This window comes from Acomys minous, assembly GCF_964271855.1.
Source record: "Acomys minous genome assembly, chromosome: 19".
In the NCBI taxonomy this organism is placed as follows: Eukaryota; Metazoa; Chordata; class Mammalia; order Rodentia; family Muridae; genus Acomys; species Acomys minous.
Window position 1 is genome coordinate 2,468,062 of NC_140499.1, and position 288,358 is coordinate 2,756,419.

The 288,358-nt window shown below is 40.6% G+C and overlaps 1 protein-coding gene and 1 long non-coding RNA gene across 6 annotated transcripts; one reads left to right on the forward strand and one right to left on the reverse strand.

Moving 5' to 3' along the window:
• The first annotated feature begins 4,666 nt into the window (after positions 1-4,666).
• On the forward strand, positions 4,667-157,498 carry TBL1XR1 (TBL1X/Y related 1). 5 transcript variants are annotated; one of them, XM_084769786.1, is made up of 17 exons: positions 4,667-5,016; positions 78,068-78,128; positions 90,197-90,253; positions 123,153-123,255; positions 133,463-133,608; positions 135,317-135,533; positions 136,042-136,174; positions 136,561-136,702; positions 137,190-137,253; positions 137,341-137,438; positions 138,708-138,768; positions 145,461-145,582; positions 145,718-145,792; positions 147,792-147,919; positions 148,476-148,641; positions 151,819-151,920; positions 152,761-157,498. In XM_084769786.1, the coding sequence occupies exons 4-17, from the start codon at positions 123,198-123,200 to the stop codon at positions 152,785-152,787; spliced, it is 1,539 nt and encodes a 512-aa protein (XP_084625912.1). In that variant the 5' UTR covers positions 4,667-5,016; positions 78,068-78,128; positions 90,197-90,253; positions 123,153-123,197; the 3' UTR covers positions 152,788-157,498. The 5 variants fall into 5 exon arrangements, with proteins under 5 accessions (XP_084625912.1, XP_084625909.1, XP_084625911.1 ...); XM_084769783.1 differs by lacking the exon at positions 90,197-90,253 and having other exon boundaries at positions 4,668-5,016; XM_084769785.1 differs by lacking the exons at positions 4,667-5,016; positions 90,197-90,253 and adding an exon at positions 5,379-5,498.
• On the reverse strand, positions 9,267-30,596 carry LOC311590628. The gene is made up of 2 exons (XR_014776932.1): positions 26,531-30,596; positions 9,267-18,986 (listed from the first exon to the last, which is right to left on the reverse strand). It is a non-coding gene; the product is annotated as an uncharacterized lncRNA (long non-coding RNA).
• Positions 157,499-288,358: the final 130,860 nt, after the last annotated feature.

Consider the following 288,358-nt stretch of genomic DNA (forward strand, 5'->3'; position numbering starts at 1 on the left):
GAGCCTAAGAACCACAGAACTGCACATGTGAGAAGGAAACAGAAAACCATCAGTGTACCGGAAGGATGCCGACAGAAACTAGGCAGCATGAGCCACTCAGTAAATGAACGGCGTGAGTCACAGCAGCACTGAATACTTGTGGTGCCAAACATCTACATTCTGTTGCTTGTTTTGAATGCTTTAATTATGTGGGGTCCATAAACAAGTCGCAATTTGTGTGTTTGTGTGTATGTGTGAATATTGATTTTGTCAGGCTTGGTAATAATAGTTTTAGTGGGTGAAAAATCCTCTAAAACGCTCTTTCTCTAATGCTCAGACTGTTTCTGAATTCCTTACATAGCAGAGGACGATTTGAACTTCTGATCCTCCGGTTTCCACCTCCCCAGTTCTTGGATTACAAGTATGAAGTATCAGCCTTGGTTTAGGCAGTGCTGGAGATCGTTCCTGGGCATGACACAATCATTTTACCAACTGGATTACTAAGAGATCTTTCTTTCTTTTGGTTTTTTGAGACAGAGTTTCTCTGTGTAGCCTTGGCTGTCCTGGACTCGCTTTGTAGACCAGGCTGGTCTCGAACTCACAGCGATCCGCCTGCCTCTGCCTCCCGAGTGCTGGGATTAAAGGCATGCGCCACCATGCCTGGCAAGAGATCTTTCTTAATGTGTTCCTTCCTGTGGAACTTCTTAGTGATAATAATTTGTCCTTTTTAAAAATATGTAATTTATATTTAAACCACTGAAAATTAGTAATAACTTTTACCAATTTGCCCAGGTTTAATTATTGCTTGAATTTTGGTACAGCCTTTGAATTTGTCTGCTGGGGATGTTTGAATGGCTAAATGGTGAGGAGACAAACAGTTCATTTTACCCTTGTGCTGCAGCCCATTTATCTGAGCCTTTAAGATGCTGATGCTGAAGAAATACTTTGGTGGTGAAGAGTACTTGCTGCTCTAGCAGAGGATCCAAGTTTGGTTCCTAGCACTCATGTTGAGTGGCTTACAACCAACTGAAACACACACACACACACACACACACACACACAGTTATATAGTCTCCTTGAGATGAAAACATTCCCCTTTCAGGTGGGAAGTAAAAAAAAAAACCAATCTTCAAGAGCACCTTGAAACTGACCAGGTTCACTAGGCTTCTCCCTGCCAGAGGAAATAAAATCTGAGAGTCCCTCCCAGAGGAAGTGAAGTTGAGTTGCTCAGAAGACTTTGAGAGGAGAAAAGCTGTAAAGCAGACTCTGAGACCAGACCAACTGTCTGTGAGCTGTCAGCCATGCTAGGGTGGGCTTGGTGATATAGCTGTCTTTGAGTCATTTCTATTCCTGTAAGTAACTGCAATAAACCTCATTCTTCTCTCCCTTGGACTTTGGTGGTATCTGTGCATTCGTCTATTGTGGGTTCCCTATCTGGGATAAGTAGGAAAAGTTTTGTCACACATAACACTCCCCCCCACCCCTTCTCCCCATATCCCCCACACATTAAAAAGACAAAACAAACAAACAAAAGGACAAAAAACACTGAAGCCATGCTGAGTTTTCAGATGGGCTCCTGCACCCAAAACCAGAGCATCCAAGGTCCATGCTCAGTAGGCTTTTTTTTTTTTTAAAGTGGAAAAGAACATCTAAGGGAATGTTAGGACTCTCCATCTTTGTCTTTCGCTCTCTCTGTGTGTGTGTTCAGGTGCAAACATGGGAAGACTATTGGGTCAGAAGACAACCTTCAAGACTTTCGTTCTTACTTATTTTTGGGTCAGGATGTGTAGTCTGGTCTGGCTTGGAGGTTACCAGACTGGCCTCCAACTCAGACATCTGCCTGCTTCTGCCTCCCAAGTGCTGGGGTTAGAGCTGTGCCTCAAGGGTCTCAATGTCTGTACTGAGATGTGACCTCTAGGGCAGCTGGCAGAGAAGCTTCCGCCCTCCCATCCTGTGGTCAGAGCATAGTAACTGACCTCAAGGTTGTTATATCAACCTTAGCAGGTGGTATATCAATCTGCTGAGCCATCTCAAAGGCCCAATTAATGTTTAATAACTGTAAGAGATCTTCCCAGCTCCAAAAAGGGTGAGGCAGGAGGATTGCCAAGAGTTTGAGACCAGGCTGAGCTACACAGGAAAATCCTTCTCAGAAACAAAAAGACCAAACAAACTATGAAAACAAACGCCCAAAATTCCAACAAACAGACAAAACAGAAAGAAAAAAAAAAAAGAAAAAAAAAAAAGAAAACAAAAGAAAGAAAAGCTCGAAGGGCACTTTATTGGAACAAGTCATGCCTTGTGTCATGACACTAATATGAAGCTGTTTATGTCTTAGGACATTGCATAACAGACTCATGGATTCTCACGATTCTCATCATGAAGTGCACCAGAACAACTTGAGGAAGCACCCTGGCACAGAGTCTAAGAACTTCTGGCTGGAAGGAGGGTGGTCTTTGGAAGACACATCTCACAGGAGGGTTAGGAATTCCCAGGTTGGAGCTGACTGTTAAGACTGGTGTACATTAGCTGGACATGGTAGCAGCACACCTCTTTAATTCCAGAGGCGGGCTTATCTCTGTAAGTGTAAGACCAGCCTGCTCTACAAATCCAGAAAAGCCAAGGCTACACAGAGACACCCTATCTTGTTTTACAAAAACAGAAAACTGTTGTACATTCTCTTTTTTTCCAAGACGGTTTCTCTGAGCTATCTTGGCTGTCCTGGACTCACTTTGTAGACCAGGATGGCCTGGAACTCCTGGTGATCCACCTGCCTCTGCCTCTGCCTCTGCCACCATGTCCGGCTCTGTTCTACATTTTTAGCCACTCAAAGTGTGGTTTCATTTTCTTGTAGCTTCTTGTCTAGGTCAAGGGCTGGGAATCTCTGTTGGCCTATGCATCCCACTACCCTAAAATACTTTAGTGGGTGACTAGGTGGTTTAGACAAAGAACCTAAGTTGCAACGAGGGGCTTATGTTGAGCAGCCATATATACCACTGGACAGTTCTTTAAACAACTCCACCGAACGGGAAGCTGCTAAATTCTCTAGGTGGCTGTAGGACTGATCCAGGCCACAGCTTTGGCTTCCTTGGTGCTGTTTCCCTAAACAGCCAGCTGTGTTTTGGAACCCCGCGGCTATCTAAATTCCCATCAGGTGACATTGTTTAATCTAACATTCCCTCGTTCACATGTGACAATAGCTCCAGGGACACCCAGGGTCAGGCTTTGAACTCTTCGGTAGGAAGGGCGTTTCCAACCTCACACTTCGTTTTGGTGGCCTTTCCACTCTATTTCCTGACTGCGACCCCCAAGGAGGTGAGAGTCATTGGCCTTGACTGGAAAAAAAAAATCTAGTCTAGTCCCGGAGTTTATTAGGCAAGACGGAGTATATAGCAGTCAAAGTTATTTCAAATGATACTTTGAAAATTTGTGTTTGAGGCACTTTAGGAAGGCCAGTGCTTGACAGGACTGTTTCCAAATGTTTTGGCAATTTGAAACTGGAACCTCTCACCTAAGAAGGCTGCAGAATATTATTTTCAAAGATTGTTAACTGAAAAGCAAAGTTTCAAGTTATATGTTAAGAGTTAAAAGGAAGGCTTCCTCTTAAGCCCCAGGTTTCCTCTGAAAGGCTCAAGAAGGCAGTGCTTTAAAATGTCTTCCTTAAGACACAAAACAAAAATCCCACAACCTCTCTGCGCTCCCAAAATCACATTTTGGCATTATTGAGCAGCCAAACTGTACGTCAGAAAGCGCCTTAACGTGCCACACGCATGCAGAAAGTAGACGGGATAAAGTCCCGTGGATAGCACACGGCGGTGCATACTTAGTGAACATTCACTCAGTCTATGCCTTTATTTTCGCGCAATGAGAACTGATCGACCAAACCTTCCCAATAGACCCAGCAGACAAGTCGCACATTTGGGCGTATAAACTTCAATTACAGTTTTGCGTTAGCACCAAGCCGCTCTCGCGGTTTGCGCGCCTCCCCAAGGTGCGATGCTGGGGATCCCATCCTGTAACTCGCTCACAGCAAATGAAGCACCTTTCCAGGTACACTTCCGAGCAGGAGTGTACACGCTCAACGGAGTGTGCGGCGCTTTGCACGTGAAGTCAATGCGGAGCCCTCGCCGAGGTCCCGCACCTGCCCCCCGCCTCCGGGAATTGAGCGGCCCCGGCGCTCAGAACTGCTCCGGGCGAGGGGACCCAAGTGCCACCCAGGCGGCCGGACAGCCCAGGCAGCGGGCTCTGGAACGAATGCGCCGCGAGCCCAGCCCCCAGCGCCGGCAGCCAGCAAGGGAGGTTGGGTGGAGGGAGAGCAGAGCGAGTGAGGAAGCGGAGAGAAGAGCGTGGAGCGCCAAGTCTGCCGCCGCCCCCACCGCCGCGCTGCCTCCGTTGCGGTCCTGCCCCTCCCCCACTCCGGTGCTCCTCCCCAAATCAACCCCCTCCCAGGTCCCCCTCCCCCTCGAGATTCCCTTCCCCCTTCCAGCCTCAGGTTCCCTTCCCCCTCGCCGCTCCTCCTCCAGGCTCCCTTCCCCCACCCCTCCTCCAGGTTCCCCCTCCCCCGCGCATCTCTCCCTCCCTTCCTCCTCCAGGCTCCCCTCCCCCTCCCTGGTCCTTCTCACTTCCACCCCTCCCCCACCCGGCGCGCCCCTCCCCTCCCCCTCCTCGAGTCCTCCTCCCCTCCCCCTCTCCACCCCTCCCCCTCCTCGCTCCCTCCTCCCTCCCCGAGCGCTGGGCGCAGGCCGCTCGGGTTTGTTTTGCTGCGCGGCCGCCGCCGCCGCGGGCCCGGAGCTCATTTGTGCCTGGCTGGTCCCCGCGCTCCCCGGTGCCGTGCCGGAGCCGTTGGCCGCTCGCGCGCTTGGCTCTCTCCCTTAGTAACAGCTCCCCTCCTGCCTCGGTGCTGCGCCCTGCCCCCGCGCCCCTCCCCCGCCGGACCCGCCGCCCGGCTGTCAGCGCCCGCACCCCAGGGCGCCTCGGGGTGCCGACGGCGGCCAGTAGGGGAGCGCCGCGCGTCCGGGAGGGGACAGCGTCGCCAAACAGGTGAGCGCGGGCCCGGGGCGGCGGGCGCCTCGAACTTGGCCTGGGCGCGGGGGAGGGGCGGCTGCGCTCACGTGCTGCCCCCCGGGTCGGGGTAGCCGGGCTGCGGGAGGCGCTCGACCCTGGCGAGCGGGAGTGCGGGCGCAGGCTGGATGCGGGGCCGCAGCCGCCCTATGCTCACGTAGTGGGGGCGCGGGCCGGGCTTGGGATGGGCACCCGTCCGCGCTCGGGCGCGCGGGCTGCCGTCGCCCAGTCGCGCTCCCCTCCGGGCCGCGCCGCGCGGAGACCCCGGGCAGCGGTGGGGACCGCAGGCGGCTGTTGGTGCGCGGGCGGGGGAGGGGCGCGGCCCGGCCTTGCTCGCTCGCTCGGGACGCGCGTGTGGGCACCTTGTGCCTGTGGCCTCTCCATAAGGAGGCTCTGGTCACAGTCTTGGTAAAGTTGGGTCAGAAGTGTATACAGTTGGCAAACTTATTGCCAGCTTCCTGGTAAGTTTTGGGGTGGCACACAAGTCACATTATCTTCTGACAGTATAGAGGCCACGTTGTGAATGTTTGCTGGGTGACTTCCTCTTTGCAACCGATGTCTTTTTTTTTTTTTTTTTTTGGAACAGAGGCAGACTTTCATTTAAGTATAATTCCATGTTGAAAGGCAGCTCGAGGGGAGCCTTGCATGTGTTTAGAGTGTTCTGTAATTTTGGAAGTTCTCAATTTGGATTAAATTTAGGTTGTGAAAATGGTCTGTTCTGTAACATTTGGGTTGGGTAGCTTTTAAGAAACGCTCTCTTTGTTAGGTTACCAAACACTGAAAATAATTTAGTGATAACACAGAAGTGTTTGGGACATAGCTAAACATTACATTTCCCCAGAGTATGGAGTTTTCCTAAAATCTTGGACTTAACAGGCCCCAAGGTGAAGGGTTTCCCTACCTATGCCATTTACAGTTAATTAGGGAAGTTTACTGTTGGCTTTCTTTTTCCCCATATAAGAACCTTAGGCTGATCTAAACATGTTAATAAAATGTGGGTGAAATGGTGTGTTATTTTTAGTTTGAATCTTGAGATTGAAGGCTCCCCCACCACTTCTCCCACCTCTCCCCAAATCACTTGGGATAATAATACAAAAGCCCCATCAAACTGATTAGCTAAAATGATTTGCAGTATCTCCATGGCCCATTGAAGGTAATTTGTGTGTTTGGGTTTCCCTGTGCGATTCATGTTTATTTTTGTTAAATAAGACCCATGCTTATTGGAGTACTTGACTAATCCTGACTTCCTAGGACTGTATGTTCTCACCACTTTAATAAGTTTACTGTCTGGGGAAGTAGGGCATCTTTATCTGCACAGAAACACCGAATCAGTTGGATTGAATCGTGGGAGTTAATGCAAACTTCCCAAATTACTGTCCAGAGTTCTAGAAGCAGTTGGCATTTACCTGTGGGGGAGGGGTGGCAGGACTAATCCGTGCCTGAAAGGAGTTAGGCAGGTCCTGTGTACACTTATAATAGAGGGTTTTCTGCTGCTTTGGACTATTTCTCTCTTAGTTTTGCTGTCCTGCAAGACTTGAAGTCTGTGATCACAAACATTAAACACTCAAATTACTTTCCCACTTCCCTGTTGTTTGAGTAGAGTGAGATATCCAGAATTTAGGACATGAGGTAACCTGTGGGGGAAGCAAATGTGCAAAAAGTTAAGCAACTTAATTAACTTGCTAATGACTTCAGAATTCTTGCACCTTCACCCTCCCTCTGAAGCACACTTCTAAAAATCTGTACATGTTAACAGAGGAGACTGCTAGTAAAGGGAGCAGGGTTTTGTTTTGTTTTGTTTTTTTTTGGAGGGTGACAATATTGGGAATTGGGCCTAGAGCCTCCCTCAAGCTAGGCAAGTGCTCTGCCACTGAGCTGCTTGCCCAGCCTTGAGATTGTACTTTGTATTGAGTTTTGTTGAAGAACTGTTAAAACATTTTAACTTTTTATATAAGCCCAAGAACCTCTTTTGATACATGTAGTCTCCATCTAATTAAGGTGTTTGCAAGACTGATTAGCATAATACCTGTCTGCTCAGAGAACTGTGAGCTGGGAAGCTTTCAAGGCAGTGAGCAGAAAGGGTAGCTACTGCTTTATAAATGTGGGCTTTCTGATGAAGAGGGAGGTGACAGATGGACTTGGGAAGCTTTAACCTGTTGAGTACATCCATGTGTTAGTGTACTCACAGTGATGAAGTCAGACTACAGTGAGGGCCGTGGTTGTGGACAAATGGATCTCCCCACACAATCTATCCTGGGATAGTTACTATGGACATTCACTGAGCACATTTAAATGGAGTTAGTTGAAACAATTTGTTACGTTTGTTACTTACATAAAATCAAATGCATTGGAACTCAAGGGAGAGAGATGGCAGACACATCTGCACTGGTTAGGACTGTTTTTTCCAGTACATGTGAATTTGCCTCATTTTCAGAAGTAACATTTACAGTGTGCATCCCTGAGGTGGGAAGACATTTACATTTTGTCCTCAGACCTTCCTCTGGAGCTGTGTAGCCAGTGATCATTCACTTTGCCTGCCAACTAACATGTGCAGAGTAGTGCTTTTGACATCATATGGCAGTAAGAAGAGTACAATGAATTGCCCTTTTAGCAAAGAGCCAGAGGAACAGCACTCTGCCTGAGCCACCTCTAGGAGGTGTAAGGTGCTGCCTGTCATTTAGACTGTCTGTGGTCAGTCTGTAGTGTCAGCTTTCTCTGTGATGAGATGGGCAGGGCCTCAGAAGGTGGCTAGTGTTCGGCCTTCTTTCTGACTCTTCTATGCTTTTTCTAGGTGAGTGCCTGTGACACATTCCCTGCTGCTTTCTCAGGTTTGGTTTTCTGGTTTTCTGTCAGACCTTGTGTTCCTAATCAGGATGTGCTCCAAGGTACTTCTCAGGTGACGGCATGGGTAGGTCTAGCCCTCAACTGTGCTTAAGCCCTCAACTGGCCGCTGACCTGTAGTGTCCTGGTAGTTGCTGTTTTTCCTAATGTTAAAGGTAGCCTCCAAATACCAGCTCAGAAAGACTGGAAAGCAAAGCAAAGTGCGGCCAACTGTCCGCACAAGTGCAAGTTCTGAACACTGAATGAACGGTCCTGCATGTTGTGTTGTATTGTGTGAGCAAGGGTTCTTTCCGTCTATCCCTTGCAGGCCGGTGACCTTGAGGGTAGTACTCGTTTCCCCCTCTCATCACAGAGCTGACACAATGGAGTTGGTTGGTGGATGTGTAGTGTCAGAACAGTGTTTGACTTGCCTAGTGTCAAGCTGTGCTTTGGGTTGTGAGGTTGAGGTGGTCTCTTTGTATTATGTTTTACATCTTGTTACTCTTTTTAGTAGGGGATAATGACACAAAAGCCTTGGCAGGTCTGTTTCCTTAGTTCCTGGGCAACATTCTCGAAATAAATATAGCATAATTTATTTATTCTCCAAGTTGTGATTGAGCCTGGTCCATGAAGAAATAGACTGCATTGTCAACACTTCTGCACCTGTACATTTCATTGAGTGGTGTGGTTACAGGGCAGTGGAGTTGGGGGTGTTTCCATAGCTTGCTTACTGTCTCTTCTGCCATTTGTTCATAGGCTTCAAATCTGTGTGTACTGTACCACTGAAAACATTTTTCAAGTTTTTAAATAGAAAAGAATTCTTAAGCTGAGTTGTGGTCTGTCTTACAGCTGGATGTTATTTTGCTCTCTACCCTGACCATTGTGAGTCTGTACTCCATGTCTTCAGCTGTCCAAAGAGTTTCCCTTAGGAATCCTTGCTAAGGTCTTAGTCTCATTTCCCCCCTCACCCACTCTCAGCTCAGAAGCACTAGTGTTGTGTGTCAGGACTACATTGGTGCTTTGACAAGTCCTTGTGACAATTTGAGCAGCTGGTACCCTAAATTTAACTGAGGAATATAGGCTCAGGAAGTGAGCAGCAAGAGTGGTGGCTTGGACACGCTGTGTGTGTGGCTTCGACACCAGTGTCTTCTGGCCTTGAGTGCACAGAAAGTCCATGAATGTGGGAGAGTCTTACTTAGGTTTGGCCCTTGAGATAATGTTCTTGTTTTTCTGAACAGATTTGTTCTCTTACCTGCTGGATCAAGGTCATGGACACTTCTTCATGGCCGTTAGGACTCTTTTCTACCAAAGCCATGCCCCTTTTGCAGCTGGAGTCTTGCTTGCCTCTCAGATCCTGTAGCTGCTGTTTGTTACTGCTTTTATTTTACCTGTGCCCTTCCTTCCCCTTGTCTGTCTGTCTTTCTTTCTTTCTTTCTTTCCCTAGTTTCAGCCCTGCATCTTGAGAAGTCTCTTGCAGCCATGCCATTTCTTCTGATTCCATTGCATTTAATGCAGGTAGCAGTCCCTTTTCTCTCTCTCACTTTGTTTGTGGATATAGGCTGTGGTGTACCATTGTGAGGTGCCCTGCCTCCTGATGGGGATACCTGTGTTCCTTGGAGAATTTATTAAAGTTGTTGGTTATTGTATCAAGAGCTCAAATACTATTTTTATGTTAAAAAAAAAAAGGCCTGTGTTAAAATAAGCAGTGCTAGCCCTCCCTCTTCCATGATGTGTTAGAATAGAATCTTCGTTCTGACTTAACCCTCCCAGGTACAGGACTATTGCAGACACGTGGGACCTGCTCTATTATCTCAATTTTAATCCTGCTGGGGTGGAAAAGAGAGAAAAACTTGGTGTTCTATGAAAGTCAGTAGGTTTGTCCTTTTTTTTTCGAGATAGGGTTTTTCTGTGTAGGCCTGGCTGCCCTGGAACTCACTTTGTAGACCAGGCTGGCCTGGAGCTCAGAGATCTGCCTGACAGAAGATCCTCTTGCTTTCTGCCTCTTAAATGATTGCATGCGCCACCACTGCCTGGCTCGGTTTGTCCTTTTCACTGGACTAGTAGCTGCAGTGTTAAAGGAGAATGTGATTTCACTTGTCACCTACTCTGCTTTGTCCAGTTGCACACACTGTTTCTTATCTAAAATGTCTGGGATTCAGAAGTGTTTTGACTTTTTCTTTTAGATTTTAATATGTGCATTGTGTGATCTTGGGCATGGGATCCAAGTCTGAACTGGAAGGTCATTTTTGTTTCATGGCCACATTGCATCATAGCATAAAATGCTTTTGCCAGTGTCTTGTCACCTGAGATTGGGGTGGAGTTTGTGTTTCGGTCTGGTTGATGATTAGAAGTTTTTGGATTTTTGGAGTATTTCAGATAGTGCGCTTTCTAATTAGGGATGTTCAACCTATGTGTATACCAAGTATGATGTTTAAAATTTCGAAACGTGTGTGTTAAGACAAGATCTCATGTAGCCCAGGCTCATTTTGAAATGAGTGTAGCTGAGGCAGATCTCGATCCTTCCTCCACTTCAGCAGTGTTGCTGTTTGAGGTGTGCATTCTGTCTGTTGCCTTTTTTTTTTTTTTTTTTTTTTTTGGTTTTTCGAGACAGGGTCTCTCTGTGTAGCCTTGGCTGTCCTGGGCGTGCTTTGTAGACCAGGCTGGCCTGGAACTCTCAGTGATCCGCCTGCCTCTGCCTCCCAAGTGCTGGGATAAAAGGAGTGTGCCACTATGCCTGGCTTGGCTTTTGCTTTATTTAGATGCTCTTTATCTTTATTCCTTTTATTTATTAATTTATTTTTGTAGAGTGTTTCAGTATGTACCAGAGCAGCCTCATCTGGTCAGGAACTTGGCAGCAATCCTGCCTCTGCTTCCTGAGTGCCACTACCACACCCCACTAGAACTTTAGTATTGTTCTCTTGGCTTTTTAACTCAGGCTGTCCTCAGCAGTGTACCTAGCTTTCTTTGGTTATAACGTTCTGATGAGGAGTGGGGTTTGATTTGAGCCATAATTTTTTAACATACTAGCATTTCACATAGGTCTGTCTATTCAGTGTAAGTGGGTGTAATTTACCAGAAGTTGTCTTAGCCATCTCCTCTCTGAAGGTTTATGTGGCACAGTGGTGCTGTATTCATTCTAACCCACCAGGGTAATTGACTCTAAAGGCAACTAATTTGATGTTATGTCCTTTCAAAATGTTTAATTTAGAGTTAAAAATGTGTGCTTTTCAGCATGATTTTGAGTTGAACAAAATGAGTTGAATGCTGCTTTGAAACCATAGCTCAGAATGAACACCAGCCGTGTCCTAGAGCCTGGAGCCTTCAGATGAAGTAAGAAGCTGCAAAGATGGATGTAAGGAACCAGGAGGAGGATGGGTGTGCAGTGGGCATGAACCAGGAGGAGGATGGGTGTGCAGTGGGCACCAGACGGTGCAACTGTGTAGTCTGCCACTTGTGTGTGGCCTCCTACTCCCTAGGTTTTCTTGAGGTAGAATTAAAAAACCAGGAGAGATCTTAGCATGAAGTCAGAGATGATCATTCCAGGATTTTAATAGAGTATTTTCTTCCTGTGGCTTAAAGACAGTGTTGCTCTGTTTGACTTAGATCTCCTAACCTTAGCCTCCCAACTATGTAGGATACAGATATGTCTCCGGTTTGGCTCAGTAATTACTTGAAACTCTACCCTGTGTGTTCAGACTTGCACTTCTTCCCACATTTTCACCTGCTTCTGTCTCTCAAATGCTGGGATTGTAGGATAAGGCACACCATGACTGGCTATTTTTCTATATTTTAAGTAAAGATGTAGTTCAACATTTTCATTAGTACAGTAAACTTTACTTTTTAGGAATTAGATGTTAATCTGTCCAATTTTCTCTCTCTTTTTGAGGCAAATTTCAATGTAGTCCAGGATGGCTTCCTGCATATCTAGCTGAGTATGGTGTTGAACTTCTGAGCTGGCCTCCACTTCTTAAGTGCCAGAGTTATAGGAGGGCAGTAGATGCTGCGTGTGCTATGCTGGGCGTGGAACCCAGGCTCTGTGCTCGCTAGACTAGCACTTGGGTTCTTTGTTATTTTGTTGAGGTGTTAGTGTTTTTTCTCTGTGCCCTGGAAGGCAGAGTAGCTCTTTCAGAGGGTTACAGGTTTGTGGTTATATTACTAATGTGTGCTTGCTTGAATGGGGGCAGCATTTTAACATGGATCCAGTGCTAAGTCAGCAGATTTATTTTGATTTTTAATTAGAGCTGTTAGTATTTTTTACATTAATGAGGTGTGCACTACACAGGTTCTGCATTCCTGTGGAAGGTGACTTTTGGGAGTCCTCTCCTTGCATCATGGTGCGTCTGGGTGTTGTATACAGGTCTCATGCTTGGTGGAAGTGCCTGTGTGCCCGTTGTATCATGCCCTCCCTTTTATTTACCTTTGCAGTGCTGGAGGTTAAGCCCAACAGATGATAACCCCACTTCCATCCAAAAAACATGGGAGGAAATAATTTAGCTTCTGTAAATTTATATCAAGGTAATAAACTGAAATAGAAAGTTTTCTCCCCACCCAACTCATAGTTGAGCTAGGATGCTCGGTATACCACTTCTGTGTTGAAGTGTCAAGTCTGTCAATTAAAAATATTAAACATTACATTTATTTTGTGGTGAACACACGTGTGTGTTGTACTGCGTATGGAGCTTAGAGGGCAAATTGCAGCAGAGAGTTTTGTCCTTCCACCATGTGGGCTCCAGGGATCAGTCTGACCATTTTGCTAGTTCCAGGTCTGGAACTTATTGTGTTTTAGAGACAGAGTCTCATATTAGCCAAGCTCGTCTGGTTATATGCCTCAGGATGGTCTTGAACTGTTGGATTCTGCTGTACCCCAAAGCTGGGATTGTAGGCATGTATCTGTATTTCCGGCTCAGTTAAGACTTTTGTAAAATTGTGCTTTGCCTAAATATATATTTATTTTAGTTGTTGAGGTGGGGCACGTGCAGTGGTGCACATTGTGTGGCAGTCAGGGCCACTTAGGGGAATCAGCTCTACTTTCCTGTGGGTCCTAGGGGTCAAATTCACATCTTCAGGTTTGCTAGTATACCTGATGAGCCATCTTGCTAGCCTTCAGTTTAACACTCTTCTTTTGGTTTTGTTTTGTTTTTTGTTTTCTTTTTGTTCTTTTGAGAAAAGGTTTCTCTGTGTAGCCTTAGCTGTCCTAGACTTGCTTTGTAGACCAGGCTGGCCTCGAACCTAGAGATCCACCTGCCTCTGCTTCCCAAGTGCTGGGATTAAAGGCATGTGCAGTTAAGCATTTTTTAGTCTTTTAGGCTGATTGTAGTGGCCTTCATTTCCTGGGAGGGAGGCAGAGGCTGGTGCCCTCTTAAGTTCAAGGCCAGCATGGTCTACAAAGCATATGAGACCATGTCTCAAAAATAAATAAATAAATAAATAAATAAATAAATAAATAAATGTATGTAAAAGGAAAAAAAAGGATTTTTAAATTATTTTATTTTTATTTTTACTTTTTACTTATTTATTTATTTTCCTGGAGACAGGGTTTCTCTGTGTAGTCCTGGTGTTTTGTAGACCAGACTGGCCTTGAACTCACAGGTATCCACCTACCTCTGCCTCCCAAGTGCTGGGATTAAAGGTGTTTAGTACCATGCCTGGCTTTATTTTATTTTATTTTTTGAGACAGCATTTCTCTGTATACCTCTAGCTGTCCTGGGGCTCTGTAGGTCAGACTGGCCTCAAACTCAGAGAGATCTGCTACAGGAGTTTTAGTCTTTTAATTTGGATGATTAGAAGACAGAAGAAGAGCCAGACATGGTAGGTAGCTCATGTCTATAATTCTTGAATTCAGGAGGCTGAGGCAGGGGATTGCCAGTTCAAGTCTATCCTGGGTTGTACCTTGAAGGAGACAGAACTATTATTTTCTCCCATCTCTCCCCCTAGTTTTGAAAGAACTAGATACATTTATTTCTGGTAACACTTCATAGTTATTCCTCAGATGCACTGACAGAGTTGGAGTTGTTACATGATAAAAAGTGTTGGAGTATTTTTGTTGTTGGGTTTTGTTGTTTTTATTTTTTGAGACAGGTTCTTACTGTATACTGCTCTGGCCAGCCTGGAAATTGTTTGGCCAACCAGACTGGCCTTGGACTCCATTTGTCTCCTAGATGTTGAGCTACAAGGCCTGTGCTACCACACCACATGTTGGTATTTATTGTAGCTGGGTCTTTATTAAAGTTGGTAAGTAGAAATAAAAAGTTCTAGTTCTTCAGAAAGACTTAAGGAATCTTTCTTCTTTCTCCCCCTACCCCCACCCCCCACCCCACAGGGTTTCTCTGTGTAGCACTGGCTGTCCTGGAACTCACTCTGTAGAGAAGGCTGGCCTCGAACTCTGCCTCCCTAGTTCTGGGATTAAAGGCATACACCACAACCTCTCAGCAAAGTAATCTTATTTCAAAAGGCACTACTTTAGCTAGCTGTAGTAGTGGCTCCTCTTTCAATACCAGCACTTGGGAGGCAGAGGCAAGCGGACTCTGTGAGTTCGAGGCCAGTCAGATGTACAGCCAAGGCCACACACACACAGAAACTCTGTCTCAAAAAACTCAAAAACAAAACAAAACAAAACAAAACAAAACAAAACAAAACAAAAAAACAAAAAAACCCAAACCAAACCAAACCAAACCAAACCAAAACAAAAACCAAAAACAAAAAACTGAAACAAATACAAAGGCACTACTTTGTCAACGTTTTGGCAATCAAGTGAAAGCCTGTTCTCCTAGACTGGCCACTGCCTTTAGTATTATGGTAATCTTTCTAGTATTTGTTATTGTGTGGATTCTGCATGGATCTACAACATGGGAATTATTTCAACTCCTTGGAAATGTTAGATTTTTACTCTGCCTTTGGTTGTAGTTGCTATCACTTATAGTTGTGTTAGTTGTACTTACTCGCTGGCAATTTAGACATTGGCTTGTCTTCAGGTATATGTGTCCTTCAATTTCAGCTTTCGCTGGAGCAGCTTGAACGCTCTGTTCATGCTAGGGTCTGCTGCACTGATGAGGTGTCAGCCTTTGCAAGGCAGCACCCTCTCTGTGCTAACTGGTGGCTGGATAGGGTCTTTTGGAATAGAGAGCAGATTTCATTCTAGCTTACTACTGTGCTGAGGAGCTGGCTCCAGGTAGTGCTGGCTGGATTCCTGGCACTCCTATTTATCTGTGGATGGTTTTGTGGGATCATGTGACTGTTACAGTTGGTTTCCACATCTGGAAGTGGAAATAAAGGATAGTTCTCTGAAAGCCCAGCATGGTGGCACACACCTGTAATCCTAGTACTTGGCTGGCAGAGGCAGGAAGATCTCTGGGTTTAAGACCAGCCGGGTCTACAAAGTGAGTCCAGGACAGCCAAGTCTACACAGAGAAACCCTGTCTGGAACCCCCCCCCTTGAAAAAAAGGGTAGTTCTTTGTTCCTTGATTGCCTGGCAAAGAAGAGTTCCTCAGTTAATGCCAGCTGCTGTCTTATGCCCTTTACAAATTAAAAGAACAAAAATTATGTGTTTGTGTGCTGAGTGTAGGTTTGTGTGTATGAGTACAGTGTCCTTTGAAGCCAGGGAACGGTGTCATGTACTTTGGAGCTGTAGTTACATGTGCTGGTGAGCCATGTGATATGGGTGCTGAGAGTCATACTCTGGTCCTCAGCAAACCATCTTTCCAGTCTGCTGTCCTTTGTATGGGAAGTAGCTGAAGCTACAGATGTGTAGCCAAGAAGATTGGGCGGTGTACTTTTGCTGTTTAAAATACATAGGGTTGGTTATTTATTTATTTATTTATATTTTTAATTTTCAGACAGCTTTCATGTAGCTCAGCTTGTCATGTACATTGTTATGTAGTGGAGATTAACCTTGAACACTTGATACTCTTTCCCAATTTCTGATAATTATACGTATGTGAAACCATGCTTGTCCCAGATGTGTTGTTTATATTGAGTTTGGTAACCCTGATGTGTTAAGAGGAGGGTTGCTGCCTCAGTAGATACATAAGTTGCACTGGGTCAGCCATTTCCTGTGTACATGCGAATGCCATGAAAACTATAATGTGATGGATAGTTGTTGAAGCCTGAATGAAACAACATGGTCTGTGTGTGCAGAGGTAAATGAAATAAGTAAGCATGTGGGCGTTGTTACCAGGGGCTGCAGTCATTTTTCTGTACTTTTCCTGTTTCTTTAATTAAAAATACCTGTCTGTGTGAATGGGGGATGGTGCCTGCTGAATGCGTTTTGAGGTCAGAGGACAGCTTTTTGGAGTTGGTTCCTTCCTTTTTCATGATTTTCAGGTATGGAATTTAGGTCCCAGACAAGTAACGTTACCTACTGAGCTATCTTGCCAGCCCTTGTTTGTCTCTTAAAGATAGTTTGCCTGACACAGGGTCTTTTATTCTGTAGTTAGGATAAGTTTTTAATTCAAGGCAGTCTTCCCAGGTCTGCTCATCATACCAAGAATTGGTTTCATTTAAAAACACTTTTTCATTTTTATTTTCACTTTATTTGTTAAAATAAAGAAATATTCTCTATTGGTCTTGTGTAACTATGGAGGGGTTGCAACTTGTCGCCCAGGCTGGCCTCTAACTCCTCATCCCCCTGCCTCATCCTCATCAAGTGAGGAATGATAGGTGTGTGCTATCATGTTCATCTGAACACTGTTTAAACTGACTGGGGAGATGGTTCAGTCAAGAAAATGTTTGCCATGCAAGCATGAGTAGCTGGAATGTGGGTTTCTAGCACTTACATACAAAGCTGTGTATGGCTGCATGTGCCTAAATCCCAGTGTGGAGGTGCAAACAGGAGGATCCCTGTAGATTACTGCTCAAGCCAGTCTGGCCTTATTCCTGAGGTCATTTTTGTTTTTGTTTTTGTTTTTATAAAGTGTGAAGACCCTACCCTGTCTTTAAAAATCTGCCCCTCCTACCCCAAAGAAAATACATTTTTATTTATTTTTTAGTTTTTGGTTTTTCGAGACAGGGTTTTTCTGTGTAGCTTTAGGCTGTCCTGGACTCTCTTTGTAGTCCAGGCTGGCCTTGAACTCAGTGATCGATCCACCTGCCTTTGCCTCCCAAGTGTTGGGATTAAAGACATGCACCACATGCCTGGTTTGGAAAATACCTTTTAAAAAAACCCTTTGAAGTTTATTCTATTTCATCAAAGTATTTTTACATTGTATTTTGATTGTATTGCCCCTTCCTGATTTCCCAACCTAACATTTCCATCTAGCTCTTATGCACCTCCCAACTTCATATGCGCGCTCTCTCTCTCTCTCTCTCTCTCTCTCTCTCTCTCTCTCTCTCTCTTTCATGTTTAGTAGACACTGTTTTGCCTTGTTCTCCCGAGCCTTTGGTTCTTAATGTCCTTCCTTACCTACTCTGTCCTGATGTTCCCAGAACCTTGGGAACAGATGTATGGCTGAGTACTCAACAGATCCTCTCCGTATTTTGACGAGTTGTGCAGTAACTACCATCCGCTGCTCAAAGAAGCTTGTCTGATGAGGAATGAAAGCTGTGCTGCACTAATATGTAGGCGCAGATGTGTGTTATCTAGAGGAGGTTTGATATTATGTCCACTTAGTAATTTAATAGTAGTACTATCACTCCTGGGCTTTAGAACTCTGAAGCCGTGGGTTCTTGGCCAAACTTAAAGTGCCAGACAGAAGTTTCTTCCTGTGGAACTGGCCTTGAGACAATTAAAAGAAAAGAAAAGAAAGCAAAGCCGTTGGCCAATCCCTTAACATAATACAGTACTGTCGGACTATGCATACATCTTAACCAGGCTAGTTATTATTAGAGGTTATGGCGTTCACAACTGGGTAAGATTGTTGTTGATATTTTTTCTCCAGCAGCCCATATAGCAACTTGTCATACTGTGAAAGTGAGCAAGCAAGGAGAAAGCTTCCCAGTCATACCAGCATCATTTGTAAATGTCCTGTGACCATTCTTTTTAAAGCTATACATTGATTATAATATTTAAAAATTATTTTATTGTTAAGTCAGTGAACTTGGGAAGTGTGGATTTAAAGTAATATAGATATATAGTTTTCTATGTTTATGAGTTTAGAATCAGTATGGAAGGAAGTTGATATTTTGAATGGTAGAACACAGATAAATATTTATCCTTGATTCCCTCCCTCTTTCTTTCTTTCTTTCTTTCTTTCTTTCTTTCTTTCTTTCTTTCTTTCTTTCTTTCTCCTAAGATAAGGTTTCTCTGTGTAGCTTTGGCTGTCCTGAACTCCCTTTGTAGACCAGGCTGGCCTCGAACTCACAGAGATCCACCTGACTCTGCCTCCCAAGTGCTGGGATTAAAGGCGTGTGCCACCACACCGCCTGGCTTATCTTTGATTTTCTTATGTGTAGCCCAGGCAAGTCCTGAGCTGTTGATCTTTCTACTTCAGGCTCCTGAGTGCTGGCATCATAGGTGAGCCACCATGCCTTGCTTTCTCTGAAAGGCCTATTTTGGGATCTGAGTAGTCATTAAAAGGGATCTGCAGACAATAACCTTCATGTAGTTTACTCTTAACTAGGTAGGACCTTCCTGAAGGCAGTTGTCTTACCTACTTTTCAGTTGAGCCCCTGATGAAGTACAGACAAATCACAGGCTTGGGCATATTGAAATAGTGAGATTTTCCAAGTGATGAGAGGGTTTCTTGGTTCCTGCAGAACCTTGTCTCTTTGAAGGTCTGAGGTTGGTCTAGCTAAAGAAGTTTCTTGTTCCTTGGTTTCATGGTGTGCAAAGTAGAAGATCATCAGGCTCGCTTGGGTGTCCTGTTCTGCAGGTTGGGCCTTCTAGAATCTTTTCTTTTGGCTTGGGAACAACTTGGATATACGATCAGAGAAAAGAGTAGTCCCAAAATCAGGGTGAAAGAAATAAAGACTTGGGTCTGAGATTACCAGTTATAGTTGATCAAGTCATCATGTGGCCTTCTGCACTGGTTCCTGAATCCCCTGTTCTTTGTAATCTGGTCCATTGTCCTCTCTTCCATATGAATCCTTGCCTGATGCTGCTCTACCATTGCTCCTTGGTTCTGGCCTTGTATGAGCTCTTGGTTCACCATATACACTTAGGTGGCCCACCCTTTCTCTGTGGCTGCTTCGAGGCCTTTGAGGCTGTGCACTGCATAAATAATTCCATCTCTGCTGGTTCTTCAGTCATTTACTGTGACACGGAAGGAGCTTTTACTTTCTTCCTGTATCTTGTTGAATGTTGGCAGTGTTCCATCTTTATTTCATGATTATGAGTGGCAACAGAACAGTTGGAGGAGAAGAGAGGGTCAGATTTGGAATAAACAGAAATAGCTCCTATGATGGTGATCTGTCTACATCCTTAGCTACTGCTGTATACATCTAGATAATCCAAAATTTTGTATACTGGAGATGTGTGGAGGAAAGGGGAGTGGTAAGAAGTTGTAGTTAACTGAGCTGTCAGCATCTGGAGTCTTCAAAATAATCTGTCAGAAGGGAGCTTCTTGATCATTTCTTAAGAACCAGATCTGCATTTGAGATGACAGGACTTTCAGTTTCCAAATGAACTAAGTGATTGCCTCAATACTTAATTTATATTTTCAAAGAATTAAAAAAATTCAGTAAATTTTAAATCAACAAGGATATTGCAATGTGCTGGCACTTGGCTTTGGCTTGGAGCTGCAGTTAGAATTGTATTTCTTTCCTTTTGTAGTTTTTTTGTCCCTTTAGGTAGGTAACCTGATCCTTTGTAGCTGGACTTTGTTTATGGATGTGCTTTCAAGCTTATTGCTTGTCAGGTTTTTTTTTTTTTTTCCATAGGAGGGTGCATGTTTTTCCTCCCTACCCTAAATTTCTGGAATTATGACTCATGAGATTCAAAATATATTTACAAATACCTAGGCCATATAGATAGGCTCCTCTCTGATTAGCTCTGATTTACACTAATCTGCATTCTGCCACATGACTGATTACCTCTGCTCAGGTACTATGCCGTCTGTCCTCATATCTTCCTTGGCCAATCTGTTGCACCTGTCTCTATCCCAGATCCCTCTATGTCTGTCAGATGTCCCTCCTTCTATTCTGTCCTTTCCTATAGGCCATACATTTTCTTATTGACAGATACACAGGATAATTCTCTCCTTTTTGAGTTGCTCCTGTGCAGAACTAGCTGCCTGTTTCATGCCTCCTTTGTCATTCTTGTGTTTCTGTCAGATAATGCAAACAGTCTTGTGGAAACACTGGTTGGTTGTCCCCTTTGCTCGACAAAGTGGCATAGAAATAGTGTCTACAAGTTGAAAAGTGGCTGCCCACCCCCTACCCCCATTCTTATCTTTGAACAAACATATCAGACAGTGAGGTGACTTAGTGGGTAAGGGTGCTTATCACCAAGACTTATAACCTGAGTTCAGTTCATAGGACCCACATGTAGGAATGAGAGAAATGACTCCCCAGAGTTGTCCTCTGACCTGTATGATTGCTCTATGGCACTCTTGTGCCCACATGCATATATGACATCACAAATGTGTATATAGTATAACTTAATGGCTGTGGTTTGAAGCTGTGTGAGGGTTTAGTTGTCAGTGTGGATAGTGGGGAGAAAACTGCTGCATGAGTTCAGGGTAAAGAAAAGCTTAGAAACATTTAACTTACCAATTCTTTTCCTTTATTTGCAAAATACCACATATTTGTCATGGGTTTAAATAGAGTGGAAAACTGAGTACAAGTTCAAAAGAACAGTCCAGGGTGTGGAAAACAGGGAACTTCTGTGGCTATATCAAGGCAGTTGTTCTGGCTTCTGTGTTGTTCCCCCGCCTGCGCCCCCCCCCCCCCATTTGCCATTGCTCATTCCCCCACCCCTTGCTCTTGTTTGCCTGAATAGCAACAGCAGAGCTTATGAACCATAGCAGCTCTGGAGGTTACTGAGTTCCTGATCTCATTCAGGGGTTGGCAGTCCATCTTTTCATTGTTTTTTTTGTTTTTGTATTTTCATTTTATTTTTTGGGAGAAAGCCCCACAGTTTAGTTCCTGCTGGCCTCCAGACTCTGTCTCCCTGGTGCTGGGATTACCCAAAGGGCTGCAGGCTCATGTGTTGTTCAGCAGCCTCAAATATTCTTTGAGTCTTTTAGGTTTTTGTTTTTCTACCTGAAATTGAATATTTTTCTCATGAGAAATTAGCCACTAAAATTTTTATTAGCATTTTAATTTGGATTGTTAATTTTGGTAATGTTTTCTTTTAAAGTTTTGTGTGTTTGGAATGTCCCGTTTTTTTCTGTTTCAAATCCCTGTTGTCTTCAGCATTTGACTGCACATACAATGCAATGTTTTACCTGTTAGTGTTGCTTTTAGAATGTGCAGCAGGTTGCGCGTTTATGCCTCACTGTGGAGCTGCTTGCTGGTGACAGGCGCCTTCATTTTTTATTTAAAAGGGTGACATTCTGTATCTCAACAAAGCAGAGTAAGGAGGAGTATTGCAACCAGTAGCTAGCCTGGTCTACATAGTGAGTCTTGGTAGCCAGGGCTACATAGTGAAATTTGGTCCCCAAAAGTCAACCAAAAACCAAAAAAGGCTGAGTATGGTAGTCCACACCTGTAATCCTGATACATTGGAGGTGCAAGCAAGGAAGGTCAGGAATGCAAGGCTAGCCAACATGGGCCACATGAATCCAAAACAAAACCAATCTTAATAAATAAAACCCAAAGTGGGGGCAGTTCTCAGTTTGTGAGTACTTCCTTCCCCTGACTGCATTTTACTTATTTCATAATGACTTTCCCTCTGGCTCTGCCTGATCAAGCCTGGCAGCTCCATACCCAGGGATGTGCTTGCTTCTGCCTCAGCTGCTTGGTTCTTTGTCTCAGGCTATGCCATGGGATTGGCCTGTACATTGAAGTAATGTCCACCCCATGTGACCCTTCATTGCTATTACCATTTTACCATGAAAAATTTCTTCATTGACACCCACCTCCTTCTGGGTATTTAAATTTCATGAGTGCCAGTTTTCCTTGTCATGCCCACTAGTACCTAGAACAGGACCTGCAGGCGTTTAGTTAGTATTTTGATGCCTGTTAATTTTTTCTTGGCCAGCTGATGGCCTAAAATGGACTTACTGTTAACATAGGATACAGCAGTACGTCTTTAAGACACTGAAATTTAAGGTGGGCTGGAGGAGATTAGATTATACTGGTATTTACATAATGTTTGTAGCTAGTTCTTAGTTGTTGAATCATTCTGAGAAAAAATATATATAAAGGGACAATTGATGTACAGATACTTAAATATTTGTGTTAAGATACTAGTAATTTTTAAACCAAGTGACCTTTGATTTCTTTCAATCTGGATATTTCTTCATTCCATAATAGGTAGGCTAAATACCACAGTTATAGCGAAGTGAGTTGAGAAAACTTTGTAGTGCTTTTAGCTACATTTACTTGTGATGTGGAGGTGTTTAACTCTAATCTGCTTCCTAAAGTTGGCAATAAGTTGTAACTCAGGTGGGTTGTGCTATGGAAGCCCAAAGCAACCTTTTAAAAGGTTCATTAGCATATGAATACAGCACTCATACGGAATTACTCCCCTGTGTGGAAGAGCATCAGGCCAGCTAGCCTGCCTGTATAGCCAGAACCAGACCCGAGTACTAAGAATGTCTTGACCATGATAGCCCTTTACCTTTTTGGCAGTATAATGTCAGTACCTGAAGTTGATGACTTCTTTATTTTATCTGGAAAAATCCCTGAAGGACTCTGCTCAGTGTAGCTTGGGAAGGGGCCCCATAATTGTGTTAGAACTTGTTGCTTCCAGGTGCTGGAAGAGGAGATAGGCATGGGGATTAAATTATTGAGCCATGTATATAGCTAGAAAGCTGGGCTGTTAGTCCACTCTGTATGTCACTTAAGATTGCCATTTACTCAGAAGGGGCATTTGTCTCTTCACCACTGCCTCCCAGCTTTTTCAAATGAACCTGTTTTAAAATGAAAACCAAGGGTTCTCTTCAGTCTGTGTAGGCGGTGAGGTGCTGAAGGGGACTGCTTCAGATTGAGTTCCACAGTAGGATGCCAAGGGACTGAAGGCACTGAGGGGAGGGAGGCAGTGAGTTCTTTATGTAAATACTGGACATTGTAATTTCTGAGGCAGAAAATCTAATTAAGATGTATTCTATTTATTTCACACTGTGTATGTATATATTTCTGTTTGTTGGTTTGATTATGTGAGTGCAATCACTCATGGAGGCCAGAGGTCTCAAAGCGTCTTCTGAAGTAGCTAAGCTGTCTGACATGAGTTTTGGAAGCCAGATTTTTTTCAGTATGAACAGTACATGCCCTTAATTGCCAAGCAACCTCTCCAGCTTTCTTTAGTCTATATTTAAATAATTTTTGTATATCACAAAATTGTAAGAAAATACTTAGATCACCAAAGTAAAATGAGTAGCTGTTGTGTAAAATAAACATTAGTTCCTTTCCTCTTCCTTCTTCCTCCTGATTCTTCCTCCTCTCCTCTCCTTCCTTCCTTCCTCCTCTCCTTCCTTCCTTCCTTCTCCTTCTCCTCATTCTCCTCCTCATTCTCTTTTTTACCCTCTTGAGACAGGGATTCTTTGCGTAGTCCTAGCTATCCTGGAACTCTGTAGACCAGGCTGGCCTTGAACTCACAGAGACCTGTCTGTTTCTGTTCTACCTCCAGAGTACTGGGCTTAAAGTTGTGCACTGCTCAGCTGTTCTTTTGTTTTAATTTTTGAGTTCTGGGGTGGGGTGGCGGTGTTCACTCTGTATCCCATGGTGGCCTATGGCTTCCTCTGTAGCTTGAGGCTAACCTCAAACTTGGGGTGATGTTCTTGCCACCTTTACCTCACTGCTGGAGATTTGCAAGGTGATCCACTGTACCTAGGTGCCTCTTTTGAATTTCATTTGCTTTCTTTTTACTACCCTAGATTATGTGGCTTGTCCTCGCCAGCTCATTACTCTCAGCCTTTTAATTACATATGTGACTTAAATGTGTTTCAGATTACATGGAAGATATGAGGTACCGATATATTTCTCTGGCACCTCAGTTAAAAGTTTACTCCAAAGAAAAACTCAAAGCTAGCTGAGGCGAAGCTGTGTTAGTTCATTTCATGAGTGTAGAGATTAAGTCACATCCTCCTAAGTTTGGAGAGATGACTAAAAGAAGTAGCAACCAACCAAACTCAGGACTGAGAATGATTTTTTTTTCCCCTCTAATGCATGATTGGCAGAACACTTTTGAAAATCAAAACAGTGTTTAAGCATTAAGGTTTCACCTTGCCCTGTGTACACATTTTAGAAGCAGTGTATTAGATTATTATTAATTTGAGAAAATTATTTTTGCACTTGTAATTTTTTTTTTTCGAGACAGGGTTTCTCTGTGTAGCCTTGGCTGTCCTAGACGCGCACTGTAGACCAGGCTGGCCTCGAACTCACAGGAATCCACCTGCCTCTGCCTCCTGAGTGCCACCACCGCCCGGCATTGCACTTGTAATTTTTAAAAGCAAAATCACTTTATTTGTAGGTGTGTATAAATAATCTTTTTAAGTATTGAAAGTTTGAGGAGATGGCTCCTCTAACTAATTGATAGTCTGCATTAAACTCAGTGGATCAAAAATAAAAAAGAGACAAGAATGTGGGAAAGGCTCCTATAGGGACAAGCTAGGATGGGTAGGGAGTTGACTGGTGGGGTCAAGAGAGGAAGGGGGGGGCGATTAGAGTAGTCAAAGTCCATTGAGTACATATGTGAAATTGTAAACAAGCTGAGTGTGGTAGTGCACGCCTTTAATCCTAGCACTCAAGAGGCAGAGGCAGGCAGATAACTGTGAGTTTGAGGCCAGCCTGGTCTACAAAGAGAGTTTAGGACATCAAGGCTACACAGAAAAACTATGTCTCCAAAAAGAAATTGTAAACAAATACAAGCAATGAAGAATTCTTTCTGGCTTGCACTGTGCCTTGTTTTCTGGGGATCAGGGAAAGACTGTCATCCCACTGGCTACTGGTCAAAGCCTAAGTAGGAAAGTCAAGCAGGACTGGGAGAGTGTAGAACAGTGAGAATCCATTGATTCAAATGCCTCACTCATTGGAACTGATTCTAATGGGTGTGATTGTTACTGGCTTCCAGGTTAGTCACTTTACAAGCTTTTTTAGTTTTGTTTTGTTTTTTCCTTTCCCTCTTTCTTTCTTTCTTTCCTTCCCTCCCTCCCTCCTTCCTTCCCTTTAAATATGAAAAATAAGATGACAGGCAGCAGGTATGATATGGAGAAGTTTATTATAGAAGCTTGGGAGAGTAAGGAAGGGAGGGGGAAGGGCACCTGCCCCCACCCCTCCCCCCTTGAAAAAGACAGAGACAGAGGAAGTGGGGAGCAAGAGAGGCAAGAGAAGATCAGGAAAGAGAGAGAGGTAAGTGGAAGATGAGGTGGGTTTGCCTTTTTATACCTTGGGCAGCTGACCCACCTAGTGGCAGGCAGGTAATGACATCTTAGGTTGCTAGGCAGTATGCTAACCCCTTCCTCCCTCCCTTTGTCTCTCCCTCCCTCCCTCCCTCCCCCTGCTTTGAGTTAGGATTTCATGTAGCTCAGAATGGCCTTGAATTTGGTATGTAGGTGAGGAAGAACATCATGCTTTCACCTCCCAAGTGCTGGGATTACAGGCTTGCTACCATACCAATACTTTAAAAGTCTGTTTTTTTTTTCCTTTGAGGTGCTGGGTGTGAACACAGGGTCCTTGTATATGAGGCAGGTGCCCTGCCTCAGATCTACAGCTGTAGCCCTTTGTTAAACATTTTAATTTTTTCCCCCAAATTACTTTGTATATTTGATTGTAATTGTTTTTGTAAGTTTACTATTGTGAGTTTATTTTATTTTTGTGAGAGTTTTAGTTCTGGAGTAAGAACAGTTGCAGAGGTAGGGTGACTTTCTTTTGTACCTTTAATCCCCTTTCCCCAGCTATTACTTGCATTTCTGGTTTCACCCACTGTTACCTGGCTGATGTTCCAGGATCTCATGCTCTATTTTCTGTCTCCTTAGACTCCTCATGTCTTGGGCTTTCTCATTCTTTGTTGGTTTTTGCTGTCCTGACAGTTGTTTGATAGGACTGAAGCTGAGTACACTTGAGGCAGTCTCAAATGTGCTATTGTATTTGTCTCACTGAAGGTGGGAGGTTATCTGGGTATCTTAAGATTCTGCTAAAGTTGATCATTTGATTCCGGTCCCAGTCCAGGTATTGTTACTGCGAAGTGATTGTTCTGTGTGTTCCACAGTGGGAGCTCAGCTCACGGAGATCTAGTGTTCTGCTCGTGTAAAGCCTCCAGTCAGCTTCCAGCTCAAAAGAGAATATAAATATGGGGAGAGATACAGATGGGCTTTTCTGTAGCATTTTCTTTTTAGCAGCTTCAGCATCATAACGGGTCTTTTCTGGCCAGTGGATATTGTGGTTTGGCCCCATTCTTTCACACAGTAGTTGGATTTTCTTCCTTTATAAGAGGTTGCTTCTTCTTGTTATTTATGTAGGTTTTAATATGTTACACACTGAGTCATGCCTGTGTACTCCTGTGTAGATTTCTTTTGTCCTTTGGGTAGTAATTTAATACTTTTGCTAGAAGCCTGTTGTTTGTTTGTTTGATTTTCTAGACAGGGTATCTCTGTGTAACCTTGGCTGTCCTGCACTCAATTTGTAGACCAGGCTGGCCTCAAATCCACAGAGATTCACCTGCCTCTGCCTCCCGGAGTGCTGGGATTACAGGCATGCACCACCACAACTGGCTAAGAAGCCTGTTCTATGGCTTCTGCTTTTGTTGTTTGTTTGTTTGGTTTGTTTGTTTGCTTTTTGAGTCACGTTTTCACTATATAGCCTTGGCTGTCCTGGAGTGTACTACATAGACATCACAGAGATCCTCCTCCCTCTTCCCTCAGGTACTGGGATTAAAGGCATGTGGCACTGGTGGCTTCTGTATTTTTTTTTTTTTTTAAGGTTGTTCGAGGCAGTGTTTCTCTAACAGTCTTGGCTGTCCTGGACTTGCTTTTGTAGACCAGGCTGGCCTAGAACTCAGCAATCTGCCTGCCTCTCCCTCCCAAGTGCTGGGATTCAAGGTGTGTGCCACCATGCCTGGCAGCTTCTGTATTTTTAAGAACACATTAGCTGTGGTTTTCTTTTAGCACGTTCTTTCAGATACACTAGCATCTCAGGCTTATCTTGTATTTCCTATTCCACACCCACAATTTCAGCCCTTTATTGGAATGGTAAGACATTCTAGCCTAGGAAGCAAAATTAAATGAAGCTAATATAGAATCATTTTAAGCCAGTACTTACAGCTTGTGAAATTTATGGCTGTATTTTTGTTGGCTTTAACTTAAAAAAAAAAAAAGAATTAAATTTTTTTTGTTTCCTGTGTGTGTATGTATATATTTGCATGCGATATATATTTGCGTGTGTGTGCATGCATGGTGTATATATGTATATATTTACATGTGAATGTGTGCGTGTGTGGTGGTTCAAGTTGGATTCTGGGGAATCCTCTCTCACTGCCTCCTGAGCACTGATGTTTATGTGGGTTCTAGAGATCTGCGCTCCCTTATTTATGTGGCACTTTACCCTCTGAGCCCTCTTTCTAGCCCCTAGCCCCTAGCTAGCCCCTTAATATTTTCTTTGCTATGTCTGTATAGTAATGGAAACATGATCTTATTGTTTTCTTCGTTCAGATTCTGAACATAATGAAGTTATATTTTTAAATAGCACAAGTAATTGTAAAAGATTTGAATGTGTGTGTGTGTACACAGTCATTATAATTTTAAATTTAGGTTTAAAAGTCTTTAAAGAGGCTTGGTCTCTACTAACATGAACATATGAAGTAGTGATATCTCTATTTAGCATAAATGAGCAGTTTTATCCAAGAAGCTAACAAAATGTAATAATGCCTGACTGAAATGGAGTTTTCATTTTGATCAGATACATACACTGCATATATAAGTGTGTAGCCAAATTTTAGGAGTTCAAACATACGGAAATAGTAAATGGTAAATCCTTTAGGTTAGAAATGGAGTAGGAAGGTTTATTGTTGGCTGTGAGCAGCTGGTTGGCTGGGAATGTGGTTGCTGGGTGAGGCCAGGTGAGGCTGCGTTGCTGGGTGCCTCATTGCTGGATCGTGCTCACCTCTCTTTGCCTACTGGAGACACCACAGAAGCTAAAGATTGCTAGTTATGAATACCTAAATAGTTCTAAGTCAATCAAGAGAAGCTTTAAATTAGTAGGTAAATTCAGAAGGAGCTGGGATTTTATTTTATACTTTTAGATCATCGTAGAAAGCCGGTTGATCCTGTGTTAAACATGCAGTTTTGTAGACTGAGGGCATCATGGAAGCCTGTGTGCAGGGATGCCAGGAGGCTTGGGAGGCTGATTCTTTAGTGAGCTGTATTTTGAAGCATTTAGAAAATTGTTATAAGCTGGGCGTCGTGGTGCATGCCTTTAATTTCAACCTGATCTACAAAGCGAGTCCAGGACAGCCAAGGCTAACACAGAGAAACCCTGTCTGGAACCAATCCCCAGGGGGAAAAAAAAAAGAGGTCATAGAAAATTATTACTTCTTAATTTCTTTCATTTTAATTTTTATTTGAAGTATATTTCTTAGAATTTTGTGTGCTGCTGTGTGGGTAGTTAAATACAATTTTACAGAAAGATTCATGAGCTCTGTGTATCACTGAAGAAAAAGGAGATTCTCATCAGAAGAAAAAGGGCAAGCTATGTGTTCTTTTTAATTTAATTTAAATATAATTACATTATTTTCCATTTTTTCCTTCATCCTACTCCTTCCCCCACCATATGTGTTTTTTGTGCAAATCCGTGGAGCAAAAGCAGCAGTACTGGGTGCCATGTGATGTACCAGTCAGCTTCTGAGAGGATGCCAGAGGGGTAGAGGACCACACCTGCGATAGAGGGAAATTGGAAGCTGTGGGAGAGGTGGACAAAGCTTGTTAGGAAAGAGAACTGAAAGCCTCCATCGTGCCTGCTGAAGGGGAAAAATGGAAGAGAAAGACCCAGGGCCCAGATATCTCCTAGTTATTTTCTGAGTGTTGTTCAAAAGGCAAACGAGTGGAGGAGAATGCCCTGCAGAACTAAGGAACTGCATGGCTAAAAAGCATAGGCAAGAGGAAGAGGAAGACGCAGTAGGCTCCAGCATAGTTTTGTTTCTTGGCTATGAAGTATTTAACACCCTTGTGTACAACTCATGCCTTTGAAAGAGAAAAATTGAAATGCAAGGTGGTAAAATTTGTTTTTGAACCAATATGGTAGTTTCTGTGTTTCTTTAGATAACCTTGCCCTGGTAGTATTTTCCGTAGTCACTAAACTGGCATGGTATAGAATTGAACTGTGATTGCCATGGAAATTGAAGCTATTTTTTGTTGGTGCATAGAGAAATCTGGTTACATAGGGGGGTAGGTTTTAGGTCTTTAGTTGTCTCTGATGCACCTGCTGTGGAAGAACCTGCTCTATTAACTGAATACCACTCTGTAACTGCAAAAACAACAAACAATGGTGCAGCTGTTTGGTTGATATTTTGAATGTATCTAATTGAAAAATTTTAAATAAAAAAAAAAGGATGCATGTGTGGGATGAAGGTGCTATAGCTCAGGCAGAACAACTGTTTACTGTGTGTGAGACCTGAAAAAAGACAGACAGACAAGCAGACTGATAAGTTATTGCTGACTTATTTACCTGTGAGAAACACTGGGTTTCCACAATATAAAATGCCTGGCTGTTATCATATTTATATATTTTTATTTTGTCTCATATTGAAAAAGCCCTGGAAGTTGTTAATTTCTTATTTCTTGAAACTTAAGAGTAATAATGTGAGGTTTTCCCCTCTGTGACAGTTTTTTGTTTTTTGTTTTTGTTTTTTTAAGAATTGGTCTATTGTAGGTCTGTTTTAGGTTCACAGTGAAGTTGAAAGGAAGGAGCAGAGGTATCCCTGTCTGGCCTTCGTTCCCAGTGTCCAAATTCTTGAGCAGAGCTGAGTCTTTGTAGTTTAGACAGACCGGTATCACTCACATTTCCACGTCAAGCTGCTGCCCATTCTTCGTTTTGACAAATATGTCCTGATGTGTTTCTGCCATACAGTATTAGATGAGGTCTTTCCTTCCTGTCCCTATCTCCCAGACCCTGGCCGCCTGTAATCTTTGTTCAGTCTCTGTTGTTTGGCCTTCCCCAGGCTGTGTACCGAGCTATGATGACTCATACAGTATGGAGTTTTCACAGTTGTTTTTTAGGACAATATGCACTCAAAATTCCTTCATGTCTTCTCTCATCCCTTTAACGCTTCTTTCTTGTTAGTGTAGAACACACTACTGTCTGTTTCAACCTAGCTTCATCTGTTGACCTCCTGGATATCTTGGTTAGCTGTAAGTTTGGGAAGTTATGAATGAAGCTGCTAGAAACATCCACATGTAGGTCTTTGGGGGTAGACATACAGGCTTTTCTTTGTGTGTGAGTTTTTTAAAACATAATTTATTTAATTTTATTTTGTGTGTATTGGTGTGAAAGTGTCAGATCCCTTGGAACTGGGGCTACAGACAGTTGGGAGCTGCCAGGTGGGTGCTGGGAATTGAACCTGGGTCCTTTGGATGAGTAGACAGTGCTCTTAACCACTGAGCCATCTCTCTAGCCCCCTTGTGTGTGAGTTTATGTAGACAACAAGTAGCACAGTTGTGTTAAGTCTGTATCATTTTATAAGCAACAACCAAGAAGTCTTCCAAAGTCTTTCTTTTGTTGTATTTCTAGCAGCATCAAGAGCATCCTTTTGTTCTACAAAATCCTCCCAGTGGTTGATGGTATCTGTATCTTGATTTTGGCTGTTCCAGTAGGTATGTGGCAGTGTCATATTTTAATTTTAATTTTCCTGCTCTGTATATGATAAAGAATATTTTTCATATACTCAGTTCTCATTTATGTATCCTTTTCCTTCTTTTAAATTTATTTATTTTGTGTGTGCTCATGTGGATACATACATGCTCATGTAGTGGCCAGAATTCAAATAAGTACATTATTCACTTTTTGAGGCAGAGTATCCATCTCCTCAACCTGGAGCTCACTGATCTAGCGAGTCTGGATGGCCAACAAGCTTTCTCAGGCCCTGGGGTTGTAAATATGTGCCATTACATCTAGCTTTTACATTGGGTACTAGGAACGGAAATTAAGTCCTTATGTTTGGTGCCACAAGCACTCATTGATGCTTGAGCCATCTTTCCAGCCCCAGCTGTTTTCTTATTGGTGAGGTTTAGTAGTTCTTACTAATTTTGAGCCACAGTGACTGAAAAAAGGGCTCTTTGTAGTTGGTTAACAATGTTTTATCAGGTTTTACAAACATGTCTCTGTGTTTTGTAGCCTCTTCTCATTCTCTAGACATGGTTGTTGCCTTTTTTTGGTTTTTTTTTTTTTTGCCCTTCTTCTTTTTTTGTTTTGAGACAGGGTTTCTCTGTGCAGCCTTGGCTGTCCTGGACTCACTTTGTGGGCTAGGCTGGCCTTGAACTCAGATATCCACCTGCCCTTGCTTCCTGAGTACAGGGACTAAAGGAGTGTGCTACCACCGAGCAGCTAACATTGTCTTTTACGGGGTAGAAAATGTTAACTATATCCAGATTATCCATCCATTATATGCTTTATGAGTTTGTCCTGTTACTCCTGTGATTCAGCGTCTTGGGTGCTTGGAGAAGTTTTAAATAGTTATGTTATAAGTTTCACATTTAGATATTGATCAGCTTGATTGCTGTGAAGAATGTGGGTCTGTGTATGGATTCCAGTATTATTTACCTACTTATTTATTCATCTATATATTTATTTATGTATTGTGTATGGGTGTTTTGTTTTGTCTGTGTCTGTGTCAGTGCACCAAGTGTTTGATTGCCTGGCACCCTCTGAGGTCAGGAGAGGAAGTCGCCTCCCCTGAGACTGGAGTTCCAGGTGGTTGTGAGCTGCCATGTACGTGCTGGAAGTTGAACCAGGCCCATGCTCTTAACCACTGAACTACCTCTCCAGTGCCTAGATTCATTGTGTTGGGGAGAAAGATGCTCTGCAGCATGGTGCTCTGTGCTCCTGCATGTTCCCCTCTCCTTCGCTAGTCTCACAGTTGATTAGCCCAGCTTCACAATCTTGAGGTTCAGCTTTCTCTCTCTTAATATAAGTTGGCTATTCTGGATCTTTTGTGTATAAACTTAAAAATCTTGGATTCATTTTGCTAAGTCCCGTAAACTAACTTAGTGTTTTGACTGAGATTGAATTAAATCTTTTGCTCAGTTTGGGAAGTGGTGGTGTCTTGATAGTATTGATTGTCCCTGTATGTAGACTTGGGAAACATCTCATTTATTTGGTTCTTTGACTTTAGTGTGCCTTGCTGACTTGGATCTTGAGTGTAATTTGGATTTATATCACTTTTTCATTTGTTTGGGTGCTGTCTTATTCTATTTCTCATTGTAACAACACCTTCAAGACTGGGCAGTTCATTAATATCAAAGTTTTTTTGGCTCCCGGCTCTTAGACTGGGAAGCTTAAGAGCATAGTGCTGCTTAGTGTTTGGTAGCTCTGCGGGCTTTCTTGCTGCAATGTGCAGTGGTCGAGGTGATGGTCACACATATGTCCAACTCAGTAAATGCTGAAGATAATCTTGCTTTAGTAAAATGAACAGATGGTAAGCGTACAGCCTTGATTGGTTCTGACAGCTTTGTCTGACTAGACATCTCTGTGACTCACCCTAGTCTGAGCCTCTTTACCCTCATTCCCTCAGGCCATATGCCTATTCATTTTCCCCTCTCTCCTCTTACAGCAGTTGGTTTCCAGCTTCTGTTACGTAAGTAAGTGTGACCAAGCCAGGTGTAGGGGCTCATGCCTGCAGTCTCAGCCCTTCCAGGTGGCTGAAACCTGAGGATTACGTGTAGTTCTAGAGTAGCATGTACTATGTAGTGAGTCTCAAAATCAAGCAACGGGCCCGACATTGCCCCCTGCCCTAAAAAAATCTGTGCCCATGATTTTTTAAAGTGTGTTTTTTAGCCTGTATTCTGTTGACTGTGATGACATATGAAGACTGCATTGCTATTCTAGCAGGGCTCCTTTCTCCTCCCACCACATTGACCACTGACCACCTGTGTTCCCTTCAGGCTGGAAATGCTGCAACTCAGGGCTCAAGCAGCCCTCCTACTTTATAGTATCCTAGGTAGCTGGGGCTTTGCTATATCACCAAGCTGTGCCAAGCAGTGCCCTCTACCCTCACCTCTCTCTTTCCAGATAGTTTGATACACCCCCCCACCTCCTTCTCTCTTTTCCTTCACCACTGTGGACTACAGTGGTCTACTTAGCCTGGGTGTTAAGAGCTTTAAGGAGGTAGCTACCTCATTCAAGGAATGTCATCCCACCCAAGCTATATTTTGCTTTGTGTTCTATAAAAGTACTAATTGGAGCTTGGATCCTTTGCCCAGAGGCTTTTTCCCCCCTGTTGATTATTATTATTGTTGTTGTTGTTGTTTTGTTTTTTGTTTTTCAAGTCAGATTTTTTTTTTTAGTCTTGACTGTCCTGGACTTGCCTTGTAGACCAGTCTGGCCTCTAACTCACAGTGATCTGCCTGCCTCTGCCTCCCAAGTGCTGGGTTTAAAGGGATGATTCACCACAACCTGCCTATTATTATTTTTTTTAAAGACATCATTTCATGTTGTCCAGGCTGATTTGCCTCTACCTCCTGCATGCTGGTATTATAAGAATAAACTACTGTGTCTGGCTCCTGTGAACTTCATAAGACAATTGGTGGGTTTTTCTTTATTATTATTATTATTATTATTATTATTATTATTATTATTATTATTATTAATTTTGGTGGGTTTTTCAAAGGGACATTTTGTGAGCAGCACCATCTCTTTTCCAGGTACGTCTTGGTAATGGCATTAGACTGATCTTGGTGACATTGCCCAAGTGGGTAGCATAGTCTATGATGCTGTTTTCCCTGTCAGTGCTGATCATCATCAGGAGCTTGTTGGACATACGACCCGAGATGGGACCAGTGCTTCTGGAGTGGGAAGGTGGCTCAGAGCTCAGAGCCATAGTAGTGTGGCAACTTTCATGGACTGAGATGGCTGGCATTTGCCATTTTGTTCCCATGAGGTCTCTTCACATGGGGGCAGTGGGTAGCTGGTCAAAATAGTAGTATCTTGTTTGGGTTGATCTTAATACTAGACCTATGTGATTGCTTTGGTTTCTGGTGGTGATAATGCTTTGAACCATTGTTGGGCCACTGGCCAGCCAGCACAGCACAGACTTGCTTCTGTATCAGTTGATCAAAGATCAACTTGATTTTATTTTTTTGTTTGTTATTTTGAGACTGGGTTTCTTTGTATAGCCATAGCTGCCCTGAAACTCACTCTGTAGATCAGACTGGCCTCAAACTTACAGAGACCCACCTGCCTCTGCCTCCTGAGTGTTGAGATTAAAGGCAACAGCCCAGCCAACTTGACTATCTTAACAATGGTGCAGAAAAGTATTAGTCATATGACTTCACAGGGTTGAGAGGAGGAAAATCCTGTTCCACAGACTTGAGCTTTGTGTGTGACCAAATGGCCTTGTTTGGTGCAGGGACCACTCCTTGTCTTTGGTATTGCCTTCAGGAGCTAGGTGACCTCAGCATTGTTGTGACTGTTGTACTGGTACTCCTTGGTACTGTCCTCTTTACATGGTGTGTATCATCCACTGTTGGGTATTGTCCTTGTAGAAATGATATTTTGGATTTCAACTTGGCACTGTTCTGAGTAAAACTACAAGATGCTGTAGTCTGTTAAACCTGAGTTGATAGCTGCCAGGGGCCTCTCACAGTGTTTATACCTGCAGAGCAGCTTGCCGCCATTACCATCCCTCCCTGGCTAAATTTCACGACTTTTACACAGGAACTAGCAAGTTCATGATTAATTTCTTGAAACATGGGGCTAGTTTCTATTTAGCATTAGAACATTTTTGTAACTTAAAGGAACTTGTTTGTTCACTCTGATTGTGAAGTGAGCTCTTTGCTGAGAAAGGAAGATTGATTCAACAACAACTTGGTCTATATAATGAGAAATCTGTCTGAATAGCAAAAACAAAAATAAACTAGCAAAAGACTCCAAAACAAACAAAAAACATAGAAAACAAAGATAAAGAAATTTAGTCTCTTTTGAAAGCAGAATATGTAATACATGTAGCAGAATCTCTCCTTCGGAGCTTTGCCTCATTCCTGTGGCTCAGGACGATCTGGAACTCACCGTTCCCAGGGTACAGAGTGGCGTTGACATGGGTTTATAAGTGTGTGGCAGTGCCCTACCGAATCTTGTTTTGTTTATGCTTGCCTGTACTTTGCTGAGAGGCCAAAGTTGTGTTCTCTTGCCTCCACTCCCAGGCCTTGTCCATGCTAGGGAAGCCTTTGACTAGTGGAGCCCTCCCCAGCTCCAGGTCGCTTGGACTCTAGTGACTTCACAGCATACTGTTTCATTCCATAGTTTCAGTTTGGAGTGTCCTTTAAGAGTGTTAGTAGTTTATATGCAGCCATTTGTGTTTACTTGTTTGTAGAAGAATTCTTGCTTGTACTGTACCACTTCAGGAGCTGCCCTAGTTATCTTTAATTTGATACAGCCTATAGTAGAATATCCGAGGAGCACCTAGCCCTAGGCATGCCATCTTGGACAATGTAAGAAATCTAAGCATGAGTATGTGAGGGAGCCAACATGTAGCATTCCCTCATGGTTTCTGCTTCGATTCCCTTGCCTGACCTCCCTCATTGATGTAATGTGACTGGAAGTGTAGTCTCACCCTTTCATTGCCTAAGCTGCTTTTGATCGGAGTGTTATCACAGCAGGAAACTCCGCTTGTATGTTTTCGGGATTGTCAGTCGCTGTCCAGTATTCTGTAGAGTATGGTACTCATCCAGGCTTATCTGTAGCTCTGTATCCTGTCCCTGATCAATTTATCCTTCTTTAGGCTTTTGATTGGCTTGATTCCTGAGCTGCCTCCTATAGGTAGCACTGCAAAACAAGGCATAATGGGGATGGGGTGGATGGTGGGTTGGGGTGGGGGATGATGGTAGTCCCTTGGCCTGAGTGGGGTCGGTCTTGTTCTCTGTTCTTATGCTGTGACACACTGTCATTGCAGTGTGTTCTGTGCATCCTAAAAGCTGCTCTGCTCTGTTTGTATCAAGTGTGTGAGACAAGGTGTCAGTAGTGAAAGTGACCCTGAAGGTCTGCCTCAACCGCTGAGCACTGAGATTACAGGTGTGTCCCACTGTACTTGGGTTATGTGGCGATGGGGATGGAGCCCAAGTCTTTGGACATTCTAGGAAGCATTCTACCCACTGGGCTCCATCCCCAGGCCTTACATATTAGTTTATTAGCCTAAATTTATTGTGTTGTTTGTACTTAAGATTCTCTGAATTATTTTGAAAGGTTGATGTAGATCTAGGTTAGAGAACACACAACAGACCCAGAGCTGGTCAGTGTACTGTTTCCAAGGTTGTTAAAGGTTGTGCTGGTGAATGACATCATCATGTAGTATCCATTGGCCTGTGGAGCAGAGATGAGTGTAAGCTTCAGACACTTTTCAGAAAGCTGCCTGGAAAGAAAAAGCAGGTTGTGGGCGGGAGGGAGCTATGGAAGCAATAGTCCCTCTGCTGGTGAAAGGAGAGTGGCTGGAGATCACACTTGGGAGAAGACTCTTGAGAAGATGCCCATAGCCTAAAAAGTGTTTACCAACATCAGTGAGGCCCTGGCTTCAGTCTCCAGGATCACTGAGAAAGGAGAAAGAACATGTTGTGTATATACAGGATTCAGTGGATGAGGGAAATGTCTACAAGCATAGCAATTCTCCGTAAAAGCTGGAGGGTAGAATGGCTCACATTGTACAGGCCTGGAGAAGACAAGTACACTGCAAAGAATGAAGGTAGCATCCAGAGGAAGGTCCTTAAGACCAGGACAGAGGGTGACAGCAGACTACAGCTATGTGAGGTTTTCAGTACAGCTAGCCCAGACTATAATTATATTGGATTTATTCCTGAATTCCCCTCACACTATTATCTGTTTGTGCCAGTTTGGAATTAATTGTATGCAACAGATTTTAGGACAAATAAATGCAGTCTATAGTGCGAATCTTTTATCTTGAAGCAGTGAAAGGTTTGTCTGAGATTCATAGCAGCTGAGGGAAGGTAATGTAGGCATTGGGTGCAGGAGGATCCACATAAGCCTGTTTGTGCTGCAGCAGGACAAGGTGCCACTGCTTCCCAGTGCTGCTGCTTCTGCAGCTGTGAACTAAGACATATTGAGCCATCAGTGCTTAAAAATGCCTCATAGCTCCAAGTGGTGGTGGTGCATGCCTGGGAGGTGGAAGCAGGAACATGTTGCCTGCTTGATCTTGGCTACATCGCTGATTTGAGGCTAGCTTGTGATACTTGAGACTTTTCTTTAAAACCTAACATAACAAAAGTTTTCATAACTAGATGTGATTCAGTTTGGAAAATGTATGACTTTGAAAGTTCCAGCTTTGGTTTTTACATACCGCAGTAACCCAGCTTTCCTAACACAGCCTTACTCTAAAATAAAGTTTAATAACACTTTAAAGTTGTCTTCTGACTTCCTGATCCTAGAAAGTTTTAAAGTTAATTTTTGCTTTTACACCTACCAAAGAAACGTTATGTTTCCATGCTGAGTCACATATCCCACTCCCATGTGACAAGGGCAGAGTCTGTTCTCATAAGCTATTTGGATTTGTGCCTTGATTTTCAAATGAAGGTAAACTCAAGAAAACCTTTTACTCTGTCTTTAACTAAAGCTCCTCTACTCCATCCTCAGGCCCATCATTCTGAGGACTCCTGGGAATTGTGTCAGGGTCACCCTTAGTATCTTTTGTTAGTCAGCTTTTGAGCTGCATGGCACTTCAACAAGGTGGGCTTGTTTAGCACACAGAAAGCCACTGTGGGCCTGGGGATAGGCAGGCAGAACTTTGGAGATGATCCATAAAGGATAAGAAATACTAGAAAACATTAAGCTACAACATGGCATGATGAAACAGCTCCTGGGACTGGGCATTCTGCAGCCCTGGGTAGTCTTTGCTAGATTACTCAGTATGTAGTTAATAAGAGAACAGGGCCTGAGAGTAGGTGACTTTCCCATTTTATGTGACCTGATAGCTTTGCCCTTAGAATTTTGACATGCACTGAAGACCTATTTTGTTGTTTTTTTTTTTTTAAATAAATTTTTATTAATTTATACATATTACATCTCAGTTGTTAGCCCATCCCATGTATCCTCCCATTCCTCCCTTCCTCCCACTTCCCCCCTACTCCCCTCCCCTCCCCTAAGTCTGTGTCTGAGGGGGACCTCCTCCCCCTGAATATGCTCATACGGTATCAAGTCTCTCCTTGGTGACCTCTTATCTTTCCTCTGAGTGCCACCAGGCATCTCCGTCCAAGGGACATGTTCAAATATGGGGCACCAGAGTTTATGTGAAAGTTAGATCTCCTTCTCCACTCAACAGTGGAGAATGTCCATCGGCTAGTCCGGGTAGGGGTTCAAGGTTTTTACTGCCTATTTTTTCCTTGGCTGTTGCCACAGTTTGCGGAGGGCCCCAGGGCCCAGACTCGCCTGTAGTTTTCCAGGACCCACTGGGTCCTTCCATTTCCTCTTTCTCCCAGGCTTCTCACACCTAAAGTTTCAATAGGATGTCCTCCCCTCTTACCCACTATTCTGGTAGGTACAGTTTTTCATGGGGACGTACACCTTGGACTAGTGTCTCGATATAAGTGAGTATATACCATTTAGCTCTTTTTGCTTCTGTGTGAACTCACTCATTATGACAATTTCTAGTTCAATCCATTTGTCCACAAATTTTGGAAATTCCTTGTTTTTAATAGCTGAGTAGTATTCCATAGTGTAAATGTACCACAGTTTCTTTATCCATTTGAAGACCTATTTTGTTATCAGCATGTCTTAGAATTTTCTAGTTATTGTGGATTTCTGTTTGACTAATTTTTTCTGCTTTTTAAAAATTTCTTAAAAATAAATGAACTGAGGAATCCTTACTAAAGCTATAATGTCAACCTCTGCCACTATCTGTTTGATGATGATGATGATGATGATGATGATGATGATGATGATTATTTTGTTCCTGAGCCTGATTTCCTGGCCACTCCTTTATTTGCTAAACTTTTTCTGTTTTTGTGTTTTGACACAGTGTCATAACTTGGTACCATTAGGTGTTCTGTTACCTATGTAGCATGCTGGCCTTGAACTTGGGGCAATCCTCCTGACTCAGATTCCTTACTATCTCTTGTACACCCGCCAGCTATAGAAGCAATTAACAACTGCCAGGAGAGGGAGAATTAACCCTCCCTAGGCATGCATGCCTGATTTGTTATCTAATACCAAGTGGCAACTCTAGAGACATACATGCAGGCAGCACTTGGCTTCAGTGATACAGCTGGAACTGACTGGGGCAGCAAAGTAATGAGGGAAGGACAGATGGACACAAAGTCTGAAAGCTGGGATCCATGCTGTCTGCTTAAGAGGCCGAAGCACCAGAAAGCTCAATGCATTAGTAGGAAGATGGAGTTATTACTTACAGATGAACGAGGAGCAAATGTTCAGGGCATACAGGAGACAGGTTTAGCTAATTTAGGTAGGAGCAATCTCTGAGAGGAAGAGTCTTCAGTCTGGGGAGAGAAAGATGTGGTGGATTTTTTTCTGCACACACTATCAACATCCAAACAGGAACCAAAAAGGAAGCTTTTGCGTGCTTCCACGGGTCTGAGGCTAGGTCCTTGGCATGTCTGACATATGTTGACAACACGTTCACTCAGAAGTTCAATCAGGGCTTTCTCTCGACTGACTCAGCAGGTTGTATGTATGTATGTATGTATGTATGTATGTATGTATGTATGTATATATGTATTTATTTATTTATTTTTATGTGTTTGTTGGCTAGTTTCTTTGGTCAACTTGACACAAGCTAGGTAGAGTCATCTTGAGAAGAGGGAACCTCAATTGAGTAACTATCTCATCACATTAGCATATTGGCAAGTCTGTGGGGGCCATTTTACTGATTAATGATGTGGGAGGGCCCAACCTGCAGTTGCCAGTGTCACCTCTGGGCTAGTGGTCCTGGCTTGTATTTGAAAGCAAGTTGAATGAATCGTGGGCAGCAAGTTAACAAGCAGTCCTCCGTGGCTTCTGCTTCAGCTCTTGCATCCAGGTTTCTGCCCTGACTCCCCTTCATTATGGACCACAACTATAAGAGCACTTTCCTCTCCAAGATGCATTTGGTCATGCTATTTATGTCAGCAGGAGACAGCAAAGTCATACTGGATGTATGTGAGCAACTGTTAAAGAAGAGGAGGCTATGAATGGTTCGGAATAGGAAAGAGAGGGAAATGATGTAAGTATATTTAAGTTTAATGAAAAAACCTAAAAAAAATTTCTAGTGACTTAATTTATAATACTCAAAAACTTGTGCCAGCTGCACATGTGCTTAGCTATACAGATAAGTTTCTAGATTGATCTTTCTACCTTTGCTGTGAAAGCAGATGATGAGAGAGAAAAGCAGTTGTGGCTTAACATTAGTCATTTAGTTGTGTTTACATGCCATGTTCTCAAAGTAAATACCCTGGTTTGATAGGACTTCATATGTCTGCTTCAGAATTTATATTCCTAGGTCTTCCCTGCTACACTAGAATAATTTTAGAGCAGTAGTGGCACACTGGGTTAATAAGAGTCAGTTGCAGAACAGGTGCTGTGACAGCTACTCCAGTCACTGGTGTAGTGCTCAACAGCCATAAAGAGTGTTTAGAGGGACAGACATGGCTCTACTCATGATAGACACTAAAAGCAAAATTCATACTATTTTCATATTTGCTTGTTTGCTCCATAATCACTTAAAAATGTAAAGCTATTCTAAGCTTGGAGGACATAGAAAGGCAGCTTGGATGTGGCCCGTGGGCCACGGTTTGCCACCACGTTGGCAAGATTGAGTAGCTTTCCTTTTATTAGTTAGGCAATTGTAGAATATTGCAAAACTCTGGCGTTTGAAGCCTTTGTTTGAGGGAGGGTCTCACTATGACACCTAGGCTCCCTTCAGCCTCACAACCTAGGATTGGTTAGATCACAGACGTGTCACTGCAACCTGCTCCAAACCTCCGTTGTTTTGTATGGGAAAGGAGGCCAATTACACTCATTGTGAACAGCACTTTGCTTTGGCTAATAATGAGCATAGAAGGTTTTATAGAGCTAGGAATGCTGGGAACCATGGCTTCCACATTAGTGACCTCTGTTCTTTCTACAGTTACAGCAAACTCACACCTGCACAGTGTGACTCTGCATATGAATTGGTTGCTTAGGACCTAAAATGTGTTCTTCATTTAAAGTACGATGATAAATAGTAGGTGCCTTTACTATGTAGCTGAGGTTTATACCACTGGAGTTTAAGGTGGGAAGTTCTGAATTACCATCCTGCTTTCAGGTGGCTGTTTGCCTTTGTGAATAGGTCCTGTTTGGAGAGGAGGAATTGATTGCCTATGAAGGGTTTGAATTGTTTACAAATATTTTCTTCCCTTCTTTCCTGACTTGCAGTACTACACTGAGTTGGACATTCTTTTTATTTGTAAATGTTTATTTCATTTCTGTTCATGTGTGTAACTGTGGGCATATGCACACCACAGTGCATGTGCAGATATCAGAGGACCACGTTTACATGTGGTCCTTGTCTTAGATTGTTGAGCTGCAGTCACTGGTTTCTGCACTGCATTCTTGGGCACCAGGCCTGTGCCTGATTCTCCTTCTTTGCCGTTCCTGTCACTTTACAGATGCCCACCAGTACAGCTGGCCCTCTACTGCGTTCTGGAAATTGAACTCAGATCTTCAGGCTGATGTGGCAGTTACGTTTACCCACTGAGCCCTGGCCTGTGGGATACTCTTAATTTTTAAGTTAATTCCAGAAATTTTGAAATGTATTTTTTCATGTCCCAGACGTTCACTGTCAATCTTAATTTGCTTTAATGTTTTGAAAGGGAAAACTGACTTCATTGTTTCAGACATTACTAAATATGAGTATTTCTTGTTGTACATTAACTAAAATGACAGCACCCTTTTTTTGTTTTGTTTTTGAGGTGCAGCTTTGTGTAGACTAGGCAGAACTTGAACTTACTGTATAACAGAAGTTCTGATCTTTTCCTTTGCTTCCCCAGCACTGTGGTTACAGGTATGTTCTCCCCCTGCAGTGTTGGGGCTGAAGCTAAGGGCTTTGTGTGTGTCAAGCAAGTACTCTACCAACTGTACATCCCACTACTCTCCCTGCACCCAGCCCCTTTTGAGACAGAGTTTTAACCATATAAATAACCCAGTTTGGCCTGGAACTTGAACTTCTTCTGTCCTGGTGGTGTGTCTGTGCAATCCAGCCCAATATTTTCTTGGGATAATTGACTTTTAGGAGCACATTATTCAGTTTTTGATTATTTTCGTTTCCTGGGAATCTCTCAAATGCTGATTGTTGATTTAATTTCACTGTTAGCACATCTGTTAGGCTGCTCTGTTTGATAATATTCAAATCTTTTATTTAGCCTTTCCTGATTTTCTGTCTTCCTTTTGTCAGTTAGTGAGAATCAGATACTCAGATTTCTTAGCCATTTGGAACACAAGTTTTATTTCCTTTCAAAACTTAAAAAAATTTATTAATTTTTATTTAATGTGCATTGGTGTTTTGCCTGCAGGTATGTCTATGGGTGTCAGATCTTGGAGTTACAGAGAGTTGTGAGCTGCCATGTAGGTGCTAAGATTGAACCTGGGTCTTCTGGAAGAGCAGTTAGTGCTCTTAACCTCTGAGGCATCTCTCCAGCCCTTGAAACTTTTTTTCTTTGTATTTATTTTGAAGTAATGTGACTATGTTATTGAATGCTTAGTGTTTTGTCTCCATGTGGTATTGATTTTTTTAATATTCTCTGCTTTTACAATCTTCTCTATCTGATATTTTTGCTGTCATGTCATCTTTCTCTGGAGTGGAGCCTGTGTTTTTCTCTTCATTTTGTTTTGGTGAGATCTGTTTTATGTATGATGTGGAGTAGTTTTGATTGTTCATTTAGTTTCAACCTCTGCTTTGGATTAATACAAAAAGTTCATCTTACCTGCTTACTGCTTTGGAATATAAAGTTAAGCTCTATGGTACAGGCCTTCAGTGCACCACCCACCTTGAAGTGCCATGTAAGAGGGGTTGCCCAGGCGCAGTGTGTTACTTACAGTTCCCATTTCCTTATACTGCTCTTCCCACTGCATTGGCAAATGGGTTCATCTGGTATAAGAACAGTCCTTATACTGCAGGACTACTGGTTATTAATTATTTTACCTTTGTATATGTGAAAGAAAGCCATTTCATCTTCTCTGCTGGCTAGTTTTATATCAACTTGAAAAAACTAGAGTCAGCAGAGAGGTGGGAATCTCAGCTGAACGATGCTTCCTTAAGACAGGCTGCAGAGAGGCCTTTAAGCCAGTTTCAGAACTAAAGATTGATTGTGGAGGGCCCAATTCATAGTGTGTAAGGCCACCCCTGGACTAGTGGTCCTGGGTTCTATACAAAAGCTGGCCGAACAAGCCCTGAGGAGAAAACCAGTGAGCCGTACTCCTCCATGGCCTGTTCAAGCTCTGCCTAGGCTACACAGAGCCACATCTCAAAAACAAACAACAAAAGAAAGGATGATGTCATTTTAGTTAGTATATAGCAAGTATTACTCATATTTAGTAAAGTCTCACAGTGAACTCAGTTTTCCCTTTCAAAACATTAAAGGAAATTATATTGACAGTGAACGCCTGGGACATGAAAAAAATACATTTCAAAATTTCTGGAATTAACTTAAAAATTAAGAGTGTCCCACAGGCCAGGGCTTAGTGTACCAGCTCCTGTCTCCAGGTTCCTGCCCTGTTTGAGTTCTTGTCCTGATTTCTTCAGGGATGAACAGTGATGTGGAAGTCTGAGCCCAATAATCTCTTTCCTTCCCAAGTGGTTTAGTCATGGTGTTCATTTTTTACTTAGTTTAAATTTCTTATTACATTGTTTTTTAAGTTTTATATGTTCATCATGAGCATGGTAGAAGTCAGATGACAACTTTTCAGAGTTGGTTCTCCTTCTTGGGGATTCAGCCTTGTCAGCCTTTGCAGCAAGCACCTTCCCCTGTTGAGCGCTCTTGCGGGCTTGTTGCTTGAGTTTTAAAGTTAGCACACAAAGCAGCAGGTTTCACTGTGGCACTCTCTTACACGGACTGCTTCTTACCCTTCTGCTCCTGTCCTCCTCCTCGTCTCTTCCCCACCTTTCTAGTTGGCCCCTTTCTGTTTTTGTGACTTGAATTCATGTGCTCCCCCCTCCCTTAAGATATCTTTGTATCCTTTATAGATCCCTTTCTAGAGAACTCTCCCTACCCCTAATATACTTGTAAAATGAATAAAATGTAAGATCTGCGTATGGGAGAAAATGTGGTAGTTGACTTTTCTCTAAGCCTGAGTTATCTTGTTTAATTCAATTGCAGAATCCATCTGTTTGCCTGTTAATGGCATGATTTCAGTTTTCTGTAAGGCTGAATAAAATTCTTCTGTGTACATGAACCACATTTTCTTTTTATCAGTTTATGGGACATCTAGACTGGTTCTTCCCCTTGGGACAGCTCATTGGTATGTAGACTTTTCTCCTAAATGCCCAGAAAGATTATCTCTGCATCGGGTGACATTTCTTTTTTTAGTATTTTTAGAAACCTGAACACTGATTTCCATAGTGGCTACACTGGAGGGGTTACTCTTCCCGATGTGTCAGCATATTTTCTTTTCCATTCTTTTAGTGTTAGCTGTCCTGCCTGCCATGCATTCTCAGCACTACTATATTATTTCCCAAATGGCTAAGGTTGTTGAACATTAAAAAAAATTTTTAGCCACTTAAAAATGTGTGTGTGTGTGTGTGTGTAATTATTACTATTTTGTGTGTGTGGGTTTGCCTGCATATGTGTCTAAACTTTTGTGCATGCAGGGCCCCCAGAGACAAGAAGAGGACAGTGGATCCCCTGGGACTGTAGTCATAGAGAGTTGTGAGCTGCTATGTGGGTGTGGGTACTGAACCTCAGTCCGTAGAAAGAGCAGCCAGGGCTCTTAACTGCTGAGCTATCACTCTTGCCTTGCTGTTTTAAAAATGTCTATTCAGTATTAATTGGGAGATCTTGTTGTCTTTTGTTTATATATTCTAGACGTTAGCTTCTGTCTAATGTATTGTTGGTAGTGATTTTCTGCCCCACACCCATTCTTCACACTGTCTTTAATACTGATGATTGTTTCCTTTGTTGTACAGAAGCCTTTTAGTTTCATGTTTTTCTACCTGTCAGTTTTTGAGGTTATTTCCTGTGCTATTGGGCTCTTTTTCAGAAAGTTAGTCCCTGTGTTTGGAAGTGTTTTCTCTATGTTTCAACATTTCATTATTTCAGATTTTATATTAAGGTCTGTGGTCTATTATGAGTTGATTTTTGGGCAAGGTGAGAGATAGGAATCTAATTTTATTCTGCATGTAAATATCCAGTTTCCCTGTACCATTATTTGGAAAGGATTTTTTCCATGTCTGTTTTTAATATTCTTGTTATAAATTTGATAGTGGGTAGGGTGGGGCATAACTGTGTTTGTGCTGATACTATGTTGCCTATGGCACTATAGAACAATTTAAAGTCAGGAATTATAATATATTAAGTATTGTTTTTGGCCAGTGTTGGTTGGTTTGTTTTTTTGTTTTTTGTTTTTTTTCCTCCCTTCCTTTCCCCTCCCTTCCCTTTTTTTCTTTCTTTTTAAAAATTTATTTGAGTATGGGTGTTATGTCTGCATTTATATCTGTATATATATGTATGCAGTACTATGTAGGCTTAGATTTTTCAAAAGCTACTTTGTTTAGGCTTGCAAGCTCACTTCTAACCCACCAACCAGAGGAAGGGGAGAAAGAATGTTAATAATAAAAAGAGGCTTTGGATCTGTTTAGATGTAGTTCCTTGGGCCAGTTCCACTCCGTATTGTCAGGATACCAGCAGTCCAGTCCAGTAGCCAATACCAAACAGCACATGAATCTGCAGCGGTGGCACCATCCAGCAGAAACCAAGGCTCTGCCACATCATCAGAAGTCATGGAAGTGGCCAGAATCAGCTGGGGTACCACGAGTGCTCTGGGACGTTTCTCTCAGACCAGCAAAGCCCAGTGAAGTGTTGCAGGGCTAGAAATGCAAAGAGCCTTGTCCCACTGTCCTTGGTTCTTTTTATCTCCTTCCCACCATCGTGCAACCTCTTGTCTGCTCCCAGCAAAGCATCATATGCCCTCTCTCCCAGAAAAACATCACATGACCTCTCAAACTGCGGCTTTCTGCAAAACACCACATGACACAACTGAGTCTTCAGAGAAACCAGAAACTAGCACTTAAGTACTATCTTATAAAAGTGGATAACCTTGTCCTGTTGCAGATTCTGGAGGAAAAAAATATTTTCTGTCTAGTGTTGGGTAATATGTTTGTTACAGATAGTCTTGGCTCTGTTTGTATGCTCTTCTTTCCTTGTTTGTTTTTGAGGGCTTTTTTATTAGGAAGGGATTTGAATTTTGTCATAGATAATTTGTGCATTGAGATGGCCATGTGCTTCCTGTCCATAAAATAAATAGATAAATAGATAAATAGATAAATAAATAATTGTGTGTTGTACATCTTTTGACTTATACATGTTGAGCCAACCTCATTAACTGTGGTGTATGTTTTTTGTAGTTTGTTCTTAAATTTGATTTATGGCAGATAATTGAATGTTTTCACATCTGTGTTTATCAGGAGACTAGATCTATAATTTTCTTTTGTTGTTGTGTCATCTGGTTTTGATACCAGGAGCAATACCTGTTTTATTATTATTATTTTTTTTTAAAGAATGAATTCAGTATTTATTCTCTTAATGCTGTGTGGAACAGTTGGAGAAATACTGATCTCAAACTTTATTTGAGTTTGGTAGACTTCAGCAGTGAATCATTTTGGTCTTGGCCTTTTCGTTGTGGGAGACTGTTACTCAGGCTTCTCTAGAGTAACAATTTATAAAATGAATCTCTATATAGGAAGGGTATTATTATTAGAATGACTTACAGGCTGTGTTCCAGGTAATCCAACAGTGGCTGGCTATGAACTGAAAGTCCAAGAATCTGGTAGTTGGTCAGTCTGTGAGGCTGGATGTCATAGCTGACCTCTTCAGTGTGTGCTGGAGTCCTGAAGAGTTAGGCTCTAATGCCAGGACTTGCTCGCAAGGGCAGGCAGGCAAAGCACCAAAGCTTGCTTCCTCTTCTTCACAGGCTTCCAGCAGAAGGTGTGGCCTAGGCATTAGAGGTGTGCTGTGTCTTCCGGTACCTCAAAGGTCCAGACTGGAAGTGGATCCACCCACTTGAAACCAAGCCAAATTAACAAAAGTCACTTACAGGTGTGCCTCCGTTTTTTGGGTTTTCCTTCCATAATCAGTCAAGTTGGCAACCAAGAGACTTTTGCTGCTTTATTAGCCTTGTTTATTATGAATCAGTTTAAATTGTTTATATCATTATTTAATCTTGGTAGTTCATATTTGACTAGGATTTTATCCAATTCTTGTATATTTTCCAGAGTTTTGAAATGAAGTTTTTAAAGCAGTCTGAAGTTTACTGCGTGTCCCCAGTATACCTGATTCTCCTGCTTTTGTTAATTGCTGGCCTCTCCCTCGTTCTAGCCTAGATGTTTTCCAACCCTGGGTATTTTTTCAAGAACTAACATTTTGATTGCATGATTTATGTACTGTTGTTTGGGTCGTTTGGGTCTTCATTGGTTAAATTTGTTCCATGATCTTTCTTTGTTTTCTGCCACTTACTGTCTGGTTTGTTCTTGTTTTATTGAAATCTGGAGGTAATAATAAGGTTATTAATTTGTAATCTCTTCAATTTAAAAAAATCTTTGTGTGTGTGTGCGCCCTTTGTTGAGCTACTCTGGGAATTATCAGCTGTGGACAAAGTAAGGCAGTCCCATATCCTACACATGGGATATGGGAGTAAAATAAAAACTTGTTCATATAACATAACTGAGTTTTTAAAGAAGCCAAAACTACTACTACTACATGTCCCCTTTTTTGTTAAAAGTGGCTCTTTCTCTAACATGAACAAACTATATACAATAAGAATAATTATGATAATTATCAGGTAACAATTACATTGATAAGAGCCCGGTGTGGTGGTGCAGGCCTTTAATCACAGCCCTCAGGAGCCAGAGGCAGGTGGATCTCTGTGATTTCGAGGCCAGCCTGGTCTACAAAGTGAGTCTATGAAAGCCAGGGCTACACAGAAAATGTCTCATCCCCCGCCCCGCCAAAAAGATACAGCAATTTTTAAGTATATAGGCAACAAACACAAATGAGCACAAAAGGTTCCATAGCTCCTGGTACTAAAACAGTAGATGACTCCAATATTCACTTTCATATTTAGTTAGGTCATAAACTGAAAATCAATACAGAAATTGAGGAGGAGACACACACCCCCAACTCATTCATGCTTTGTTGATGTTTAGAGTTGATGATTAAAGATCAGATGTTATAATGATGGGCTTTCATGGGTAGGTAATGTGCTTTTCCTTTACAGCTTTTGATATTATTTCTTTGTGTTTTTGAGTGTGATGTGTTGTAAAGAAGTGATTTTTTAAAATCTTGTTTTGAGTTTAAATGTTTTCTATCTTTTATGTTGTTGTTTCTCCAAATCTGAAAATATTTTCTGAATAGATTTCCCATGCCTTTAGTTTGAATTTCCGCTCCTGTACTTTGAATGTTAGGTCTCTTAATTATATTATGACCATATCACATTCACTTGTTTCCTTTTTGACTTTTGGGTATGGTATTTTCTCTTTCTTGTACATCCTTCATATTCCTCTTGGTGAGTCTATTAATAATGTTTTGCCCGTTTCTATTTTTTCCCTCAAAATTTCAGTTTTCTTGGAGAATTTTCTATTTTCCTGACTTTCTTATTCATACTACTTTTTTCCTCCCTCTCTCCTGATGACTTGTAGATATTTGCGTGTGACCACCTTCTCCAGGTCATGGAGTGAATTTATGTTTATTTTTATCCTCTTGAGGTTAACTTACCCTTTTTACTAGTAAGCTTTTGGAGTCTTGATACAGCATTTTCCTGTTTGCCTATCTGCATGGAATTGTGATCTTTTGGAGAAGTCAGGTTGCTTGCTCTTCATGATTCTGCACTTAGATATGTGCATGTTTTCAGTATGTCATTTTCATCTTTATTTGGGGGATTTTCTCACTTAGCAGCCTATTCTTGAGGCATCAGCTTCTTCTTAATGGGGCTTCTTCCCTCTCCATACCAGGAGCCCCTGTTGGAGCTGTGTCCGGCTGGAGTATTCTGTTACTGCCAGTGAATTTCCAAAGCTTTATTTTTCTGTCTGTCTTAATGATTTTTCTCTTTACTGAGGTCATATAGAGAGACATTTTAGTCTGCCGTCTTCAAGAAGTGTTCTCTGTTTTGTCTTGTGTTCCTTGTGTTCTCTGTTTTGTTCTGTATTTTCTTTCTTTCTTTCGGTTTTTTGAGATAGGGTTTCTTGTTTTGCATTTTCAATTTTTCTTATGACTAATGTTTCAGTTTTTCAAAGTCTGAAAGTAATCCTAGTATTTATGAAGCTGAGGCAGGAGAATTGTGATGTCTAGGTCAGCCTGTGCTGCACAGAAAGACTTCCCCTACCCTTATTGTATGACCCATTAAATTTATTTCATGATATGTACCTGTTGCTGGATATTTGATCTGATTGTGAACCTCTAAGATTGTGAACTGTAAAAAGCTGTTTCTAATTGTGGTTTGGCTCAATTTTTGATCCTAGAGCTTTCCGTTTACTGTAAACCTGTACTTGTGATGTGCCCTAGCCCTAGCATACACCTTTAATCCAAGAGCTTTCTGTAAAAAGGATTAAATAAAGCTACCCCTAGGTCAAGAGATAGAGCAAGAAACCAGCTGACAGGGAGTAAACAGAAAGGAGGGCCATTGAGTTGAGGGTATTTAAGGCAGTGTGGAGAAAGAAAAGGGACCTTTTCCTTTTGGAATGTGAGCTGAGTAGAAGCTCCATTTTCCTTCTGGGATATAGGCAGAATAGGAATGTCAGCTGGATGCTTTCTCTGACACTCTGAGCGAGCAAATTTTCACCCCAGCACCTGGCTCCTGAGTCTTCATTGGTAAAATTGAACGTCTGGGAATTTCTTTATAGCAACATGTACCACTGATTGGCTTGTGGAGTTTGAAAAACAACAAGTCTTGAAATAATGGGAAAATAGAATAAGTTGGAGGCAAGAGAATTTTAGGTTCTAGATGAATGGTCTTATTTCCTTGTCTCTTTTTGCATCCATAAACCAGAAAACAAACACACACACACACACACACACACACACACACACACACACACACACACACACACTGAGGGGGCGGGGAGAGACAGACACACTTTTAGGAAGATAAAAATACATGTAAAGTGCTGATATACATTAGGAATGATGTATTTAATAAGTAGATCCTGTCTGTTATTGTATGTTTTGTTATATGCCAGCTAGTAGACACTGCCATCTAAATTTGAGTGTTTTCTTTTGTAATTTTTTCCTTATAGAAATACACAGATAAACCTGTCATGAAGGGTGAGAAGGATGCTCTTTTTGTTTTTCTTTTGTTTGTTTTCAAGACAGGGTCTCTCTGTGTAGCCTTAGCTGTCACGAACTTGCTTTGTAGACCAGGCTGGCCTGGAATTCAGAACTATCAGCCTGCCTCTGCCTCAAGTGCTGGGATTAAAGCTGTGCACGTCGTTTCCTGCTGTGAGAAGAATGTTCTTGCATTAGAAATACAATAAGGGAGTCAGGGTGGGAATTGGAGTTGTGTCGTATTTCTTCAGTTACCCCAGCTCACAAGCCCATGAGGTAGCTATAAGGAGAAATGGAGTGCTGTTGCAGCTGGGGGCTGTTACAGAATATTTGATCCCATAGATTGTGACCTACAAAATCCTGTCTTTGATCCTGCTGTGATCCCTGAGATTGTGAACAGTAAAAACTTGTCTTTTGTTTGGTGTGGTTGAGCCAGAACACTCTCCTTTAATCCAAGTGATGTGTGTACACAGGATTTAATAATGTTGACTTTAGGTGAAGAGGTGGAGCAAGAAACCAGTTGATAGGGATTAAAGAGTAGGAGAGACTTTGAGTTGAGGGGTATTTAAGACAGCGTTGAGAAGTAGAAGGAACTCTTTGGCTTTTTTAGCTCTTTAGCTCAGCTCCTTGGCCTTTGGCTTTTTGAGCTTTGAGCTAGCAAGCCTTTGGCCTTGAGGGTTTTGGCCTTTTCCTGTGGGCTGTCAGCTGAGCTAGCTATTGAGCCTTTTGAGCCTTTTTGCATTGTGATGTGAACTAAGAAGGAAGGTCAACTGGGTGGTTTCTCTGCCTCTCTGAGCAGGTTTTCACCTTAGCATCTGGCTACTGAGTCTTGAATGGTAAATAGAACATTTGGGATTTTCATTTAAAACATTTTGGCACCCAACTTTGGGCAGCCATAGCTTTGTAGTGTCGTGGCTAGTTGTCATGTGTTCTAGAACACAGTCTTTTTAGGGACTTGAATTATCTGTGTTCTCCTCTATAGCAGTGTTAGGCCTCCGAGCCTACCATTTTGCCATTGTAGTTTGGTTCTTGTCTCCCAGTAGCCTAGCCTGCTCTCAGCATGCTTGTTGCTGTGCTGTGAATTTCACTGGCCTCTATCTTATTTGGTTTTCTAAGATTCACAGATTTTTGTTTCTGTTTTTTGTTTTTGGCAAGCAATAGAGTCTAGTTAATTGAAGAAAAAAGAGGAAGGACACAGTAGTTCATTGAATTAAAGATAACCTAAGTAAGAGAGGCCAGTGACTGTCTGAGTTTTGACTGGTGGATTATCTTCAGTTGTTTACCTTGAAGATCTATTTTGTTTTTGCCAGCAGAGCGAGGGACAGTATTATTTAATTCTCAGACTGTAGTAGAAGGTAGTAGAAGGTAGTTCCTTCGTTGTAAAATTAGAGGTCTGGAAACCACAGATCTGCAGTACTGCGTTACTGCTTAAAATTCACACTTCAGAGAGCTGCCTGCCCCTTCCTACTTGTTATGTAGTGAGGCATGTTTGCTGAGCTCACATGGGGTGTGGGTGTTTCTGCTGAGGTCACATCTAGTGTGGCTGTGTATGCTGAGCTCACGAGGGTGTAGAAAATGAATAGAACTTTGGGAGTTTTATGAAATAGAGTTAGATATGTACCCTGAACCTGTGTAAAAGTGGAGGCAGACACAGCGGTTTTGGTAATCAGTGCTGTCCTTGTGGAGTTAGCCCCTAGAGTACTTTAAGTACATGTTGCTTTTAAGTTACATCCTGTTCTACTAGACTATGCATGATAGTAGACAAGGAATCTTGCCTATATTGGAAGATGCCAGGAATTACACAAATATCTTAAAATTTGATGAAAGTTACTCAGAGTGGTAATTATCTTTATCATTTGGGGGTGGAAGTTTTTTAGTTATGGTACCTCACTGTCTTACACTTCATGCTGTCAGGTGCAGTAGTGAGAGGCAGGGGCATCTGTTTCCTTCTCATTGTAGCTTTGTCTTTATTTGATTCTCCCCCTTCAGGGTCTTTGTTTTTAGACAAATGTAGCTTCACTTATGTGTGTTGCTGGTTGTCTTGGAGGAAGAGTTAGAAATGCAAAATGTTCTTCAAAGTGGCTTTGAGGAAAAGAATGCTTTTTGTGGCTTCCTGCAGTCCTACTTCTGAGGATGCTGAGTGCAAGGTTAAAAACAGCCTAGGCTGCATAATGAGTTAGAATCTACCAGTTCCGCATCAAGAAAACAAAAACAAATCTGTTTTAGGATTTATCATCAGGTTGGGTAGCAATTGAAAAGCACTCAGAGGAAGGACAGCAGGTTAACAAGAAGAGACTTGATACCCTATGAGCATATACAGGGGGAGGAAATCCCCCTCAGGAACAGTCATAGGGGAGGGGAATAAGGGGAAAATGGGAGGGAGGGAAGAATGGGAGGATACAAGGGATGGGATAACCATTGAGATGTAACAAGAATAAATTAAAAAAAAAAAAAGGAAAAACAATAAAGGCATGCTGGAAAGGAAAAAAAAACCCACCTTTCCAATACTAAGCAAATGAACTGTGTTTGCTTGTGTTTGTGCCACCCCAATCCTCCTCCCAAAAAGACACCAGGGTGGTAGTAATATTTCTGTTTTATGTAAATGCAGTGTGAGGCTTGGAAGTATCGAGCATGTGAAGTACTGTATGTGGGAGGTGTCCTTGTGGTGGCCATGTGTAGTAACTGCTGGCAAAGGCTGATTTGCATATTCAGATGGAAGGTGCTCCCATTGTGCTCCTCTGTCATTTAGGAGGGAGGATGTCAAGAGCCTTACAGCGAATGGTTAGCTACTCTGACCTTTCATCGTCCAGGGAAATAGTCTTCCCTTTATACTTGCTGATTCCAGAGTGACTATGTTCTCATACTTTAAACACTGTCATCTTTCTAGGGGATGCTCACATCAAGTGGTCTTAAGATCCCTTGCCATGGGTTTCTCATGGACTGAACTGTTCTTAGCATGTTCTGAAGCTTTGGGTGCAGGTGGCTTCTAGACACTCCTTTAATGAGTTGGGGCTCTGCCCATCTCTTTATGACTCTCTGCTTTAGCTTCTCTTGTAACTCAGTAGTATCAAGAACAATTGAATATTTTTCTATGGATCAAATAAAAAATCTAAGAAAGTGTGGAATAAAGCAGGCTTTTACACTAGCTTTCAGGCACTCAGGTCTTCTTCCTGCATCAAGCAGTGCTATTTCTTTAGATTCCTTCCAGAGGTAATATTGCCATATACAAAAGTATAAAATGCTCTTTTAACTTATTTTTTTCTTTCCAATTAAAACTTTATTGTAAGGAACTTGAAAAATATCATTAGTGAGTGATTAGCAAGATTCAAGTCTACATATTTCAGTGAGTTTCTATACAGTTAGATAAAACAGGCATTTTGAGACTTGTTAAACTGCACATTGGATTTTACATTTTCGCTCTTGCAGAAATTCTTATGCACTTGTCCACCACAGAAATTAAAAAAAAAAAAAAAAAAAGTGTTAGATGGTTAAAGCCAGAAAGAAAATTAGCTTTATGTCTTCTTTCATGATTTGTGTCCTTAAAAAAAAAATCCCTTATTAAACAGTTTTGCTCATCAATCTTTGCCCCTTTTAGTTTAACAGGCCCATAAGTGCAACTGAAAATGGTTTTTTATTTTTACTTTTTCAACTAGATATTGTCATGTTACCAGGACCATATTATTGAACAACAGGTTGTTGTGCCATGAATAACGTTAGAATCAAGTTACTGTAGCGAGTGAGAACACATTTTGAAGGATAAATTCAGTGAAATTTTAATCAAAATAAAAATATATGTGCTTTTGAGCTTGCCTGTCAGGAATTTCTCCTGTAAGTCTGTGGTTGGCTCTCTACATACAAGCAGCATGTCCCCGTGACCCTGGTGTTTGTCATACTGGAAGATGAAGCTCAGATCACTGACAAAAGAAGGCAAGTTTCACACAGTGGAGAAGGCCTGTGTAACTGCTGATCCCGCCAACTCCCCAGCCTCTGGCTTACGCTTACTTCCAACGCTCTGAAGCTTGAATGTCTGTGACTCATTTGCTCAGCTCTATACTGGAGAATCATGAAATTTCTTCAAAAGTTCCTTGGGGAATCCTTTTCCTCCCCTTTAAAGATGAGGTCTCTGGCTGATGCTTGTCTAGAAATCTTATACAGCTAAGGAAGTCATTGAATTTCTGGTCCACCTGCCTCTCCATCCTGAGTGTTGGGATTGTAGGCATGTCCTGTGTATATGGTCCTGAAGATCAAAGTCAGTGCACACCAGGCAAGCACTCTGCCATCTCAGTTATATATCTATCCCTTCAGTGAAATCTAAATTTGCTTTTTCTTACAAGCAATATTAAGTACTTTTATGTTTTAACTTCTGCTATTTCATGATATGAAAATACTTTATTTCCGGCACCAGTGGCCAATAGGATTGTTTCCCTTTATGACACTCTCTCTTCATGATTATTTTCATTTAATCACTACCCCCTCCCCACCGCCTCCCATCCCCCCCCCCCCCCAAAAAAAAAGGAGAGCGAGAGAAAAAAAAGACAGGGCCTCACTATGAATATTGGCTGGCTTGGAACTTGTGTTAGACCACCAGGCTGCTCTTGAAAGCTGAGATTCATTGGTACCTGGAGTGATGGCATTAAAGGTATTCACCACCACAACTGGCATTCTTTTCACTTTTTGATTTGTCATGTGATGTTTTTTATGAGGAAGAGTTGTAAAAGTCATATGTAACTTGATTAATTTTTATAGCAGTTACAACATTTCTTCATTGGCCTGTTTTCCTCCCCAAGCTGTGGGCCTGTGGATCTGCATAACTTCAGTTAACTTATATCTTTTTGTCAGCAAAGGTTAACTTTCAATAGGTAAAAAGTGATAGTGTCCTTGGGGCTGAGAGACATCTCAGCAGGCAAAAGCACCAGCTGCTCTTGCAGAGGACCAGGTTTAGCTCCCAGCACCTGTGTTATCTACACATGGTGGCTCACTACTATCTGTCACTCTAGTTCCTGGGAACTAAAGTGTCTTCTTCTGGCCTTCTGGGGCACCAGGCACTCACACAGTGTACAAACAGGCATGCAGGCAAACATGTATAAACATGAAATAAAAATATAAAGAGGAAATGATAATATTTTAAGTGAAATTTGAGTTGAATGTAAAAGGAGTGAAAATGAATGTGGTATATAAGGATAGTAACTCCACATTCATGATATCTGATCCCTTCTTCTGACTGTATAGGCACCTATACTCACACCTGCATGTGCTCTGAGTGTGCACACGAGAGGGGGGGAGAGAGGGAGAGAGAGAGCGCGATCGCATGCGCGCAGGTTTCAAAAAGTGGTAGCCATTGCCTAAAATTGAGAAAAGATGGTGAGTCTGTATGGAGGACATATGCTTTTCAAAATACTTGATTGATACAGAGTAAAAATGTACAATTGTTCGCAGTTTTTATTTTCATATTTGTAACAACATTGTCAGTCCACAATTTTTATTTTCATATTTGTAACAACATTGTCAGTGTTTTGATAAGTTTATGTATATAGATACATCATCAACTATTACAGAAAATATAAAAACATATAATGATTTTATTATGGTAGAACTATCTAACCCACTATTATAGTCAATAAAAGACACAAGACACCTGTTGTATTTTAGAATAAGCCTTATTTTACCTGGGGCTGGGCAGATCTTAACCTCCTACACTATCTCCCATTATTTCCCAGCCCCCTCTCCCCTGCCATCTGCTGTAATCATTTCTATCTGGGCTACTTCTCATCTATGCTGTTCTCCTGGGCCACTTCTTTCCATGTGGATCTTCAGTTCCTCCTCCTGGCCCTCACATGGTTTCCAAGGCTGTGGTGAGTCTGCTCTTCTCCTTCCTCAGGTACTTCTCTCCTTCTGTCCCCCAAGCCCTGGAACCTTGGCTCCGCCTCTTCCTTCTGCCTTGCCCAGGTCAAACAGGGAGGCAAGGTTATACAACAATACTCCGGGTACGTGATAAACAATAAGAATCTCAGGGGCCGAGCAATTACAATGAACAGTTACCACTGAGAATGATTGGCTTGATTTTAATCTTGGCCACCTTGTAGGCCTATACTATCACCTGAAATATCTCTAAGCCATACTTTCTACGTGCCTTAAATTGACTTTATAGAGTTTCACACAGCTATTTCTTCATTGTCCATTCTTACTTTGGAAGTCATCAAAAAATAAAGGCAGAATAGGAAATTTCCTATATTTTCTTTTGCAGTTACTGGAGTGTTCTAGATTTCATTTGCTCCTGAAATGTCAAAATGTGGACAGTGTTTCATATGTTAACATGAATCGTGAAAGACCAGCAATGACAATGATGGCTTTGTGTTTATACAGTAACACAATCTCAAGTAGCATGTTAGGAATTGGAATAGGAGAAGATGAAAAGGGCTAGTGAGGTTGCTGAGCAGGGAAAGGTGCTGCTAGAGTTTGATTCCTGGGACCTACGTGGTGGAAGGAAAGACCTTACCAGTTGTTCTCTGATCTCCATTCTCACACTGTATTAAATGTTAAAATGTTAAAACTATAAATAATAGACATATAATAACGTGTAAAGTTTAAAAACAATAAATAATGGGTAAGCCCTTTACTTATATCCTTTCACAGTCTACAAAGGGTAGACAGGCCGATAGTCACCTACTAATGTTGAGAATGATTGTAATGCATGATACTACAAGTGAGACACGTTTAGACATTCAGGTTCCTAAACCTTTTGTGCTTTCTGTGATGTTGGCTATACCATGGAAGAATGATTCTTGTTCTGAAGATAATTTGTGGGAACTGAGACAAATTGAACCTCTGTAGTTCTCAGGTAGCAGCACGTTGAGACACAGGCCACCACAAAGATGTGTTTGTGTTTTGAGACAGGGCTATAACCTGGCTGGTCTTGAAAGATCACTGTCTAATTCAGACTGGACTTGAATTCCAAGCTAGGTTTGTGTGTGCATGCATATGTGCATATACATGTGGCATGTGTGTCTGTGTGTGGAAGTCCTCAGGTGCCTTTCACTGTATTTTGTTTTTGTTTGTTTTTGTTTTTGTTTTTGTAGATATAGTCTTAACTCTGTCTCTGCCTGGTGGGGAGCTCACTGTGCAGTTAAACTGGCCTTAATTTTACAGGGATCTACCTGTTTTAATCTCCTGAGCGATCAGATTAAATTTACCAAGCCCCACCCAAAGATACTTAATCCATTATTTCTTGTCCACGACAGATTAATCTTGAAAACAAATGAAGGCCTGCTGTTTTACACAAACTAATTAAAAAAAAAAGTGTAGGCTTATTGACCAACTGAAAAAAATTGCTGCACTTGTTAAAAAAAGGTTTTGAACAACCCATTCTGGTGCTCTTGTAAGTTAATGTTAAGTACAGTCATATAGAAATAGTTTTATTTAATTTCTCTGCTAAGGCCTTCGTGGTTTTGTTGCTCTGGAATGCAGTCAAAGATACATCACTGTATTCTTGTATGTATATATATATATGTATGCTGAACACATTTTTCAGTGTTTTGAGGCTGAGCTGGGAGTTCTAAGGCACTGGGCTCCATAGAGCTCAGTTCAGTAGGTGAGATGTAATACCTAAGCAGATGAAGCGGTTGTCATCAGCTTCTTAGAGGTGAAAAGTTCAGTGTAGGAGAGTGTTTCCAGCTGTGAGACTCCTGAAGGAGAGACTCAAGGCATCTCTTGGGTGTGTCAGTAGTAGCATGTCAGTTGAAGCAGACAACACAGAAAGCCCTGACAGTATGAGCTTCTGGTTTCTGAAAACAAATTGTCACTTTTTTCTAGGTGTATTATACAGATTGACATCTTTCTTTTATGGAAAGCTTAAAAAACAAAAGGAAGATCCTTCTGGTCACACTAACATAGTGGTAAGGGTTGATTCTCACTGTTAGCACCTTCTAGGTTCAGGGAGATTGTTGCAAGTAAAGCACCAATTTCTCATGTTTTAATGGGCAGCCCATTACCATTTTCAGCCTTCAAGTTTCATCTTTCATTAGATTCTTTTTTATATACTGAAGCAACACTGGTTTAACCAATAAATAAAAATGAAGCCTGTTCTTACTATAGATGAAACAAGTGGTAAGGACTCAGATTTCTTCCTTTCTCTGGTTGACCAGTATTTGGTCTAGAGGACTCAGGAATCAGAGTAAGTAGATAACTCTAAAACGTAGCTGAGCCTGATGTTAATGCTTGGTGCACAGGTCACAAAGTCCCATGACTTCTGCTTAAGGAGCAAACCCAGTAACAGCCTCGTTGTCCTGGTAGCCTGTGTCTCTGGTGCTCAAATCTCTCAGGACAGGGCTGCAGTAGTCTCTAGTTGCTGTCACCAGAGGTTCTGACATGTGGTTGGTTGGGCAGCTTTTTTTTTTTAAACTTTCATGCACATCTGAGACAGGTGGAAGGAAGCATAGATGTGGGTCAACACGATGAGTTGTGTGTGAATGTTCACTATATTGTGTGTTGGAGATCCACACTTCAGTCCCTGGAGATACACAGTAAATTTCCTCTTCTGTAGCCCCCTTGGGAAAACTTCAGAAGGTCTTCAATGACTAATAATATCCTTGGTTGCTGGCATACTGTGTGATATGTCAATGGCTGTGTTTCCACTTCTACAGTACTTAGCTGTAGTCTCCTAAAGTTTCACTTAGGGAAACTTACAATTTATAGTGGTCTCTTTGTAATGTTGCCTGGAAATGGCACCTGGCACATACTCCCTTTGACCACGTTATGATTGATTTCAGCCTTATGAGGCCTTAGGCTTGACCTGGAATCTTCACACTGACACCTTAGTGCCTGATGAGAAATCTGGCTGCTTAGGTGTTTGCTGCTTGGCAGGGCATTGCTGAACTTGGATTGTACCCCAGCCACCACAAGTACTTCTGCTTCATTGTTTGCTGCTTTTCTCCATTTTGGCTGGGGGAGCTGCCCCCAATACCTGGACTTGAGTGTCTCCAGGGGTAGTATGTTTAAGTCCAGCAGCATAGTAGTTTGACCAGCAGTCACTGGAGGAGTTTCCTGTGGGTGGCCAGCTTCACTGCACCTAAACAAATGGATGTGAAAGCAGTGCTTCTCCTCTGCTGATTATGGAGGACTTTTAAGACTGACTCCCACCACAGCAGAAGTTACTTCTCAGGTTAAGTTGAGTCCTCATAGCATCTAATGAGGATTGTGTACCTTTGTTTTTCTGGGACTTCTAGAAAACATAGACATAGCTAGCCAAGCTATTCCTGATTTTGTATCACAGCTTACAGCTTTTGGAGATAGGTAGGCTCTTAACCCTGTAGCCTTGTTTGGTGGCAACCTGTCAGATTTTAGTATTTTTTTTTTTTAAGATTTATTTATTTATTATTATGTATACAGTGCTCTGTGTGCATGTATGGCTGCAGGCCAGAAGAGGGTATCAGATCACATAATAGATGGCTGTGAGCCACCATGTAGTTGCTGGGAATTGAACTCATGACCTCTGACATGTGCTCTTAACCACTGAGCCATCTCTCCAGCCTTTAGTAAATTTTCTTAAAACCAGGTGAAACATTCACAGATCTGTAGCATGTTCAGTTAAGGAGTTCCTTGTGCTTGTTACTCTCATTTCTAAGAGGGGTTTTATTGTGAGCTGCCTTCCGAACTAGAACTCGAGCTCTTTTCTCTCCCATTGCTCCCACCTTGCCTCCTTTACTGCTTAGACGCTGAAAGCCATGACCATCGGCTTCTCTCTGCTCTTAGCTGCATAGTTAGGTCTTGCTTCGGTTTTGTTCATCTTGTTAAACAATATATTTGCAATGTCTTGCTATAAACTCCTTCTACACTTCAGGCAGCATTCAAAAGTTCACAGTGAGGTATTGGAGCCTTTGGATTGGCTGTATCGCTTACAGTGTAATGTGGCAACAGCTGGTTAAATAGCAATGCCTAGTCCTGGCACCATTATACTGTTTGCCCACAGTGAGCTCTTCTGTCCAGATTAGTATGTGTGGTGATTTGAATAGTAACGACCCCCATAGACTCATATGTTTAATGCTTGGCCAATGGTGAGTGGTACTTTTAGGGGTGTGGCTTTAGTGCCACTTAAAACACTGTGGCACTAAACTTGATGGAGTAGATGTGGTCTTGTTGGGGGAGTGTGCTGCTGTGGCGGCAGGCTTTGAGGTCACCTATCCTCAAGCTCCACCAGTCTCCCTTCTGCTTCCTTCTGGTCTAGATGTAGAATTCTTGTCTCTCCAGCACCATGTCTACCTGCAAGCCGCCATGCTTCCTGCCATGATGACAATAGCCTAGACCTCTGAAACTGTAAGCCAGCCCAGTTAAATGCTTTCCTTTATAAGTGTTGCCATGGTCATGGTGTCCTTTCACAGCAGTGAAAGTCTAAGATAGGGACGGTAGGTATACCTGCATCAAGAGTAGTAATCCAACATTATAGGTTCAAGTTAGAATGGTAATTTAATTTCTTTCAAGATGTACACACAGCTTTACTATATTAAGGCTGCTCATGTTTTATGAACATGCTGAAATTCATGTGCTTGGCCAGTGTTTACTGATAACTCCCTACAAATATTCTCAGGCTAGTCAACATCAGTCCTCAGGATGGCTATTTTTTGGCCCTGGTTGTGCACAAAGGGCTGGCTTCTTCAAGCCTGGGTACAAAGGGAATCTTATAGAAGCAGGTTTGTACTCCGCACCCCAGTTCCTGAAATAACGAAATAGTGCCACATGGTTGGTTACCTCTACTCAGTTTCATGCCTCTGTTTTTTTCAGAGACCGGGACAAATCTCCAGTCTCTGGTTCTAATTCAGAGTTTATCTCTTTCTCTCAGTACTCCTACTTTCTATTTCTTGTCTTAACTAATAGGCCATCAGACTTTTATTGATAGGTAATGCTTCCAAACAGTACACAAGAGATTCTCTCTATACATTTTTGTTCTGAGGATGCAGTGGTTGCAACCCTCAGCTCAGCATGCTGTTTTGGGTTGTAACCTACGCAGCTTCTAGGCTGTTACCCTTCTATCTTAATTTTATTACTGAGCATCTGTTTGATAAATGAAGTCTGTCAAGTGATTACTGTATCCTTGATATTGCATGTCTTATTCTCCAAAGGATAATCTGAGATGATCCCCTGAGTGTGGTCCTGGCAGCATTTAGAGCTTCTGGTAACGTGTTAGAAATGCTGTTGGTGGGACCCAGCTGTGCTTTGCTAGTCCTCCTGCCTCTGTAAAGGAGCAGGCATTTCCAGCTCAGATGTTCTTTTAAAATGTGCTTTGTGTGGTACCAGCTTTATCAGGCCAGTACAACTATTAATGGCACCACACTTTTGTTAAAAATTCATTCTTTTTGAGCTGATTATGTAAGCTTAAAATTATATTACCATGAAGGGTAATTCTAATTAAAAAAATCATTAACAAATTTAAAACTACATTTATGTGTGCATGGGCATGTGTGTGTGTGTGTGTGTGTGTGTGTGTGTGTATGTGTGAGTATATGTGTAGGGTTGATTGTTTATAGCACCATACCTTAAGTCAGAGGTCACTTCAAGGATATTGGTTCTCTCAAAGTTGGGTCATCAGGCTTGACAGAAGCACCTTTGCCTGATGAACCTCCTCACCAGCCTGAAGGATAATCTTTCTTTCTTTCTTTCTTTCTTTCTTTCTTTCTTTCTTTCTTTCTTTCTTTCTTTCTTTCTTTTTTCTGAAGGATAATTTCTTTACATTCTAATTTCAAGGTCTAAGGGGCTGGAGAAATGGCTCAGCAGTTAAGAGCACTGATTGCTCTTCCAGAGTACCTGGGTTCTATTCCCAGCACCCACAGGACAGCTCACCACAGTCTGTAACTCCAACTCCAGGAGTTCTCTCTGACACTTTCATACAGATACAGATATAGGCAAAAATGCCAGTGCACATAAAACAAAAATAAATAATTAAAAAACCCTGCCTTTAAATGTGATAGTCTAAAAATTAAATACTTTAAGGAACTATTTTAATTATCATGAAGTCAAAATTGCTAGCACTTCTTCCTGTATTATGTACACTTAAAAAAAAAAACCCTATAATTTAATTTTTATTTTATCTTATTTTTGAGATAGTTTTACTATATAGTCCTGGCTAGCCTAGAATTTGCTGTGTAGACTAGACTGGCCTAAAACTCGTACTCTCTTGGCTCTGACTCCTGAATGCTGGGCATAAAGATGTGCGCTGTCACTCGTGGCCTCACCTAGAACTTAAAATGCATTATTACTGTAGTAATTGATATATATGGAATACGTACCATGGTGTGTCAACATTGTAAGTATTGAGGCACCAGCACGAGGTCCACCCCGCCTCCCGCAGCTGGACTGGGTTCCAGTGTCTCATATTCCTGTTTTTTACTGTCTGTGCTCATGGACATTTTGGTTCATGGAGTCTCTGGTGAGTGGCACCAAGTGTTCTTTGCTTTGTACACTGACCCTCTGCATGCTCTGTGGAGTACCTGCTTGCATTTTCCAGTTGTTTCTTTCATACTGAGTTGTAGTACTTCTTTATATATTCAGGATACAAAGCCCCTAATGGAGCAGTTCACTGTAGTCTTCTCTCGGGTGCCTTCTCCTGCCTTTTGGGGGAAAGTTGAAAACATTGGATGCCGGTCGACTTTTTCTTTTGTATTGTTGGGTTTAGCCCTATTTAAGAAAACACTGCCCTATTTCAGGTCTTTTCTTGTCCTTCTGTTTGTTTTTTAAATTATTTTCCTTCAGTTTAGGCTGCATTGGTTCTTTATGCATATTAACTTGTTTTGTGATGCACCTTTGTCTTTCAGCCTCCTTTACCACAGGTGCTCATGAATGTTGGGATCAGATTTTGCTGTTTAGCACAGGCTGGCCTAAAGTGCATCTTTCTTACCTTAGGTTCCTCAGGACTGGGAGTGCAGGTACCAGCTAGCACTTCCTCACTGCCTCTAGTTCATTTTCACAATTCTCTAGTGACTTAAATAACTTAACAACACGTAAATGGATCTTGAGTTTTCCTACTATCTCATTGTCCAAATTAAAGACTAAACAGTAAATATTGAAGAAAGCATGCTGCAAAGGACTTGCTATTCAGTAGATGGGAGTTACTTGAGAAAGAATTGGACTGGTTTTCTGAAATTTTTTTCTTCCATAAATTAGTTCTTTTTTTGTTGTTTGTTTCATTCAAACTTCCAAACTGCAGCTCAAGTATTTATATTCAGGTATGAGAGGGAGAGGAAGAGGGAGGAAGGGAAGAGGAGGGGGGAAGAGAGGGAGAGAGGAGGCAGGCTTTCCAGGAGTTTGGCTAGAGGTAAGCTTGGTGTGAGTAGCTCCTAACCCTCCAATTAGAAGTCAGTGGTGAATCCCAGAGAAAAGAGAGCTGATTATAGCTCTCTAGTAAGGCAGACTCAAGTAACTTGGCCTTTAGTTTAAAAAAAAAAAAAGGATTGTGTGTTAGCCCAGAGGCCCAGCCCTGGATCTTTGCCTTATTCACTAGATGTTTGTTAGGTTTCCATTTCCCTTCTTGGCAACACCCACATTTGTTGAGCTTTCCCCCGTGGCTCATCTCTTTGTAAACTGTTCCAAGTAGTCAAACGAAAGCAAGGAAAGCGAGGTTTTATCTCAGGTGATTGAACTATGGAAAGCTATGGTGCTTGATTGATTTTGTTCTATGTCATCATTGGAGGATGGTTTCGGAGCCCATTCAATTACTTGGTCAGAGCCATTTTTTTCCTGCTTACTGGACGGACCTTGATGGCCAGCAACCCTTGGGATCTGTTCTATCCCCCCCACCCCCCATCCTTTCTCCCTCCCCTTCAGCAGAATGTGTTTTCTTATTATCATGCTAAATTTCTAAACACTTTATGATTTTTAACTTCCCTTCAGTCAAAACACTGGGATTAGCCTCCATTTCTACATTTTGTAGGATGGGGTGAGGGTTTTCTTTCATTCTGTTTCCTTCAAACTCATCTCTCTTGGGCTTGTATTTTTAGGTTTCTGGTGATTGATGCCTCATTGTTAGTTGTTGTTTCCATGGAACACTAAATTACTCAAAAAATCAAAAGGTGTGTCAGGTATGGGGGTAGTTTGATGTACAGAGGTTTGAATGGAAATGGCCCCCATAAGCTAACAGGGACTGGCACTATTGGGAAGTGTGGCTTTGTTGGAGAAGTGTGTCATTGTGGCTGGACTTGGAGGTTTCAGATGCTCAAGCCACGCCTGGGGTCTCATTTTCTCTTTCTGCTGCCTGCCTATCCGGATGCAGAAATCTTAGCTCCTTCTCCAGCACCACGTGTGCCTCCATGCCACCATGCTTCCCTCTATGACAGTACTTGACTAAACCTGTGAACTGTAAGCCAGCCCCAATTAATTAAATGTTTTCCTTTATAAGAGTTGCTGTGGTTATGGTGTGTCTTCACAACAGTAAAACTCAAATGAAGACACTTGGCTACAACAGCCCTACTTTCTGCAGTTCTCACACCCCAGGAAGCATCAGTTGTGAAAGCTTGGTTTTCCATGTGCCAAAGAAAGCCAGATTGAGAGCCAGAGATAGAATCTGCTACTTGGCTTTTGGACCATGCAGTTTATGTTAATCACTCGATAAGATGGACCCTTTCCACCATGAGTGAGTGTGTGTGTGTGTGTGTTGTGTGTGTGTGTGTGTGTGTGTGTGTATCTGGCTAAAATGGTATTGGTACACTGTTTAGAATGGAGCTGATACTTGAAGGATGCACAATCTCAAATTGGGCTGATTTCTGCATGGAGACTGTAGAAGGGAAGAAAGTGATGGTCCTCCAGCAATTTTTCCCTTCAAGGAACAACTTTATTGTAAAATGTTTTAGTATATAAGATTTTAAAGTGCCTAAGAGATAGACGATATTTATGTTTCTGCTGCTTAGCACCAGCACTTATAAACTACATTCCCCTCCCTTTTTTCCTTGCCTTTCTTTTTTTCCTACTCCCCTCCCCCATCCCTCCATTCCCTCTCCCTGTCCCCCCTTCTTTCTCTTTCTCTGGTGCTGTGGATCACTGAGCCACACCAACAGACCTGCATCCAGTGCAGCCCATCAGCTTCTCAGCAATTCTTGACTGTTGTGACTTGGGTGATTGTGAAGACTGGCTCTTTCTTTCTTTCTTTCTTTCTTTCTTTCTTTCTTTTTTGATAACACAGTACAAAGGTACAGTCTTGTATCATGCTTGTTAAAATAAGTAGAAAACCTAGCATGGGTTAGAAGTGTAAAAAGAAGTGTGGATGGGGAAGCTAGTATGTGGCCTGTGATTTGAAGTATGTTTGGATACACTGATGTGGAGAGGTAGGTTCAGATTAGTATGGGAGATAATCTTAGAGGAGGTTAGGAGAGCTGTTAGAATGTGAACTATGAAGGTCTTTGCATGCTTTTGGACCTTGCTGCCCAGCTCTGTGCAGTGCTTGGTGAATGCAGCATTTCTTTAAGGGGTGAAATACTACCAGCAGGATGTAGTTAGCGGAGTTAGTTGAGTCTTCAAAAATGACCTTGAAGATATGCAGCATCCAAATTGAGAGCTAGGCAAGTGTCATCAGAACAGGGATATTGAAAGAAATAAGGCACCATTGTAAATAGGAGCCACGTTAGAAGTGGTGTGTGTTGGAAAGCAGTAACACTGGATTAAGGCAATCTGTTCTGTGCTTAGCATCAGGACCTTATTATTAGGCATGGTACTTAGCACTGGTAAGATAGGAACATGCCCATTATAGATATTTCATAAAGGTTGAGGAGGTGTCTGATGCTCTATATTGACCATGTGTATAGTCTTGTTGGGAAATGACTTGTAGACTGTTGGCTTAGGGAGCCCTAAGAGTTTGAGAAGTTGTGTTCCTATTCTCTACTTGTGAAATCTTGATATAACATCTCAAGGCTTGTCAAAGGAAACGGTAATGATAATGACAGCACCAGTAAATGACATTGAATAAAATGTCTAAGGCTGAAAATAAAGATGCAGTCCAGAGGCCAAAGAGTTCTTTGGGCATGTTTCTGTGTCCTGTGGTTGGTTTGGGGTATCTGGAAACTCAACCTTTTAAGTATAGGGTTGATTTTGGAGCAATGGGAAGCAGTCTTGGAGATATTTATTAAATGAGCTGCACAATGGGTAGCCAGTGTTGTTGTCTAGCCATATCTAAGCCAGCAGCACAGCACAGCAAGTACTCTTGCCAGTTCAGAGCAATTGGAACAATCCATCCTATGGTAATTAAGAAACAAAGACAGGGTACCAGTATCTCTTTGTAAGGCTTCCTGCTACAGGGCTGGTTGGTGCCTTCTCTTGTGCTAACCTTTTATCTTACTCGTCTATCTAAAATGTATTAGGTAAGGTTCTGTGGAGCAGTGGTTCTCAAGCTTCCTAACACTGTGATACTTTAATACAGTTCCTCATATGTTGTGCTTCCCCTCCCCCCAAACTATTTGGTTGCTACTTCATAACTGTAGTTTTGCCACTGTCTTGAATTATAACGTAAATATCTGATATGCAGGTTGTGAGATCCTTGTGAAAGGGTTGTTAGATTCCCAAAGGGGTTGTGAAACACAGGTTGAGAATCACTGCTTTAGAGGAACAGAACTTATAGAATGAATATGTAGGCATATATGTATGTATGAATCATCTGTCAGTCTGTCTGTCTATCTGTCTGTCTGTCTATCTATCTATCTATCTATCTATCTATCTATCTATCTATGGGATTTATTAGAATGCCTTATAGGCTATAATCCATCAATGTTAATTTACCAATGAAACATCCAAGAATCCAGTTTACCAATGAAACATCCAAGAATCCAGTTGAGTCCAGGCCTAGATGTCTCAGCTGGTCTTCAGTATGCTGAAATCCCAATGAGGTAGGCTTTAGTGCTAGAGCAGGAATGGCCTTGCCTATGAGAGCAAACAGGCAAAAAGAGCACACTATTTTCTTCCATGTCCTTTATATAGGCTGGCAGCAGAAGGTCTTCCTACTTCATGATCTAGATTAAAGCTATGTCTTCTACCTCAAACATCTGGAATAGTAGTATGCCTTCCATTTCAAATGATTTAATGAAGAAAAATTCCTCACAGGTATGCCTAGCCAGTTGGGTTTTAGTTAATTCCAGACAATCAAGACTAGCCATCACAACAAAGAAGGCTACAGTTGAACAGAAATCAAGGTCCTGATTGGGGAAAAGAGAACAGTCACCACAGCTGAGCATGCGTGGTTCAGTTTTGGGAGTAGGATTATTCGGTGTATTACTTAATTTATCTGTTGCTATGATGAAACAGCATAACTCAGAGGCAACCTAAGAAAGAGAGTTTATTTAGGTGTGCAATTCTACAAGAATAAGAGCCCATCATGGTGGTGATGCATGGCTGGAAATGGCACTCATAGTGGTAGTAGAAAACTGAATAGTCACATCTTAACCACATACTGGAAACAGTGAACTGGAGGTAGATGGGGCATTAAACTCCCGGAAGCCTGCCCTGTATCGACTAGATTTTTCTAGTGAGGCTGCACTTCCCCATAGCATCTCCAAACAGCACCAACACCCGGGTAGCAGATGTTGAAATAGTGGCTGAGCTTATCAGGAACATTTCCATCAAAGCACTGTGCTTGGATTTGTTGTTGAATATTGGCATGTGGGACTGCTGACCTACCTACCTACCTACCTCCCTCCCTCCCTCCCTCCCTCCCTCCCTCCCTCCCTTCCTTCCTTCCACCTGAGATGACACCATTTAAACTATTAACCCTTCATGGAAGGCTATAAGACAGTATGTTCTCCATAGATTCTGAAGTAGTATCTCTCACGTTATAGCTTTTAGTGGAGGAGACAGGCATGAAATGACTAGACATGGTGGAGAAGTTTAGAGTATGGGTCTCCTAAAAGGAGATGTATCATATTCAGGGGATGCATCATATTCAGTTGGAGACAGATCTGAAGAAGCACCTAGAAACAGCATGGAATTGGGACTTTCTTAGTGGTAGGAGGCAGGGGAGCGAAAAGCTATATTTACAGCCAGGTACAAGTCTGAGATGAGAAGTGAATTAAATACAGGTAAGTTTGAGATCATTTGGCAAATACATAAAATTGGGGGAAAGATATCCTATTCAAGAAATGACACATTGAAGCCAGTTGAGAGGCAGAAAGGCAGTTTTAATGTTTTCTATTCTTAGCATGGTTGTGTTGGTTGAGAATTAGAAGTAGGAAGTGCTAACAGTGTACACCCCTGCACCACCGCTTGAGCATGTATCATATAATTTTGTGCATACTATGCTTTTGATTTGAACAAAATTGAGATTAAGTAACAATAGTACCTGAACTGTTGTAAGTAAAGGAGGGCTAAGCATTATTATATAAGAAACCCTCTGTTGACTGTTTAAAATAAAAGAAAGAAAAAACAAAAACTTGATCCCATTGTACATTTGGGAGATATGCCTCTTAAAAATAATTTTTGGCCTTTAAACTTGACCAGAGTTGCAGAAGTGAAACATCCTGAGATGTTTGGAAAAGAATTGATAAAGCTTAGAAGTGGCTGGGCAGATAGGAAAAATTTGATGGCTTTCTTACCTTTGGTCTGGGTAACTGTTTGCCCAGAAACATAGCTGTCACTCAAAGGAGGTAAGAGATACTTTGTTATAGAGCCAAATAGTTACCATGACTCCCAGAACAAAGTCACATGAAGTTTTTATAGTAATGGAATAAAGACAGTTACAAATCAAGGCACCTTTCAAATATGTTAGTAGAAGCATCAAGTTGGGTGGTTATAGCAAAGTAGAATGTTAGGCAATAAGTAGCCAAATATTTGAATATGAATAGTGCTTTTCAAGACTTACTGGTAAATTTTAAAAAAAAGTGTGGTATGTTAAATTTCAAAGTTCTTTAGCAATCCTGATTGTATAAGTGCAATTAAACAAAAAAACTTTTATATGAAGCCCCTTGATTTCTATGTGTTTCTTTTGTTGTTTGCTTGTGTTTGTTTTCTTTTTAAGCAAAGCAGACAGTAGTATTTCAGAAAAGAATTAGCTCTGTAAACTTGTAGCTCAGAAGTATCCAGAAGGCTGGGCAGGGTGAATGGCAAAGGACTGACTGTATGTGTTGCTTTTAGGAGGCTAGTCAGCCCCATGGCTTCTGTTGAAGAGTATGGAAGATCCTTTTTGACTCAGTCCTACCTGTGGAAAATAAGAACACAGCTTTCCTACTCTCAGTAAAGTGATACTGTAAAGGCTTCCAGAATCGGTTTTAGGGAATCAGGCCTTTGGAAAGATTGCTAAGACAAATGTTGGGGAGGGTAGGTCAGAACAGAGGATATGGCCTTTTCTGACCTCCTGCAGCCTTCCAGCTCTCTGATCTTGTTCTGGGACTTCTGAGCCTCAATGAACTTCCTTGTGAAACTGGTGCTAACTACGAAATACAATGTCCATTTTATCACCCTTGGAAGAACAGTCCTTGGAAGAACAGCCATAGTCCTTTAATGAATAAAACAAAGAATATTAAGCTAAATGTTTAATTTTGTTCAACTTCTCACTGAAACAAGTTTTCTATGCTATTTATGAAATTTCAGTTTTTGTTGGCTTAGATTTTTAAAAATTATTATTTGTGTGTGTGTAGGTCAGAGGCAATTTGTAGGAGTAGGTTCTCTTATATTTTACTATGGCTCCAGGGATCAAATTGAGGTTTTTCAGACTTGGCAGCAGGTACCTTCCCTAGATGAGTCCTCATCTCCCCCAACCCCTAACCTTATATTTTCTTGTTAATTAAAAAATATTCTAGGCTATGTAGCAGAAGGCAGGAGATATTTTCTTTTCTTTGAAGATACGGCTTCTGTGAGCCCAGTTGTTTGTTTTTTAAAGAAGCTTTCATAGTATCTGAGGAGGGTCAGTCAAACCCAAGTGAATGTAGGAGATGAGTCAGTACACAGTACCTAGCTGTACTGTCAGATGCTGACATCCTAAAGCTAGCAAGGACAAAGTACCAAGGAGCCTCATTCTTCCTCCTGTGCACAGATCAGATGGGAGCACTCTCACATTAGAAATGTCAACATGGAGTAGTACTCTAGTGCTGCCCACTAATTGGGACATGGGTGAAGGCTGAAATGAAAAGTCATGGGCATTGGTAGAGTTTAGCTTGTCCCAAGGGCTGAGCTTCCTTGGAAGCTATGTTTGGAAAGTAGTTGTTAGCTTGGGTTATGCGTGAGTGCATGCGTGTGTGCATGTTTAATACTAGGGAGGATATTTCTTAGACAGTTTCTGGCTCAGACCCTTTCTTTTCAAGGATAATTTTGTTGTTATATTGGCCATTTCTGGAAATGTCCTTCTCTTCCTATTAAAGCCCATGTGTTCTCCTGTCCTGCCCCCCAATCTCTCAGTTGTGTTGTAGGAGTGACTGAGGTACTTTCCTGTTCTAGGGAATTTACCATTGAGAGATGTCCAGCTAGTCTCCCTGGAATCCTAGAGTTGCATGTTTCTTGAACAGGCGTTTCCTGTTCATCATCTTTTAGTGCACATTGGGACACAGTTGTGGGGAATCCTACAGAATAAGACCAAGGTTAGGGAGGGGCTTTTCCACACTCAAAAGAGCTTTGGATGTTTTAATTTTACCTGTGAAATATTTTTAAAGTAGTGGTGATAGGTATAAATTTTGTCTGGGAATGCTGTGAACATATGTAGCTATTATACTGAGTTGTATTAGGGCTTATGTGACTGCATGTTTATTGTCTTTCTGTGACATTTTCCTGTTTCTCAGTATCACATGTCTTAGAAAAAAAAAAGAGACTTTTATGAGCTATGTCAGAGTACCTTTATGGAAATATTTAAAGTCAAACTGATAAAATGACTCAGGTAGGATTACTGACAACCTGAGTTGAGTCTTGGGAGCTCACACTGGAAGGGAGAGGACCAATTCTTAAACATTTTTTTTAACCTCCACACACCTTTGCACGTGTAGATATCACACATGCACTAATAATAAAATATAATTGAACATATTATGAACAATTAACAGAAACCTTTCTGATTTGTGTATCTCATTAGCATTTGATAACATCTATATATACTCTCCATAATAGAATGCTAGATAGGTCTTTATGCTATAATCCTAGCATCTCTCATAGGATTTACAGCTGTATGTGTAGGATATGGAAGGTTACAACAAATGTTTCAGAGAAAGAAATTAGAGTGCATGAAGCATAATAACAAGTTTTGTGAACATGAACGTTCCAGGTATGATTTCTAGTATGTAGTTAGAGTTAACACCAGCTCAAGGCCCATCTTGAAGCCTTACATGCAGGGCAGAGGGCAGCAGCTTCCCAGGGTCCCAGTGCCCTTTAGTATCCAAGCCCCTATGGCTCTTGACTATGCAGGAATGTTACGGCAGAGATGGCATTTCTCCTCAGCTTTTGAGTCCTTAAGAAGCCCCGTTGGCTCTAACTCTTTCCTAGAGCTCATCTCTTGACCTTGTATCTGCTGCAAGTCCTGTTGAAGTGAGCAATCCCTCCTAGAGAGAGCTACCCAGATAGGGAGCACTGTGCTTGCCACTCCCTTCACTGTAGAACACTTTCTATAGTGTTGAGTATGGAGAGAGGAATCTTTCCTTAACTTTTGCTATAATATTGTGCTTACTGCAGAAGTTCAGGTTTTCTATATCTGTATCTAAATGCAGATTAAAACAGTTAATGTTGTATCTCCCTTTATGTTTCTTGTTTAAAAAATCTCCATGGTAGCTTGTTTGTTTTGTACTCTTCTGTGGCCTTTCTTTGTAATTGAATTTTGGAGAGGCACTGAGGTTTTTTTTTTTTTGTTTTTTGTTTTTGTTTTTGATTCTTCATCATTAGTTTTGAAATGAGATGAATATAGTTGTCAGTTCACTTTTGGTATATTTTACTCTAGTTCCCAGCATCACTTACTTTGCTATATAGTATTCAAAGAAGCCATCCTTCTCCTCCACTTCCAACAGAATAATAATTAGAATAACAAGCACAGCTCTCCTCCTCCTCACTTCCCTCTCACTTCCCTCCTGCAGTCAGTTAGCTCACCACCCCTCCAGGAAGGCTTTGAAGCTGAAGTGATTTTCAGCGGTTCTCAACCTTCCTCATGCTTGTCCCTTTGGTACAGTTCCTCCTGTTGTAGTGACCTCCAACTGTAAAATTATTTTGTTGCTACTTATTAACTGCAGTTTTGCTACTGTTACAAATTGTAAATATCTGACAGGTGACATTTCCTCCCTAGAAGGGTCTCAACCCAGAGGTTGAGAACTGCTGCCCTAGAGGCATTATCTAGTGAGGGTCCAGGGAATCTAAGGCCAAGAGGCATTTCCGTAGCAATTACCAGTCAGTATCCTTGGGGGTGCTCTTGTCTTTTCTGCTTGAAGTAATTTGCTTTCCTGCATTGTGCTGGTTTAGTCTCCTTAGCTCTTTAGAGTCAGCAACTCAGCATTTGGGAAGAGTGTGGCCTCCTGGGACCTAGGAAAGTTGTCTACTCTACTTCCAAAGCCACTGATCAGAGGCACCAGTTCTGCTGTAAGCTTTTAGATACTTGTGCAGTAGCTTCCCCCTTTCTAGATATTTCATTCCTCTAAACTACTGGTTTGTTTTGTTTTTGAAGGTGTGGTACATAGTATCTTTGTGTCACCAAGAAAACTGTATCAAATATTCCCTACAGTATTTCTAGGCACTGTGAGCTGTATCACTAATTAAACAGCTTAAGAGGGGAGCAATTTGTTGTACCTGAAAAATAGTGATGTACTCACATTTTAAAAAGTAATGGACATTTTACACGAAACTTAATGTATTTTTCTGTTTTTACTAATGGCTCAAGTTTGTTGAAATTCTCTATTATTTACAGTGAGCTGAAGGCTTTTTCTTTTTTCTATGTTTTCTTTTTTAGATGTGGTCTGAGTAGCTCAGGGTGGCCTTACAAAACTCATTATATATCCAAAATGGCCTCAAACTAAACAACCTATAGGTGTGTAACAGCATTCCTGGCTGAAACCTAAAACTTAAATACAACCTAAACTTCGACCTTGTTAATTTTGTTTTTGACAGGGTCTCATGTGCCTGGGCCAGCCTTGAAATCCTGATCCTCCTGCTTCTGCATCTCAAATGCTGAGAGGTGGCTAATAATGAATTTGACTCACACTTGACCACACTTTAATTTAGAAGCCTTGCTGTAGTTGAATTTGAACAGACACATTTTGAAATCTTTGATAACTTTGTTGTATATCTGGTGGTGGTTTATTTTTATATTTAACGAAAGGTTCAACTGCATCATGTACCATGAGACTTACTCAGCTGACAGCAGTAACTTGCTTCTTAGGCATGCTTATATGGATATGTGGTCTTGATACATTGCCTAGTTTTAGAAAATGTAAGGCACAATAATACAACTTTTTGCCTCCAGTTTTCCCAAGTAACTTGGGAAGTACAATGCAAAGTGAAAGCAAGCACAGGTGCCTCAAGGTGTCTTTTGACTGCTGTGGAGCCCAGGCTGCTTCTTTAAGATCTCCCTGCAGGGGGTGCTACCCCCACCTCATCCTATGGTGTCTGGCTAGTGTGTGAGCGCGCATGTGTTAACTGGGGCATGTGCATGTGCCTGTCAACTCAGGCACAGTGCACACTGTTTCAGAGGATTTCTTCTACACAGTGTAGGGTTGTCAAGGTTTGTCATGCTGAGGAAGATAAGGAATAATTTTTGTTTTTGTAAAATCAACAAATGGGGAAAGATAAAGTGAAACTGATTTGTATATACAGCCCCCTTAAAAATTGTCCCACAATGAGATTTCACTTGGAATTCCATGGCATTTTCCCTCAGTTAATAGAACCTTCTTCCTCTTTTTATTTATGGGTTTGGGATTGAACCCCAGCTATGTATGCTGGCTACATGCATGTAATAAAGATCTTGATTAGCACAATCAGCTCTGGTAAGATTTTCATTTTTCCTCAGTTCTAAATGTGACTTTCAGATTTCTCCACACAAGACAGGAATTCATTGTTCTCTTGTTTTTTCAAGTACACAGATGTATTTTCTTGCACTTGGCACAGGCGACTGGACTTTAGATTATGTTACTTCCTTTAAAGTAAATGTTTGTTTTGTTTGCACTTTTCCTAGGGAGAAGCCACATTTTCTGTTGCCTTTTCAAAGACATCAGTGAATCAATTGAATTTATTGTAAGAAACCAGTCAAAATACATTTTGTCATTTTGTAGATTTTTTTTTTTTTACATCTTTAAGAAAGAAAAGCCTAATTATGTGTTAGTGGCATTACTTGAATGATGTTTGCTTAGTTCCAGTGTCTGTGCAGACAGCCTTTTGTAAGATTAATGCTTTATTCACTTTAGGTAAACATTAATAGTAGCTTAAAAAAGAAGTATTTTGTTTGGAGATTGTATGAACTTAAACTAAGTTAACAGTCCACAAATTAGCTGTGTAATTCATTAGGTGCCGTTTAACCTTCTCTTAGTGGAATGTCAGTCTGTCCCTGCCACCTCCTGGAAGTAGTGTGAAAAGGCTCTCATCATCAGTATAGCAGCGAGCCACTTCCTCCCGGCTCCTGTGGTTGATCAGTGTTTAGATCCTGCACATGTGCTATTATAACATTCAATTCCAAGAACTACATATTTTCCCATTTTATAGAGGAATAGCAAGATGAAAAGTGGGCCCTGGTCTGCAGAAACTACTGAGGGACATGCTAGACAGCTATAGAAAGACAGGTTTGTTAAGGACTGCGCGTACCCCCCCCCCCCCCCCCACACACACACAAGTGAGCCATGGGTGGTGAAGGAGTAGCCTGATGTGGGCTGAGCCATGGAGGAAGGGATGAGGCCAGGTTTGAGGCCAGAACCTCTTTGCATAGGGCATTTCCAGTACTAGAATGTCAGTGCCGTGGCAGCTACAGACTGCAGAGGACTGAAGGCCAAGGTAGAAGAGACAGAGAAGCACAGTCGTGAAGCAGGTCATAGTGCACAGAGGCTGAGGGTTGCACATTAGAAGCCACCTGGACTGCAGAGCAGAGGATGAACATATCTATAGAAAACAAAGAAATTAGCAGGCAGGTGCACAGGGCACAGCTTTACAGCTTGAATTGCCAGTTTTGGTTTAATCTCATGGACCTGTGGTTAAAGCACATCTGTAATGTTAGTAATTTGTCTGCAAGTATTATCTGTGTCTTACAAGTTTGAGTTTTCCTTTTGTGTAATTTGCTTTTTAAATGTGCCACACAGCCGGGGTGGCCACAGGTAAATGTGTTAACTCATCTCAGAAAATGTCTGAACTGAAATATGATGTGGCCCTCTGTATATTGCTAGGGATTCCTGGCTTTGGGTTGAATTGTGTGTGCACACAGCTGTGACTGTCACTCTGCTGTTTACTAAGGACAACCTGTCCTTGATGCTGTAGAACCATATATTTAACATTTAAGTGATACTTACTTTAAGGAGCTATATAGTCTAAGGAAAAGTTAAATAAAAAGCTAAAGGGTATGTGGGGAATATAACTTGTAGAACTTTGGTTAAATACATATATAAAGGTAGTGAGGATAATTCTCACTGACCTCAAGAAAGGAAAGGAGCCCTGGAGAGAGGGAAACTTAACTAGAATGAGCTGGTTCAGTATTTTCCCCAAGTAATGTGTGGATAGGTCCACACGATGTATCTGTGGGTAGAACGTCATTGTTAGTTAATTGATGCTCATTTAAAGTGCCAGCAGTCTTTCTGATACTTGACAAAGGGCTCTGGTCTGCCCTGCAGCTGGCTCTGATGAAAGAGTCATATATAAGATGGACCATAGTATGGTCTGGCGAGAGAGGTGGCTAGTGCACCATTTTCCTTTTTGTGCCATCCCAGTTTCCAGTGCATCTCAGCAATTGCTGTGACTTATTTGTTAAGTGGATTTAGCAATTATAGTACCCACCGTTTAACTGAGTCTTACGAGGAGATTCTTACAAAGAAACTCTATATTGAAACAAGAACAGGACAGGGTGGTAGAGCTGATTCTTAGAAACTAAAATGAACATCCACCTGCTCAGTCTGATATATTTAGATGTTTGAAGCTGAGAGTCAAGGAAGGACTGATCCGGGCCTCACTCTGTAGGCCAGGCTGGTCTCGAACTCACAGAGATCCTCCTGTCTCTTCTTCCCAAATGATGACATTTAGGCATGTACCTCTTCTCCCTTTCTCTTTTCCTCTACTCTTCTCTTTTCTTTCCCTCCCTCCCCCCTCCCTCCCCCCTCCCTCCCTTTGTATTTTTGTTTTGTTTTGAGAAAAAGTTTCTCTCTGTAAACCTGGAACTTGTTATGTAGGTCAGGCTGGCTTCAAACTCAAGAGTCCACCTGCCTGATTAAAGGCATGCATTACCAGTGCCTGGCTTCAATTTTTGTTTGTTTGAGACAAGGTTTCTTTGTGTAGCCTTGACTGTCCTGGACTTGCTTTGTAGACTAGGGTGGCTGCAAACTCAAGAGATCCACCTGCCTCTGCTTCGTCCTCTGCCTCCCTGGGTGCTGGGATTATAGGTGTGCGCCAGTGTGCCCCAAATTTAAAATATTTCTTAATAATGACAACAAAGCTATTGATTAAGAAGATACATAAAAATGTAAAAAATTTGCATGTAATTTATCTTATGCCTTTAACCTCTACATATTTTCAAATACACATAATTTAGCAGTGTATGCTAATTGTGTATATATACTATGTATCTACACACACACACACACAACACACATACACACACACACACACAGAAGATCTAGATATAAATCCATACACACACGGACACCTGAATTTTGATGAAGAAGCCAAAATTACTCAGTGAAAAAAAGAAAGAAAGCATCTTCAACAAATAGTTCTGGTCTAACTGGGTGTCTGCAGGTAGAAGACTGCAAATAGATTCCTATCTATCACCCAGGACAAAACTCAAGTTCAAGTATATTAAAGACCTTAACATAAAACCAGATACACTGAACTTGATAGAAGAGAAAGTGGGGAATAGCCTTGAATATATTGGTACAGGAGACAACTTTTGAACAGAACCCCCGCAGTGCAAGCACTAAGGTCAATAATTAATAAATTAAAACTGAAAAGCTGTGAGGCAAAGGAAACATAACTTTTATGTTGCAGAAGTATGGGTATGATGTGCTGTGATTCACTCACTAAGAAAAGTAGAGAAAAAGCCTGTAGAATGTAAAGTTTGAGATTAACACCTGACAGGTTGTGATTAAAATAACTTCAAAACCAGTTAAATGTCTCTCATGAATCAAAATATATAGGATGCAAGTTCACATCCTTTTCATGTCTCATGGTCATATTTGAGTAACAGCCTGTTGAACTGTAATGCAATTTTACCCTCTGGGATTGAGCTGAATTGGAGGTTGGGGATCATGCATGACCTTCTGTGGATGCGTTAGCCTCTCAGGAATGTACGCATGGAGTGTTGGCTGCTGTCAATGACACAGCTGGCCTGGGGAGAGTCTCATTGGTGGGATTTGAAGCCTTGCTTGGTGTGGGAATATTAAATTGAATTTGGGAAAACTGAAATGATTTCCCTTTTTCTTATTCTCAGCAACTTGTGATTGGTGGTCAGATACCCGGTTGCACATCCTCACATCAATGCACTGCCAATGGTAAGATGCCTCTCCCTTTTTCTTCTGTTCCCTGTCGGTGTTATTATAGCTATGCTTATTCTTGTTTTTTAGAGACTTGAGAATTAAAATATTCTCAACAATCTGAGAAAACTCCATTTAAGAATTTAGAATTTTTAGTAAAAGGAGCCCCTCCTTTGAAGATTCTCATTTTCCAGTCATTTTTATGGTTACCACGTGTCTTATTTTTTATTGTTCTGATGAGTGACCATGACCAAGGCAACTTATAGAAGAAAGCATTTAATGGAAGCTTACAGTTTTCAAAGGGCTAGTCCATGCCATCAAGGCATGGAACATGGTAGTAGGCAGGCTGGCATGGTGCAATAGCTGAGAGCTTACATGTTGAGACAGCAGCCATATGGTGGAGAGGGTGAGAGTAAAATGGGAATTCAAAAATGGGCTTTTGAAACTTCAGAGTCCACCCCCAGTGTTTATATCTCTTCCAATAAGGCCACACCTTCTAATTCTTCCCAGACAGTTTTAGCAACTAGGACCCAAACATTCTAATATATAAGTTTTTGGGACCATTCTCATCGAGACCACTACATTAAGATTTTAAAGAAATGTGATGTAAATGTGATCTTTTGTGAAATGAACTACATTGTGTGAATAGAATTTTTTGTTAAAATTTTTCTGTTAGTAGTAATAGTTCCTTTATTTTTGTTCATCACTTTAGTGGGTTTTAGGGCATTGTGCTTATGCTGATGTGCCTAGTTAACATTCAGTTAAAATGTATAAGCCTTATAGTTTTATTTAGTTGATAACTTTAGCGGGAGATATATTTACTACTTTAGAAAGCTTTTGAAGTCTTTAGTTTTGGATTATAAGTCTCAGCTGTCATGCAATAGTGACTACATTTTGTTATCCCCCAAACACACTACTGTTCAAATCTACTGTTGACTTTTCCTAAGTCACAAAACACTGCCAAAGTCAGAGAGCCCAATACATTCATGGACTCCTGAACAACCGTCTCTTCTGTCCAAATGTACATAAACATATTGTCATACCACATTACCAAACATTGTTATTTTTTGCTTTATCAAATTTCAGCTTCAAACACTAAGTCAAGGAATTGTAGAAAGTAAGGTTTATAGAACTCGATTAGAACTGGCATACAGAACAGCTTGAAGTAAAAGGGGTTAGATGTGAATAGGATGACTAAAAATAGCTATAGCAGGTGGTGCCTTAAGATGGCTTGAATGCTGGTTAAGAGCAGGGGTTACTTTGCCTCATGTCCCTAGGAAGAATTTTAATTAAAAGATTATTTGACAATTTAGTTTGTGGGTACAATGCATTTTGACATACTTTCCATTTTCCTCTCGTCTCCCATCCCCCACTCTGGAATATTTCTTGTTTCTAACATGCACATATGTCTGTCCCCCGTCCCCCCCACCCCCCCCCCCCCCCCGTCCCCCGCGTGCGCGCGCGCGCACACACACACACTTACACTTTAAGGCCTTTTCTCCTTTTTATTTTTTTTAGATAGGGCCTTTTAGCCCAAACTGGCCTAGAATTCAGAGAGTTTGGGGCTGAAGGTGAGTGCCACCACATTAACCATGCTTAATCATGTTGGCTAATGTTGGCTACTGGGTGTAGAGTTATTTGCTGGATCAGGGACAGCATACCAATGGCTACACTTCTGAAAAGAAAGGACTACCCCCAGCCCCAGCAGCCATTTACCACCCATTGGTGCTTTTTTTTATTTTGTTTAAAAAAAAAAAAGATTTTATTTATTTTAATGTATATGAGTGCTCTGTCTGTATGTACACTTGCATGCCTGAAGAGGGCATTTGAGGGGATAGATGGTTTGTGAGCCACCATGTGGTTCTTGGCAATGGGAATTGAACTCGGAACCATTGGAAGAGCACACTGTGCTCTTAATCGCCGAGCCATCTCTCCAGCCCCCAACTGGTGCCTTTTAAACTTATTCCTCCACAGGGTGAGCAGAGAACAACTTTTGGATATCAGGTTTCTTTCTGTGTAGTTTCCTGAGATGTGGCAAATGCCCTTACCTGCTGGGCCACTTCACCATCCCCCTTCTAGATTCTTACTAGAGAAAGAATCTGATTTTTTTCCTTCTCTGTCCTTCACTTTTCCTTCTTTCAGTTGATGGAGGAGGAGTAGAATGTCAGTAGGCTCTGGTTTCTCATTAATTTATGGGCTGCTCTCCATTTGCTCAAGGAGCTGGTGTCTTGTGGGCTGCAGCTCTCTGGGGGAGTAGTCACATTTGCTCTGAGGAAACCTTTGTTTCGTTGGAAGCTCTCATTCATGAGAGTTAGGTTTCCATTAGTTGGTAGAGTCCTAAGTTGTGAAACTGTTCCCTGACAGCCAGCTATCTCCTCAGGCCTTCCTCCCCTGGGTCGACCACCATTAGACACTATTACTGCTTCTGTGTTTGAAACAGCTCATAGGCTGTACTTTAAATTTGATAATTTCAAACATTTGATAATATTGCTGACAATCTCTGAAATGATTTATGTGTCATCACAAACTTTAAACTTCTGGTTAATTGTATGTGGGTAAAATACATGAAGGCATTCATGCACTCACGCGACCCAGAGGCCAATGTTAAAGAGCAAAACCAGTTTCTCTCAGGACTCTGAAGCCGTTCGTACATGCAGCAGTGTGTCCTGTGTTTAGAGGTAGATCAAAATGTGGTTTTCCTAGGAACCTCAAATGACATGTTATTTGGCTGATCACTTGTGCATAAAGCACAGTGGTTTTTCCTACACACCTTGTGACTTATGGAGATTTCATTACCTATATCAACAAGATCTGGAAACAGTAAATAGAACATTCCAGAAATGAATTATTACTGAATTTTAAGCTGTGTACTAAGGAGTGTGCTTGCTTGTTCTGTCCTGGATGTGAAGCTTCCGTGTGTCTAGTGATACAGTTTCTTCTGCCCAAAAGAGGGTCAAGACCTTCCACTGGCTAGAGGGCCTAACATAAACTTTGAGACTATATGGCAGGAGCTGTAGGGAAGGTTTGGTGTATACAGGATGTGTGTACAGTGTAGTTTTAGAAGTAGAAGTCTGTGCCTCCAATGTAAGTCTCTATGGACGTATCATGTGCAGAGGTTCCATGACAATGCCTGGTCCTGGTTAGCACTGCTGATATAAATGCTGTGGGAATTGATGATCCCTTTATTGTCTTCCCTGGTCATACATTCAGCTTAAATAGCCCAACATCTTAAAATGCATTTCATGAGACCAGGATTTTCCTCTGCAAATTATTTTATATTTTTTCAAGAATTCTCATCAAGTTAGTGGGACTCACTGGCTAAAGGATGTAGGCTTATTTTGACTTTTTTTTTTAAAGTTTCAAACCTGTATTGAGAGAAAAGTCATGGCTCCTTCTCTCACCCATGGCCTGCCTGTTACAGACCTTCCCTCTGGCCAGTGGTTCCCTGTCACCAATCCACCAGTTTTATTCCACAATATTTCTATATTGGAAGTTATAGACTACTGCATAATCACAATAGCGTTCTTCAGCCTTAAACTGGTATTAATTTTTTTCATGTGAGATGGAATGTAAGTATACTTTATATTCATATTTGAAACTGCATAACAGGTGGTAACACCAATGTTACTGCAGGTGTCAGCAGTGGTTGAATGCTTTATAACAGTCTGCCTAGACCTGTAGCTTTTTCACTCCTTCATTACACTGGGTTTGAGTAATTTAGAGTCCTTGTAACAATATTTGTCTCTTTCTGATTGTCTTCTTTCAGCTTCCATATGTGGTGTCTTGAAGTCCATCCATGTTGTAGCCAGTCGTACACTTTCCTCTATTTTCTTTTCATTTTTTGAGAGCTGGTCTCATTTAGCTTGGCTGGCCTGGTGCTTGCAATGCAGACCATGCTGGTCTGTAACTAACAGCGATCCATCTGCCTCTGTCTCTTTGAGCACTGGGATTAAAGGCATGTACCATCAAACCCCGACTATTTTCTCCTTTACAAAGGCTTAACATACAAACCATGTTTGGCTTTGTGGGCATTTGGATTGCTTCTCTTTTGGTTCATTGCATAGTAGAATTATTTGAGATCCTGATTACAGATTTTAAGAAGTTCTTTTTGGAATTTTAGAGCAGGCTTTTTGTCTCAGGAACATGTAGATATTTTAATTGCACTTTTTTGAGAATTTCCATACTGTGGTCCATATGTTGGTTATCTAATAGGTGTGAGATGACAATTTTTAATAGCCATTTAAGTTTCTTGAACTTAGTATCTTTTCCTAGAACAGCAACAAGATGCCTAGTTGCTATGCACAGTTTACTTAATTATCCCTCTCTGTCTTTCTATAAAGTTTCCCTGACTGTGTTTTGTTAATTCTATCTCTTTAGAGAAATGTTCATCTTCTTGTGTTTTCTGCAAATCAACATCTAGGTCTAAGGGTTAACTCTAATTTTGCTCTTACCCTGGTTGTCTGAAGGCTAGGGAGGCGGAGTACATCCCCAAAGGAGCATCTAATTGCCGAGGATGCTCATTGGTAATCATGGCCTACACCCCAAATTCATTATTCCATGAGTGTGCACAAACATTAATGTTTCTGTAAAGAAAACCTCCCCAGGCCTCAGTGTCCTGGCCTATACAGGACAGGCATACATATTGGGTTCTCCTTTCCTTACTAGTTTGAAAATATTGACTTGTTTCCCAGGTTGCTAGAAGATAGGGTTTGTTTAAGTGTTATTGTGTACTGTGGATTTGAACATTTGACATATTTATTGCTTTGTGGTTTTATTATTGATGTCACATTTTCTTGGCTAAATCTAGAGTTTTTTCAAGCTGACTTTCTAGTCTTTAAATTGACCATAGCAGACATTGATAGAGTCTTAAGCCATCTCACAACAAGACATTCTTAATATCATCTTCTACGTGTCCGTAGTCCCCAAGTTAACTCTTGTCTCTACATTCTGATATTTGTAGTATAAAGCAGTGCTGAGGCCACAGTATCGAGCTCAGGATGTGGTTGATAGGGGGAAGCAATGTATAAGTGATAAGGTGTTTCTGTTACAAATTTAGCATTTTGTTTTTAAAATACAACTCCTCTGACAGTATTTTTATGATGGAAAAGACTGTTAATGATGTTCACATAAACTTGATTACTTTGTATTCTTATACATGTAGTATACATAATAAATTAGGAAATACTAAAAAATAGACTATAAAGGAAAAAACTCACCAATATGTTAAATATTAGTAATCATAATAACAATAGCTAATGTTAACTATAATAATTGCTATATTGGTTACATATTAATAATACAACATGTAATTATTGTTAAGTCATAATTTTATCCAGTATCTTAGTTATATTTAATAGTGAATAATAAAATAATTCTATAATAATGACATGTCATTAAGCATGTGTATATATGTATGTATATATGTATGTATATACATATGTATGTATGTCTGTATGTCTGTATGTATGTATGTATCCCAGGCTGGGCTTCAATTGATTTATTATTATTATTTTTTTCTTCTTATCCTTCTAAATACTCTATTCCTCCTGGCTGTTCATGTTGATGTTTCCTTCAGGACAGCTAGGCAAATGTTCCTCTGTGAATTGGAAATGGATAAGTGCTGCTTTCTGTTTTCTCCTCCCCTGTGCCCCACTGATTTACCATTATGTTTAGTGTCTTTTAAAATTGTTGTGTATGTGTGTGTCTGTGTGTGTGTCTGTGTGTGTCTGACTCTGAAGCTCAGGTTGGCTTTAACCTCATTATGTCATCAACCTGACCGAACACAGGTGAGGTCCCTGGGCTTCTGAGTGCTGGGATGAGAGAGATGAGGCCACACTTGTTTAAGCATTTAGGCAATCTTTCTGTGTGAGCTCTACACCCAGACTGGGCATTTTGGTTAGCTATTTAGAATTTAAACTTTTGATTGAGTACAGTTTCATCGTATAGTATATTTTTGTAGTCGTTTTGCCTAGTTTTTAAAATGTAGGTATAGGAGTTAATAGAGGCAATAGTTAGGCAATTAAAGCCCTTGCTGATCTTCCAGACTTGGATTCAATTCCTAATATCCACCTGGTGACTCACAACAATCTCCTGGGATTTTATACATTCTTCTGGCCTCCTTGAGTATCAGGCTCAAGGTGCACAGATACACATGCAGGCAGCCTACGTACACATAACCTTTTTAAGAGAGAGAGAGTTTGTGTGTAATGGGCGTTTTGGAGCACCCCTTGTGATCAGGTGAGGTTGTTCCTGCTCTTCTGATTGATGTCTTTGCCAGAAGGTGTTGTTAAGGCTGTCTGCATGCCTTTTTCTTGACGTGTTCCAAGAGCAATTCTTGCTTCATAGATAAGTGTGTGATCCATCAGTCCTGCTTGTCCTGTTTTCTTTTTATTCTGATTCTGCAGTCATTCCACACACCACATAAAATCTAATTTCATTTCACAAGACTCCTACTAAGCTTAGAACCATGAGAGTGGCTCTTTAGGTTTATTAATCCCTATAGAATTGAACTATTTGACTGACCTGTGGTAGAGACACCCCTACCCCCACCCCTCTACACTTCTATGCTTCGAGTGGAATAGCCAGATTGCTCAGCAAAGTTGGATGATGTGTCTAGGAGTAGATCAACGAAAAAGAGCAACCCAGGTAAGACTCAGAGCACCATGGTGAATAAGAATAGAACAGGGTCCCTCGGCTCAGTCCAATTTTAGGGAAACAGGTTTTGTTCTATTTAGCATAGTGTTGGCCATAGGTTTGCTGTATACAACCTTTGTTATGGAACAATGTTCCTTCTAATTCTTGTGTTTTTATTATGAAGGGATGTTGCCTTTAATTCCTTTTATGTGCTGAGTTACACTTAGCTGTCTGTGTATGTTAAACCAACCTTGCATCTCTAGGATAAAATAAACTTGGTCATGGTGTGTGATCTTAATGCATTCTTGAATTTGTAAGAATTTTCTGAGAGTTTTTACCTATGTACTCATTGGAGAAATTATAGCTAGCTGATCTTGTGTCCTTATCAAGTTTGGCTATCAGTGTAATGCTCTTCTAAGTGTCAGTCGTCTGAACTTCATGTGTGAGACATGACATCCCCTTCTCTCCTCAAGAAAATAAGTGTAAAAGCATTTAAAAGTTTGGTAGAATTTGCCAATGAATCCATCTGAATATGACTTTTCTTTGTTGTGAAGCTTTTAAATATCTGCTTCAATGGCACTGATACCAAGTTGCTCATATCTTCTTAATTCTGGTAGCTTATACATGGCCTAGGAATTTATCCATTCCATATAGATTTTATGAGTTTAAACTTTTACAGACTCCCTTAATGACTGACTTATTAAATTGAAATTTGTAGTAACTTCTCCCCTTCTACCATTAATTTTTAAAATTTGAGTGTTCTTTTTCTTTCTTTTTACTTCTGTCCAGTTAGGCTATTGTTTGTTATTCTGATTTTGTTTTCAAGTAACTAGTGCTTTTTGTCTGTTTGTATGCATGGTTATATTTACCCTCAGTGTCCCTCATTCCTGCCTTGATCTTTTACTCTCTGCTGCTTTTACATTTGTATTACTCTTGTTTTCCAGGACATTAGGGTCCATTGTTAGGTTAAGGTTAGCAAGCTTGCTCTGTCTCTGTCTCTCCTCTCTGTCTCTGACACACACACACACACACACACACACACACACACACACACACACACACACACACACACACACACACTCTATGTACACAGAGCTATAAGTTTTTCTCTTAGAACTGCCTTAGGTGGGCCCTAAATGTCCTGGCCTATTAGCTTTTATATTCCTGTGATTCTAGGAACTTTTTCTTTGCTAAAGTTTTCATTGGTCATCTAAGGGTATATTGTTTGGTCTCCATGAATTCCTGTAATTTCTTCAGTTCTCTAGCAATTTCTAGTTTTATTGTATATTGATCTGATGGATAAGAGAGGTTGTTTATTTTGATTCTTTTGCATTTGGTAATGCTTGGTTTGTAGCCTGTAGTCTTGTTTTAAGAGTTTTCCTTGGCTATTGAGAATGTATGCTGGTTTCTGCTGGCTGCAGTATGCCATAAGTAATTGTTGTGCCCACATTGTCTGTGCTGTAGTTTTGCCCCTGATTTTCTTAGCTGGTTTTCAGTTTGGGGTCTCCTATCTAAGATGAATTTGGGGCCCCATACTCATCCTCATCTGATATCAGGGCCTATCTGGGCTGGCACTTGTAATGTGAGATTGGGGAGCCTTAGTGTTTGGTAGATTTACCTTTACAGTTGTTACATCTTGATGAATTGTTCTCTTTGCTAGGCATGTAGTAACCTTCTTTATCTTTCATCAGTTGTCAGGGTAGCTGTGCTGCCTGTTTGCAGGTTTTGTTCTTTTGATAGATTGCTTTCCATTCTTTGGCTCCTAGTGTGTGAGTGTCTTTAGCCATAAGTTATGTTTCTTGGAATAAAGAAGGTTGATTCTAGTTTATTCAGCCAGTCTATCTCATTTTTGGGTAGTTGAAGTCATGCTTTTTGGTTGGTTTTAGGTTTTTAGAGACAGAGTTTTATCTTATCCTCATGCTCCCAAAGCAGCAGAGACTGGCCTTGAATTTCTGATCCTCCTGTCTCTGCTTCCCACATGCTAGTTAGTGTGCCACCATATCTGACATCTAACTAAAGTATTGGGTTTTGTTTTGTTATTGTTTGTGGTTTTTGTTTTTGTTTGAGATACGGTCAGCCTAGCTGGCCTAGAAGAACGGTTACACATAGCAGGCTGGCCTCAAACTCTACCTTCTGCCCCTTCTTGAATGCTGGTGTTAAAGTTGTGCTGCAGCACACCTGGCCAGTTCTTGTTAGTGCACCTATTTTAAAGCAGTAAGCTTCTTATTCATTAACCCTTGCAAAAACTATGTGTTCTAGCCACATAATAGGAATGGAATTTTTTTCAAAATAGATTTCTCTTTTATCAATCTTAATGTACATACACCAGTTTTTTTTGCCACTACCGTAGATTTAGGCATGTTAATGCCCTCTCAATGGGATCAGCAGCAGTTGCACAATTGGAAATGAGTAACCACTGCATATACTAAAGAGATAAAATGCTTACTGTATTGAGAGCTTTATTTATTCTATTTTTAATTATTTCTTTTACTTTTTGATAATATAATACAATTGCATTATTTGTCCCTTCCCTCCAAGCCATACCATATACCCTTTTTTGCTCTTTCAAAACTTGACCTTTCTTTTTTCATTAACTGTTATGTGTATGTTCCTAAATATATAAATATAACCTGCTCAGTCTCTGTAATGTACACATGTTTTCAGGACTGGCCAGTTAGGGTGCTTTTCCATGGGAAAGACTATTTCTTTCACTCAGTGTTTCTTAGCTGCCTGTGTGTGTGTGTGTGTGTGTGTAATTGTGGCCTCTTGAGCTTTTCCTTGTCCATTTTGGCATCTCCATTGCTGTCTTCAGCTCATGGTTAGGCAGTCATGTTGATGAGACTTTATGGGTGTAGATTCTGACATTCCTAAGAAACACACTCTCAGCAAACTGCTTTGTTCTTCTGCTTGTCCCTTCTTCCTCTGTGATCCTTGTCTTATGTATTGCAGGTGTATCAGTTGCGTCTGGGCTCCACAACTCTGTATTTTCACTGGTTGTGGTTTTCTGTGATGATCCATTTGTTGCAAAGAAAAGTACCTTCATGAGGGATCAATATTATATTTATTAGTGGGGATAAGAACAAATCTATGACAAGATCATTAGGGATTGTGCTAGTTTAGTAAAGTAGCAGACACCTTTTGTTTTTTAAGGGAAAATACTTAATTTGAAAATACTAAGTAACTTCTAAACCTGGAAATGGGGTATGTTTGTCATGGACTCCCGAGCATGGGATGCACCATATATATGAGGTTTTCCTGCACACACACACACACGTGTAATAGAGTTTAATTTATGAATTATGCTCAAGATACTGTCATTATCTTGGTTAATGACGGTAATAATGAAACCGGAGCACTTGTAGCTTCAGTATAATAAAAGCCACTTAAAACTTCTGAGATGTTTTTGGATTTTTACTATGTGTTTTCTGGTCATTGTTTGCTATGAGTGAAAGTACAGATGGGAAATGTGGGTAAGGTGAGTTAAATAAAATGTTGTAAGAACAAGTTAAAAAAAAACTTTTAAAGAATTTTATTCTTTACATGTATTACATCCTGACTACTCAAACATTATATTCCCCACCTTCACTCTTCTCAGTCCCTAATCTCCCTTTTCCCCAGATACACTCTGCCATTTCTCTTTAAAAACAAAAACAAATAAATAAAAAAAAAAACACCTCCTAGGGATATTAACAGAATTTAGCATAACAAATTACAATAAGGCTAGGCACATAGGAGGTCAAGGGTCCCAAATGCAGGCAGAAGCATCAGAGATATACCCCATTCTCACTGTTAGGAGTCACATAAGAACACAAAAATATACAATCAAAATATATATGCTAAATAATAAATCAACTAGCTCAGACTCATACAGGTTCCATAATTGTAGCTGAAGTCTCTGTGAGTCCCTATGAGCCCTTGTGGTGTCCTTGATGCCTCTGGTTCCTAGAATCTTTCCTCCCCCACTTCTCTGGGTTTCCCTTGCTTTGCTAGCTTAGTGCTTGGCTGTGAGTCTCTGAATCTGCTCCAGTCAGTATCTGGATAATGCCTCTCTGATGACAATTGGGTTGCGCACCATCTATTAGTATAGCAGAATATCATTAGGAATAATTTCATTGTTTTTGTTTTTTGCTTTTGTTCATTTGTTTTGTTTTGTTTTGTTTGCCAATCATATATGGTTCTATCCTGGGTCTCTGGGTTGCCCAGATTCTGGTTCCTGGATATCCATGCAGTGTCCAGCATGGGTTCCCTCTCTGGTCTGGTCCTCAAATTGGGCCAGTCCTTGGTTTGCCAATCCTACAAGCTTTGTGCCACAATTATCCTAGCACAGCTACAGGCAGTACATATTGTGTAGCTCAAAGGTTTTGTGGGTTGATGTACCAGTTCCATTGTTAGGAGCCCTGTCTGGTTATAGAAAATGGTCAGTTTGGGCTCTGTGTCCTAAGAGATGTTACCTGGGGTCACTCTCATGTATTCCAGGAAATTTCCACTGCGCTAGGTTTCTACTTTGCTCTCCCAGTGCGCACCCCCCATTCCAATTTTCTCCCACAGTATTCTCTCCCTCTGTCTGCCTGAACACTCCTCTTTCCATCCCCACCAGCTCCCAGTCTGTCTACCCATGAAATAGATTTCCCCTTTGTAGGAAGATCCATGTGCTGCCGTCTACACCCCCCCCCCCCCCCCGCCGTGGTACCCCCTTCCCAAGCCCTCCTTGTTACTTTGCCTCTCCAGATCTGTGCATTGTAGCATGATTGTCCTTTACTTATGTGCTAGTATTCACTTATAAGTGAATACATACCATTTGTCTTTCTGGGTCTGGGTTACCTCACTTAGGACAATTTTTTTTCTAGTTGCTACCATTTTGCCTGCAAATTTCATGATTTCCTTATTTTTAATAACTGAGTAATATTCCATTGTGTAAATGTACCACATTTTCTTTATCAATTATTTGAGGGACGTCTAGGCTGTTTCTGGTTTCTGACTATTAGGAATAAAGCTGTTTTCACTGCTATAGCTTTGTAGCATGACTAGAAACTGGGAATGGTGAGACCTCTAACAGTTTTATTGTTCAGGATGGCTTTAGCTATCCTGGGAGTTTTGGTTTTCTATATGAAGCTGAATACTGTTCTTTCAAGGTCTGTAGAGAATTATTCTGGAATTTTGCTGGGCATTTTACCTGTAGAAGGCTTTTGGTAGGATGGCTAGTTTTACTGTGTTAATTCTACCAATGTATAAGCATGAGGGAATCTCTCCAGATTTTCTGATATCTTCTTCAATTTCTTTCTTCAAAGTCCTGTTTTTGTCATACAAGTCTTTCACTTGCTTGGTTAGAGTTATCCCAAGATATTTATATTATTTTTGGTTATTTTAAAAGGTGTTGTTTCCCTCATTTGTTTATCAGCCCATTGATCATTTGTGTAGGAGGGCTACTGATTTTTTTTTTTTTCTTTTTCCAGTTAATCTTGTATCCAGCCATTTCACTGAAGGTGTTTATCAGCTATAGGAGTTCCCTGGTAAAATTTTTTGGGTCGCTTATGTATACTATCATCTGCAAATAATGGCACTTCAACTTCTTTTCTTTTTGTATCCCCTTGATCTCCTTTGTTTACCTTATTGTTCTGGCTAGAACTTCAATTACTATATTGTATAGTTATGGAGTGAACAGCTTTATCATTTAATGGAATTGTTTTGGCTTTGTCTCCACATTTAATTTGATGCTGGCTATTGGCTTAGTGTAAATTGCCTTTCTTATGTTTATGTATGTGCTTTTAATCATTAATCTCTCCAAAACTTTTATCATGAAGAGGTGTTGGATTTTGTCAAAGGTCTCTTCTGCATTTTTTTCCCATTTGTTTATATGGTGGAATATATTCACAGATTTTCATATGGTGAGTGATCTCTACATATTTGGGGTGAAGCCTACTTGATCATCGTGGATGGTCTTTTTTTAAATGTGTTTTTTGCTTTGGCTTAGTATTTTATTGAGTATTTTTACATCTATGTTCATGAAGGAAATTGGCTTTTAAGGTTCTCTCTTTGTTGAATTTTTCTGTGGTTTGGGTGTCAGGGTAACTGTTGCCCCATAAAATGAATTTAGCAATATTCCTTCTGTATATATCTTGTGGAATAATTAAAAGTGTATAGGCCTTAGCTCTTCTTTGAAAGTTTGGTAGAATTCTGGCTAAAACCATCTGGCCCTGAACTTTCTGTTTGCTTGTTTGTTTGTTTGTTTGTTTGTTTGTTTTTGCTTTTTGGAAAACTCTTTATGACAGCTTCTATTCTTAAGGGGTATAAGTATATTTAAACTGTTTATCTGATCTTGACTTAACTTTGGTACATGGTATCTATTGAGAAAATTACCCACTTCTTTTAGATTTTCCTATTTTGTCGAGTACAAGTTTTAAAAGGATAACCTAGTGTTTTTTATTTTGTTTTTTGTTTGATTTCCTAGGAGGCTGTAGTTATGTCCCTTCCTTTTCTAATTTTGTCAATTTGAATATTCTCTTAGTGTCTTTAGTTAGTTTGGTAAGACTTTGTTGATTATTCTCAAAGAAGCAACACTTTGTTTCATTGATTCTTTGTTTCTGTTTTATAGATTAAAATCCTTAGTTTGGTTATTTCATGACATCTACTCCTTGGATTTTTCTTTGTTTTTGATCTTTGTTTTTGTTGTTTTAGAGCTTTCAGGTGTGTGCTAAGTTGCTAGTATGAGATTTCTCCCATTTATTTATGCAGCTATTGAGTGCTATAAATTTCCCTCTTAGCACTGCTTTTATTATGTCCCATAAGTTTGGATATGTTGCATATTCATTTTCATTGAATTCTAGGAAGTCTTCAGTTTCTAGAAAGAAATTACATACTGCCTTGATCATTCAGTAGGGAGATGTTGAGTTTTCATGTATTTGTAGACTTTCAGCAGTTTCTGTTGTTGAAGTCCAGCTTTAATTCATGGTGGTCTGTTAGGATGCAGGGAGTTATTTCAGACTTCCTTTGTGACTGAGTATGTGGTAGATTTTGGAGAAAGTTCTGAGTAGTGCTAAGAATGTTTGTTCTTCTGCATTTGGGTGAAATGTTTTCTTGCTATCCATTAGGTCCATTTGGTTCATAATGTCTGTTAGCTCCAGTATTTCTGTTTCGTTTTTGTCTGGATGTCCTGTCCGTTCTTGAGAGTGGGGTATTGACGTCTCCCACTATCAGTGTGTGAGGATACATATGTGATTTAAGTTGTAGTACTACTTCCTTTAGACACATAGGTGTCCTTGTGTTTGGGGCATAGATGTTATGAATTGATAAATCTTTAAAAAAATGAAAGAAAAATCATCTTTTTTTTCCCTCCTGTTTAAGAAGTATCCTCAGTTTCTTAACTTTGGGTTGAAGTCTGTTAATGTTAAAATCACTTTACCAGCTTGTTTCTTAGGCCCATTTTACAAACTTTTTCTAATCCTTTACCTTGAGGTAATGTATATGTTTGATGTTGAAGTATATTTCTTATATGCAGCAGCAGAATGGATCTGTGTTCTCACTGATCTGTTATTCTGACATTTTGTTGGGGCTTTGAGTCTATTGATATGAGAGATATATCAGTGACCAACAGGATTATTAATTCGTGTTGTTTTTTTTGTTGTTGTTGTTGTGTGTGTGTGGTGCATATGTGTCTTTCTGTCTCGGGGTTTTGCTAATAGGAGATTATTTATTGTCTGTATTTTTGTGGGTGTAGTTAATCCCCTTGGATTGGAATTTTCCTTCTAGTACCTTCTGTAGGGCTAGATTTATAGATAGAGGTGATTTAAAATTGACTTTATTATGGACTATATTGTTTTCTCCATCTACGGAGATTGAAAGTTTTGCTGGGTAAAGTAGTTCTATGGTCTCCTAGAGTCTGCAGGACATCTGTCCAGACCCTTCTGACTTTTCACGTCTTGGTTGTGAAGTCAGGTATAGTTCTAATAAGTATGTCTTTTATATGTTACTTGACCCTTTTCCCTTGTTGCTTTTAATATTCTTTGTTCTCTGTGTTTAGTGTTTTGATTATTATGTGGTAAAGAGAGTTTCTTTTCTTGTCTAATATATTTGGTGTTCTGTAAGCTTTTTGTACCTTTATAGGCTTGTCCTTTTATAAGTTGGGACAAACTTCTTCTAGGATTTTGTTGAAACATTTTTCTTGGCCTTTGACCTGGTTTTCTTCGCCTTCCTCTCTATTCCTATTATCTTTAGGTTTGGTCCAGATTTCCTGGATATTTTGTGTCAGGAATTTTTTAGCTTTAACTTTTTATTTGACCAGTGTATCTATTTCTTCTATCATATCTTCAACTCCTGATATTCTCTATCTCTTGTATCTTTGTTCCCTTACCTATATTTTTCCATTCCAGAATGCCCTTAGTTTCTGTTTTTTTAATTGTTTCTATTTCCATTTTCAAGTCTTGAACAGTTTTATCTGTGTCTTTCAGTTGTTTGTTTCTTGGATTTCTTTTAGGGATTTATTGATTTTTATCCAATTTTTGATTAGTATTTTCCTTTATTTTTAAAAATTAATTAATTTATTATCTTTATATTCCAATTGTAGTCCCCTCCCTCCTCTCCTCCAGGTCCTGCCCTTCCTCCCTCTTCCACTGTCCCCCTTCCTCTACCCTCAGGAAAGGGTCAAACCTCCCTATTTCCCACCCTTACCAACCCACCCCAGCACATCAAATCACAGTAGGACTGACTGAGCATATCCTCTTCCTTGGTGACCTGGCAAGACCACGGAGAAGTGATGGAAAAGAATGCAACAGAGTCCTTTTCAAGAAATAGCCCCTACTCCCTTTACTAGGGGATCCACACGAAGACCAAGCTGCCCATTGGGTCTATATGTGTAGGAGGCCAACGTCCAGTCTATGCATGATTCTTGGTTGGTGCTTCAGTCTTTGCAAGCTCCCCTGGGCCCAGGTTAGTTGCCTCTGTTAGTCTTCTTGTGGAGTTCCTTTCCCTTCAGATCTTTCTATCCTTACCCCAACTCTTCAACAAGACTCCCTTTATTCCTATTCCGTGCAATGTTTGCCTATGAGTCTCAGCATCTGTTTCCATCAGCTGTTGGCTGGAGCCTCTCAGGACAGCTGTGCTAAGCTCCTGTCTGCAGGCATAGCAGAGTATCATTAATAGAGTCAGGGACTGGCTGTCTTCCATGAGGTGGGTCTCAGATTGGGTCAGGCATTGTCTGGCCATTCCCTCAATTTCTTTTTAATTTTTTTATTTTTAAAGCTTTAATGGTAACAACATACTTAATTTTCTTATGAGAACCTATCCCAACACTTGCATTATAGTCTAAAATGTACACTATTGTATGTGGTCATAGTACTTTTTTCTTAAATTTGTTGTTTTTATACTTTATTCACATTACGTCCTGACTGTTATACCCTTGCTTTTATCTTTTAGTTTCCACCCTCCCTCTTCTACTTTATTCCCCTCCCCTAGACCTCTGAAGGGGGGGGGTTCCTCCCCCACTGTTTGATCATAGTCTATCAGGTCTCATTAGGGTGGGTCACTGCTCTATTTTTATCCCTACAAATCTTGTAGGCAGGGTAAATTTTGGGTTGAAGTTTTTGTGGGTAGGTTGGTGTTCCCGTCCCTCTACTCTATAGTGGCCAAGAAGCAGTTAGAGAAATGCACAATGTCATTAGTTATCAGAGAAATGCAAATCAAAACGACTCTGAGATTCTATCTTACACCTGTCAGAATGACTAAGACTAAAGACTCAGTGACAGCACATGTTGGCTTGGATGGAGAGGACATGCCTCCATTGCTGGTGGGATTGCAAACTTGTACAACCACTTTGGAAACCAATCTGGCACTTTCTCAGAAAGCTAGAAATAGCTCTACCTCAAGATCCAGTTATACGACACCTGGGCATATACCCAAAAGATGCTGCACCATACAACAAGGACATTTGTTCAACTATGTTCATAGCAATTTTATTCATAATAGCCAGAATCTGGAAACAGTCTAGATGTCCCTCAACTGAAGAACAGATAAAGAAAATGTACATTTATAAGATAGAGGGCTGCTACTCAGCTATTAAAAACAAAGAAATCATGACATTTGCAGGCAAGTGGATGGAACTAGAAAAGATCATCCTGAGTGAGATAACCCGGACCCAGAAAGACACACATGGCATGTACTCACTTATAAGCGGATGTTAGCCATAAAGTAAAGGATAACCATGTTATACTCCATAGACCAAAAGAATCCAAGAAGGGCCCAAGAGAGAGTGCTTATATCTCACTCAGAAGGGGAACTAGAATAGACAGTGGAAGTGGTTGAAGAGAGGGAACAGTATAGGAGAGGGAGTTCTGTGGGAAATGAGATTGGGGATCAGATGTGGGGAGAGTGGGGGGCAGGAGGATAGAGGGCCTCAGAGAGAATAGAAACCATGGGCAGAGGCATCTCCACGATGAGCTGGAGGCCTGTGGCAGGGGAGGCTGCTGGGAGGATATAAGGATAACTCTAGCGGAGACCTCCTGGTAGTCAGGGTTGTGGAGACTGAAGAGGTCACCCTCTTAACCAGACAGGATTCCTCAGTTTGTTTAAGGGATTTATTTATCTCCCCCTTTAAAGATCTTTATCATCATTATAAAGTTAGTTTTAGGGTCATTTTCTTTGCCTCCAGCTGTGTTAGAACATTCAGGGTTTATTGTAGTAGGATGGCTGAGCCTTAGTAGTGGTGACACATTGCCCTGGCTGTTGATGGTTGTTTTCTTACACTGCTGTCTAGATAGCTTGGTTTGGGATGATTATAGATCTAGGTGCTTGGTTTCTGTTTCTTCTTTGTTCTTCTGGCTGGAGTGTCTGTGGTCAAGTAGAAAGTCTTGACCTGAGTTGGAGCCTGGACTTTGGGTGGCAGGGATGGCCTCTGGTCAAGCAAGAGTTTTGCATCTGAGTTGAGGGGCTAGAGTTCCGGTGGCTAATGTGGCCTCTGGTGTCCCCAGGGATCCTTCTCAGGAGTAGAGGGAGAGATATGGTAATGAGGGGAAGATTGGTTGAGAGTAGCCTGGGCAGGCACTGAGATCAGGAATGGTCCACTGGCTGGCAGCTTACCTGGGGTTCTAAGTGGTGGTGTGGCCTTTGGTAGAGCAGGGGCCGATAGCAGGAGGGGCCAGGATATAGTGCTCAGCAGAGGAAGGGCTTTTGAGGGTCTACAGGGGGAGTGTTGTTTATGGGCAGGGAGCTTTCAACAGGGCAGCTCTGGTAGAACAGGGGGCTTTCACTGACAGTGTGGGCTGGAAGATATTCAACATCTACTCTTTTAAAAATTTCATGCAGCTTCAAGGAAACATTGAATTTATTTAAGTGGTTTTATTATGGCTTACTTTTTTGTGGGGTAGGAAGAATGGTGGTGTTCAGTGTCTGGTCCATGAGCATTATCTAGCAACTTCTCTCCAGCTGGTGAAACTAAACAGAGCATTCTAATGCTGGCATGCAGAGAGGGACAGCCCTTACTTAGTTCAGGGTGTATTACAGAGCACAAGTGGTTTGTATTATCTGTTATTAAATTTTTCTTAATTTTCAATTTTAGTTGTATTAATTATTCAGTAGGACATTTTCATGTGTGTAATGGATTTTCATCTTCCCCATTACTTTCTACAGACCCTTTTTCCTCTGATTTCTTTCCTCAAGTCAGTAGTGTCCCTGTACCTTCATATGTTCTCTCTGACACTCTTGCTCTTTCATGCTCTCTCTCTCTCTCTTTTGAATGAGGGAGTGACCAATATGTTTAATTAGGGGTTTTATAGGAGCACAGATCAGGGGTTATTTACAGAAGAATGGACAACTTTACTGCTGGCTACAGATAAAATGTCTCCTCTGCATGCTAGCTCCCTGTCTTAGCATCTGTTAACTGCTTCTAGACCTCAAGGAAGGGATGTGCCTTTTAATCCCCTCCTCCCAGAATAATGTTTGAAGGTGTACAAGATTCCTGGTGGTCATTGACTGAGGCTGCAGTGTTGGGGAGAGGTGCTAGGGATGTTAGTATACAGGTGAGAGGTCTTCAGATCTGTCCTAATGTTACTGAGAGTTAAAAGACTGTTACTTCAGAAAATGTTTCTTTGAAACTCCCCCTCCCTTTTTTTTTTTTTAACTTTTTCAATGTAACTTACTTTTCTTTGGGTTTTTTTTTTTTTTTTTTTTTTTTTTTTGGTTTGTTTGTTTTTTTTTTTGGTTTGTTTGTTTTTTTACTCAGGTCTTTTTCTGCACATTATATTGTCTAATGGTATTTTTCATTCAGTCTTGAAATGTCCATTTGGCTCTTGCTGCTCGTGCCTTTGAGGCTGACTCCTTCCTGCCAAGGCCTCTCTAATAACCCTCATGGTGTCTCCTCAGGCTTAGCATCTGAGACTGTTGACCCTTGCCCTCTTTGTTTGTATGTTAAGTAGTTTGGCGTCCCATCATCTCTGCAGTGTTAACTTAAATTTTAGTCTCAATTTCAGAAATTACAATAGCTAATGAAGATGCTTAGGCTTGGGATCTAGACTCAGTCCATGCCATTGGCAGTGACTGGTGCCCACCAGTCTTTGGAGCCTGCTTGGCTATGCTGGTCCTCAGGGCCAAAAGGGGCCTGTCATAAGTGACACTTCACTGTTCATATGCGCATCATTGGGTAAAGTTGTCTTGGCTCATATAGGGTTACAGGGGCTGCATTAGCAGCTCTCTGGTCTGGTTATTTTCTCACAATTTCCAGCTTCTAGTGATTGCATTTCAAGATTGAGTTGGGCTTAGTTTTGTTTTGTTTTGTTTTTTCCTTTCTCTCCCGAGTAAGGAATAGGTTTGAAGCAGGGGTCTTGCTATGCAGCTGAGGCTGAGCTGGGATAGAACTCACTCTAGCCCAGGCTAGGCTCAGATTTATAGTAATCCCTGCTCCTCTGCCTCCTAGGTATTGGAGTTGCAGGTGTGTGCCAGCAGGCCTTTTGTCTTGGCTTTTAAAATTAAAAGTAACTTAATCAAAATATTGAGGTTATAAAATATAAAAGTATGTCACTTGTGGTGTCACTATGTGTGTTTTCCAGGTAGTAGATCATTTTAATTAGGCAAAGGGAATAGTGGCTCCTACACAGCAGACCTTTCACAAATACAACTACAGTTTCTAGGCAACCTGTGAGAAAGTGACCACTGTGAATACCCTAGGACAAACCCAAACAACCAGGAACCTGGGGGAGCGGGCTACTGCTGCTATAGGAGTCGGCAAGGTGCTGAATTTCCAAACTGCTGCGGAATAATATACGAGGATGGAGGGGGTGCAGGTAGAACCCACATGGAGTGAAGTGCTTGGCAATGCTCTGGTGATAGGATGGCTGCCTGCAGCCTCTGGTGGTGAAGATACTGGAGAACACACTGCTGTGTTCCTACAGTGGAGAGCTAAGCAACAGGAACACCAGACTCAGTTTAGCAGCTAGAGTTCAGCTTGAAGCTTGAGTGTGGGCTTGCACATGGCTATCATGATTTTGGTATAAATATAAGGAAATGTGAGCATTTTATTTTTGTTTATGTCTGAAATTCTTCAGAAATGCTATAAAAACTAAAGACTAGTAGTGGAAGGCGTCTAAGTCAGATTCATTTGTTAGTGAAAGTTTTATGCAGTTATCACAACTGGGTTAAATTTAGTAATAGCTCAAGTAATTCACTGACAACACTTCTGTCTGTTCTTAGCTCTGAATAAGTTGGGATACAAAAAAAAAGTAAAACTGCAAATAACAATAAAAGTAAAAAGATAAAATACACTTGCCTAAGTAGTTTGCTTACTTACTCTCTTTTACCTGCTTTTTATTTTCAAGAGTTCAATGAAACTGGTCAATTACAATCTGAGAATATTAAGTGGAAAATTACAAAAGTGAACATAATGTAGCTTTAATGTTGTGTGAAATCTTGGATTGTCTTATCTACCAAGAGAGTGAAAAATCTTTGTCCTTATATCCTGACTATCTGTCCACCAGTGCAGCTATTGTTGCACCATAGTGCTGTTGACATTTTAAAATCTTACTGTATTTTATTTATAAGCTAAATTACTGTATAAGAAAGAAATAAAGTATATATGGTGTGTGACCATCTGCTCCTCCAGGCTGACTAGGGAATTGTAGACTCCTTGGCAGAAAAGGGATGCTACTTGCTGTCTTTCAGAATGCTAGCAGAAAGACTAAAACCTTGTATGAAACATACTTAGAGGGGAGGGATACCCACATGCTTAGGTGTAGCTGAGATTGGAAGAAGGTACAGTAGTTCGACACTGATGAAGAGATTTTTAAAAATGCTATCATAGGAAATGATTTCATTTTCTGCTTACTGTCTCACTTCACCAAATTATTACTTGTAAAAAGTTTCAGGCAGTTTATTCAAGAAAGATATGCTATATGAATTTTTATGCTGAAATTATTATCAAAGTTGAGATGACAAAATTTTAACTTAGAAATAGCCTATGTTTTAGGGAAACCAGATCAGCGGGTTTACTCACTTTCCTGTTTGCTGCATAATTTTGAGGGTGGGAGTTTGGATCTCAGAAGCTACATATAAAGTTGGCCACGGCTACACATCTGTCACCAGCAGATTCTGGGTCTCATTTGCCAATCATTCTAGACAAATTATTGAGCTTTCAGATTTAATGGGAGAATGTCTCAAAAAATAAGCTGGAGAGCAATTAAGGAAGACTCCAGCCATTGTCCCCTGGCTGCCATGAACATGTGCATGTGCTACACACAAATATATGCATTTTAGACTTTAGGTAACAGTCAATTAATGAATTGCTGGGTTAAAATGTAAATAATCACAATTCATTTAGATTTGTGTGTTTGTTTTAAAGAGCACTGTGCTACTAAAATAATACATTACCTGGATGTCCAATTTTATTTTTTCTTAGGAAAGTTATCATGGTGTGTGTGTGCGTGTGCGTGTGCGCGCACGTGCACACGATCATTGAATTGTGTATGAATAGGAGTTAAAGATCAAATATTACTATTAGAATAGTTTGTAATTGAGATGAGATTTGTTTAATTGTTAATACCATCACCTCAGTTTCTTTTTTTTTTTTTTTGCAATTCATATTTAATGCTGGGGCTAGAGAGATGGCTTAGTGGCTAAGAGCACCGGCTGAACCCCCAAAAGACCCAGGTTCAATTTCTCACACCCACATGATGGTTCACAACAATTGTTATTTCAGTTACAAAGGATCCAGTACCCTATTCTGGCCTCCTAGGTACCGTGTGCACATGCATCACCTCAATTCCTATTAAGTTTTTTTTTCTTTGGTAGTTCAGAAATATGTGTTTCCAGTGAGATGGAGGCTAAGCATTTCTCTTAAGGTAAACAACATGAAATTATATGTTCTAAGAACCTTAAAAAAAAAAAAAGCAAGGGAGTTCTCATGTGACCCAGACCAGCTCACATTTGCTGAGTAACTAAGGCTGGCCCTGAATTGCTCATCTCCAGAGATTGCGCACCATCCCTATCTGAGAATTTTAGCTCAGTGTGCTCATGATTGTGCCACTTTTTGGCCTTTTATCTTTTTCCCCAAATATATTGTAATAAATTATGTAAAGCATATTTTCTCCCAGCTGTTGTAACTGTTAGATCAGCTATACAAAGCTGTTTGTTTTGTTCTGATAAACTGTCTATATCTAAGCCAAGTGTTTTGGTTTGGAAGTAGAATATGTGTGCTTACTCCTGCAGTGGGAGCCATGGGCTTGGGATTGCAATTTAGTAACTTGCCTAGCATGGATGAGACCCTGGGTTTATTCCCCACCATCTCTCTGAAGTAGGAAATTTAGCCAGGAGCTGATCTCTGTATAGCTGACTTCTTCCAGGGCAGATTAGACCTAAAGGTCATCTTTAGTTTGTATAGGGACTGTATTACACTCTTTAGAGACAGTGCTATGTATAACATCCAGTCTGTTCATTTTTATAATTAAATATTTTTAACTGGGAAGTTGACTCATTCAAAGTCTGAATTGGATCCCTAGAGCCCATATGAAAATCCCACTGCTCCTATAGTGAGATGGAGGTAGAGACAGACAATTCCCTGGAAGTGCACAGACCACTTAGCCTGCCATGTACATCAGCCAACAACAAAGAACCTTTGTCTCAAAGAGGGTGTAAGAAGACTGACATCTGAGGATTGCCTGCACATGCATACACTCACATATGCTGAAACTACATAGTATCTTCATGTTTAGGTGTATGAAGTGGTAATGGGAGAGAGAGGACAGATAGAGAAGGTGCTGAGGCAGCTACTGATGGACTGGAGCCCTCCCTAATAATTAACATTAAATGTGATGGCATTTAATCAACTTGCTACGACTATAATTAAAAATCCATTTAGTATAAGTGAAAGTTTTGTTCCAGAGATTCTATCCCAGGGTCACTATTTCAATTCTACCTTGGTAGTTTTATTTTGCTTTTATTATTATTATTTTTTTTTTAACTGGGAAAATTTCTATTAGTGATTGTAAATATTGCTTTAGGTACCATGTATTGCCAGGGTGAAATATTCTTATGACTAAGACATGAATTATTTGTATGCAAGTTATTTTAAAATCAGGTTAGGTAATTTGCATTAAAATGAGCTTTAAAAATATTCTTTTAACAGATTTGATTAACATCTATTAATTGTTTAAAATAACAGGTTTGGTCACAATGCTTTCATTCTCTTCTGAGTATCTAGCTGATACACCATGTTCCACAGCTGTATCTCCGTTCTCTACCCCCAGCCTAGCCTGGTTGGAAAGAATCCCCGCCCCTGCCCCCCCCCCCCCCCCCGATTATGTCCATGTTTGCTAGATTTCCTGGGTGAATTGTGATAAGTTCCTGCTATATAAGCTTGTTAGTTCTCATACCTGTGGAGATTTTGAGTTCATGAGGTAAGAACCTGGCGTAAGTGTGAGGAATAAGAAGGGCAAATGGCTCATCTTCAGTTTAAACTGTAGTTAAGTGTGTCAGATCCTGGACTGTGGGTTGGATGTAATCAGTCAGTTACATTTAGGAACAGAAAGTAGAAAACAACTAGTGCTAGAACAACCTCAGATCCTTGCTGGTCTCTTGCAAACAAAAGTAATTTCTTGAAGTAGGGGGGAAAAACCCCACAAAATGTTACCCCAAAGAGGAAGAAAGTAATGAAAGGAGGGAGGGAAGGCTTTTTCGTTTAGCCTTGTCAGAAAATAAAGTTACATTCCATTTTTTGAGATTTAGCCAGAAAAAAGCATTGTGCATAGGGAAATGGCATCATTAACACTGAAATGTCAGAGGCATAGTTGTCTACTTACCAAATTTTAAAATAAAATCAAACAGTTACTTAATTTAACATCTTGTCATTTCTTCAATAACTGAGTTGGAAAAGAGTTCTAAGTACTTACTTAACTAGTAGTAGTACTTAGTACCAGCTCTAAGGTGTGCCATGCTGAAAGTACAGGTCTGACTGGCATTGGATGGCTAGGTGTATAATCGTTTCTAGCCCTGGTTGCGTAGTTTTCATCCTGCATGACTGCAGTGCTGTCCTTGACACTCACTGGCAGTTATCAAGGTGCCTAATACCTCTGGTTGAATTTTGCCACTAACAGACCTCCCCCTTTGACTGCTTCTCCTTAGCTAATCACTCAGAGGATCCTTTTGGAATGACAGGAATTTTCCTTATCTCTCCTCCCAAGACACCAAGGTTGCCTTTCCACATAGACATGGTGTATTTTCCCTATACATATACCTAGGATCACGTGTATAAACAGATTGGAAGATCAACAGTGAGGGAAATGGAAGTAATTGTCTTCAGTGGTGAAGATTATTTAAAACTTATCAGTTATTATTTCTATAATTTTCCTGCTAGTACTTTTGGACCCTGGTTCAATGTGAATAACTCAAATAGGGAAATAGAGAAAGGAGAAGTGTTATATATTAATTCTTGCCCTCATTTTCCACAGTTGCAACCTAGGCAGAGACTAGACTAAGCCTGGGACTCCATCATACCATACAGCTTGATGTTTGTTGTTTCATTTTGAGATCTGGTCTTACCACATAGCTCTGGTTGTCCTGAACTCACTATGTAGGCCAGGCTGGCCTAGAACTTAAAGAGAGCCACCTGTCTCTACTTCATAAATGCTGGGACTAAAGGTGTGAGCCTCCACTCCTGCCACAACCTGATGTGTTACTTGATTGAAATAACTAATACCACACATGGTGAGCTTTTAAACAAATGAAGTTGACAGAAAATGTTTTTATCTCTTCACTCATTAGCTGCTTTTCACCATTCTCAACTTGTTTTCCAGTTTTAGTCAACTATATAGGCAAATTAACCTCTTTACAAAAGTTTTGGGTACTAGTTAAGGGTGTAATGTTGAGCAGTACAGTGTCTACCTAGAATAGGTGGGCTTGAGAGTCAGCTTTCTGCACTGCTCCACCTCATGCTGTTCATAAACCTTTAAAAGTTACTAAAAAGTTTTATTTTGGGAGGATTATCCAAGATGGTGGCCACAGAGTAACATATCTGAGTGGCAAAAAGTTAGAAACTGTGAATTTGGTGGGTAACCTGGTAACTGACTCCAAAACGCTGATGTTGATGATTCCTGGAAAGGACGGGGCATCCCAGAAGTTGGAGATGCTCCATTCCAGGTTCCACGCTGTCTCCCAAGTCCAACAGTTGCACACACGATTAGGGCACACAGTGCCCACCTGACATTTTCTGCAATTTCAGGAGCATTCCAATACACCAACCAGGCCTCAAATTCCCCCTCCTACCCCGAGGACAGCACCTGGATGCAAAAGACAGCACCCCAATGTATGTTTTCCAAACCTGCTTTATTTAGAGTTCTTTAAATGGTTATACCTCCCTTCCGACCCACCTACCCTAGATAGGAGAAAAAGGAGATTTGTGGAACAGGAGAAGTAGACATTGTTGAACTCAGTTCATGGGAATGATTCCCCTGGCGTAGTTGGCAGGATTTCAGCACCAATTCCACCAAAGTGCTTGCTAGAACCTGGAGCATCCAGAACCCAGAGCCAAAAGCCTTGAAACATTTCCTGGAGCGGTCTTTCTTGGAGCAATGAATAGCCAAACAATACCAAGACCCCCAAAAGCTCCAGCCACTTGTTGTCAGCTCATATATATATTTCCTCTCAGAGTGTGTGCTAGGATGTGTTTCAGCGGGCAAAAACCAAGCAATCCCCTCCCCCATCCCCCATGCAGTGGTTTGACTTCTAAGTGAATAAACATCACTTGTTCTCTCACAAGTCTGTTCCCCGTCCCACACTGGGATCAAAACAAAATCATGTTTATATCCACTATACCCCAATATCCAATCCACCTTGCCACTGGTCCCCCAGGGGAGACCTGTCGGACAGTAGAGACAGCAGAGTCCCAGCATCTACTCAGCTAGAAACTCTTTGACTGACTTAAAAATGCCCTGTTCTTGTTCCTCTAAACTTTTCCCACCATCTTGAATAGGCCTCTGGACTTCAGAGACTTGCAGACCCATCCTATGATTAAGATCTACTAGGTGTCTTGAGACAGGCAGGGCCTCACTGGATTACAGAGGCCCAAGAAACCCAGGAGGTTCTGGGAACAAACAGCCAATGGCACTGACAACCAGATAGCTAAAGGCTAGCATAAGAACACAATCAACATGGCTTCAACAGGAACCTACCCTCCCTAATCACTGGACATTACAATGCTGTGGAAACACAAGGAAAGGAAGATGTTAGAGGCATTTAAAGAGGAAACTAACAAATCCCTCAACAAAATACAGGAAAATACAATTAAATAAATAGAGGCCTTTAAAGAGGAAACAGAAACCCTCAAAGAAATTCAGGAAAATACAGTTTAACAAATAAGAGGCTTTTAAAGTGGAAACAGAATCCCTAAAAAGAAATACATACAGGAAAGTGCAATCAAACAGGTAAAGGAAATGAATAAAATGGTTCAACCCAAAAATGGAAATAAAATCAATAAAGAAAACACAAACCAAGAAAATCCTGGAGATAGAAAATTTAAGAGAAAGGAATCACAGAACTAAGCATCACCAACAGAATACAAGAGGTGGAGGAGAGAATCTCAGGCACAGAAAATGTAGTAGAAGAAATTGATACATCTGTCAAAGAAAAGAGTAAATAAAAAAAAATTCCTGACACAAAACATCCACAAAATCATGGACACCATGAAAAGACAAATCCTAAGACTAATAGGAATAGAAGAAAAAGAAGGCTCCAAGCTCCAAGGACCAGAACATATTTTCAAGAAAATCATAGAAGAAAATTTGCCCAACCTAAAGAAAAAGATGCATTTAAACATACAAGAGGCTTACAAACACCAAATACACTAGACCAAGAAAGAAATTCCACCCGCTACATAATAATCAAAACCCTAAATATACAGAACAAAGGGGAAAAAAGCATCAAGGGAAAATGGCCAAGTAATTTATAAAAGCAGAATCATACTTGACTTCTCTGCAGAGACTATGAAAGCAAGAAGGGTCTGGGCAGATGTCATGGAGACACTAGAGCCACCAAAGCAAGACAAAACTATCCAGCAAAGCTTCCAATCACCATAGGTGGAGAAAACAAGATACTCCATGACAAAACCAAATTTAAACAATATTTATGTACCAACGCAGCCCTATAGAAGATACTGGAAGGAAAACTCCAACCCAATGAGGTCAGCTACCCAAGGATATAGATAACATCACAACAGCAAAACAAAAAGAAGACAAACACACAATCACACTATCACCACCAATATCACAACAAAAGAAACTAACAATCATTGGTCACTAATATCTCTCAACATCAATAGATTCCACTCTCCATTAAAAAGACATAGGCTAACAAAATGGATGTGTAAACAGGATCCAACATTCTGCTGCACACAGGCCGGGTGGTGCTGCACACCTTTAATCCCAGCACTCAGGAGGCAGAGGCAGGTGGATTGCTGTGAGGCCAAGGCCAGCCTGGCCTACAAAGCAAGGCCAGGACAGCCAAGGCTACACAGAGAAACCCTGTCTCCAGAAACAAAAACAAACAAACAAACAAAAGAAACATATCTCAGCAACAAATATAGATATTACCTCAGAGTAAAGGGCTGGAAAAAGGTTTTCCAGCAAACTGATCCAAGAAGCAAGCTGGAGTAGCCATACTAAGATCTAATAAAATAGACTATCCACCAAAATTAATGAAAAGAGATGGGAAAGAACACTACGTTCTCATCAAAGGAAAAAAAAATACACGAAGTAAACATCTCAATCCTGAACATTTATGCCCCAAATACAAAGGCACCCATGTTTATAAAAGAAACATCATTAAAACTTAGAACTCTCATCTATGCCCACACATTAATTGTGGGAGACTTAAACAACCCACTCTCACCAGTGGACAGATTATTGAAACAGAAACTTAATAAAGAAATAATGAATCTACAGGTGGACCAAATAGATGTCTACAGAACTTTTCACCCAAACACAGAAGAATATACTTTCTTCTCCACATCACATGGAACCTTCTCAAAAGTTAACCATATTGTCTGTCACAAAGAAAACCTTAATAGATACAAAGAAACGTGAACTATTCCATTTTTATTAGACTACCATAGATTAAAACTGGAACGAAACAACAGAAACCTACAAAGTCATTGAAACCAAATTATTCCCTACTCACTGACCACTGGGTTCAAGCATGAAATAAAGATGGAAATGAAAGACTTTCTAGAATTCAATGAAAATGAAGACACAACATACCTAAAACTTTTGAGGCACAATGAAAGCAGTGTTAAGAGAAATGTTCATAGCAGTAAGTGCCTTCGTAAAGAAACTGGAGAGATCCCACACTAGCAACTTAACAGCACACCTGAAAGCTCTAAAACAAAAAGAAGCAAACATATCAGAAAGAAAGAGATGACAGGAAATAATTAAACTCGGGGCTGAAATCAATAAATTAGAAACAAAGAGCAATATGAAAAATTAATGAAAGCAAGAGCTGGTTCTTTGAGAAAATCAGCAAGATTAACAAACCCACTAGCCAATCTAACTAAGTGGAAGAGAGACAGTACCGAAATCAACAAAATCAGAAAAGGGGGACATAACAAACACCGAGGAAATCGAAAGAATCATTAGGTCTTACTTCAAATTAATCAATTTTCCCACAAAATTAGAAAAATCTAAATGAAATAACCTATTTTCTTGATAGATTCACTTATCAAAATTGACTTAAGGTCAGGTAAACAGTTTAAACAGTCCTATAAACCCTAAGGAAATTGAAGCAGTCATCACAAATATCCCAACTTAAAAAAGGTCTGTCCCAGATTGTTCTAGTGCCAACTTTTAACAGACATTCAAAAACAAGCTAATACCCACACTCCTGAAACTATTCCACAAAATAGAAACAGAAGGAACATTGCCTAACTCATGAGGCCACAGTCACCCTGATACCTAAACCACACAAAGTTTCAATAAGGAAAGAGAATTTTAGACCAGTTTCACTCATGCACATTTATGTAAAAATGCTAATAAAATACTTACAAAGCAAATCTAAGAATACTTCATTCCTGGGATGCAGGGATAAGTCAGCATATGAAAATTCCTCAGTATAATCCACCATATAAACAAACTGAATGAAAAAAAAATCACAGTCGTCTATTAGATGCAGAAAAAGCCTTTGACAAAATACAACACTCCTTCATGATGAAAGTCTTGGAGAGATAAGGGATACAAGGCCCATACCTATACACAATAAAGGCTATATACAACAAGGCAATAGCCAACATCAAATTAAATGGAGAGAAAATCTGAGACATGAAAATACTGCTTACTTTCTCCATATTTTTTTAATACAGTACTAGAAGTTCTAGCTAGAGCAGTAAGACTAGAACTAAAGGAGATTAAGGGACACAAATTAGAAAGGAAGAAGTCAAAGGATCACTGTTCACAGTTGATATCATAGTATACATAAATGTCCCCTAAAATTCCATCAGAGAACTCCTATACCTGATAAACACCTTCAGCAAAGTGGCGGGATACAAGACTAAAAAACAAAGAAACAAACAAACAAAAAAACCAGTAGCCCTCCTATATACATATGGCAAATGGGCTGAGGAAGGAATTATGGACACAACACCCTTCACAATAACCACAAATAATATAAACTACCTTCGTCTTAGTATAACCAAACAAGTGAAAGATCTGTATGACAAGAAGTTCAAATCTCTGAAGAAATAAATTGAAGAAGATATCAGATGATGAAAAGATCTTGCATGCTTGTGGATTGGTAGGAATAACATAGTAAAAATGGCCATACATTCAGACAGCACCCACAATAACACCTTACAACACATACATAAGGAGGAACCAGTTGCTGTTGGCAAAGAGGTACAGAGAAAGGCAGTGAGCAATCAGGAAAAAAAAAATGAGAAGGACGATCAATGACGTATGTATGGATGATACCATGATGATGAAGCACTATTTCTGTGAAGAATATCATTAGAATGTTGACAGGGTAACAACGAATCTGTGTATCCCTTTCAGTAATATAGGCATCTTTCTATTATTGATGTTGCTGATCCAAGAGGGAGGTATGTATTTCAGTCCTCTAGGAGTTTCAGCTGGTTTGAAAGTTTGACTATAGAGCTCTATCGCTTTCATGGTTATGTGTACTTATTTCTAAGGTACTTTGAGAACTACTATAAATGGAATTATTTCATCCATTTCCTTTTTAGTATATTTATCATTGGTTAAATAGAAAATTACTGATTTTTGTACCCTGGTTTTCTGAAATAATTTACTGGACCTAAGAATCTTCTAATAGTATATAATGGCTCTGTTTCTCTCTCCACCTCTCTCCCTCTCTCCCTTTCCCTCACACTCCTCAGAGAGAGAGATGCACAACATGCATGTACATATACACAAATATTTTTCCTATTTGTCACTATTTTTTTCTTTTGGCTTATTTCTCTAAAGTTTACTAAATGTGGTGAAAGTATATATGTTGGTTGCCAATTTTAGAGAAAAATTGGTGTTTTCTCTATTTATTATAAGGTTTACTACAGCATTATTGTATAACCTTATGAATTTGAAAGATTGTCATTTTCTAGATTCAGGTCTTTCTTCTCATGGAAAAAAATGCTAAAATGCATCAAAAGCCTTTTCTTCCTCTTCAGATAATCCTGTGTTACTTCTGTCTGTCATCTATGTACATGCTGTATTACATTTATTTTTTTCAAGGTGTAATCATTTATTTGTTACTCTTAAGGACTCTTTATTTTTGTCTGAATTCAGAAGTACAAGTTCTCAGCTAGGACAGCCTATGTATTTTAGCAGTTTGTGCCCAGTATTTTCTTTGGCTTCCTCCATTCTCTTGGCCAAAACTTTAGCACATGTTGCAGCCTGCTCCTTATTTTTCTTAATGCATTGTTCTTAAGAACATATGTCAGCATTTGTTTTACAAGACCTATGTGTTGGGGGTTGGTGTGGTGCTGTGTATTCAGGTGTTAATTACTGCTCCCCAAATCTGTTACACCTCATATGAGCACATTTCTCATGTACACCAAATGGTGCTGTGTATCTTCACCCACCAATTATCCTTGATAGGCTAACAAAGTTGATGACAGCCTGGGCTGGGCAGAAGAGAGGTAGGTAGAGTGGAAGGTCTAGGGCTTGGGGTCGGGAGACCACAAGGCATGGGGAGAGTAGGCAGAAGATGGAGCAGGAAGAGAGAAAGCTGGAGAGAAGGACGTCATGATGGGGTAGAATGGACCATGAGCACATGGCCGTGAGGACAGAATGACATAGCAGATTCAGCTCAGACAGGACGACTTATTTGCAGCTAGCACGGGATGTGTAGCTGGGAGATAGCAAAATAGCTTAGAGGGTTGATACCTTCACAGCTTCTAGTGAAACAAACAAGCCCGAGTGCATTAAGCTTTTGAAACACACATGCACCGCACACACACATGCACGCCATCTTACCAAAAGCAACCTACAGATTTAACGTGATCCCCATCAAACTACCAACACAAGTTTTTACAAACCTTGAAAGAACAATTCTATGGAAAACAGTACACCTAGAATACCTAAAACAATCCTATACAATAAAAGAATTCCTGAAAGTATCTCCAGCCCTGACTTCAAGCTATATATACTACAGAGCAATAGTAATAAAAACTGCATGACACTGGCAGAGAAATACAATAGGTGATCAGTGGAATTGAATTAATGACCCAGAAATAAACTGATAGACCTTTGTATACTTGAATTTTGACAAAAGAGCCAAAACCATACAATGGAAAAAAGACAGCATCTTCAATAATTAATAAATGGGACCCCTTGAAACTGAAAAACTCCTGTAAGGAAAAGAACACTGTGAATAGTACAAAATGGCAGTCTACAGATTGAGAAAAAGATCTTCACCAATCCTACATTTGACAAATGATTAATATACAAAATATATAAAGCATTCAACGATTTAAACACTCTGAAAGTAAATAACCTAACTAAAAAATAAGGTCCAGAACTAAACAGACTTCTCAACAGGGGAATTTCTAGTGGCTGAGAAGCACTTAAAGTAATGCTCAGTGTCCTTTGTCACCAGGGAAATACAAATCAAAATGACTCTGAGAGGCCTTCTTACACCTGTCAGAATAGCTAAGATCAACTCATCTTGGCTAGGATGTGGCAAAAGGGGAACATGCCTCCACTGCTGGTAGGAGTGCAAACTTGTACAACCACTTTGGAAATCAGTCTGGGGCTTTCTCAGAAAAGTGGGATTAGCTCTACCTCAAGACCCAGCTATACCACTCCTGGGTATATGCCCAAAAGATGCTCCACCGTACAACAGGGACAGGTGCTCATCTATGTTCATAGAAGCTTTATTTGTACTAACCACACTCTGGAAACAGTCTAGATGTCCCTCAACTGAAGAATAGTTTAGCTGTGGTATATTTACACAATGGAATACTGCTCATCTATTATAAACAAGAGAATCATAAATTTGCAGGCAAATAGATGGAACTGGAAAAGATCAACTTGAATGAGGTAACCCAGACTCAGAAAGACATACAGGGTTGCTTATAAGTGGATTTTAGGCATATAGTACAAGGTTAGCATAAATGCCCAGACCTAAAAAAGATAAGTAATAGGATACTTATATCTCACTCAGGAGGGGAAATAGGATAGAAAGCGTTAGTGGATAAAGAGAGAGAACAAGATAGGAGAGGGAGCGCAAAAAGATATGAGGGTGTAGATCAGACCTGGGGAGAACAGGGGCAGGTGGACAGAATGCCTGTAGAGAAAAGAGAAACTGTATGGGGGTATCACTGTGACAAGCTAGACACCCACGTCAGGGCATGATCCTGGGTGGATATGAGGTTGTAGACTAGTGGAGACTCCAAGTAGCAGTGGCCAGAGAGACTGAGGACATCCTCTGACTAGACAAGACTCCTAATAGAAGGAAGGGAACACCAACCTACCCTGCCTACAAGATGTGCAGGGATAAAGTTAGAGCAGATAGGGAAGAGATTGAGGGAATGTCTAACTAACACCTGGCCAAACCCAAGACCCACACCATGGGAGAGAGAGCCAACCCCTGTCACTGTTAACATACTCTGCTATGGTTGCAGACAAGAGCGTAGCAGCTTCATCCTCTGAAAGGCTACACTCAACAGCACTTTGAAACATGCTGAGACTTACAGCTGAAGGTTGGGTGATCCTTAGGAAGTCTTATGGAAAAGTGGGGGAGGGGGGTAGGACAAAAGGACCTGGAGGAGACAGGAGTTCCATAAGAAAACCAAGAGTCAACTAACAAGGTCCCAGAGGGGCTTATTGAGACTAAAGCACCAACCAACGACCATGCATGGATTTGATCTAGGCCCTCTACACAGATTGATGTAGTTGATGGGCAGCTCAGACTTCGTGTGGGTCCTTTAGTAATGCTGTTCGGGCTGTGTCTGACATGGACTCTGCTCCCAGCCGTTTGATCACCTTCTCCTGGCAGGACTGCTTTCCTAGGCCACAGAGCAAGAGGACAGGCTAGTCCTGATTAGGTCTTGGTGAGCTGAGGTTGGTGAGAAGAGTGGCTCTCATTTTTTGAGGAGTAGTGGCTGGGGAAGCGGGGGTCGGCGGGGAGAGGATGGGACTGGGAGGAGAGAATGTATGGGGGCTACGACCAGTTAAGTGAATGAACAAACTTTTTAAAAGTTTTATTTTAGGCACTTTGGCTTCTTAAATTTGGTCATTGTTTTTTAAGGGAAACTTTCAGCAAGGCAGTTGCTTATCTCCAGCTCCTGTAGTCTGACCACACACCAAAGCTATGACAGGAAATACTGACAGGGCCATGAACTTAACTTCATAAATTGAGTTTGGCCAAGATCTGAGAAGAGATAAGAGAGCAGTTTGTGTAAGTGAACTACTAAAAAGCCAAGAATTATCAGCCAAAAATATAGCATGCTTTGCAGGAAAACAGCTTGGAAGGTTGTTTTCCTTTGTGGGCACAGGGAGGTTGTAAACTGCAAATTTGTTTTTCTGTATTGATACTTACTTGGCCTCAAGTTGGCTGATGTGCCCCTTTGGCACTTCCAAACGCTTCTCCCTTTAAACTTAAGCATTACCATCAGTCCAATATTTTATGGATTTTCTTGAATAATCTGAATTAAGATTTTTAAATCCTTGTTATTTTCTTAGGTGTTTGGCCTAAGATACTCCTGCTCCGGCCTGGGATCATAGTAACTGTTGTTGTTTGTTTTCTGCTGCTTTTGTTTTAAGGCAAGATCTCTTGTAACTCATACTCACTGTGTAGCTAATGATAATTGAAATCTCCTTCCTACATCCTGGGATCAGAGTTGTGTATGCCTACCCCTTTGGCTTTTGTGTCAGTGACATTGCCGTTATACCAACCTTTACATCTTAATGTATACTAAGGCACTGATACTTAACACTGAATATTACATTAATTTTTTTGAATGGGGCCCGATCACACGGGCCCACAGGGCTTTACAGTACATATTTATAGACACAGTAAAGTTTGACATTCATTGTCTATCTACATTCATTAGCCTTTGTAAAACTTAACCTGTCAGTGTCCAGGTTACAGTGTTATCCTTCCCTACATCCCGGGCTTCCATACCCTCCTGTTCCTCTTGCCATTTCAGCCTTCTGCCCCATTATTCTGTCTCCTTTTAGATCACTAGCACTTGTAGAACCCTGGACACTAGAAAAGGACTGTTGGTGGGAAGGGAAGGGAAAAGAACGATCTGAAGGGAGCAGGCTAGTAGAACACAGGTGATGTGCAGAATAATCTGACAGGCTCTTCCTCCTACATCTTGATGTATGTAGATTACTGCTGCATGTTCTGCTGAGTTCACAGAGTACAGTGCTGCACCATGAAAAGATAAAAAGTAATCATCAATAGTTTTTATCTTATTGAAAGTGTTCTTTTATAACAAATTTAACCTAATTTCTTGTTTTATCTTTAAAAAAATTTCAAATTGGTAGTAGGGGTGAGCTTTTGTTGTTGAGTGACAAGTAGAATGTTCGTTGCCACTGGTTGAAGCCTCAGTCTGCTCAGGTGGGGATCAGACCCTCACGGTTGTGTGCTTTCTGATCATGAGTTGTAAGGCTTACTTCTTTTCAATTTGGACATCTGAACTAGACCCTACTATATATACTAAGCTTGCTGATTTGTAGGGAAATTGAAAGTTAAAAACTGTCACTAAAAAGTTCTTTCATTATACAAGCCTGCACACCCCATTCCTTCAGTACTATGAATGACATCTTGTTGGGAACAGACTCTGTTGAGTTGTACTCAGCTCAAACTGAGTCATCAGAGCAAGCTCACTTCCTTGTAGATAGTATTTTGATAAAATGGGCAAACTTTGGACAGACAGAGATGCAGAGAAGAATGGACACTGGCCATTTGCAGAACCTCTGAGCTGAGAAGAAGAGCTGGATGGGTGCAGTGACTCCCAAGAGGCCCTCCATTGTGCTTGAGTTTTGAGTTGAATCACTAGAACTATGAGATGAGTTCTGTCAGCTTGGTTCTAGCCACTTAGAAACCACTGCCAAAGGATGTGGATTTGAGTACTTCGTGCTTAGAAGACTGCTTCTCTTAAACCATCATGTTTTGTAGAGATATAAATAAGAATTTTTATTGGGGTAAATTACAGGTACCCCAAGCTACTGTTTGTGTGATCTATTCTTAAAATACTGCTAGGCTTCTGGGAAGTTGAGGAGGAAGCAGTTGTCAAGGTAGAGAGTTTATTGACTAGACTAGTGTCAGTACTGGAAGGTGGGTGGTTTCCTATGTTGGATGCAGGTGGGAGGGCTCAGCTTACATACAGTCCTGTCTCTGGTGAGGCTTCCCAGTGGCCTATGGTGATAATTGCTTATGTATAGGGATTTGGAAAAAAGGAAAGCCCTGCCATCTTATGTTTGGCTATTTTCTAATTTATGCACAGTTTTTGGTGTAGTTAGTTACCACTAGCAGTGAGTATGTATAGACTCTGCCTTTGACCTTCTTAGACACTTATGCCTCTGGTTTCTTCATCTCTTTGCTGACTTTTTAGAGTATTCAATGGCTGGTATAGATATTGTACCTGCTAAATTGTATCTGCAGCATGGTAAACTGGCTGAAAAGATTTTGACATTTGTTTCTTAACCACTATCTTTACTTTCATTTCTGTACCACTACCTGGTGCAGTATATGCTAAATTTCATTTTGCGGTGCCCAGGTTGTGTTGTAAAGAAATCTACACTCCTTTGTAGCCTTGAACATGATCCCTTTGGGAAGTAAAGCCTATGGAAGAGTTGAGCTTTAGAGTCACAGCTGCAGAGGAAAGGCTTGCTGATGAGTCTTGGTAATTGGACCCCAGCAGCAGAGAAGCTGTGTTTCTCCTTCCAGCCTACTCTGACAGTAGAAGCTGTCATGGAATAGGATGCAGTGGAGAATGTGGCTACAAGGCCTAGTCTCTTTAGTGGCGGTGTGGCTGCTACTCCCCCCTTCCTTCTTCCCTCCCTTGCTCCCTCCTTCCTCTTCTTTCCTTTTCCAACTCCTCTTTCTTTTAAATGTATGCTTTTTAGTTATTTTTTCATAGCACATAGAATAAGTTTTCGGTGACATTTTTTGTGAACATGTCATTGTGATTTGTTCATATTTGTCCCTCTGTTTTCTCTTTTCTTACTATCCATCCCTATCTATTATCTATCTATCATCTGTCTGTCTGTCTGTCTGTCAAACAGGGTCTCAAATCAGCCCTCGTTGTCCTGAAACTCACTATGTAGACCAAGCTGGCCTTGAACTCTAAAAATCATTTCTGTCATCTGGTTCCTGGGGTAAAAGGTGTGTGCTACAACAATTGCCTCCAATATATTTTTCACTTTACACGCATGTGTTTTTTGCTTGCATGTGTATATGTGTATTAGCATACAAATGATTATGCTGGCCTGCCCTCAGGGACCTAGCAATTGTTTGCATCATCACCTGCTGCCACCACCAGATGTACAAATCTTCCCCCTCCCCCCAGTGTGCACTTTGGCTTGCTTGTGCATGTGCGCTCTCTCGCGCGCTCTCTCTTTCTCTCCCTCTCCCTCCCTCCCTCTCCCCCTCTCTGTTTCTGCCATGCTCACTCTCGCTCTTCCTGTCCTTCTCTACCCTCACACGCATGGCTCTATGCTATTCCATCTGCCTGTTTACATGGCTTACTTGTTGCTTCTATACCTTCTCTAGGCTCTCCTCTCCCACCCCCAATAACCCTCCTTGTTGCATGGCATAATTTTTCAGGGGTTACCTTGGCTGGGCCTGCCATGGAGTTCCCTTACCATGGCATCATCATATTTTATAACAGTGTGCACCATGCACATGCCTGGTACTCCATCCAGATCCCCTGCAACTGTAGCTAGGGATGGTTGTAAATTGTATTGGAGATGCTTGGAACTGAACCCTAGTCCTCTGTAAGATCAAGAAGGGCTCTTAACTGCTGAGTCATCTCTCTCACCTATTTTTAATGTATTGGCATAGGACAATGACAGGTATATAATGCAGAACTCAGTAAAATATTTGAGCAATGCATGATGACTTAAAACACTCATTTTCAGTATAATTACTAAATTATGGGTATATCTGCAGAGAACTCCATAAACAGAGGTTTGGTTTTAGATAAGTTTGTTATTTTCATTTCTCTGATGGCACAGAGTTATATGCCATATGTTTAATATAAACTATGTCTTTTATGTGCTTATATTTATGTTTTTAAAGCTAGTACTTATTCTATTAAGTACATTTTGGGGGTGGGGTACCTAATACATATTCCTACCTCAGCGTAAATGGAAGATTTAGGTCAAGTTAAAATCTGGACCCTTTGGTGGCTTAATGAGGCAGTTTCCCTTTTCTCCAGTAAACTGACTTTGACAGAGAAATGATAACTGGAATTGCTAAGACAGAATGGGGTTTTATACCCAGAAGTCCTCAGGCATGTACATTCCCATTCATTACAACCTGAGTTCATTAGCCAGAAAGAGCTTTTTTTTTTTTTTAAATGTGGGCTATGTAGTATTGGTATTTACTGCATCAGTTTCTAAAAGTGTAAAAATTTACAATTCACATTTTAAAAAACTCCATGTATAACATAATAACACAAATCATGTTTTCTTAAATAAAAGTGTTTTCTAAGAAATGTATTTAGATCTACATTGTTTTATGTTTTTGCAAATCCTTTAATCTCCGGATTGATGCACAGCTGGGTATTCACATCTGCTGTGAATTCTAGTGTGAAGATGTGTTGCTGTAGTTGAAACATATGAGGAGCCCTGGCTATGCAAGGAGAGCAGGAAAGTTTCCAAATTAAAACCAAAATTTATTTTTGGAATAAATGTCTTAGTCTTCTTTATTACCAGACTAAAGCTCAGCAAATGAACAGTTTTTTTAAGGGTTCACTGTGATGCTGGATCTGAAATTGTATCAATGAAACTTTTGTATACATTTTTTTGTTGTTACTATTTTTAATTATGTGTGTATATGCCTGCAGAGGCCAGATCATGTTATCTTTTCCAGTTCTTCCCTCATTTGGTGTTGGGTTTCCTGGAACAGTGCTCTTAATTGCTCCCCTCACTGCCCCGTTTTGTAATTCTTTCATGTTAAAATAATACCAACCTTTGTCAAACTTTATTTTGAGACAGAGTTTCACTATGCAGCCTGGGCTTGCCTAGAACTTGCTGTGTAGATCAGGCTATCCTCAAATCCACAGACCTTCACCTGCCCCTGTTTTTTAACTGCTGGATTAGTGATGCCCACCACTACATCTGGCCCTTTCTTAAACTTTAAAATATCCTCTATTCCTACATAATTTTGTAAACTTTGTGCTGGCCATTTGAAAAAGATTTACTAAGGTAGAAAAATTTTTCACAAGCCTATGGTACAATGTCAACATATCAGAGTCATTAATCAAGCCACCTTTTTCCTCTTTAAGATTAGGTACTGGGCTGTGGGTGGTCCAGTATGCCTTTAATCCTAGTACTCCAGAGGCAGAGGCTGACCCATCTCTGTGAGTTCAAGGCCAACTTGTTCTACAAGGTGAGTCCAGGGCAATTACACAGAGAAACCCCATGTCTGGAAAAACAAAAACAAAAAATGAACAACAACAAAAAGCAACTTATGACAGTGTTTCCAAAATCATAAGTGTTGAATGATTTATTAGTATTTAATATTGAATTATTATTTTAGTAAAATCAGTGGTTACTCCTTATCCTGCTTTTTACCCAGATAACCACACAGAAAGTCTAGGATCTATTTTATTAGCCTGTAGCACAATGCTGTGCAATAATTACTTCCTCCTAAACCTCCTTGGTAGTATAGTTTCCTCCCATCCTGATTTCCCACTTTATACTTGCTTTTTACTTATATCCTAGATCTGGCTCTATCTTCTCTTCTCTTTCTCCTCCCCTCACTGGATCAAGATCTCTCACCCTATTCTCTTGTTATTGCTCAGCATTGGCTAGTTTGTTTTTATTGCCAACATGTAGAACAAATGGTGACAGGTTTACAAAAACTTGAAACAGGAGATACTTAGAATAAACATCACAATGCAATGTCCAGATTAATCCAGAGAGTGAGGTGGAGGAATCAGCATTTGAATGAACAAGGGGTAAACTGTACATAGTCCACAAGAACATTAAGCCAACACATAAAATTTTCATTTAAAAACTTAAGTTTAATCTTTGCCAACAAATCATTAGGTTTTTTTTTTCTTGGAAATGACAGTTTTGCCTCATTTGTTTGTGAGAACTATCTATGGTATGCCAACTAGAAAGCAGTTCTGTTTTTTGAAATGTAAACTAAGGAGGGTGCAGCAAGGTCAGCTCTGGAAACAAACGCCTGTATGAGCTTGGTGCTCTGTTACCTGGGATAGTAAAGAAGATATTGGTGTTAAAGTATTAATAAAATTCTTCAGGAGAACTTTTTATTTGTTTTTGTTGTCATACATAGTGATGAAAAAAATTCATAACTCTTCTGCCTGTGCTGTGAGAAGCGCCTCATTTCATGTGTCAACTCAATGAAAAAGGATACTGTAGCAACACTGTATGTAGGAAAGGAAGTTTGCCCCCATGACACCATAAAATTCTGTAAGTCTTATCTGGAAACCCAATACTAAACTGAATTTTAAAAATTGGTCACATTTTGCCATGCACACAGTGTTTATTATATCTGACTTGAAGTTCTGAGTACCTGAACCATCTTACCTATGAAACGTATTTGTTATGAAGTATGGAGGATGCATCTTTCCACAGAATACTTGCCCCTCATTGTAACTAGAGATTGCATTTTACTGGCAGGATACTAGGAAGGATTGAATCCTGTCTGGCATTCTCGCATTCTTTCTTAATGAGAAAGTGGTTGATTGCCATAAATCATATATTTGATTTCGACTAGATCACTGAGAAAATGTATCATATGGCCTGCTCTCTGTCCACTAGATTTCATGTCTCACTCTTCAGTGCCCTTGTCTACATGTTTGAACTGTAGTGGACTCAGTTTTCAATACATAGTTAATGAGTTCTCCATGCTCTTCATTTTCAGAGGATTTTAGATATTTCTGTAAATAGTCACTCTTTTTTGTATGTCTTGGAAATTACAGATGGCATCTGAACTATGAAGTAGTTCATCACTGGTCTTTTCAGTAGGAGTATAGTAGTTAATGTTAGTTGATGGAGGGGACTTTTCACTTGTAGATTCTGGTTGACTACTAGATAACATTGCTAAGAGCCTTTAAAAGGCTAAATTGTGATTCCAATCTAGTGTTCTCTAGTATCAAACAATGGTGACTGTCTTGTTTAAAAAACAGCACAAAAATGAACTGTTAAGTACAAGAAGAAAGTGCCATTTTGTGTAAAATGAATATGTTGCCAAGTGAATTCTTTGGAGACTTAACCTGAAGATGATCATGTCAAAAGAGGATGGTGACTTCCGCTCATAAGTGTTTATCTCCTGTTTTTCCTGTTTTTCCTCTCTTTGATCCCTTCATTTGTTTCCATTATGAGTGAAGATATTGTGGGCTATGTGTACTAGCACATTATAAAATATTAAATGTGTCTTGTAAAAAAAATAGATGAAGATTCAGTGACTTTTATTTTAAAAGGACTTTTATTTCCATTTAGTATGAATTTCATAGGATGAGTCTTCAGATTGAAAATACAGTGTAAGTAGCATTTATCCATAGTTCAGGAGGCAGGTTTCTTCTTCTTTTAAAAGAAAAAAAAAATCTGTCCAGATGGCACTTACGTGTACTTGTGTGAGTTAGGCACAGCGTATCATAGTGTGCATGTAAAAGATCAGTCATTACCTCCCACCTTGTTGTGCTGCTGTGTTTGCTGCCAGCTCCCAAGATGGTTCTGTCTCATGCAAGGAATGCTGAGGTTAGGAACTCCTGCTGTAATTTCCAGTTTTTATGTGGTGCTAGAATCTGGACTGTGCTCTGCCTGCTTTTGTGGACAGTGCTTTTGATGACTGAGCTGTCTTCCTACCCTGGGAATTCTTATTTAACTGAATAGATTGCTAGCAGCCATCCTTATTGAATATAGAGAAGCCATAGTGTTGATACATATACAAAAGTAAGTGTACTGTTAGCTATTGATGCTTTACGAATTTTATTGATTTACCAAGCATGGTGTGGTGGGTCACATCTTTAATTCTAGTACTTGACAGGCAGAGGCAGGTGGATTTCTGTAAGTTCAAGGCTAGCCAGGGCTATATAGAGAGACTCTCTGTCCAAAAACAGGAAGAAAAAAGACTTGTTAAACTGGGGATTAAATTTATTTCTGATTAGTTACCAAACAACTTGAAACATACGTTTCATTCAGGCGATTTATTTCTAAGATTGTCTGATCACATTAAGGTAGTCCGGTTTTCTTTGCTTTACAGCTTACAAATGGGCTTTCTGTAACAGGGTATTATTTAGTCTTAATAATAAAAATTCCTTGCCTTTTAAGATGTGTTTGAGGAAAAGTGAAAAATGTCTCAAAGCTTTCCTTCATTTGATATACTTTATACACACAAAATGGTATTACCTTAAATGTTGGTGAGGTTTTAATCTTTTCTAATGAGGTGGGAAATTGAAAGGAGCATGTTTTAGTGCTGTGTTCCAGAGAGAGCATTACTGAGGGAAGATGGCACATGTTAACATAGCAAGCTTATCTGGTCCCTAGCCATTTTCCAGGGCATGATATGTTCAAAGATGAAGTCTATTTCTGAAGGAGAGATTAGGCTCTGAATTCAGCTGTTAAATTTACAGGTATCACAGAATGATCACATAGTCTCAGACTTTGTAGTGATGAAGCCATATGTGGTCATGCGTACCTGTACTTCCAGTGACATGGGAGTTTGAGCCCAGGAGGTTGTTAATACTTAGGGTACCACAGTAAAGCTTTCCCTCCAAAATCATAACCAAACAATAATGATTTTACATTAGCTAGAGTTACTATAGCAAATCCCACTGACTGAGTGGCCAGAAGAAACCTAGTTTCAGGATCCTGGGTACTTGACATCCAAGGTCAAAGGATTAGGGTCAATGTCCTCTGAGGCTCCTTTGTGTTTGTGCATACCTGGTGTATGGTACCAACCAAGAAAGACCGCAGAGCTTTTTTTGAACTTAAAGACCTTGAAAGACCCTGTCTCCAAAACAGTCATGTCGGAGGTGGGCTACTTACTCTCTCTGTAGTTGTACACAGTTATGCTAGCTTGAGTTTGGAGTTAAAAGGTTTAAGCCCACCTTGTTAAAGAGGTGCTGTTGCTACCTCTTGTGTATCTTGGCTTGACAAAGTCAGCTTGGCACAGCATGTAATGTAGTCCTAGTGAGCAGCATGGCTATGGGTGAATGATGGTGGCTCATGGTTTTGAGAGCTCACCTCCCGTTCAGGATTGTGCTAGTAGAACATGCTGTCCTGCTCAATAGAGATTGCATTGTCTGTGTATGACGTATTCTGGCTGACTTTGAGAATATGATGCCATTTGTTAAGATTGTATTGCGTGTAAACTGTTGTGATAGTGTTCACTACTCATGTAGATTAGTGAGTCAAGGCTTGGGATTAGCAGTGAGACCTTCTAGTGCTGAATTTTTCCTACTGGCCTCATTTTTCAACTTTGTTCTGCACTTTAGGGAGTCAGTATTTGCGATTACTGAGTCCATAGCCCTGTCTCTAGGAGTGGTTTTCTCATATGCCAGTCTCATAGAAGTGAGGAACATAATACTGAAAAAGGAAGATCAATATATTTGAGCAGGTCCTTTATCTATTGTCTAGTAAGTGCTTCCCCTTTTCTCGCATGCCATCCCTGCTTGCTATTCCAAACTAATGGGAAGAAGTGTATTATGTCCTAGTAATTAGCTATATATTCAAATGATTTGAATTAAAAGATAAGATTCTCCTCACTGTGCTATCGATGGCACTTGTGAGCCACCCATATTTTACAACTTTTGCCTGCTTAGCCCTAACTTGTATGCACTCTGTGTTGTCCAAGTTGTAATGAACTAAGTGACTTTCTTTCACAAATCAGGAAGGGTGTGAGGCCCCCTGTGTTTGTCAGGTCCCTGAAGCCTGTTGTAGTTCCTGTCACCCTTCAGCAAGTTCACCCCTAAGTGAGTATAGGAAGTTGGTCAGACAGTACTGCAGCAGCCTTTTTGGAACTGCCCCTGCCCCCACACTTCTAATCAGCACACAGTAAAACAAGTAGGTGGAAATGACCAAAGGAGCAGACCATTGGCTCTGCTCTCTCTAAACCATGATGACATGATGCAGTTTCATTGGAAAATGTCTGCCAGGATGTCCATTTACCTCTACATCCACATCTACCAAGTATGATAGGCAAGTGCTGTTGATACACAAGAGCTATGGTATAGCAGGACAATTAGCGCAAGCTACATGTTAAGTGCACCTTTATTCTAAGTACATACTAGCATATATTTTTAAACCTCATCAATACACAATGTGTCAAATCCAGCCCATCACTTCTCTCAAAAGGACCAAAAGCAGAGAATATTTTTCTTTTTTCTTTTTTTCTTTTTTTTTTCTTCCCTGTTTTGTTTTGCTTTTCATTTTGAAAAATGTGCTTGGGGGAAAAAGAAGACCGAAATTGGACTACCCAATAATTATTGTGAAATATAAATTGCAGTGCCCACAACTAAAGTTTTATTGAAGCACAGCTACATTCATTTGTTTACATTTACTGTTTTGCATCACATCATAACACTTGAGTAGTTGTGACAGACTATGGCTGGCTGGCAGAACCTCAGATATTTACTGTCTGGCTGTTAAGAGAAGTTTTGTGACCTGTACTTAAATTGCAAGAGTAGATTTATATATACTTAAAGTCATGTCTTAGCGTTTCTCTTGCCCTACACCTGACCTTATTCATAAGAGAATGTGGCATTATAAGAACTGTGTTCCAGCCTCCTGGTTTTATACATACCCAGATCTTGTATATACACACGCAGACTTGAGCACTGTATTATGAGATTCTGCGATGGAGCAAGGCTACCAAACATGAAGAGATCCCACAGAGCTAGGGGAAAGGACTGGGGCTCCTTCCTGTTCACCACTTTAAAATTGTGCCTTTTCCCAGTAACTGTTACACTAGACTCTTAAGTTTTGCCAACTTATTTCTAGTTAAGGAGATTAAAGGGAATAAGTTTTTAATTACTTGCAATGTTGAAGGCCTTTGTGACTCTTCCTTTTTGACAGGATGTTACCCTATAGAAAAACAGCACTAGCTATGGTTGATTGTGTAAGTCATTTTACTACCTTTAGAAGTAACTATGTTAATACTGCAAAGCAATAAGAACCTTCAGTTTTACATCATTTAATAAAATCAAATGTTTCTTTTTTTTTTTTTACAACATTGTTTACACTTTGTTTCAGTATATTTTTACTGAGAAAATAATTAACTTTGTTTTATTTTTAGGGTTATATCCTGTGTTGTGACCTCATGGTTTAAGTGGGAATAAAGATGAGTATAAGCAGTGATGAGGTCAACTTCTTGGTATATAGGTACTTGCAAGAGTCAGGTGAGTACTTCTATAAAGTAATAGGCCTCAAATTCCTTTACTATTCTCAAAATAATTTTTTATTCATTTGAAATTTGTACCAGTCCAAACTGTTGAGCTTTGTCTGTTTCTGGATGCTGGACTGCCACTTTCAAGCTGTGTTTGCTGCATGGTTTAACTCTCTGACTCTTTCAAATATGTTAGGATTGTCTCAGGCAAATACATAACTAGCAGTCTGTCTTTTGATTTTCAGAGGTCATTTTTAATAAGAAGGTGTTAAGAAGTGACGTTGCATATTTTAGTAAGAACTCAGATACAATCAGCTTGGTAATATATATTGCATGTGCACAGTTAATTGTTACTGTTACTTATAGTAAGGCTCTTAAAAGCGAAATTAACAGTATTTTTCAGAGTATTTTCATAAGTATTATTCCCAATTTATTAAAACCATTCTGATCTGAATTTTGGTTGATATATTGGGGTGGTTATTAATGTAGATTTTGAATGTAGCTTTTAATTAATTTTGAGGTTATTGATCATCCAAGTTTTCTACTTATGGAAATCTAATCATAAAATAGAAGTAACATTACAAGTGAAAATGTTCCTAGAATTCTCTCTGAGTAGCTGGGAAGATGATATCTAATCAGAAAGAGCAGATAGGAAAAAAGCTCAGTAAGCACCAAGGGGAGAGGAGTGGAGACTACAGTAATCAACCACCGGAGGGGTAGGGGTGGGGGTAGGAGAGGGAAGACAAGAGTGGCCAACTGTAGGGGTGAGGGGAGACTGAGCCTAACCAACCACGGTGGGGGTGGGAGTCAGCAGGAAGGAAGGAGAGCTCTGAGATAAGAGTCACCACCCAACAGAGAATAACTTCTTCGGAAGCTATGGAATTTGTTTATACTGAGAGGGAAGATAGATCCAATAGGAAACTGTTTAAGATAAGATGATTAATAAAGTAACAAAATAGTAGCCCTCATGCCTGTTCTGAATATAACCTGTGAAAGTCTGTACAAGTTATTATGCAACACTGCCCAACATGAAAAGGGCTTGTTGTGTGGACACCTTTGCTTTCTCCTCTTGAATTGGACCACTTGTCAAACCCCAGTTTTCAAGCTTTTGGACTAGCAGGCAGAAAGAGATGTGAAGGACTGGCATGAGGATTTGTAATGAAGTCTCCTTTGGTGTGTTTGAAAGGCAGCTGTTCGGGTCAGACCATTGGTCATTACTGTTCAAGAACATCAGAAACAGCTGGGTACCTCAGAGCACCCTGTCATTTACCCAGTGCCCAGGTGACGCAGGCAAGAGGTGCCTTACGGTGCTGCTCCTTGCTCAGATTCTCCTGTCCAAACAGTTCTACAAATTGCTTTTTATATTCCTACAAGAAAAGAATTGGAAAAGGGAGGAGGTAGTGAAATACTGATCTGTTTAATTTCTGAAAGACTATTCAGTGATTAAATATTAAACGTCTCATAAAGTTACCTGTATTCTCGATGAAAAATGTGAACACATTTTGGATGGTGTAGGTTACAGTGAAGAGAGAGGGCATGGTGGTCCCCATCTACAGCCAGTGCTTAGGATGGTGTAGATTAAAGATGAAGCCAGAGAGGGGGCATAGTGGTGCCTATCCATGGCCCAGAGCTTAGCAGTTGCAGGATCAGAAAAGTTAGTGTCCCCTCCAGCTACAAATAGTTTATGGCCAGCCTGGGCTATATATAAGACCTTAACCTGCCAAAAACAAAACTAAAGCAAGAATTGTATTTTTAAGGACCCTGAATTGGCTCAAGTCATCTTAGTTTATATAATTAGTGTTCATTGCATTATTAGATGGGCTTTTGTTATGTCTTAGCATTATACTTCCATTGTATGGTATTGAAAAATTAGTAAATAACATGTATAAAAGTGAAGAAAGTATCTTTGTAAAAATTGTAACTTATGACAGGAAAAAACTGATTTTCTTGATGAGATTTTAACTGAGGATGTTTATTGTCTGGCAGTGCACCTTGCCGTTAATGTAATCCTACTTCCTGACTCAGAGTTTGTGACTGGTATTGTCCTTGGCTGCTTGCATTAGAATCACCTGGTAAACAGAAGGCATCCCAGGTGACTCAGGCCAAACAAAGTGTAAAGGTCACTGTTTTGCGTCAGTCATAGGACAGGGATGGCTGGCAAGATGGCTCAGTACATGTAAAGGCACATGCTTTGAAGCCTCAAGACCTGATTTTGATCCCTGGAACCACGTAGAGAGGTGAAAAGAGAACAGAGCCCATGACGGTCTCTACTTCCACCCCACACTAATAATTAATAATAACAGATACATTTTAAAATACAAAGTAGCTGTACTTTTTAGAAAAGAGGCAGGGTGGAAAGTACATATCATATATGCAAGCATGTTCACAATATCATGAAAGAAAATTATAATTAATGACTTGAATTTAGAGTGAACAGGCTGAAGGGTGAACATTCTGGGATGTGGACTAAGTCATGTCTCCTAAGAACCATCGTTGACCGCACTGTGTGTGATCAAAGGTCAAACAAGCAATGGGATATGCTTTGTTATATAAGCTGTCACCAGACATTGCCTTTAAATGTGTCCAGATGCAGAAAACAGTAGCGTTGAAGGATGTTACAGTACTGTGAATGCAGTACAAGGACCTGGAACCTAGTTATCCCAGCCACAACAGACTTCATTTGCCATGAAACTGAGCACTTAGCTTGTGTTCAGAAAGCTCAGCTTCGGCTCTGACACATGGTTGTTGTCATCTCTGGAACCATGGGGCTCATTTGTATTAGCTCTGTTGATTGCAGGGGTGCTTGTAACAATCAGTTAAATACTTGTGTAATATAAGTTTTAGTTATAACAATTTCTCTTGAAATGTCTTAACAATACAAAAGAATCCTTCCTATTCCTTGCCATATCCCCTATGAAATAAGGTAAGGGGACAGAAAGGAGGCCAGGACAGACGCCAGGACAGAGATGCTTGAAGAACTAGCCTGTGAAATGAGCAGACTAGAGTAAAAGGTCTCGTTCTGGCTCTCAGATGAGAAATGCCTTACGAAGCTTTCTTCTGTTTTGATAAATAATTGGCTGAGCGGTAACATTTTTCAGTAAGCACTTGTAACATCTGTTCCCTGAATCCTATGTTTAATGTTGACTAGACTGTGGCACCCATATCTAGAGGGAATGAAGCTATTTTCATCTTAAACCTCCAGATGACTAACTTCAGAGTCGGGGTTGCTTGTTGAAAAGAGATGGCATCACAAATGCTTTAAATAATAAGTTGGCCTTATCTTTCTAAATTGCCCCTCACAGGTCAAGATGAAGACAAAGGTATTATTTATCATTGGACTTTTATTAAGTATTGTATTTTTTTTCATACTTGTTGAATGATTTCTTTTTTTTTCTTTTTTCTTTCTCCTTTATTAATTTATTCTTGTTACATCTCAATGGTTATCCCATCCCTTGTATCCTCCCATTCTTCCCTCCCTCCCATTTTCCCCTTATTCCCCTCCTCTATGACTGTTCCTGAGGTATATGCTCATAGGGTATCAAGTCTCTTCTTGGTAACCTGCTGTCCTTCCTCTGAGTGCCACCAGGTCTCCCCCTCCAGGGGACATGGTCAAAGGTGAGGCACCAGAGTATGTGAGAAAGTAATATCCCACTCTCCACTCTACTGTGGAGAGTGTTCTGACCATTGAATCTTTGTTTTTATTATTATTTTTTATTTTTTTATTTTTTTCCTCCTTTATTAATTTATTCTTGTTACATCTCAATGGTTATCCCATCCCTTGTATCCTCCCATTCTTCCCTCCCTCCCAATTTCCCCTTATTCCCCTCCCCTATGACTGTTCCTGAGGGGGATTACCTCCCCCTCTATATGATCATAGGGTATCAAGTCTCTTCTTGGTTTATTAAGTATTGTAAATTTACACTTCTCAGTTTTGTCTCAGTTAAGTTTGTGATAGAACATTGGTGAGGGCCTCACCTGATTCAGCATTTTTAGGAAGCCAACCCAATGCAGCAAATACTTGTTAGGAATTATAATAATTATTATTATTTAACTTTTGAGGTAGCTTAAAAATTAGAAGTATTTGTTACATATAAGCAAGATTGACTTGAACAAGAGTTCCTCCTCTAGTTTGTGTTTGTCCCAGGGTGTGGATTTGATTGCCCTGTGGACTTAGCTGGCAACCCTGTACAGTGGTCTGTGATGCATCATGTAATTGAATCTGACGCAGTGTTCCCTAGAGCTAAACTGCTTTGAACCTTCCCTCTATCCCTGCCCGTATTCAACTTTGTTAGATAGGGGTGTTAAATAAATTTTCTTGTAGACTTTTTTGTGGTATTTGAGTCTTCTGCTTTATTTAAGAATATAAAATTTCAATTGAGCAGTGGCTGCACATGCCTTCAATTTTAGCATGTTGGGAGGCAGAGGCAAGTATTTCTCTGAGTTCAAGGCCAGCCAGGGCTACACCGAGAAACCTTGTCTTAATAAGCCAAAAGAAAAAAAGAAGATCAAGTTTCATTTTGATCCCTTTGTGTGTTTGGTTGGAGAAGTCTTTGCAGATTTGAGTGTCGTCGCACATGTTCAAGAGCTCAGTAACATCTCTGTTGATGATGAACTTTGCTATTAAAAGTCATGAAACAGGTGCACTCTATGATTGACTAAGTAGAAATTGCAAAAATCAAAATGTACTTACTTCTACAAAAGCCATTAAATAACTAGATTATTATGCTGGAAAGTCTTAGGGAAAAAACCCCATGGTTTTAGAATTGAGAGTCATGGTGCAGGCATTCTCCATATCACTGCCTCTTCTCTAACCTCTTCGAAAGGTCTCCTGGGTATAGGCCTACAACCATACTTGTTTGTGATATGGTCTTTGCCCAAACAGTGTAGAAAGTGAGCACTCCTAATCTAAAAGTCTGAAAGCCAAAATGCTTCAGAGTCTAATATCATATAATAACTAAATTAATGCAAATAGAAGATTCCTCATCTGACCTCATGCTGACATGTCTCAGTTAAAATACAGGCACACAGTAATGTTACAAAGAACACCTTCAGATTTAGTATAGTAAGAGATGTACCGTCAAGGAGTTTGTTTTTAAACATGGGTATCATCCTCAAGAAGGCAGACTCATTTTAGACAGTCAGATGCTCCAGAATGTGAGGTCAGAGTCACATGTGGCTATTTCAGATGTGGAATACTTGGCCTGTGTTTTAGTTAGAAGACCATACATCAAAACCCCATATTAATGTTTTTAACTTAGAAAATGTGATCATAATAAGAACAGAACAAATGGAAAATGTTTAACATTCAGCTTCTATACCACCAGTCACAGTTCATTCATTTTTCTTCTTTGATGGTTTTCTGTTAACCTCAATAGTGTTAATAAAATGACAGCACAGTTTCTGTTGACTCATGTAAAGGTAATTAGATAGGTAATCCTTCTTTCCCATACTAGCCATGAAAAATAGGACAGAAGGGAACTTGGGTTGTGTCTAGCTTCAGTTTTTCTCTTCCTCCCCCTCCTCTTCCTCCTTCTCCTCCTCTTTTATTTTTAAAATGAGAAGTGCAAGTCAGCATTTTTGTTTCTTTATAATAAAATGTATATAATGAAAATTAGGGGTGACTTAAGTAAAGCCCCAATTTAAGGACTTTTATACTTTCAAATCAAGTTTTCCTTACTTTTAAGTGGTATGACCATTTTGTCTGGAACTTTATTATTTTTCATTTCAAGTGATATTGAAGTCTATTGGAATAGTTGCCAGAGTTCTTGCTCAGTCTTGATTTCATTGTCCTTGTTATTTTTGACATAGTGCGGCAAAAGTATAAAGAGGTACACATACATTGCTGGTAGCTTTCATGTGTTTATATAGTTTAAAAAAAAAACTATGATGGTCATAATGATATCCTTTAAATTTTCTCTCCCTGTCCTCCCACCCCACCTCACTTTCTCGCTTTCTTACCATGCGCACATGCACAAAGATCTTTTGAGGGAAACTTTCCTAAGGAGAAAAAGATGTATATATAGACATCCAATGTAAAAGTCTTTAAAAAAATGAACATCATCAAAGCCCAGGTATCAGGGTGAAACATAAATGACTTTCAGTCTCAATGTTGTGATCCTGGTTAAATAGTTCAGAGGGTCTAATATTCATACAAACTCTAAACTAGTTAGTAGTTTTGCTTGTTGTTGGTTTTGTTTTTTTCCTGTTTGTGGAGATTGCTAGGCATTAAACAGGCCAGGGCCTTCTGTACAGGTGCTCTAGCACAAAGCTTACTCCTCCATCCTGGACATAAGTTTTAAAAGCAAGATTTAGGGCATAGGACTGTGTGTTTAGTGTGTGAGTGCTGCCCGTCTATTCGTGGCTCTGTAGAACTGACCATGCTTTGTTGCAGCCCTACAGCATGTGGATAGTATGAACAAAATGCAATTTCTGAGTATTACTGTTCTGAAGCTTAAACAGGAACCTATCAGTTTCATCTCCCTACTAGGACAACACTTGGTTCTTTTACACTTTGCCTTAAGGGAAAAAGAAAAGCTAGATTGCTTGTCCATAACCACAATGTTCAAGAACTTTTTTTTTTTAATTTTAGATTGCTGTGTTTTGTGTTTGCAAAGTAGAGTTACAAGGCTGTAGAGTACTCATTCTCCTCTTCAAGTCCAGCTTGTCCCTAGACAATACTTGCTTAACTAAGCAGTGTGACAAAACAGGAACTATGTGACTGACTGTGTAACCCAGGCATACATATGCACAAAGACATCACACATACATACCCTGCCACTCTCTCCATGACACACTTCCAGTGTGTGACTTCCTGATTTCTACCTCAGCCCTCTTCAGGGCTCCTCTCTTTCCTGCTCTTGGTTACCCTACATACATTATGGAGGTGCTACTTATGTCAGACTCAACGTTTACCTGTGAAAAGGAGGGGTGCTGTTTTTAATAAGCCAGATTTCAACAGTTTGCAGATTTAAGCAATTCCCTCTGCTCTTGTGTAAATGTAAAGTTGTCCTGGAAACAGCTTTTCTTTGTTCTTTTTTCTTTTAATTAAATAAATGAGAACTTAAGGGGGAGCATAAACCTGGTTAAAAATTTAGTTGTTTTTAAACAAAGACTATAACTTTTCTGGAGTGACAGATTTTTACATATGCCAAAATGTGTTGTGGTGAAGGAGCCTTCTGATTAAATGGATGATTAAACAGGTAACTTGCTAGTTTCTCAGAGTTAAAGGATTGCTATATTTAAGCCCTTTCCTTGGCTGACACATCAAGTAGTCAGTGTAGACTATGTACATTCGTATGTACGCGCGCGCGCGCACACACACACACACACACACACACACACACACGAGAAACTGATTAACCTGGGATAGTGAGATGACACTTACTTCCATTCAAATGAGGACAAAGAAGATTGCTCAGACATGCAGAATAGTGGAGTATGGTAAAGATGCCGAATGCCATTAGTACGTGCACTGGGAATGGGGCCTGCCCTAAGGAGAGAGGAAGCTTTGCAGAAAGGTAGGACTAAGTTCCAGAAATGGTTGCATCTATGTCATAAGATGTTATTGTGACAGCTGAAGAGAGTACCAAGAGGATTTGTTATGTGATACTGTCAGTTTTAAGTTGATGAGTAGTCAGCTAACTGAAGGAAGGGAGGGATGCACAGACGAAGGTGTCCAAGCTAAACGTGAGGGAGACTAAACTTAGTTCTTGATGGAAGGACAGGTCAGGTGCAGAGAGTTTGGAGGTAGGAAGGTTTGACTTGATGATGCTTGAAGAGGCCAAAGGGGAATTGGGAGTTAATGTAACTGACCTTGTAGTTTTATGAAATGAAGTCAGACACTTCCAAGAAAAAAGTTTCCAGAAGGCTTTGAGCAGTCCAACACTGAGCAACCTTGTGTGTGTTTATAGAGCTAAAGAAGACATACTAGTTCAATTTCTAGTCAGATGTGTACATGTAGGCCTTTCCTGGGACTAGCAGCATGCAGAGGACAGCCAGCCAGAAGCTGGCTGCTCCTGGTTGTCCCCTTGCTGTTTGAGATCACTCTGAGCACATATGCAGTGGCTTGAGATGCCTTTCATCATGTCTGGCAAAATGAGCCCTAACTGTGCTCAGCTCAAGCAGTTATATTCTTGGGCCAAACATTAAGCTTAAACTGGAAGAAATTTTTACAGGGCCTGGAATCTAATAGTTCTGGGTAATGCTACATTTGATGATAATGTGGAGAAACCAGATTTTAATTCAGTTTATAACCGCTACTGAATATAGTTGCATTCCTAATCCTGGTAGTAAAGCTAGTAAAATGTCCTAGTGTTTCATGTAGCACCTTTTCATCTTTCTCAGCCCCAAGGGACAGCGGAGCAGTGATGGACTGCTGCTCTCTGGCTGGGAAGTGCAATCTTGCTGCCATATTTTGACTTTTAAAAAGAGGCAGGATGCAGAATGGATTTGAGTCCTTACTGTGTCCTGTGACTATTTTCCAGCCTTAATTCCTAATACAGTATAACCTAGCACATGGTGCCTCCCATAATGTCATCTTCTGTTTCACTGTCTTCCCAGGTGGTTGCCCCCACCTGATTTTTGGTTTGCTATTTACTCAGGAATCTCCAGTCTCCAACTTTTTTTTTTGTAGACCAGGCTGGCCTCGAACTTACAGTCATTTTTCCTAATGATTCCAGCATTTAGTCAGCCCTTTCTCTGCTGGTGGTCTGGAACCTAGCAGATTCAGGAACTTGGAATTCCTGAAGAATAATGCTTATGAATTGTGTCTTGGTCCCCTGTCTCACAGCCACAGTTGCTTTAGCCATCTCTGTGACACTCTTAAATGCACTTCATCACAAACTAGCCTGTGGGTGAGAACATGAGGTTAAAACCAAGGTTTTAGAGAGATGCCTGTATCTCCTCCCACTGTGGGCTGTTGAGATCCCAACCAAGTGTACTTTGGTCACCCCGAGCCTTTCCCAGCCATGTGCTGCTAGAAATCACACAGGGGTTTAAATCTTAGTAACTGATGGGATTTCAGTAAAGAGGACAACCGCCCTGTCCGTTACTGGAACTTCACTTTGCAGTCTGGATGAGACTTTCATAAAAAGAGGAAGCTAATGTAAAGAGATTGGTTATGTGAGCCTTGTGTTTTTAAATGTTATTATTATTATATTTTTACTATTTAATTTATTGATATGACCTGTGTAGCCAGCTCCTGCTGTCCTGGAATATGTTGTGTAGCCTGCCTCTGTCTCTTTCTCTTTGGTGCTGGGACTAACTGTTAATAGACTTAGAAACTTGATTTTCATTTTGTAGTTCTTAAGAGTTTGTTTAAAGCCAGGTGGTGGAGGCACTCACCTTTAATCCCAGCACTCGGGAGGCAGAAGCAGGCAGATCGCTGTAAGTTCGAGGCCAGCCTAGTCTACAAAGTGAGTCCAGGACAGCCAAGCTACACAGAGAAACCCTGACTTGAAAAACAAAAAACAAACAAACAAACAAACAAAAAAAGTATGAATTAAATGTTACAGTTTGGCTTTCTACTTTTTTGGGAAACAGTCTCATGCAGCCCAGGTTCGTCTCTATATGGCCAAAGATAATCTTGAACTCAGGTCTTCCAGCCTCTACCTTCTGAATGCTGGGAGTACAGGTGTGCACCATTGCAGACAGTGATCAGTGCTAAGCCCAGGACTCCTATGCATGCTGGGCCAGCACTACTGACAGAGCTACATCTCCAGCCCAAGGCTGGGGTCATCTTGTTTTGTTTCTGTTGTTTTATAGTTTGCATTTTATTTCCTAACTCTTTTTATAAAGCCACAAAACATTGAAGGTGTTTTATAGTTTGTCTCTAAATCTGACCTGTCACATAAATCTTGATTTCAGTTTGTCTCAGGATGCAGTTGAGATGTGTTTCTCAAAGCTTTTCAGTTTTTACATTTGCTGCATTTTCTTGAGGAAAGTGGTGCTATTGTTCTTTAGAAAAATTGATGCCATGTAACCCAGTAGAAATCAGGTAATTATGAGAAGTACATTGAGTCACGAGCAAAAGAAAATAAAAAGCTGACATGTTTCTTTTTTAAATATTTCTTGTATTTAATATCGTATTTTACTTTAGTTGTCCATTAACAATTTCAAATGATGGTACATAATTAGAAACAAGTATAACATTTTTTCCTGTTTGTAATTTAATGTGCTGTTACTAGGAAAATAAGTTCTCACACTTTTTCTTTTGTTTTTAGGATTTTCTCATTCCGCGTTTACCTTTGGTATAGAGAGCCATATAAGTCAGTCCAATATAAATGGTGCCCTCGTCCCACCTGCTGCATTGATCTCTATCATCCAGAAAGGCCTACAGTATGTAGAGGCAGAAGTTAGTATAAATGAGGTAAGGCACGTGATTCTGATGCTTAAATGTGTTTGTTTATTCAGTATCTGACCTTTACTTCACTGGATTCAGATTATTTTTCATAATGTACTAGTCAGGTTGTACCCACTGTGCCACATGGAGTTCTATACAATGGGCAATCTCTTTCTGTCTGTCTGTCTGTCTTTGTCTCTGTCTCTGTCTCTGTCTCTTTCTTTCTCTCTCCTCCCCCCCCCCCCCCCCCAGGAAATAATTTTGTTGTATAGTACTGAGAAGTACTTAGAAACAGCAAGGAGCTAGCCATTGTTAGTTTCATGTACCCTGATTTTGGAAGCCAATTTTTTATAATTGATGCCAGCTTTGATGCTTAGAGCTTTGTGTCCGAGGTTCATGTGTGAGTAGTTATTTGTTTTGGGTGTTGGCATGCTACTGGTGCCTGAGGCAAATTACCATCTTACTGGGTGTATAAATCAGCTTTGTAGCACAGCCAAACTCATTCAGTTCTAGACCATTTATGGGTCAATACTGGGAACCTCCAGTACTGTTACTAGGATCTTACGGCTTTCAAAGCACTAGTAAGTGTGCACTGTGTGTTCCTTTTGAAAAGTCTGCAGAGCTTTTCTGTAGCTACAAAGTTTAGGGTATGGCCAGTACTCCAAACGTGTTGACGGCTTCCCTTTATTTTCACTTGACAGGTGAGCACACTCCTCTCCCACCCCACCCCCTCCAAAGTAAATGAGAATTTAGCTATTTAAAGCAGTCCAGTCTGCTGTTGGTACACTCAAGGACAGATCCCACATCCCCACAGTTAGCACTGTCTACAGGTGTTTTTCACTTGCACCAAATGGCAAGTTTGTATATCATACACATCTAGAGCTCCTTTATGGTGTAATTATCCTGGAATGTTAGAGTTATCCTGTAATGTTTAGAGAAAACCAACAAGGAAAAGATCTGCCTTAGTTCATCACAGGTGTGTTTTTTAATTCCAAGACCTGGATGCAGAGTATTGATGGAGGCACTGCCTCCTTGTTGTATGGATGCAGAGTATTGATGGAGGCACTGCCTCCTTGTTGTATGGATGCAGAGTACTGGGAGGCACTGCCTCCTTGTTGTATGGATGCAGAGTACTGATGGAGGCACTGCCTCCTTGTTGTATGGATGCAGAGTACTGATGGGGGCACTGCCTCCTTGTTGTATGGATGTAGAGTACTGATGGGGGCACTGCCTCCTTGTTGTATGGATGCAGAGTACTGATGGGGGCACTGCCTCCTTGTTGTATGGATGCAGAGTACTGATGGAGGCACTGCCTCCTTGTTGTATGGATGCAGAGTACTGATGGGGGCACTGCCTCCTTGTTGTATGGATGCAGAGTACTGATGGAGGCACTGCCTCCTTGTTGTATGACTTACTCATATCAGTGGATTTTTTTTTACAAACTGCTTTCTTTACCTGAATTTTATGTATTTGCATTTTGTTATCTGTTAAAGCTTTTATGAGTGGCCTCTTTTTACATTTGTCTTTGTGCAGAGTTTAGCAGGACGTAAGTGATGAGTAGATGGCTGTTTACCTCTGCCTCACACCCGTGTTATCTTTTTCCCTTCCCGCTTTCTTGCACACATTCAGATATTTACTAGGTTTTCCTCAGAATGAAGCTCTTCATTTTGTTAGTGGAATGCATGTTGCCCTCAAGGCTATATCTCAATTTTCTTTCCCATTTTTCTAACCTCAGGATGGCACCTTATTTGATGGTCGACCCATAGAGTCTCTGTCCCTGATAGATGCTGTCATGCCTGATGTAGTCCAAACAAGACAACAAGCCTATAGAGACAAGCTTGCACAGCAGCATGCAGCTGCAGCCGCTGCTGCAGCTGCGAACCAACAAGGATCTACAAAAAATGGAGAGAACACAGCAAACGGGGAGGAGAATGGAGCACACAGCATCGCAAGTGAGCTGAGACTGTTCAGAGACTGAGAAAATAATGTTGATTTACTAGAATGCTGCCCCTTCCTTAGAGCTGACATCATACCCAGGGTTTGCCTCTACTACTAACTTGCATCACAGAGTTCAGATTTTATACCTAAGGTTCCAAAAAGCTTAAATTCACTGTATGTGAATGCTTTTTCTACTCTTAGTGAAGTTTGCATCTGTATTTTATTTCTAAGTAAAATTTGTGATATTCTCTGTTTCAAATGTACAGTAAGGCTCTGACACTGAGGAATAAAGATGGCTTATATTATATGAATGATATCAGCAACCCCTACTGGCAGAAACTCAGAATAGTATTGATACAGACTTTAATTTAGCCATGCTGAGGTATAACCTTTTTTACTCCCTTACCACTTCCATATACATATTCTGTATATATAAATACTCACACTTTTTATTCTAGTACAGTCATACTTGCTAGAAATGTGCTTACCTTCTGACAAAGACTGTTATTTCTCATGATGCAGATAATCACACTGACATGATGGAAGTAGATGGGGATGTTGAAATCCCTCCCAATAAAGCAGTTGTGCTACGGGGCCATGAATCCGAAGTTTTCATCTGTGCCTGGAACCCTGTCAGTGATCTCTTGGCATCAGGGTAGGTTTCTCAAAGTGATGTCTAGATGTTGGATTTACTGTTTAGCTTTGAATTGTTGCTTCTCCTGAGTCCTTGGATTATAAGCCTGCTTCACCACGCCCAGCTTCACAGTGGCCATTAAGAATGGACTGCTATGTATTGCGTGTATATGTCACTTTCCAGGCACTTTTGTTGGTTGCTTGTGGATATTTTGCCTTAGTAAATTTGTATTTTTTGTGAAGTAATTTTAGAATTACTTGGTAGAAGCTCTAAAATGTAGAATAAGAAAAATATTAGAAATGTTTATGCCTGGTAGTCCACTTCTCACTCAGATGGTAAATGTGTGGCTTAGATTCTGGAATGCTTGCAAATATCATGAGGACTAAGCCAATGTTTGCACTTTGAAGGTCTGGAGACTCCACAGCAAGAATATGGAACCTAAGTGAGAATAGCACGAGTGGCCCCACGCAGCTGGTGCTTAGACACTGCATACGGGAAGGAGGGCAGGACGTTCCCAGTAACAAGGATGTCACCTCCCTAGATTGGAATGTGAGTTCTCTTTACTTGCTTAAGTGGTCTGTAAATGAGGATATTTGAGGACTTGACATACAATCTGGAAAGTAGAACCTGTTTTTACCTTCAACCTGGCTCTATGTTCCTAAAGTCCTAATCAGAATTAAAAAGCATTTTGGAAGATTTTGCTTTTTACTTCTTATAAAAACATTCTCATAGTATCATTTTTATGTCTCCCTATTCTGCTACCTGCCCCATTCTTATTCATGGGCATCTGTGAAAATGTTGTACAGAGGCCACTGTCAGTCAGTCCTGCTTCACAGCGCTTACTCCTAGTGCTCAAATTTGGTATGAGCCTTTCAGAGAACACTAGCTTCATCAGGGAAGGGTGTTTTGTTGGCCTTTGTTGGCATTCCCACACATAGAAGGGTCTTTGTGCCTGGGACTTCCACAGGAAGCATGTGTGTAGTAATGAAATGGCATTTTGGGGTTGTGTAACAAACAAAATGTATTTCTCTGACAGAGTGAAGGTACACTTCTAGCAACTGGGTCATATGATGGATTTGCCAGAATATGGACTAAAGATGGTACATATTTTTCTAAGTTTATTGATGTTTACAAATTATAGTTTATAGAGTTTGAAGTAATTTTAAAGATTTCATTTTTTAACTTAGGTAATCTTGCCAGTACCTTGGGACAGCATAAAGGCCCTATATTTGCATTAAAATGGAATAAGAAAGGAAATTTCATCTTGAGTGCTGGCGTAGATAAGGTAAACGAACATTCAGATAAGTTCTGTAAGGAATATATTTGAAAGTAATTGTTTTTCTTTCTTGCTAATCACTTAAACACACTTCAATTCATACAAGTATGAATTTGTGACAATAATAGAAATAATTTTTAATATTTTCTGCAAGATTTCCTGAATCTACTCATACTTTTTGTTGATATGACTATTAAAGTAATGATGAGTGTGCCATGTAATAGATCTGGCATAAAGGAGATTTATTGTGGCAAAGGACTGGGGACACCCACAACAGAGCACACAGATGGCTGGCAGGCCCTTCTTACTCAGCATACAAGCAGTAGATGATGACCTCAGAGGTTGCTAGGCCCCTGAGAGGTAGCGAGTGGGACTGCCTATATGCTAATTATGACTACTCATTTTTTCTGGGATTTGAACCTAATGAAATGTTGTCATTAGGCACTTTGTGCTTTCCCAGTTTATCTCAGTGGCAACTGTGGCTGTGGAGTGACTCCATGGCCCCCCATATCCTCTTGTGCTTAATTGAACCACAATACCTTGCTAGCTCCAGGATGTGAATAGAAACTTGTTGGAATTGGCTTCTCTCTCCTTCAGCCCTCCTTCCCCTCCTCCTTGCTACTACACCTCCCTAAATAATCAAGGGTTTAAGACTATTTCCATCCAGCAAAGGAAAGGTTTATTCATCAGTTTTGTGGTATCAGAGGAGGGGACATAATCTGGCTTAGCCTTATTTTAGTGACTAGCTTTAAAAGAGAGATGAAAGAATTGGGAAAGGAGAGTGAGAGACAGTACCTGTCACTTTCATAGGCAGTTTTAGGACCTGTTTTAAGTGGTATCAAAAATGTAAATAGCTTTTCTTTGGAGGGGGGTTCAATGTGAGCTTCAAAACAATTACAGTCTTTCAGTATTTCAAACGAGATTTCACTGTAACAAGAACTTACTGTCTTATAACTCCAGATCTGTAAAAACTCATTAAGTGCACCATTGCAGTGATGTCCATTAAGCAGTCTAATACAATACAAGGTATTTGGTTGACAAACAATAATTGTTATTGGGAGTAAGGTTGTGGGAAATGCCCACAGAAAAGGTATACTGCATCGTGATTATGTCTCCTGAGCTGAGTGTAGGTGGCCTTGTGCCATGAGGGATAAAAACATTGAAGATAAAATCCACTCTAAAGTTTCATTCTGCCTTAATACAGTTAAGCATCCATTATTGTATTTGCATACTGTTTAACTTCAGAAAAATAAATTCTTCTTCTCCTTTTAATCTCAGACCACCATCATTTGGGATGCACACACTGGTGAAGCCAAGCAGCAGTTTCCTTTCCACTCAGGTAAATCTTGGTGACACATGGCAGCTGTCTCGCATGTCTCTTTCTCTCATTAGAGTGTGATGTCATGGAATTCATTCAGGACCTTTAGTGTCATACAGCATTCTTGTACCAGTTCCATAGCTTTTGGATAGTGCTTTTCAAAGATCAGCAGATTTTTTGTGAAATGTACCATAAAGAAAGCACTCAGGTGGTGTTTGCAGTTAGGGATGGTGCTGTAGAATTGGAAGGTCTGGCAGCAAGTGTCCTTTCTCCACTTGCTATGCTCTCAGATAATGTAACCTTTTTAGCCTCATTTTCACTATATGTAAATAAGGGGTCTTGATATTTATTTATTGGAAGGATAAGAGAAATGACTTCTGTGGGGATAAATTAAATTGTTACAGGTTTACATATTGGCATTTTGTGCATTTTAGTTTGGTGTGTCTGGGTCATCCGTCCTGTGTTTGTGAAGTAAAAGATAGGTGTCCTTGGTGTCTTTTGTGGGTGTCTTCCTGTGTGAGGTCCAGCATGGTCTTGGCATGTAGCTCAGTGTCCTCACTGCCTTCAGCCTGGACCGCTGCATCTGTTCTCACTGACCAGCTCTGCTGTTTGAGAAGTCAAGAAGGAACAATATCTTGCTTTGTGTCCCAGGTTGGCTGCAGACTCACAGCATTCTGCTTTTCTCTTTCTTGACTCCAGAGTACTGGGATTGTAGATAGATGTGCACAGTTATACCTGGCTTCTCAGTGAATTTCTTGATAGCAGTGAAACTATCAGGGTCGTAGTTTTAGCATTGCCTGACAATAGCTGCTGCTTTGAGACTTGTGTTCTGAGGTTCTATGCTGGGAGCTGAGCAGGAGGCTGTGGTTATCATCCTCATGTCTCTAGTAACGAGCCGCCAGAGACCAAGAGCCAGAAGTGCAGCTGTGACTAAACAAACCAACTAGGAACAAAATGCCTTTTCATTAGATTCCAAGTAGGAGTTTGCAGGCATTGTGCTAAGCACCAGACACTGAACTACCAGAGCCTATAACACTGATATGCGTTTATTTATACAGCTCTCCCTGTTTACCTACCTATTCTACTTCCATTTCACCTTGGGTTCTAGTCCTTCCCCAGGTAGAATTATCCTTGCTCTCTGGCTAGTACCACATGTTTCCTCATACTTCCTGGGAGTGACATAAAGTTAAAATGGTATGTGGGGCTGGTGTATGCATGCTTTATCACAGTGTAAAAGGTAACACCAATTTGAGGTGTCTCTCAGACTTCTGACCAGAGCTTGCTGAGGAATAGGACAAGCTGCTGTCCATTTGTTTGTGCATGTACACGGGTGTGTTCGGAGATACTGGACTAAGGGATGTGGTACCCTTTTAGATAGGAACCAAAAGACAAGGAACAAGAATCTGATAGAAAGGAGATTTACTGGTTGGAGAGGGAGGATTGGAGGGAACAGAATTTTTTTAAAACAAGAAATTGGTGTTTTAACAAAGCTCTGCAGAGAAATAGTTACAATATAATGGGCTGGGTGTACTTACCTACAGGTGCACCTGTTACCACAGGCTTCCTCCTGTCCCTCTGTGATGTCATTCTCTAGGCAACCACAGTAATCTCTGTTACCAAAGATTAGTTCATGTTGGACATACATGGTCACAGGTATAGTTTATTTGGAGGATTCTAGTCTCTTTATTCTGCATAATTATTCTTCTGTGTCATAACAAACACATTCAGTACCTTTTGCTGCTGGCAAGGTCTCTTTGGGTGGTCTATACAGTGTGTTTGTCTACTGTTGAAGTAAATTGGTGTTTTCTGTTTGGGCTTATTACAGATAAAACAACTATAAGCATTCAAAAGTCTTTAAATGAGCATGCATTTTCATTTCTTAGAATAACTAGTAGTAAAAAGACTGCATCGCTAAGAAACTGAAATTACTTTATAAAGCAATTTATTCTCTTCAGCAGTAGACAGTCTAGTCTCTGTATTCCTTTCCAGACCTTAGATTATGACCATACTTTTAATTGTAGCCAATTTGATTGTTTTGTGATGGTATCTTACTAATTTGACCTTTTTTTTCCCCTAAGAAACTAAAATGGGGGCAGGGGGCAGGTGTATATGGAGGCCAAATGGTTGATATCAGGGTGTCAAAGGTCTTCTCCTATCACTATGCACATTATTTTTTGAGGCAAGGTCTCATTGTTTTAACTACACTTGCTGGCCAACAAGCTTTGGAGGCCATTCTGTCCTCACCTCCCCAGTGCTAGAATTGCAGGTCACATTATCATTTCTGTCTTCTTGTGTAGGTTCTGGACATCCAAACTCATCTGCACGCTTCTTGCATAACAGGGAATTCATCTACTAAGCTATCTCCCACTTCCGCTTTTGTTATTTATATTTCATTCACACAAGTCACTTGTTATGTATAAAGCAAACAATTTTCTCTTCATTTGTGGCTTATCTTTGCTTTTTATTTTTTATTTTCAAAACAGGCACTCAGTATGCAGTCTTTACTGATATTAGACTCAGGATATTCCTAGGCTACAGACATGTGTTCCACATCCAATTGGGTATATTCCATAATAGTTAGTGTACTCCTTAGTTGATCCTTATTATTTATTTTTAAGACAGATTGTCACAATATAGCTTGAGATAATCCTGCCTTAACCTGAGTGCTGAAATTTTGGCTTGCTCCATGTAGCCTATATTTTTCGTATGTGTGCTTTGTATTCCCCTCAAAATAACTTGTTGATTACATTTGTTTTGTTTTTGTTTTTAAATCAGTGAACTCTTTACATTATGTTGCTTGATTTCTAAGTATTTGGGGCTTTTCCAGAGGTCTCTCGAATACTGATTGCTTATTTGGTTTCACTGTTTTTATAAACATCGGTTAGGTCAAGTTGTGCTAACCTAGCATTTAGTGTTAAGGTTAGTGTTTTTTAGCTTTTACTAAACTACCAGACTGCCTTTCAGTCTGTTGGATCATCTGTTTTTGAGAGATACTGAAGTCTTCCAACTTTGGAAAATACCCAGTTCCTTCCTTCCTTCCTTCCTTCCTTCCTTCCTTCCTTCCTTCCTTCCTTTCTTCCTTCTCCATGTAGCCTCTATTTTTCATATGTATGCTTTCCATTCCCCTCAATAACTTTCTGATTACATTGGTATTATTTTGAATCTCTACCTTCCTTGTCCTCTTCCTGCTCGTACAGAGGTCAGAGGAGGATATTAGGTGGTATTGCCTCTGTCCAACTGTTCAACGTTATTCCGTTGAGACAGGGTCTCACACTGAACTTGGAGTTCACTGGCGGTGAGCAAGCTCCAGGAGTTTTTCTGAATCTGCCCTCAATGAAGTGATGGAGGCACCGATTCAACATAGGCATGGCCACACATGGCTCATATGGGTTGTGGGAGCAGAACTCAGATCCTTAGGCTTTTGTCACATGCACCTATACCTACTGAGCCATCTCTCCATCCTAACTGTTCCTGAAAGGCAAATTAGAGGTTACCTGGAACTGCAGTCAGGTATCAGGATGAGGGATTAGTGTTTAGTGATTGTAGTATTCAGGGAGTTATAGAAATAAAGAGATAGTTGCATAAAAGTTAGTAAATTTTATGTTAAAATTTTTATTTTAATATAAAAATTATTTATACAAATACAAAAATTAATATATTTGTAACTAGTTAAAATTTGTTGTATGTCTTAGTTACTGTTCTCTTGGTGCAAAGAGACACCGTGACCAAGGCAACACTTAAAAAAATAAAGCATTTAATTACATCTTTGCTTACAGTTTCAGAAGTTTAGTCTATTATCATGATAGAAATCATGGTAGCAGGCGAGCAGGGAGAAGTAGCTTAGAGCTATACTCTGACCCATAGGCCAAGAGAGAGACAGGGACTGGCATTTCCTTTTGACACCTCAGAGTGCACCCCGGGTGACACACTTTCTCCAACAAGGCCAGATCTCCTAATACTTCTAATCCTTTGGAAGAGTTCCACTTCCTAGTGACTAAACAGTCAAACATTTGAGCCTATGGGGGTCGTCTTATTCAACTACCACAATGTATTTGGTCACAAATTTTAAGAATAATGAAATAGTCTGAACACTACTGACTGAGACACTTCTAAAATGAGCGAATTACATCTCAGTAAGGCTATTAAAAACGCCAGGGAATTGTCAAAGAAAAAATTAAGAAGAACAATACTAATAACCTTTTCTTCAATAGGTTTATTCATTGCAAAACTTATTGAATCTATGTGGATTGAGGAAAATAAATCAGAATAGGAGAAAATTTTTCATGTTAGCTCTAAAAGTTTTAAAATGTTATATCAAAATGACTTAACCTTTCTTAGATCCTCTAAATGTGTAGTAATGTGTTCATAATAATAAAAAGAACTTTCACGAATTGGGTACATTTTGGTTAGGTCTGTAGTCCTTAAGATGTATACTGCCTTGGCCTGTCCAAGGAGTGACTATTCCCTGTTTCCCTGGGTTGCCTGGTCTGTGTGGTTTCAGAACCAAGCACACTGCAGGTACTTTCATCATAGCACACAGTTCAGCATTCCTAGCTGAAGTTCTTAGTTACACAATTTTCTTTTTTCCATGAACCCAAGGTATGTCTATATTAGTGTGGATTGCTCTTTGTCAGTCTCCTTTCACATTTGCAGATCACTCGGCTCTCAGAGGTCATGTCAGATATCTGGCCTTCATACTTTTTTTTGTATAATTATCTATTTTCTAAAAGAATTAAAAATTCCAGCCTCCTATTCTTTTATTTTTGACTTCTTAATATTGTAATGTTTACTCACTCAAGATTATGTCAGGAAGACAGTCTATACTTGGGAATCCAAGAAAAGGACTTCAGCAGAAGGATATCATTATAGCAGTGTTGGGAAGAAGGAACATGAGGGGCAGTGAGGTCTCCCAGAGAAGAGCAACTTCAAGAAAGACATCAGAGAGATGGAAGGTGCTGCCAGTCTAGTGGGAACCCTGAAACACTGGGAAGAGACTGCCTAGTAACAGCAGGGACATTAGGAAACACAGACCAAGCCAGTAGCAGGCACAGTGTATCACCTCCTAATGGTCATGGGCTTCTGGTCCCGCCGTGAAGCATGCTCAGGACTAGGAAGTACAAGATCCTGGAAAAGACAGCTAGTGAGAGTTATCCTCATGGCCTCGGTGAATCAGAGGGCAGATTGAAGAGACCAGGACTGATTGGCTATACAGTGGGTGCACCAAATATTTGCCAACAGTCACATGCTGCTGACCAGGGTGGCCACAGCCACTGTCTGACGCAGGTTGCATCCACCTAGAAGTCATATCTAGTCAAATGTGAGAGTGAAGTGATAAGTTTAAGAAATGTCCATGAAAAGCAAATGAGGAAACATCCTTTTCTTTCCTGTTTCTTTTTGTCTCTTAGTCGAGTTGACAGACATATCATGGTTTGAAAAGTAGCTTTTCCTAGTTTTTGTAGAACATAAGAATTGTGTCATACTGTGGCTAAGTCTAAATGTCCTATTACTTCCCCACTGAAAATCTGTTCAGTACAGCTGACTGAGTGTGAAGACAGTTCCTCGTGTGTTCACACTTAGCCCAGTCACTTGCTACCCTTGCATTGGTCTGTGAGACTAATTACGGGGTGGGGGGTGGGGTAGGAGGGGGTGGGGGGGAAAGAAATGTGTAGTCCTCTTTGAGCTAAAAATCAGGCTACATACTAAATCCTAGCCAATTTTTGGGGCTTTTTCGAGATTTTAAATTTAAGAATTTTAAGATTTCATTTGATTTTGTTTGTTTGTTTGTTTGTTTGTTTTGTTTTTTTTGAGACAGGGTTTTTCTGTGTCCTTGGCTGTCCTGGACTCTCTTTGTAGATCAGGCTGACCTTGAAGTCACAGAGATCCATCTGCCTCTGCCTCCCCAAGTGCTGGGATTGCAGCCTGTGTCACCATGTTCAGCCATTTGATTTTTTTTTTTAAGGAATTTTATAAGAATTACTTTGAAGAAAATGTATTTGTCAATTATATGCAGTGTAGTTGGTAATGGGAATGGCTCTCACTCATTATTTATCTGACTTGTAGTTTGTAGCATTCTTCGAGCCTGCAGCTTTCTTCTTGGTCGTAGGAGCATCAGCAAATGCTAAGTGAGTTTGGAGGTGGAGTGTTAGCCCCAGGCTCAGATGAAGGGGCCACATGCTAGTAGGCTCAGCAGTTTGTTTGGCTTAAAACTATAGCAGTGGTAGAACCAAAGCTTCCTGTCGATTACACATGCACAGGTAAATGAAATAGAAATAAAAAGTTAACCAGATTTTTTTGTTATACAAAAGAGAAGCTAAGACATAGTCTTCCAGTTTACAACATAGATCATCCTGCACAGTGATCACTGCACAGTGAAAGTTACTTGTTTTTTTAATACTTAGGTAGTTAGCTATTTATTGATTTATATCTTAAAAAGTGTAAAGAAGGGGCTGGAAAGATGGCTCAGTGGATAAGAGTTCCAGCTGTTCTTCCAGAGGACATAGGTTTAATTCCTCACACCCACATGGCAGCTTACAAAGACATACGTGCAGGCAAAATACCAATGCATAAACAAGCAAACAAACAAATAGGTGGAAAGGTAGAAAGTAAAATATTTAAGTACTGCGTAGGATGTGTAATATTGAACCACAATTCAGAGCTCAAGCTCCTGGGTGATACATGTGTACAATGCAAACCCAGTCTGTGTTTCTTTCCAGCCCCAGCACTGGATGTTGACTGGCAGAGCAACAACACCTTTGCATCGTGTAGTACAGATATGTGCATTCATGTCTGTAAATTAGGACAAGACAGACCTATCAAAACATTCCAGGGACACACGGTAAGATGGCTTTTCCCTCCTATAAATGGCTATTTTTAGCAAGTAATGTTTCAAAATAGTTTTTAAGTGTGTATATTAAATATCAAATAGCCTGTTCTACAAGATCAAAATATAAATATTTATTGTTGATTTTAGAATGAAGTAAATGCTATCAAATGGGACCCAACTGGCAATCTCCTGGCCTCCTGTTCAGATGACATGACCTTGAAGGTAATTGAGGTAGTGGGTGCTTTAGAGTGAAGATGTCTGTGGATATTTTAACTCTCCTCCCCTTCCCTACTTTTTTTGAGTCAGGGTCTCACTGTGTAGACCAGGCTAGCCAGGAACTCACAGAGATCCACCTGTCTATTGAATGCTGGCCTTAAAGGCTTGTACTACCATGCCCAGCTTAAGACTATTTAAAATGTTCTCTTGATAAATAAACCTAAATGAGGACTTGTCTAGCTTTTTAATGGTTAATCTTTTTTTCCTCTAAAATACTTGCATACTTGAATATAATAAATTCTATGGCTATACAGATGAATTATGCTGCTGTACTTACCACAGTTTTCACTGGTGAGGAGGTCAGTAGAGGCATAGAGAGGGATCTAAGTGATGCACATTGTCCAACAAGCCCACACTTCCTAACTTTTCAAAACTAGTTCCACCAACTGGGAACCAAGCATTTAAATATATAATCATGTGGGGGTCATTCTTATACAAACGCCCACAGCCAGCCATGTGGTTCCAAACTTGAAATTCAAGTCCTGCGAATCTGGAATGCCAGGGCCATTGGGTAAGGCCCATACTGAAAGCAGAAGGCCCACATTTCAGCTCAGTAGTGAAGCTAAAGACAACAGTGGTAGCTGCCTACACAGTCACTGTTCACCCACATGGAGAATGCAGTCTGCTTTGTTCTTACTGCATAACATGGAGAGCTAATGCTCAACCAAATATCTGAATTCTTCATGATTCAGTCAAGTTGAGACTTGCAGTACCAGTGACTATCATTACAACCCTTACAAATAGAATAATCCTGCAGAGAAAATCACCTCTTTTAGTATGAAAAGGCTAAGTGTATCTTTCTTCTCTTTACCTCCAATTTCAAATGGAAGATGTTGGTGTGTTAAGGACTCATGACAATGCTGAGCTGTATCATTAGCCTGTTCTTTTTTTTTTTTTCCCAAAGCCAGAATCTCACTACGTAGCCTTGCCTGGCCTTGGATTGGATATCCTTCACATCCTCCCAAGCACCGGCTATAGGACTATACCACCACACCAGATTTTCTTATCTTTGCGTTTTCCTCTTATGCACACACCATCAAAGTGTATACTATGAAAAAATGCCGAGAGCCAGAGAGGCTTCACCATGGATTGAGCTGCAAGCTGGAGAGCCTGCAACTAGATGTCCTGGGCTCTAGATTGGAGCTTTCTTTCTTTCTTTTTTAACCCAGCAAAGAATTGAGTGTTACAGGATTTTGAAGCAGAAATGAAATGGGTGCTATTTAATAAACAACAGATGATAGGACTATAAACGTCAAGAAATAGAATTCCCTAGATCAAAAAGATGACCAAAGTAGATGGAAAATATGAAGAGGATTAGAAGGGGTGACATGTCAAGATTGCCAGTGCCAAATGCTACTAACAAAAAATATTGTAGAAATCTGTGGTCAGCTTCATTTCCCAGCACTGTATATATCTAAGCTACAAAGCAGTATATATTGTTCTGTTTATTGTATTTTAGGAGTGTGAATTCCAGTTGCTTTGGGTGTGTATCTGTGGGTTGGCAGAACTGAACCTAGGAACTCACAGAGTGCTAGACTACTGAGTACCTGTATCCTTAGTTCAGGGACTTTGTAAATGAAGAGATTTGTATGGATTAAGACAGATGGAGCACACCTTTAATCTCAGCACTCAGGAGACAAAGGCATGCGATCTCTGTGACTTCAAGGCCAGTGAGTCCAGGATAGCCAATGCTACACACAGAGAAGGCCCCTGTCTAGAAAAACAAAAACAAACAAACAAACAAACAAACAAAAAGGACTGGTCAAAGCTGCACTTAATTCAGCCTCCAAGTTTTGCAGTAGGGAATATTTGTGAAGAATTTAACACATTTGTAGGTGGAGTAATGCTGAGTACATGGTTATATGATTCATTTTGTACTGGAAAGATAGCACTTTTAAATGTATCCATTGTATGGAAAATTACCATGTTTTTTCTTTCCGTTTAGATCTGGAGTATGAAGCAAGATAATTGTGTTCATGATTTGCAAGCACATAATAAAGAAATTTATACTATTAAATGGAGTCCAACAGGACCAGGGACAAATAATCCAAATGCCAACCTTATGTTAGCAAGGTGATGTGTCTGTTTCGCTTTTCCTATTTAGTCTCTCATGAATAAAAATTTTGGGAAAGTATGGCAGAAAACAGGGAGCATATCTTTGGGAATCTATTTCATTGGGAACCCTCAAGCATAGGATTTTAATATTAGTGTTTCAAGGCTTACTAGGTTTTTCTTTTCTTTTTTTTTTAAATTTTGTATCTATTGAATAAAACCCAATGGTTAGGCTTTGCTTGTTGGCACATGCTTCTGTTCCAGAAAGTGAGACCCTATTTCAATCAGCAACACAGTCAGATCATTTTGGCGTAGGATAATAAAGTTCCATCAGCATGTTTTTTAATAGATGAATCTAAAAATACAATCAGTTTGGGGTTTAGAACCGTAGACTGATAACTACGACTGTTAAGAGTAAAGTGACTGGGCAGGGCCTAGGGCCTTCAGTCTTTTTTCTTCTTTCCCTTCCAGTTTCTACAGTTATGTGGATTTTATTACTAACCCCTTAGGATTGGCTGGGGGGAAGTCCAAGAGAGTATTTGGTTACTTATAAAATTATTTTCTCTTCTATTTTCAGTGCATCCTTTGATTCTACAGTAAGGTTATGGGATGTAGACCGAGGGATTTGCATTCATACTTTGACAAAACACCAAGAGCCTGTGTACAGTGTGGCTTTCAGTCCTGATGGCAGGTATCTGGCAAGTGGTTCTTTTGACAAGTGCGTGCACATCTGGAACACACAGGTATGTCCTAGTAATTTAAACAGTAAACAACTCTTACTAAGAGGGATTTACCTAATTTCTTATATTTTGGTTATTCTTTATGTGACATCAATTTAATGCTTACTTTTAAAGTCCTAAGATCACTCTTCGGACATTTTATAGCTAAACTAATAATGAGTGAAAGTTGCATTTTTATGTGCAAATCAATTTAGAAATAGATTTCTTGCCTTATTATTTTATTCTTGAACAGCATAGTAGATATGAACTGAAGAAGCTTATGATGCACTTGACATTTGTTGAACTTAAAAGGACAAGATTTTGTGAGTGAACTGTTCTTAACACTTTGCTGCCTTTTCAGTTATGGTAAAGAGCTACCTCAAAATAGTAGCAAAATAGTACTTTTGCTTTCATTTTTACAGCTTTTCAGTGTAGGAGCTTTTCTGCCTCAGGAACCATCCTCTGTGTTGCCCAGGTCTTGTTGGTGCAGGGCATTCTAATTCATTATAGGCAGCCATTGCCCTTTCTGTAGGAGATTTCTACTGCAGTTAATTTGATGAATAAGTTTTAAACCATCACATTTGAGTATATTCTCATTTAAGTTCCACATCCTGTGGCTGAGGAAGGTCCTTACTGAGGAGCTTTTGGCCATCTCTGCCTTCACATCGCACAGTGACTATTCTTACTAGCTTCTCTTTCATCTTTTCTGAGTTGCTTACTGCACAAAGCACAGTCAGCAAAGATCCAGCTCCTTGGTGGAGGATGACATTTCAGTGAGTCTCTAAGATTTCGTTATCATAGGGGATGAAAATAAGTTCTCCTTACACACTTCAGGATGCAGGCTGACTTCCCGATGTAGTTTTAATTTTTATTTTAATTTTACTTTTAAAAACTAGTATTAAAACTAAAGGACTTCATTATGACACTTTGTACATACTTTGCTTTGGCTGCCCACCCCAACCTTCACCCTCTCCTCAGCCTTCATTCAATTTCCATTTCACATGGATTTTATTTCCCTCTTTCTTGCATTAAGACCTCTCTAATCCCTTCTCATAAACCTCTGCCAGTGATGTCACTAGTTTTATGACATGTGCTCCACCTACATAAATAAAACTTAAAATCTAGGATCCTTGTGAAGGGAAACAAGTTATATTTGTCTTTCTGAGCCTGGCATATTTTGCTTAATAATAATTCCCATTTATACAAATTTGCTGGGAAAATGTCATGGTTTTAATTGTCTTTAAGAGTACATTCAATTCCATTGTGTATACATGCTTCCTATTCTCTCTCCATTCATCTGTTGATAAACATCCAAGCTGATTTCATTTCTTGGCCATCTTGAATAGCACAGCAGTAGACATGGTTATGCAGGTGTCTCTGTGGTGCATTGACTTGTCTTTCAGTGTGTACTCGTGACACCGCTGCATGTGGTTCTACTCTTCACTCTTTAGGAACCTGCATCGTGATTTCTGAGTTGTACTATTTTTGCACTACTTCAGCATGTTGGACTTGTTTTCCCCATGAAAGCCATTCTGGTTAGGGAAGTGAGAAGCTCAGAGTCATTTAGATCACCTCGCTCTGATGGCTGAGGATGTTGAAAACTTAGAAACATTTATTGGTTATTTATGTCTCTTTTGTCAGTTGTTCATTCAGTTTGCCCATTCATTAACTAGATTAGTTACTTATTTAGTGCTTAATTCTGGTGAGTTTAAAAAAAAATGTATTCTCTCTATTTTATGTTTGAAGTATGGCTGGCACAAAATTGCCTCTCATTCCCATTTTCTGTCTACTATGCTGAGTATTCACTTTGCCCTGCAGAAGATTGCGTTTCATGTAATCTCCTTTATCAGTCTTGAAATGACTTCCTGTGAAGCTGAGGCCCCTTTCAGATCAAGTCCTTTCGTTTTTCAATTGGATTGTTGGTAGTTTTGGTTTTTTGAAGGAAAGTCTCACTTTATAGACAGGCTGCCTCCCCTTCCAGTTGCTGAGATTAAAGGCCTTTTCCTGGTTAAGATAAAAATATTCTACCTTAATATCTTACTAGATGTTTGTTTGTTTTGTGTGTTTTTGTTTGTTTGTTTGTTTAGTATTTGAAGACAGGATTTCTCTGTGTAGCCTTGGCTATCCTGAATCACTTTGTAGATCAGACTGGCTGAAGCGATTCACCTGTCACTGCCTCCCAAGTGCTGGGATTAAAGGCATATGCCACCATGCCTGGCTGCTCCTGGACATATTTTTAGAGGAAGTTCTGTAACTTCTTTCAAGAGGAGTATGTACATCTTTTCTGCCTTTAGCTTCCTTGGACTCTCCCTGGCCCACTCATACTACTCTAGGAAACATAGTGTAAACAGCTTGAACACAGTGTCTTTCTTGTCTTTTACACTTCATCTTTTACACTTTCATTCTTTGTTTCTGTTGGCAACATGCTATGTCTTTCAGTAATAAGTGTTCACTTGTAGGTGTTGTTTCAAAGAAGCTAAAATGCCTAGCGGGGAATGGCCACCAAGACTAGCAAAGTAGTTTGTGCAGAAACTATCCTTTGAGAATTGTTTGATCGCATCTGTGATAGCTTTACCATAGCTCATTTCTGGAGTTTTAGAACCTGCCTGTATTTTTATTTGAAACCAAGTCCCACCTCTGATTGTTTGAGAATTAATGCATCATAATATATTTTTATGGTTTTTTACTCATTCTCAGACCCAATCTTTTGTCAAATTCTGTTATCTTTGATAGTTTATCTTGAACCCATATACTGCCTTTTTAATTCTTGATTCTAAGTTTATATGAATTACTATAATGGTTCTACTATGATAGCTTCCTAAGTGGGTTTCTCTCCCCCTACATCTCCGATTCTTTCCCTTTTTAAAATTACTATATGGTAACTATACATAATAATAGGTTTCATTATGATATGCTTGCTTGTACATGATAGGGTACAGCAACTTCCTTCCTTTTCCCATTTAGCCCTCCTCCTCCTTTAATGTCATTGGGCATTGGAGGAGACCTAGTGAGTGTAAAGAGAGTTACTTGTAGGAAAAATGAACAAATAATCAGTAACTACACCACTGAGGAAAATGTCACTTCCTCCCTCAGCCACCATTAACCATCAATGGGGGAGGGGCACTCATCAGTCCTTTCCCACATTATAATCTTCTTGTCTCATTGTAATGATTCTTAGGGTTCTGTTTTTCATATTTTCAGACAGGTGCTCTAGTTCACAGTTACAGGGGAACAGGTGGGATTTTTGAAGTTTGCTGGAATGCAGCAGGAGACAAAGTTGGAGCCAGTGCTTCGGATGGTTCAGTGAGTATACTCATGAATTTTTAAAGAGACGAGAGCATGTTAGGTACAGCCATGTTCTTTGCAAAATAAAAATTTTTATTTAAGGTATTGACACCTCTCCCCCTGCCGTGTGTGTGTGTGTGTGTGTGTGTGTGTGTGTGTGTGTGTGTGTGTGTGTATATATATATTCGTTCATTACATCTGAGTAATATAAATAAAACTTAGGATGACTTTGCCACAGGGTCTTTATAAACAAGTAATGAGCAGTTTTCACTGTGAAATTAAATGTGGTGAACTGTCTCTTAGTGAATGATATTGTTAAAGCCCTTTCCCCCCAACTCTCCTCTCTTTGGAGGAGTATTGGAGATTTGGGAAAGGAGACCAATTTCTGTGGGAGGATATTTGACACTGAGACCATCAGGATGTTGTTGGGTTGGTTGGGGGTGCGGGTTGGAGTGGGAAGAGAGTAGTGTGGCCTTCTTCGTTCTAAAGCAGGGGAAACTGGAAAGTGTCCCTGAGCCATGTCATGGCCCTCTGTAACCTCTGGTGTCTTCTGTTAAGATCTGAGAGTTAGGAACAGTCTGCTTTATATGTTTCCTGCTCTCTTTTTACTGACGATAAGGACTAATTCCTAAAAATTATAACAGCGTTTCTTCAGTTACTGTAGCTCGTGGGAGCTCATTGTACATCATAGTGATGTGACGTCCTTCAGTTAAAGTTTATTTCCATGATGTGTTACTTTGATTTTGCAAATTTGCATCTAAGAAACAGATTTAAATTACACTGTAATCTTTATACAAGTTAAGTTTGAAATGTAACGTAGGTTTCTGGACACTGGCTGACTGTTGTTATCTCTTACAGGTTTGTGTCTTAGACCTTCGGAAATAGCGTTACTAGTTGGAAGCCATGGACCGACTATGAATGTGTACATAGCCACAAGACTATCCCTGACCCACATACTGCTATAGTCCCACTTGAACCATGGCCAGTCCACTACAGCCAAATCTAAGAGAAATATATACATACAGTATATATGAACACAGCTGTACCCTGAGGATGACAGTCTCACCCCAGCTTGAGAATTCTGCTCACCAAGTGCTGGGATCTAACCTGCTGTGCCCCTAAGTAGTGTTTAGAAGTTTGGATATGAAAAGCAGAAGAAAAGGAATATGCGTTATAAGAGCAAACCACACATGTACCAGTTTTGGATATTAATGACAGCCTTGTTTCTCCCCTTTGAATCAGCAGATACCATGGATTATATTTTGTTTCCCCATCAGTAGTGCGCAGTTTGTATGTACAGAGAAATGGACTTAGCAGAAGCTTGCAGCAGTAGTGCGTTCTTGCTTCCATTTGTTATGGTTTAGATTGCGGATGCATGAAGTAAGGGAGTGAATCATTTTCTTGCTTTTATTTTTTTCTCACTTTTTAAATGAAAAAAAAAATCTTAAAATATTTTACTGCATTCTTTGGAAGAGGTAGATGTTTGGTACATTTTATGGCTCCCAGAGCATATATTCAATTGGTGCATATGTGGAGGGAATTGGAATTAAAGGAAGACCCACATGACTTCTGTCATGTCGTTCTCTAAGACACATCAGCAAAGGGTATTATGTATCTTTGTTTTGGGTTTTTGTTTTTGTTCTGTGTGTATGGTGTGTGTGCACGCGCGCGCGTGTGTTTGTTATGGCTTAAATAAAATAGTTTCTTCTTGGGGATGTATTTCTGCCAATTAAAGACTAGAAGGGCACAACTTTTTTTTTTAAAATACCATAAAGAAGAGACTTTAAACAAAAAAAAATCTTCTGATGTTTTGTAGCCATAACTAAATTATGGTTAAAATGTGCACTATTGTGAGAAGGAGCAACATAGTTTGGGGCTTTAAATTTTTTTTTTATTTTTTATTTTACCATTTGTCTGTTTTACTTTGTTTCTTAAGAGATTAAAATGTTTCTGGATAAGGATTAGCTTCTCAAAGTGTCCATCATTCTGTATAGAAGCTTAAATATGTAATGAAACCAGATTCCAGTATTAAAAAATCTCTCATGTTATTTTTCTTTTTACAAAGCAAGATTATGGCATATAACACTGCCATTACAGTGTTTGCTGTGTTAGTTTAAAAACAATTTTTAAAGGCTTGCTTCAAGGTGTTTTTGAATAGCAGTGATTGAGAGCTTAGGTACAAGTATGGCTGAGGTTAGCACTGCTGTGTCTTAAGTCGCCGAGGCTGCACTTTGTCAAGCAATGTAGATCTGAGCTGCTGTTTTTTTTTCCAGTAATCACTACTATATCATGTCTTTTACTCTGTTTATATCAAGAATTTTTTTTAAGATATAGGTATCCAATCAGATCTCTTCTTGTGCTCAGCTAAAAGTAAAATATACCTACGAATGTTCACCAGACTATGTTTGTGAAGGTTTTAACAGGGAAGTAGATGTTAATGGAAGAGCCCAGGAGTGTCGATTCTGAACAAAACAGTTGTCAATTTTATATCTTTAAATTTTTAATTAAGAAATTGCTTAGCAAATTTATAACACTATTTATGTCATTAGTTATTTTGAGGCCTTTGACTCCTACATCTCACCCTGTGTTCTGTCTAAGAAGCGGCTCTAACCCAGCCCGGCAGCGTCCGTCCTCAGGATTTGCTGCTTTGCTCTTTACAAAACAGCATTGATTGACACAAGTCTTGGCTTTGCTAAGGTGGAGAGGCCTTTGCTTTTGGTAAAGAGGATGATATACTTAAATTGTACCATGCATCTTTAGATCTCCCCGTTGTTGTTAGTGGGAACTATGATACTGTAATTATATTTTTAAAATTTACATCCAGAGAGGCAGTCATGGTTTGTGCTCGGTATTTTTAGGGTCCGATCACATGGAGATATTTAGAACTCACTGCCCTGTGGCTCTGTAGGAAATCTAAAATGCCGAGTGTCTGGCACTTGAGATTCTGTTTTTACTGCAAGAGGGTCACATCTGTTGGCACCTGTTGTTGTTTAAAAATAAAAATAAAAATAAAAAAATCTGTGCAATAATTTTTAAATGTGCTCCCAGGAATAGACAGACACAAATGTTTTGAGTATGCCTAAGCTGCATTTCCTTCAGCGATGCATTTGTCAATTGCACTGAATCTAAACCTGAAAGTCCGAGGCGATTGTTGATAGTGCTTTTGTACTTTGATATGGACATTTTATTCATTTGCATACAGTCATTGATGTTCTTCCCAGCTGATTCAAAGACAGTCAAAAATTACTGCAATATAGCTGCCAAAATGACAGCTGCATTTTATGATATTGTCTGGCTTTCTGTTAGTTGTGTGTGTGTTGGTTTGTTTGTTACTTTTTTTTTCTCCCAAATTCTTTGCCTGTTTCACTTCAGCACACTCGCTGTGATAGGATGTCTAAGAGAACATAAGTGCAGAGCTTTGCTATCCCAAAACCTTGGGTCTTTCCTGCGCAGATGTGGCTGAAGGTGTCCATCGTTAGGCTGGTGTTTTCGTGAGCGTAGGACTGTGCTTTGCTGCTGTTGTCACTGTCACTGAAGCCTGCTGACGTGCCACAATGCTGCTCCACAGACACCACATCATGTCTCCACCCGAGCAATCAGATGATCATAGAGTGTGATCATCTTCAGTATGTGAAGTGTTCTGTCTTGGGATTCTTACTTTCCTTCTTGTCTTTTTTCTGGGAATTTACTCTGAAGACCCATGGAGTGCAGTGGTCCTTCTGTGGTGGTCATTTAGATCATTGTTTTATATGCTATTGTAAGGAACTTGAAGGAAAGAGAATAAGGAAACGTAGATGAACACTTACTGACTAAAGTAGAATAGCGGGAGCAGCCGCCACCCTTGCAAGGCAGGAAGCAGTCCCTGTCCTCCATGTGGGGCCCTGGGGGACTGGATGGGCCCCATTCCCGTTTTTCTATGATAGGTAATACTGACTTTCAGATGATTTTTGGAGTGGTAACTGGAATAGGTCTTAGAGTATAGCAAATTCTGTTTTCATTAGTTATCTTCTAGGTGGGTATGTTTTAGGATTAAACACCTTTTACAGATACTGAAAGTGCCTCCTTTTATGGTATAAAAACAAACAAACAAACAAATTATGGTGCAAAAAGTAATCAATAGATTGAATCATATGAAGGTTTTTTGTTTTTGTTTTTGCTTTTTGACATAAAAATGTCAAGAGACAGGCCAAAGATTTGTACTTTTCACTTATAAAGCACTCCTTTTTTCCTTAAGATTCTTTCTGTTGAATCAGATTTAATGAGAGAGTACTATTTTTAAGGAGCTATCTGTTTATGTAGAATGATTTTCTTAAAAGAGTAATGTAAAATATGAATGAGGAGCAGAGGCTGGCAGAGGACTGGGCATTTTGCTATTTCAAGTACTCACAGACGACCAGACTTCTGCAAGCACAGATGACAAGTTTTACTAGATGCATAGGAAAACCATCTCAGTGCTGTCTTGCTCTTTCAGAGACCATTTATGATTTCGTAAGCGCATTGCACATTTCCACAGAAGCTGGATTCTCTGGAGCTAAGAGCAATGCTTGCATAGTTGCTGCAGAAATCCTGCCTCCGTGGACCAACATTGTGGCACACCAGCAAAAGCCAGCATTTGGGAGCTAGCAGCCAGCCTACAGAGACCCTGGGGATGGTTTTCTGTTTGGTTTTGGTTCTCTCCTTTCTTTTGATATCAGTATGGAAGGAAGGTCTTCTTCCAGTAATAGCTCTAAGGTGTCATATTTAATATCAGTTTTTAAATACATGATTCTAGTCAAATGTAGAAGAGAGAGAAACAAAGGGAGTGCTCATGTTTTTTAATCCACTTATTTAGAATCCTGTGTTTTTAATAGCAGTTCTGAGGTGTCCATTATTTCTGCCCTTCTGTGACAGTGTTGAAGCAGGGTGAATAACTAGGCTTTTTTTTTTTTTTTTTAAAATAAAGACCTAGCAAGCTGTTCCATGTTTTCTTTGGACTTTCTAGATCAGTTTGAGGAAACATTCTGCACGTTGTATCTGGTGTACTTCTTCATCTCATTACAAATAGGCAGACTTCACTGTGTATCTCTGCCATCCTTAAATACAAAAGTGGTTCTCCTGACTTTGACATTATTGCTATATATATAATGTTTTCATTTAGGTTTGACAAATCCTTTGGGCCTAATTTTGTGAGCCTACCATAGCACTGGTGATGATGTCTGCGTCCTTTTTTTTTTTTTTTTAAGTTTCCCACTTAACTTTAAAGCTGTTGTAAGAGTGTAAACCAGCCCGTGACAGTTTTTGTACATGTTAAAGAACTTTATTGTTCAGTTTTCATGATGATTGTGTAAGAAAGACTGATACAGATGTCTATCTCTCCTGGACCATGTCAATGACACTTATGATGTATTTTGGTTTGACATCACAGTGATTTATCCCCAATGACCCTTTGACCCTTTCCAGGCACATGTGTGCGTCTGTGTGTGTGTGTGTGTGTGTGTGTGTGTGTGTGTGTGTGTGTGTTTTGTTGAAGTTTCCCCTTTGCATTGTATTGCTTTGACAACTGTAATTTGAATCAGATCTGAAAGAGGTCCAGAATAAAATATATTTTGATATTATGTTGGCTGTGTACATATATAAAACCTTTGATATCTATGTGGTTTGTATAGACTCTTTAGTCACTTAAAGAGAGGGATGGTGTTTGTTTACAATTTCCTGTTTACATTTCCATTGCTTTTATCCCCATTGTTTAGTGTAGATTAAATGATTTTGCTCCAAGAGTCTTCCGTACGACAACCTATCTGTCCTAGCTCTTACTCTCCAGTGAATATAACTGCCATGGGAATCACTGTTTTCATAAACACTGTTTCCAAGATGTATACTTTAAAAAAGCCCATAGATGAAATTAAAGTTTTTGCTATTTTATTACTTCTTGCAGGGGATAAGATTTTTTAAAATGAAGGGATTATTTTCTATATTTGTTAAATAATAGCATGTTCTCTGCTAAAGGATAATGATGACTCCTGAGTGTTTTTGAAAAATTGATAGTTTATTTAGAGGATTTCGCACATGAACTAAGACTTCAGATTCCCCGTTAGCTTAGCATGCAGTAACACAAGACACACCAAGTATGTGGCTGAAGGCTTTCAGGACAGCTGCTTTTCCCTTCATGGCATTCTCCTTTCTCATAAACCAAGCGTACCGCGATGGTTTTCACCCTTAGCTAACTGCTTATATTACTATAACTTAATAATCTATGAGGAGAGTCCCAAAGTACCCCGCCCAGCCTCACTCTCCAGACACTTTCAGAATAGAAGCATTGGACATTTCCTTTGTTTTCTTGGTCAAGTTGCCTTCTTCATGTCCTCTACCGGTCTTGAATTTCTTTGGTAGAAACAGGCAGCTATAGCCTTGTTGTGCTGTCACTGCTATTGCTAAAGCTAACAACCTTTAGTTTTCAAGAGATTAATTTCTACTGCATGGCATAAGTTGTTAATGGCATTCTGTTTTTATACTTTTCCAGAAAGTATTGGGCCAAGGATTAGAGTCCATATGAGCTTAAAGTTACGCAGAAATTCATTGAGCCACCATTGCAGGGGGATTACTTTTAATTTTATAGTTCTCATACTTTATCATGAATTAGATTTCTTACTATAATATGTAGCTGATTAGATTAAAATTTGCTGGTTTTTTTTTTCCTATATATTCATCTGAAAACTACAGTAGAGGAAAAGCCATTATGGACACTGGGTTATGTGGTGCTTTTCTCTGCTGTACCAAGGCCCTGTCAACAGTGATAATGTTAACCCTATGCTGCCTTTCCCTGCATGCTTCTTTCAATGTCATCTACAAATGCTTCATTGTCCTAACTTGTAATATTTTTGTATTAAATTTTTTAGGAGTTCCTTGTAATTTCTTTATAATTTAAAATATATTAAACACAAAGTGTTTAGTAAAGTACAGATGACAATTACTAATGTTTCTTGGTTGTTGGGTATGTATGATCAGGTGGGGAGGAAAAATCCTCATTTTAAGAACCGAGACGAATGGAATGAAATCAGCACTGGAAAACAATCACACTTAATTTAAAACAGTATACTGATCACAATGTCGGAATGGGGTGGCCTACAAGATGCTACCCTGCTGGCCAGGACAAGCATGGGCTGGGTGGCACTGCTGTGGGGAACCTGACACCAGCCCCAGCGTCTCCATAATCTAGGGAAAGTACAGCACCTGTGCACTACCAGAGCCTTGTCACAGATAGCTTTGGTCATGTGAGGAGACCTGCAGGAGCGGAGGGATAAACATGGGGAGCACTTTCGTGTTTGTCGGGCGTGACACAGGAACCACAAAGTTACCAGTGGGAACGTAGCTTATGTGAACATGCTCATGAGCAGAGCACTCATAGTCAGGCACTCAAGGCCACATAGCAGGTCTGAAGACAGCCTAGGCGACTTGAGACCCTGCCCTGCCACCCCACCCCTATACCTCCAACCCGAAGAAAGAAAAGTATACCTATGCAATACTAGTCTTAATATTTCTAGCTGGGTTGGCTGAAATATTTCAATGTGTAATAATAAGCATGGACAGTGGACATTGCTAAAGTCAAGTAAGTCTTCAGATGTGAATAATAACAGGTAAGTTAATTTTAAATCGAGGCTCACCTCTGATGTAAAAAGGTATAGTATGGTAACAGTAAGTGTGCTTTCTTTTGTGAGCATGTTTGTACAGGGCCTAACTGGGGAGTGAAGATATCTCAGGTATTGGTTGGTTTCAGACCATGCATACAAAGATTCAAATATGAAATATAATAATATTTGATCCTAAGCTTTATCCAGTTCCTCTTGCATATCCAGTGTTGGCAGTTCGAAGTTTTCTTCAGAAAAGTTTCAGTATGCACTTTGCACTGCATTTATATGAGATCTTTGGGGCTTTTGCTGTTCTTTCTCTAGCCTGAAGATGTTGCCTATCAGCCTGCCTGCCCAGCTCCACCTTCATGACTGTGACATGTTTGCTCATCTGTACAGTGATGCTAGAGGTAGTCACTTCATAGATTGGCCATGAAGATTAACATGATAGTCCATCTAAACCCCTGAAGGAATAGTACTTGGTTGTGAACAGTACACACACTGCTGAGTTTATTTTGTTTATGAGTACAAGTTCCACAGCATGTGTGTGGAGGTCAGAGGACAACTTTGGGGAGTTGCTTTTCCTCCACCTTGGTTTTTGTTTTTGTTTTCAGATGGTGTGTTGGGGTTCTCTAGAGTTGTAGAACTTATGAAATCTCTATACATATATAAAAGAATATTGGAATGACATAAGCTACACTTCAACCAGTCCAAACAATGGCTAGCTATGAATGGAAAGTTCAAGAATCTAGTAAGTGCCTGGTCTCACAAGACTGCTTGTTGGAGCTGGTCTTTATATATAGGAATCCCGAAGAAGTAGGCCCCAAATGTCAGGGAAGGAATGGGGGTGCTAGCAAGGTGGGGGCAAACAGGCAAAGAATGGTCCTTCCATTGTCCTTATATAGGCTTCCAGCAGAAGGTGTGGCCCAGATTAAAGGTGTGTCTTCCTACTGCAAGATCCATATCAAAAGCGTGTGAATTCCAGCCTCAAGATCTAGATCACTGCCGGGCGGTGGTGGTGTACGCCTTTAATCCCAGCACTCAGGAGGCAGAGGCAGGTGGATTGCTGTGAGTTTGAGGCCAGCCTGGTCTACAAAGTGAGTCCAGGACAGCCAAGGCTACACAGAGAAACCCTGTCTCGAAACCTTACCCCCCCCCAAAAAAAACAACTTAAATCAAAGTCATATATTTTGTCTTCTGTTTGACTCAAATCTGGATTATAGGCATGCTTTCCATGTCTGGATTTTAGTTCATTCCAGATACAGGCAACAGATAACCATTGTTGCTGTTAGTGGACTACATATTCCAGGCTAGCTGGGCCTTGAGTTTCCAGCCAATTCTATCTCTGTATCCTATATCATAGGAGAGCTGGATACAGATGCAGCCACTGTATGAGTTTTTTATATGGGTACTGGCATGTGCAACAAGTGATTTTTATAGGCTGAGTCCATGTCCTACAACTGTGACTTTCCCTTGCCACATTGTGCATCTGCCTCCATAAGAGCTCTTTTAATGACTTATTAGAAATTGGTACTCATAAAAAACATGGATCAGTTTCATCAGTTTGTTCTGGTGCACATCCTGGCTTTGAGCCATGATAGTCCATGATGATCAATTACTGATCTTCAGTTCAAAAGGACCATTTAGGAATTTGTAGGAGGAAGATCCCCTGAGAAGTGTATTTTCATTTATTTGTGCAGATACAGAAGAGGGAGAGGCCAAAATGATGGTACAAAGACTTGCCCTTTTATTAGAAAGGGATTTAATCATTGAAATGCTAAGAATACAATTAAAATTTTTTTTAACATGCAAGTTTGGGGGAGTGGTATATGTTGTGTAAAATCCTAGTTCCATGGGGTTCCTTTTATTTATTTTATTTTATTTTATTTTTTTTGAGATGGAATCTTACTACATAGTTCATGTTGGGCTAACTATTGTAAATTTACTTGCATATCCTTTATTACTGGCCTTTGCCACCACTCTGGACACCGTTGCCAAGTCACTTGGAAGTGAGGCTTCTGGTCCATGTACTTGTCTTACTGATATTTGGAGTTTTCTGTGAACCCTTTAAAGCCACATTTAACTCATTTCCCCCTTCCTAGTCCATCATCTTCCTTTTTTCATTGGGTATTTGTTGAACAACATTTTCTCCTAGCACTGGAAATGCTAGGAATCTAGTGAGAAGGTGACTGTGAAATAGGACATCAGAGGAACTAGATTTCAATATCCCATAAGAAGAAATAATTAAAGCTGTCTAAAATTCCTGTTGAGACTGAGCCAGCTGGTGGGAGATTCAAATAATGCAGCCTGATGTGGGATCCTGTGTAAAGGGAAGTGATTCCTAAGAAGCTAAGGGTTTGAGTTCTTGGACTGCAGAGTGGCATGAGTATATTCAGGTACACTGGTTACATTTCTGTTGCTATGAAGAGACTGTGATTAAGGCAATTTATAAAAGAAAGTGTTTAATGGGACCTTACATTTTTACAGGATCAGTCCATTTCCATGGTAGGGAGCATGCCAGTAGGCAGACATGGCAGTAGAACAGAAGCTGAGAGTTTATGTTTGACTCATAAGCACAGGGCCGAGCGAGGCAACTGGAGTGGTGTGGACTTTTTGAAACCTCAGTGTCACCCCCAGTGACACACCTCCTCCAATGCAGTCATACCTCCTATAATCCTTCCCAAACAGTTCCAACTGGGCACCAAGTATTTAAACGTGAGACCGTGAATGTCCCTCTGGCTTACAGTACACATGTACTTTGCAGCATCTCTATTAAATACTGCTCCCTGCTTTCTTAACTACAAAAGGGAAAGGAATCAATTGTTCATCCTGATTCTCACAAGCTGAGGGCAAGAACTTGGAGTTTTTGGAATCCTTTGCCTATCTATTATGTGTTCTCCAAAATACCAGCTTTCCAAAGAAATAAACTAAACTGGGTGTGGTGACTCATGCCTTTAATCCAGCACTCAGGCAGGCAGAGGCTGATGAATCTCTGAGTTCAAGGCCAGCCTGGTCTACAAAGTGCATCCAGGATAGCCAAGGCTATACAGGGATACCCTGTCTCAAGAACCGAAATAATAATAATAATAAACTGTTTCAGAGCATATCAGTTGTCTTTGCACTCAGCTCATCTCTCAAAAGGCCAATTTGGAACTAGTGATTGGGCTATGCTATCCTAATACCTGGCATCCATGAACCTAATGAATCTGCTATGATGATGCATATCCCATGTAAACTGTTCACAAGAAAATTTCAAAAAACACAAAACATATCAAAATAGAGATGTCACTATCCATGTGCATCTGAAAGTTCTAAGAGTAGGGTGACAAATTTTGAGAGCATTGTAACATGGTTGCTGATGTGGGCACAAGGAAAAATGATGAGATTTCCCCAAAAGAACCTGATCACATCTTACCGGTGAGAACATTCAGTGGATAAACACTAGCTAAGGTCCTTTAAAAGATTGTCATGAAAAGCCAGCTCTCATCAAGCTAATTGACTGCATAGTCTGGTCAGCACACACTGTTCTGCTCAAGTCTTGTTCTGTTTCCTGGGAGTGAGTACAGCATCTTGGTTTTAAGTATTGCATGCAGTTTAAGGCAGAGAGCACTCAGTGGGTAGGAAGGCCTCAGAAGTGGAGCCATTGCCTTCCCTTGGCCATGTTGGTGGAAGACAATGTATTGACAAGTGAGAATCCTGTCCCGTTTTGTTGAGAGTCAAGTTCTGCTTTGTGTTCATAGTCACAGCTAGTTTTGCTGCATATGCTGTGAATTCAGAACCCATTTGGAAACTGGCTTTATTCCTCAGTTCTTCTTTTACAACCATCCTGTGGGTTCCATGTTTGTTTCAGGATCGTGAATTCTGTTCCTTGCCCAGCAGTCTAAGGTTTGTGTTGCCAGAGCTTAATACTATATATTCAAAGCCCATTTTCTTAGGACTCAGTTGTCAGTGTAAGTCGAAGAGCCCCAGTGTTAGAAGTGGTGTTCCTTCTTAGCCCCACTTCAGGCGGATGGATGCAGCAGTCTCATCTCACATATCTCTAGGTGTGCTGAGCTTGCTAAATCTACAGGATCACCACAGGGGGTGCAATACAGCCCCTGTTCATCTCAGTTTCATGTTGATGTATGAGGTCAATGTGGCCCTTTTTCTCAGTTGATTGGTTTTTAGTATCTAGACTCAAAGATTCCATGACATTGAAATTTGGTAATTTTTAAAGGACAAATGATCACTTCAAAATCTTTCCCAGACCATAGTAAATCTTGTCCAGTCTTCATTCACATTTCCTTCTATCTAAAAAATAATGTTAAAAATAAACCTTGCAATTGAGTCCCTTTTCATGATTCATGCCACAGACTTAGCTGCAATGAGTCACCATGAATATGTACTAGTACCACTTTGCACCATTTGGGATTTGTATTTTTCCTTCAGTATTGCCCTCCAAGCTTGGCTGATTTAGCAGTGATGAGGGCAAGAGGGCCCTTGGTATGGAGAGTTCAACGGCCCACGTTTTACAAAGCAACATTCCAAGAATGGGACTTCTAGTCGGTGTGCCTGGCACGGGTGTGGCTCATATTTGTTAGTGAGTTGTTGCTTCTGTCCTGAAGACTCCTGTCTCTGGAGGGAGCCAGCTGTGGCCTATGTGAGGGAGCAAAGGCATCAGTCACAAGGCTTCATTTAAGAATATGTAGCAGAAGGTTCTGGAGCAAATCAGAAGCCATGCTACCACAAAGGGCCCTTTTAGATGGCATTGGGTTAAGTAAGGATGTTCAGGGGAGATTTGTGTCCTGGGATGGAGTGGAGGCTGAGTAGCATGGGCAGTAACTCCATGCTGAACTTTTCTCCCTCAATGGCATGCAAATCCTTCCCCTTCCCCTTTCCAACTTCCTGTTTGGATCAGGCACCTGCTAGGCAAATGTTTTATCAGTGAACTCCATGCCCAGTGACTGGAAAGATCTGATGCCTTCTGCATTCTATGAGCACCTACACATTTTTCCTACACATACAGACAGGCAAGTAACAAGTACATACATATAAATCTTTTTTAATTACATATTTTAATTTTTTGTTCATTGGTGTTTTACCTGCATGTAAGTCTGTCTAAGAGTGTCAGATCTTAGAGTTACAGTTGTGAGCCGCTATGTGGGTGCTGGAAATTGAACCCAGGCCCTTTGGAAGATCAATCGGTGTTCTTAACCACTGAGCCACCTCTCCAGCCACCATAAAATAAGTTTTAAACACTAGCAAACAAAAAACTATATTCTCAGCTCTGCCTAACCTCCCCCCTTATTTGACAATTTCATGCATGGATCTACTATGTATTATCATCTTTACCCCATCATCCTCTCTTCCCCCTATCATTCATGATAACCTCTTCATTCCAGCAAACTTCATTCTACTTTGATGTCTTTTTGTGCTGTGTGTGTGTGTGCATGTAGCTGAAAGTCTTGTGAGATAAAGTCAAGCTGAGAGCTTATGACTATAGTCATCTACCTGCTCACTGATCACTTCTCTGCCTCCATTGAATTAGATGCCTCCTTTTTTCTGCCTTGGCTATTTGTAGAATTGTTCCTCACTCTTAAGAGTGAGAAATATTTGAGCCCAAGCCACTAAAGTCCAAAGACCATTGTACTTCTCTCTGGCTCTTTAGTGCCGAGCTCTGGGCCTGGAAGATGGTGATTGTGTGATAGTGAGAGGCACTGAGAAGAAGGCAAGGTGACTGATGATAAGAAGAAACTGTATGATTACTTCCTGGGACATCATTGGTACAGTTGCAGAGTTGGCACAGTGTTGCAGCACCTGAGTGTATGAATATGGACTCTACCACCAGTCTTCTGCAAACAACAATAAAGAATCATTTCTAAGAATGCATGTCATAAGTTTCTTTCCATAGTTGTTGGGAGGGGAGGGGAGATGCATTCTTACTCCAACCAACACAGTGCTTTTATACTACAGAATATAATGCAGAATACCCACTGTCCAGTTCATATTTGCTCTGGGAATTGGGTGCAATGTTTTGAGTATGGTAGACAAGCGCTCTACAAAGACCTACATCCTATTCCCTGCTGTGTATGTATTTTCTATATTTTTCAACATAAAGACAAGAACTCCATCAGTGTTGACCTCACAATCTTGAATACCTGAGTTTGAGCTCTTTGAACTTGTGTTAAAATGCTGGGCTTGGTGACATGCACTGATGTTAGGGAGGCAGATGCAAGATAAATGCTGGGGTTTGCTGGCCAGCTAGTCTAGTCTAACTGGTGAGCTCCAAGCCAATGCAAAACCCTGCCTCAGGAGATAGATGGTATTTCTAAGGAGCACACATACACAAACAAGAACAATAAGAAAGCAAAACAAAACCCCCCAAAATGACAAGCATCTTTCACTGAGAAAATATATTTACTACATGTTACAGGTCCAACATCATTGCTTGGTTCATTCTGCCTTTAATATGCTCACAGCACTGAGGCTACTCTAAATTGAGTATTTCAAGAATATCACATTGGTCTGGGAAAAGCTCAAAATTCAAACCTGGAAGTGCATTTTCTACTGAATATTTGCTTAGCTTTTCATCAATAAAAAGTTGAAAAAATTTTGAGAAGCATCATCGGACTATCTCTATTGGCTACTTACATTCAAACTCATCAGACATATGAAAACAGTTCTGCATTATTTGTGAATAGCTTTTACTAAAGAGCTAAGTTCTACATTGCGAAGACACAGACAGCTTCTCATTGTGTACCCTAAGTGGCCATCATTGCCTGACCTGTAGAGAAAGCAGATATCCCTAGGATAGGGTGTTGAAGTCCATCTTAGGGAGTACATAGTTGGTTTTTATGTCACCTTGGTAAAAATACCCGACAAAAGCAACATAATATGGGCTCATAGTTTAGGATAGAACGGTTGGTCCATCATAGCAGGAAGCCAAGGCTGGGCAGCTCTGTCAACACTGGGTAGTCCAGGAGGCAGAGATCTTGGGTAGGAACCAGAGGTGGATAGAGTCCTTTTCCCTCCCTCCAGATCCACTTCTGGCAGCAAGGCCCAAAGTTCTACAACCTCCCAGGAGATCAAACCTTTCCTAATGATTCCTCTGGCAGAAGTATTTCCTAAACACAATGGAAAGTATCATGATGAGGTTCCCTGTGTGCTGCAAACCCTCCAAAGTATGCAATCAAGCAAGCATCACGTAAAATCCTGTTCATGACCTCTCTCTGTTTAAAATTATCTTGTGAATGCCTTCCACCATAAACTAAAACTTACAATATGGTGACATCCACAAGCTTGACCCCTCCAAGACAAATCAGAAGGTCACAGCCTAAGAATTGTCCTCATTGACAGTTTCGTACACATTCTACTGTTATCGTTGGCTATGAGATAACTAATAACTAAAATTGTAGACAAGTAAGTAGAATTTTCCCAAACCCTTCCCTATTTTTTCCCCTTTGCTTCAAAGTGCCTCTAGCACTGGGTCCTCCCTTTAATCCCAAGAGTTTAATCCTGCTATATTTAGTTCAGTTTGAGAATGACTAGGGAGGAATTACAGGCCTCAAATTACCCAGATCATAAAAGGAAACTACTGTATCTGGAAATCTCTATATAGTTACTTCTTTCCTTCTTGTCGTGTCACTGACAAAATATATGATAGAAATGACTAAAGAAAAGAAGCATTTATCATGGTTCATGGTGGCAGATGAAGGTGATGGTAACAGGAGCAAGTGTGAGGCAGCTGCTCACTGCATTGCGGTCAGGATGCAGACACATGGTTGCTGGTGCTCAGCTCACTTCCTTTTCCCTCAGTACAGGCCCCCAGACCATGAATGGCACAACTCCCCTTTAGGGTGCTTGCATCTGCCCTGTTGGGTTAAACCCCTCCACAAACACCCTCACAGTATGTTCAGAGGCTGGATCTGAGGTGATTCTATCCTGTAAAGTTGGCAGTGTTAACATCTTGTGTCTGTGGTTACAGTTCTGGTCATAATGTCTTTGGAAGAGGACTCCAAGGAGCAAGTTTCCAAAGAGTGACTAAGATCTTGAAGAATTCCTGTCAATTTGAATTTTCTTTACATTTTAAGGATGGCTATTTCTGAAGGTCACCATACGCATCCTCTCCTTGAGTTTAGTTTGCCATTTTAACAGTGTGCTTCTGTCCTTTGACTTCTTGCCTACATAAGCATTCATTTGCATTATTCATTTGGTAACAAGTATTTGAAAATGTTTAGCTACTTATGTATTAAAAGACCACCCCTCTCCCTCTTCTGTTTTTCTTTCTGTGTGGTTTTGAATTATGCTAAATCTCTTTGGGTGACATAATTTTTATGCTCACATGCAAATATGCATTATCCAATAATAAAAGTGGTGGGTGTCCTTGAATCAAAAGCTCTGATAATTGCACAATCTTTAAATTAATTAATGAGCCAGAGGCTGCTAAATGGTAGCATTTGAAAAGATCTGTGCAGCTTTTGCCCCTAATGAGCTCATTGCAATCCATCACAACCTGCCTTGGAAAACGGAGGCTACATTTAATCATATTCAATCAGATCTAACATTGAAATTATGAACACAAGGCACTGCTGAGTGTGAAATTGCCATGGCATGTTAATTGTTAAACAGATTTATGTGGCTGCTTCTAGTTGAATGGTAATTTGATGAGGAAGTAAGCAATTTGTATACAGTTTATTGTTCAATATTTACAAAGTCCATGTTGTTCAGACTTTATCCACTCACATATGAAGAGTTCCACACTCAGTTGTCTCAACCACTTCAGAGATTCAACTGCCTGCAGGCAGAAAGTTTCGGAGTCTCTTACCTTTGAATCTGTGAGGTTTGGGTTTCTTAAAATGATATAAAAATATATCTGAAGACTGTGGTTAGAAGCATGCTATTTTGTCATTGATTTATACCATAAGGACATTTATTTTTTGAGGCAGGGCTTTACTTCATAGCCCATGCTGGCTTCATCCTGCTTCAGCCTCTCAAGAAAGTTTTAATTGAAATAAAATGATAATATAGAAGACCTTTCCCCCTGTTCATCTTTCTTTTTCTGGCTAGCCACACTCTGAAGGTAACCATCAACCTACCTTTCATAATACAGTGTCTTATCTGTTTTTGCTTTAAGTATATGGGATCATTTAAAATAGATGGTATCTCCTTTGTCTAGTTTCTACTCTTAATATTATGTTTGTAAGGTGTCCTTGGATTATTTTATACCGTAGACCATTTGTTTCTCGTTATTGTGTAATCCTCCCATTTTAAGGTTGAAAGATAGCTGGTTAGTTTCTAGTTTCAGACTAGTATACATCATGCTACTCTGAATATTCTAACACAGACCTTTTTTATGTTAACCTGTTGTAAAATGTGGGTATTATGCAGTTGCCATCCCACTCATTTTAAGTATTTAGTTTAGTAAAGTGCTAGTAAAATAAATAAACAGAAGCTTACTGGCCTGCCCATGCTTTTCCACTTTATTTCCTTTATTAGAAATTACAATTCGACTTAGTGAATACTCATACTGCAGATTAAATCAGGTGGTGTGTGTGTGTGTGTGTCTGAGTGTATGTGTATAACAAATAGCTTTGTTTTATAAACAGCCAGGCTACAGCCAATCTTAGGCAGCCAATAGAATAGAACAGAACAGCACATATGAGCTAATACCATGCCTCAATAAGGCAAATGCTTCCTCTTGGTCAGCATCTTAGTTACTTTATACTGTGTTAAAGTATCTTGATAAAAGCAATTTAAGGGAGAATGGACTTATTTTGGCTAACAGTTCTGTCATGGTGAAAAAGACATGGTAGCAGTCAGAGAAGACATAATGTTAGGAGCAGAAAGCTGGCTGGTCATGTTGGACCCACATTTAGAAGCAGAGATCACAGAGGAAGTGGGGTTAATTTATAAAGACTCAGGTTCATAACCAATAATCCACTTCCTCTAGTGAGGCTCTGCCTCTTAAAGGTCCCACAGCCTTCCTAAGCAGTACCATCAACTGGGGACCAAGTGCTCAAAAACAAAAGCTTGTGTGGGACATTTCCAACACAGCAGTCAGGTATGGTTCAGCTTTCCTTCCATATTCAGCCACAGGAAGTAGCTACTCTTCTTGTACTTCTTGGTTTCGGCTGATGATCAGATCATGAAATGCTCATTGATCAAATCCACTAACTTTAACTTATCTGAACCTAATTTGGAGATGGAGAGATATCTCAACTGTTAAGACTACCTTTGGCTCTTGCAGTGGACCTGGGTTGGGTTCCCAGGACCTAAACCAGGTGGCTCACACACAGATGTCTGGTACTCCAGCTCCAAGAGATCTAATGCCTGCTTTGCCCTCTGTAGCCATTAGGTATACACAATATATATATGTGTGTATATATATATGTGTGTGTATATATATATACACACATGTGAGTACTTACACATACTCAAAAGATACTTTTAAATGTTCTCACATTGTTGTGCAACTAATTTTTTAAATATTTTTTTCATCATGAAAAACTGAAGCTATTTGCCCACAAAACAACTCCCCATCCCATATTATTCCAGGCCAATATTTACTTTGTGTTTCATGAGTCTGACTATTGTAGGAACATCATTTAATTTAAGCCATATACTATTTATATTTTTAAATATAATTGCCTTATTTTATTTAGCATAATGTGCTCAAGGTTTGTACATATAGCATGTCAGAATTTTCTTTCATTCTCCTCCCCTCCCCCGCAAGACAGGGTTTCTCTGTGTAGACCAGGCTGTCCTCTGTAGGCCAGGCTGGACTCAAACTCAGAGATTGCCTGCCTCTGCCTGTAAAGTCCTTGGATTAAAAATGTGTGCCATCATGACCTGGGTTAGAATTTACTTTTCTTTTTAAGAGTGAGTGATAATGCATTGATTGCTTGTGTTTCATTTTAAAAGATGTTTGGGTTGCAACTGTACTCAGTTCTAATGGCAGTATATGTGGTTAGGTCACAGAATGCATAGTTTTGCCAGCAATTTCCAACAAAATTCACACCCAACAAACAAGTTACAACCAGAAATTATTGTGGCAACCATGGCCACATGCTGGTGGATGTATTTTCAGTGTTAATTTGCATGCCACTAGGTAAGGTAACATTGGCTTCTGCAGCTGCTAGAGCTCATATCTCACCAAGCACTTCAGTGTTTATGTGTATCTCTGATGAGGCAGTCCCCTTGCCTCTGTGAAATGTCTCAGTATTTTCAGTTCTTTCCTGTATTTTATGGCTTTGCCATATTCAACACATGGTTTCCAATAGCATACTGAGATCTGTTACCGGAGGAGTGTGTATGGAGAGAAAAACATATGCCATATTATTTACTGTCTCAGCCAATAGGATATGACCCTTAGCAACATAGCTCACTGTTGCATACTTTCATTTGTACCCAAGAAGAATGGTGAATACAGACAATGAAGAATGAGCCAAATGAGAATTTGTTGAGTTAAAGGGAAAACTTTTACCAGCCAAGAAGAACCAGAGGGGTTTGCAGAGGGGTTTTTTGTTCGTTTGTTTGTTTGTTCTAAGGGGCTTGGGGTGGTGATTGCTGCTGCTGTGTGTATGAAAACTAGGTGAAAGTTAAGGTCCACTGAAAGGAGAGCCAGAGAACCCCATGTAGTGTTGTCACTTAGTATCTTCCTGTCCGTGATGTTCACTGGAAGTGCAGCTTGTGGAGTAAGAACAGCTCCTCTCCTACCTCTGTCATCAGATCCCACCTAGAGACAAAAGGGAGGGGCAAGGTGTTCCTTGGCTGAGTCACTGCTTACATTAATCAGTGCACATAATGAAAGGGAGCATGAATACTTGATTAACAGCAAATCACCTTTGCTACAGAGGCTTTTCTGTTTCTATGTAGGAGTCCCCCAGGAACTATACTCTTTTTTGAATCCCTGGTTAAGAGTAGTTAATGACAGACATCAACAGGACTTAGAAACATGGCTATGTCAGTATATTAGAAACAAAACTAATGCCCCAAAATCCTTACAGTTATTGAGATACATCTTGGTATTTTACAAAACACCATTCTCTTCATAGAATCTCATACAATCACTTATTGTAGTGATCTTGCTCAAAGCCATAAATAGCCCCAAGTAAGGAAAGAAAGAAAAGAAAAGAAAGAGGGAAAGAGATAAGGGAAAGAAGATAGGGGAGAGAAAGAAGGGAAAAGGGAAATGGGAGGAGAAAAATTCTAAGGAAACTGAGAAGCAATGTCACCCAAGAGCACGTTTAGTGATGTTTGTTCCTGCAATTTCATCCTGTAACTTGGTAGATCCTTAATAAGTATTTGGCATTCATACGTACAAGTATTGATCTGAACCAAAAACTTGGAGTTTTTGTCTTAAGACAAGGTCTCATGAAGCTCAGCATTCATAGAAGTCACCCCATGGCAAGAAAAAAAAATGAGCTTAAATTCCTGATCTTTATGCCTCCATCTCTGAGTGCTGGGGTTACAGGCACAGCTCTGTATCCGAATGCCCTGGAAAAGCATCAGTCCTTCAGGTCTCAGTGATGCTTCCCATATGCATCTGAAGCATTGCAAAGCCCCATGCACCATGTCCTTCCACAGCCACAAATAGGAGGGTAGGAAGCCTAGCATTAGTTATCTGTTCTGTAAACTAAAAGGGAATGTGATGGAAGAATCAGTGGATTTCTACCCAGTGTGTGTGTGTGTGTGTGTGTGTGTGTGTGTGTGTGTGTGTGTGTGTGCACGTGCATGTGTATAGACATGAGAGAGACAGAGAGGGGGAGGAAGGCACAAGGAGACAAGGGAAATACAGAGCGGGGGGTGGGGTGGAGGGAGTCTGCCCATCTGGTTTCTGTCCTGTAACACAGTGACCTGTGCATGCTGCCTGGTGTAGTAGTTTTCTTTTGTCTTTTTCCTAAAGTAAGTGCGGGATTCTTGCTTATGTTATGAAGCCATTTGCAGTTGCCAGAGCTTTGAGGCTTCAAAGACAAAGAGAGCTGCTGTGGTTTGGCACACTTCACTTAGCTGCATGTGTAGGTAGTGATGCTGGGAAGAGGAAGAATGGAGACCTCTGAAAATAGCTAGTGGCTGTGCCTATTGGATTCTAACAGTGTGCAATCACTATATGTTTCACATTGTTAATCCTGATAGCAAAGGAATCATTGAAGTTCAGAATGCTGGTACGCTCGCAGTCAGCTGTGATGTCAAGGATCCATAGTATAAGCTGGTTCTATTTGACAACTGACCAGGTTAAGTGGCCCTCATGAAGAAACCAAGAGGTAATGAAGCCTGAATTGTTTTGTGTGGTGGCTTTGCCCTTAATTAAATCAACAGTGCCTTTCTGAGAGTAGATTCACTGCCATTAATATCCACCACTGTGACCTTGTTTCCCAGTAGTGAAAGCTAGTTATATAATAAGCACAAGGCAAAAAGCAGCTGTAGTTTTCTGGAATTTTGATGTCAAAATATTCTGTTAATCTCCAAGTGATTTCTACATGTAAATAATGTATATGTTCATAATAGTATGTAAGAAAGGAGCATACTTTTAAAATAAAATATAATTGATAATTCAAAGTGTATGAACCAAGATTTCTTGTCACCCCAAATTTACAATGAGAACAGCTTATTTTCTAGACTTTGCCCATCAATCCATCTATAAAACTGGGTATGGTAGTTTTGCAAATGACAGTGGTGTGTAGGGACCTGCTTAGTTTTGCTATGTGTGTGCAGGGTGACTAGGCCTCACAACTCATTAGAACTATTGAGTTGTTACAATGAACATAAATAAATAGATAGGTGTATTCTAGGAAACCATGAACTTTGTAAGAAGGTGACTTTTGTTTGTGCACCACATGTCAGGTTGTCTCAAAATGATAATTTACTTTCCAGAGAGAGAGACAAATTACTTCTTCCACTAAAGGGAGCTTGAAATGTGGCCTAGTCAGGAGAAACTGTGGGAGTTTAACACAGTGCCACATTAAGAATTCATATTCCTTTGATATGTTTGATTTTCTACCCCCAAAGTACTAGCCTGTGTTTTGCCTCACCAAATATTCTACCAGCTTAAGGGCATTTATACTTTCCACATTTTTCTCATTAGTTATCTCAGCTTCAAGTACTCGCTCTGGTTAACTACACATTTAAATTAATTGCAGTCGCTTTATTAAAGGTATCAGAGTAGGTGAACTGTAAAACTAAACTGACAACCTACACACACACACACACACACACACACACACACACACACACCGGGGGGGGGGGGGGAATATGATAGAACATCCTTCTCTTTTTCCACATGAACAGTAATTAAGGGAGTGAACTATGGCCCCACCATCACACCATCAGGGAAGCTATAGTGTGCAATACAGTAACTAAGTTCAAGCCAATACAGTCCCACAGTTGTGCTTGCTTATTTTGAGTGTTCACACATGGTCAGTCATAAACATAGCCACTAATTCAGGAAACAGCCTGAAGGATCAAAAAAAAATTTTTAAAGGCAGGTCTTAGCCAGAATGTGTCACACAGTATTTGGCTCATATTGCATTTGTAGGAAGTAATGTTCTCACTGGGTTGATACACTTCTGTATTATGCACAATAGCCTGGAAATTAGTGGATAGAAAGCTCTCTCTATCACACCAGATACATTTAATAGTCTAGATACTGCTTAGCAAAAAGACTTTGCAAAGATATGCATGTTTTGCCTCTGACAAATCCAAAATGTTTGATGCTGAGCAACCCAGACTTCCTCACTCCACATTCTTCTTTGTAAAAAGCAGTAGTGATGGTACCTAATTGTCAGGAAACATGCACATAGTTAATGAAAACAAATGTGCTTTGAAAATTGAATGATCTCTATCTATCTATCTATCTATCTATCTATCTATCTATCTATCTATCTTCTATTTATCTATTTATAATCTAACTATCCTACATATTATTTATCATATATTATCTATAACAATTGTATGATAGATCTTATAACTGTCAATTATGCCCTAATCCCAATAGCCATGGCTATTGTCATAAAACTTTGGAAAATCATTTTCTGCCCCTTGAATCTCTGCTAACCTTGTAATTTGTTTAGACCACTAGGATGTGCTGGTTCTGAGCTTAGACCATAGGCACGTTATAGGCACCTCACCATAATTAAAAAAAACTTCTTAGGTTGGTGATCTGGTCCAGTGAAGAGGGGCTGATTGACAAAACTTGACTCTTTGTTCAGCCAGTCTCAGCTATGAGAATGTAAGAAAGAATAGAATTCACAAGTGGAATAGGTAAGTGAGGAAAGAAGCAATAATGCTCAACTAAGTAAACCCTCAACCCCTAATATAAATAGGGCAGAATGGAAAGGGGAAAAAAACTAACCAGAAAAATGTCAAACAGAATTAGCAGATCAGCAAACCCCTCTCAATAATAACTAATTATAAATATTAATTGCATAAAAATTTTCACAGGCTATCTGACTGTGTTTACTGTATGTAAACATGAGATCTAGTGGGTGGCAGTGGTGAATGCATTGAATCTCAACACTCAGGAGGCAAAGGCAGGTGGATCTCCATGAGTTTGATGCCAGCCTGGTCTACAGAGCTAGTTACAGGACAGCAGAGCTACACAGAGAAGCCCTGACTCAAAGAAAACTAAACCAAACAAACCAAATAAAACCAAACCAACCAACCAACAAACCAACCAAAACAAACAAAAAACAAAAACACGAAGAAAATGAGACACAGCACTACATTATCTTCCATGAAATGTACTTTGCTGGAAAAAGCACACACAGATTGAAAATGAAAGAGGGCAACATGCCAAGGAAATGGAAACCAAAATCCATCCAGAGGTACCTTATTTACATTGTAGACTTCATGCTCATTGTGGATCATGGCTATGGAAGCCACGCTATTGCATCCCCCTTCCTGTTAGCCTTTGACCTCTTTTCTACTTTAGGGTGTCCTAATATCACTTGGAGTTGTACTGGGGAGTATGGCTGGAATTACAAGTGAGGGTACTGTAAGCACCCTCCTTCCAGGCATAGCTTTAATCTTCCTTGGCTCTCTTGTGTTTACTTCCCTACCCAACTAGATTAAGTTTTCTGCATTATGTTCACCATATACCATACTTTAGGATTGTGAATTTATATTGTTAGAGCAATAAAGAAATGTCAAAACAAATGCAGATGGTGTATAATGATACTGAAAATTAACTCAAGTTTGCGTTCAATGAAAACCAGTTAAAGTAAAGCAGGACAAAAAATAATGTAAAGGAATACACCCATTCTGTATCTTCTTATTTAATTTAACCAATATGGGACACAATAAGGCCATATATTACTATGAACAATTTATTTCCACCATCATTGTGATAGATATTCTTGGTTGTCAACTTGGCTACATCTGGAATTAACTAAAATCCAAAAATCAGAGTACACATATGAAGAATTTTTACTTAATTTGAAGTAGGAAGATCCACTTCAAACCTAGATCTTTGCGGTTGGAAGACAGCCCTTCAATCCAGGTTTTTAATCCAGATAGAATCTGTGCCATCTTTGAAGTAGGAAGACAGTCCTTCAATCTATATCTTTAATCCAGATCTAATATGGGCCACTCGTTCTGCTGGAAGCCTATATAAGAACATGAAAGAAGGAAGTTTTGCTCTTTGCCTGCTTGCTCTTGCCTTACTAGCAATTCCATCACTTCACTGGCATTACAGACTACTTCTTTAGGATTCCAGTGTAAATTCAAGACCAACTGAGACATCCAGCCTTGCAGACTAGATTCTTGGACTTTCAATTTAAAGCCAGCCATTGTTGTATTAGCTGCTATAAGTCACTCTAAAAATCCCCTTTCTCTTTCTCTCTATATAGATACATCCATTTTTTAAAGCTTCTTAATTGTACCACAGTTTCTTAGTGCATTCTTCTACTGAGGGACACTTAGACTGTTTCCATGTTCTGGCTATTATGTATAAAGCAGCTATGAACATGGTTGAGCATATGTCCCTGTTGTGTGGTAGGGCATTTTCTGGGTATATTCCCAGGAGTGGGATAGCTGGGTCTTTAGGAAGCTCTATTCCCATTTTTCGGAGAAAGCGCCACATAGCTTTCCAAAGTGGTTGTTCTAGTTTGCATTCCCATCAGCAATGAAGGAGTGTTCCTCTCTTTCCACATCCTCGCCAACATGTGGTGTCATTTGAGTTTTTGATCTTAGCCATTCTGATGGGTGTAAGATGGAATCTCAGTGTTGTTTTGATTTGCATTTCTCTGATGACTAACGAGGACGAGCATTTCTTTAAGTGTTTCTCGGCTATTTGATATTCCTCTGTTGATAATTCTCTGTTAAGTTCCAAGCCCCATTTCTCAATTGGGTTGTTTGGTTTTGTGGTGTTTAATTTCTTGAGTTCTTTATATATTTTGGATATTAAACCTTTGTCAGATGAAGAGTTGGTGAAGATCTTTTCCCAGTCTGTAGGCTGTTGCTTTGTTCTACTGACAGTGTCTCCTGCCTTACAGAAGCTTCTCAGCCTCATGAGGTCCCATTTATTAATTGTTGACATTAAGGCCTGGGCTGTTGGTGTACTGTTCAGGAAGTTGTTTCCTGTGCCTCTGTGTCCCAGGCTCTTCCCCACTTTTTCCTCTAACTGAATTAATGTCTCTGGTTTTAAGTTGAAGTCTTTAATCCACTTGGACTTGAGTTTTGTGCATGGTGACAAATAAGTGTCTAATTGCATTTTTCTACATGTAGACATCCAGTTAGACCAGCACCATTTGTTGAAGATGCTATCATTTTTCCATTGAATAGATTTGGCTTCTTTGTCAAAAATCAAGTGAGCAAATGTGTGTGGATTCATCTCTGGGTCTTCAATTAGATTCCATTGATCCACCAGCCTATTGCTTTGCCAGTACCATGCTGTTTTAATTACTGTTGCTCTGTAGTGCAGCTTGAGATCAGGTATGGAGATTCCTCTAGAGGATCTTTTATTGTATAGGATTGTTTTTGCTATTCTGGGTTTTTTGTTTCTCCATATGAATTTGAGAATTGATCTTTCAATATCTTCAAAGTAATTTGTAGGTACATTTACACTATGGAATGCTACTCAGCTATTAAAAACCAGGAATTCCCAAAATTTGTGGACAAATGGATTGATCTAGAAATTATCATAATGAGTCAGTTCACCCAGAAGCAAAAAGAGACAAACGGTATATACTCACTTATATCAAAACACTAGTCCAAGGGATACGTACCATGAAAAACTTTACTTACCAGGAAAGTGGGTCAGAGGAGAGGACATCCTATTGAGACTTTAGGCGAGAGTAGCATGGAAGAATGGGGAAATAGTAGGACCCACAGGGTCCTGGAAACCTACAAGAAGAACTTTATGACAGGCAGATCTGGGTCCTGGGGTCTTCCTCAAACTAAGGCACCAGCCAAGGAGAATATAGGCAGTAAACTTCGAACCTCTACCAAGACCTAGCCGACGAACATGATATTTTCCACCGTTGAGTGGAGAGTGAGATCTGACTCTCACACGAACTCTGGTGCCCCTTTTCTGACCATGTCCCCTGGATGGGGAGGCCTGATGGCACTCAGAGGAGGGATAGCAAGTTATCAAGAAGAGACTCGATATCCTAAGAGCATATATAGGGGGAGGAGGTCTCCCTCAATCACAGACATAGGGGAGGGGAGAAGAGGGTAAGTGGGAGGGAGGGAAGAATGGGAGGAAACAGGGGAAGGGCTAACAATCGAGATGTAATATGAATAAATTAATTTTAAAAAAAGCTTCTTAATTGACTTTGTGAATTTCACATCAAGTACTCCAGTCATGTGCTCATCTCCCTGTCTCCTCATATCTGCACTTTGACTTTACAGTTCCCACCAATACAGCACACACACACACACACACACACACACACACACACACACACACCAAAAACAAAGCATAGAAAACATCTCATCATGAAAGCTGTGGTATGTCATAGTGTGTCCCACAGCATATCCCTCTGTCTACACATCTTCACTTGCAAATATTAATTGCAATGAATAATTGGTTTGGTTTGAGATTTATGGCTTCTGTGACAGCATCAATATTGGATTATCATCTGGACTCTTGGTTATCCTGTTGTTTCCCCTGTGTCATGGAGATCATGCAGCTTTGCAATACCAGGGCTGGCCCTTTCACATATCCCAATCACTGGAAGATGATAAAGATTTGAGGATGGGCCAATTCAGAGCCCTGAATCTGGCCCTAGGTGGTAGCTGAACTGGTCAGCCAGCTTCTTCTCTTTTATTTGCAGTACCAGGGCAAGCTCTTCATGACTGCTCCGACTAGGCCACTCAGTGCTGCCATTGGTATGGGGCAGGGTTAGCTCTCCTGCTCTCATGACCACACAGCTGGTTCTCCTAGCTATTGCAAGTAGCAAGGTAGGAATAGGGAGCCACCCCTGCACTCAGGACATCTCACATCAGAGAGGGGTAGAGCTAGCTTTCCTGTGTTCTAGCCCTTGGTAATGGCTCATCTGTGCCACCTGTGTCAAGGCCAACTCTACTATGCTGCCTATAGGAGCCAAGTGCCGCAGATGTCAAGAGGTGAGCAGACATGGAGCTGTATCCTCTGCCCCAGGCTGCCTCACAGTGGATGAATGGTAGGGCCAGTTCTCCCTTCCTCAAGCCCTGAGGGTTGACTCACCCAGCCCCCCAACCCCACCATCATTGCTAGTTCTACTTTGTTTCTCATGTGAGCTGCAGAGCCCACTCTACAAAATGTTGCAGGAGGCAAGGGGCAGAGGCAGCTCACCCGCTGTCATGGCCCCTGGGTCAGCTCTCCTGACTGCCTCAGGTGTCCAGGGGCAAGGAGGAAAGAAGGTATCTTGTGCTCATCCAAGGCCCCTGTCACTAGGGTCAGCTCTGCTGTGCTGTCCAGGTGAGGTGCAGGGCCCACTCTCTTGAGTGCTGCAGCTGGTGAGGGGCAGGGATAGTATTTCTGAGTTCATGACCCTGGGGAAGCTTTCCCAATTGCCAGAGATGGTGAAGGGTAATGGGGGCGGTGGCATCACCTCTGTGAGCCAGCCCATGGTAGGCAAGTTCAAGGTCAGCTCTCCCATGCTCATGCCCTTGGTTCTAGCTCCACTGTGCTGTCTGTGTGTGGAACACTGCCTGCTTTCCCAAATGCTGCCAGTGGTGAGGGATGGAGCCAACTCTCCAGAGTGCCACATCCAGTGAGAGGCAAGGACAATTATGCACAGCCTTTGGACATCCACATGGTCCCTGATGGCTGCTCGACCAGGGACATCCCCATGATCTCTAGGGGTAATATGAGCCGGGGACATCAACACCAACTGGGTAGCCGTGGACTCAGTCAGATAAGGCTTTCAATAGCAGCTCAGAGTGGGACCCCAGGTAGCAGCTCTGGCCACTCTCAACAGGCTGCTCTTCTCCTGAGTCTTGAGTTCCATCTCTCTTCATAATGTTCAAGCTGCTCTACTTCTCTTTCTTTTCCATTGACCACCACATATTTGCATATTGTGGTGGTTCTTGCTGCAGGCTGGCCATGTGGCTGGTGGGCCCCGGGTGACATCCTTCATCTATTCTGTGTGGCATGGTGACAAGTGCCTATCTATAGCCTGCCTGTGATGTAGGGCAGGTCTGTGGGTGACATGGTAGTCCACAGGTCTCTGTTTCCCTCCTCCCATACTATGCTACCTGACAGGCATCAAGCTAGGATGAACAAAGGACTGTCATCTGCTCCACCACCAACAAGGTGTCTCTTTGCCCCATTGGTGGTAGTGGCAACCCATTCTATAGTTCTGATACTCTAGAGAACCCTGACTAATATGGGGCGCATGCTTACAGTTTCTGAGGTCCATTATCATATTAAGGGCCATAGCATCATGCAGGCAGGTGCTAGAGCAGTGGTTCAGACTACATCCTCTTCTATAGGCAGAGAGAGAGAGAGAGAGAGAGAGAGAGAGAGAGAGAGAGAGAGAGAGAGAGAGAGAGAGAGAGAGAGATCTAGACTGGACTTGGCATAAGCTTTTGAAATCTCATTGTTGTGTGGGCATGTCTGTGGGACATTTTCTTGTTACTGACTGATGTGGTTGGGCGGTCTTGAGGTGTATAAAAAAAACAAGTAACAGAGATCAAGTTGCTAAGCAGTGCTCCCTAAGATTCCTGCCCTGACTCCCCTCAATGATGGAATGAAAACTGTAAGGAGAAATCAACCCTCTCCTCCCTCGAAGTTGGTTTGGTTGGTGTTTCATCACAGAAGTAGAACACTAGGATAGCACTTAAATGCTTCCTAGAGTCAGGTTTGTGTGTGTGTGTGTGTGTGTGTGTGTGTGTGTGTGTGTGTGTGTGTGTGGTGTAAGGGGGGATAGAGGGTGGGCAGGATTTTGCTAGATCCTTTTCTCAGACAGGCTCCTTTACTTCTGCTATAGTTACAACCTGCCAGGTGATCACCAACTTATGACCTCGATAGCAACAACACTTATAAATACTACTATTTTTAAAATTTTAATTTTTATTTTATGTGCATGAGTGTTTTGCTTGCATTGCAGAGGTCAGAAGACAGGGTTGGATTCCCAGTAACTGCAGTTACAAATGATTGTGAACCACCACGAGGGTACTGGCAACAGAATCCCAGACTCTGTAAAAGCAATAAGTATTTTTAACTGATGAGCTGTCTTTAAAGCCCCATAAATATTAATTTTAAAGAAATAAAGGTCTGCCCTGGAGACAAGATTTGATGGCTAAGAGCACATGTCCTTGCAGGCCTGAATTTAGTTTCAGAAAGCTACCTCAGGCAGCCCACAGCCACTTACGACTCCTGCTTCACGGGGCCTGATTTCTCTAGCTTCCGCAGGCACCTGACATTCATATACATGTACATAATAAGGAAATAAATCTTTAAAAATAAATAAATAGAAATGGAATTCTAAAAAGATGCCCTTTGTCCTCCCTGATAGAAGAGGATGAAAGCTTCATATAAAATGAACAAGGAAGGTGGTTTGTTACAGAAATGGCACACAGAGGAAACCAGCAGATCTCTGTTGCTCTGGAAGCTTTAAGGAGCTCTGTGGTTTTGGTAGTGTATCTTGTGGAAAAGCTGATGAGAGTTGCTGGGCACTGGTAGTGCTTGCCTGGAATCCCAGCACTAGGGAGGCATGGAAGGAGAGAGGAGGCTGATGAGAGTCAATTACACTCCTTTCAAAACAAAAAGCAAAAAACAAACGAAACATGAAAATTATTACACAATTTGAAGGATGGCCAAGTGAACTCCGTATTTATATCATATCTTAGGAAATTATGGCTACGGGGGCTTGAGTTGGTGAGGTGGAGTAGATGCTTGCAACCCAAGTGTTAAGACTGGAGTTTAGATCCTTAGCATGCAAATCAAAGTGAGGCAGCCAGTTGGGAGGTAGAGATAGGGGATACCTGAGGCAGGCTGCATAGCTAGATTTGTCTACAGACAATCTCTGAGTTAAATTGAGAAACACTGTCTTGAGAGATCGTGGAAGACACTCCATATCAACTTCAGGCATCTATATAACATGTGCACACTCTTGTGCCTACTTGGGCCTGTGAACTCTTCCTGGATTGGCTGGGTGACCTGAGGTCAGATCCACCCATGCTTCACACCTTGCGGTCTTCCCTGGGCTAACAGACCTAGATGCTGGTGTCCTGCAGCCCGCAGTTCAGTCTGAGACAGAGTGCCAGTGTAGTGCCCTGGACAGTGTGTGGCTAGACTGTGGGGACCATGCCCACACTTGGCTGGGACCTGGAGCCTTTTGTGGATTGGCCAGATGATCTGATGCCCAGAGCCATCAGTGCTCCACACCCTGGTGTCTCCCTTGGGCTAGCAGACTGAAAAGCTGTTGCTCTGCAGCCCAAATTTTAGTCTGAGACAGAATGCTGGTGCCGTGTGCTAGCCTGTGTTTGGGTGGACTTTGCAGACCATGCTCGATCCTGCCTGGGGCCTGGAGCCTTCCGTTGATTGCTTGGGTTATCTGAGGTCAGATGCACCCATGCTCCACACTCTGGGGTCTACTCTGGCCTAGTAGACCCAGACGCTGGTGCCCTGTAGCCCATAGTTTTGTCCTAGATGCAGAATCTGAGATATAGAGCATAGATGTAGCTCACAGGCAGACATGCATCCAGATTCTACGGACTGACTACACCCTCAGGGACCCAGGGACTACTCCATGGACCAGCTGGATGGCCCGAGGTCAGATCCACCTGTGCGCCACACAGTGTGGATCCCTTTCACTGAGGGTAGTCCAGCTCTGATGCTCTGTAGCTCTCAGCTCAGTCCAGCTAATCAGCCACAGTGCCATACTCTTGGATTCCCCCAAAGACACTTGTTTTAAAATGTTTGGTTACAAGTTATTAATATCTTATTCAGAGATAAAATGAAATTAGACTCGGGAATTTCCCCTTTTTCCTTTTCTTTTATCTATTGCTCTTTCTTAGGTAAGGACAAAGGGGTTGAGAAGAAATAAGGGGAAATATAGGAATATCTTATAGGAATAATAAGACAAAAGGTAGATTATTGTATCCGCTCTTCAACTTAGGGGTATTGTTAATTAAAAAAGGTTACTTTAACACATTGGTATACATTTTGATATATTGATACAAATTCAAGGTTATGTTATTGTACACACACACACACACACACACACACACACACACACACACACTTCTACTCTGCTTGTATTGTACCCATACAACTCATTTATAATACAAGGTTTACTTCCAGTATTTTTAAAGCTGCTATTACAAACTGTTTAGTATAATTATACAATACAAGTTAATTGTTAGTTGATCAACTCATGGCCATGCCAGATACTAGTCTAATTTAGCACAGGAATATGCATCCTAGGTTTAACAGATAGATATGATTCTATAGGTAGAGTATGTAAAAATAAATAAATAGGTCATCATCTAAAGCCTCAGAGACCTACAGAAAATGGCAATTAAAAATGTTTTTATGCATACTTAGGTAATCAAATTTATTCCTTCTCAAGCCTTTGATGGAGCTGAAAATCAGGTAACTTAGTTTTACAATGAAGCTTAGTTGTTTAGGGGTTAAGATGTTCTTAGGTCTAGAAAGATGTTTAAAGTTGATAATGACAAAATATGATTGAGATTGATTTACACTCAGAAGTTTAGACGCACCAGGATGGGAAAAATGTTTTCTTTAAGGCTGTCAAATACAAATAGCTAAGACACTAAAAATGTAACATTTATATAATTCCTGACTGTGTCATGGTTTAGGTATAGGTAGTTTATTGTATATACATATATATGGAATAGTATAAATATATATGTAAAAAATGAAAAAAATTAAAGAGTTGCTTTTTAAATGTAAGGATTCTTTGACAACGAGACACACCAGCTTCTGGCAGCACCCCCAGTCTATGTCAAAGAAGATGACGAGCATTGAAGAATCTACATATGGAGATGGCTTCAAATGTAGCAAACAAGCCATCTGGGCAAAGAAATGTCCTCCTTTCTATCACAGATAGAATTCTGCCTAAAATTGGCAAGCTTGGATGCAGGCTCAGTTGCCTACTGAACTCTTCCAAGACAGGTAAAGCAAGTCCTTAATAGTTCCTGCTTCACAAATATCTCTGTCAGATATACTGGGCCAGAATGCTGAAGATGATGCTCCAATGTTATAGAATTTGGGGATGGCTATCCAGGCAGTGAATTGTCTCTGTCATTTTTCATTTTTGGAATCTGCTACCCTGTACTTCCTGTTTACTCAGGTGATTAATTTTATTCCTTCTCAAGTCTCTGATTGGGTGGAAGACCAGAATGTTATAGTTTTATGATTAACCTTAGTTGCTTAGGAGTTAAGAAGATGTTTTAAGGTCTATATAGAAAATTTTAGATTGATCGGTAGAAGGTATGATAGAGAATAATTTAGTTACAAAACCTTTGAGTCATCAAGATAGATTAGTTAATATTTTTCAAGTTTTCCAAATACCTTACAACTAGGCATTACGTATGTAAGCCTTACCTTTTGGTTTTCATAATTGTCTCATAATTATTATTACTGTACATAGTTTAAAATGGCTTTTTAAAAATTAGACAGAAACAGAGAGATGTTGGAGGAAAGTCCAACTGCATTTTCAAATGTTAATTTCAGTGCCTTGACATATGGTTGCCACTACTGTGTACATTGTTAAGAATGTTGAACTATCTCCTATAACCATGTGATGTTCTGAATTATCCCTGATTAACTAAATAAAGATGCTGAAACCTATGACTGGGTAGAAGACAGGGAGGCGGAGTTTGAGTTTGAGTTTGAGTTCGAGAGAGGGAGTAAGCAGCAGAGCAGCAGGAGGGGAGGAATCCAGACAGAGAAAGAGGGAGAGAGGAGAGAGAGAGAGAGAGAGAGAGAGAGAGAGAGAGAGAGAGAGAGAGAGAGAGAGAAGGGAGAAGTTGCCAAAAGAAAAGATGGTGGTTGGACATGTGACTGTAGGAACAGACCAATCAAGCAGAAGCCATCTCAAGAGTTATCATCCTGGAAAGCGATTGGATTTTCTGTGGGTTTTAAAGGTACTAGGATTAAAGTAGCTCAAAATCTGCCCAGCAAGTGCTTACAGCTTAAAAATATACTGTAGTCTCTCTGTGTCTGTGTTTGGTGAATAAGCTGGCTGAAGAAAACTGCTGCCTTAGTAGTTTACTCTCTTGATTAAGATAGGAAGACTAACTCATCCTTCTACAACAGTACAGGGTACCTACATAAAAAGCTCTTCTAGAGGACCCAAGTTTGACTCCCAGCACCTGGTCAGGCAGCTCATAACTACCTGTAACTCCAGCTTCAGATGGCTCAACCCCCTCTTCTGAACTAAGTGGATATGCACATGCACATACTCTTCCTTACACATAAAAATAAAATCTTAAAAATTACAGAAACCCTATATAGAAACTTACTATTGATTGATATAAGGTACATGGCACTTGGCCATGGGCCATTCAAGTAAAAAATGGTGCTATGACATCACCAATCATATTAAGACATCATATTTAATTTTTATTTCATCTATCTCTCATCTATCAATCTATCTCTCATCTATCTACCAATCTATCATCTATCTATCTATCTATCTATCTATCTATCTATCTATCTATCTATCAATCATCTATCTAATCTATCATCTGTCTGTCTACTTTTAAAGTTTTAGTTCTGAAACTTAGTTTTTAATAACCAAAATATCTCTTCAGCTTTATCTATTTCTTACAGAATCTCATGTAATTCAGGCTGGCCTCAAACTCCAAGTAGCTGAGGAAGACCTTGAACTGCTATTGCTCCTGCCCCCACCTACCAAGTGCTGGGACAAGAGGTGTGCACCAGTGACAATATATTTAAATTTTTTTAAAAAGAAAATTGCTAGTCAATAGAGCAATGTTTTGTGAAGACAGTGCTAAGGACAAACTATAAATGTCACATTTCTTTATGAGAACCCAGGCTTGAAGGTTATGCTTTTTCCCTTTATGTCTTTTAAAGTTTTTGTGTGGCTTATTGGTCATAGTGCCCTAATACCTGCATCAAGCGGCAATTAAGTCCTAAGGGATGGAGTCCTGTGCTTCTGTGAGAGGTAATTATAAAAACTGGATTAGTTTACCATTGAATTATTTATTCAAGCATAAGTACCACAGAAGCAATTAAACCTCAGAGATTTCTTAAGGTGCAGATAAGTCAATTTACATTGTGTACCTCTAGGTCATTCCAGAGGGTGAGTGGCAAAAAATAGAAATATCAGTCAAAAAGAAATTTACACTAAAAATCCATCTCTCCATTATTGCTCTTTGCTTTCTAAACATATCGCATGAAGTAATTTCATGTGTTATTGTAATTCTTTCCAACTGCCAGAGACAATAAGTCAAAAGACACTGAGAGTTTTCTCTTGTCAATACCAAGAAGTCAATCTTCTGTCTATTCTAGGGTAATTTAGTGCAGTAAGAATCAGCTGATTTCACAGATATTAACTTTATCAAATATACAAATGGAAGAATTATAGGGAGAATACTTTCTCCTCCAACAGTAGAGATAACATAGCAATCAGGAAATGCAATCTCCTTTTTGATGTCCAAATGTTTTCAGTGACTGGAGCTTGCCTGGAATGCCTCCATTTTCCTCCCCAAAATGCTGATTTGCAGAAATGAAACCCTTGGGAAGCCCATTATGCAGATGCTGTGGGGGATTGTCGCAAGGCATCACCAAACAGTGAAAGGAAAGTTATTACTTTTCTAGAGAGAGAATGCCATGTAACAGTGCTTTATGCACAGAGCCATCATGGGGCTGTTTCTGAAGAGATGGCTGTGTGACACATGATATTCAAACTCTAGCTTAACTTTTATTATTTCTCCACAGTGCAGCAAGAGATTAAATCCTTCAGTTTTTATCCAAGCGCTAGCACCAGATCTTCAACTTGTGTTTTTCAAACTTCTTTTAACTGACAAAATCTAATATATTTAAACATTTAAAGATTTTACTTTGTTATTATCCTGTACATGTGTGCACACTATGTGTGTGTGTGTGTGTGTGTGTGTGTGTGTGTGTGTGTGTGTGTGATAGAGAGAGAAGGTTGGTGTATGCCACTGTATGTATATGTATGTGGAGTCTTCTCCTACCTTTGAGATCTGGAATAGAATTCAAGTGGTCAGGCACTTGCTGAGCCATCTTACTATCAATACTTTTAGATTTTGAATACAGAGCATGATGCTGTGAAGTGTGTATGAATAGTAGCACCATATGATTTAATTAAGATAATTATCTGCTGACTTTTGTGTGCATTTTGTGTGTGTGTTAAGAAAACTAAAAGTCTACTCTCCATGGTTTTTCAGTATAAATATGTTGCTATTAACTATAGTCACATTGAATGGTGACCTCTTGAGACTATTCCTCCTATCTTAACTGAAATGCTATATCACTGAACAGTCTCTTCCTGATTCCTGCAATTCACCCCAATCTCTTGGTAATTTTAGTCTGTTCTCTGCTTCTATGAACTCAATATAATTAGTGAAGATCAAGTACAAGGCTTTGGCATGCCAACCATAAGCTGGGTCACTGAGTTTACATTTTAAACTCCACACATAAGTGAGGCCATGCAATATTTATATTTCTTTATCTTTAAACAAATATTTTTTATTTATATGTATATATGTGTACATGTACATACATACACAATATAAATAAAATATTTATATAATTAATAATTTATAATATTATGTTATACATATATTATATTTATAATATTTATAAATATACAATCTTTGTGTATGCATACATATGGGTGGTACCAATACAGGTAAGAAGAGGGCACCAGATCCTTTGGAGCCGCCTGAAGTGAGTGCTGAGAACCAAACTGAGGTCCTCTGCAAGAGCAGCAAGTGCTCTTAAGCTTGAGCTATTTCTTATACGTGTTTGTTTGTATGCCTGGGCATGAGAATGGATATGTAAATACAGTGTCCTCAACTATGTAAAATGGCAATCGATCCCTTGTGCTGGAATTGGAGCTGCCTGATGTGAGTACTGAGAGCTCAATCCTTGTTTCCCTGTGCAAAAGCAATATGTCCTTTTTTTTTTTTTTACTTCTGAGCTATCTCTCTGGCCCCTGGTATGTATTTTTCTATACTTGGTTTGTTTCACTTACAATACTGTCTTCTAGGTTCACACATGTGATCACAAATGAAAAAGACTGAGAATTATTCCACTGTGAATGCATATCACCATTCTTTACCTATTTGATGATGAGCTTCTTAGGTTTATTCTTAAGTTCCTATATATGTTATTTCTAGCACACAGGGCAACTCAAACCAAATCATTTCTTCATCTAAATCACTTTGACTTAACCTTAACCTCATCCACAGCTGCTGAACACTTAAGAAATGTAAATTAATTTTACCATTTCATATGGTAAAATATCTTTATTAGACAGATAAGATAATTAAATTAAAAGTTCCAAACCGAGGCTTAGGGAGAAGGCTTAGTAGTTAAGAACAGTGGGTTCTTCTCCATGTTGACTCACAACTATCTTTTATTCTAGTCCCAAGGGATCCAGTTGTCTCACCTGGATTCCATAGGAACTGCATCTGTGTGATGCAAAGCTATATGTGCAGGCGAAACACCCACACACATAAAATAAAAGGTCAATTAAAAATATCTAAATTGAAATTAACTATGTTCATGTATTGAAACACATGGAATGGAAGCTATAGAGAGGTGAAATGTATTAGTGATTCAATAGCAAATATGATTTAACAAATTCAAATGAACATAAAATTTGAAAAGTTAAAGTTGGTGATCTGCAAATGGTAATGAGAAAAAAAAACGATCACAAGGGAGTTAAGTATATGTCATTCTTCATGGTGGCTATTTTGACTAAAATCCTTCTATTTCTTAAAAGTGATAAAATTCTTACAAGAACGTTTCCTCCATATAAAATAGCATACATGCCATCAAAGATGGAAAAAAGCCCAAAGAAAATTTATAAGAAACAGACACTATGGTAACTTATATTTCCTGCTACTTCTCTTGTTAATTAAGCACTTGTGCCTAAGACCTGGCTCAGTCTCACAGTTGACTGCTGTTTGCCAAGTTCTGTAGATAAATTACTTTGGTAATATGGATTTTCATTTCAGTATCAGAGCTCCCACGCTGCATAACATTTCATTAAATAATATGTGCTTTTCCCTTGATCCTATATCAATTTGATTCTCAGATCTATCTGGACCCCTAGAATGCTAGATCTGGAGTTTACCTACTGAAAATGATAAATGCTGTGGTAGTGGACTGTGCTGTGATGACACCGTGGGAAGACAGCACAATACTTGTTCTATCCTCTATGGCATGGAGAGGGAATCTGTTGCAATGCAGGTCTCATTAAGCCATCTGGTGGTTTAAAACATATCTTTTTAAAAAAGTAATTAATCAATTTATTCACTTTACATCTGGTCCTAGCCTCATCCCACCTCACCTCCCAGTCTCACACTCCTTTCTTCCCCCCTCCCGCCCATTCCTCAGAGAAGAGGAGCTTCCCTTTCTATCTACCCCAGCTCATCAAGGACTGAACTTGTCCTCTTCCTTTATGGCCTGGCAAGGCAGCCTTGCCAGAGGAAAGTGATAAAAAAGCTGCCAAGAGAATCCATGTCAGAGAAAGCTCCCATTCTCCTTACCAGAAGACCCACATGAAGCCATAGCTGTGCATTGGCTACATCTTTGTAAGGGGCCTAGGTCTAGTCCGTGCAAGGTCCTTGGTTGGTGCCTCTCAGTAGGCCCCTCCGGTCCCTAGTTAGTTGGCTATGTTGGGCTTCTTGTGAGGATCCTGTCACTTCCAGGTCCTTTTCTTCTTCTTCTTCTTCCCACTTTCTCATAAAACTCTCCATGTATTGTTCAGTGTTTGGCTGTAAGTCTTTGCATCTGTTTTGAGGTGCTGCTGGGTGGAGCCTCTCAGAGGATAACTCTTCTAGACTCCTGTCTGCAAGTATATAAGAGTATCATTAATAGTGTCAAGAGATGGTTCTCGCCCCTGGGGGGGGGGTCTTGGGTTGGGCCAGGCATTGGTTGGAAATTCCCTCAATCTCTCTTCTATCTTTTTCCTTACACATTTTGTAGGCAGGGTGAATTTTGTCTTGAAGTTATTGAGGGTAGGTTTGTGTTTTCCTCCACCTACTAGGAGATTTGTCTAGTTAGAGGGTGTCCTCTTCAGTCTCTATGACTCCTGCTACTAGGAGTCTCTGCTAGAGTCCCTCTCATATCCTCCCAGGAGCCTACCCTGACATAGGTTTCCAGCTTGTCACAGATGCCCCTGCCCACAGTTTTCCCCCTCTATAGGCCTTCTATATTCATGCCACCACTCTCCCAAGGTCTAATCTCCACCTTCATATTTCTCTGTGTTCCCTCCCCTACCTTATTCCCTCTCTTCAACCACTACTATTGTCTATTCTATTTCCTATTCTGGTTAATATTTAAGCTTATCTTCTTTGGGTCTGTGCACTGTAGAATTCTTATCATCTACTATATAGCAAAAATCAACTTATAAGTGAGTACATGGCACATGTGTCTTCTTTTGGTCTGGGTTACCTCACTAAGGATGATCTTTTCTAGTTGCCTCTATTTGCCTGCAAATTTCATGAGTTCTTTGTTTTTAATAGCTGAATAGTATTTCATTCTGTAAATGTACCACAATTTCTTTATTCATTCTTTGGTTGAGGGACATCTGAGTTGTTTCCAGACTCTGGCTTATACAAACAAAGCTGCTATGAACATAGTTGAGCAATTGCCCTTGTTGTATGGTGAGTGTCTTTTGAGTATATACTAAGGAGTGGCACAGCTGGGTCTTGAGGTAGAGCTGCTACCAAATTTCTGAGAAAGTGCCAGATTGATTTTCAAAATGGTTGGACAAGCTTGGACTCCCAAGAACAGTGGAGGAGTGTTCCCCTTTCTCCACAGTCTCTCCAGAATGTGCTGTGACTTGAGGTTTTGGTCTTAGTCATTCTGATGGGTGTAAGATGGAATCTCTGTGTTGTTGTGACTTGCATTTCCCTGATAAAATAAAGACATTGTAATTTATTTAAGTGGTTCTCAGCCATTTGAGCCATTTTTGTTGAGAATTCTCTGTACAGCTCTGTGCCCAGTTGTTTAATTGGGTTATTTGGTTCGATGGTGTTTAAGGTTTTGAGTTCTTTATATACTTTGGATATTAGTCCTTTGTTGGATGTAGGGTTGGTGAAGATCTTTTCCTAGTCTGTAGGTTGTCATTTTGTTCTGTTGACAGTGTCCTTTGACTTAGAGGAGCTTTCCAGTTTCATGAAGTCCAATTTATTAATTGTTGATCTTAGAACTTGAGCTGTTGGTATTTTGTTGAGAAAGTTGTCTCCTGTGCCAATGAGTTCAAGGCTCTTCCCCACATTCTCTTCTAATAGATTTATTTAGTGTATCTGGTGTTAGGTTGAAGTCTTTGATTCACTTGGACTTGAGTTTTGTGCAGGGTCATAAATATGGCTCTATTTACATTTTTCTACATGTAGACATCCAGTAAGATCAGCCTCATTTCTTAAAGATGCTTTCTTTTCTCCATTGCATGGTTTTGGCTTTTTTGTTAAAAATCAAGTGTCCATAGTTGTGTGGATTTATTTCTGGGCCTTCAATTTATTCCATTGATCAACCAGTTTACTTCTATGCTAATATCATGCAAGTTTTTTGTTTTTGTTTTCTCAAGACAGGGTTTCTCTGTGTAGCCTTGGCTGTCCTGGACTCACTTTGTAGATCAGGCTGGCCTCAAACTCACAGAAATCTGCCTGCCTCTGCCTCCCGAGTGCTGGCATTAAAAGCATGCACCACCACACCCAGCATCATTCAGTTTTTATTACTATTGTTCTGTACTATAGCTTGAAGTCAGGGATGGATATACCCTCAGAAGTTCTTTTATTGTATAGGATTGGTTTTTTTATTTTTTCATATGAAGTTGAGAATTTTTCTTTCAAGGTATGTAAAGAATTCTGTTAGTGTTTGATGGCAGTTGAATTGAATCTGTACGTTGCTTTTGGTAAGATGGTCATTTTTACTGTGTCAATCCTACCAATCCATGAGCATGGGACATCTTTCCATTTTCTGATATCTTCTTCAATTTCTGTCTTCAGAGACTTGTCATACAGCTCTTTCATTTTCTTGGTTAGAGCTACAACAAGATACTTTATATTATTTATGGATATTGTAAAGGGTGTTGTTTCTTTAGTTTCTTTCTATGTTCACTTATCATTTGAATACAAGAGGCGTATTGATTTTTTGAACTAATTTTCTATCCAGCCACTTTGATGAAGGTTTTTATGAGCTGTAGGAATTCTTTGGTGGAATTTTTGGGGTCACTTATGTATAATGTATCATCTGCCAATAGGAAGATGATTAATTCCTTTCTAGTTTGTATCACCTTGATCTCCCTTAGTTGTTTTTATTGCTCTATCTAGAACTTCAAGTACTGTATTGAAGAGATAAAGAGAGAGAGAGTGGGCAGCTTTGTCTTGTCCCTCATTTTAGTGGAATTTCTCTCCATATAATTTGATGTTGGCTTTCTGCTTCCTGTATATAGCCTTTATTATGTTTAGGCATAGGGTTTCTATCCTCAATCTCTCTAACACTTTCATCATGAAGAGGTATTGGATCTTGTCAAAGGCTTTTTGTGTATCTAATGAGATGATCATGTGATTTTTTAAATTTTAATTTGTTTATATTGTGCATTACATTGATAGATTTTCATGTGTTGATCCATTCCTGCATACCTGGGATGAAACCTACTTGATCATGGTGGATGATGTATTCGATGTGTTCTTGGATTTGGTTTGCTAGTATTTTATTCAGTATTTTTGTATCATGTTTATGAGTAAAATTGGTTTGAAATTCTCTTTCTTTATTGAGTGTTTTTGTGGTTTAGATATCAGAGTGACTGTCATCTCAAAGAATCAATTTGGTAGTGATCCTTCTGCTTCTGCTTTATGGAATAGTTTGAGAAGTATTGGTATGAACTCTACTTTGAATGTCTGATAGAATTAAGTGCTAAAACCATCTGGCTCTGGGGTTCTTTTGGTTGACAGACTTTTGATGACAGCTTCTATTTCCCTCAGGTTATAGGACTGTTTAAAGTATTTACTTCATCTTTGTTTAACTTTGATAAGTGAAATCTATGAAGAAAATAGTGCATTTCCTTTAGACTTTCTAACTTTTTAAAAGAAAGGCTTTTAAAATAAGACCTATTGAATCTTTGGATTTCTTCAGTGTCTGTTGTTATGTCTCTCTTTTCATTTATGATTTTGTTAATTTGAATACTCTCCTTCTGCCTTGCCGTGAGTTTGGCTAAGGATTTGTCTATCTTGTTGATTTTCTCAAAGAACCAGCTCTTGGTTTCTAATTCGTTAATTTCAGTCCTGAGTTTGTTTATTTAATGTCATCTGCTCCTTTTTGGTGTGGTTTGCTTCTTTTTGTTCTAGAGATTTCTGGTGTGCTGTTAAGTTGCTCGTATGGAATCTCTCCAGTTTCTTTATGAAGGCACTTTGTGCTATGAACTTTCCTCTTAGCACAGCTTTTATTGTGTTCCACAAATTTGGGTGTATTGTGCTTTCATTGTCATTGAATTCTAGAAAGTCTTTCATTTTCATCTTTATTTCATCTCTGACCCAGTGGTCATTGAGCAGTGAGTTGTCCAGTTTCTATGAGCTTGTAAGCTTTCTGTTGTTTCTGTTGTTGTTGAGTTCCAACCTTAATCCGTGGTGGCCTGATAAGATTCAAGTGGTTATTTTGGTCTTCTTGTATCTGTTGAAGCTTGCTTTGTGACTGTGTATACAGTCAATTCTGGAGAAGTTACCATGAAGTGCTGAGAAGAAGCTATTTTCTTTTGTGTTTGGGTGAAATGTTCTTACATTTATTTGACTCATGATGTCTATTTATTTAGTTATTTCTCTGTTTAGTTTCTGTCACTATCATCTGTCCAGTGGTGAGTAGGGTGCTGCTGTCTCCCAGTTCGATGTGTGACTTAAGTTTTAGTGATGTTTCTTTTACAAATGTGGGTGCCTTTACATTTAGGTAATAGATGTTCAGAATTGAGACATCATCTTAAGTGTGTTTTTCCTTTGATGAGTGTGAGGTGTCCTTTCCCAGCTCTTTTGATTAGTTTTGGTTGAAAGTCTATTTTATTAGATACTAGAATGGCTACTACAGCTTTCTTCTTTGGTCTGTTTGCTAGGAAAATTATTTTCCAGGCTTTTACTCTGAGGTAATGTCTATCATTATTAATGAGATACGTTTCTTGTAAGCAGCAGAATGCTGGGTAATGTTTTCACATTCTGTTAGCTCATGCCTTTTTATTGGGGAGTTGAGGCCACTGATGTTGAGAGATATTAATGACCAGTGTTTGCTAATTGATGTTATTTTGATGTTTGTTGTGGTAGTATGTGTATGTGTGTGTATGCATGTGTGTTTCCTTTCTTTTAGTTTTGCTGATGTTGGGTTACCTATTTCCTGTGTTTTCCTGCATGTAATTAGCCTCCCTGAGTTGGAGTTTTTCTTCTAATATTTTTTGTAAGGCTGGGTTTGTTCATATGTACTATTTAAATTTGTTTTTTTTTTCATGGAATATCTTGTTTCCTCCATCTATGGTGATAGAAATTTTTCTGGATATAGTAGTCTGGCCTAACATCTATGGTCTTTTAACACCTGCATGACATCTGCCCAGGCCCTTCTGGCTTTCAAAGTGTCTGTTTAGAAGTCAGGTATAGTTCTGATAGGTTTGCCTTTATATGTGATTTGGCCTTTCCCCCTTGCAGCTTTTAATATTCTTTCTTTGTTCTGTACATTTAATGTTTTGAATATTATGTGTCAGGAGGATTTTCTTCTCTGGATAATCTATTTGGTATTCTGTAGGCTTTTTGTATGTTTATAGGCATCTCTTTTTTTAGGCTAGGGAAGTTTTCTTCTATGATTTTGTTGAAAACATTTTCTGGGCCTTGGAACTAGGAACCTTCTTTTTCTATTTCTATTATTGTTAGGTTTGGTCTTTTCGTAGAGTCCCAGATTTCTTGGATGTTTTCTGTCAAATCATCTTAGTTTTAATATTTTCTTTCAGTGACGTTTTGATTTTTTCAATTGTATCGTCTACACTTGAGATTCTTTTTACCATCTCTTGCATTTTGTTGATGATGCCCATGTCTGTAGTTTCTTTTCTCTTTCCTAGGTTTTCAATCTCGAGGAATTCCTCAGATTGTGTTTTCTTTATTGCTTATTCCATTTTTATGTCTTGAACAGTTTTATTCATGTCTTTTCCCCAGTTGTTTGTACTTTCTAGTATTTCTTTAAGAGATTTATTTAATTCTTTACTCTGTTTGATTGTATTTTCTTGTATTCCTTTGAGGGATTTATTTCTGTCCTGTAAGGCCTGAAATTTAAAAAAAAATTAAAAAAATTTTTTTTTTGATTTTTTGAAACAGAGTTTCTCTGTGTAACAGCTCTGGCTGTTCTGGGCTCAGTTTGTAGACCAGGCTGGCCTCAGAGCCACAGAGATCTGCCTGCCTCTGTCTCTTGAGTGCTGGAATTAAAGGCATGTGCCACCACATATGGCCTCGACTATTTTTGTAACCTCTGATTTAAGACATTTTTCTTGTGCTTCTGGTATGTTATTATCTCTAAGTTTTGCTGTGTTAGGATAGATAGTTTCTGATGGTGTCATTTGACTCTCATTTTTGTTGTTGTTGTTTTTGTGCTTACACTGACATCTAGCCATCTGGTTATCTCTGGTGATGTCAGACCTGGTGTTTTCTGACAGCCAGACAGTTTGGGAGTAGGCAGGGAGGGCTCTAAGCTGAATGTTATTCATCTCTACACAGCCTCCTTGTGTTGGCAGATGTACAAGGTGGGTCAGAGCCGAAGCTCACCTTTCTGGCCTTGTCACAGATAAGTCAGTCAGGTCTGGAGTTAGCAGGGAAAGAGTTCTAAACTGAAGGTTGTAGAATCTCCCTACTAGCATCCCTGGGATGGCAGACAGTGGGAGTTGTGTCCTGCCTACTGTTTACCTCTTTGCTGAGCCAGCCACACAGCGAATGAACAAGTGTTGGCTTTATGGCTTGGGATTCAGCTGTGCTGTTGCTTGGTAGCCATGCAGGCACTGTGCTCCCAGCACTAAGATTCAGCTGGATTCTGCCATCTTGAACTCCTGCTCTGTATGCTTATATTGTCCAGCTGTTCTCTGCAGGGGGACCAATATAACTGTGGATTGGGATTGTGATGCTGACCCCACGTATCCATGCTGTGCTTTCGGGAAAGCAGGAGGAACCTGAGGTTTTGTTCTTGGCATGGAGACTCCCTGGTACTGGACACCTGTGGACCATATAGGTACAATGCACTGAGCATTGCATTGTGTGACTCCTGGGCCCAGGAGACAGCTGCAGGGTGGGAGTGGGGCTGTAATTTTGTGTTCCCATCTCTTGGGATGTGCCCTCCCATCTTGGAAACCTGGACATTGGTGTTTTGGGGTCAGCCATTAGGTTACTCACCATGACCGCAGTCTCTAGTCTTCTGCCACTCAGGCACTGCCACTATCTTGGAAGGACCCTTGAAACACATCGTTACAGTTAATACCCTACCAGAGACACTTCCACATTCATGGTCACTGCTGCTCTAGTCACAATAGCTAAGAATTATAACTAACTTAAAAGTCCATCAACGTTGGGCAGGGCATAGTAGCACATGCCTTTAGTGCCAGCACTTGGGAGGCAGAGGGAGGCAGTTCTCTGTGAGTTCATGGCCAGCCTGGCCTACAAAATGAGTCTAAGACAACTAGGGTTCTGTGACACAGAAAAACTCTGTCTTGAAAAACAAACAAACCAAACAAAACAAAAAACAAAAATCATCAATATGATTGATAACTAAAATGTGCTTTCTTTGAAAAAATCATAATAAAGTATTCAAACACTTTATATGCTAATAAAATTAAAATTACATTAAAATAAAAAGTGATATTGATAATATAACATTAAAGAAACAAGCCAAAAGCAGGCAACACCACCCAATTTCTTTATCCTTCCTATGTTCTAGGCATATGTGACCAAGATCTTCAAATAGACTATCAAGAGCTCTTCATGGTGTGCCCCCTGACTGTCTCTCCAGGTTCTTCTAGTTATGTGTAGTCTAGTAAAACTCTCTTGAATGTTTTTTAAAGATCATTGCTTGTGCTGCTTCTGAGTTTGCCCTTCCTGCAATCACACAGACTCCTATTTTTCAATACTGCCTTTATACTCCATGTTGTATCCTTCACTGGTTTGAATCTCCCTAGCAGAATTCCAGGTAAAAACTCTGCAGTGATCTAGAGGCTTGTCTATTTGAAAGCATGTGGCTGGTCATTTAGAATCCCCTCCCTTCTACCTGGGGACATTCCTGCACATCCCACAGTATTCAGGATGCTCTCCCCACTTTCCTTGAGATTTGGTTATGCTAATTTCTTTTCCTCGGAGGGTCAGATGCATCTGGCAAAAGCTAGTTTCTCGTAATTCAGAATATCTTTGTGCACCTTATTGCTTGAGCAGATGATTTTTGTCTGTGAAGGTTGATAGAATGTTCATGTTTATCTAATCCTGTAGAAGCTGTGATGCTCTTAAAACAGGGACCAATATTCAGTACGTGATCAATGTTTGTTTGCTGAGTGTAGAGAGACAAATTTATTTAGTCTAATGTAGAGAATGAGGATGTAGTAGAGAAGGAGATGCTGCATTTTATTTCATTTTTGAAACATGGTATTGACTTATAGATCAGGCTGGCATGAAACTTACTGTAGACTGTAAAGGTTCAGAAATAGTCATACACTGATTGACCTCTTGAACACCAGACTCTGGTTGCAAGATATTTATTGAATGTTTAACCAAGAACTGACTGACCAGGGGTATAATCTGAACTTGGGAGTCAGATTGTGCCATTGGATTATTTTCAAAACAAAACACACAACCTGGCAAGATAAATCTTTTTTTTTTTTTTTTTTTGGTCAAGTACAGTGTGTTCACCCACCTGAGAAGACTTATTCTCCATTGTTTCTAGGTATCTAGACAAAGCTGATTGCCTTGGATTTAAGGGAGGGGAACATTTGGGGGCTTTCCAGTTCTCTGGTAGTAAGGAACACAGCAAAATGTTAAGGTCTTAATTCTAGTAGAAGATATTTTTATCTAACCCAAACAGAATATGCATTTACCATCTATTGATTTATTTTAAGCAGCACACATTGGATCTTCCTGGTTTCAGGCACATAGGGCCTGAGAACTTGAGCTTAATTTCACCTTATGACCAAAATACAGATGGAAGTAAAATGGCTTCCGAAGAGATACAGTCATGCTAAGAACTAAAATAGGTGTCAACAAGGGGCTATTGTTATGTGAAAAGTTTAAGCTGATTATAACATAGGCCAGGCTGGCCTCAAACTTGTGATGATTCTCCTGCCTCTGCTTCCCCTGTGCTAGATCTCTATGTTCAGCTAAGAAGGAGATAGAGTGAGCCCTGCAGGGGATGGGAAATGGACTGTTGGGGACAAAGGGCAGGCATAGAGTAGCAAACACACACACATGCCCTCCCAAAATATGACTAGAGTAGCAGTTATATGGGACTAGAGGTACCATTAACTCCTTAAGTGTGTGAGCAGTGAGATGCTTCTGTGTGTGTGTATGTGTGTGTGTGTGTGTGTGTGTGTGTGTATGTGTAGTAACGACAGGTGTGTGGCTTTCTTGGTAAATGTGGACACCTTCATTCTTTCTCTTCTTCTCTTCCCTTCTTTCCTTCCTTCCTTTCTTCTTTTTTACTGTTCTTTCTCTTCTTTTTTCTTTTTCTCCTGTGACAAAGTCATGTTATGTAGCTGGTGTGGACTCATGCCCCCACCTCCGTACTACAGGGATTATAGGCATCATGCCCATGTCTGTCAGTTACCCTCTGTGACTGTAGCAAAGTGCAGAAAACCCTGAAGGTTAATAAAAACTGGAGCTAGATGTGTTTGGAAAGATTTACTTTAGTAAGGCCAAAGAGAGAAGGAAAGATAGCAAGGTACCTAGGAATAGGCTTATTTATTTATTTATTTATTTATTTATTTATTTATTTATCATTTATTGAAACTGTGTAGACTTGGCTGTCCTAGAATTTACTATGTAGACCAGGCTGGCCTTGAACTCACAGAGATCACCAGAATCCTGTAAAAGTAACTTTTATTTTCCTGATTGAATTGTTGTTTTGAAAGCTTACTGCCTCCTTGTGTTAACCTAGGCCTAGTCCTGGAAGTGTCTATCCTCCATTCAATCCAACCTAAGCCTAGAATGTTTTCAGCTTCTGAGACTTACAGCTTAATAAGCTAACTAACCCTTACTTGTTCTTTCTGAGCTCTGGCTTGGTTGGTTCAACTCAGCTGATCTGGCTCAAACTCTTCTCCCAGCAGACTTATTTAATCAGGCTTCTCTCCCAGACCAGAATTGCTTCTCTTCTTGGTCTCAAACTAACTCAGCACTCTGCTCTAATCTTCTGGCTTCTAATATTTTGGCACTTTCCATCTTCATCTGAGTTCTCTTTCTGCAACTTTTCTCTCTATTACTGTGTTGGAAAAACTGCCTCCTCTCTCAGTAATACAGCCTCTTAAGTAGCTTCCCCTTCTTCTCTCTTCTTATGAGAATTCAGTGTGTCCTATTCTGTCAAATATTTCCTGATTCTTCACCTTTTCTGCCACTCAATTGGACATCACTTTCAAGCATGGTGCTTCCTTCTACAAACTAATTTTACTTTCGTTTGGTATTAAAGACATATACCACCACGCTTGGACCTAAGCTTTATTTACCTGATGCTTGCTACATACCAGACTGTCATTGAACACACATCTGTTTGTCTCTGTCTCCCTGGATTAAATATGTGTTTGTATTCCAGCCATATCTGGACTGGACCTAGAGGATCTTTGGATATGATCTCTTCCCAGAACAGCCATGTTCTGAGTTAACATTCCTTTATAGCCTCTCAAGTGTTGGGATTATGCTACACTATGCCAAGCTCTTTTCTTTTTAAAAATGTGCTATTTAAGCATGATATGTAAGTCATATTTTTTGTTGTTGTCTCTTTTCCATGGTGTAGATGGAAGAAAGAAGATGCCAATGAGTATTCTTTCTTTTCCTGCTATCTGAATGAGACCTGATATGCTGTGACCATATGGTGGGGGAGGAGGTCCCCTTCTGTCACAGGCCTAGGGGAGGGGAATAGGGGGAAAGAAGGAGGGAGGGGGGAATGGAAAGATACAAATGAGGGAATAACAATCCAGATGGAATCTGAATAAATTATTTTAAAAAATTAACAGTGACAATCCCAAGGCATTTTAGAACTAGAAGAAGCAAGAAAAACATTGTGACATACAACAATAAGTCGTGGATGACTGTAACTCTGATTTCTAAATGAAGGGTAGAGAAATTGGGCTAGTTTTACAGGCATGTTTTCAGAATGACATGTGTAGCTCCTCAGAGAAACTGGAACAACATGCTCCTTGGCACTGTACACAGCAGTGCACCAATTATTCAAGGTTAGAATTAGACAGATGAAGCTTAACGTGGGCATTCCTGTCTATTGTGGTAGTCTGAATAAAAATGTCTCCCATAGGTCCACATGCAGTGGTATTATTAGGACTTATTGGAGTAGGTGTGGCTTGGTTGAAGGAAGCGTGTCACTAGTGGGTGGGCTTTGAGAAACTCAAACCAGGCCTAGTGGCACATAGTCACTTCCTGCTGCCAATCTGGACCTAGAAATCTCAGCTGCTTCTACAGCACCATGTCTGCCTGCATGCTGCCATGTTTCCTGACAATATGATAAGGAACTAAACCTCTGAAAGTGTAAGCCAGTCCCAATGAAATGCTTTCCTTTATAAGTGTTGTCAAGGTCATGGAGTCTCTTCACAGCAATAAAACCCTAACTAAGACACCGTACATATTAATAATGCTTTTATGCTTTCTTATTTGCTCTTTTATTTTATTAAAAAGTACAACAGGGACTTAATAAATAATCTCTTGAGAATTCTCTTAAGGAGAAAAGTGAGAATGCAAATTCATATCTTAGAAACCAGAATATCTTTTCTTGAGGATTCTCTGTTTCAAGATATTTGATCTCATTGTGATCCTTGAGATTGTGAACTGTAAAAACCTGTCTTATGTTTGGTGAGTTTGAGCTCTGACACACACTTTTAATCCAAGAGTTTCTGTAAGCAGGATTTAGTAAAGCTAACCCTAGGTCAAGAGGCAGAGCTAGAAACCAGCTGACAGGGATTAAAAAATAAGGGGTTGGGGAGACTTTGAGTTGAAGGATTTTTAAGACAGTATGCAGAAGTATAAGGGGTTTTTAACTTCTGAGCTCTTCAGCTCCTTGGCCTTTGTCTTTGAGCTAGTAAGCCTTTGGCCTTGTGTTTTCTGGCCTGTTACTCCTGGGCTGTCAGCTGATTTAGTGAACCTTTTGAGCCTCTTTCCTTCTGGGACATCAGCTAAGTAGGAAGGTCAGCTGGGTGCTTTCTCTGTCTCTTTGAGCTAGCAGAGTTCATCCCAGCATCTGGCTCCTGAGTCTTTATTGGTAGAATAGAATGGTCAGGATTTTCCTTTAAATCTATAGTTCTCTTCAATAATGAAATTTCCAGACTCTTTTAAAAATAATTATTTTTATTTTATGTGCATGACAGTTTTTCCTTCCTGTAGCTATGTGCACTATATGCATACCTGATGTTCACAGAAGTCAGAATTCCCTTTAATTGGAGTTGTAGACGGTTGTACGCTACTATGTTGGAGCTGAGGATTGAACCTCAGTCTTCTCCAAGAGCAACAAGTGTTCTTAACCACTGAGCCACCTCTTTAGCTCCTGAAAATATTTTTAATAAAACTGCCACATACAAACAATATCCTTTTAAATATTCTAGGGCCTTAATTTTTTTAAAATTCTACTGTCTAGTTATAATGGCTAGGTGTTTTGGATACCCACACTGCTATTTTCCTTTTTATTAAATGGCGACATATAGCTGTGTCTCCTTATGTATGTTTTAATCACTTCCCTATTTCTCTTCATCTATGAGCTACCCATGGACTTGTCTTAATTCTAACATCATTTCCTCCTTTGCTGCTCTGTTGTTTTCATTTGTGGAAGGAGACGAAAGAACTAATGGGTTAAGTTGCATGTGTAGTAAATATAGATTAACCATGAGTAGTATCCATGGCAACTCTATTTATTTACTTTTGTACATACTGAAAGGCCTTAGTGACCCCCATTCTTATATATGTAACCCATATTGTTGAATATCCTTTGCCCTATAGTGATCTTAGTTACAGGAAATGTTAATTAAACCTGAGATTAAACAGGTATTCTTTGACTGCCATATCCTGGACTAAATTCTTTCTTAAACTTCCTTTGTACTTCAGGTTGTAGTGCTTCAGAAGGAGCCTACCCCCTCCCTCAGGGCTGCAGTTTCTACTTCTGAGCCTGAACTCTGACATCAGCTGGCTAGAAGAACTCCTTTCAGTGAATAAAGTTGCTTTTGGTTTACTTTTGACTCTGCTGTTCCGATCCAAATCTACTCCATTTAGAATCAGGCCTCCATGTTGATCCTTAGGTCTCAGTTTCCCAGAAGGGCTCATTAGACTTCTCAGAAAAGCCTCAGAAAAAGGACAACCAATCAGCAACTTCCCTGACTTCTGGCCTGGGGCTAAACTAGATAAGAGGTGACTTATCCAAGGTTGGAATCAATCGGGAACATACCAGTACTCCTTACTATGAACCCAACCAATCCAACAAAGGTTGAATGACCATGGCTAGAAATTCCCTACCTGTGAGTTTCCCCCTTGGGGATGCTGCTTTGTATCAGTGGTTGACTTTCTGCAGAATAAACACTTTTTGCTCTTGCATGTTATTTGAGTCTGCGGTCTTTCATCAGCAATTCCAGGACCCGTACAATATGTGTGTGTGTGTGTGTGTGTATTTGTGTCTGTGTGAGTATGTCACATACACTCACACCACCCATTGCATTTGGAGGTCAAAGGTCAACTTTTGGGACTCTATTCTTCACTTTGCTGAGGTATAATCTCTCTTGTTTTTGCTGCTGTGCTGTGTACTCCTGGCTAGCAGGTCCACAAGTGATGTTCCTATCTTCATTTCCCATTGTTAAACAGGAGCATGGAGATTACAGATGTATGGTTTGGCTGGCATCTGACTTTTTACGTGAGTACTGCACATTGAACTGAGGCTGTCAGGCTGGCAGAGAAGCTCTTTTAACTGCTGACTATGAATGTGACCCAGCTTTTATGCTTTTCCCATTTGGGATCACTTCTTGTCCAAGAGATTTTTATACAAGAGTAGACTCCTGAGTGCTATCTCCTAGAACTCCTGTTTAAAAAAAAAATCTGAGTTTGTCACCTGTGCCTGCAATCCCAGCACTGATGGTGTAAAAAAAAAGGGCAGGAGGTTCTTCAGGGCTTGCTGGCTAGCTGGTCTAGACAAATCAGCGAGCTTCAGATTCAGCAAGAGACCCTGTCTCAATATTTAAGGTGGAGAGGCATAGAGGAGATCGACCAGCTGGATTCTACATGGGTGTACACACACATAGAGAATGAAGACAAACTAAATTTGGTGCTAGCCAAACTCTGGGACTCTACATCCTTCCCAGGTGATGAAGCAGGTAATTGCCTTTCATTTGAGTCATCTTCAGACGCAGAGATATTTGTACTATGTTTCTCAAGCTTTTATCTTTCCTAATGACTCCTTTCTTGACATCCATTAAGAGGTCCTTATAGACTACAGCTCTAAGAATTCTATATGGTAGGCATAAGAAGAGAGTAAAGGGAATAAAGTGAGGTTTGGAGGGTACCACATCCTGGGATTGACTTACAACTTCAGGAAAAGCCCTCATGGGGTGTTATAGTTTGAATATAAATTGCTACCAGGCCGTCTGAAACTATGTAGTGAGGAGGAGGGGTGGGGAGTTGGGTGAAATACCTCTAGGTCGGTTGTTAACATCCTTCCTAAGGCTATGACACTTTAAAGTAGTTCTTCAAGTTGTGGTGGCTTCTAACCATACAATTATTTTGTTGCCACTTCATAACTGTAATTTTGCTATTGTTATGGATTCTAATGTAAATACCTGATATGCAGGATATCTGATATGTGATGCCAAAGGAGTCCTGACCCACAGGTTGAAAAACACTGTTCTAGATGAATGACCATTCACCCCACTGCAAGGCAAGAGGCTAAACCATATAGAGGGCCCTTCAATTCTCAGGAAGTTGGTAAAGATTCCCTCAGATTCCTCAACTCTGTATAAAAACATACTACATCTAGCTGAGAGGGAACAATTTACCCCAATCTGTAAGAGAGGAAGAAGAGTTGCAAACAAAAGCTTTACCTGATACCAAGTTACTTCCCCCTTTAAAGGATTAGGTGCAAGAAAAGCCTATGGGACCATCTGAGTGTCAACTATTCCGTTCAACAGCACACCCCACCAGCAGTTTCCCAGACCATTGCGATGGGAGGTGCTGTTCAGTTTTGAGATGTCTGCATTTATCTCTCACCTTTCCATTGTATCCTCTGCATTCTACCTACAAGGCAGGGCTCTCATGCTAGGAAGTCATTTAGTTCCACAGCTCTGCATCGTCCTTGCCCATGTATGGGGAAATTTAAGACCTCAACAGCTAAAGGGCAATACTATGAAGACAGTTAAACAGTTGCTTTTAGGTGACCTGGAAACAGAAGAGGAGATGAAACGAACAAGGCAAAGAAGCAACTATTTCCTCTACAATCTCTACTCTTAGGTTCATAAACATCCATCTCTATCATTTCCTCCTCTCTGCTCCCTCTTTTCTCCTGCTTCTTTCTTTCTTTCCTCCTCTCACATCTCTCTTCCCCACCTATCTCTTTATTGATACTGACTGCATTAACTTTTAACATGAATTAGTGGAGACGTACTGTTACAGAATTGAGAGTGTCACTTTACTTTGTGTTAGTCAGTTCATAATGCTAAGGAAGATGATGATGACAGTCAACATTTGGATTTTTTTTCTATTTTTTAAATGTATATTTCATTTCTTATAATTTATTCACATTACATGGTGGTTGTTATCCCCTCCCTATTATCATTCTATTCCCTCCCTCCCTTCCTCTTCTACCCATTCCTCTATTCTAGACTTCTGATTTGGGGTCCTCCTGATGACAGCCTATTAGGTATCATTCAACTACCTGGCAACAGCCGGGTCTCATCAGGATTTACTGCATCCTTTTCCTCTTTGTGCACATTAGTTCATATTGCCAAGGAGCAGTGACCAACCTGTGGGCACCAGAGTGCATGCCAGAGGCTCAGCAGCAGTCTATCAGTTACTTCTGAACAGGGTGTCTTGGTTCTCTGCATGCATTGTCCTTGGCTGGTGCAACAGGTTGTACAGGCACCCATGTGTCCAGATCTGCAAGCCTTGATGGTCTCCCTGTGGAACTACTGCTCTCTCCTGGACCTTCCATCCATCCCTTCTTCCCTACAACTCTCACAGAGTCCAGCTTCTAGTTCCAGTATCTGTTCCAATCTCCCATTGGGTGGAGTCTCTCAGAGGACATCTATGTTGGGCTAGTATCCACTTATAAGTGAGTATATACCATGAGTGTCTCTTTGGGTCTGGGTTACGTCACTAAGGATGATCGTTTCTAGTTCCATCTATTTGCCTGCAAATTTCAAGTTTTCCATGTGTCAAGGAGATTCTTAATCTTAGAATCTGCAGGTCCAGCCCCTTCGTGTGTTCCGGCAGGTCTTCCATGGGATAGATGTTGGGTTGAGGTCCACTCAGAGGCCTGGATCAGGGCCTGCTCCTTGTTCTCAGAGCAGAGTCTGCTCTCCCACTCCTGTGTCCTTGGGGCAGGGCTGGCTAACCCATTCCCATGTCCTCAGGGCAGGCCTGGCTCTCCTGCTTCTGTGTCCTCAGGGCAGACCTAGCTTTCCTGCTCCCCAGTCATCAGGGCAGGGCCCACTCTCCTGCTTTCATGTCCTCAAAGTGGGGCCTGCTCTCCTGCTCCCGTGTCATGAGGGCAAGGCTGGCTCACCCCTCCTGTGTCCTCAGGGCAGGACCTGCTCTCCCGCTCCTGTGTCTTCATGGCAGGGCTAGCTGTCATCATGGCAGGGCTGGCTCTCTTGCTCCCATGTCCTCAGAGCACTTCCCACTCTCCTGCTCCCCTGTCATCAGGGCAGGGCCAGCTTTCCTGCTCCTGTGTCCTCAGGGCCAGCTCTCCTGCTCCCATTCAATTTGCCAGATTGTTGCTGGCCATCAAGGCCTGGATGGCCTCCTACTCCTGTGGGTACTGGATCTTTTGGGACATCAAGCAGGTTGCAAGTGGAGGCCCCTCAATATCTTCACTGAGTTGCTTGCAGAAACCATTGATATTGACTCATCTCAGCTTCTTGTCCCAACAATGTTGTGGCTCTGTTGATTCATGCCTCCAGAGTGGGTCTCTGGTTCCATGGTGTGCTCCATCTAATATGAGCCCCGCTTTGGTACTTCCCTTGTATCCACCTTTGCATGATCCAGCTTTCAGCACTGAGAATGGCCCCATAGTCAGTGAGAGGAGGTCTGTAAAGCCTGTGGTACGGGCGGCACAGTCCTCACTCAGGTCTGACTCTAATAGCACCCCCTCCTTGAATGCCTTCTCCTTGGCTGCACTGAATTGGGCTGCAACAAAGAAGCAGCAGTGAGCTGAGGTCACCTGGAGTCCGTAGGGGCTCACCAGAGCATGGTCCCATGGTCCTGTGATGGTAGGGACATGGACGATCTCCATGACAGGATTTCTTTCTTTCTGGGAAACACCAGCAGTGTGTTTGGGGCTCTCAGTATGGTCCTTTTGTGGCTGCGTAGTCACTGCTGTTCCGCGAATCAGACTCAGTGTGTGGTTGATGCCATCTTGGATGATCTTGGCTTCGGTATTTCTAATACATTGTGCTAAGCATTTCCTCCCAATCAGGCCGCTTTCGGTGGTGAACATTTCTGTGTAGCTCTGGAACACAATTATCCTCACAATGTATTGAGGACCTCATTTTTCGAACCCTGCGGACCGGCTCCCACTCAACAGTTTCTTTTCAATTAAATAATTTATTCAGATTACATCCCTATTGTTACCCATTCACAAGTATCTTCCATTCCATTTTCCTCCCTCCCTCTTTCACCCTATTCCCCTCCCCTAGACCTGTGACAAAAGGGAACTCTTCCTCCACCATATGATCACAGCCTAACAGGTCTCATCTAGATAGCCTGCTTCCCCTTCCTCTGAGTGCCACCAGGCTCCCCACCAAAGGGATTAATCTGGTATTGATTTCCCTACTGGTTGTACAAGGTTTCACTCCCACCAGCAATGGAAGAGTATTCCCCTTTCTCCATATCCTTGCCAGTATGAATTTTTGATCTTAGCCATTCTGAGAGGTGTAAAATGGGATTTCAAAGTCATTTTGATTTGCGCTTCCTTGATGATTAGGATGCTGAGAATTTCTTTAGGTGTTTCTCAGCCATTTGATATTCCTTTGCTGAGAATTCTCTGTTTAGCTCTGTACCTCATTTTTTAAATTGGATTATTTGGTTTGGTGGTATTTAATTTCTTGTCTTCTTTATATATTTTAGATATTAGCCTTTTGTTACCTGTAGGGTTGGTGAAGATCTTTTCTAAGTGTGTAGGCTGTCACTTTGTTCTGTTGACAGTGTCCTTTGCAATACAGAAGCTTTTCAGTTTCATGATGTCCCATTTATTAATTGTTGATCTTAGAGCCTGAGTTATTGGTGTTCTGTTCAGGAAGTTGTCTCCTATGCCAATGAATTGTAGGCTCTTCTCCACTTTTTCTTCTAACAGGTTTAATGTGTCTGGTTTGATGTTGATGACTTTAATCTTCTTGGACTTTAGTTTTGTTCATGGTGATAAATAAGGATCTATTTGCATTTTCTAAAAGTAGACATCTTTAACAACAGCACTATTTGTTGAACATGCTTTCTTTTTCCATTGTATGTTTTTTGTTTCTTTGTCAAAATCAAATGCCCATAGGTGTGTGGACTTATTTTTCGGTCTTCAATTTGATTCCATTGATCAACTGGTCTATTTCTATGCCAGGATCATGCCATTTTTATTACTTTTACTCTATAGTACAACTGGAGATGAGGGATGGATATTCCTCCAGGTGATCTTTTATTGTACAGGATTGCTTCAGCTATTTTTGTTTTTTTGTTTTTCTATATGAAGTTGCAAATTGATCATTCAAGGTCAGTAAAAAGTATGTAGGTATTTTGATAGGGATTACGTTTAATCTGTAGATTGCTTTTGGTAAGATGGCCACTTTTACGATGTTGATTCTCCCAATCCATGAGCATGGGATATCTTTCCATTTTCGGATGTCCTTTTCAATTTCCTTCTTCAGAGACTTGAAGTTTTTTTTTTCCATATAAATTTTTCACTTGCTTAATTAGAGTTACACCAAGATACTTTATATTATTTGTGACTATTTATCATTTGTCATTTGTATACAGGAGAGCTACTGATTTTTTTCAGTTGATTTTGTATCAAGCCCTTTTACTGAAGGTGTTTATCAGCTGTAGGAGTTCCTTGGCAGAATTTTTGGGGTCACTTATGTATATTATCATATCATCTATGAATAGTGATACTTTGACCTCTTCCTTTCCTATATGTATCCCCTTGATCTCCTTTAGTGGCTTAGGTATTAGTTTGACTGTGACTACATAGAATGGATTTGGTAGTGATCTTTCTGTTTCTATTTTGTGGAATAGTTTGAGGAGTATTGGCAGGAAGGTTTCCCCACTGTTGTCATCTCAGCTTCTCCTTCTCTCCTTTCCTCCTCTCCTCCCATTCCCTCCTTCTCACCTCTACTCACCTCCCACTGTGCTCCATTCCCTTTCTTCTCTGAGAAGAAGAAACCCCCCCCACCTGGTTATGAACCCATCTTGGCATATCAAGTAGGACTGAACCTATCTTCTTCTACTGAGGCTAGACAAAGTGGTTCAGTTAGGGGAAAGGGATCCAAAGGCAAGCAACAGAGTCAGAGGCAGACCCTGCTCCTCCTGTCAGAAGTCCCACAGAGGACCAAGTTGTACGTCTGTTACATATGTGCAGGGGGCCTAGGGCTGTCCCATGGATGCTTTCTGGTTGGTGGTTCAGACTCTGTGAGGCCCTATGGGTCCAAGTTAGTTGATTTTGTAGGTTTTCTTGTGGTGTCCTTGACCTCTCTGGATAGGTCAATCCTTCCTACCCCTCTTCCATAAGAGTCTCTAAGCTCCAACTAATGTGCGTCTATGGCTCTCTGCATTTGTTTTCATTAGCTACTTTGTGAAGCCACTGTTATGCTAGCATCCTGTCTGCAAGAATAGCAGAATATTAACATTTTGAATCTTACTATTTGAAAGATAGATATTTCCTTACATACTGAAGTGCTTAGGATTTCAACAATACTGAGTTATTATTTAAATTTACTTATTCATGTGTGTGTGTGTGTGTGTGTGTGTGTGTGTGTGTGTGTGTATGTGTGTTTGTGAGTGTATGTGCATTTGGTGGGTGAATGCATCTGTAGGTATACATGGAGGCCAGGGGAAGGCATTATTGTCTCCCTTATCACACCTACTCCTATTCCTTTGAGACAGGCCTCATCAGATAAATTATTTTTCTCATCATCAGATAAATTATGCACACTCATACTTCATCTCAGACTCTGCTTAAGGAGTCATCAAAGTAAGGCAAAACTTGCTAACCTGCCCTGCTGGGTGGTAGTCACTATATGCTTTAGCAGATGCTCAGGTCTTGGCTTCCCTGTTTCTTCTGCCTACACCCTCTCCCCAACTGTAAGTGTTCCAGGACACTAGACACCTTTGTGTTCTAGAAATGAGTTGGTGTCATCCTGTGCTGTTCTGCTAGAATCTGGGTTCTGTCTTGCCTTTATTTGCATAATTAAGCAGTCCCTTCACATGGGTGGTGTGACAGATGCCTTTTGGGTGGCTGTTGCGATCATAGGAATTGAGGCTGCTTTGAGGACTCCTGTCTTCACTGGATTCAGTATGACCCTGCTTTTCTGACAGTGGCTAATTTAACCTAGTGCTAACCTGTCAATACAAACAGTACCACTTACATTCTCTCTTCTTGCAATTTTATAATTTTTTGAGGAAAAAAAAAAAGAAAAGAAAAAAGAAATGGACCTAGGAATCAAAATTTATTATTATTAGTTCATTCTACAGGAGGCAACTAAGGAGCTCTATAAGTGTTCTTATTCATGGACTTTACCCAGAGAGTCCCCCATAATTTGTCTAAGTAGAGGCTGTGTGTTGCTTATATTTTAAGGTTATCATGTGAGTCTATTAGGCATCAAAGTTGAGGAGCAATATAGAAAACTGCCAACAAAACCCTTGCAGTGTCCTTCCAATAAATGTATTTTCTTCCCTCATCCTATGTGATGGTACCTTCTCAGAGACTCTAGTTCTTAAGAGGAGAAGAAACTTAATTCCATCTTTGGGATTGTTTGTGTGAATAGGAATGCAATATCAAGTATGAGTGGAGGAAGCAGCACAGTTGACGGAGCTCTTGCCTTGTTTATATGAAGCCCTGGCTCCAATCCTCGGCACAGCATGAAGCTGGACTGGCAGGGCACACCTGTGATTGTAGTACTCAGGAGATAGAAGTAGGGGATCAGAATCCCAATGTTATCTTTGCCTACATAACATATATGTATGTGTATGTGTGAAAGGTACCATGTAGCCCTACTACCCCCTATAGTTTGTTATTATACATCTGAGGTGTTTTTATTTTCTTAAATTCAGTTTTAGCTAATGTACACAATGGCCTTTATTATGACATTTCATATACTAGAGTAACTGCTCATGTTCACCTCTATTCTGCCCTTCTCCTGTTAGCTCCCTCATGGACCTGTTGGGTTTTTAAAATGCTATTTGGGATTTTACAAATTATTTTTCTTCAACATAACTGATATATGTAATTTTGCTTTTCTGAGAGAAGTTCAAATGACATCTAGTGAGTTGAAATTCTGTCACCATAAACAGTAAGGACTTTAGAGCTGCATTAGAAAACTGTATGACTGGAATCAACCCTAACATTCTCTCTCAAGAGAATGCTGTTCACTTCAAATCATGATCACCAACTCCAAAAGACAGTGGGAGTGAGGAGTCTGTACACAGGTGAGGACATAAATACAGCTCTTAAAGGAATCCAACCTAGAAATTGTCACAGCTAAGAAACAGGAAAAACCCATGGCTTTAAGGGATGGCTCCTTGGCCACATCCTAGTTCTTACTAAGACATATGACAAGACATCTGGCTTAGGACAGAGTGATATTTTCAGACTGAAAACAGTCAATCTTAATTTTCCTATTGTGGCTTCAGTAGGAGAGTTGATGTCATCTATAAGCTCAGGGATGGATTTCTAAACAGTTTGTTTTGCAGAAATTAAACATTAAAAGCAGCAAGCCCTGCTTGCATTTCCCTGAAAGGCCTCAGATACCACACACGACACCTCCCTACCCCTGTTTTGGAGTGAGGTTATATAGCAACCATGGGACAATACTCCTTTTCCTGCCTGCTTCTCACTGTACAGCTGTTCCTGGCCCAGCCCAGACAGTCATGTTACATTGATTCAATCCTCCCTTTCCTTTGTGTTACCAATTTCCTTCTCTTCTTTTCCCTGGTGAGTTTTGGTGGTAATGCTATGAAGGAAACATTGGATAGGGGGACTGTTTTCCCTCCACAGATTTTCAGTGTACTCTTGTATAGTTCCATGTGTGTATTGGTTAATTTTCTTGTTGCTTATTTTTGTCATGCAAAATACCTGACCAAAGCAATGTAGGATGGATTTATTTTGGCTTACAGTTGGTGAGGGAGGTGTGTCACAGGAGCAGGAAGCAGCTGGTCACATTGCAGACAGTTAGGATGACAGATGAAGGCTGGTGTGCAGCTAGCTGTCTCTTTTAATGCAGTCAGTGACTGCAGCCACACTTAGATTTGACTTCCCTATCTCAGTTAGCCTAGTGTAGGCAATAGCGAGTCTATAGTTGTCAAGCAGACAATCAGTATTAAGTCCCACAGAATTCTCATCCTGCCACCAGCATGGCTCCTTTCCAAACCCTGCTCACTGATTCAGAGCGTGTTGCTTGAACTCCTGTTTACTAATCCTTGCTCCTTAACATGGGCTTGCATTAACTGATCCAATTGATTGGTTTCCAAGTTTTTCTGGAAGCACTCATGGCCTTGGTCTTAAAACCCATATCCTTATCTTGATGCTGCCACTGCCATTGCCAGGGCCTCTTATTGGAACCCAAAGGTCGGTGGTATGCTGTTGAGCTTTGAGACTCATTTCTCTTGTTGGTCTTGGTACTCAGACAGCCACATACTTGTTCTTGGTGTTTGATTCCCTGCTGCTGACAGCCCTTGCTTCATCTTCTCCTATAGGAGCTATGCTTAATGATCAGCATTTGCAGGCTGGATAACAATCCATGGTAAAATGACAGTTTGCAATTGCAGTTCTCACACCTCAATATACTGGAAAATATTTCCTTTACTTCTCCTTTCCTGGATATCTTTGTTTTTGCTTTTTCTGCACTCACTTGCTCCATATGATTCAAAGATATAAGAAATGTCATCTGTTGAGCACCTATGTTGCTCACTGTCTGTCTGAGGAACAATTGTCAGCTTATTGTTTGGGAGCTGAGAATAGAGCTTGGTTCAGAGTGATTACCTAGCATGCACAAACCGTCAGTTTTATTTTCATCATTGCATAGCTAGGACTAGTGGCACAATGACTTAACAGGTGGAGGCAAGAGGATCAGAAGTTCAATGTCATCTTTAGTCACCCAGTGATATCAAGTATCAAGTCATCCTGGACTACAACTACATGAAGCTCTGTTTTGAAAAGAAAGAAAGAAAACTATATTGTTCTCTCTCTCTCTCTCTCTCTCTCTCTCTCTCTCTCTCTCTCTCTCTCTCTCTCTCTCTCTCTCTCTCTCTCTGTGTGTGTGTGTGTATCTGTCTCTGTCTCTCCCCATCTCTGTCTCTGTCTGTCTGTCTCTATCTCTCTGTCTCTCTCTCACACATTATACCTGAATTGTTGACGTCTTTTTTTTTTTTTTTCAGTTGCTTAATCTGATGTAGCATTCTGGACAAATGCCGCACTGACCAGATGTGCCAACCAACTGATATATGGGACAAACTTGCAGGATAGGCCTGTCAGTTAGCTCCTCAGACATGCCAGTCATCTAGCACTAGAATGAAGGAAACCTCCCTCTACACTGTTGGAAGAAATGATCTTTACAATTGGCTAAGTATGAACAAGATTTGCTTATTTCATAACTGACTTATTAACCTCATCTAAGTCTAGAAGAACTCAGTGATTTTTTTAAAATTGAAAATCCTTGTGAATTGTGAGGACATTTACTAATGTATCTTCAATTTGAAGTTCTAAGGCACAGGGAATAGAGCCTGAGACTTTCCCCAAGGCTATGTGGTCTCTTCAGCCACACGCACTGGAGTTTGCAGTACTGTCCCCCTCAGATATTGAAGATAGCTGTGTCCTTGTCTCTGTCATTTGATGTTTGCTTTTATCCTTTCCTGTGTGTCTAGTAGATTTTACAGAATAGGGGTAGGACTGTTTAAGAAATCTTTTTGTACTATTAATTTTATTATTGTGTTTTACAATGATTTATTTGTATGTTTGTGAGGCATTTCTCTATGGTGCACATGCAGAGGTCAGAGGACAACTTCAGGGAGTCAGTTCTCTTCTTCTACCATGTTGCATTGCAGCGATGGAACCCGTCATCATACTTGGTGACAATCATTTTTACCTGCTGCGCCATCTTGCTGGCTCCAGTCATTTTCATTTTTAATATAAAATGAAAAATAAATAATAAATGTGTGTGTGCATGCATTTGTGTATGTACACAAATGTCTGCTGTGTGTATGTGTGTGTGTGTGTGTGTGTGTGTGTGTGTGTGTGTGTGTGTGTGTGTATGTGTGAATATAAAGGCCAGAGGTCAAACCAAGTGCTAGTTCTGAGGTGGCATCGACATTATTTCTGAGGGTGGGCCTCTATTGGCCTGAAACATTCTGATTTAGGCAGGCTGGCTGCCTAGTGGGCCCAGGGATCTTCATGTCTCTGCCGCCCAATGTTGGGATTTCAAGGGTGTGCCACCTCATCAGGATTTTTTTCTCTTTTAATATGTAGATATTTGGGATCAAGTTGTCTTCATGCTGTCCTGACAAGTATTTTACGCAGTGTGTGTTTTTTGTATATGTGTTTTGTATATGTGTGCATGTATATGTGTGCATGTGTTCATGTATATGGAAGAATGTTTTTGTACATGTCTGTGGGCCGGAGGTCTTCTTAAGTTTCTCTCTACCTTGATTTTTGATTTTTTTTTTTTGAGACAGGGTTTCATTGTGTAGCCTTGGTTGTTCTGGCCTCATTTTATAGACCAGGCTGACCTCGAGCTCATAGCAATGAACCTGCTTCTGCCTCCCTGAGTGCTGGACTTAAAAACATACATCACCATCTGCCTTGTTTTCTGAGACAGGGTCTGTCATTGAACTTGGAGCTGACTGATTAGGCCAGTGAGCACCAGGTTTTCACCTATGTCCATCCCCCCAGTGCTGAGATTGCAAGCAGGTGCCACAACACCTGGCTTTTCAATGTAGATGCTGGGAATCAAACTTAGGTCTTCCTGCTTATGAATCAAGAAGTTTACCGACTGAGCCATCTTCCCACAGCTCTCATCATTTCTAGTTTTTCCACTAGCCCTATATATGGAAGATGAGTTTGTCTTTGTCTTTAATTTTCCAACACTGTTCTCTTATTGAAGATAGGACCTAGAATATTTTGCTCAAAATTTAGAGATAAAAGGTGAGCATATGTGTGTGGAGAGGGAGTGTACTAGATGCTGGGCTGAATCTTCCTCTAATCTCCCACCCAAAGGATAAATTATTACTTTTAGAGACTGTGTTTAGGGGTATTAAAAAGTCAATTAACGTTAAGTCATTGCAACAGATTCACATCCAACAAAAGTACAAAAAATGAGACCAGGACACAGAACACACAGGGAAGAAAAAAAAAAAAGACCACATGAAGCTCTATGGAGAAGATGGATATTTGCAACTCAAGGAGAGAGCCCCCAGAAGACATCAACTTTGCTCTTCTCTCTTTATCTGCAGTAAAAGTTGTTTCCACTATTTAATGACCTAGTGTGTAGTAGGCTTTATGGTAGCTAAGCTGACTAACATGGGAGGCTGTATTTAAACAGAACACTACCTAGGAATCAGCTTAACATTGAGTACTACCTGTCTTTAATCCTTCTCCCATTCAATTTCAAAACTTTGTTAAAAAGAAAAGAGATTCTTAGGATACATAACAGGTGGATGCTTCAGAGAAGCTCAGAGCCTGTGCCTGGGGTCACACAGGACTGACAGGCATCTCATTCCACTGTTTCCTGGCTGTGGGATTTGTGGTCCAATCCTGATCCTGTTCATCTTCTGGTGCGTATCCATGTTGGAGGTAGTACTTATATCACCAGAGGGCTTTTTAATACATTTGTTTGGGGCATAATATCTACTAGCCCAGGGTACCACAAATTTTCTACATAGCCAACCAAGACTTGCACTTTTAACTCTCTAGCCTCTGCCTTTTATATACTGAGTTAGCCATATGCTAACAGGGTTATTTTTGTTATTAAATATATAAAACAGTATATGAAAAACATTTATTAGAGGACTAGAGAGATAGCCCAGCAGTGAAGAACACTTGCTGAGTTGGGCATGATGGTGTCTGATGGTAATCTTAGCATTCAGGAGGCAGAGGCAGGAGGATCTCTGTGAGTTTTAGGTTAGCCTTGTTGACATATTGAGTTTCAATCCTGTGAGGGCTGCATAGTAAGACTCGGTCTAAAAAGTAAAAATAAAAATATCATAAGAGCACTAAAGTTTGAATCCTTGTACCTAAGTAGCATATGGAATGTCCCCCAAATGCCTGTAACCTTAGCTTCTAGGTGGAAAGGGACAAGATCTCTGATGTTTGTTAGCTTTCACTATAACTGAGAAAATAGCAGCCCTAGGTCTAGTCTTAGTCTCAAAGTGACAGAGTGACAGAGGAGCTTACCCAACACTCATGTTTGATCTCTGTAAGTGCCCACACAGGCATGTGCTTCCACATATGCATATGTACATACACTCACACAGGCGATATACAACACAAATAAGAGAACATTAAAAAACTGACTAAGGTCATAGCAGAAGGATGAGCTCAGCAAATATGAGGTGCAAACTGATGTTATGATGGTGCTGTCTCAGCACATAATGGGCTAGTCGGTGGAGGCAAGGACAGTAAGTTGTGCAGGTGTTCAGGCAGCTGTGCTGGCCCTAGCCAGGCTGCACCACCTCAGATATACAGATGAGTAGGTTCCCTCTTCTCTGACTCTATTTTTCTTTGTTGGTGACCTCTGCTTCCTTTGCTTTGTAGAGTTCCTTCTGTCTGGGTACCACTGGGTTCTGTGAAATTTTCATTTGCCATACCTACATCTCAGAATAACCTTATACTTGCTTGAAGGGCCAGCTTAAAAGGTACTTTTGTGGCAAGGAAGGTCTAGGCTAGTGACAGGGTAAGAGACTAGAAAGGAGTTTGGGGTAGCAATCCTAGTTAATAATAAATTGTGATGGTGTTTGTAGGTACACATATCTTGAGGGACCTGGGATGGTTTTGAGCAGCAGTGTAAGATTCAAGGAGTACATAATTGTTATTCCCTCCCTAACATATTTTGTTATCTTTGAGAAATGGGTATAACTAACCTAAGTATTAGCACCAGCACATTGCAAAGCAGATCAACTTGACTCTCATGGCTGGGACAAGTCCCTTCTGTAATTCAAATTTGTTCAGTGATACTATTACTAAGAAGTCAGCAGCTGAGGGTCCCAGACAAATAGATGATACCTTATACACCCAGAGGAAGACTTTTCCCATTTTTGATTATTGGTCTTGTCACCTTGTTGGAATCTAAAATCACCAGGGGTTGGGTCATTGGACATGCCTGTGGAGGTGTTTGGGTCCCTGGGCATGTCTATTGGAGATTTTTTTCATCATCATCATTGATGTGGGAAGACTTATCTTAATTGTGGGCAGGGCCATTTCTTGTAGGGATTTCTTAGCTCCAAAGGCCACAGCCGTGGCAGCCCACTGTCTTGGCTGAAAAGAGGGCCTTAGGAGGCAGTGGTAGGTAGTGATGATACTCTGCCAAGGGAGGCAGCCCACCATAGCGGAGATAGCACCTGAAGCAGTGGCCTGAGGCAACAATAGTAGTCTGCCCCAAGCCATGGCAGCCCACCCCCAAGCTGCAGAGACCCACCTCCAAGCTGTGGAGGTCTGCCTCCAAGCTGCTGTACCTTGTCCCCAAGTAGGGTATGCCTGCTGCTTCACCCAGGCTGCAGTGATCCACTGCCCCCCAAACCTTGTTACATCTCCCCAACTTTTTGGGGCCCAATGCTCTCACAGCTCTTCAGCCCACTGGCCCCCTGCTGTGGCACCCACCCCCTCCCCAAGAGCTATGTCTAGTCCTTCAGTATCAGGCCACTAAAATTTTTGTTTGTTTATTGACTTTACTTCCTGGTTGTAGCCCCATCCTTCCTTTACTCCCAGTCTCACCCTCTCTCCCTCTCCCACTTCCCCCTCTTCCCTATTCCCCATCTACCCCAGCTCATCAAGTCACATCAGTACAGAGCATGTCCTCTTCTCTGTGGCCTGTCAAGGCAATCTATCCTGGGGGGAGGTGTGATGAAAAAGCTGGCAACAGAGTTCATGTCAGAGAGAGGCCTTGCTCCCATTATTAGAGGACCCACTTGAAGTCTGAGCTGCCCATCAGCTACATCTATGTTGGGGGTCTATGTCCAGTCTATGCATGGATTTTGATTGTTGCTTCAGTCTCAGCAAGCCCCTCTGGGTCCTGTTTAGTTGGGCCTCTTGGTCTTCTTGTGGGGCTTCTGTCACCTCCAGGTACTTTACTCCTTCCCCCTACTTTTCCGCACGAGTCCCTCTGTATCATTCAATTTTTGGCTATGAATCTCAGCATCTTTTTTGAAGCACTGTTGGGTGAAGCCTCTTAAAGGACAACTCTGCTAGGCTCCTGTCTGCAAGCATAGCAGAGTGTCCTTATAGTGTTAGCAGTTGGCTCCCTCCCATGGGGTGGGTCTTGGGTTAGGTCCAGCGTTTGTTGGACATTCCTTCCATATCTGATCTCTGTGCTCTATCTTTATCCATGCACATCTTGTAGGCAGGATAAACTTTCAGTTGAAGTTTTTGTGGTGGATTTGTGTTCCCCTCCCTCTACCAGGAGCCTTATCTAGTTGGTGTGAGTCCTCTTCAGTTTCTATGACCCCCACTAGTAGGATTCTCTATTAGTGGCCCCCATCATATCTTCCCAGAAGACTACCCTGACTTACGTCTCCAAATTGTCACAAAGATGCCCCTGCCCATAGTTTCTCTTTTCTCTACAGGCCTTCTGTCTTCCCATCCTCATTCTCCCAAGGTCTGATCTCCATCCTCATATTTGTCTGCTCTCCTTTCCTTTCTTCTCCCTTCTCTTCAACTAATACCTCTGTATATTCTATTTCTTCTACCGAATGAGATTTAAGTGTCCAGGGACTCGATGCCAGTCTTCCTTCCCACCTCAGGGCAGTCAGACCCTCCTTCCTGCCTGCGGCTATTTAGATGGGAGAGAAAATGGCTGCTCTGGTCAGCACCTCTGCAGGAGCTCTCCATGGTGACTATTCCTTCCTAGGCTGACCGCTATGGAAACTGAAATCTTTCCTGTCTCAGAATGCCTACTGCCCCAGCCACGGGAGCTGTTGCTGAGGACAGCAACCTTTCCTGCTTCAGCCTACTGCCTTCACAGTGGATTCTGTAAATTTTGGACACTTTGTAAACTTTATAACCCCTCAAGGCAGAAAAGTGGCCAGACCTTTGCGGGAGAAAGCTCCAGCAGCCCAGCTCCTCCCCTCACACCTCTGTAACAGCTGTCTTTAGGGCTCATCCTAGATTATGCTGATGTGGGATGAAAAGTCTGGACAAATGTCCACCAGTCCCTGACGAAAGAATTGACTAGTACCTGAGTGTGCCACTAAAACCTACCACTGAGCACTAGAACCAACCCATCTGTGAACAGGAAAGCGCACACATCCCTGAGCTTCTCTCCAGCTCAGGACTCAAAATCCCACCAATCCACACTCTGGAAATCCCTGCCACAAAAAGCTCTGCCTCTTAAATAAAGGCTGTATCTGCCCAGTTCCCTACTGTCTTCTCCTGGGAACAGAGGCAGCTACTCCTGGACTCCCTCCTCTCCTGGATTCATCTCTCCAATAAATCTCTATCAAGAGATTTACTGCCTGCTGTGATTCTCTCATGAGAAGAAGAGAAGGAAGAAGAAATGAAGGAGTGGAGCTCAGGCTCCTAGGCTCCTCAGCTCCTCATGTGTTGGGGCAACCATCCCTGCGAGCTGCATCAGCTGAAGAAGGAGTGGAGCTCAGTCTTCTTGCCTTCTCAGCTCCTCAGATATTGAGGAAACCCTCCCTGGGAGCTAGAGAAGGAGTGGAGTTCAGGCTCCAAGACTCTGAAGCTCCTCAGGTGTTGGGGCAACCATCCCTCAGGAGCTGCAATGGATTCCTCTCAGAGTTGTGAGGTTCCTGGGCTCCCATTCCTCAGAATACCCTTGGGACACTGTCCCACCTCAGGCCTGGGATAACTCGTAGCCCTCAGAGTTGTGGACACTCTTCTACTAAGTACCGGAAGGCAGGCCACTCACCCACAAAATTCTCTAAACAGGAGATTCTGGACCATATAAAATGGAGAAAGTGAGCTGAGCACGAACAAACAAGTATTCATTGTTCTCTGTTTCTGTACTGCAGATTAATACCAGCTATTTCATGTACTGCTGCCTTGGTCCCCTAACCCATGATGGACTGCACTTTCAACTGTGAGCCAGAAAAATGCCTTTTTTTTTTTTTTTACTTAAATTGCTTTTGCTATGGTATTTTGTCACAGTGGCAAGAAAAGAAACTAAGACATCACTTGACATGTGTCTATCCTTTCCGAGTCTCAAGTAATGTAACAGCATTGCCAATTTCTGCCAGGGAATCTAAATGGTTTCCTTTGTATGTTTTGTGAAGAAAAAACACTGGGGGAAATGTACCATCTAGGCCCTGACTTTTGTCTAATGTGAATTATTTCTATCCCTCACATTGGGCTTTTAGGGTTAGTTATTAATTATACACATTATGGATTATACAATCAATATGCCTGAGTTCCTCTAAATTATCCCTTAATTTGATCACAGAGCAACCAAGTTAACAAGGCAGAAATAACTTTTAAATGTTGTCTAATTACCACCCTAGCCACCAGATGTCAGTTTTTAAATGCAGGTCATGGATCAAAAGGCAGTTTTTACAATTGTAGGGGAGGAAATGGTGGCTGGTGAAGTTCAGCAGTCCCGGTCTGTGGCTTCCTGGGGATTGTTCAGCAATTAGTGATGAGTGACAGCAATTCTGTTTCTAAGTGAGCCACGCTGAGGAACTTTGCTAGTGTGTATGTCTATGTTCTTTATGTTTCTGTCACTCTCAGGAATGCATGCCGGAACCCCAGAAACTGTCAGAAGAGCTACAAGTAGAGGGTGGTTAGACTGGCTATCAGAAAATGCTGGATTTTGGTGACAGAGGTCCATATGTATATCATGGTAGGGTGGAAGTTATCCAGGCATATCTACCAACTGCTCTGGTACATTGTCAATATTCTGTCATGCACCCCCCTCTCTCTGTCTCTCTCCCTGTCTCTCTCTGTCTGTCTGTCTCTCCCTATCCCCCTTTCTCACTCTCTCCCTTCCCTTCCTTCTCACTCTTTATTTCCTCCTTTTCTCTCCATTTCACTCTCCTCACCTCTTTCCTTTTCTCTCTTTTTGCTTAGAATTTCAAGTAACCTAGGTCAGGGGTTACATCACTTCCAACTGAACCCTTTGATCTAATTTAAGATAGAAGGCAAAAAGCTGCCCCTGCATTCTTTCTCTAATACCTTTCAACCTCAGTGGCTGGTAAGAAACACCAAAATTTTCCTGTGATGATGATTCTACAAGTGAAAAATCTGAGATGTGTAAAACCACACATCATTCACTAACTAAAAAAGCTTGATGGTAGAAAGCCATGTCCATTTGTACTGAAGATGTATGTTTGTTGTAAGCAATTTTGCTTTTGAGTCTGGTCACTGGTGATATGTATCCTCTCAAGTACATGGGGGATATGTGGAGCAATGTCCCTTCCAAGAAACAGAGAGACATGACAAAGGTGTTACAGTTCTGGAAGCTGCAGGAGAAGACTGTATTCAGAGTCATCATTTCATTTTTGTTTTGGGCAATGCAAGTTGAGGGTAACATGTGGACTACCACTGCTGGCACCTTTTCGTGGCATTATTGTGATGATTATATGAAGTATGGTAATCACAGTGCTGCAGCTGGATGGACTAGAGGAACGTGCAACTATCATACCCTCAGATATGGTCTTTGTGGCTGGGGAGATGGCTCAGACTGTAAAGTGCTTGCCCCACAAATGTGAAGACATGGTTGGTAGCATACCCTTGTAAACCCATAATCCCGGCACTAGAGGCAGAATCAGAGATGAGCACATCTGTGGGGCTCACTGATGGCCAGCTTGTCCTACTCAGTTAGTTACAGGTATTTGAGAGACTGTGTAAGTGTTGCAGCTCTGAAGGAAAGACTTCCCCTACAGAAGTATTACAGCTCTGCTCTGGCTGCTGCAGGGGAAGTTTTCCCCAATGCAAGTGTAACAGTTCTAAGGCAGAGAGGATTCTTCCAGCAAATATGTTATAGCTCTGTTCTGGCAGGGGGAAGCTTCCCCAGTGAAAGTGTTACAGCTCTATTTCAGTGGGAGATTTTTCTCAGGAAAGGCTTTGCTCCAGAGGAAAGAGGTACAGCCCTGCTCCAAGACGTATCCTGGCAATTGGGAGCCAAGGAATACCACAAAGTCACACCACGCAATAAACTTCACAAAAGAGATTTATTGGGAGGTAAACCCCCACGGTGGTGGTTACTTCTGCTCAGGGAAGTGAGAAGAAGGCAGATTTATATAAGGCTTCTTGCAGGTTCATGAAGGTGGGGAGCACTTTCCAGGGTGAGGATTGGTGGAATTTTAATTCCTGAGATTTGTTGAGCTCAGGGATTTGTGGATTTTCCTCTTCAGCATTGGTGGGTTTCTATGGCAAGCTAAAGGAGTGGTGGGTTTCTGCTCCTTGGTCTTGGTCTTTGGGTGAAGACAGGGTCAGGGTGTTTTTCCTTTGCCCTTTTATCTTACACTCTGTCTCAAACAAACAAACAAAACAAAACAAAACAACAACAGCAAAAAAAGAAAAGCGGCTAAGAAATAACCCCAGTGCTTGTTCTGTGATTTCTGCATGCACAAAAATATGTATGTGTACTGGGCCTCTCACAAATTCTCATGTGTAAAACTATTGTTCTCAATGTCCACCCAACACCATTCTTTTTATTCGCTTAGTCTTGTAAACATATTAAATCATGTCCTGAGCCACAATACTAATACCACCTTCTCATTTTGATCTATCTTTTAAACCACACCTGCTCTTCTACACATAGTTTGAAGCTGACCTTCCCCCTTACCAAGCAACTCCTACTGCCCAGATGCCTCCTCCTTTGTTCCATTCCATGGTTGCTTAGCAACCATGAGCTGCCCTATTTTCTTACTTTTTCTTCTCTGCCTTGTCTCCCCAGTGAATGCTCTGGAAGTCAGGAAGCTACCTCACCTCTCTGTGCTTTGTCAGTTGTTATAGTGGTTCAGAACAGAGGAGGCCAACACTACCACAAATGACTGTTGTTTTGCTTTTATTGCTGTGATAAACACTGGGTCCAAAAACAACTTGGGGAGGAAGGCTTTATTGGGCTTATACTTGCGCATTATAGTCCATCATGAAGGGAAGTCAGGACAGGAAGTCAAGGTGGGAACGGAAACAATTCAACATGTGACATTGTTTTTCTAAAACAATGTGTGCTGGCTGTGGGGAATTTTAGCTGTCTTCCTTGCTTCTAGTCTCTTGTCCTTGTAAATAAACCAGATTGTGTTCCTTTATTAGTCAGCTTTCTATCAGTAGGGAACATACCTAACACAAGTTACTTTAAAGCGAGGTTTATTTCTCTCAGGATTATGAAGGTTCAAGTCTAAGATGACCTGATCCCAGGTTTTAGCCTTCTGGTCATGGAGGTACTTCATGGTGGAAACTGTCAGAGTGAATGATCACATTTTGAGCTAGAAGCTGAAGAAGACAACATTCTCAATTCTTTTGGAGCATCTGTCTTAATGACAACTAGACTCCAACAGCCTGAATCCTAAAAGTCCACAGAACCTCCAATTATGAACAGCTATCAGGCCTTTGCCACATGAATTTCTGGGGGGACAGTGTACATATTCAAAACAGAGGCAGTCTTCTCCTCTCTGAGCAGTCCATGCCATCTGTCCCTAGGGTGGAGCCTCATTGATTGTAGGCTCTAACATAACAGGTTAATCTTAGGAGCCTGCCAGTTGATGAATGCTTTAGCATTTAAATCAGAGTCAAGAGAAAATGCTCATTAGAGCTTTATGGGAAGGGTTCTCCTCCCTTTACTAAAGTCCTTGAGGGGCTGAGGGTATGATTTAATCAAGTGACTGCCACATAAGCATGAGGACGCAGAACGAAGATCAGATGGTGTATGTGATGGCAGGCTTGTAACTCCAGTGCTGGCGCAACAGAGACAAGAGAATTGCAGGTGACTCATGACCAGCCAAGTTAACCTACCTGGTAAGATCTAGGGTAGTGAGAAGCCCTAAACACAGGACCCAAGGTTATTCTCTGGTCTTCACATGTACACACTTGCACGTGTTGCTGCCCCTTTCCCCTCCTATAGTCCTCATGATCTACTGTCTCTCTCCAATCGATGTACATGAGAATACCATGGGGACCCAATGATGTCATATTAGAACTGTCTTAAGAGCAGAGGCAGCAGCCTCAGGATAGAATATGGTTGCCTCAGTGATGTGGAGGAGAGAGCATGGGCTCTGTAGCATGTTATTGTACTGCTGGGTCAACACCAGTTCTTCCTCTGCGCTCTGTGTTCCATAAGCAGGGAGAGCTCATGCTGACTGGAGTCCTGTGGTCTGACTGACATTCTAGCAGAGGCAGATAGTTCCCTGAGCATACAAGATGGGTCCTTGGCAGGCAACAGAATGTAATGTATGCTGCAATATAAATTAACATATCTGCAGACCCCTCTAGGGAGAGCTCAGAACTAGTCAAGCAATTCTGACTACTGTTAGAGATTTTTAAAATAGTGATTTGAATATTATAGCCTAGCTTCTAACAACCCCAAGGATCTATGGCTGTGTGAACACTTATGCTCAGTGCATACCTGCACGGAGCTGCACTCAGTGGAGCTGTAGGATTTTGTATTAAGATGTAGACTGGGAATTAAGAACATGGAAAACAGAGAATGAAGAACATTTGGCATGCACACTTAACACTCCTAATGTCTTTATTAAGTACCGAACAGCTTCCTCAATGGCACTAAGACCAAGGCATTGTTACTTTATATTTATTCTGTACTTGATAAACATTTTTTCCATTTAATTGTTCTAATCACAGTGTGGCTATCCCATTTTGTACATAAACAAGCCAAGGCTAAAGAGCTTAATAAGCAAAGCAGGTGTAGTAATCCCAGCACACAGGAGATGGAGACAGGAGGATCAAGTATTCAGGGTCATTCTTGGCTACACAGTGAATTCAAAGCTAGCCTGGGATGCAGAAGATCCTGTCTCAAAAATAAAAAAAACTAATAAACAAACCATCAAACAAACAAACAACCCCCAAAACAAAAAACCCAACCCACATAAAAGGGCTAACGTAGATTATAAAAAAGGAGTCGGTTTTAGCTCATATCTCTTCATGATTAAAACATAGGTTATCAGGCGACATGTTACATGAGTTCAAACTTGTTATCACTTTGCTAATTTCTTCTTTATTTAACCTCAATATTCAGGGGTCATTCAAGGGCAGTGGAACAAATACATTAGAGAATAAAGGGAAGTTGCTGCCTCATGAACTTACAAAATACCCCTTGTATTCAGAGCATATACAAGGCAAAACATCATGACTAAGGGAAAACCATTCTTGTGTGGTTTCCCTACAAAAATATTCACAAGCTGCTCACCTGACATTAGGTGGTACACTAGCTGTAGGGTAAAGCCTGGCCTTGGCGCAAGGAAGTTGGTGAGACATTGAAATTTTAATCCTTGCCAGTAGGTGGCAGTCATGCACCACAGTTATCTGAACCTGATTGGCAGTTACAATTCACAATGAGCCCTAAATTCTTTGATTTTATAATGCTAGTGTTTCCTGTGCTATCTAATTATCTCTGTCGAATGGGTTGAGTACATGAAAGACTTAGTACAATTCGAAATACAGGTAATGTGGTAGTGTAATTTTCAGTGACAATTTATATACTTTATTTTAAGATAGTATCCAAAGTGTACCAAATCTTGTTGAAGCCTATGGATTATATTTATATTCACGATGAACAATCTACTCGGTGAGGGAAATAGTCTTATGGAAGCACAGTGTTCTGTTAAATTATATGGTCAGACACAGAATTGAGATTCTAATAAAGGTTTTCACAGAGGAAAATGAGATTGAAAAATAAACCTCATTTCTGGAAACTGATACGCCTTTTAATCAGGCTTGAAAAGTTATTTTGATGATCTGCAGGGAATCTTTGCTGTTGTAGAGGGATGAAAACACTGTTCTGAGCTTAGAAAAAGGGTTGTGTTTTGAGTTCTGATTAACGGCTTTTTAGTAACATTCTTACCACTACATTTCTCAACACCCCCCCCCCCACCCCCCAGTCTAGATTTTGGGCTTACAGCATTTTCAATCCATTCTGGCCCTGTGATTCTTTTTTCTTTCTTTCTTTCTTTCTTTCTTTCTTTCTTTCTTTCTTTCTTCCTTCCTTCCTTCCTTCCTTCCTTTTTATTTATTCACTTTTAAAAATATTTAAGTAATTTATTCAAATTACATCCCAATTGTTATCCCTTCTCTTGTATCTTCCCATTTCCCCCTCCCTCCCTCTTTCATCCTATTCCCCTGCCCTAGGTCTGTGACAGAAGGGGAACTTCTCCCCCATCATATGATCACAGCCTATCAGGTCTCATCCTGGTAGCCTGCTTACCCTTCTTCTGAGTGCCACCAGGCTTCCCACCAAGGAGAAGTAGTCAAGTAGGGGCCCTTTGATTCTTTTTGGCAGGGTCTCACCATGAAGCATAGGCTAGGCTTCAAGTTACAATCTTGCTTCTTTATCCTTCTACATGCCTGGGTTATAAGTGTGGGTGACATGGGTCCAGCATCATATTACTTACTTAGCATATGTAAATTTGTATGTGTGTGCAGAAGCATGAATGTAAAAACCATTTACCTAAGGAGTCTTTCCTAATGTGTAGCCCACTTTCTTAGTGTCTCTTACTGGCCTGGTACTGAACAAGTGGGCTAGAGGCTGGCCCACATGCCTTGGGCAACCACCTATCTTGGACTCCCCAGAACAACCTCTTGCCCCACTGTTGGTTGTCAACTTCACTACATCTAGGGTCAACTAAAATCCAGGCAGCTGAGCATGCTTGTGAGAAATTTTTTGATCACTTGAGATGGGAAGACTGACCTTAGGGTTAAATTTGGGCCACAGCTGGCAGCTGCCTCTGTAAAAAGACATGAAAGAAGGAAGCTTTTTGTTTTTTGTTTTCCTGCTTGCCCTCACTTTTTCTTGGCAAGGTCATCTATCCTGCTGGTGAGGTATTCCTTCTCTGCATTTAGAACCTACTTCTTCAAAACTCCAATATAGCCTAAAGACCACTAAGACATCCATCCAGTCAACAACTACTGGGTTCTTGGACCACAAACCACACAGCACATAAGCCAATCTAATTAATCTCCTTTTAGCTCCCCTCTGCCTCTGTCTCTCTCTGTTCAGTTTTATTGTGCTAGATAATCCTGACTAACTCACTGGGTTCTGGGGACTGAACTCAGGTCCTTGTACTTGATTGATGAGCTGTATCTCAGATCCCCACATTGGTTATGTGAAGCAAGTAATTGAGGGTTTGCTTAGATGAAACTTAGATATGAAGAGAATTTGGAGGTTTATTTATTTCCTGCTATTTTGACTGAGTTGCTTGAGGCCACTGGCCCTCCAATTTTTCTTTCTGGCCTGCTAGTCCTTCACCTTGCTATGTTGGCTGAGACTGTTATTTGCTTTCTGTCTGGACTTTCTCCTAAATTCCACAGCCACAAGCATCTTATTTTAAGAACCATAAGTCATTTTGTTTGCATTGTTGAGAATCTTCAAATTAGTAATGAGAAGACATCCTGCTGGTATTTGTGAGAACCACTGAAGATTTGACTCGGTGGCTTGAAGTCATAGTCTTGAGCATTCTATGCATTTTCTTTCCTATGTCAACTTTGGAAATTGTTACCTCCCAAAGTTTCTGGAGAGAAGTTGTGTTAGTTTTGTTTTTGTTGCTATAATAAGACACCGACAAAAGCTCTTAAGAAAGAAAGGGTTATTTTCCTCACATTTCCAAAGAAGATACAGTTCATCACAGCCATCATGACAGGGACGGTGGGACAGGAGGACTGTGGGACTCCATTGCACTGGCAGTCAGGAATCAGCCAGATAATATGGAGTGAAGCTATAAAATCTCAAAGATTTCCCACGCCCATACTCCCTCCAACAAGGCTCCACAGCTTAAAGGTTCTACAACCTTCCGAACAGCGCCACCTGCTGAGAGACAGGTGTTCAAGCACATGAGCTTATGGGGTTTATTTGCTATTTAAACCACAGCAGAAGTGAAGAAAGTGAGGAGTCTGTTGGCTTGCAGCTGTTGTCAGCTAGCACTGTTCTATTACATTTCTGCAGTGTTTGTTGGATCCATTTCTTGGCCACTTTGTTTCTCTCTGTGGGTTAGTGTCTGGTATGTTAGCCTATGAATAAAATGGCCATCACACTTAGTGAAATTTCATTTGTGAAATTGAAATGTTTTGTCATTTTCTTGGAGGGTGATAAGAGAGTATTAGGAAAATTTTCAACTCTAATGGCATTTGGAGTCTCTCAGATTCTAACTACCATGTCCAGGGACTCATCTGTCTGCAGCTTTAGGTTCCATCCTCAGTTGAATCCCATCCAATTGCTTGTTGTACAGAGTTATGTCTAATGGCTTTGCATCTAATGTAACTATTCTTCAAATTCACAAAGGAGACCCAAATTTTTACCTGCTATTCCTTTCATAGGCCAGAATTTGTTCTTCTTTTTCTGTGAGACTAAAGGAAAAAATGAACACACACACACACACACACACACACACACACACACACACACCAAACCAAAAGCAAGCAAACAAGCAAACAAACAAACAAAAAACTCTCAAATGAACTAACAATAGCCACTCTCTAGCTGACATTATACAGGGACCAAAATGGATAAAATTCTCTATAGAAAAATGAAAAATTAACTTTTGGTTTTGCCTTAATGACAGTACTAAGGTTTTTAATGTAAGAATAAAGGGCTAAGAAATCTTTCAGAACATAAAGGCTGTCAATTTGGAGATTTTTATTTAAGTCAATTCAACATAGCATATAACACTTATCTTCAAAGAGCCAGGGATAGAAAGCTCCTTCCAAAGTCTAGAGAAAAAGTCAGAGAAGGTACAAGGGTCTTGCTAGAGTAGAATCGGAGGGATTAAAGCTAAGCCACTGTGCACTGTGGCATTTCAACAGAGTGACAGCTGAAGAAAGAGTACAGTTAATATTCCCGGTCTTTGCTAGGTGAATCTTTCTTGCAATGGTAAAGTGGAAGGAAAACAAAACAACTCCCCCTTCCCTGTTTAGGAAAGAAATCGTAGAAGAGTGGAGTTCTCCAGTAAAGTGTCTGAGAAAAGACAGCATGGCTCACTGGTTCTAAATTAGATCACAGATTTTCTAGCTGATGGCAGCATCTTAGGGCTCATCCTGAAGGCAAAGATCTGAGCAAATTACATTTTAATATCTTAGGTTCATTGGTTCCTGCTGAGATGACACAAAGGTAAAAGCATGTACATACATGCAAATCCATAGGGCCCAAGGGAGCTGGCAGCAGTTCAGCACAGGGTGAGAGGGCCCTGGTGGACAGTTAAATATGGTTACCTCTGCAGCATATGCTGGATCCCAGTTAATACATGCCAGCCCTGGGAGGCAGGCTCTGCTCTCAGAGAGAAGAACCAGAGCAGACTTCTGAAGCAAATTTTATCTATTGAAGTGTCAATGTGGTTAATGGATTATATCTTCACTTTTCTCCTTATACACAGCAAAATTTTCACGTTAACTCAAGACTCCAGTGAGAAGTTTTTGTGAGCGCCTAAAGAACGTTGCAAGTTAGAGTCAGAGAACAGTGAGCTTATGTTTGTCAGGCTGAAGAATTCTATCCTGTTGCAGGAGATGTTGAGAGTCAGAGGCAGCTTTGACAATGACAAATAATGAATAATTTATATGCAGGTAAAAGGGTGGGGGTGTTGTGATGGGTAATCATCATTGCCAACATGGCTGAATTTGCTATTAACTTAGAGGCACACATCTAGGTCTGCCTGGAGAATGTTCCTGTGGGTTGACTGGTCATCTTGACCATGGGCTGAAGTCTGAGGATTAGTTAAAAGGGGGGAAAGGAGAGAGCTACCGGGAACCATCATTGTGTTGGTTAGTTTTTGTCAGCTCAACACAAGCTCAGGTCATCAGGAAAGAGGGAACTTCAACTGGGAAAAAGCCTCCACCAGATTGGCTTATCGGCACATCTATGGGAGATTTCATGGGTGCTTGCTTGAGTGCAATGCATGAGTGTTTAATGTAGGAGGACCCAGTGATTAATGTGTCATTCCTGGACAGGTGGTCCTGGGTTATATAAGAAAGCAAGCCAGTAAGCAACATTCATTTCAGGCCTCTGCTCGAGTTCCTACCTTGGCTTCATTCAGTGGTGGACTATGCTTGGAACATGTAAGCCAAATAAACCCCTTCCTCTCCAAGATGCTTTTGGTCAAATTGTTCTATTACAACAATAGAAAGTAAACTAGAAAGAGTACTGGTCTCTCCTGATTGCAGACACAATGGGACCGGACCTCATACTTGTGCTGGCATGCTTTTCCCACGTGGTGGTTGTACCCTCAAACTGTGAGCCAAAGTAAATTTTTCCTTCCTTACATTGCTTCTGTCATGTCTTTTGTCACAGCAAGAAGAAAAGTAACCAACACGACTGTTTTAGTTAATTTTTTGTTTCCATGAGCAAATGCATGAGCAAATTGACTTAAGGAGAAATGCTTTCTTTTGGCTCACAGTTTCAGAGGGCTCAGTTAATGGCCACTTGCTTCTGTGCTTCAGAGTCTGTGATATGGAAGAACATCATCATGTAATGATGTGACAGAGGATCTTTTTCATACTAGATTGAGAGCAGAGGAAAGACTAATATTCCAAGGCAAGAGAGAACAAGACGGAAATGTCCTCAGTGACCCACTTCCTCTAATTAGAAGCACAGTTCCTACCTTTTACCAATTTTTGATAATGTAATCATATTATGCATTGATTGTGTCCGAGCCCTCATATCTAGCATGATTAAGGTTAGGAGAAGTCTTCTGCATTCATCAGGTGCTCCACTAAACTCCTACGTGACTCTGAATTCAACCAAGTTGACAAGAGTAACTTATTCAGATACAATTAGAATACTTTAAGCAAAAGTAAGTAGGCTCTTGAGCCTGGGAAATGTCTCTGTGAGTAAAGGTGCTTGCTGCCAAGTTTTTTTGACCTGATTCAACACCTGGGACCCACAAGGTTGAAGAGAACTGAGTCATGAAAATTTTTCTTTGGCCTCTATACATGTGTACCTCTTCCAAACAAGTAAATGCAATATGAAAAATGTAAAAATAATGGAGTAGGAATTAGGTGAAGGGTAATTAAGGTAAGAAGGACACAAGAAAGTGGGTGAAAGTGTAAACATGAGGTTGCCCAGCAACTACTTGAACACATCAGTCAAGGAAGAGATGAATTAGAGTGACATATGGTTTTAAGATATAGTGACTATTATATGCATGGAACTATTTTCAGAGATGGTATCACTAGAAATGAAACAGGGTTGAAAGGATATTTAAACACAGTTTTCAACATAGATTCTAAGAATCCTGTGAAAAGTCATAAAGTTACAAATATCTGAGGCTGTCATTTGGAGAGGGGAGAATTGGAGTAAACAGGGCCATTTTCCTTAGAAAATTTATGCTTCTTGTGTGCATTCATTTTAATTTTGCAACTTATTCTTCCATACACATGTGTTTATTTCTTTGTTTTATGACTGAGCTTGACATTCAGTTAAATGGAAAAAAAATCTTAAGCATACAACTTAATATGTGTATTTGTTTGGTTCAATGTAAGGATGTGATTTAAAGCTATTTATAGTTAAACAGCACCAACACTTTGAGGTGTTACTCCTTGTATTTGCCTGGCTGGAGCAGCATACACATCAACCTTTGTTTCAGTGCTTACCCAGATGTTACTGTCCACATTGCACTGTCAGCTTAGTTTCAGCAGTTCATTTAGAAGTAGAATGGTTATTCAGAGGGAGACTGAGAAAGGAGTGGAAGAGCCACAGAGATAGGAAAGGGGCAACTTCCTATATAGAAGGCAGAGGACGGGAACCTCAAGAGGCTGCTGAGAATGTGCAAAGAAATGGCATGTTATGAGTTCTTGGAGGAGGAAGAAGATGAATCATGGATTGTCAATCCAATCAAATGTTCTAGAAGGTGTTGAATGGAGAGTTCCTGGTTTAGGGAGGAGAGGCCATGGAGAAGATAAACTCCAGTAGAGAAAAGAGGGTAAAAATGAAGGCTTAAGGACTAAGAAATATGCTAATACCCAGATGCCATAAACCTGTAGGTTTGCTGCTGGGGAAGCTGAGGCAGGGACCCAGATAAACTTTTCTTTAGTTTAGACTAACACAGGCTTAGATGAAGTGCAGTTTTGTTTATGAGAGAACAGAAGCAAGCTAGACAGTCCAGAGTACCCACGCAGGTGGTTGTATAAAGGTATTGTGACTTTGTTTGAAAAAAAAAAACCAAACATCAAATCATTACTAGTTAAAAATAAAACTCATTGAAAGCCAGGCATGATGGTGTACCCTTGGAGACACAGCTATTTAACAGGGTGAGCTGGGAGGATCAGTTTGCCTAGGAATTCAAGATCAGCCTGAGCAGCATAACCTAATCTTACAACAAAGAAAGAGACAGAGTGGGCATGAGACATAAGGAAGGAAAAGAAGGAAGGAAACATAGGGAGAAGATTTTGAATGAAGACCTACATTTTTGCAGGCTGATGTGAACTATGTAGTTGAAAAGGAAATATGGAAAAATCCAAGCTTCAGATGCAAATTCCATCAGGGGAACAGGATCTGGGGTTCCTTGGTGCCAATTGTAGCACTAGCTTCTGTTCTTTCTTTCTTTTCTAGGAGAACTAAAGGCTATTTTACTGGTTAAAAGCAAACAGGGACCAGGGAGATGGCTCAGTGGTTAAAAAAGATTGCTGTGCCAGCCTAAGGACCAGAGTTTGATTCCCCAGGTCCCATATGAAAGCTGGTGGCCTGCCTGCAATCTCAGCACAGAGGTGCTAAAGGCAGGAAATCCCTTGATGGGGTGACAGTCTCTACTTGTTGAACTGGTGAGTTTTGATCTCAAGTGAGAGGCTCTGAATCAATATAAAAAGGTATAGAGCTAGTAAGGAACATGATGTCGGCTTCTGCCTTCCATATGCATGATGCATGCAAGGACATGTGCTCTCACACCCATGACATACACTTTCCCCACCTCACCCCCCCATACCACTTATACCTTAGCAAATGACAATAAAAATCCAAATACCCTCTCTTACTTCAAATAACAAGTCTGAGGAAAATAAACAGTGGCATTTGAGTTATGGGGAGCCCAGGTGGCTTCAATCCTGATGGTACATGTCTGTGAGCAGCAAACTGTTCCAGAAACTTCTTCCTCATCAGTTTGGGTGATGTCTGGCATGACCCAATGATGAGCGCAGCCTCTCGTCTATCACCTAGTGGATTGCATTAAGCCATACAAGCACAGTAATTTAATTATTGCTGCCCTAGATGGGCGATGCTCTCTAATCTTTCTAGACTGATGCACAGGTTAGGTTGGCATTTGACTTCACTCACATGCCAGGATTATAGAATTTAGACCATATTTCTGGAGAAAACTAGAGTCTATCTGCCAGGTTTACTAAACGTGTACCCAGGAGTGGCTGGGCATACATTTCTTTTGCCAACTTGGCCAAAGCAAACACACATTCTCCTTTTCCAACTTGAAGCTGAAGAGCAATCTCACCCAGATCCCTGGAGGGCCAGTGTGGCATGTCAACCAGCTTCCCTGTGTGAGCCTCTTATCCAACATCAGTGTTAATTATGACTGATTAGATGAGTTGCATTTGTTGACAGAATAGCTAATGGAACTAATCAACTCCAAGTTTTTTCAAGTTAATTTTATAAATGTATTCAAACTGAAGCACTGTAGAGTAGGGACTTTTCTTGTTGAAGCTCTTTATTAACAAGAAGAAAGAAATATGGGATAAACAATTGTAGTTTCCTTAAATGACTCAGACTGTCCTTGATAAAAAGAGAGCCATCTGTAAAGGCTGACATGGAGTTCACAGTGCCATAAACGAGTGGGCTCCTCTGTTTTCAGATACTGTCTGCTTTATAAATGGCTGTTTAAGAATTCCTCATTTGGGACAGCTTTATAAATGGCTGTTTAAGAATTCCTCATTTGGGACAGCAGCTCTCACCAAAGAGTATGTTCTAGAAGAATCATGTCTAAAGAGTAAGCTGAAGATCCATATTTCTTAGTCAATTAGCTGACATCAAACATATCTCCTTCTGTTTAACAGTGGACGTCTGTTGCTTGAGTTGCAGCATTGCAATACTGATGTCCAGCCTCTTGAGTTAGCAGGGACACTTTCTCATTTGTGGAATAGAGTTGTGCCCTCAACACAACAGTTTCCTCAATTGTAACAATTCTGATTTAATAAAACAAACAAAACCAACCAAATAAACTAGTTGTGTATTTTAGTCATTACATTCAACCCAAAAACAATTTTGAAATTTCCTTAAAGATATGCTCTCATTGCCAGGAAGGCAGTGCTGGTGTACCTCTTTAATTCTAGTACTCAGGAGGCAGAGTCAGGCTGATGTCTATGAGTTCAAGTCCAGCATGGCCCATAGAGAAAGTGCTAGGGCAGCTAAGGCTACACACAGAGAAACATTCTCTGGAAAAACAATACAAAGAAACGTGCATTCATTTCCATGATTCCACCATCACACTCCAGCATGCTGCTGCAGTTAGCTCTCTCCAACATTCATTTCCACCATCACACACCAGCACACTGATGCAGTGTTAGCTCTCTCCGATGTTCATTTCCATGATTCCACCATCACACTCCAGCACGCTGATGCAGTGTTAGCTCTCTTCGATGTTCATTTCCACTATCACACGCCAGCATGCTGCTGCAGGTAGCTCTCTTTGACCTTCTAGCATCTGAATGGGAAGTTGTGCAGTTTTCCCTTGCGTATCCTTCCTTGCTTCCTTATTCATCCTCCTCTACCTTCACCACCCTTCCCATTAACTTAAAAGGGAAAAGATTTTGTTAACAGTGAAATTATCTTTGCTTTACCTGGAATTTACTAACAATTTATACTGAAGAACATTCAAGACATTATTTGTGTGGTAGTTCATTTTTACAAAGCTCCACAGTTAAAGTCATATATATATGTGTGTGTGTGTATACTATATATTATATATCTATATCTATATCCATATAAATAACTTTATATACATATTTATTTTTTGTTTCTTAGCTTTTTTAGGTAATTGCCTCATACATAGAAAGCCTGCCTGATGTATTGAAAAGCTGTTTTGAAGACAGTACTTTTTGTGTGCTCACATGGGATATAGGAAGACTTAGGATTTCTTTATTTCAATTCCAGAAGTTAGAATAGAGTTGGAGAAAAGGTCATGGATTTCACCTTTTCTGTCATCATATAAATCATTTGGCTGTACAATGTTTGCTCCAGAATGAGTTAGGGTTTGTATTTTATTCTTGTCAAAACACTTGTGAGCTGGCACTGAAACAATGATCTTTGAAATGTCACCTTTAATGCATATCTTCTGGTCCCAGGCAAGTGCTGTTATAAACCCAACACTTGGGACACCTTTGCAGGTTGTGGCAGTGAGCAGCACACAGAGGTGGCAAATGGATACATATGTGCACATTTGATGACAATATGTAGAGATCAGAGAATGAGACACATGGATGGCATTGTTTTTTCAGTTTCCTCAATGCAGAAAGCATCTCAAATAAGGAAAGCTGACTGTCCATTCATTATAAGACCACTTCAAAAGAACGTAATCATTGAGGTCCTTCTCCAAACTCCATCTTGCCTCCCTCCTCCCATTTACAGTCTGACTGATCTGTAATGTAATAAGCAGAATTATGCTGGGTTATGGGTAGTTCTCATTAAAGCAGATTCTACTCAAAAGCCACATCTATGTTCAAATATCAGTGATGGTGTCAGAATGGCAGATGACTGAGAAAGGGTTAAAATTTTCAGCAGCAGAGAAGACAGCTCAGTGAGTAAAGTATGTCTGGGGGCCTAAGTTCAGATCTCTGGAGTATGCTGGTGTATACCCATAGCCCCAGCACTTAGAGGCAGAGACAGGAAGGTCCATGGGATGGCTAGTCTAGACAATTAAAGAGCTCTAAGTTCTTTAGAGATCATGTCTTTAAAAAAAAAAAAAAGAAAATGCCACAACACCCCAAACCCATCCAAACAATATAACAGAACAAACCAAAATTAAAAAAAAATCCAAAACAAAAAGCCCTTAACCCCTAAAAACTATGGAAACCAATCAAGGAGGACACCTAATGTTGACCTTTAATGTCTGCAATTGCACACCCAGGCTCATATATCCCACATACATGTACATATCTGCATACACACAAAAGTTTAAAAGAAAAGTCTTATGAGAACACTACTCACTTCTCCAAAAAAGCATTTGAAGTTTTATAAACATATGAGGGTTGACTAGCTTAAATTTTAGCATAGAAAAAAAGTAATTTTGTACATGTTCTGGCCTAGAAAGTGGTTTAGTTACTGTCTGTGTGTGTTATATCTAATTGTTATAAGGCTCAGCATGTTCGCTGTACCCTTTATATAGCTGACTAAATGGAGGTCCTCTGTCTTCCTTACTTTTCTGTTCCCGTAATAAAATATCAGAACCAAAAGCAACTTAAAGAAAAAATACTTTATGTTGGCTTATAGTTCTAGAGGCATAGATAGAGTACACCATGGTGGGAGAGACATGTCATGGTGGCAGGCACAGGAGATGGTTGATCACATTGTTACCTGCACATAGGAAGCAGTGAGCGAGTAGGAAATAGGTGAGGTTATAAACCCCCAAAGTCTTCCTCCCATTGATATACTTCCTCTAGCAAGGCGGGACCTTTCCAAGCAGGGTCACCAATGGGGACCAAATATTCAATTACATGAACGTATGGGGGACATTTCTCATTCACCAACCATAGCCTGTTTCTGAAGCTTTAAGATGTCAATGAGTGAGTGAAAATGAATTAAAAGCTACTCTATACATTTTCTGTGCTATGCTGGATGCTTTTGTTTCAACTTGACACAAACTAAAGTCATTTGTGAGGAAAGAACCTCAAAATTCCTCTATAAATCAGGTTGTAGGCAAGCCTGTAAAGCATTTTCTTAATTAGTGATTGATGAAGGAAGGCCCAGCCCACTGTGAGTAGTGTCATCCCTGGGGTGGCTGTTGGGGATTCTATAAGAGAGCAGGCTGAAGGTTACAAGGCATCTAGGTTCTCTACATGCGTTGTCCTTGCCTGGTGCATCAGTTTGTGCAGCCACCACTGTGTCCAGAACCACAGGCTTTGAGGGTCTCCCTGTGGAGCTCCTGCCTCCCTCCTGGACCTTCCATTTTTCCCTAAAGCTTTCAGCATTTTGCCAAGAGTATGGCTTCAAGTCCAACTATCTGTCTCCATTTCCCTACTGGGTGGCGTCTTTCAGAGGACATCTGTGTTGGAATAATATCCATGTGTGTCTTTCTGGCTCTGGGTTACTTTACTTAGCATGATCATTTGCCTGAAAACTTCAAGATTTCCTTGTTTTTAATAGCTAAATAATATTCCATTGTATAAATGCACCACAGTTTCTTTATCCATTCTTTGGTTGAAGGCCATCTAGGTTGTTTCCAGATTCTGGCTATTATGAATAAAGCTGCTATGAACACAGCTGAGCAAATATCCTTGTTGTATGGTAGAGCATCTTTCAGGTCTATGCCTAGGAGTGGTATAGCTGTTTTTTTAAATTTTAATTTTTTTAATTTATTCAGATTACAAATAAATTGTTATTCCATCACTTGTATCCTCCCATTCCTCCCTCCCTCCTACTTTCACTCTATTTCCCCTCCCCTAGGTTTATGACAGAGGAGGACCTCCTCCTCCTCCACTATGTGATCATAAGCTGTCAAGTCTCATCTTGGTAGCCTGCTTATTCTTTCTTTGAGTGCCATCAGGCCTCCCCACCAAGGGGAGGTGGTCAAATATGGAGCACCAGAGTTCATTTGAAAGTCAGTCTCTACTCTCCACATAACTATGGAGAATGTCCTGTCCATTGGGTAGATCAGAGTAGGGGTTTGATGTTTACTATTGTATTGTCCTTGGTTAGTACAATAGTTTGAGCAGATCCCCTTGGGCCCTGATCTACCCATCACGATGTTCTTCTTGTAGGTTTCTAGGACCCTTTGCATCCTTCTATTTCCCCATCTCCTATATTTTTCTTACCGAGAGTCTCAGTAGGATATCCTCACATCTCCCCCAATGTTCTGGTAAGTGAAGACTTTTGTTGGATGTGCCTTTTGGGCTAGTGATTATATACCATGTGAGTCTTTCTGCTTCTGTGTTAACTCACTCAGTACAATCATTTCTAGTCCCATCCATTTGTCCACATATTTCTGGATTTCCTTGTTTTTAATAGCTGAGTAGTATTCCATAGTGTAAATGTACCACAGTTTCTTTATCCATTCTTCAACTGAAGGATATTTAGGCTGCTTCCAGGTTCTGGCTATTATGAATACGGCTGCTATGAACATGGTTGAACACATGTCCTTGTGTGGTGGAGCATTTTCTGGGTATATTCCAAGGAGTGGAATAGCTGGGTCTTGAGGAAGCCCTATTTCAAGTTTTCTGAGACCGTACCAGATAGATTTCCAAAGTGGTTGTACAAGTTTGCATTCCCACCAGCAATATAGGAATGTTCCCCTTTCTCCACATCCTCACCACCATGTACTGTTACTTGAGTTTTTGATCTTAGCCAATCTGATGGTTGTAAGATGGAATCTCAGAGTCATTTTGATTTGTGTTTCCCTAATGACTAAGGATGTTGAACATTTTTTAAAGTTTTTTTTTTTTTTGATATTTGATATTCCTCTGTTGAGAATTCTCTGTTTAGCTCTGCTTCCCATTTCTTAATTGGGTTATTTGGTTTGGTGGTGTTTAATTTCTTGAGTTCTTTATATGTTTTAGATATTAACCGTTTGTCAGATGTAGGGTTGATGAAGATTGTTGCTTTCTTCTGTTGACAGTGTCCCTATTCAGAATTAATGATGGACTACAGATTCTCCATTGGGGTTGGACGTGAGAGTTGGGATGGGGGTGGGGAAGGGAGACTGCTCCTAAACTTCTGACATACACTCTGGTAGCCAAGATTTGGTCACTACCCCTTGGTAAGAGGGCCTAATGGGCACAGAAATGAAGGGGATGCAGGCTATCCTGATGAGACTTAATAGGTCATCACCAGGCAGTTGGGGTAGGAGGGCCCCCCATCAGATATCTAGTGTGGGAAGATGTGCTAAATTCTGCCATGTCAGAAATCCCGTGCTTAGGCTGCATGCTGTGACCTTCCAGTTGCTGAGCTTTGTTGGAGGTGGTCTTTGTGTTCTGGGCCATCCTTGGGCTATTTACCTTTGAAAGAAGTAGGGAAGTCCCTACTGAGAAACACCTAGAGGGTTAATGAAATTCTTTCAGAGAGCTACTCAAAAATAGGAAGTTCTTACAGGGAGCTATTCAGGCTCTTGTGTTCTTGCCTGGGAGCTAGGGAGAGGGGGATCAGAATAGATCCCATTGACCTTACTATATAGTCTTACTCATCCGAAATAAAGAGAGTCTTGACCAGAAATTTTTGACTCATTATTTCTTGTGTCTCTGTACTCTACTTTCAATCCCCACTCCCTCTTTCAGGTGAACCCTGATTCGATTTTTCCCATGGGCCTGGACACGTCAATCTAGGGGAGGGGAATAGGTGGAAGAAGAAGTGTGGGGGTGGGAAGATAAGAGGAAGGGAATAACAATTGGGATGTGATGTGAATAAATCGTAATAAATAAAATATACATAAAAAAGAAAGCAGGCCGAAGAAAGCAGTAAGCATCACGCCTTCATGGCTTTTGCATAAGTTCCTGCCTCCAGGTCTCTGACCTTCTGAGTCCTTGTTCTGACTTCCTTCAATGACGAACAGTGGTACAGAGGTGTAATGTAAACAAAGCCTTTCTTCCCCAAGTTGCTTTGATGACAGTGTTTCATCACAACAATAGTAACTCAACAAAGACATGTTCTTAGGGTGTCTTTAATTGTAAATTTTAGTCGTAGTATTCTATGATTCTTTTTGGTGTGGAAGTGCTTGTCTCCTGTAATGGACTCTTCCTTCTGGCTTCTTCCTTGTACCTATTGCTCTCCAGAGCTCCAGCCCCTCTCTCCAATAGGGTGAGCGGAGGATACAGACAGCAGGACTGGTGATTTCATCTGTGCGGCAGGTGCTGGTGCCCTGGGCTAGGCTCATCTGAGAGTCCTGAGGGAGGTTGTAGGATTTTGAAGTGGTCATGTCTTGCAGTTTGTGTCCATTTAGCTATACAATTGACAGATGGTGGATCCTTTTAGAGGCAGGAAAGGAGTGGAGTGAAAAAGTTAGGTCAAGGCTGTGCCCTTGACAAAGATCAGCTCTCTGGCTCCTCTTCGTATCTTTGCTTCCTAGCTGCCTTTAGGTGAGCAGTTTTTCTTTGCCACATGCTCCTGTCCTATCCACCACAGGACTAAAGCAACCAGACTAAACAACCTAAAACAAAATGTTTGAAACCACTAGCAAAACAAATCTCTTTCTTTTAAAGATTTATTTAATTTTCAGTTTTGTGTATGTGTATGTGTATGTATCTTTATGGAAGTATATGACCGGAAGAGGGCATCTAGATCCCCTGGAGCTACAGGTAGTTTTGAGCTGCCTGGTGTGGGTGCTTGGCACAAAACTCTGATCTTCTAAAAGAACAGCATGCATTTCTAATCACTGCACCATCTATTTAGTCTCATTTCTTTTAGGTTATTTCAAGTATATGGTCACAGTCATGGCTGACATTGAAAGACCCCCAAAGGGAGACCCTCACTCAAGCCTCGGGATGGCGCGCACCCAAAGACACCCAAACGACCGTCTTGCTGTAAACACATGAGGCAGTTTATTGGCGGAGCTCCTGGTCGACACGTATCTCATGCAGGAGACAGAGGGGTAGACCCAGAAGCCCAGGGGTTAGGGGTTTATATGGGCAAGGGTCGGGGGGAGTGGGAAGTTTTGGCGCGGCCACACACGATTGGTTGTTTCAAACATTTGAACATCAGCAAATTGCATAGGCAGATCTGGGGTAAGCTCAGACTTAATCACATGGGAACAGTCCTTGGTTCCTGTTTTTTTTGGAACCCGAGGGTAGATGTTTATCTGAGCTAACAACACATCTGGTTAAACTCAAACCTGGAACATTGTGTGCAGGCCTCAAGGGGGGATTAAGCAGACACCATAAGATTGGATGAGGGGTCTTGGCTTATTACTCACTTGACCATGTCCGGTACCTGTTTCTCTTAGGAATTTGTCCTTGTGTATCCTCCCTATCTTTTATGGCCAGCTGGTCCCTGGAACACTCAATAGGCCTTTGTCTCCTATCTCTGCATTCTTTGTGACTTATCATCTGGGACCTTGGGCTAGCATACCTGTCGACCTGCACTTATGAGTTAGAGAGCTCTGCTGTTCTGGTTGCTTTAATGCTAATTAAAAATTTTCCCTTTCAACATCAACTTCCTAGTCTTTGGTATTTGGTATCTGCTGCAATTACAGTTTCAGTTTTTTTCTATTTAATTAATTTATTCAGATTAAATCTCAATTGTTTTCCCCTCAGTTGTATCTTCCATTCCTCCCTCCCTCCTGCTTTCACCCTATTCCCCTCCCCTAGGTCTGTGACTGAAGGGGACCTCCTCCTGTACCATAAGGTCACAGGCCATCAAGTCTTATCTTGGTGACCTGCTTATCCCTTCTCTTATCCCGGCCTCCACACCAGACAGTTGACAGTTTCAGGTTTTAAGTATATGCCAAATTACATTTCTTGTATGAAAATTCTGTAGTCTCTATGGTTAGGTATCTTGGGTAGATTGATGTGTCATCTTTGGGTGCTGGTGGACTGTAAGAGGAATTTCAGCTGAGTGACGAAAGATCAAATGAGGCAGCTTGGATAGGACCTAAGACCCACATACCAGAGCATGGCAGAACAGAAGCAGCAGCACAGCTCTTCCCAGATCACAACTGTGGCACAGTGCAGACAGAGTCCCTAGGACAAAGCAGAAGTATAAAGGTTAGAGAAGCAAATCCCAGTTAGGGAACACATCCAAAAAGAACCTCCAAACATTCAGTGATATGTGAAAAAGCAAAAATACTGAATGGCCATATTCTCTTAGATAGAGGTGTTTAGAAAACTTTTTGTTCGTTGGAGAAAGTGGTCAAAACTGAAATTCACAGATTAAAACAAAACAAAAACAGCTGAAGGATTCTGTTTACTAGAAAAATATATTCAGGGTTGGGGCTCACTCAGTGGGTAAGAGCACTTGCTAAAAACAAGAGGACCTGAGTTTGAATCACCGCCACTCACATAAAAAGTCAGACAAGGCTATGTGTCTGTAACATCAGCATTAGAAGTGGAGACAGGAGGATCCTGAGAACTCAGTGGCAGGCTATCTAAGCTGATTTGGCAAGTTTCTAGTTCAGCAAGGATTTCTTGCTGAACTAGAGACAGTAAGGGTAAGAGTAGTCAAAGATACCTGATGCCCTGCTCTGTTTTCTCATGCATCTGCAAACTCATGTGAATGCACCACACACACACACACACACACACACACACACACACACCACACCACACACACACACACATACACACACCACCACACACATGTACATACACCACACACACCACACACAAACCACATACACACATACACCATACACACACACACACACACCACATACAAACACTACACACACCACATACACATCACACATACCACACACACACATACCACACACACACATACATAAGCATACACCATATATACACACACATCACACACAAATACTACATATACCACACATACATACACATGACACACACACACACATACACACACATACCACATACACTGATTCAGAAAAGAATTTATGATAACATCATGAATAGTTACTCTTCTTGTTGCTGTGTCAAAACACTTACCAGAAGCAACTCAGAGAAGGAAAGGTTAGCTTTCTCTCACAATTGGAAGGTACAGTTCACCTCAGTGAGGAAGACACAGTGGCAGGAGCTTCAAGTAGCTGGTCATATTGCACAAGTAGTCTGGAAGCAAAGAATGTGAGTGGCGGGGTTCGACTCACTTCCTCATTTTTATTGAATCAAAGACCAAGGGTCCAACTACTTTCAAGGCAGGTCTTTTCTCCTCAGTTAAACATCTCTGAAAAGTACTCTCTCTCATAGACACCTCAAGGGGGGTGTCTCCTAGGTCATTCCAGATGGTGACGAACCATCACACAAATACAATAGATTTTAAGTATGGAGTTGTTCTCAGTCCTTACTTGTTAGTAAAATCCATAGCTAGGTATAATTTATCATTTCAATATTCCCTGTACCTGGCTACCTCTCTTTGGTTATTGGGTTAGTACTATCTTACTGTAGAGACTCAACTTACTGTGAAGACAAGATGTAGCTCTTTGCATAAGGAGGGGTAGAGAGATTTGCTAGAGGTGAGCTCTTGGAATTTTTGGCCCATTCTACTTATTTTCATAGCTTGTCACATTGTATCATTGGAATGAGGTAGTTCTAGTAAGTGAAAGAACACAGGAGCTAAGCATCTCATAAATCTTGTATTGGAGCAGAATATTCTACACAAGCCTCTCAGTCTTCAGGACCAGAATTCTAACTAGCCTGTTTAAATAAGCTTTGTTGTCTATCAGTTTATTTTAAAACTTTTGGTGAGGGCATTTGCATAAAATTATATATTTATTATTTAAAGACAACATGCTGAGGAACCAAGTTTCAGGAAAACCCAATTGCAAACTCCAGGCCTTCTATTTACAGATAAGCCTTGGTAGATGTATTTGTTTGCTCCCTCCTTCTGTTTACACTCCATGTTCTAGTTAATGACTCAAAATATCCCTAGGTTTAAACAGTGGATACCTGTTATGCAGTTTTTTGTCAAGCACATTTATTATGCAGATTGTTGTAGTGACCCATTCTTTATCTGCTAGTTATGCTTGATATAATAGGGAAAAAGCACCTTATCTGTCATTCTCTATAAATTTTTCTTTACAATCTATCAAACACACAAAGATGTTTGAGATTGAATAAATGTGTAACTAACAGTAGGGGATATCTCATGGTTAAAATATTTAGGACTTTGTTTTTGACATTTGTAATTACATTCCCTAATTGCTCAGGGACTTGGTGAGGAAGATGAGTGGCAGGTGATGCTCTCAGCAGCTGTCTCTGTGGCTTTTTGTCCCAATTGTGGAGATGACATGTTTCAAAGGAGACACAGGTCAGTAAGCAGAGAAGACAACAGAAAAGGACTCAAGTGAGGGAGAAGAAAGCCAGAGTTGGTTTCTTCATCCATTTCTCATATGTTAGTGGTCACTTACTTTTCTGGGACCACAAATATGTACTTTCTGTATCCTAGATGCTTAGTCTGATGAGAGATAAGGTGTGTAATAAAGAGACCTTTATTTTTTCAGATGTGTATAAATTTAATATTAGTTAATATTTAATATAGACACACTGGTCTTTATTATTATGATTATTTTTGAGACATGTTTTTATGTAGCTCAGACTGGCCCCGACCTTAACACATTGACAAGATGACCTTGAATTTCTGATCTTGCCTCTATCCTCTAAATGAGGGAACTACAGGCATGTACATTGTTTATGCAGTGATGGGGAGTGAATGCAGGACTTTGTTTACGCTAGGCAAGCACTATACCAACTGAACAACATCCCCAGACACTACATTCTCCTAGTTTTTGAGAGAGTATCTTATTGTTAATCAAGGTGGCTTTGACCTCACTGTGTAGCTGAGCTCCGGACCCTTCTTCCTCCTTCTTCCAAGTGCAGGGACTTCAGGCAGGTACCATGACGCCTAGATACTTAAAAAAAGAGTTCTTGTAGGAAAACCAGATCCGACAAGAGCTGTAGGGTCGACTGCCTGCCTAGCACAAATAAAACCCTGGGCTTGATCTCAGTATATGTGCGTACCATTTCAGTACTGAGGAGTGAGGGCAGGACATCTGTATCATCACAGCAAGTTTTAGGCCAGCCTGGACCATGTGAAACCTTTTCTCAAGAATTTTTGCGTACTCCCCCTCCCTCCCCTTCCATCCTGGTTCACAGAATGTCTTCAGTGTTCATGGATTTCCCACTGCCAGTCATTATTCTGAAAGACTCAATCTAAAATGCCAGATTTTGAACTCTGAAGTCCAGAAAGATTCAAATTCCTATGACTAAAATTCTGAAAGATTACAATTATGAGAGCTGAAATACCCCAAACCACAATTTGTGCCCCCTGGTCCTTGCTGCCTTCTCCATACTATTCTCTCTCAACATCCCTTAACAATTATAGTTTCTTTGGGGAAACTCCTTGCGTTGTGAATAAAATTACTTCTAATCCATCAGAACATAAGTCACTTATTTGTACTCTGGGTGGGTAGAACTTCAGGCTTCAGTGACCAGAGCAATACAGAAAGACTCTTTTTAATTTTTCTTAAAATTTGTGCTGCACAGAGGAATAGGATCTTGTGTATAAATTGGACATTTAGAATTGCTTTGAACATATATTTATAATTGTGTATGAAACAATACGTATATTAAGTCATGTGTTATTATTTTTATTTATCTGTTTTTTTAGTAAACATTTCACTAAAATTTCAAAAATAAAATCTCACCGTCTCATGATGGAATAAACAAAATATGCTAAAAGTCAGATGATATAATTAGCATTAAAAATAGGGTGAGAGAAATTTAAATAGAAAATGTATGTAGTCTTCTGAAACAAACATTGTACCTCTATATGACTCAAATATTACTAGAATATTATAAGCAAGGAAGTTTGAAAATTTTTTAAATGTACTCTATTATATTATCTTAGCTTTATGCCTAAACATTAATGTATTTATATTCATTTCTGTTTTCATTAATTCACCGAAGCAGCTCTCAGCTAATTACTACCAACCAAATGGCTCACAGATGCTGTCTTCTCATAGAGAAAAGAAGACATTTATATATTGTGATGTGGCTATATTATCTTCAATGAAGGCAGTTTTATTGTATGAAAAATTCCCTCACTTATATAAGAAAACTACCTCAAAATCAATAAAACACCTTGACAAATAATAAATAACATGTAGAAAAGCAGGTCAGTTGGCATTAATTCAAAGGAAAAATAAGTTTGCTCCAGCATAGGTCTTAGAGGTACAATTAGAGGTAGTCATTTCTTTCCTGCTGCAAGGAGTTGTGACTGATGGGCTGGCCTCCATTTTTTCCCTGGCTGCCTGGACTCTTGGGTCAGCGAACACTGCAAAAGCAAATGAAAGAGGCACTTCAGCAGTTCTGAGAGAAGCAGCCAGGTGAAGGGCTGGGGTTAATGGCAGCTAAGTGTCTGCATCCTTTCACAGTGATGGACAACAAAAAGGTTGCATGCATCCTAGTCCCTCTACCTAGAGCAGGAGACCTGCCACCTCCCCTCTTTACTCAATATATAAAGCCAGGAGGTACAGCCTGACTGTGACACTCCCAGCTCTGTGCCTGGCATTTGTAAGTCTCAGTAGGAGCTGCTATGGTGAGTTCCATTAGGACCCTTCTCTGGAAGCTGCCTATGGCCTTGAACAAATGTTCCTGGGGATTCCTGATAGAGGTGGGAAAGTATGTTTTTCTATCTGGGGAAAATTCTGATGTGTAAGCCAGTGTATATAGGACAGAGGTTGCAAACTCACATTTCCATGACATATTTTTTTCTTCTGTTAGACACTTTACTTATTACTATTAAATGTTTTGTGTTATTCTTCAACACTTAAAAATCAGAAAATCTCACACTGTGATTGTTCAGGCTTCTTGGATTTTTCTAACAATCAGGTAATCTTTCAATTGGACTGATACTCTTCTGACAACTGACTGGAACTAAGCAGCAATAGTCCTTGGATCTGGCACCTGAGACTACTAAGTTCTCTCAACACCCTACAGCAAAATCATTACCAAAGCTATACTCACAAATCTTCATGGCATCCTTGTGCTGACAGCCTCCTGCTACCTTCATTTTTGTCACTTACCTTCATCTCTTTGGATCAGTGAATTGCAAAATGGGAATTTATTGGAACACTGGAGATTCTGTAGGCTTCAGCTGCAACCAGCAGTATTCATTTGTCTAGAGTAGAGGTGTGTGTGTGTGTGTGTGTGTGTGTGTGTGTGTGTGTGTGTGATGTATCAGAAGACAACCTCAATTACCATCTACTTTCTTCTTTTTGAGCAAGGATATCTCACCGCAAGTCACTGAGTAGGCTAGTCAGGTTAATCAGTGAGCCCCAGCAACCTACCTGTTTCTACTTCCCTGGGGATAGCCTTAAAGCATTCACCATCATGTCTAGCTTTTGGATTTGAGTTGTCTTAGAAGAATCCCAGATAATTATTTTTTAACATAGGACCAAACTGAGCAATTCTGTTCCAGGGTGACTAGATGGCAGCAGTGATTGTTTTCTTTCTTTCTTTCTCATTATTATTATATTTTTGAAATTATAATATAACTACATCATTTTATCCTTCCCTTTCCTCCCTCAAAACCCTCCCATATACCCCCATTCCCTCTTTCAAATTCATAGCCCTTTTTCATTGTTATTACACATGTAGAATTGTATACTACATAAACATATAAATGTGTGTATATTAGGGATACACACACGTATACTCTTAAACAGTATGTATAATGATAATGTATGTGGGTTTTCAGAGGTGACTATTGGTATTGGATAACTATTGGACACTGAAAAATTAGAGTCTTCTTCCTTGGGAAAGGAAGATTGCTTCTCCCACTCTTAGCATTCCTAAGTTGTCTGTTGTTCTTTGTATAGGAGTGAAGTCTCCTGAGCTTTCCACATTCTACATTAGTGTGTCTTCTGGTGTCATCCTTATTATGGTCATGTTTAGGCAGTTATGCCGGTATGACTTTGTGGGTGCAGTTTCTGAAATTTCTAGGAGACACAATATCATAATAAACTCCCTGTCTTCTGGCTCTTAGAATCTTTCTGCCTCATTTCTGTTATGATCCCTGAACCACAGGTATTCAATTGGCACTGGTCTCTACATCTCTGCATTTTTATCAGTTGTGGATTTCTGTAATGGTCTCCATCTGCTGGAAAGAGAAATGTCCATGATTGGGCTGAGGACTACACACATCTCTGAGTCTGAGGACATAGTCATGGATTATGCTGGTTTAGTAAAGTGGTGGTTATAAGTTCTCTAAGATCCATGACTTTACTAACCCTGGGTAGTTGTTTATGTGTCCAGGGCAAGGCATGATTTCTGCTTGTTGAGTGGGTCTTAAGTCCAGATAGAGAGCTGTTGGTTACTGCTGTAATATTGGTGCCACTACTGAAACATCAAGGTTATTGTGGCATGTTGTTTACTGATGTGGTTTGGAGGTGGCTGGTCATTTTCTTCCACTGTTCTCACATGAGGCATTGCTCCCCTGTGTCAAAGAGGTTGCAGGTTCCTTGTCTCTCTTCCTAGTCTGGTCTATATAGTGAGTACCAGGCCAACCAAAGCTCCACAGCTAGACTCTGTCTCAAAAACAAAACAAAACAAAAAATTCAAAAGCACTCAACAAGATAGATTTAGTCTTTTTCTTTTAAATCCCTAATGTCTGGGGTTTCAGTAGGCTTTCAGATATTCGAAGACAGTGCTGCTGACCAGGAATGGGTAGTATCTAGTAATATGTATTTTTTAAACCATTGATAGAGGCCAAGGACTACATTCTTGCCGTTTGAATTTCTCCTTCTTACAAAGCAAAGGGGAGAGCTATTGTCTGATAGACATGGTCTCTCTCTCCCTCTCTGTCTTTCTCCAGTCTTGTGTAAAGTGGGAACTTCTTGGCTGCTAAGAGAAGATGCATCTGTAGTGTATGCATGCCATGAGAACATCCTTTGTAATGCCCATAAAGAGACAGGATGTCAATTTAAAACCTCATCTGTCACAAGCATTTTCAATCTTGTCATGATTTATGAAATACTGTAAATTGCAATCACTCCAGACCATAATATTCTGGCAGCTACTTCAATAGCCAAACTTTCATCTAAAAATGTGATCTACAGGCAGAATAAAACTTTCAGAGAGGGAGTCTCATTTAATAGGCAGAGCTATTATCTGGTGTTCATAAGGGAAAGTTTTCTCAAGGGTGGATATTTCACCACTACCCATAGATCCTGCCTTTTGAACAGACCTGCTTAGGGGTGTTAGGATGAAGAGACAAAAACATGCCCTGGTATGTTGGGGCCAAAGTATGAGCTAAGAGATCACACCATGCAACAGATCTAGTGCCAGAAGTTTATTGGTGGAGGGAGGAGTGAGAAAAGACAGATGAGAGAGATATCAAACAAGACTCAGAGAGGTCTGGGGTGGCCAGGACTTTTAAAGGGTGCCTGTGTTGCATAGTGGAATTGTGTGAGCTGACAGTGAAATTATGTAGCCCTTGGTGGCAACATGGCAACGGCAGGTGTGCTGCTGCCACTGAGATGCTGAAAGGCAGGCTGGCAGAATGCCTAATTACAACAAGAGGGAAGTGCTGCCTTGCAGTTTTTTAGGCAGCATAGGAATGAGTTCAAGGAGGACGTATAGAAATGTACAAGTGAGTTTTCTTTCACAACCAACTATCCAAGCTTCCCCATGCTATTTTTTAAGTTTTCTCCCTTAAGAAGACATGCACAGTTCTGTGAGAAAGCACAGCTCTGCCCTTCAGTCAGGAGCATTAGTCTGATATGCAGTGGACTGGCAAATTAATAATGATGAAAAAGAGGAATGGAGAGAAGAAGAGAGAAAGGAGAAGGGAAAGGGTGGGGGAGATTATTAGTTGAGGCTGCATCCAATTGGCTCTTCTTGTACTTTGATTATATGTAGTTGGGTTTCTACATCACTTGCTATATTGGATTCTTTCTTTTTTTTTTTTTAACCCTTGTTTTTGTTTTTGTTTTGTTTTGTTTTGTTTTAAACAGAGTCTAACTATATAGCTTGGTCTGGCGTGGAACTCACTGTGTAGACCAGGGTGACCTGGGGTTCACAGAGATCCTTTTACCTTTGCCTCCTAAGTGCTGGGATTCAAAGCATGTGCCCCTATGCCTGGCTCATTTTTTTTTTTTTTTACAGACAGGGTGTCATGTAGTTCAGCCCAGCTTTCAACTTGATATGTAGGAAAATCTCCTTGAACTCCTGATTATCCTGCCTCTATCTCCTGAGTGTTGGATATGGCATATATATAGGTTCACCTTTAGAATTATTGTACCGTGTTTGTCATTATTATAGATCATATTCTAGAGTATCTGGGTAAGACTATGGGTTGCTTCCTCTCTTGAGAGCCTGCACAGGTGCCATAAAAGCTAGTTGTCAAAGGGAGGCTTTTAGTCTAGACTCAGCTTAGGTCCTTGGCATCCTGGGTCCAAAATGCATGGTGTTTATAATAATAGGGACTTATGCTCATCCTCTGAGAGGCAACCGAAGGTAGCAACAATAACCTACAAAATTGTAGAATTCTCTTAGACTCCCTCACCAACAGTACATAAAGGGGCTTTTCATGCCGGGTATTAGGGTTTTTGTTACATTCAAACTCAGAATTTTAAAGTAAGATATTTTTGTTTATAAAAACTGAGCAGAAAGGAAGGCATTCCTCCTGCCAGAGCTTGGGAATTGCCTCACCCCAGGGTTTCATTAGACTTAGTCTTTCAAGCTTTCCCTGTAGTCTGACTGGGACAAGGGACCTCTTAACACACAAGTCAGAAAAAGGATAAGGGACACCTAAAGTGCAAGGAAAGGTGAACTTATAATGAATTGTCAGACTTGGAAAAATGTACCTGAAAGTGGTATGCATTTAAAAGGGGGAAGCGACCTGGTGGCACTCAGAGAAAGGATAGCAGGCTACCAAGAAGAGACTTGATACCCTATGAGCATATAAAGGGGGAGGAAGTCCCCCTCAGTCACAGTCATAAGGGAGGGGAGTAAGGGGGAAAAAGGAGGGAGGGAGAAATGGGAGGATACAAGGGATGGGATAACCATTGAGATGTAATAAGAATAAATTAATAAAATAAAATTTAAAAAAAATTAAAAGGGGGAAGCATAATATACATTTGAAAGGATAGCAAATATACATTTGAAAACCAAAGGAAGTACATTGTGTGTTCTGAAGAGCAGAGGGAATTCTATGAAGGAGTTATGATTGTCCAAGAAAGTAAAATCCTGAAGATAGTTTTGGTTAGTTCACTCTTCTGATAAGCTAAGTTCTTCCAATGGAGTGGGGCTAATTCTCTCTTGCTCTATCTTAATCAGTCCTCTTCATGTAGTATTGTGTAGTCTCTCTTGTTCTATGTTAATGGCCTGTATTTGCCTCCATGTAGTCTCACTCAGAGTAGTTACTTGCAGAACATATTGAGAAACAGTTTGCTTTGGGGCAAGAAAAAAGGTTGTTAGCCAGGAAATTACTTGATGCAGCCTACCGCAGGAAGCCATTTTTTTGTTGTGTGCTCTGACAGGGTTGAACTTTACTGAAACTTTGTTTACAGAAGCTACTGACAGTTGAGTAATCCTGTCCTATATTTGTGTCCTAGAAATGGCTAACAAGTGTTAAAGAAAAACTGTGCCAGACAGATTTAAACAGGCAAAGAAGACTTTCTTCAAGCAACAGGAGTCAAGATTGCTGCAATAGGGGAAACAGAAGGAAGTCAATGCTCAATATATGAGGAGCGACTGTGGAGCTCACAAATGGGGAGAAAGTCCATGGGGAGAGTTTAAAGACAGTGGCATTGAAAAGATACCTGACTTTTATGACCTTTCAGTGGGGGTGGGGTAGGAAGACCTATACATGTAATTTAGACTTGGGTAGCCTATGTGACAAAGAAAATAAAGGAACAAGGTATTATTGGGCAGGGTCATAAAGTAGGGTATATAAAGCTACTGCAAAGTATGGCTGTCATATCTCTGTCCTAGAGGAGGAGAGTAGAGAGGGGCAGATGAAGGGATGGAGGGAGGGAGGGAGGGAGGAAGAGAGAGAGAGAGAGAGGGAGGGAGGGAGAGAGAGAGAGAGAGAGAGAGAGAGAGAGAGAGAGAGAGAGAGAGGATCTCCTGGGCTATGGGATTTGGCTGGTTAGAATGATCAGCATCTTAAAGGGGAGACCATGATCTAACATATTGAAACTTTTATCATCATCATCATCATCATCATCATTAATTTATTTATTGTATATGAGCGCTTTATCTGCAGAAGAGGCCATCAGACCTTATTATAGATGGTTGTGAGCTACCTGTAGTCATTGGAATTTGAACTCAGGACCTCTGGAAGAGCAGGTGGTGCTCTTAACTACTGAGCCATCTCTCCAGCCCCAGATTTAAACTTTCAAGAGAAGCTTGTTTGATTTCAGGATGAGGCAGAGGAGTGGGTGGAGTGTGAGGCCTAGAAGGCTCACCCAAAAAAGGAGACTTACACAAAACATGTAAGTCTAGCGTTGGAGGACAACAACCTGTTGGTAAAGAGAAAGGCTGGAAAAAGCTCCATTCCCCATCTTCCAGGCCTGTGACAACTGGCTTGTATCACCAGCACAAGTGGGTCCAAAATGCGCCCTGTGGCTCATCATAGTTATGTTACAAAATGCATTTACTTGGGTGGAGATTTAATATGCTAATGTGATGTATATAATTGTAGTAAATGCATGTAACAAAGAACAGAAAGCCTCATTAATGGAAGTGACTCCTAAGTCTCATACCACCTGGAATAAAAGCTCCATCATTTGCAGTGTGGTTATTACGTTTTTCATTTTTTCCTCTACTTCTTTCTTGTTTCCCACATCCTTAGAATTGTTCTATCATTTGTCAAACCATATCGGCTTCTGTTTCTGTCTACAAGTCACTGTCCCATTCTCTGTTCTCCAGGAAGCTGATATTCCTTGATATCAAGGTTAGGGGAATTCTTGCTGAACTGAGCAAGGTCAGGTAATCATGAGTCCTGGCTGACAAAGGAACCCGGAGGAGCCAGGGGAGGTATCCCTGATTGTGAGAGGAAACCCATGCCACCCGTCCTGAGGACTCCCACATGGTGATGATGTTCTTGATTATTGGCATCCAATATCCTGCTTGTCCCTTTCATTATCTCTGAGACATTCTTGGTTAATGATGCTCTCCTTGTTGCAAGAGCCTGAATAAATGTTATTCCCTCAGTTGCATAGTGCAATCTATCCCTCATAGCACTGGCTCTCTGCTTGAACAGCAGAATATCTGTCCTTGGAACCATTTTTTTTTGCCTTTTCTAATTTATGGTGAATTAATTAATTGTTTTGTGTATCATGTATGTATTTGTGAACACCCATGTGTATATGAATTTATGCTCCTGTGCACAAACATTCAGAAGCCAGAGCAGAATGTTGTATTGTCTATTATTCTGTGTCTTGTTATGTTGAGGAAGGGGCTCTTACTGAACCCAGAGCTTGCCACTTTTGGATAGGTTAGTTAGGTTAAAAATCTTCCTTTTTCTGGCCCTAGAGGGTGGGGCTTATAGGATGCATGACCATGTGTGGGCTTTTACACAGGATCTGGGAATTTGTATTCATGTCTGCATGTTTATATAATATACTCTTACTACAGCATTCCCCCAACCCTATGAAACCCCTCTGCTCCACCCAGGCAACGGGATCTCCAGGATGGTCAGATTGTATCCTTCCTGCACTGAATGCTAATCATCTATTGCACTCAGAGCTGTCTCAGATCTATAGGTCTGGAAAATCACAAGAAATTTGTTCCCTCATCTTGTAAAATGAAAGGTACTAAAAATAATTAGTCTTATTAGACACATTGTTATCAATGAGTTCCCTAGGAAAAACTCCAAATCCAGGTTAAATTTGTTATGAATGTGAGTGTGTTAAAAATTATAACTTGCTAAGGGCTGGAGAGATGGCTTAGCAGCTAAGAGTATGCACTGCATTTGTAGAAGATCCAAGTTCTGTTCCGAGCACTTAGATCTTGTGACTCACAGCTATAACTACATCTTCAAGAGAATGATATCCTCTTTTGCACTCTCTCTCTCTGTCTCTCTCTCTCTATCTCTCTGTCTCTCTCCCCCCCTACACACACACACACACACACACACACACACACACACACACACACGAAAAAAATCAAAACACAATCACACACATTTAAAGGGAAGGTAAATCTTAAAAAAAAAAGGTACGGCATTGCCAACTAAAGTTTCTATTTTGAATGACAAGTAAAAAACAGTGGAAGCCCTGAGACACATTTTTATTGCAACCTTCTACTGTTTCCTCTGAACAGATGTGCTCTGCATTTTCAGCTTCAATGGCTGTTTGTTGGAAATTGGGCATCAATCTGGAGGGAACCAGTGATCCCCTAGGTCAGCACACTCCAATCTCTTTTTGATGGTGCTTGTATAAAACTTGCTACTTTTGTTTCCTTTGATCTACTCTCTGGTCATTTTAAATGCCATTCTTTGAAATGCCTTCTAGAGAAAAATAATTACACTAGTTAAAAACATCTAGACACAGCAAGCCCTGAAGATCCACTGGTCAGATTTCACACTTTACCCTTGTATGGCTATCCCTGTATGTCTTCTGAGCTGATAATTAGGTTTCCAAGGTTTGTGTTCTCATTAATGGACCCTGTACTGTCAAAACCCCCATTGAGAGTGAGATTTATTAAAGAGAGAATTAAAATCCAATATAGAGAGAAGGTCAGGAATCCCCTCCACATTACCCAGAGATAACAATATTTTGTCAGTCCAGTGCCTGGTAAGGATTTAACAAAAATCTTTGCTGTTCAAGCTCAATTTTTGACTTCCAGAACTAAAGTGTTCTGTGTCAGTTACAACTACTTTATTTTTACTTTTTGTCTTTGGATTTGAGTGTGAGGCTGTTCTCTGAGCAGAATCTCTCCAGCCTCCTGGGAAATGGAGGTCTTTGCCACGGCAAGGAGGCGCTCTGTTCTTGTGTGGAGGAGGATGTGGATAGGGAGCTTGGAGGAAGACAGGATTCAGGTAAGAGGAGGTGAGGATAGTGGAGTGCTGGGGAAACCCCAGAAATGGCCCAGTTTCTCTCCCAGGAATCATTGCAGGATTTCTTTAAAAGATGGCTTCTGCCCCGCACCACAGAAAGTAAACAAGATTTAGCTAGGCAGAAATGGTAGGTAGAAAAGATGTCATAGGTGGAGGAGATGAGTTATATAAAAAACAGCAATGGTAACCAATAGAGATTGGCTGTCCCAGGAGACACAGTAGGTAGCTGGCTGTGTGATGTTGTGAGGGGCTTAGAGCCGATGCTCACTTCAAAGCTTTTGCCCTTCTTCAATCTATCATCACCTTCACAAATAGTATTTGAAAAAGAATTAGTGTTTCTGGTGGCATTATTGTCTTTTATGTTGTAGTTCTAAAATAACCTGATGGGAAGAAAGGAGTTATTTTCCTTTCCTTATATTATTATATTGGCTTATAGACTAAGGGTGTACAGTCTATCACAGTGAGAAAGGCATGTCATTCATTCATACAGGAAATACGGGGTTGGGGAGAGAGAGAGAGGGAGAGAGAGAGAGAGAGAGAGAGAGAGAGAGAGAGAGAGAGAGAGAGAGAGAGAGAGAGAGAGAAGAGAAGAGAAGAGAAGAGACAGACAGACAGACAGAGACAGAGAGACAGAGACAGAGACAGAGACAGAGACAGAGACAGAGACAGAGACACAGAAAGACAGAGAAAGTGGGGCAAGGCCTCAAATCCTATTAGAGTGATGTATGTCCTCCAGCAAGGCTCCGCTTCCCAGAGGTTCCATGACTTCTCTAAACAGCACAACCACATGGCGACCAACTGTTCAAGGACAGGAGCCCATGATAAGCATTTCTCCTTCAAACCACTGAAGTGGGGTTCTACAACTCCTATTTAAAAGAAAACACCAAGAAGAATAAAGCAGAAGAAGATTTGTTAAGCTTTCTGTGGGCATTCAATTTCGTACATTTTCGCTGTCTCACAGAATTCTCAGAACAGTATGGATCTTGAGTACTGTTGCCTACTTATCTATTTGTTTTGATCTGTCTCTCTCTCTTATATAGAAACAGAAACTTATTTAGTATGCAATTTTTAGGCCATAGAACTGGCTCATTGTTTAAAGAGCTCCTCTACAAAACTCTCAGCAAAGGTGTCAGTGGGCTTAGATCATACCTCCTTTTACAAAATCTATGAGAAAATCACTGTCAGGTATGGTGGAGTTCACTGGTAGAAAAGATATTTGGAAATAGAGTATAGGGGCCTGGAGAGGACAAGTGGGAAGAAATTGAAAAAGAATATTGGGACAAATCTTTAAAGTGCATTAAACTCACTTTAATATGTGATTATTGGACATCCAGTATAGAGCAAGTGATACATTGGGTGCTGGTGAGACAAGTACAAGCTGAGGTCAAATTACTTCTCTATTCACTTCATAGTCTCATAAAGATATGAACAAAGATGCACCAATGTTCATTGTTTAGATCCTATAAATGGAGACATACCCAATATATGGTGGGTATCAGGTGAATATCATTAAAATGGATGGAGATTTCCTGGGAAGGGATATAAGAAAGATTCTTGAAGGGGAAAGTAAGGTATGCATGGTTGTGTGAATATGAAGATGAGGACAGTAGAGGCAGATGTAAGGGATTGTGAATCACTTGTGTTTAAAGTTCAGAGTGAGCAGATATAAGTGAGTATATACCATTTGACTCTTTCTGCTTCTGGGTGAACTCACTCATTATGATCATTTCTAGTTCAATCCATTTGTCCACAAATTTCAGGAATTTCTTGTTTTTAATAGCTGAGTAGTATTCCATAGTGTAAATGTACCACAGTTTCTTTATGAGTGGGGTCTGACTTTCACACAAACTCTGGTGCCCCATATTTGACCACGTCCCCTGGATGGGAGACCTGGTGGCACTCAGAGGAAGGATAGCAGGCTACCAAGAAGAGACTTGATACCCTATGAGCATATACAGGGGGAAGAAGTCCCCCTCAGTCACAGTCATAGGGGAGAGGAGTAAGGGGAAAATTGGAGGGAGGGAGGAATGAAAGGATACAAGGGATGGGATAACCATTGAGATATAATAAGAATAAATTAATAAAATATATTTAAAAAACAACAACAAAAAATAAAGTTCAGAGTGAAATGTAATAAAGGGGAGTTCAGTTTGGAACCAGCAAAATACCAAAGATAGAAATCTGAGAAATAACAAGGGTAGGGTGGGAAAAAAACAGTACAAAAAAGAAGGGCAAGGGACAGAAAATCAACATGGGGGCACAGAGGGGAGAGGGAGAGAGAAATGAGGGAGGAAAGGAGAGTATAGCAATGTATGGTGTTAGTGACATCCGCAAGAAGTATTAGGATTGATGGGCATGCTCAGTAGTCTTAGATGCTGTGGAGTCAGCATGTATGTCACAGAGAGATGGTACCCACTGACTCAGACAATAAAGATATAAAATGTGTCTTGTTTCTGCTGTCATCATTTCTGCCATTGCTCCTTACTTGGTTTGTCAGCCTCTGCTTGATTCTATACGTTGTGTTGAGCAGGCACCTTCCTAAAGTGATCACCATCCCAAAGCCAGATCCCCCAAACCAGTTTCCTAGACCAAGGTACAGCAAGTTTGTAATTCCAGCTCTTTGGAGTGCCATGCATTCGAGGCCAGCCTTGTCTACATGTTCAGTTTCTGGTCAGTCAAGTCTATACCACAAGACTGTTTCAAAACCAAACCAAATCAAACAAAACACCAACAACCAAAATAACCCAACCAGCACTACTACTTCCACCACAAAAAATCCACAATTTATCAACCAACCAACCAGCCAACCAACCAACCAGCAAAACAATTTGATATCCTCTCTCTCTCTCTCTCTCCTTCTCTCTCTCTCTCTCTCTCTCTCTCTCTCTCTCTCTCTCTCTCTCTCTCTCTCTCCTTCTCTCTCTCTCTCTCTCTCTCTCTCTCTCTCCTTCTCTCTCTCTCTCTCTCTCTCTCTCTCTCTCTCTCTCTCTTCAGTGCTGAGTCCTGGAAATATCTGGTGGCTGTAGGAAGTGCAGAAAACATGCATTTCCTCCCAGATGCCTTTAAAATTTTCTGTTCATGTAGAATTCAACCAGAACACAGAATCTGTGCTTACAGTGTCCTGGCCTTACTATGCTCAAGCAGAGTAGAGTGGAGTGGGAGGCTGAGTGGGCACCAGAATGTATCTGCCGATGGGAGGGACTAGATGCCTTGAACTCTTGTCTTATCAATTCTACTTGCTCATCATAGTTAACAAATTCCTATTTGAACTGAAGAGCTTCACTCGTTAGTGTTTGTTTGATTGTTGGAGAGTCTATTTCAAACAGGGGGGCCTCAATTGCCAAGCACCAAGAATGACCCTAAACTGATAGTCCTGCTCCATCTCCTGTTGGGATTATAGGTGTGTGTCACGAGGCCCTGTTTATGAATTTGGTCTTTTAAATATTTGTAAATGAAAGGGCTCTTCATGTGCTACATGTATCCTTTGGCAGCATTCTTAGGAGTGTAAGTTTTGGGAGATCATCTCCAGCTTTTAATCCTCTCATTTGATTTGAAAAGTCTCTTACTCTCTTGGGAAAGGTGTTTTAAAGGATAGTTCTGGAGCTAAGAGGGAAGGCTTTTCTGAGAAACAGGACAATTTCTGAGAGTGCAAATACTCTCACTTGTTTCTACTTTTACGTTCTCACTTTATATTTTTAACAGCTTTAATGAAGCTTGATTGACAGATAGTACATTTTCTGCATAGTACATTTATGCATACTTGTACAACTGTAAAACCATTACATGATGATCAAGTTATGGGCATAGTCATTGTTCCTGAGAGTCCACTGACACTTTTATTTCTGTGCTTACATTTGTAGGCAACTGCCGATCGGTTTTCTGTCACACAGTAACCCAGACTGAGAGAAAACAAGTTGCCAAGCCACGTCACCAGAGACTCACTTTTATCTATGCACTCATGGAGACCAAACACTTCCTGTCATGCAAGTGGTAGTGTTTAGAGATGGGCATGTGCATGGCAGTAAGGTGATGGAGGCTTAGAGAAATACCTTTCCTTGCCAAGTATAAGGACAGTGACTGGATCAGGAAGCTGGCCCTCTGCAGACTCACTCTTCCATTGCCTTGTCCTTGAATTACAAGCCTTTAGAGTGTGAAAAATAATGTGTGCTTCTAAGACACCCAGCTAAAGTCTCACAGCCCAAATGGACAAAGACGTTGCACTTTTCATTTTACATAAACTGTGATTTATATATGAAAGGGCCATGAAATAGCTAAAGGACTTCCCCAAAGCCCTTTTTGCAGCTAAGTACTGCTATGTGCTTAAGCTTTCAGCAATTAGCTACATCATCATTTCCTCTTCTCTGATCACTGGCAAGAAGTGTTGTATGAATCTTCCTGAAAGATCCTCAATGGAGGCTCATATAACTATGAAAAGGGCCTTTCCCCCTTATTTCTTATTTCTTTTCCTGCTGTGTGGAATCTGTGATAGCCAGATCATGGACTATAAGGTTACTGTGAAAATTGAAGCTTTGACTGACTGTTGAGCAGAGAGACAGGCCTGCATCTCTGGTGTCCCTGGGAAGCATCTGCCACAGGCCCACATTTCTCCCTTAGGATCCCTTTTTCTCGAGACTGGCATTAGTTTCTTGCTTGTTTAAGTAGCTCTCCTTTTTCTTTATTTTTATATGCAGCTGACTACTTTCTAACAGAAACATCTGGGCTTCGGTTTTTGCTCTCTTGAATCAGTCCCACCCATGCCCTGTGCTTTTACTTCCTTATGCATTAGCTACCTGGCATAGAGCTTCCTTTTCCCATTTACAGCTCATTTAGCTCTGACAGAGGATCAGTCACTTTGTTGTGGTAAAGCCAATATCCTTAAAAAAATTAATGAGCAAGTTATTACAGGTGACCTGATTGCCAAGGCTCAGGTGCAGAAGTTCCTCTGGTGGAAAGAACTGGTTTTCATGGAGGTACCCCTTTACTTGAAGAAAGTTTTGTGAACCATAGGGTATTCAACACATTCAAAGTGAGCAAGGATAATACACCAGACACTATTTCCTCCATGCTAAGAAAAAAGGAAGTAAGAAACTCTAGACATCCATGACAAAAGAAAAGTGTTCTTAGTGTGAAAGAGGACGACCCAGGGGCCACTGAGATAGCAAGGCTGTGTGATATTCCTGGAGCCCCTGTAAGGATGGATGGAGAAAACCAATTCCACAAAATCAACCTCTGACTTCCACATGTTTGCTGTGGCATGCATGTCCAAGACTCTCCTCTCTCTCTCTCTCTCTCTCTCTCTCTCTCTCTCTCTCTCTCTCTCTCACACACACACACACACACACACACCCCACACACACCCCGACAATAAATAAAATTTAAAAAGAGGATTGTCTAGTGACATAGGTCTTTTCTCAACTGCATTGGCTGAGGGTGAAATGTCCTTTTTGTAGCCAGTCTGAAAAACATTGCCTGCTGCTTTGGCCATCAGATGAATAATCCCTAGCCATTATGGACTGCCATCTGGTGGACTGTCTTCTGAGAACCAGCCTTCAACCTCCTTTTGCATTTCATAGACTTGCGATTGTAAGGCGATGAATGTGGTTTGTCCTATAAAATACAAACTTAAGTGCTGGTAAGTTGCTGCATTCCTTGTGGAAGAGGGAAGATGGACAAAATATAACAAAGGATAATTAGCCTAGTTAAATGTTTGAGCTGTTTTTCCTCTGGTGTTTCTAGAAATAAGCCCATTAAATCAAAAGGTAAGTCAGGACATTTTGATAATTAATTTTCATTCCCTTACTGTAAAGCTACAGTCTTAAGATGCAGTGACACAAGATCACACCTACTGTTCCCCATTAGTTAACTCTGCAACCCTGGCAACCCTGTCCCTGAAGTTTGTCTAATATGGTGCTTTTCCTTCACAATTGGCTGAGGTGTGTTATTCACAGTACGGCCGGAGTCTAGATGCTTCTGTAATTCTTCCCATATTATCCCAGTAGTTTTAATCAATAAAACAAAGCTGCATACACTTAAAAAGTGCTGTGGCTTATAAAACAGTCTTGGCATTTTTTTCAAAGACTTGGTTATCTTTCCCAATTGTCAGTATTTTAAGAACATTGCAAACAGTTACTGAAGGTACAAAGGTTTCTAAAAATTTCAGGATCAATCTATCTATCATCTTTATCTATCCCTATCTATCTGTCTATCTATCTATCTATCTATCTATCTATCTATCTATCTATCTATCTATCCATCTGTCTGTCTAGATTTCACTTATCTTAAATTTTAGAAGGGATTGTTTCAACATCCTGCTTTCTAAAGTCTTCATTATTTTCAAATTAAGAAAATTTTTCTATGCCATTAAAAATATTTAAGTATTGGATTTGCCTTGTTGTTATAACATTTTCTACCCCAGAGGATGAAGATATTTAACTTTCCTTTTCCTGATTTTATTCAAAGTCTCTTTCATTTCTTTCTCTCAGCTCATATAACAGCTATAAAAAAAGAGAATACGGAATATTGGTCTATTGATTTTGACATTTCAATGAAAACCATGCCTGGCTGTGGAGAATCCCAAAGACGAGAGGGCTGCTTCTTCCTCAGTCAGGCCCTTCGCACAGCAAACACTTGGTTACTATGGATTTTTTTTTTTACATCAGTTTGAAAACAAGAGAGTCAACAAACAACTTCCTGACTTGTGCCCATGAAGTCTGTACCCACTAGTTATGTAACCTAATTTGGCCAAATGATTAAAGAAATAGAACTGATCAAAGCTAGGCATTTTACTGTCATACAAGCACACTCTTTTGTTTATTTGATTCCCTGCTCCTGTTGTTTGTTACAGGATGAGGTTTAAAGCAGGGAAGAAACTTATCTTAATTGCTTGGCCAATTAAGCCAATAACCTACTCTTCATAGGTTTCCTCATACCTGTGAGGTCTTATGATTAGAGAATGCCAAGCCAACATCTGAAGTTTGGCATCCTATACACAGTCTGTCTCAGCAGTTCACGACTATTTAATAAGTGATTGAGAGATATAGGCTACGGTATTCAGTGAATGACATGACCTTGAGCACGATACAAAACTTATTCCCGAGGCAGTGGTCGTTGTTATTACTAGTTTGAGACAAGAACTTGCTATGTAGTCCTGGCTTGCTTGGAACTTGCTATATAGTCCCAGCTGGCCTGGAGCTTGCTATGTAGTCCTGGCTTGCCTGGAACTTGCTATGTAGGCCCAGCTGGCCTAGTACTCATGGAAAGCTGCCTGCTTCTGCATCCTGAGTGCTGAGACGAAGTGTATGTATTACTAGGCTTCTGAGGGGTTCATTTTTATCTTTTCCACATATTGCTTCTAACTAGGGTGAGATGAGATGACATGTTGAGATAACATGGATTCTCTCTCTCTCTCTCTCTCTCTCTCTCTCTCTCTCTCTCTCTCTCCCTCCCTCCCTCCCTCTCTCTGCATATGTATTATATATGTCTTAGTTAAGATTTATGCTGCTGATAGAAAACAGCTTTGGGAGGAAAGGGCTCTTTTTTAGAACTGTCAAGTCACTTCATCACTGAGGGAAGTTAGGGCAGAAAGTCAAGGTAAGAACCTGGAGACAGGAACTGAAACAGACACCATGGAGGGGTGCTGCTTAGTAGCTTGCTTCCCATGGCTTGCTCAGCTTGCCTTCCTACATACCTCAGAACCACCAGCCCAGGGTGGCACAGTCATCCTTGGGATGGATCCAATCATATCAATCATTTGCAAGAAAATGCACTACAGACTTTCCTATACCAATCTGATAGAAACATTTTCTCACTTGAGGTTCTCCTTCCCAGAAAACACTAGAGCATGTCAAGTTGAAAACAAACAAACCAAAACAACCCAACCAGGGCAGAGTATATGTGTGTAGATACCAGATGCCAGTCTCCAGTGTCATTTTTCAGAGGACATCCACGTTGTTTTTTGAGTCATTCTCTGCCCAGCCTAGTGCTTTGCAGGTAGCCTGACTGGCCAGTAAGTTTTAGGGTCTGCCTTTTTTCAACTCCGCAGTGGTAGGATTTTAAGTTTGTGCCATGGCAGCTGGTCTTTAAAAGAATGGTTTTAAGGGACCAAATTCAAATCCTCAATGCTGCAAAGCAAGCAGGTACCATCTTGATTTTTTAAGATTAATTTTTTTTACTTTTGAATAAATGTCTGCTTTTCATTTTAGATGATTTCTGTCAGTGCCTAGCCCTTTTGGATTGTTGGCACTTCAGAGTGGGCATGTAGCTTGTATTTAAAGTCTATGTGTTTGGAGCAGACAAAGCACTTGGTTGTCTTCAGTGTGTGGTAAACTTGTTACTCATCTAGTTAAGTAATCCTGAGTGGCAGGTCTATCTCATCTTCACAGTTATTAAAGTCCATTGGAAAAGGTTTCCCCTCCCAGAGTATGCACATGCTCATGGAATACTAGGTGCTCAGAGGCCAGGCTCATCTCATGACTTTCAGCAAAAACCCTGCCAGCCACATGTAGCCTTAGGCTCATGGGCCTGCTTTAGGCCCTCCAGAAGAAAGGTCTTCAGCATCTCTCCAGGACAGGTGCTGTACAGTATGCCAGGCTGGGCAGAGGGTTGAGTCCCACTGCAGAGTATTAGCTAGTGCTATGTTTAAAAGCCCATGCTTCGAAGAGTAAGTATGAATTCAGGAGCCTTGTGCTGTTCACAGGTAAGCAGAGATGCTCTGCTGTCAACTCTGTGGCTTGCTTGAGTTGGTTTCTCTTTGCCACACCATTTCCCAGAGTCTCAAGTTCCAGTTCTTGTTAACCTCATTGGTTTATGTCTTTAAAAAAAATATTTTTATTTAATTAATTTATTCAAATTACAACTCAGTTGTTATCCCATCACTTGTATGCTCCTGTTCCTCCCTCTTTCACCCTATTTCCCTTCCCTAGGTCTATGACCGAGGGGTACCTCCTCCCCCACTATATGGTCATAGGCTATCAAGTCTCACATTGGTAGCCTGCTTATTCTTTCTTTGAGTGCCACCAGGCCTTCCCACCAAGGGAAGATGGTCAAATATAGGGCACCAGAGTTCATGTCAGAGTCAGTCCCCACTCTCCACATAACTGTGGAAAATGCCCTGTCCATTGGGTAGATCAGAGTAGGGGTTCGGTGTTTACAACTTCTATTGTCCTTAGTTAGTGTAATAGTTTGAGCAGACCCCCCTGGGCCCTGATCCAACCCATCATAATGTTCTTCTAGTAGGTTTCTAGGACCCTCTGGACACTTCTATTTCCCCATCTCCTATATTTCTCTTACTTAGGGTCCCAAGGGATCTCCTTACATCTATTCCAAACTCCTGGTAAGTGAAGACTTCCACAGAACATGCCGTTTGGGCTAGTTCCCAAATATAAGTAAGCATATAACATGTGAGTCTTTCTGCTTCTGGGTTAACTCACTTAGTATGATCATTTCTAGTCCCATCCATTTGTCCACAAATTTTGGGATTTCCTTGTTTTTAATAGCTGAGTAGTATTCTATAGTGTAAATGTACCACAGTTTCTTTATCCATTCTTCAACTGAGGGACATTTAGTCTGTTTCCAGGTTCTGGCTATTATGAATAGGGCTGCTATGAACATGGTTGAGCATATGTCCTTGTTGTGTGGTGGAGTATTTCCTGGGTATATTCCAAGGAGTGGAATAGCTGGGTCTTGAAACCTTATTCCCAGTTTTCTGAGAAAGCACCAGATACATTTCCATAGTCATTGTACAAGTTTGCATTCCCACCAGCAATGAAAGTTTTCCTCTTTCTCCACATCCTCACCTGCATGTGGTGTCGCTTGAGTTTTTGATCTTAGCCATTCTGATGAGTGTAAGATGGAATCTCAGAGTCATTTTGATTTGTATTTCTCTGATGACTAAAGATGCTGCACATTTCTTTAAGTGTTTATCAGTCATTTGCTACTCCTCTGTTGAGAATTTTGTTTAGTTCTGAGCCCAGTTTCTCAATTAGGTTATTTGGTTTGGTGGTATTTAATTTCTTGAGTTCTTTATATATTTGGATATTAGACCTTTGTCAGATGTAGGGTTGGTGAAGATCTTTTCCCAGTCTGTAGGTTATGGCTTTGTTCTCTTGACAGTATCTCCTCCTTTACAGAAACTTCTCAGCCTCATGAGGTCCCATTTATTAATTGTTGACCTTAAGGCCTGGGCTGTTGGTGTTCTGTTCAGGAAGTTGTCTTCTGTGCCAATGTGTTCCAGGCTCTTTCCCATTTTTTCTTCTAACTGATTTAGTGTCTCCGGTTTTATGTTGAGGTCTTTAATCCACTTGAAGTTGAGTTTTGTACATGGTTACAAATATGGGTCCAATTGCATTTTTCTACATGTAGACATCCAGTTAGACTAGCACCATTTCTTGTAGATGCTATCCTTTTTCCATTGAAGAGATTAGGCTTCTTTGTTAAAAATCAAGTGACCATATGTGTGTGGATTCATTTCTTGGTCTTTGATTAGATTCCATTGATCAACTAGCCTATTGCTGTGCCAGTACCATGCTGTTTTAATTACTGTTACTCTATAGTACAGCCTGAGACACGATATGGAGCTTCCTCTGGATGATCTTTTATTGTATAAGATTGTTTTTGCTATTCTGGTTTTTTTTCCATATGAAGTTAAGAATTGATCTTCATTGTCTTTAAAAAATTGTGTATTTTTATAGTGATTGCATTGAACCTATAAATTGCTTTTGGTAAGATGGCCATTTTCACTATGTTAATTCTGCAACCACTAACAAGGGAGTTCCTTCCATCTTCTGATGTCATCTTGAATCTCTTTCTTCAGAGATTTGAAGCTTTTTTCAAACAAGTCCTTCACGTGGTTGGTTAGAGTTATTCCTAGATATTTTATATTGCTTGTGGCTATTGTGAAGGGTGTAGTTTTCCTAATTTCTTCCTCTGCATGATTTTCACTTATATATAGGAAGGCTACTGACTTATTTTGAGTTTATTTTGTATCTAGCCAATTTGCTTAAGGTGTTTATCAACTGTAGCAGTACTCTGGTGGAATTTTAGGGGTCACTTATGTACACTATCATATCTTCTGCAAATAGGGGTAATTTGACTTCCTTCTTCCCCATTTGGATCCCCATGATCTCCTTTACTTGTCTTATTGCTCTGGCTAGAACTTCAAGAACTATACTGGAGAGATATGGAGAAAGTGGGCAGCCTTGCCTGGTTCTCAATTTTAGAGGAATTTCCTTGAGTATCTCTCCATTTAATTTGATGTTGGCTATTGGATTGCTGTATGTTGCCTTTATTATGTATTATTAGGTATGTGCCTTGTATCCCCAATCTCCCCAACACTTTAAACATGAATGGGTTTTGGATTTTGTCAAATGCTTTTTCTGCATCTAAGGAGATAATCATGTGGCTTTTTTCCTTCAGTTTGTTTATCTGATTACATGGATGAATTTCTGTATATTAAACAATCCCTGAATGCCTGGAATGAAGCCTACCTGGTCATCATGAATGATATCTTTGATACATCTTTGTATTCATTTTGCAAGTATTTTATTGAGTATTTTTGCATCAATGTTCATAAGAGAACTTGGTTGGAAATTGTCTTTTTTTGTTGGGTCTGGGTATCAATGTGACTGTGGCCTCATAGAATACATTTGGCAATGTTCTATCTTTTGGAGTAGCTTGAGCATTGGTATTAGCTGTTTGAAGGTCTGGTAGAATTCTGCACTGAAACCATCTGGCCCTGGGCTTTTTTTTTTTTTTGGTTGGGAGTCTATCAAGGATTGCTTCTATTTCTATAGGAATAATAGTACTATTTGTTATCTTTATCTGATCTTGATTCAATTTTGGCAAGTGGAATCGATGAAGAAAATTGTCCATTTCCTTTAGATTTTCAAAGTTTGTGACATATATCTCTTTAAAATAGGATCTTATGATTTTTTTTATTTCTTCAGTGTCAGTTGTTATGTCTCCATTTTCGTTTCTGATTTTGTTGATTTGGATAGTGTCTATCTGCTTTTTAATTAGTTTGGATAATGGTTTGTCTATCTTGCTGATTTGCTCAAAGAATCAGCTCCTGGTTTTCTTGAGTAGTTCTCTTTGTTTCCAATTTATTGATTTTAGCACTGAATTTGATTATTTCCCTATGGCTACTCCTCTTAGGTGTTTCTGCTTCTTATTTTCTAGGGCTTCCAGATGTGTTGTTAAGTTGCTTATGTGGGATGTTTCCAATTTCTTTTTAAAGGCACTTAGTGCTCTGAATTTTCCTCTTAGCACTGCTTTCAATGTGTCCCACAAATTTGGGTATGTTGTTTCTTTATTTTCATTGAATTTTATGAAGTGATTAATTTCTTTCTTTATTTCTTCCCTGACCCAAGTGTCATTAAGTAAAAAGTTGCTTAATTTTCATGTGTGTGTAGGCTATTTGTTATTTTCATTGTTGTTAAAGCCCAGCCTTAGACCATGGTGATCTGATAGGATATAAAGTATTATGTCAATCTTCTTGTATCTGTTGAGGCTTGCTTTGTGACCTACTATGCAATTAATTTTGGAGACAGTTCCATGGGGTACTGAGAAGAAGGTATAATCCTTTGTGTGTGGGTGAAAAGTTCTGTAAATATCTGTTAGATCCATTTGATTCATGACAATGGTTAATGACATTATTTCTCGGCTTAGTTTCTATTTCGATGACCTATCCTTCAGTGAAAGTGGGGTGTTGAAGTCTCCCACTATTAATGTGTGGGGATCGATTTGTGGTTTAAGCTTTGTTAATAGTTCTTTTTCAAATGTGAGTGCCCTTGTATTTGGAGGAGTATAGATGTTCAGAATTGTGACGTCCTCTTGGTTGATTTTACCTTTGATGAGTATAAAGTGTCCTTCCTCATCCCTTTTGATTAATTTTGGTTTAAAGTCTATTTTCCCAGATATCAAAATGCTACACCAGCTTGCTTCTTGTTACCATTGGCTTGGAATATTTTTTCCAGCCTTTTACACTGATGTAATGTCTTTCCTTTTGGGTCAGATGTGTTTCTTGAATGCAGAAGGATGTTGGATCTTGTTTATGCATCCATTCAGTTAGTCCGCGTCATTTTATTGATAAATTGAGACCTTTGATGTTGAGAGATATTAATGACAGGTGACTGTTAAGTCCCTTAATTTTTAATGTTGGTTACAGTAGAGAGTTTGTGAGGTGTGTTTTTGTGATGGTGTACTTATCTATGTACTTTAGAGTTTTTGTTGTGGCTTTTCTTTTTGGGGTGGAGTTTTCCTTCTAGTTACTTCTGTAAAGCCAGTTTTGTGGAAAGGAACTGTTTGAGTTTGTTTTTTTTTCATGGAATATTTTGTGTTCTCTGTCAATGGTTACTGATAGTTTCACTGGTTAAAGTAGTTTGGAATCTGTGGTCTCTTAGGTTTTTCAGGACATCTGCCCAGGCCCTTCTAGCTTTTATGGTCTCTGCTGAGAAGTCGCATGTAGTTCTGATGAGTTTGTCATTGTATGTTACTTTGCCTTTTGCTCTTTCTGATTTTAATGTTTTTCTTTGTTCTGTATATTTTGGGTTTTTATTATTATGTGGTGGGAAGATTTTATTTTCTGGCCTATTCTATTTAGTGCTCTGTAGGCCTCTTATATGTTTATACGCATCTCCTTCTTTAAATTCGAGAAAATTTCTTCTATGATTTTGTTGAAGATATTTTCTGGGCCTTGGTGTCGGGTGTCTTCTCTTTTCTCATTGCCTATTATTCTCAGGTTTCATCTTTTCATGGTGTCACTGATTTCTTGAATAGTTTGTCTCAGGAATTTTTCTAATTTAGCATTTTCTTTGATGGTTGTTTTGAGTTCTATGATTTTATCTTCTAGTCATGAGATTTGTTCCTCCATTTCGTGGATTCTGTTAGAGAAGCTCACCTCTATGTTTCTTACTTTCTTTTTTTGAAAATTTTTTATTAATTTATTCATATTACATCTCAGTGGTAATCCCATCCCTTGTATCCTGCCCATGGGTCAGTCCTGCCCATGAGGGTCTCTCTCAGACAGTGATCCCTTGCTTTCCTGGTCTGAATGCTGCTGGTAGTGTCTTGGGTCTCAGACCGCACTCATCTTCTGGTCACACCAACCACAGCCATCTGTATTCCTGTGTGGCACCTAGGCTTTCTGTGGACAGGTGCAGCGTAGGTATATGGGACCTGAAGGAAGATCCACCAATTCCCAATATTTCCCTAGTCCAGGAGCTCTAATGCTTCACTGCTGGGATAATTTCTCTCCCATTTATTGAATTCATGCTGCCGAGCAAGGCCAAAACTCCCAGCTCTCATGCAGGCTCTGGTCTAGGCTGAGGACAAGTATGCCCTCCTCTGTGTGCCTCTGGATGGCAGAAGTAAGAGCCACCCATGGGCCTGTGGTCCACACTGTGCAGATCTTTCTTATTCAGTGATTTCCAGCTCCTGCGGTGGTCAGTGGCTCCTGGTAGTTTTTGCGGTCTCTTCACTGCAGATCAGACCAGTTTATTTCTTTTAAAAAATAATGTTTAAAGTTAGCATACCAAATACTGTGTTTCATTATCACATTTTCTTTTCTTTTTATTTGTGTAATTTTTTATTATTTATTTAATTTATTCAGATTACATCTTAGTTGTTATCCCCTCACTTGTACCTTACTGTTCCTCCCTCTTTCCCTCTTTTACCCTAGTGCCCTCCCCTAGGTCTGTGACAGAAGGGGACAACCTCCCCCGCCATTTGGTTACAGCCTATCAAGTCTCATCCTGGTAGCCTGCTTATCTTTCTCTGATTGTCAACAGGCCTTCCTACCAAGAGGAAGTGGTCAAATATGGGCCACCAGAGTTCATGTCAGAGTCAGTCCCTGCTTTCCATACAACTGTGTAGAATGTCCTGTCTGTGGGCTAGATCTGAATAGGGGTTCAATGTTTACTGCATGCATTGTCCTTGATTGGTACAGTAGTTTGAGCAGACCCCCCTTGGGTTCCAGATCTGCCCATCATGATGTTCTTCTTGTAGGTTTCTATGACCCTCTGGTTCTTCTAGTTCTCTATTCTCCCATCCTTCTTGTCCTCCCATTCCTCCAAGATAACTTTTTTCTACTTTACTATTATTCCTCCTCCTTGCCATCCCCCTTCTGCTTTCATGTCACATGCATCCCATTAGTGTTTCCTTCTCCTTTATTCCTTTCATAAGATCTCTTTTTCCTCTCTCATGAATTTTTCTAATTTTAACACACACACACACCACAACATACACACACACACACACACACACACACATACACACACACACACACAGGTTCTGTATGAGAGAGAGCATACAATATTTATTCATTTCATTTAATGTTTAGCTTATTACTTTTACACAGTATCTATTTATATGGAGATCAGGCTAGCCTCAAACTCATGGCTGATCCTTGGCCTCATCTTCTTTTAATGCTGGGTCTACAGGTGTGAGATATTATTTCTGGTTATTTTTTATTTTATCAACAAATAGCTATATCACCCCTCCATGGTGCAGGAAACATCATTGAGGAGAGAATGGAAAGAATGCAGGAGGCAGAGGAAGGAGAGATGTTTAGCAAATTGATGTCTTCTGGATATGATAGCTGTTGCACTCCTGAGCTCATAACATTTGTGGTTAGCTGCATAAGACATGTACAAGATTAGGACTGCCAATGTCCCCTCATGAATGGAAGAGGGGCTCATGAGACTCCATTAGTCCCTGAGAGGTTACCAAGAGTTAACACTTGCAGAGGTAGGGTAGGCATTTTCTTTAGTGGCACAGCCACTGACAAGTTAACCATTATTCAGTAAACAACTGCTCAAGGCAAGAAACTCTAACTAACTCAATAAGCTACAAATAAGAACTAGACATGAAATGGGGGTGATTTCTTGAGAATGGTTCTGGATTATGTGAAGTGGGATGCAAAAATGATTGACAGCCCTTATATAAATGCATGAACATTTCAAACAAAATATACCATATTTTTATTTTGGTGGGTCCTTGCTGTCTTTAGCCAGAAGCCCTGTTCAATTATGTATAATTTAGACTTATATGCTGGCTGTCTCAGGATATCCTTAAACAGTTTTGGCTAGCAGCCCCATGACTGCACTGCATAGTTTTGCTTATTCCCTCATTCCCTCTCCCACTTTTTTTTTTTGTGACAGGGGATCACCATGTATCCTTGGCTATCCTGTAACTCACCATGTAGATCAGGCTGGCATCAACTTTATGCAAATCCACTTGCCTCTCCCTCTGAAGTGCTAAGATTGAAAGCATGCGCCACCACTGCCAGCCTTGTCCCCCTTCTTTTCCCAGAAAACAAAACAGCTTAGTCCTCAGCAGACTCTAATCCTAGCAAAGCCAGGGACAACATCTATCTGTTTCAACTTCATTTTATCTCAGTGTATGACAGGGATTCAGAACTTCCACTTGGCTTCCTCGTTCAGCACTAAGCACCATTCATAACACTCTGAACTACAGCCATACTACTTGTGCAGAGGGCCTGTTGTTATTTGCTGTTTTCTTTGACACAGAACCACACCCCTAGAAGTGTGTACCTCACAGACCCATTACAGGACTCTTTGAACTTGACCCAAGGAGCATGTTTCTAGCAAACTTGCTGAGAAGAGAATAACACTCTGGTGGAGAACTTTCTTACAGCTGTGTGACAAATCTCTGACACATTCTTTGGTTCCACTTCTCCCCCACAGAATTCTTCATCCCAGTCTTTAAACAGCCATCAAACCCCACAAAATTTTGTCTCAGTGTTTTATATATATATAATTAACAAGTCAACTACCTCCAGAATACAAGCTTTTCATTCTCTGACATCATGGCTTATTGATTTGGATCTTCTGACAAAATGTGCCTGGATGGTGATTTCATTTGTGTCACAGAAATGACTCTTGCTTAGTAAATAGTTTTGTTAAAACCATGTCCAGAGACATCAAAATCATCCTGCAAGTTTATAGATCTAAGGATATCTATTCATTTGAAAAATCCACCTTTTTGTCATTAATAATAGACTCCTCAAATTAAAAGAAAAATTTGGAATGATTTTTTTCCTGGCTTGTGTCAGAGTTTTCTTTCTTTCTTTTTTCCTTTGTTTTTTTGAGACAAGGTTTCTCTGTGTAGCCTTGGATGTCCTGGACTTGCTTTGCACACCAGGCTGGCCTCAAACTCACAGTGATGACTGCCTCTTCCTCGCAAGTGCTTGGATTACAGACATGTGCCACAACACCTGGCCCTAACTTTTCTTAAAAGGAATATTTCAACACATTTTATTCTCTGTTGTCTTTCTATCCATACAATTATATCTCAAAAAGTGGCTTGAAAATAAATACACATGCAGCATCTATATTGTAAATTAAAGCATTAGGAACCTGTTAGATTCAAAATGAGCTCTAAAAATGGCAACGCTGATGAAAGTTTCCTAAGATGAGGGTCTGTGCCTGGTACAAGCAGGGCTCTGGGTCAATGGAAGAAATTGTTATTGGGTAAACAGAAGACTAAACGGAGCATTCCTCAGGGACCTCCTCAGATGGGTTTCTATTTACCAGGAAACTGCTACTTCTCTTGTCGAAAAAAAAAAAACTAGTTCCTGATTAATCCTAACAACTGGTATCAGCTCAAAGATCCCCACCCTGATAACTGCCATACAAAATCCACTTGCTTTTCTGCCAAATTGAAGTCCTTTATCTTCAGAGGCAACCTGGCAGTTTGAGTCCTCAAGTAGACTTTTCTTTCTACCCACAAAGTGGGCCAGTTTGGTGGACTTTACTCACAGAACCAAGTAGATAGATAAGCGATTCCCGGCCTGTAGGTCAAGATCCCTTTGAGAGCCAAATAGCCCTTTAACAGGGTTGCATATCAGATATCCTGCACATCAATATTTACATTATAATTCATAACAGTAGCAAAATTAAGTTACGAAGTGTCAATGATAAGTATTTTATGATTGAAGGCCACTACAACATGAAGAACTGTATTAAAGGATTACAACATTAGGAAGGTTGAGAACCAATGAATTAGCCACAGGAAAGAGAAGGAAACAACATTGTCTTTCTGATTGCCATTCTTTGGCTCCAGATCCCACCTACCACCTTTCCTTCTCTCTTGGGTTGGTCTACAGTATTCTCCTTTCTAATTTGTTATAGCTCATTAAGGCTCATCATCTACCTCCTCTGCTAACCGTTAACCCCACAGGCAAGGACTTTGAATAACTTATTCATTGCTCTTATCCAGAGACTAAAAATGGTACTTAGCACTCAGGAGGCACCTGGGAACTGTTGAGTGAAGATAAATGAGTAATAGTGTATCTTTTGTGAAGATGCTCCTAGCACATCATTATGCTGCTTTGCAATGAGATGTCCTAATCCAAATAGTCCATTCAGTGTATTATCTTTGACATGAACGAGCCATGGAAATATACTGAAGACAGTATAGGGATATGGTAGAGTAAGTTTACATTGTACAATGTCACTAGGAAATAAATTAAAGTATGTGGCCAGACTCATTTTTTTCTTTATCTCTAGGGTCTGCTACTGGGGAAAGAAGCAAAGCAGAATCTTGTAAACATGTTGATGGATGAATGATTTTTGATGAGACTAGAATCTTATTTATATTCCTGGTTTAAGATTGCATATGGTAACCATGAAGGTTGTGTCTCTGCTGCTGTTATTAAAACAGTGAATACAACCAACCCGAATGAGGATGAGACTAATTTGGCTTACAGATTAGAGTCCATCAATGAGAGAAGTCATGGTAGTAACTCAAGACAAGAACCTAGAGGAAGGAACTAAATCAGAGACCACAGAGGAATAATTCTTGCTTGCTCCAGGCTCATGTTAGCTAAATTTATAATGTATCTCAAGGCCACTTCCTAAGGATGACATTATATATAGTGGGCTGGACTTTCCTATATCAATTTGGTGGTTTGAATGAGAATTGCCCCAATTAAGTTCATGGATTTGAATTTTTTGTTCCTAGTTGATGGGCTGTTATGAAGGATTACAAAGTAGAGGTGGTTTTAGTAACAATGGCTTCCCTAGGCTTACATATTTGAATGCTTAGTGAGTAGTATCATGAAGTGTGGACTTGTTGGAGTAGTCATGCCTTTGTTGCCATTGGTGTAGCCTTGCTGCAGGAAGTGTGTCGTTGGGGTGGGCTTTGAGGTTTCAAATGTAGATGTAAAATTCTCAGCTTCTTCTCCAGCATCCTGTCTTCCTTCATGCTGCCACACTGACAATGGGTTAAATCTCTGAAACTCTTAGCAAGCCCCAATCAAATGCTTCCCTTTATAAGTGTAACCATGTGGTGGTGCATGCCTGTAATCCTAGCACTCAGGAGGTAGAGGCAGGTGGACCACTGTGAGTTTGAGGCCAGCCTGGTCTACAAAGCAACTCAGGACAGCCAAGGCTAACACAGAGAGACCCTGTCTCAAAGAACAAAACAAAACAAAACAACAACAACAAAAGAAAAACAAAACAAAACAAAAAGAGTAACCATGGTTATGGTGTTTCTTCACAGAAATAGAATGTTGACTAAGACAAAGGCATTGCCTTGTTTGAGTAGGTGTGGCTTTGTAGGAGAAGACATGGTACTGTGTAGGCTTTGAAGTTTCAAAAGCTCATGCCAAGCTCAGGCTCCTTCTCTTCTTGTAACTTTCAGATGTAAGTTTTCAGCTCTATCTCTAGCACCCTGCTTGTCCACCTACAGCCGTGCTCCATGCTGTGATGAAAATGGACTAGCCATCTGAAATGATATGCAAGCCCTCAATTAAGTGCTTTTCTTTGTAAGATATCTTGGTCAAGGTGTTTTATCATAGTAATAGAATAGTAACTAAGAAATGGTCCAATCTGGAAGAGGCAAGTTCTCATTGTGTTTCCTCTTCTCAGGTGTGCCAAGTTGACAACCACAGTTACCAACCATAGTAACCAAATTTAGGATATATGGATTTATGTGGCATAGTTTTCTGGTGGAATGTCTTCTACAGGTCATAAAATAGAGGGTTTCTATATTCTAAAAATTTCCTCTCTATGGAGAAGCTCCTATTTACCTCAATAGAAGCCTTTCAACTACTTTGGGCTAGATAATGAATATCTGATATTAGAAGGATCCAGGAAAACCTATGGGTTATCTCAGAACCATGTTACTCTGCATCTATTGCTATTTGATTATTAGTATCCTTGTAATTATCACTAAATCTTGACAGTAAAATCTCTGGTTTTGGCACGTCAAACTGAAATCAGACCTTCTGTCTTATGCCATGGTAGAAGGATATCATACAAGGCATTTCTTTTCTTCAGAATTATCATCCAGCTGCCTTACTAGACATTTCATAATTTTTTCTCTTGGAGTATTGTCTTCAGTATTTCAGAATAAGATTTTTTTGAAATGTCAGGGGTCTTTAAAAAGTTAATTTAAGGGATCCAAGATGGCGGCGAGCAGTGTGGACCATGTTTGGAAGCTCCAGTGAACAATTCAGGGAATTTCACAGACTTCTGATCCAGGAACACCAAGGTCCCCACACCATGGTAGCAGGAGTGCTCCACAGTTTGGAGGGACCAGGGTGTGAAGGACCTGTGTGCCCCTGCACACGGGAGGAGCATGGATTTTCTTGAATTGTAGCAGCAGTGGCAGAGGCAGCAGCAGCAGCAGCAGCAGCGTCAGCAGCATCAACAGCAGTGGTGGCTGAGGTGTGCAGCTCAGAGCCTTCTGGTGGAGGCGATTGGTGTGGTGGCTGGTGGGAGTTGCTGCAGGAGAGGGGACTCTGGACAAAATTTGGGTTGCGTGGTGCCTTGAGACCCAAACTGGACTTGGCGGACAGTTCAGCCCCAGAGTCCCAGGTTCAGCTCAGTGTGCAGTGCCGTGGAGACACTGGCTCAGCTCAGCAAGCAATTCTGCCCTAGGCACTAGCTCAGCTCAGCCACAGCTCCCCTGCTGTGACGCAGGCTGGGCTGAGCGCACAGTTCCACCCTAGGCACCAACTCAGCTCAGCGGCAGCTACCCTGCAGTGATGCAGGCTGGGCGGAGCACTCAGTTCCACTGGAGGCGCTAGCTCAGCTCAGCGGGCAGTTCTGGGGTGCTGACATAGGCTGAGCTCCACGGAGATTCATCCCAGAGGCCCTAGCTGGACTTGCTGGGCAGTTTGGGTCCAGAAACTCTAGCTGAGCTGTGCATACAGGCTCAGCAGCCCTAAGACTCTGGCTGGACGATCCACGCAGTTTAGGCCCGGAGTCTCGGGTTGAACTCAGTGCGCAGCGTGAGTCCAGAGTCCCTGGCTGAGCACAGTGGACAATTCTGCCCCGGAGACTTGGGTGGAGCTCGGCGTGCAGTTTGGGGCCAGAGACCCAAACTGTGCTTGGCAGACAGACTCTAGCGGAGCTTTTGGCACAGTCCTGGCTCTAAGACTCTGGTTGGACACAGTGTGGAGTTTGAATCCAGAATTCCTGGCTGAGCTTGGCAGATGGTTCGGGCCCTGAGTCAATAAATGACCACAGCTTGCACTTTGAGCCAAAAGGCTCTAGCTGAGCTTGGTGTGCAGTCCCAGGCCAAAAATTCTGGCTGGACCCTGTGTGCATTTTGGGCCCAGAGTTCCTAGCTGAGCTCGGCAGACGGTTCAGGCCCTGAGAATCTAGCTGGGCTCAATGTGTGGTTTGGGCCCAGTGTCCCTGGCTGGACTTGGCAGGGAACCCAGAAAGCTGTGGATACCTTGGCCTGACCCAAAGCTCATTCAGAGACCCAGAACTATTGGTGAACCCACAGCATAGGGGAGCTGAGGATCACTGGCTGTGAGAGTCCAAAACGACAGGGCTAACCTCCTGCCATCCACAGGAGAGAAGCATCAGAGATCCAGCCTACAGAAACTATGAGAAAACAAGTGAATCTATCATCAGACTCTCTCCATCCAACTCTGGAAGCTACCTAACAAAAACAAAGATGGGAAGTTGTCTAAAGCATACACAAAAACCCCAAAACAAGATGGTGTCTCCAGTTTCCAGCTATCCCAAAGAAAACAACCCAGAGAACTCAAATACAGTGCAAATACAAGAAAATGACCTAAATCCTTAGTAATGAGGATATTAATGGAGGAAACAAATAAAATTAATAATCAAATGCAGGAAGACACAGCCAAACAGGTGAGAGACATAAAAGAAGCTCATAGAGTGGAACTGGAAAAATTTCAGGAAAATGCAAACAACCAGATGAAAGAAATCAATAAAACAGTTCAAGCTCTGAAGACCTATAAAGAAGCAATGGAAGAAACTCAGGAATTTACAAACAATCAGATGAAAGAAATAAAAAAATCAGTTCAAGATCTGAAGATGAACATGGATTCAATGATAAACACACAGACAGAAGAAAAATGAAAACATGAGACCTCAGAGAAGAAGGCAAATGACACAGTGCTGAGCTTTTCTAATAGAATCCAAGAGATGGAAGAACGAATCTCAAGTCTAGAAGATACAATCACAGATCTTGAAGCAACGATTAAAGAAAATGCCAAATCTGGAAAACTCCTGACACAAAACATCCAAGAAATTAAGAACACCATGAAAAGAAGAAATCTGAGGATAATAGGCATTGAAGAAAGAGAAGATATCAGACTCCAAGGCCCAGAAACTATTCTCAACAAAATCATAGAAGAAAATTTCCCCAATCTAAAGAAAGAGATGCCTATAAACCTACAAGAGGCCTACAGAACACTAAATAGAATTGACCAGAAAAGAAAAACTGTCTGTCACATAATAATCAAACACAAAACATACAGAACAAAGAAAAAATATTAAAAGCTGCAAGAGAAAAGGGCCAAATAACATTTAATGGCAAACCTATCAGAATTACACCTGACTACTCAGCAGAGACCATAAAAGCCAGAAGCGCCTGGACAGAGATCCTGCAACCCTAAGAGACCACAGATGCCAGGCCAGACTACTTTACCCTGCAAAACTATCAATAACCATTGATGGAGAAAACAAAATATTCCATGACAAAAGCAAATTCAAACAGTACCTATCCACAAATCCAGCTTTACAGAAGGTAGTAGAAGGAAAACTCCATCCCAAAGGGTCAAGCTACAACCAAAACTACTCAGGAAATAGATAACCATACCATGGCAAAAACACAACTACACAAATGCTCGACTGGAAACAACATCAAAATTAAGACTCTTAACAGTCACTGGTCATTAATATCTCTCAGCATCAATGGTCACAACTCTCCAATAAAAAGACACAGACTAACTGAATGGGTGCATAAACAAGATCCAACATTCTTCTGCATTTGAGAAACATATCTCACCCACAACAATAGGCATTAACTCAAGGTAAAAGGTTGGGAAAAAATATTCCAAGCAAATAGTCACAAGAAGCAAGCAGGTGTAGCCATTTTAATATCGAACAAAATAGATTTTCAACCAAAATTAATCAAAAGGGATGAGGAAGGACACTTCTTACTCATCAAAGGTAAAGTCAACCAAGATGATATCACAATTCTGAACATCTATGCTCCCAATACAAGGGCACCCACATTTGTAAAAAATCTGCTAAAAAGGCTTAAACCACACATCGATCCACACACAATAATAGTGGGAGACTTCAACACCCCACTCTCACTGAAGGATAAGTCATTGAAACAGAAACTAAGCCGAGAAATGACATCATTAACCAATGCCATGGGTCAAATGGATCTAACAGATATCTATAGAACCTTTCACCCAAACAAGAAAGAATATACCTTCTTCTCTGCAATTCATGGAACCTTCTCCAAATTGATCATATCGTATGTCACAAAGCAAGCCTCAACAGATACAAGAGGATTGAAATAATACCTTGTATCCTATCAGATCATCATGGGCTTAGGCTGCAATTCAACAACAACAGAAATAACAAAAAGCCTACACGTATGTGGAAACTAAACAACTCTCTGCTAAGTGACACCTGGGTCAGGGAAGAAATAAAGAAAGAAATCAAGGTGTTTCTGAAATTCAATGAAAATGAAGGAACAACATACCCAAATTTGTGGGATACATTGAAAGCAGTGCTAAGAGGAAAATTCATAGCACTAAGTGCCTTTAAAAAGAAATTGGAAGCATCGCACATAAACACCTTAACGACACAACTGGAAGCCCTAGAAAAAAAAGAAGCAGAAACACCCAAAAGGAGTAGACGTCTGGAAATAATCAAACTCAGGGGTGAAATTAACAAATTAGAAACTAAGAAAACGGTCCAAAGAATCAACAAAACCAAGAGCTGGTTCTTTGAGAAAGTCAACAAGATAGACAGACCATTAGCCAAACTAACTAAAAGGCAGAGAGACAGTATTGAAATCAACAAAACCAAAAATGAAAAGGGAGACATAACAACAGACACTGAAGAAATACAAAGAATCATAGGATCGTACTTCTAAGGCATATATGCCACAAAATTTGAAAATCTAAGGGAAATGGACGATTTTCTTGATCAATTTCACTTGCCAAAGTTGAGTGAAGAACAGATAAACAAGCTAAATAGTCCCATTTACCCTACAGAAATAGAAGTAAGCATTGATAGCCTCCTAACCAAAAAAAGCCCAGGGCCAGATGGTTTCAGTGCAGAATTCTACCAGACCTTCAAGGGCGAGCTAATACCAACACTCTTCAAGCTTCTCCGAAAGATAGAAATGGATGGAACATTACCAAATTCATTCTATGAGGCCATAGTAACATTGATACCTAAACCTCACAAAGACTCAAGAAAGAAAGAGAATTTCAGACCAATTTCTCTTATGAACATCCATGCAAAAATACTAAATAAAATTCTTGCAAAACGAATGCAAGAATACATCAAAGATATCATTCATTATGACCAAGTAGGCTTCATTCCAGGCATGCAGGGATGGTTTCATATACTGAAATCCATCAATGTAATCCACCATATAAACAAACTGAAAATAAAAAACCACGTGATCATCTCTTTAGATGCAGAGAAAGCATTTGATAAAATCCAACACACATTCATTTTTAAAGTTTTAGAGAGATCAGTGATACAAGGCACTTTCCTCAACATAATAAAGGCTATGTACAGCAAGCCAATAGCCAAAATCAAAGTAAATCATGAGATACTCAAGGAAATTCCTCTAAAATCAGGAACAAGGCAAGGTTGCCCACTCTCTCCATATCTCGTCAATATAGTACTCGGAATTCTAGCCAGAGCAATAAGACAACAAAAGGAGATCATGGGTATCCAAATGGGAAAGGAGGAAGTCAAATTATCCCTATTTGCAGATGATATGATAGTGTACATAAGTAACCCTCAAAATTCCACCACAGAACTCCTAAAGCTGATAAACACCTTCAGCAAATTGGCTGGATACAAAATTAACTCCAAAAAGTCTATAGTCTTCTTATACACAAATGACAAGCTTGCAGAGGAAGAAATTAGGAAAGCACACCCTTCACATTAGCCACAAGCAATATAAAAGATTTAGAGGTTACTCTAACTAAGCAAGTGAAGGACTTGTTTGAAAAAAATTTCAAAACTCTGAAGAAAGATTGAAGATGCCATGAGAAGATGGAATGATCTTCCTTGCTCATGGATCAGGAGAATTAACATAATAAAAATGGCCATCCTACCAAAAGCAATCTACAGATTCAATGCAATCCTTATCAAAATACCTACACACTTTTTTAAAGACATTGAAAGTTCAATTCTCAACTTCATATGGAAAAACAAAAAACCCAGAATAGCTAAAACAATCTTGTACAATAAAAGGTGCTCTGGAGGAATCTCCATACCTGATCTCAAACTGTACTATAAAGCAATAGTAATTAAAACAGCACGGTACTGGCACAGCAACAGGCTGGTTGATCAGTGGAATCGAATCGAAAACCCAGATATGAATCCACACACATATGGTCACTTGATTTTTGACAAAGAAGCCAAATCCATTCAATGAAAAAAGGATAGCATCTTCAACAAATGGTGCTGGTCTAACTGGAGGTCTATGTGTAAAAGAATGCAACTGGACCCATATTTGTCACCTTGCCCAAAACTCAAGTCCAAGTGGATTAAAGACCTCAACATAAAACCAGAGACACTAAGTCACTTAGAAGAAAAAGTGGGAAAGAGCCTGGAACATATTGGCACAGGAGACAACTTCCTGAACAGAACACCAACAGCCCAGGCCTTAATGTCAACAATTAATAAATGGGACCTCTTGAGGCTGAGAATCTTCTATAAGGCAGGAGACACTGTCAAGAGAACAAAGCGACAGCCTACAGACTGGGAAAAGATCTTCACCAACCCTTCATCTGACAAAGGTCTAATATACAAAATATATAAAGAACTCAAGAAATTAAACACCAACAAATCAAATAACCCAATTGAGAAATGGGGCTTGGAACTAAACAGAGAATTCGCAACAGAGGAATATCAAATGGCTGAGAAACACTTAAAGAAATGCTCAACCTCCTTAGTCATCAGGGAAATGCAAATCAAAACAACTCTGAGAGTCCATCTTATACCCATCAGAATGGCTAAGATCAAAAATTCAAGCGACATCACATGTTGCTGAGGATGTGCGGAGAGAGAAACACTCCTTCATTGCTCGTGGAAATGCAAACTAGTACAGTCACTTTGGAAATCTATCTGGTGATATCTCAGAAAACTGGCAATAGTGCTTCCTCAAGACCCAGCTATTCCACTCCTTGGAATATACCCAGAAGATGCTCCAGCACACAACAAGAAAATTTACTCAGCCATGTTCATAAGAGCCTTAATCATAATGGCCAGAACAGGGAAACAGCCTAAGTGTCCCTCAGTAGAGGAATGGATAAAGAAACTGTGGTACATATACACTATGGAATACTACTCAGCTATTAAAAAGAAGGAATTCCCAAAATTTTTGGACAAATGGATTGAGCTAGAAATGATCATAATGAGTGAGTTAACCCAGAAGCAGAAAGACCCAAATGGTATATACTCACTTATATCTGCATATTAGCCCAAGGGGCATGTCCCACGAAAGTCTTCACTTATCAGGAAACTGGGACAGAGGGGAAGACATCCTATTGGTACTCTAGATGAGAGAAGCATGGGAGAATAGCAAAGTAGAAGGATCCAGAGGGTCCTAGAAACCTACAAGTAGAACAGTATGATAGGCAGATTTGGGCCCAGGGGTCTCGCTCAAACTAAGGCACCAGCCAAGGACAATACAGGCAGTAAACTTTAAACCCCTACCCAGATCTAGCCAATGGTCAGAACATTCTCCACAGTTGAGGGGAGAGTGGGATATGTCTTTCTCACGTACTCTGGTGCCTCACATTTGACCATGTCCCCTGGAGGGGGAGACCTGGTGGCACTCAGAGGAAGGATAACAGGCTACCAAGAAGAGACTTGATACCCTTTGAGCATATTCAGGGGGAGGTAGTTCCCCTCAGTCACAGTCATAGGGGAGGGGAATAAGGGGAAAATGGGAGGGAGGGAAGAATGGGAGGATATAAGGAATGGGATAACCATTGAGATGTAACATGAATAAATTAATAAAAAAAAGTTAATTTAAAATAAAAGCAAGTGTTGGGATTGCAGCTCAGTGGTCAAATATTTGCTTAGCATGTGTGAGTCCAATCTCCAGCAGAAATACTTGTATACACCCCCCACACCTATATGTACACAGACATACACACATAGCTACACACAGGTATACATATATACACACACACATACATGTACATACACAGCTATATGCATATCCATACATACAACACACATACACTCACACACACATACATGCACCCACATAATGTAGAGGCATGCACATATACATTCATACATACAGGTACATGAGCAGAAACACACACACACACACACACACACACACACATACACACATACACACACAGTAATTGGAATCGGCTGAATCCAGTATTATAGGAATTTTGAAAAGAACAAATATATGATGCTGAACAAAAGGCATGTGAGGACACAAGGAGAAGACAGACACCTATACACAAGGGAGCTTTGTCTTGGAAGAAAGCAACTCTGCTCTACCTTAATCTTGGACTATTTGCTTTTAGAATTTTGAGAAAATGAATGTCTGATGTTAAAATTAGCCAGTCTGTTCTTTTAAAGCTCCAGAGACCTTTAGAAGAAAGCAGGACTGTGGATCCTTTATATTTATTTACTCAAATGAGACTCAGGAGAGAGGAAACCTAACTGTTTTTGTGTCTGGCTTCTGAAATATTCCTTGGAACTTGAAATTCCTTACCACTTTAGTTCACAGGAAAAAAAAAACCCTAACATCTGATTGAATCATACTCTGTACATTCAAGTGGAGGAATTTTGGTGAACTGGCTTTTTCTATGTTTTTTATTTGGTACAAGCTACTTGAACCTACAGGGAAAATTTTTTGTCTTGAATGAATGTGATAAATTACTTTAATAACATTTGGGACTATGATTTAAAAAATGAGGAAAAAGATACCAGTGTTAGTTGGGCACAGTGGTGCATGCCTGGGAGGCTGAGGCAAGTGGATTTCTCTCAGTTTGAGGCCAGCCTCATCTGCAAATCTAGTCTATGATAGCCAACACTACACAGAGAGGCCATGTCTTGAAACAAACAGACAGACAGGCAGACAGAGAGATAGACATCAATGTTGACTTGGAACTTAAGGATGTTTTTACCTTGCTGCGTAATCCTTAACACTTTTATTCGATTTAATTGGTTACTTCACAACCTCTCAAGTAGTCTCAGTAGACTCTACCTGAGTGCTTTATAGGTAAATGTAGATTTTACTACATTTTAAATGCTGGGTTTCCCTGGGGTGAATTTGCAGGCTTTCAACTCCCTCACTTAATGCTTCAGTTTGGAAAATGTATATGGCTTTACCCCAAATATATGAAAAGGGAGCTACTTCATTTTTATGTGAAAGGGCACAAACAATTCAAAATACTGAATTTTATCCTACCCTTTTCCTACTTGCTAATCATACAGAGTTGGAGCATTGGGAGAGCATTCTTAGAGATGCGTATTTGAGGTGGCATTTTAATTTCTGAAGTGGCTTTGAATTGGAATTGTAGTAGGCAGCATCCTTTTTTTTATTTGTTCTCATTCGATTTTGGGACCAGATGAGGCAAATCAAGTAAGGAAACAGAGAACTTTGGAGCTCACAGTACAACTATTCTATTCATAAATAAGACAGCTACTCATCTATGATACCCCTAATCTTTCATGTCAGCTTGACAGGATTTTGAATAATCAAGACACCACTGGGCAACATATGAGGAAATATCCAGAGAGGTTTAACTGAGGCGGAAGAACTCACAAGCGTGGGTGGTACAATCCTATATAGCCTGGTATCTCTGATTTAATAAAAATGGGGAAAGCAGAGGAAAGGTGGGTCTTCCAGGCAGAGACAGGAATTGTGGGAAGAATTGAAAGGCATGAGATTCAGTGTTTGTCAATCAGGCATAGAGGAGAGGCAATGGTCCACGTGGCAGACTTGGACTAGAATAAACAGGTTAATTAAGTTATATGAGCTGGGTGGGAAATAGTATAAGCCAAGGCCTGAGCTATAGTAAATACTTTTAAAACAAGTGGAGAAGGGGAGGAGAAAGTGAGCAGAGTACAACTCTCATCTCTCAGTGGTTCTGGAATGTGAGCAGCTGTTTGTTGCTCCTATCTCAATTTCTTCATCCCACTGAGCAAAAGTAAACCTTTTTCCCAAGTTTCTTTTGGGGTTTTTTTGCAATAGCAGTGAGAAAAAAATAACTAATGTAGCACCTTTCTTTTGGTGTTATTTTTTAAAGAAATGACTTGAACCAGAATGTGTTTTGAGAACTCTGAAGAAAGAAAAGAAAAAGACACTAAAAATTGAAAGACATACCTTCCTCACAGAATGGATAGAATTAACACTTTGATAATGACTGTTTTATCAAAAGCAATTTACAAATTTAATACAATCCTAGTCAAAATCTTCATTTTACTCTTAGCAGGAATAAAGAAAGAAAAACCAAAACTATCTAAAATTCATATGGAAGCACAAAAGATCCCAGATAGCCAACATAATCTTTAGCAAAAAGAACAATGCTTGAGGGACTCCACTCTAGATCTCAAAATATATTATAGAGCCATAGTAATAAAAACAATATGGTACTGGTATGAAAACAAACGTACATTAATGAAACAAAATTGAGGACAGAAACTTTAGTACTTATAACCTCAACCATTTAATATTTGACAAATATAAAAATAAACACTAAAAAACATCATTTTTTTCCATAAAAGTGCTGAAAAAACTGGAAGTCCACATGCAGAGGAATGAAATTAGACCCATATCTACCACTGTGCAAAAACAAAAAACAAACAAACAAACAACAACAACAACAACAACAAAAAAAACTAATTCCAAATGAACCAAAGACCAAAATTCAAAACCATAAACACAGAAACTGATAGAAGAAATCAGCAATGTCATATAAAATATAGATATAAATATAAAATATAGATAAATGAACTTCCTGAATAGGACTCAATTTGCTTAAGAATTAAGGCCAACCACATTTGCTTAACTGAAAACTGGAGTCCAGGTTTTGCTTGTAAAAAGCCACAATGGCCTGTCTGAATGTTTCAAATAAGCCAAGTAATGTCCCATGCTACAACTTTTGCCTGCAGCTGCCTCTGCCTGAAACGGTTGTAATTTTGTCCTCCACATTGCTGGGACTTCTTGTCTTGCGGGTGTTAACTTCAATATGACCATCTCAAAGAAGTGTTTTTTTTTTGACACCCTGCGACCACCCAAACCAAAATTTTCCACATGAGTGTCTTTTATTTCCTATCTTAAGTATTATTTCTTTCCTTCCCAGAACTTATCACAACCCAAAATACATTGTTTTTGTTTATTAAAAAAAAAGAATTAAGGCCAATGATTGATAAGTGGAACTTCTCTACAGCTAAAGAAACAATGAACCAGGTGAAAGGAAAGCCCATAGAATGGGAAAGAACCTTTGCAAGCTATATACATCTTACAGAGGATTTATGTCCAGAATATATAAATAACTCAAAAATAAAGAGCCAAAAAAAAAAAAAAAAAAGATTCTTCTAACAAGTAGGCTTGGAATCTAAACAAAGAGTTTTCAGAATAAGAAAAAAATGGCTAAGAACTATTTAAAAGAATGATTATTGTTCTTAGGAGACAGAGAAATAAAAAACAAACAAATATACAAACAAAAAATCTTTGAGATTTCACTTTACCCCAGTCAGAATTGTAAAGATCAACAAAACAGCCCACAATAAATGTTGAGGTGAGTGTGGAAAAAGGAACCTCATTCATTGTTGGTGGGTTGCAATCTGGTCAAGCCAGTCTGGAAATCAGTTTGTCAACTCCTCAAAAAGCTGACAATAAATCTACCATATGATCTAGCTACCATATCACCACTCTTTACATATGCCCTAAGAACTTGGCAGTCCACCACACAAATACAAGCTAAGGTACAGTCATTGCTGCTCTATTCACAATACTAGGAAATGGAAACAAACTAAGTATTGTTCAGCTGATAAATAGATAATGAAAATGTAGTACATATTCACTGTAAACAAAAATAAAATAATGAACCTTGGAGATAAATGGACAAGAAAAGAAAAGATCCTATTGAGTCAGGTAACCCAGACCCAGAAAGACAAATGTCATGTGTTGTGTTCTCTCTCATCTGTGATTTTTAGCTTTGAATCCTTAGACATAAGTATGTATACTAGAGAAAGTAGGAAATTAAGGAGTCACTGTTGGGGGAGGACAATAGAGAGGAATAACAGAGTACAAGTGATCCAAACGGGAAAATGGAAAAAAACCCCAACAAACCAGATGGTTCTAATTAGTAAGGGAGAGAGATGTAAATACAGAAGAAGAGGGGTGAAATAACAGTAAGAATATCTGAATAGTCATAAGGAATCATAGTATGAACTGTATCTCTAAACATGTCTGAAATACAGGTGAGTTGGTATATAAAGATACATATATAGTTTAAATGAAACTTTCTTACCTAGACTGACAAGGCTCCCTCCAAGAGCCATAGGCCATCTAGTGAACACCAAACACCAGGCATGAGGGTTGTTGGGTAGAGTTGTTCCAGAGACTTCCAAACCACTTATAGGCTATTGCTATAGTCTTTGGTTGCCCTCATATGTGGAAGATAAGTCCCAATTGCTGAAGATACCATGTACTCAGGTCTCTGCACTGGAACTGACCTGAAAACCTTTCTTTCATGGTGCCAGAAGGTGACATGTAAGCTTCCAAAGGAGGGAAGCAAGCAACAGTCCTACTCTGCGGTGACACCTATGAACCGCAACACTGACCGTCTCAGTTCAATAATCCTATGGATCCAGTAGCGGCATGAGCACCTTGATGCTAACCAACAGCTCTTTAATTGGTCTTAAGACACCTTTAACAAAAGAGACATTATACCAGACCAGATTATACTTATATATTTGGGAATATATATATAATAATGATTATTGAAAAGGGCCTATGAATTTGAAAGACAGCAAAGGCAGGTTATATTAGAGTGTTTGGATGGAGGAAAAGGAAGAGAGAAATGATGTTATTTTATTTATTTTTTGTTTTTCATTTATTCATTAATTTATTTAATCACTTTACAGCCTGATCCCAGCCTCCTACCTTCTCTTTTCCCAGTCCTACCCTCACACCCCTCCCCATTCCTCTATCCTTCTTCTCAGAGAAGGGGAGGCCCCCAAAATACAACAACCCACCCTGTGACATCAAATCATAGCATGACTAAGAATATCTTCTCCCACTGAGGCCAGACAAGGCATCCCAACTAGGGGAAAAGGATCCAAAGGCACACAACAGAGTCAGAGACAGTTCCTATTCCCATTGTTGGGGGACGCACTACGCTGCCCATCTGCTATATATGTGTAGTGGGTCTAGGTCCAGTCCATGCATGGTCTTTGCTAGGTAGTTCAGTCTCCGTGATAGGCCCAAGATACATTGCTCTGTAGGTTTTTGTTTTGATTTTGGTTTTTTTTTCCTGTTTTTGTTTTTGGTGTCTTTAACCCCATCTAGATCCCTTAATTTTTTTCTCCCACTCTTCCTTAAAATTCCTGATCTCAGCCTATTATTTGGCAGTGGGTTTCTGCATCTGTTTCCATCATCTGCTGTGTGAAGCCTCTCAGAAGACAGTTATGCTAGGCTCCTGTTGCAAGCCTAGCAGAGTATCTTTAATACTGTCAGGGATTTGTTCTCTCCCATGGGGTGGGTCTTTGGGTGGGCCAGCCATTGGTTTGTCATTCCTTCAATCTCTGCTCAATCTTTGTAAACGTCTTGTAGGTTAGACACATTTTGGGTCAAAGGTTTTATAGGTGGTCTGGTGTCCCCCTTCCTGCACTATAAGTCCCACCTGGCTGAAGGAGATGGCAAGTTTAGGCTCCATGTTCTTGGTTGCTAGGAGTCTCAGCTATGGTCATCCTGATAAAATCCTGT

Excerpts from the sequence above, each read along its gene's own strand:
- TBL1XR1 (XM_084769786.1), top strand. The coding sequence starts at position 123,198 with ATGAGTATAAGCAGTGATGAGGTCAACTTCTTGGTATATAGGTACTTG. Across the intron at positions 136,175-136,560 it reads AGTGATCTCTTGGCATCAGG|GTCTGGAGACTCCACAGCAA; the intron begins GTAGGTTTCTCA and ends TGCACTTTGAAG. Across the intron at positions 151,921-152,760 it reads CCAGTGCTTCGGATGGTTCA|GTTTGTGTCTTAGACCTTCG; the intron begins GTGAGTATACTC and ends TATCTCTTACAG.